A 288,358-nucleotide genomic window follows, 5' to 3' on the forward strand; every position below is an offset into this window, starting at 1 on the left:
GGCCCTGGGGAGTCAAGTCTCGAACCAGGGTCCTTAGGCCTCACAGGCAAGCGCTTAACTGCTAAGCCATCTCTCGAGCCCATAAAATATTTTTTAAATTACTTTTTTTAAGAAAGGACAGGATCCATTTAGAGCTGACATTTCTCCACCGTTGCCCAAAAATCAGCCAAGTGGGTCAGCTCTGCTCGGTTCAAGACGGCACCAGACACAAACTCTCTGTCCCCAGTTCTGGGTGGCTTGTCAAGATCATTACCAAGAATGCTCATGGCACAGGCCACAGAGCAGGCGAGGCATATAGGATCTCTAGAGAACACCACCTTGCTCTCTCATCCCCTGACTTCTCTGCCTGTTGCCTAAAGCACAGCCAAGTAGACTCCTGTCAGAGCAGCTGTTCCAAAGACGATCCTCCTGGGTTACGCCCCTGCCTCAGAGCCCTCAGTGGTTCCCTAGACTCTTTAAGATGAAGGCCAAGGTCTGTGCCCGGTGTGGTTTGAATAGTCAATGTCCCCACAGACTAATGTGTCTGAACACTTGGTCCCCAGCTGGTGGCTCTATTTGAGAAGGCTGTGAAACTTTGGCAGGTGGAGCCTTGCCCCGGGACGTGGATCACTGAGAACCTGCCTTGAAGTTTTATAGTCTGGTCCCGTTTTCCTGTTCCTTTCTGCTTCCTGACTGTTAGCAGTCAGGTATTTGATCGTAGCCAGCAAAGTAACGGATACAGACCAGTACAGCGCCCAAACAGAGAGGATCCTGGGAAATGTAGTCCTCTGCTTATCCCACTTTACATCCTATGTACCCAACCCGAGACTGAATCATCCCTTCATGGGAAAGGGCTTGTGATAGGTACAGCACGCTGCCCTTCACTTTCAGGATCCCCCCCCTGGCTGGCCTCCCTCCACACAGTGGACACGCAGTTTGTTGGCTGGCTTCTGCTCCCCCCACGCCCCTACCACCACCATGCCCCCTGCGCTTACTTCTGCTGCTTCCCTTGACTGCCTACATTAAAATGTAATTTGATGTTTTGTTGTTTCAATTAGTTGTCTGACTCCCCCGCCCAAGTTGTACACTCCTCACGGGCTGTTTTATTCATCTCCCAATAACCCAGATGGCTCCTGGGATCTCCCAGCCCACTTAGCTCTAGCTAAGAGGAGCCTGGTGACAGACACGGCTAATTGGCTAGCCAATAGCCATTTCCCAAGCCTTCCTTAATGGTAACGGCTCCAAGTTTGTTCAGAGGCAATAAGCCCAACTAAAGTAATGTCCTTCCCAGACTCTCTTGCAGCTAAACGAGGCCTTGTGACCCACATCTGGCGGAAGTCACTGGGTAGGGTCCCAAGAAAAGCTTTCAAAGGAAGATAGATTTTGTTCGATTGGATTTTGTTCCCCCACCTTTCTCTTTCCTGGAATGCAGGCAAGATAATCTAGAAGAATGGCCACTACTATGCAACCATGAGGACAGAAGTCACACACTAAGGGCTGGATGGCTTAGTTGTTAAGGTGCTTGCCTACGAAGTCTAACCATCCAGGTTCGATTCCCCAGGACCCATGTAAGCCAGATGCACAAGGTGGCACATGCATCTGGAATTTGTTTGCAGTGGCTGGAGGCACCCGATCTTCCTTCCCCCTCAAGTAAATAAATTTATTAAATATTAAATTTAAAAAAGGAAGTCATACACTAAGGTAAACCAGAAAGTAGAAGGATCCCAGAGCCTGGTGACAACTTGGAGACACCGGATCAGCCCCTTCCCTGATTAACTACTCTGAAGGGGTTTTCCTATTTCTTTTTTTTTTTTCTTTCTTCCTTTATTTTTCTTTTCTTTTCTTTTCTTTTTTTTTTTTTTTTGTTTTTTTCTTTCTTGCAGCCAAATGCAATTATACAAATGACAATTCCAAGAGATGTTCAAAATTTTCTGTTTCAAGGTTATCTGCCAGTTCCCAGTGAGCTCACACCCTTTTTGGTCAAGATTCACAATAAGGTGCTATTCATTTTTCTGGAGGACTATTCTCCCTTCTCAAGTGTGTGTGTGTGTGTGTGTGTGTGTGTGTGTGTGTGTGTGTGTATGCGTGTGTAGGCCAGAGGACAATTTCAGCTGTTGTTTCTCAGGCACCATGAAACGTTCTTTGAGACAGGGTCACTCACTGGCCTCGAGCACTCCGATTAGGCTCGCCTGGCCTGGCACTGGGACGTAGATCCTCACACTTGCAAGGCGAGAACGCTATCCGCTGAGCCATCTCCCCCCGCTCCCCCGCAGCCCTCTCTCCTCTTCTTATGGTATTCTTCTCTGGGGTTTTGTTACAGCAATGGAAAGCTAACACATCTTTGATCTTCCCTCCCGAGCTCTCAAAGGAAGAAAATCCAAATTCTTCTCATGTATAGAAACCCGACCTTCACTCCGCGTCTCGGGCTCCTATGGGTATCTTCCCCTTCGAGTCCAGAGTTGCTTAAGAGGAATTCTGTTTCTCCACATAATGATGATTTCTTTCCCACTCTTACCACCTTTCTCTTTCCACCAGGCCCCATGAAGGTGCATTGTGTGGGCTGAGCTGTCAGGCAGAGTGAAGGGACAGGTTGATGCTAAGGTCAGGCAGACGCAACACTGGGGGCAGATCGGTCCATCGACTGTCTGTCCCCATGCGAGTCACGTGCAGTCTCTGGGCTCAGGTTTCCCCATGAAAAACTCAGGCTAAAGATAGAAGGAATTTCAAATTTCATCTGTGCGTGCATGTGTGTTTAATACAACAAGGGCTGGAGAGATGGCTTAGCCAGTTAAGGCACTTGCCTTTGAAGCTCAAGGACCCAGGTTCAATTCCCCAGAACCCATGTAAGCCAGATGCACAAGGTGGCGTATGTGTCTGGAGTTCATTTGCAGTGGCTAGAGGACCTGGTGCACCCATTTTCTCTTTCTCTCTCTCTATAATACATAATTAAATATTTTTAAAATGCCACAAATGGATTCACTTCATAAATTAGGTGATAATTTGCATTTCTTGCTTACCTTTGTGCATCTGTCTTTATGTGGGTACTGGAGAATCGAACCCAAGTCCTTAGGCTTTGCAGGCAAGCACCTTAACTACTGAGCCATCTCTCCAGCCCTATTTTGCATTTCTAATATTGTGACTTGTCCCCAATCTTAGACATTTTTATTTTATCAATCGTTCCAAAGCACACACTTTGGGGTATTTTAAAACTTTACCCCACTGTATATGTCTTTTATCTTTCTTCACTTAATTATTCCCTTTCTTCATAGTCTGCTGTTGTCTGAACTTTTTGTGTGCATGCATGGATTTGTTCACATACACACACACGTCTGTTCATGTCATGTACACGCACATGTCTGTTCATATGTATGCAGGTGCATTGGAGGCCAGAGGACAACCTTGGGTGTCATTCCTCAGACACCTTTCCACCTTTTTTTTTTTTTTTTGAGACAGGGTCTCTCACTGGCCTGGACCTCACCAATTAGGCTAGACTGACGGTGGCCAGTGAACCCCAGGGCTGCACCTGTTTCTCCCCAGCGCTGGGATTACAAACATATGTCACCATGCCTGGCATTGTTTGTTTGTTTATGAGAGAAAGAAGAAGAGAGAAATAGAATGGGTGTGCCAAGACCTCTAGCAAACAAACTCCAGATGTATGTGTAATTTTGTGCATCTGGCTTTATAAGGGCATTGGGGAATCAAACTTTGGTCCTCAGGCTTTGCCAGCAAGTACTTTAACTGCTAAGCTATCTGTTCAGCCAATGCCTGGCACTTTTTTTTCCCCCCACGCTGACCTGGAATTCACTATGTAGTCTCAGGGTGGCCTCGAACTCACGGCAATCCTCCTACCTCTGCCTCCCAAGCACTGGGATTAAAGGCGTGCGCCACCATGCCCAGCGTATCTGGCATTCTTGTGTTGTTTCTGGGGAATCAAATTCAAGTCCTCAAGCTTTACCAAGCAATCTATCTCTCCAACCCCTAACCTTTTAAAATTGATGCTTAAATTATTAACTTTCAGGTTTTCTTCATCTTTAATGTAAGTTCTTATTTGTATTTTTTTGTTGTTGTTTGGCTTTTTGAGATAGGGTCTCTCTCTAGCCCAGTCTGACATGGAATTCACTATGTAGTCTCAAGGTGGCCTTGAACTCATGCTGATCCTCCTACTTCTGCCTCCTGAGTGCTGGGATTAAAGGCGTGCACCACCACGCCTGGCTAATGTAAGTTCTTAAAGCTACTCACTTCCTTCTTTTGTTTGAAGTTTCATGTTTCAATACACAATCATCTATGTATTGATGTTTACCTCTAAATATTTTTCTTTAACCTATGAATTGTGTAGACGTGTTTTTTATTTATTTATTTTTTGCCTAACTTCCAACCCAATGAGGATTTGTAATTACTTGTCACACTGTAGCTATTGATTTTTAACCTAATTGTATTATGGTCAGATAATGAAGTCTCAGTCTGAAATATTTGAGGCTTGTTTCATGGCCTGTTTCATTATTAGTTTTCATAAATGATCCATGGGGTATACTTGAAAATAATTATCTTCTCTATTTGTTAGCAAGAGTCTTTTTGTCTGCTAGGCCAAACTTTGTCTTTGAAGTGTTAAAATATTCTACATTTTGTTAATTTTTAAATTTCCTATATTACTCAGTTAATAGGACATTAAAATAAGTCTATCTTGAGCTGGACATGTGGTGCACACCTTTAATTCCAGCACTTAGGAGGCAGAGGTAGGAGGATTGCTGTGATTTCAGGGCCCCCCTGAGTCTATATAGTGAATTTTAGGTCAGCCTGAGCTAATGTGAGACCCTACCTCGAAAAAACAAACAAATAAACAAAAAACCCTCAGGTCAGGCTGAAGCGAGTTTTCAGTGGTTAAGTACTTGCTTGCAAAGCCTGACAGCCTGGGTTTAACTCCCCATTATGCAAGTAAAGCCATATGTACAAAGTGGTGCATGCATCTGGAGTTTGTTGGTGGTGGCAAGAGGTCCTGGTGTGCTCTCTCACTGACTCACACTCTCCCTCTCTCTCTCTTCAACTAAATAAAAAATAATTTTAAAAATACCTGGGCTGGAGTGGTTAAGGCACTCATCTGCAAAGTCTATGTTCAAATCTCCAGGTCCCACCTAAGCCAGATGCAGTGACACAAGCATGCAATGCCGTACATGCACACAAGGGGGCGCACACATCTGGAGTTGGTTCACAGTGATTGAAAGGCCCTGGCACACCAATTCTCTCTCTTTCTCTCACTCTCTGTCTCCATATCAAAATTAAATTAAATTAAAAAAAATACCTCAGTCTATGGGGGACATACATTCACATTCAAACCATCATAGCATATATCACAGTTTGTTTCCTAAAAGTGACCACCAGAGTCCACCCCACCATAAGGCAACAAAGCTGGTTCTAGAAAGGGGACCACCATGTCCTTTTGAAGCTTAGTGGGGGCCGCTATTCTGTATATGACAGGGTGGAAAGTAGCAGGCATTGCCATGGACCTGGTGTCCCCAGGATCCTACGAGGGATGTCGGAATTACAGAAAGGCAGAATGCTAAGGCGGAGCATTTCAGCAGCAGTAGCAGCAGCAGCAGCGAGCAGGGGACGTAATTGCTGTAGTGGGCAGCGAGGCTGGAGTGGCAATCAGGCTGGCCAACCTGCAGAGATCTCAGTGATTGCCAATTGGCCACGCTGTTCTGAGCTGACTCGTGTGTGATGTGACTGCTGTGACCTCCCCCGTGAAATCGGAGAGCTAGCTGCGTCGGACACCAGCTGCCACAGTCGAACACGGTGCCTCTGCCTTCAGGATCCAGCTCCGGGTCAGCTCACAGACCTGACGCCCCCCCCACACACACACACACTGATTGAAGAAGAGGCAAGACCCTCCCCAAGAAGGATCCTGCCAAAGCCAACGCCAGCATGTATATGATAAATTACTCCTTTTTAATAAAAAAAAAGATTTCATGTGTATTTATTTATTAGAGTCAGAGAGAGAGAGAGAGAGAGAATAGGCACACCAGGGCTCCCAGCCACTGCAAATGAGCTCCAGACGCGTGCGCCACCTTGGGCATCTGGTTTACGTGGGACCTGGAGAATAGAACCTGGATCCTTGGGCTTCTCATGCATACGCCTTAGCCACTAAGCCATCTCTTCATCCCCTGATAAACTACTTTCTAATTCTCTTCCCAGTGAGTCCCACAGCTGGTTAGGGTGATAACTGTGTCCTGGGACAGAACACCCGAACTTTTCAAGGGGTGCTAGGCATGGGGGGAGGCTCTAAGCTGACATTGATAAACTGAGGGAGCTGAAAGTGTCGCTGTGGAAGTCAAGACTCGGGGTACGGTAGGAGCGGGTGCTGTCTTCCCTGTCATTCCCATGGTCATCCCTGCAGATGAAACAGTACTGGCCACACTGAACTGTGAGAATTGGCTGCTCATGAGAAAAACCTTGCTGTGGTCTGAATGTGCAATGATGTCCCCAAAGGCTCAAGGGCTTGAATACTTGTCCCCCAGCTGGTGGTTGCTGTTTGGGAAGGGTGTAGAGGTGGAGCCTTGCTGGACAGAATAAATCACTGAGGTGTGGGGGGTGGGCCTTGAGATTTCAAAGACCACCCCTTGCCTCTGGCTGCAGCATAACCAGCTGGCCTCCTATTCCGTGAGGATGTGAGGACATGGTCAGTCCCTGCTGCCCACTCCTGTCAGGAGAAAGCCACCCGCTGCCCAGCATTTCCCGCGGTGAATGTCAGTGTGCCTCGACCCGAGTGCCTAAAAGAATCCCTTCTCCTTTAAGTTGCTTCTTGTCAGGCGTTAGGTCACAGAGCAAGACCACTAACTAATATGGACCATGTAGTCACCTGCAGCAGTGATAGCTATGCATTTGCAATGGTGCTTAGCAGGGAAGACTCATAGTGGTCCCTAAGCCAAACATTCAAAAACCAGAACAGTAAGAGGGAAAGAGTCATCTCAACTGAAAGGGCTGGATCTCTAGATCCCAAGGGCCCTACGGAAAGAGTCTGTGCCTTTTTCTTAGCTCTTCCCAACTGCTCCTGGCCCCACCCAGTAGGCTCCACCTCTGCTCTGAACCTAAGAAGCTGTTTCCCTCAGCATCCACGAGGAACAGAACACAGGGGCCCTCAGCATCCACATGGAATGGAACACACTTTACTAGAGATCAGGAGTTGGGGGTGCTGATCCTGGTTTTTCTCCAACCTTGGGAAAGCCCCTCACCCTGTCTGACCCCCCACCCCCAGTGTAAAATCAGCTTGGGTGCTCACCAAAGCCTCTTCCATACATACATAGGTAGCCGACTTTTTAAGACCAGGTCCCAGAGGACACAGCTTTGGCCCCAAGCTTCTCTCAACAGAAGAGGCGGGCTGTAGGTGTTTGGGTCTGACATGTCCTCCACGGGTTCAGGTGACAGACGTTTGGTGGGCAGCTAAGGGGTGCTGGGGAAGTGACTGGGTCCTGAAGACTCTTACCTAATCGATGGACTAATCCCTTGATGGATTCCGAATGTGATGACGTTGTTGAGACGGTGAAATGGAGGTCGTGAGCCTAGTTGGAGGAAGTATTTACTGAGATGTATCATATTCCCTGTTCCTATTTCCTTCTCTCTCTCTCTCTCTCTCTCTCTTCCCTCCTCACTGTCATGAGATAAGCACCCCTGCCCTGGCACACTCTTCCACTATGGTATTTGCGCCCCCCACAACAGTGCAGCAGACCATGGACAGTAACCTTTGAAAATAAGAGCCAAGTAGATTCTTCCTTCCTTAAGCTGTTTTTCCAGGTGTTTTGTAAGAGGAACAAAACTGCTAACACAGGGGAGGCAAAGTAAAGTTCAAAGAAATTAAACCTAGTTATCATGGTCTCCTCACTAGGACCTTTGTAGTGACCACTTATCTGACACCAATGACCAAATTATTTTCTGCTACTGGACACTTCTAAGCTAGCCACAGATATGCTGAGCTGAAGGTGGCCTTGGGACAGTTCTTACTCAATCCTTAAGGACATGATTTTGTTTATTTATTTATTTACACATTTATTTATTTTAGAGACAATGGGCAAGCCAGGGCCTCTAGCTACTGCAAACAAACTCCAGCTGCTTGTGCCACCTTGCATATCTGGCTTTATGTGGGTACTGGGGAATCAAATCTGGGTCCTTTAGCTTTGCAGGCAAGCACCTTAACCACTAAGCCATCTCTCCAGCCCTGAGACTGTTTACTTATATTTATAACTTTTAAAAATATTTTGTTTGGGCTGGAGAGATGGCTTAGCGGTTAAGCGCTTGCCTGTGAAGCCTAAGGACCCTGGTTCGAGGCTCGGTTCCCCAGGTCCCACATTAGCCAGATGCATAAGGGGGTGCACGCATCTGGAGTTCATGTCTTTCTCTCTGTGTCTGTAGCTCTCAAATAAATAAATTTTAAAAAAATTCCAAAAAAGAATATTTTGTTTATTTGACCGAGAAAGAGAGAGAGAGAGAGAGAAGGGGAATGAATGGGCATGCCAGGGCCTCCAGCCACTGCAAACGAACTCCAGACATGTGTGCCCCTTGTGCATCTCTGGTTAACATGGGTCCTGAGGAATTGAACCTGGGTCCTTTGGCTTTGCAGGCAAGTGCCTTAACCACTAAGCCATCCCTCTAGCCCTTACAATTTTTTTTTAATTTTTTTTTTATTTATTTATTTGAGAGCGACAGACACAGAGAGAAAGACAGATAGAGGGAGAGAGAGAGAATGGGCGCGCCAGGGCTTCCAGCCTCTGCAAACGAACTCCAGACGCGTGCGCCCCCTTGTGCATCTGGCTAACGTGGGACCTGGGGAACCGAGCCTCGAACTGGGGTCCTTAGGCTTCACAGGCAAGCGCTTAACCGCTAAGCCATCTCTCCAGCCCACAAATTTTTTTTTTTTTTTTTGAGTTAGGGTCTCACTCTAGCTCAGGCTGACCTAGAATTCACTATGTAGTCTCAGGGTGGCCTTGAACTCATAGCAATCTTCCTACCTCTGCCTCCCAAGTGCTGGGATTAAAGGCATGAGCCACCAGGCCCGGCTACAATTTTTGTGTGTGTGTGTGTGTGTGTGTGTGTGTGTGTGTGTGTGCGCACACGCGTTTATATTTGAGGGCAAACAGAAAGGGAGATAGGAGGATCTCAGGAAACCTTCCTGGCTGAGGGAGCAGCAAGCAAGCTGTGTTCTTCCTGCCTATCTCAGGTTCCAGGTCATAAAAGACAGCCAGCCCCAGGGCGTAGCCTGGGCCTGTGCTCTGCTGAACAGGGAAACTCTTCCAGGAGCCACTGTCTCCTCAGACTTTTGGCAGCCCTTGCACCATTTCTTCATATTAATAATGAAAAAAGAAAAAGAAAAAGAAAAGCCCTCAATGAATGTGCAATGAAATGAATCTGCAATTAATTTTAAATAAGCCTCAAATCCCACCGCAGTGCCCTCCCTTGGTACTTTTTGTGGGAAATGGCTTCACTAGATATGCACACCATGAAGATCCTGAAACACAGGACAGACAAAATCCTCTTAGGCATGCTAAAGGCTAATTTGGTTTTTCTTAAATCTTCATTTAAAAAAAATTATTTTAAGGATAGAAATAAGCCAGCTTTTAAAGGAAATATTAACTGTTAACCTATAAACTCTTCCAAAAGGCAATCTTCCTACTTGGGGAAATTTAGCATATGGTTTTTGGAGCTTAACCCTGTGTGCAGCTCCGTTTCTTGACGAGTTCCTGGCTTGAGCCAGTCACTTGAAATTCCTTATCACAAGGGGGCTTAAGGAAGGCTTTCCTGGTGGATCTATCTGAAAATCGGAAACAATCCCAAGGCCAAAGGGTCCTGTGTGTGCCCACGTGTGTCCGGCTGCTGGTCTCTGGCTGGCCTTGGAGCTCCATCTGAAGAAGTCACAGGAGACCCTTTCCCTTCCCAGGCCTCTGGGACACTTTCCAACTGCAGCTCGGCTTCCAGCGCCCGCTCACTCCTCCCTCTCTGATCCCAGGCCAAACCTTGGCTCCAATAATAACAAAGAGGCCCAGAAGATGAAAAGCTGAAGTTCTTTCCCTTCCAGCAGAAACCAGGTGTGATGCTGGCGGGAAGAGGCTCCAAGCTTGGCGGAGCCCGATGAAGGCATGTGAACAGCAGTAACCCGCAGACGAGCCCCACGTGGGGCCAGAGGCTCAGCCCTTTCACTTACTTTGCTATAAATGAGTTTCCTGGGGCAGAATAATTTCTTCCTTTGAAAGAAAATCATAGTCAGGAGAGAAGGGAGAGGCGGAGAAAGAGGAGGAGAGAATGGCACCTAGGGAGGGACCTAAGGCATCATCTACCAGGGCGCCACAGGCCTTGGCCAGGCCCGCATGGGATTCCCTGGCTTGCCAAACGGTGCTCTGCTGTGTGCAACGTAGGAAGCTTTCCCCTGGCCTTTGGGATGACTGCGTGTTCCTCATCAGGAAGACAAGCCTTCGGGACAGTGAGCTGGCCTCTGGGACTCCTGGGGAACTGTCAGATTCCCAAGGGATGTTTAAAGCCTGGGACGGTGATGTAAACTTCAGGCTATGTTAGAAGGCTGTCCCCAGCCTCCACAGCCCTTGGAGTTGCTCAGAGGCGGGGACTTGAGAGACAGCCTCCTCCCCACCTGGTAGGATACCTTCAACTTTACTGAAAATTACAGAGTCGTGTGTATTTGAGCCTTCTGCACCCCAATGCCATGCAAAGTTCCTTCTGCAGGTCACTTATAGTGAGTGATGTTCAGGTTGAGCGAGGACAAGTGAAGTGGACAGAAATGGTGCTTTCTGTGGTGACACTCCCCCCCAAATGGGGGGGGGGGGTCAACCCAATCAGGTAAGCAAGGCTGGAGACGTCCATGCTAGCCCAAAGTGGATCTTGAGCGCTCATTTTGCACATGCCCACTTTGCATCAGACTAACCACTCCCAAGCTATCGGTGGCGTCTCCTGGTGGGGGGGAGGTAAAATAATTTTATGGTTAGGATCAAGCTCTGAGGCCCTTTGATAGTTAGGGTTCGGATGAACGGGGAGATCGAGAATTGAGCCCCAAGGAAGGACTCCACATCGCCTGCAATGTGCCTCCCTGGCCACTAGAGGCAGGAGACCACACTCCCTCCCTGAAGCTGTCACTAGCCTAAGAGGGGACCTGAAGAGCAAGAGCCGCTTAGTTTCTCTCTGCAATCGCTCTAACAGAGGATCCCCTAGCTCTGTGGACGTGAAGAGGCACTCCAGGGTCTTGCTAACCTGGAGCCAGGAGTTGGGGTACAGTCCCACAACAGTGGCCGCAGCTTCCACTGGCTCCAAGTTCCAGTTTGGTCCAGGTCTACCCAATCAGCCGCCCCTTCCCATCCTGCCAATGCTTGGCCACAAGTCCCTCCCTGCCTACGATGCCTAGGGTGGGTTCTTTAAATTTATTTATTTACTTGCAAGCAGAGAGAGAGAGAGACAGAAGAGAGAGGGAGAGAATGAGCATGCCAGAGCTCCCAGCCGCTGCAAACGAACTCTAGACGCACGCGCCACTTTGTGCACTTGGCTTTAAGTGGGTACTTGGAAATCCAACCTGGGTGGTTAGTCTTTGCAGGCAAGGACCTTAACCTCCCAGTCAACTCTCCAGCCCCAGGTGGGTTCTTTTATTTGCAATGAGCCCTTAACCAGAAAAGTTAGAAAGGGTCAGAAAGGAAGGAACACAGTCCCAGTCCAGTTGCTCAGTTTGTGAGGAGGTTAGAATCCTGATAAATCCATTAAAAATTAGGGCCAGGCATTTAATCCCAGCACTAGGGAGGCAGAGGTATGAGGATTGCTGTGAGTTCGAGGTCACTCTAAGAATACAGAGTGAATTCCTGGTCAGCCTGGGCTAGAGTGAGACCCTACCTCAAAACACCAAAAAACTGGGGGGCTGGAGGGATGGCTTAGCCATTAAGGCGTTTGCGTGCAAAGCCAAAGGACCCAGGTTCAATTCTGCAGGACCCTCATTAGCCAGATGCACAAGGGGGCACATATATCTGGAGTTTGTTTGCAGTGGCTGGAGGCCCTAGCACACTCATTCTCTCTCTCTCTCTCTCTCTCTCTATCTCTCTCGCGCGCTCTCTGTGTGTGTCAAATAAATAAATAAACAAAATAATTTAAATTGATAAAAAACAAGAGTAGAAATGCACTTAAAGAAACATCATAATTTAGCCTAGCCTATCTTCATTGTGCTCAGAACACATCTGTTAGCCTGTGGTTGATGAAAGTTATCTAATCGTCTATTTTATAGTAAGGCATTAAATATTTCATGTAATTTATCAAATACTTACATCTAGAACTACCAGCAGCACAACATACATAGAGTGTGGATGGTTTGCCTTCATAACCATGTGGCCTCAATCTACTGAGGTACCCAGCAGCTAGTCTGGGAAAAGCTCAGGATTCAATATTTGAAATATAGATACATAATTTTTTTTGTGTGGTGTCAGAGATTGAAGCTATGGCCTTGCTCATGGTAGGCAAGCACTCTACCACAGAGCGACATCTCTAGCCCCAAGATAAACTTTCTATTAATGTGTATTGCTTTTGAACCACTGTGAAGTTGAAAAATTCTAACTCAAACCATTGTACATCGGGGACCATCTTTATTTAATAAAGGAGTAGCCCGCGATGTCAAACACGGCGGAGAGTCTGAGACGAGAATAAGAAAGCCCTGTGGATTTGTCAGCATCAAAAGTTATTTGAGACCTTGATGTGAACAATCTCAGAAAGAGGCCGAAGGTCTGAATAGTTATGGAACGAGATGAGACAGTCAGGGGAGGCAATTCTTTGGATAAATTCTGCTGATAGAGGAATAGAGACATGAGGTAAGAGCAAGAGGGGAAGGGGGGCGGACTCAAGAAGGGATTTTAGTGGCTGGAGAGATGGCTCAGTAGTTACGGCGCTTGCCTGCAAAGCCTAACAACCTGGGTTTGATCCCCCAGGACCCATGTAAAGCCAGATGCACAAAGTGGCGCATGTGTCTGGAGTTCATTTGCAGTGGCAGGTGACCCTGGTTGGCCCATTCTCATTCTCTCTCTGCTTGGAAATAAATAAATGATTTCAAAAGACTGGGTTTTAATATGGGAGACTTTGAAGCCCTTCACCTGTCGAAGGGATGCTGTAGAAAGAGAGATTGAGGGCTGGAGAGATGGCTTAGCGGTTAAGCGCTTGCCTGTGAAGCCTAAGGACCCCGGTTCGAGGCTCGGTTCCCCAGGTCCCACGTTAGCCAGATGCACAAGGGGGCGCACGCGTCTGGAGTTCGTTTGCAGAGGCTGGAAGCCCTGGCGCGCCCATTCTCTCTCTCTCCCTCTACCTTTCTTTCTCTCTGTGTCTGTCGCTCTCAAATAAATAAATAAAAAATGAACAAAAAAATTTAAAAAAAAAAAAAGAAAGAGAGATTGATATTGAAGGACTGAGAAAAACCCAAGGAGAAAAAAAAGCTCTTGAAGGCAAGCAAATTACATCTACAGTGGGCGGCAGCTTGAGCCTGTGAAAAAAACAAAGGAGCTTCCTTCATTATAACTTCTTGCCATTCCAAAGACAGACCAGCAGACCCACCATTTGGGCCCGAGGGCTAGGTGGGCGAGATATGAGGGCTAAGGCTTAATTAAAAGGGGAAGCAAATATGCAAATACCTTGAATGTCAAACGTAGGAAAATTTCAACCTCCTCCCGAAGATGCTGGTTTGGGGAAACAAATGCTTCTGGACTAGATAGCCAAGGAGTCCGCAGCACAAACAGCCCCTGGCAGTACAGTCTGCAAGGTGAGGGTATTGCCAGGTGATGTCTGGCATGGGGTTGGGACTGGAGTCATGGATTAAGGATAGGACTGCTGATGGAAAAGGTATTGGCCATGGAACTTGGATGAACTTGGGTTAGAATCCTATTGCTAATGGCTGTGAGACTTGAGGGAAATCATTCAACTTTTCCGAGCCTCTCGTACAATAAAGTGAATCATCATTTCTATTAGACGGGTGTTGTAAAGGCTACAGGAGATTACATACCTCACCTGCTGCATAATGAGCAAGCGCATAATGAGATGAAGCTACAGTCAGTCGTGGTTCCTGGAAGAGGGGTTCGTTATAAATAAGCTCCGGACGTGATTCAATGCTGGCCCCGGGGGCTTGCAGGAAAGCTTGTCATGGACTTTCCCTATGACCTGGCAGATACTGGGTGATTAATAAGTATTTGCTGAATAATTGGATGATAGATGATTGAGTATGGCTGGATAGATATGTAGGTAGATAGGGAGATAGATAGATAGACAGATGGATATAGGTGGGTAGACAGAATCTTCAGAAAAAGCCAAAAGGAGGGCCCCATAATCATACGGAACCTAACTCCAGGCCAAGCCGAATGAGCCACTAACAGCAATGCACAATTGTTATCGCCTAATGGGACCTTCCGAGTTTTCCACAACATCCCTGCACATCTAATCTGGATAGGACTGAACATTTCATCTGGAAGCAAAACAATTCCGTTGGCCCTAATTACACCTCATCTGCTTCTGGATCGGATTTTTTCTCCTTTCCATCCCAAGATGGGACAGAACTCGGAATACACACCACCCCCACACTTTTCCCTTGCAGTTCCCCCGCCAACCTAGCAGAATCTTGAGCCCCACCAAGGCCCATGCTGACGCAGGTAGGAAGAAATCAGTAGACAATTTGGCCCCTTGCAAGCTCTCACCAGCACCTTAGCATCCACCTACCTTATTAATGTCTGAAAAACCAAAGCTTTGGAATTGACCTAATTTAACTTCTTCTTCTTGCCTGCCTGGCCAACTCTCCTAAAGTTATTATGAATAAGCCAAAAATTTAAGTAGGTGGAGAAAATGATGGAAGAAAGCATGGTGTGTGTGTTGGGGGGCAGGGGAGAGGGTGGGAAATAGCCTGTCTGACATCTTCTCTCAGGAGAGTCATTTGTTAGGCTATTAAAGCTCTCTCCCCATCATTCTAGGTGAATGAATGTCAGTTTGAATATTCAGCTTTTTCATCAACCTAGCTCTGCAGTCCACGCCTTCTTCCTCCCTCCAGACCAGGAATGTTGAAAGGTTAGAGGCGACCAGACTCGACATCATGGACCTCTTAAGGGCCTGGAAGCCACACCACACCACCAGCTTCATTTCTTCTGGCAAGAGGACATGTCCCCTGGCAGCAGTAGATGCAGGGGACTTTGGACAGTTTTGTTTTTTTTTTTTTTTTCCTTTCGTTTTTCAGGGACTCTGACATTTTGAACTCCAAGCTGGAACATTCTGCATGGAGGGTGGAGTTCTAAAGTGATCTGAAACTTACAGGCTCAATTTGGAATGATGATTACTTTTTTTTTATTATTGACAACTTTTATAATTATAGACAATAAACCATGAAAATTCCTTCCCCCTCACTTTCCCCTTCACAACTCCACTCTCCGTTATATCCCTTCCACCTCTCAGTCTCTCTTGTATTTTGATATCATCATCTTTTTCTTTCTTTCTTTCTGCTAAGTGTCTCAGGGTTCCACAGCATCTTCAGGAGGATGGACTACAATCTTAAAATCATCTCAGACAGCTATCTGGAGTCCTTCTGAGGGTGAGATAAAGTTTCAAAATAGTTCTCCATTTCTGTTTGAGGGCGACAGCTTAATGTAGAAGAAATTACTAGGATTTCGGAAACTAAACTGTCCATGAACTGACAGCCTGACCTTAGACTGTATAACCTTGGGAAACATGAAAAAATACAAAAGACCATACCAAATGCCTTGAAGAGTCCCTGACTCATGGTAATTGTTCAGTCCAAGTTAGGCCCACCCTTTAACCATAACCTTTTTTTTTTTTTTTTTTCCCTAGGCACCCAGAGGGGTCAGGGAAAGCTTTTCTCAAGACAACTATTGCTCAGAACAGCCCTCTTGCCAAGGCTTTATTCTTGGAGACACTCAGCATTCAACATTCCTTTCACAGTCAACAAAAACAACAATAGCAACAACAAGCAAACAGACCACAAAACACCCCTCACCTCTGTTTGCAGCAGCTTCCAGATCCTCGCCTCTACCAGAAGGGAGACATTGGAATTTATGTCCCTTGGCAGCTGCAAGGAAAAAAAAATCAATATTTCCAAAAAAAAAAAAAACAAAAAACTGACATGCTCTTTTTTTTTTTTTAAACCTGAGCATTTTTTAAAAAACATGGTAAATGAACTACAGAGTAAATGTCTTTTCTGTACGTGAAATTTCTACACAGTGAATAGCAAGTTCCTACGTATGTTTATTTCTCCTCACTGAAAAGACCTCTTATCCTCGGAATGAAGGCTGTGTGTAATGTTCTCTTCACCTTCTCATTGGCGGGACAAATACCGGGCCACAAGCAGCTGACGGGAGGCAAGGGCTTGTCTCAGCTTAAGGTTTCAAGGGACAGTTTCGTCGTGGCCTGGAAAGCATCATAGGCGGTTAGGCATTGCATCGCAATACATGGGCAGCCGGAAGGCCGTGGTGAGAGTGGGCTAGCTCTGAACACCCAGTGGGCTGGACTAACAAAACCTCACAGTCCATCCCCAATGACACACCTCCTCCAGCAAGGCTCCCCCCCCCCCACACACACACCAAAGGCTCCACAACTTTCCCAAATATCCACCAGCTGGGGACCAAGAATTCAAAACACATGAGTCTAATGTCAGCATTTCATTCAAGTCACCACAGTGTGATGAACTGCCTTACATCCTATTCCTGTCCAAGGATTCCATTAGAGTCATATGTCTACCCATGTCTCACACTTTGCTAGCAGCCACCCTACAGTGGTTTTGTTTTGTGTTATTTTGGACACCGTTATACTTTTACCTTACCTGACATAAGGACCAATGTTTCTGAAAATCTTTTTTTTTTTTTTTTCAGTCATGCATAACCTGTTTTTGATTTTGTTTCTTGTTTTTGAGGTAGGGCCTCACTGTAGCACAGACTGACCTGCAACACACTCCAGCTCCAGGCTGGCCTCAAACTTATGGTGATCCACCTACCTCTGCTCCCAAGTGCTGGGATTACCTGGCTACATGCATAGCTTTTACATGCACTAAACTATGGGATTTTCTGGTCCCACATGAAGATATCCTTAGACTGTCCTGTGCCTCCACCATTGAGCAATCTTTGGGTCAAACATTCTTTTTTACTTGGCACCTAGGGAGCTGGGTAGTCAAATGGCATCAGATAACAATGTGGCAGGAGTAAATCTCTATTCATGAATTTAAACATGCAACAATGGTACTTGTACTTATTTCCCTCAAATCAGACTAATTCTGATCCCCTGGGTCCTAGACCATTCCATGTAATAACTGTCCCCCAAGTCTAGTGCCTCATGCTCCTCTCTAGGATCTTTCTCAAGTTCTGGCTTCCTATTCTAACCAGGATTGGGTAGGAAGTGAACCCCTACTTTTTAAAAAAAATATTTTTATTTATTTATTTGCGAACAGAGAGGGATAAAGAGAAACAGACAGAGGATGGGCACTGCAGGGCATCCAGCCATTGCAAATGAACTCCAGCTGCATGAGCCATTTTGTGTATCTGGCTTTATGTGGGTACCAAGGAATCAAATCTGGGCTGTTAGGATTCGCAGGAAAATACCTTAACCATTGAGTAATCTCTCTAGCCCCTGAACCTCTATTTTAAGTGGACATCTCGTTTGTCTGATCCAGTCTCCTACTGACAGGCCCTAGCCACCTCCCATCCTCCCTAAGGTAAGTGATGCTATCTGCAAAGTGCATCTTAGTACATGTGTCCCACTAATGCTCTTTGACCTTCAAGAGGGGTTAGCTGGGCCCTAGGGAACCCTGTATACTTAGCTTCACAGTGCACAGCCCAATGTCTCTCTTTGATTTTTTTTGTTGTTTATTTGTTTTTCAAGATAGAATCTCACTCTAGCCCAGGCTGACCTGGAACTCACTATGTAGTCTCAGGGTGGCCTCGAACTCACAGCGATCCTCCTACCTCTGCCTCCCGAGTGCTGGGATTAAAGGTGTGCGCCACCACGCCCGGCCCAATCTCTCTCTTTGAAGGCTGGCTTAGCCTACCAGTGTTTCCTGGTTCCCCAGCCTGCCCCACAATTGGCATGATGCAGCTTCCCAAAGTATGTCCAGCCAATGGGTGAAATGGCCTTTTATTTGGCTCTACTTTTTCCCTCCTGTGATCAGCAGTGATGTGGGACTTCTCCTCAGGTACTTAGGGTTCAAACGCCGTCATCTGTGAATCGCCTGCTCATGTCTGTTGCTCGTTTTGATGTTGTTCATCTTTGTATTGTTGGTTATCAAAAACCTCTGATATGTCATCAATGCTACTTTATTGTTACAACCCAGCCCTCAGTGATTATAATCCTGTGGACCAAGTGGTAGGGAAAATGTATGTTTTTTTTTTTCCCATGAAATTTACCATATTAACCATTTTTAAATGTGTAGTTCAATAGTGTTAGGTACCAACAAGCTCACAAAGATGCATAAATATGGGGCTGGAGAGATTGCTCAGTGGTTAAGGCATTTGCCTGCAAAGCCTAACAGCCTAGGTTCATTTCCTCAGTACCCAAGTAAAGCCAGATGCACAAAGTGGTACATGCATCTGAAGTTAATTTGCAGTAGCTGGAGGCCCTGGCATGTTTGTTCATTCTCTCTCTCCTTGCAAATAAAAAACTTAAAATATTAAAGAAAGATACCTAAAGATATATGTTGCCATATTTGAAAGCAAGCTGCAGACTTTTGGGTTTAGATATATAATCACTGAGTATTTCATGTAAATCTTGCTAGAATAATGGCCTTGTCTTACATAAACCATACTATCATTCCTTCCCTCAATAAATTTAACATTACATGTCACTAATGTCTAATGTAGAGTTCATAGTCAACACTTCCCATTTATGTCAATGTTTTCTTAAATTGCTTAGTTAATTAATTTATTTATTTGAGAGAGAGAAAGAGAGAGAATTGGATGTGCCAGGGCCTCCAGCCACTGCAAACGAACTCCAGATGCATGTGTAACCTTGTGCATCTGGCTTACATGGATTCTGGAGAATTTAACCTGGTTCCTTTGGCTATGCAAGCAAGAGCCTTAACCACTAAGCCATCTCTCTAGCCCCTTACCCCAATATTTTGTTAGCTACTTATTAATTTCATCCATGAAGAACTCTGTGTAGTCAGCTCCACACAGCTGGGATGAACCTCCAAACCAGACACAATTTATAGGCAAAAGTGTTGATTTGAAGCTTACAGATCCAGGGGAGGTTCCATTGATGGCACAAGAAGCTGGCTTCCTTTCACAGATCCATGCAGAAAGAGAAAAAGCCACCACCAGCCAGCCAGTACCACCAATAAGCAAGCAACCAGTAACAAACAGCAGGGACCCTGGCAGGCAGAACTCACTCTGCTTACCTTAGGCTAGAATTCAGATCCTTCACCAGTGACACGACCCTCCCCCTCCACACACACACCTGGCAGGAGTCTGCATGCTAGGGGAAAGAAGCTACAAATTCAGTTTTAATAACACCTGAGTCTATTGGGGGACATAGATTCAAACTACCACAATATCCATGTGACAAGTCTTTAATTTTGTTGTCATTAAGTGTATTCATTTTTCTTCCAAAGGAGAGAGGTTTTGAGACCTTGGAAAGTCCTTGCCTTGTGAAGTCTTTGGCTATTTCCCAATGGCAAAGGTGTTTTTCATCCATTTCTTCCTCTAGCTTTACAAGTTAACCTTTCAGTTTTAGATTTTAAATCTAAGGGGGTTCACCTGTATATAGGGAAGAAGTAGTAACTCAACTTATTCTTTCTAATAGACAAGATTTTCCAATGTCATTTGAATAATGGACAAGACTCCCCAGTGTTGAAGAGTGGGCAAGGTTTTCCAATGTCAATTAAAAACCAGTCTGGGGCTGCAGAGATGGCCTACTGGTTAAGGCACTTGCCTGTGAAGCCTAAGGACCCATGTTTGATTTCCCAGTACCCATGTAAGCCAGATACACAAAGTGGATCATGTGTCTGGAGTTTGTTTGCAGCAGCTAGAGGCCTGGTGTGTCCATTCTCTTGCTCTTGCTCTTTCTCTTTCTCTCCTTGCAAATAAATAAATAAAAATAATTTTAAAACATTTTACTAACAACCTCCATACATATACACAATGTACACTGATCATAATTCCCTCTCACTACTGTCCCTTGTCCTCCCCCACAGCCCCTTAACTGAACATCTTCTTCCCAATAAGCCCTTCTATTTTGATATGTATACCCTCTCCTCTATCCTCCATGACAACATGTTGATTGGGTCCAATATTACACAGGTCTTGTACAGGTAATGACAGACACTATGAAGTCATGAATGCAACTTTGTGTCTGGAAGACAGCATTCCAAAACACTCCTTCCTGTCCTCTGGCTTGTTCATTCTTTCTGCCACCTCTTCTGCAATGGTCCCTGAGCCTTGGTAGATATGATAATGATGTCTCATTTAGTGCCAACACTCAACTGTAACTTCTTCTTGGCATTCTCTAACCAAAAGGGCTCTTTACATATGAGTATAAACATAAATATTTAAAGAGAAATTTGGTAGGCACAATATATCCATTTAGTCACACAGCAGTAGTAGCCGTCCCCTCCCACTAGGGATTATGACCTTTCCAGCCATAGATCTTTGACTAGATTTTCAATATCAGGTATGAATTCCTTCTCATGGAGCAGACCTCAAATCCGATCAGAGAGGAAGTTGGTTACCCCCATAACAGACATGCCACTATTGCACTAGTGAGTACATCTTGCTTGCCTGGCCAATTATATAGCTTTCAGGCCCCACTGCTGGCTAAGACTTTTCATGCCTTTTCTCCTCCAGCACTTTCCATCACTGTGACAGCTAGCCAGCAGGGAGGAGGCTTCCAGTTCAGCTCTAGCTTGATTTCTCAGTGACCTGCAACTTCCTGTCTAACATATAAACTTCTCTCTTTTGATATTTGATTCTCAAGCTTAACAGCCATGTGAGGGCTTCTATTCTTCTGTCTAAATTTTATGTAATATTCTCACAGCTCTTCAGAGCCAGTTTCTGTAGTAATCTTGGCACACAGCCATCCAGCTCTTCCCCATCTTCCTACCTGATGGGTTCCTGGACACTAAATGACAAGGTTACACATGAAGGCCCTAGTTCTCAGAATTCATTTCACACTATACCACAGCATGTCCACATTCAACTAAATAAATAAAAGGCAATGTTTTCAAAGTGGCTGTGAATCCCAACATACAAGTCTTGCTCCTCCATGCTCTCTCTCTCTCATTTTGTATGTATGTGTGGTATGCATGTATATTCATACATGTGTATACACACACATGTGTGTGAGCATGCAGGTGGAGGCCAAGGGCTGACATGGAGTATCTTCTTGAGTAACTCTCCACCTTATTTTTGGAGACAAGGCCCGTGGTGATCTGAATGTTAATGTATGTCCCCCATAGTCTCAGGGAATTTTTTGGTTAAGGTTGAGCTTCTTACTTAAGTCTCCAGCAACAGTTGGGTGCCTCACTATGCTTTAACACACAGCCGTGCTGGGTGGAGTAGGTTGGAGATGGCTGCATTGGTACGGGGAGGAACAGGACAGTGAAAGACGGCGGTCTTCAAGCCTAACTGAACCGGTTTGATTCCCAATTACCTCTCTTGTCATCTCTCTTCTATCTCTTTCTGCTTGCAAATAAATAAATAAATAATATTAATATTATAAAAAGAAACTTGAAGTCCTCCAACTTTCTAATTCTTTTCCAAATTGTACTTGCTCTTCCTGGGTCCTTTTGCAATGTCAAATTTTAAAACATTAATTGGTCAACATCTGGTTTATAAAAGTCTGTTTGGATTTGGATTTATTCGTAGATTCATCATTCCAACTTGGAGAGTATTGACATTTACCAGTATCAGTTCTTATGGTGTGTGAATATGGTGTGTATTTCCACTTATTTAGACCTTGAATTTCTCACAGCAGTGTTTTCTCAGCAATTATCAGTACATGTCTTTTATTATGTTTAGTCTTAACTTTTTATATTTTTCATAGTAGATTAAGTGAATCTTCTTATTTAATCTTTCAATATTTTTAAATTTTATTTCTTTATTTGAGAGAGAGAGAGAGGAAGAGGCAAAGAGAAAGAGAGAATGGGTGCTTCAGGGTTTCCAGCCACTGCAAACAAACTCCAGATGCATGAGCCCCCTCGTGCATCTGGCTAACGTGAGTCTGGGAAATTGAACCAGGATCCTTAGGCTTCACAGGCAAATGCCTTAATTGCTAAGCCATTTCCCCAGCCCTAATCTTCCAATATTTTAATGCTAGTATATGTAATTATCTTCAATTTTTATATGTGAAATCAGCAGTCTTGCTAAATTCACTGTTTTTAATATTTTTATTTATTTATTTGAGAGAGAGAAGTAGGTAGGTAGATAGATAGATAAATAGATTAGATAGATAGATAGAGAGACAGACAGACAGACAGATAGATGAGAGAGAGAATAGGCATGCCAGGTCCTCCCCCACTGCAAATAAACTCCAGACACATGTACCACCTTGTGCGTCTGGCTTACATGGGTCCTGGGGAATTGAACCTGGGTTCTTACAGGCAAGTGCCTTAACCACTAAGCCATCTCTCCAGCCCCACTGCTTTGTTTAGTCTAAAACAGTCTCATGAAGCTCAGGCTGACCTTGAACTAGTTATGCAGACAAGGCTGCACTTGAGATCCTAATCTTCCAACCTCGGCATCCCCAAGTATTGGGGTTGTAGCTGTACACTGAGGCGCCTGGCTGCTGAATTCATTTTTTTAATACTAGCAGTTTTTATATAGAGTCTTTGAAAAGTCTTACACAAACCATCATCACTTTGCAAACAAAGGCAATTTTACTTTTGACTCTTTCATCCCTGTTTCTTTACCTTGCTGTGTGGTAATAGCTGGTGTGTCTCTAGCACAACGTTGAGCAGAAACAGTGAGTCACATCCTGATCTTGTCTCCAAGATTAGAGGTATGCCCTGTGTCACCTTGAGGAACAAGGTTTACTATAGGGTTTTCTCCTAGCCTACTGAGAAACTTTAGTATCCGTCAATTTCACGGTTATTTCAAACATGTTTCTGCACCACTTGAAATTATATAGTTCTTCTCTTTTCATTATGTTGACACAATGAACTGCATTGATTGACTTCCAAATGTTAAGACAATCTTACATTTTTTTGGAGTAAATCTCATGTGGTCATGCTGTGCCATCCTTTTAAGACACTGTTTGATTTAATTTATTACAATTTTGTTAGGAATTTTTGTGTCTATGTTCATGAACAATAGTGGTCTGTTTTCTGTTTCATGATAGTATCTTATGTGTCCAACACACTATATAATCCAGGCTCAGCCTCCTGAGCCCTAGAATTATAGACGGGTCACAACACATCTGGCTTGGTCTATTTTATTTTATTTTAATTAAAGGCATGCACCACCATGCCTGGTTAAATTTTTTTAAATAAATATTTTTATTTATTTGTTTGCAAGCATATATGTATATATATGGTGAGAGAGAAAGAATGGGCACACTAGGGTCTCTGGCCGCTGCAAATGAACTCCAGACACATGTGCCACCTCGTGACATCTGGCTTATGTGGGTCCTGAGAATCAAGCTCAGGTCCTTGGGCTTCACAGGCATGTGCCTTAACCACTAAGCCATCTACCAGCCCCTCATGCCATCTTTTTAAGTTCTTTAGTAATAACCTTCATTTGTTCTTCATTGGTCATTAGTCTGCTCTAAATTTTCATAGTCAGTCTAGCTACATGGGGATTTTTTGATATTTTGCTTATCTTTTTAAGGAAACAACTTTTGGCCTTAGTAATTTTTTTAAAAAAATTATTTATTTGGAAGCAGACAGACATAGTGAGGAGAGAGAGAGAGACAGTGAGAATGGACATGCTAGGGCCTCCAGCCACTGTGAATGAACTCCAGATACATGTGCCATCTGGTTTTACATAGGTTCTGGGGAATTGAGCAAGGGTTGTTAGGCTTTGCAGGCAAGTGCCTTAACCACAGAGCTATCTCTCCAGGCCCCTTATTAATTTTTTTATATCACCTGATTTCATCTATATTGTTTCCTCCTTTTTTTACAAAAAAATCTTCATTACTTTTTTAAATTTTTGCTTACTTTGGATTTACCATGTTCTTTCTCCTTTTTGGTATTTTCTAGCCTAAGGGGTAACTTCGGGCACGGATTTTGGACATTTCCTCTTTTCTAGAATGTGATATAAGTTATATTAGTAAACTGTCACATGCCAGCATATGGCTCGTTGAGGGCAGAGGCTGGGAGCGGGTAAGCCCAACCCCTCCACCCACCTCAGACCCAAGCATGTCTGCAACCTGAGAGAAGGTAAACTGTTTCCCAGGATGCTTGGTGCCCTTTCCTGGCAATCTTATGACTTGGATGGCGGGGAGGGAGTCACTATTGTTCACCCCATGATTTACAAATGCCTTTGGTGGGAACTGCTAACTGGAAGCCCAACTGGAGGTGGGGGGAGGGGCAAGACATCGGCACTGAACGCTTGGTCAATCAGGCATTCCGTGACCGGTCCACGGGGCTTCTCCAGCTGTTGTGGCTGGATGCTGTCGCACCCGAGCTGATATTCCGTTATGGGATGTCCTGTCACGTCCTGAGATTGCACATGAACGGAGCAGGGCTGCTCCGTTCATTTCTTTTGGATGGTGTTCAGTGCCCAGCTTGGTGGTGTCTCTCAGCTACTTGCCACTTCTTCTTTTATTTTTGCTTGTCATATCCCCTAATAAAGTCACTTACTCAAAGCTAAAAGGATGGCCATCCCGGGCCGTTTTGTTCTGATGTAACACAGTAGAAACATCTAAAGCCTTTTCCGCTAACCATCCTTTAGTCAATTCTCAGGAATCTTAGGTTTGTTTTCATTACTGGGCGTTGTAAAATATTTTCTAATTTTTATGAGATTTTTCTTTGACCCATAAGCTATATAGAACTGCATGGCTTAATCTCCAAAAGTTGATTTTAGATATCATATTGTTACTGATGTCTCATTTAATTCAATGTTGTTCGGACAGCACAACAGGAAAGCCCTCAATTCTGAATTTATCCTCACCAGGTGTCCTTGACTGGTATACATCAGCACACTGGAATCTTCAAGCAGATTTTTTTTTTTTTTTTTTGAGGTAGGGTCTCTCTCTCTCTCTCTCTCTAGCTCAGGCTGACCTGGAATTCACTATGGAGTCTCAGACTAGCCTCGAACTCATGGTGATCCTCGTATATCTGCCTCCTAAGTGCTGGGATTAAAGGCATGAACCACCACACCTGGCTTCAAGCAGATTTTTAACTCGTATTTTGTCTGGTTTTACTCATCATGCTAAGGAAGAGTGTGAATCCAATTACGTAGCCCTTCATCACCAGAAGTAACTACGTTTGCTCATGTATCATGTATCACTCATATATCATTCAGCAAAGCCAATCCTTTTATTTTTATTTTTCAATTTTTATTTATTATCTTCTATTTTATTTTTACTTGTTTGGCTTTATGTGGGTAGTGGGGAACTGAACCCAGGCCAGCAGGTTTTGCAAGCAAGTGCATTTAACCACTGAGCCATCTCTCCAGCCCAAGTTCTCTTATTAAGATATGAGCCATATAAAGTTTAAGCAGAAACTATTTCTCCCTCTTGTACCACAAAACTCAGCATAAAGCCTAGGTGCTCATTTCTCAAGGATTTCTAAGAGGTGCTCAAAAGTGGGGTCTTTTGTCTCAACTATTCCTCACTTTCTATTTAGTTTATAAGAATCTCTTGCTAAAGAAATTTCACTTTATTCTTTTTCTATAATCTGATCCTTGTTTCACCAATCTAAAAAGCTCTTGGGGACAGACTTCATCTTTAGCAATTAAATATATAAAATTCTATATACTCTGCTAGTCCTATAGCATTCCTAAAGTGTGATGTCATTGTTGCCAGAGAAAAAAATATTTCATAGTCATGTGTGCCAGTCTATGAAAAGGGGCACCATTCTTTATTCTTTTTAAAAAATATACTATTTATTTATGAGAGAAAGAGAGAGCAAGAGAGAATGAATGGGCATATCAGGTTATCCAGTCACTGCACACAAACTTCAGACACATGTCCCACCATTTGCATTTGGCTTAGGTGGGTACTGGGGAGTTGAACCTGGGTCCTTAGGTTTTGCAGGCAAGTTCGTTAACCACAAAGACATCTCTCTAGCCTGGGCACCATTCTTTGTAACACTGCTGAGCTCACTCAAACTGGTGAGTTAGAGAAGAGAACCCAGCCCTGTGTAGTTCAGTCTCTTCTGCCCTTTCTCCCTGGAACACATTACCTCACTGTGGCCGTTTGAATGTAATAGTGTAAATGTGTGGCCTCATAGTCTAAGGTGTTTTATTAAAATTGAGCTTGCAACTTCAGCACCTAGCAGGCAGAACCCTGCTAGAGGGGGCCAGTGTATCACTGGGGTGAATCTCAGAGTTTAGCCCTAAGGTGTGTTAGATCTTCAGCGCAACCCTAGTAAGGTGTGTTCAGAGCACTTAGAGCTCTGGAGGTTTGTGCTTGCTAATATTGGTGTTTTGCTAGCTGCAGGTTTTGTTTTCCTCTCTCTCTGCTTGGATGTATGGAGGGAAGCTGTTTCTTCCACCACTGATGGGGGTTTCCCCTGGGTTTTGTAAGCCTGAAATAAACCCCTTCCTCCCGTGAGCTGTGTCAGGTTGGATGTTTGTCCCAGCAACAAGGGGTTGACTGCAACACTCCTGTTAGTGAGCGTTGAGGAGCCAGGGTCACACACCCTCAAGGAGAGAGAAAGTCCTGCTCAGCCTACACGCCCAACACTGACTCATCAAGACACCAGCTGATCACCTGTCTTTGCCCATTGTTTTCCATTTCCTGTGTCCACAGCTTCCCTAGACCTTTGACGGCTTGCCCTCTTTCCTGACTTCCTTAGAATTTTGGTGAGCTCCCCTTGAGCCTGCACAATCTCACCTTACCTCTTCATCAAGCAGAGGCCTCCTCATGTATTTATGTACACCTATCCCTACCTGGATCTGTCCAATACCTAATTTCCATGTGAGTCGTCACTTGGACTCACTCCAAATGGGTGAGAGCCGCTGGCGGTCCTGAGTGCTGCCCACTGCTCACAGCAACTCCTCCTAAGTCCCCTCCCCCTTCCCTCTGTGGTCAGCTTTGTTTTGTTTCTCTTCAGTAAACTTTGCACACGCACCCTTCCTTGCGCGTCCTCTTTCTGTCTTCCTTTGCCATTCTGTGCAACTGGGAGACAAATAACCCGATGCTTACAGACCCAGGGGAAGTTCCAGAATGGTGAAAGAAGCTGGCCCAGCTTCACAAAGCCCACACACGGAGAGACAGCGCCAGCAGCACCACAGACAAGCCCACTCCAGAAACCCCAGGCAGAGCCCGACACTCTGCATAGCTTTAGACTGGCATCCAAACCTGCCCCCAGATACACCTTAGGTCTGGGCACTAGGATCCACTCACAGTGACATCAAGTTACAAGCTTGAAGAAAACTCCTGAATCTATTAGGGGACATCCATTCAAACCATCGTGGGGTGGGGGATAGGGAGAAGTGGTTAGTGATGGTTCAGTGTCTGGAAACTCTTTTTTTTTTTATTTGTTTGAGAGTGACAGACACAGAGAGAAAGACAGATAGAGGGAGAGAGAGAGAATGGGCGCGCCAGGGCTTCCAGCCTCTGCAAACGAACTCCAGATGCGTGCGCCCCCTTGTGCATCTGGCTAACGTGGGACCTGGGGAACCGAGCCTCGAACCGAGGTCCTTAGGCTTCACAGGCAAGCGCTTAACCGCTAAGCCATCTCTCCAGCCGGGGCAACTCTTTTTTAAAAAATATTTTTGGTACTTTTTTATTTATTTGAGAGCGACAGACAGAGAGACAAAGAGGCAGATAGAAAGACACTGGGCGCACCAGGGCCTCCAGCCACTGCAAATGAACTCCAGACGTGTGTGCCCCCATGTGCATCTGGCTAATGTGGGTCCTGGGGAACCGAGCCTCGAACCGTGGTCCTTAGGCTTCACAGGCAAGCGATTAACCGCTAAGCCACCTCTCCAGCCCCAGCGTCTGGCACTCTTAACACTTACACTACATCTACTCCATGCCAGGAAACGCTCCATTGTTCTCAAAACTCACAATGTCAGGCTCCTCCAATCGCTGAAATTCCCATGGCAGTGCTTCTAGATCTGACAGTGTACCAACACCCGAAGTTCAAGACTGAAAAGCCCACACATCAGGTTCTTCATTAATAGTGGAGTGCTCCTGGAGTTCTGTTATTTCTCAGTGCATTCAGAAACTCGAGTGGGGTTCAAGGGGGCCTGCGTCCTGGTCTCCCTTAAATGTGATGGATGTGCCAACCAATCATCTTCCTGAGGTGATCAATCTGTCCTTTGTTTCAAAATACAATATTGCCATGCCCTCAGGCTTTCCGTGAAGAGGCTGTTGTGGGTCCTCAGTTCAGAAGCACATTGATATTATACATTCTTGGATTCAATTTACACTACATGAAAATACCCCAGTTTCCCCCTCAGGAATCAGCTTTCTCTTTCTCTCTCTCCATATATATATATATATATATATATATATATATAGAAATATATAAAATATATTACATCTAATACAGATTACATATATATATTGCATATTATATATCATGTATTATATATTATGTATATGTGTATAATATATTATATACTTATATATTATCTATATTACATCATACATATATATTTTTATTTATTTATTTATTTATTTATTTTTGGTCACCACTGATTACTTGGACCATCAACAACTTCACATGATACTAGCATCAATAAATGAGTTTAAACTAAAGGGGCCTTAAATTGTGATAAGAAAGGCCAAAAACAGGGATGCTGGGGTGGGATAGAAACATCGATATTTCATTAAATTGAGGGACATTGATAATGAAAAAAAAAAAAGTCTTAAGCTTCCATTGTAGAGGAATAGGACAAAACTAAGTTCAAATTGCAGCTCAGATATCTGGCCCCATAGACTCCTGGTTCCCTTCCTTGTAAAACCAGGGGTAAATGATGCCTGCCTTTAAGCAGGTGTTAAGTTGGTAAGCATAAAATGTAGTGATTACTCAGCAACGACATTTTTTTTTCCTTCCAAAGGGAAAAAAAAAAAAAAAAAACCCTGTCCCCAAATTTCCTTGATTACTTTAGGAAGTCTAGGGGAACCCTCTCAGTGATATGGGGACCAAAGAAATGAGAAGATTGACAAAAACCGAACCAGCAATAGAAGCAGAAATAAAGAAAAACAATAGAGCTCACAGAAGGAATGACTCACTGAAGTCCGCACATTTGTACCATTAAATGCTTTGCCAAAGGGTTCCCCTAACTGTGATTTGAGTTCGGCCTCACAATTGCTCTGGAAGATTGATGGGGCACATGCCACTAGGCCAATCTGTAACACGAGGAAACTGAAGTTAGGCTATCAGACACAATGGCTTGTGGCACCTCCGTCTGTAGTCATGTCCACTTTCCCTTTGGTGCCCTTGACATAGTCTGAAAGAATGGCCAGAACTGTGCCACCCACACACATGCAAAGGGATTGCTGGCTACAGATGCCGCATTCACTTCTCACAACAAGATCGCCTGGACATTTCTCAGGTAAGAAACCCTAAGCCTCATAGAGGCCCACGCAGAGCCTCAACCCCAACCATCTGACCACAGCGGGGCTCCCTGTTCTCCTGTGACTGTCACACGGAGGACAAGTGGAGCAGTGGACCATCGCCCGGGAGGACATTCCCCAGCCCTAGGAGGAGAATGCCATGCATCAGTGGCTCTGGCCCTTGTGGTCACAATGACTGGTACAGCCAGCCCTCTGTCTAGGTCATTTAGCATAATCTTGCAGCAAGGCTGTGATTTATTGATGGCACTGATTCCCCACTGGGCCGGCAGGAGAATAATCAGATGAATAATGAACCCGTGAAGATGAATGCACTGTGAGCCAGCTCCCGCAGGAGGGAATTATGCGCTGGGGCTCTGCCTGGAACAGCACGGGCGATGGATGTGTGTTTGGAAGGGTGGGCCTCATTTGTTCCTCTGGCAGTAGGTCACATGTCTCAGACACAGGCAGCTTAAGAGGTAAGGCTGAACTTGGTGCCTCACCTCTTTAATTCCCACACTTGGGAAACTGAGGTAGGAGGACCACTGTGAGTTTGAGGCCAGTGTGGGCTACAGAGTGAGTTCTGGGTCAGCCTGGGTAAGAGTGAGACCCTACCTGACAAATTAAAAATAAAAATAGGACTGGAGAGATGACTTAGTGGTGAAGATGCTTGCCTGTAAAGCCTAAAGGACCCAGGTTCAATTCTCCAGGTCCCACGTAAGCCAGATGTTCATGGTGGTACATGTGTCTGGAGTTTGTTTGCAGTGGCTAGAGGCCCTGGTGCACCCATTCTGTCTCCCTCTCTCTCTCTCTCTCTCTCTCTCTCTCTCTCTGTGTGTGTGTGTGTGTGTGTGTGTGTGTGTGTGTCTGTAATAAATAATTTTTTTAAAAAAAAGAATGAATCTCTACAAGATCTGGCTGGAGTTCAGAGCACACAGATGCATGCAAGATTGAATCTTTAAAAAAATAAAATTAAAAGAATAAATAAATAAATAAGAGATAATAGCGCTGATGGCTGCTTATTGTAAGAGTGGAGATGGGATGCGCATTGGTGGTCTCAGGGGTGACAGGATGCAATCCCAGTCTCGGGTTGTGGGAACAGCTAAGGCGTCACAGCACATCTCTGCCTCCCTACTCGAGCCAAACTACCACAGGGGCTTAGGCCAAATCTTGAGGTGTGAAGACAAGTCTTAGGAGATGACTGCTGTTCTCCTCAGGAGATGCCCTGGAGAATGAGTCTGGCCCTGGGTGGTGCCCATGCAAGGAATTACATGACAACTGCCCCCGTCTGAGATTCAAGCTGTGCCAGGAGTCAACAGAAGCCTTTGAAACACCCAGCAAGAGCAGATGGGTTTACAATCACCTCCAGAGCCCAGCTCCCTACTGGGCATGCCCACCCTAGCAAAGTCCCTGCTACGCAAAAAGATGCAACATGCCTTCCTTCTGCCCCAGACAAACACCGCCCCACCCACAGCCCAAGGGACTGGCCACCATCTCAGAGCTCCTCATGGGAGCCAAGGATGGCCATTTAACTTTGCGGATTGCCCTCCTCCATCTCCAGATTGGGTAGCCAAGGCTCAGGAGCTGAAGTGGCCCTCCCTAGGACCCTACAACTCGTCAATGGCAAATGCACCATTGGGAGCCAAGACCCGTTTCCACACCGCAGTGAACACTGAGACCATGCAGGAGGTCCAGGCAGGACCACCAGGAACAGCTGTCTGCCACTAATGAGGCTTGTGTACTAGTTCAAACCACCAGGACTCGTACTGCCTTAAAACACAAGAACAGGGCTGGAGAGATAGCTTAGCGGTTAAACGCTTGCCTGTGAAGCCTAAGGACCCCGGTTCAAGGCTCAATTCCCCAGGACCCACGTTAGCCAGATGCACAAGGGGGCGCATGTGTCTGGAGGTCGTTTGCAGTGACAGGAGGCCCTGTCACATCCATTCTCTCTCTCTCTTTCTCTGTCCATCACTTTCAAATAAGTAAATAAAAATAAACAAAACAAATTTAAAAAAAAAAAAACACAAGACCAGAAGGGACCATGGGGGACATCTCTTCCAATCGCCTCCACTTTTACTTAGCTTAATTTTGTGGGTTCTCGGGGCCTATGGTTTCACGATTCACTCCTGTTTCTATGTGAACAGCTGATGCATTGCTTTTAGGTGTTCATCTTTCAGCAGCTGCACCCATCCCAAATAGACGCCCGCTGCCACACACGTAGACGACAGCTTGTTCCACAATCGGCACTACGAAGGACATCCAAGGTCACCACTCTGTAGAAAGAGGAGAAACGTTCTGTGGAATAGGGAGCCTGAAAGAACCGGAGGATGGGGAGGAGTGCTGTGGAGCACCGTCTTCGGGAAGTGACCTCGCGGGTGCCGCTGTTACCTGCACGAGATCTGAGCAATACTGGGTTCATCAACATTCCACCCTGGTGGAAAAGGGCGAAAGAAAGACATGAAAGTGGAAGAGGGACTAGTTGGAAAGAAAAGGTTGGGTGGAAAGATAATAGGGGCGGAAGGACAAGACAAGGCAATGTGAGGGGCTAAAGATCAAAACACACTCTATACATACCGGATAGTTGTCAATAATTTTTTTTTAAATATGGCAACTAGGCTGGAGAGTTGGTTCAGTGATTAAGGAGCCTGCCTGAAAAGCCTAATGATTTGAGTTCTATTCCCCAGTACTTGAATAGAGCCAGTGCCGCATTCTCCTGGAGTTCATTTGCAGTGGCTGGAAGCCCTGGTGCACTCATTCTCTTTGTCTGTCTCTCTTCTATCTCTCTCTGCTTACAAACAGATCAATAAATTTCCAATATTATTTATTTATTTGAGAGAGATAAAGAGGCAGATAAATTGAGAGACAGAGGGAGAGAGAGAGAGAGAGAGAGAGAGAGAGAGAGAGAGAGAGAGATTGAGAATGGCCATGCCAGGGCCTCTAGGGCCACTGCAAACAAACTCTGGATGCATGTGCCCCTTGTGCATCTAGCTTAGGTAACTAGGGAATTAAACCTGGGTCCTGAGGCTTTGCCCACAAGTGTCTTAACTGCTAAGCCATCTCTCCAGCCCAATAAAAAATATTTTTAAAAAATGTGGGGCTGGAGAGACGGCTTAGTGCTTAAGGCATTTGCCTGCAAAGCCAAAGAACCCAGGTTCGACTCCCCTGGACCCACGTAAGCCAGATGCACAAGATCGCGTATGCTTTTGGAATTCATTTGCAGCGGCTGAAGACCCCAGTGCGCCCTATCTCTCTGTGTGTCTTTCTGTCTCAAATAAATTTTAAAAAGTGAATTTAAAAAATATTTTTGTAACGTGGAAACTGGGGAGTGGGAGTAGCTATATCTGCCGCATGCCTGGCAGGCATTCCCAGGTGGTTCTCAGCAGTCCCAGGGAGAAAGAAAGCCCACCATCTGTGTGTCCACTCAGGATGGAGGGCAGGTACCTCCATGTTTACATTTCAGATCCTTCTCAGTGGCCAGGGATGGAGCCTTCTGATAGGCTGAACCTGGGCCACGTGACTACCTGTGGCTTGAAGCAAGTGAGGCAGTCCCTCACCTGTCCCAGGGATGGAAGGAATGGGGCAGGGAGCCCTGGGCAAGAACAAGAGCAGGGGTCCACATTCTCTTCTAGAACAGGGACATCATGGTGGGGCAGGGGAAGAGCCCTTTGCCAAGGGTGAAGGCCATGGGATTGGGTACAGACAGGCCCTGCAACCCTCATATGCATGTGGGCTTCTGCCTGCAGTGTGCTTCGAGAAGGACAACCAACCAGAGGGGCCCCAGGAGAGCTTGAGCAGAGACAGGCAGGACTCCCAGTTTACATGCCCCCCCACCCGGTCCCAAGACATTATGTTGCCCATAGACATTACCAGCTGTGCACAGGAATAGACATAAAAACAATGAGGAGGGAGGGTAGACAAAGAGCTCAGTAGCTGAATTGTTTGCTTTTCAAATTGGAGGACCTGAGTTCGATCCTGAGTACCCACATAAATACTAGTGTGCACCCCTGTAATCCTGGTGTTGGGGAGGAGGAGGCAGGTGGATCTCTGACCTGCTGGCCAGTGAGCCTAGCTTAATCAGTAAGCTTCAGACCAATGAGAGACCCTGTCTCAAAAACAGGTGGGGGGCTGGAGAGATGGCTTACTGGTTAAGTGCTTGCCTGTGAAGCCTAAGGACCCCGGTTCGTGGCTCGATTCCCCAGGACCCACGTAAGCCAGATGCACAAGGGGGCGCACCCATCTGGAGTTCGTTTGCAGTGGCTGGAGGTCCTGGTGTGCCCATTCTCTCTCTCTCTGCCTCTTTCTCTGTCTGTTGCTCTCAAATAAATAAATAAAAATAAACAACAAAAAAATTTTTTTTAAAAGAGGTGGGGGTGCTGGAGAGGTGGTTCAGTGGTTAAGACCCTTGTCTGCAAAGCCTAATGACCTGAGTTCAATTCCCAAGTACCCACATAAAGCCAGCTTCACAAAGTGGCACGTGCATCTGGAGTTTGAGTGCAGCCGCTGAAAGCCCTGGTGTGTCTGTTCTCTCTGTCTCTCTTTCTTTCGCTCTCTCTCTGCTTGCAAATAAATAAATTAAATATACTTTTAAAAAAGAGGTGGTCTGTGGACGACACCTGACATTCCTCTGGCCTCCACACACACATGCACCGGCAAGACACATGTGCTCACACAAATATGAACATGCATATATATACACACAAAACCGGTGTGAATCTTTGAACAGCTAAGAGAACTCCATGGTGCCAAATACAAAGACAAGTCCTTGTTGGCAATGTAATGTCATTAGAGGAACAAGAACAACTGGCCTGAGTTTGGATCCACAGTGTTCACATAAAATGCTGGGCACCGTGGTGTGCGCCGTGTCTGCATTCCTTTTGTTGGGGAAATGGACACAGGAGGATCCTTAGTCCTTGCTGGCTAGCTAGTCTGGCCAAATCAGAGATCTCTAGGTTCAATAAGAGATCCTATCTCAAAAGAGAAGATGGAGGGCTGGAGAGATGGCTCAGCCATTAAGGTGCTTGCCTGCAAAGCCTGATGCCCCAAGTTTGATTTCCAGTCCCCGTGTAAGCTACATGCACAGGGCGCATCTGGAATTTGTTTGCAGCAGCTGGAGGCCCTAGCATGCCCAGTCATTCACATTCTCTTTCTCTCTCTCTCTCTTTCTCTTTCTCCCAGACGTGATGGTTCACACCTTTAATCCCAGCACTAGGGAGGCAGAAGTAGGAGGATGGCTGTGAGTTCAAAACCAGCCTGAGACTACATAGTGAGTTCCAGGCCAGCCTGGCCTAGAGTGAGGCTCTACCCCGAAAACCAAAAAGAAAAGAAACAAAAAAAAAAAAGGGGGGGTGGAGAGTGACTAAGGTTGACCTCTAGCCTTTACATGCACATACATTTACACACATACACACACACAAACACAAACACACACGTATATCCAGCATGCATACACGCCATTAGGCATGAAAAAGATCTTCATGGTGGTCAAATCCTTCTCTCAGGGTCTGTGTCTGGTGAGGTTCACCCTAGGACAATGTGACAGTCCCGAAAGTGAATTCTAGAAAGCCAGAGACATGGTAATGGAGTGGACAGTCCTCTGGGCTTTGGAGTCAGGCAGTCTGTACTTGCATCGGCCTTACTAATCATACAAATATATATATATGTATACATATGTGTGTGTGTGTGTGTGTGTGTGTGTGTGTGTGTGTATATATATATATATATTTTTTTTTTTTGAGGTAGGGTTTTGCTCTAGTCCAGGCTGACCTGAAATTCACTATTTACTCTCAGGATGGCCTCAAACTCACAGTAATCCTCCTACCTCTGCCTCCCGAGTGCCGGGATTAAAGGCATGCGCCACCACGCTGGGCTCTAGTCATGCCAATATTTAACACTAAGGTGGTGACCGTTGATAGACGTCAGGAAGTAGGTCTCCAGAGAAGCCGAGCTGGGAACGCCAGACAGGGAAGGTGGCTCCAGAAAGGTGGGAGCCCTCTTCCAAGTCCAGGAGCACACGGTCATTCTACAGAGGCCATTGCAGAAATCTTGCTTACCCAGTATGCTTTGGGGGAGACAGGTCTTTCAAAGGACAAAGGGCAGGGTGGGAAGATGGATCAGTGGTTAAAAGTACCTGTTATTTTTCTTCCTTCCTTCTTTCTTTCCTTCCTTCCTCCCTTCCTTCCTTCCTTCCTTCCTTCCTTCCTTCCTTCCTTCCTTCCTTCCTTTCTTTTCTTTTATTTGAGGTAGGGTCTCACTGTAGCCCAGGTTGACCTGAATGCACTATGTAGTCTCAGGCTGGCCTTGAACTCACAGCAATCCTCCTACCTCTGTCTCCTGAGTGCTGGGATTAAAGGCGTGCGCCACCATGCCTGGCTAAAGGTGCCTGTTGTGCAAGTCTGCCTGGGTTTGGATTCTGTGCACCCACATAAAGCCAGATGCACAGTGATCCAGACACACCTGTAATCCCAATGGGCCTATGGCAATGGGAGGTGGAGCCAGGAGAATCCCGAAGCTTACAGGCCAGCTGCATTGGCAGTCCCAGCAGCAAAAATAAGAGAGACCCTGCCTCAGATAAGGTGGAAGGAGATGACCAACACCGAGGTTGTCCTCTGACCTCCTGACCTCCATGTAAGCATGTAAGTGTGTAGCATGTGAGTGCACGGACGCGTGCACATGTGCGCATGTGCACACACACACACACACACACACACACACACACACACTTAAAACTAAAAGGACAAAGGGCCAAAGGAACAGCCATAGCAAGTCAGAACAAAGCCGCCCCAGCCCCGGCCGTGAAATGAGTGATGATGTGGTGAAACCCCAAATGTGCTGTGGCTTGCAAATCCCCAAGGACAACAGAAAGGGCTTTGTTGAAGTAGTTTCCCAACAAAGCCGAGGATGAGAGGATGAGAAAGGGACAAGCCAGTGCTTGGGGCAGAATGCGCTGTTCACAGGGGTGACAGAAAGCCAAGGCATGCGATTCCCATTTGATTCCTGTCTTTCCCATCAAGTGGCTGCATTAAAATACAAAAGGTGAAAACAGGCAGGGCTATGATGCAGTCAACACTAGGCTGGGGTCCCGGCGGGCTTCCTGGCTTAACAGGGTTACCAGGCCTTGAGCTCTACGGACAAATAGTAACTGAGAGGAGTGGCTGCAGGGCTCTATCCTCGGTCCCAACAGGATTTCCAGAAGCTGAGGGAAGATCCCCTAAGTACGGTGCTCAGGGCAGAAGAGGCTGTGAACAAGGGACACTTCTGCCTTCTCCCTCCCCACACCTTGATGAGGGACATTGTTGTCTGGAAACCATCTTTTAACCATCACAACAGGGGTGGTGTTGGGGAGACCTGTCTTTCCCATAGTGCTCAAGGCACTCCTCCACAAGAAAGACTTACTAGGACCAGCAGATCCGCAGTGGCAAGAGAGATGGAGGAGAATGAGCCCCACTGTGGGCCCCGGGAGCTCACAAGGAAGTTAGTCTCTCCTTGGGAGCTCATACTCTAGAACTTGAGAAATGGCTGGACAGGACATGAAATAGACACGTAGGGTGACTAGGGACCTTACGTGGTTGGGACCACCATAAGCGATTCATAGAATGTGCCAGAAGTACAACTGGGAGGAGCAACCAAGACAGGCCGGCTGTGGGGTCAGGGGCAGCATTGAAAGTCACGGCATTCTTGACTGTCTTCTGGGCACAGGGTTTAAGAACGCTGTCAGATGTGGCCATATGGTCAGATCTGTTTTGTAATAAGAGGATACTGATGTCTGGTCGAAGAAGTCTTCCCTCCAGCAAAGAACGAGTGTAATAGAAATCTCATTCATACACCCACCTTGATGACCTCACGCTCCCAAACAGTAGAATGTATTGGAACCCTGGAGAACACACCACCGCAACACTCTGCCCCATGTATGCTCAGCATCCTTTCTTTTTCCCAGGCATATTTTAAAAAATATTTTTATTGGGCTAGAGGGATGGCTTAGCCAAAGGACCCAGGTGTGATTTCCCCAGGATCCACATGAACCAGATGCACAAGGGGGCGCATGTGTCTGGAGTTTACTTGCAGTAGCTAGATGCCCTGGCATGCCCATTCTCTCTCTCTCCCTCCCTTTTTCTCTGTCAAATAAAAATAAAATATTTTAAAATATATGTTTTATTTATTTAATTGAGAGAGAGAGAGAGAGACTGAGAAAGAGGGGAAGAGAGGGAGAGAGAAAGTAGTGGTCACCAGGGTCTCCTGCCTCTCCAGATGCATGTGTCACTTTGGGGATCTGGCTTTATGTGGACACTGGGAAATAGAACCTAGGTCATTAGGCTTTTGCAAGTAAGCACCTTTAACCACTGAACCATCTCTCCAGGCCTATTTTTTTATTATTAATATATATATATATGGTGCTTCTAGGTAGGGTCTCACTCTAGCCCAGGCTGACCTGGAATTCACTATGTAGTCGCAGGGTGGCCTCAAACTCACAGCGATCCTCCTACCTCTACCCCGAGTGCTGGGATTAAAGGTGTGCACCACCATGCCTGGCTCCAGGCACATTTTTTTAAGTGTATGACTCAATAACTTTTAGTAAATTTACAGCTTTGCAACCATCACTGTAATCCAGTTTTAGAATATTTCTATCATCCCAGAATCTCTCCTGTGTATTTGTGCGCAATCACCATTCTCCCCCACCTGCCTGAGGCAACCACAAATCTGCTTTCTGTCTCTATCTAGTTGCCATTTCAAGGCATTTCAAATAAATGGAATCATTCAATATGCAATCTTTTGCCTCCAGTTTCTTTCACTTAGCATAATATTTTTGAGGTGTTCCATGTGGTAGCATGAATCAGTAGTTAGTTCCTCTTTATGGCTGAATGGTCCATCAGTCAGATGTCTATTTAAGAGGGTGTGCTGGTTTTAGAATGAGGGATGAGGCAGAGGAGGGAGAAAGAAGAAGGTAAGAGACTAGTTAAGAAACCAGGACAAGCAGGGCGTAGTGGCTCATGTCTTCAAGCGCAGGACTTGGGAGGCTGAGGTAGGAGGATCACCGTGAGTTCAAGGTCAGCCTGGGCTAGAGTGAGACCCTGCTAAGAAAGAAGAAAGAAAGAGAGAAAGGAAGAAAGGAAGGGAGGGAGAGAGGGAGGGAGAGAGGAAGGAAGGAAAGGAGAAAGAGAAAGAAAGATGTGAATAGAGAGATGGCTTAGCAGTTAAAAGCCCTTGTTTGCAAAGCCTGATGGCCCTGGTTTGGTTCCCCAGTCCCCACGTAAAGCCAGATACACAAAGTGATCCATGAGTCTGGGGTTTGTTTACCGTGGTAGGAGACCCTGGCACACCAATTCTCTCTCTAAATAAATAAATAATTATTTTTAAAGAAAGAGAGAGGAAAGGGAAAGAAAGAATGAGGGGCAAAAGGAAGGAAGGAAGGAAGGAAGGAAGGAAGGAAGGAAGGAAGGAAGGAAGGGAGGGAGGGAGGGAGGGAGGGAGGGAGGGAGGGAGGGAGGGAGGGGGGGGGGGAGGAACATGGCAGTCCTCCAGACACACAGAAGGTCTGAGCTACAAGAGTGGCTAAGGGCATTCAGAGAGGGAAGGGACAGGAGACAATCTGAAAGGCTTATTCACAAGACAGGCCTGTCTAGGCAGGGAGAGAGGCATGGTTTCTCATAGGGCTTAGAAAGGCAGATGTGGGGCTGGAGAGACAGTTTAGCCTTTAAGGCGTTTACCTGCAAAGCCAAAGGACCCAGGTTGACCTCCCCAGGACCCACGTTAGCCAGATGCACCAGGGGGCACATGCATCTGGAGTTCCTTTGCAGTGGCTGAAAACCCTGGCATGCCCACTCTCTACATGTTTCTTTTTCTCTCCTTCTCCCTCAAATAAATAAATAAAAATAAAATATTTTTTTTAATAAAAAAGAAAGGTGGATGTGAATTGATTGCACCACTGACACATGGACATCTGACCAAGGGCTCCTTCTTCATAGGAAGAAGACTGTGTCTGCCTGAAGCTCTCCCTTGACTCCCACAGCCACGGCTCCCCTGGTCCAGTCCTCTAAAGATCATCTCGGTCACGTGAGCCTGGCAGACTGGCTGACTTGCCTTCGCTTGCTGTTGCAGTTAGGATTGCATTGCTGGCGGAAAGTACCCGACCAGAAGCAACTGGTGGGATAAAGGGTTTATTTTGGTTTACGGACTGCAGGGGAAGCTCCATGACGGCAGGAGAAAACATGCATGAGCAGAGGGTGGACATTGCCTCCTGGAAAACATCAGATGGACAACAGCAACAGGAGAGTGTGCCAAACACTGGCAAGGGCAAGCTGGCTCTATCACCCAGAATCCCATCCCCAACAATAAACCTCCTCCAGCATAGATCCAATTCCCCATTTGCCACCAGCTGGGGACCTAGCATTCAGAAAACATGAGTTTATGGGGGACGCCTGAACCAAACCACCACATATGCCTCCTCATGGGGTGTTGAGAAGAAAGGACTTTATGTTTCTTTAAACTGACTGGATTACTTTATTTGATTTTACTTTTTAAAAAATGACTGTCTGGATAACCTATAAGTCTTTTTTTCACCTCATGATCTGGTGGCTGGTTCCCAGTGAGGGCCTTAAGGCTGTATCACAACATGGCAGAGATACAGAGAATGAACCAGGGACAGGAATCCAGAGACTTAGGTGCTTTTTTAAAAGTATTTTTTACATGTATTTTTATTCATTTATTAGAGAGAGAGACAGAATGGGTGCACCAGGGCCTCCAGCTATTGCAAATGAACTCCAGACACTTGCACCACAATGTGCATCTGGCTTACGTGGGACCTGAAGAATCAAACATGGGTGCTTAGGCTTCACAGGCAAGCACCTTAACCCGTAAGCCATCTCTCCAGCCCCAGGCTCACTCTTTATATAAAAATTCACTCCGGTGGAACCAGCCAGGGTTCCATGAGAACTTTATTCATCTCTTCAAAATGTGATACCTGCTCCCAATGAACTAGTTACTTTTCAACTAGGCTCAATAAGTTAGAGGTACCATTGCCTTCCCTAAGACCAAGCATCTGGCCCACGATCCTCTGTGGGATACACACCATTGCAACAAACCTTGCTCACAGTTCTCCTCCAGGAATACCTGGCTCTTAGCCCTTACCATAGGCTGTGCAAAATATTATCCCGATCCCTGACACACAGCCAGCCATGAACAGAGGGCCATGCTGACCTCATCTTTGTATTCATCCATGCCAGCACAGTGCCTGCCTGTGGTCAGAAATAACTTGGACCACAGACTGTCCAGGCCACTTGGGTAATAAGTACCTTCTGTAAATGGAGTCAGTTTCAATTTCTGAGCAGGAACCAAGAACCTTATCACTCTGTTCACTGTGTCCTAGTTCTTACATTCTGATAACATGGACTGCACCTTCTAATTAAATAGCATGGGATCTGTGAGCCAGATGTGGAAAGTACAAATAATGTTGGGGGCTGGGGACATGGTTCAGACTATAAGATTCTTGCCTTGAAAGTATAAGGACCTGAGTTTGATCCCTAGAACCCATACCTAAGAAAGAAAAAAAAAAAAAAAAACAGTGCTGGAGCAATCAATGGCTTAGTGGTTAAGGTGCTTACCTGCAAAGCCTAAGGACCCAGGTTCGATTCTCCAGGCCCCATGTAAGACAGATGCACATGTTGGTGTGAAGGACTCAGGAAGCCACAGTAAGCTTCAGAATCATCAATAGGCCTAAGTTTCTGCTTCCCAGCAAGGTCAGTTTCCTGATAAGGGATAATAGACTGTCTGCACCATGCGTTCCTGTGGTCATAGATAAAGTTTGCTTAAAATAAGTTTGTTTAAGTGGGAAATGGCTTAGAGGTTAGAGCTTTTGACTCTGAAGTCAAAGGACCCCGGTTCAAACCTCCGGGACACAGGCAAGCCCAAGACAAAAATAAGTTTGTTTAAAGTTCCTCAAATACACATAGCCAATTACAATAAAGGTTACTTAATCTGCTTGGGATCCCCCTAGCCCCTGCCCACCAGCTTTGCCCATCAGTATTCTAAGCCTATCAGAAAAACACAAGTGCAGTTACTGCTTCAATCAACCAATCATGTAACCATTCCCCTACTTCTTTGTTCAAATCCCTATAAAACCTGCCCCCCCGCTGCTCAGGGCTCTTGTACGGAGAAGTCAAGAGTCTGAGCTTAAGCCGGAAATAAAGCTTCTTGCCTTTGCATAAGTGTTTGGTTCTCCTCGGTGGTCCCTGGGGGCGCCGAGAACTGGGCATAACAGGTGCATGCGTCTGGAGTTTGCTTGCAGTGGCTAGAGGCCCTAGCATACCCATTCTCCCTCTCTTACGCTCTCTTTCTCTCCCTCTCTGTCTGTAATAAATAACTCAAAATAAACTTTAAAAAAACCTGACATGGTGGCACATACTTATAACCCCAACCCTGGGAAAGTGAGAAGCAGATGCCTAAAGCTTGCTGGCCAGCTTGCCTAGCCTATTTGACAACCTTTTGGCCAGTGAGAGGCCTTGTCTTAAAAAAAAAACAACAACAACAAAACACCCAAGGTGGATAAGAACGAGAGAAACGACATCAGAGGTTGTCTCTGGCCTCCCCACCCATGGGCATGCACAGATATGTGCACTCACACATGAATGCTCTTAACTTTTCTTTTTTTAAAAAAATGTTATTTAACTTTTCTTGTTGGTTTTTATTTGAGGCAGCATCTTACTCTAGCCCGGGCACACCTGGAAATGTACTCCATAGCCTAGGCTAAATTCATGGTCATCTTCCTGCCTCAGCTTCCCGAGTGCTGGGATTACAGGCATGAGCCGCCACACCGGGTGATAATGTTACCCTTTGATTCATTTCTCTTTCAATATACTGTGTATGTTTTGAGTACTCCTTCAGCCACACTTATCCATGAATATATACACACACCTTCCACAGGTTTTCACTATATAAATGGGAGTGAGTCACAGTATGATTTTTTTTTTCTTTTTTTGCCACAGCATGAGTTTTCAGCTTCCATGTGAAGCACCATCCCGTGACTCACGAGAGTCTCTGATGGCGACCTCTACGATCAGGGCATATTTCATCAATATTTCATCATCGGCACAGTCTGTGGCTGATTTGCCCATTGTCTTCTCACTGTCCCTGAAGGTCGTTTCTAGATCTGGGGACTGGTTTTGGCGGACACCTACGCGAGTCCCCAGTTCCGCCCTAGCTCCTTGTTTGCTTCCACTAGTTCATGTCGCCACAGTCCTGCTGAGGCCACGGTGGCTCTCTCCTGCCACCTCCTGCCCACTCCCAAAGTCTGACACTGGCTTAACCCTCCCAGCGCTAAGGAGGCTTTGGGAAAGGACAGGCCAACACCACACGAAGACATCTAAAGCGTTTAGGTGCAAAGACTGTTCTCTTCTCAGTAAACTGCCGGGGAATGTGACGACAGATCTGCTTTAATCTCATCCCAAACCAGAACTAGAGCCTGTCAGGGTAATGAGCTTAAACGGAATTCAAAATGGAATGTGGCTGACAATGTAAAAAGAAAGGAAGATGGCCGAAGAGATAGCTGAGTGGTTAAGGCACTTGCCTGCAAAGTCTGAGGACCTGGGTTTGATTCCCCACTCCCCATGTAAAGCCAAATGCACAAAGTGGTGCATGTATCTGGAGTTCATTGCAGTGGCTAGAGGCCCTGGCATGTCCATTCTCTCTACTTCTTTCTCTCTTATAAATATTTTTTGTGTGTGTTTATTTTTTTCTCTTTTATTATAATTTTTTTAATTAACAACTTCCATGATTATAAAAAGTACCCCATGGTAATACCCTTCCTCCCCCTGCTTTCCCCTTTGAAACTCCATTCTCCATCATACCCCCTCCCCATCTCAATCAGTCTCTTTTACTTTTGATGGCATGAGCTTTTCCTCATCTTATGATGGTCTTGTGTAGGTAGTGTCAGGCACTGTGAGGCCATGGATATCCAGGCCATTTTGTGTCTGGAGGGGAGCATGTTGTATGGAGTCCTGCCCTTCCTTTGAATAAATATTTTCTAAAAGAAAGGGAGGGAGACGCTAATCTTTGTGTACTAATTCCTAAGCTCAAGACGAGGTAAGTCACAGAATTCATTTCTAAATGAGAAAAAGGCTTTGCAAAACTTGACCTGTAAGGAAATGTAATGGCAGGAAGTTGTCCACTATGGTCAGTGTTGAAGAAAATATGGCATCCATTATGCCCCAGAGATATTATTGCTACCCACAGAAATATATTATTCACACATTTTTTAAAAAAAACGATATTCTTTGAGGGGGGAAGAAGTAGATGGAGAGAGTGGGTGCACAGGGCCTCCAGCCACTGCAAAAGAACTCCAGACGCATGCCCACCTTGTGCATCTGGCTTACATAGGTCCTGGGGAACCGAACCGAGATCCTTTTGCTTTGCAGACAAACACCTTAACTGCTAAGCCATCTCTCCAGCCCATGCACACCTCTTAAAAGGTGGTAGAAGAAGGAGAGCATGTGTCTGGTCTATGGGAACCAGGAGGTTGCTATGTCCATAGACCCTTATTGTGAAATGCCTGCTCCTGAGTCTCCTGGGGTGCAGAGACCTTGGAAGATCAGAGGAAGGGGTGTGCTTGCGCCCTGAGGAGGGTCCTGAACACATCCGGAGGCTAGCTTGACAGAATGAGGCAGCATGAGTCTCAACAAACAGGATGATCACAGGCGGAGCCCCAGTGTCCTTCATGATCCTAAGCTCTGGGCAGGCAGACCCCAAAGGTCCCCAGTTCCATCCCACACTGGTCCCATGATGCTTCACCCCACCTCGACTCCATAAGCCACAGCAACTCCAAGAGGCACTTTCTCATTTCCTTCCTCTAACCTAGTACCTAGAATGGTTGACAAGGGTGTCACGTGACTGCCTAAGTGAGCAGCTCCATTTATACTTGGGAGAGGCATTGAAAGGCCCAAGAATTCAGAAGCCCAGAAATACTATCACGCTCCAAAGGGAGCTTAAGCGGGCCCCTGCATACCTCAAACCCCAGGCTTTACTCTCTGTTGGAAGCAAGTAAAGAATCCCTCTTCTCATTATATCAGAGCAATCTCCTAATATAAAACTAGGTAAAAAGGGCATGAGATAGCCCTCAAGGATGGGAAATGAGTAATGAAGTGAACCACTTATTTGGTTTCTGTAAATAGCCTGCACCATAAGCCTTAATAGCCCACACCGTAAGCCTTAGTAGCCCGCACCATAAGCCGTAGCAGCCTGCCTCAGACCACCAAGGTCATAGGAGACTGATACCACACTCTGCTACCCCCACCCAAGGACCTGCGCAAATGCTGACCACCAAGGTCATAGGAGACTGATTGGTCCACGAGGGGCTTGAACAAATTAAACTAATTGGCTTAGAAACTATGGAGTGGCACAAACTGACTGGCTCGCACCCCGCGGGCTCCTGATGTTAAAAAAATGATTGGTCTAATGCACAGGCTTTGTTAGAAACCCTATAAAAACTGCCCTGTTCCTGCATTCGGGGCTCTGCAGTCCTCTACCCCTGTGCGGTGTACGACTGTGGGCCCCAGCGCGCTTGGAATAAAATCCTCTTGCAGTTTGCATCAAGACCGCTTCTCGTGAGTGATTTGGGGTGTCGCCATATCCGGGCAGAGCGTGGGGTCCCCATCTTGGGATTCCTTCAGCATTCAGAAAGCAGACTCTTAAAGGGCCAAGGTCAGGGATATGCGAAAGGATCCAAAGGCAAGGCGGCAGAAGGGACTGGACAGGGACTTGGGGAAGACAGTATTCAATGTGACTGGTGGCCTCACGTGACTAGGGCTGAACAGGCTGAGACAGGAAGCCAGCCAGACATGGCTCAGACTTTTTGTTTGTTTGTTTTTGGAGGTCAGGCTTTGCTCTAACCCAGGTGTACCTGGTTTTGACTATGTAGTCTCGGGGTGGCCTTGAAATCATAGCGATCCTTCTACCTCTGTCTCCCAGGTACTGGGATTAAAGGTGTGTGCCACCATAACCAGCCAAGGAACTTGGATATCACTGCGAAAATTCTGTGTGTGTGTGTGTGTGTGTGTGTGTGTGTGTGTGTGTGTTTGGGGAGGGCACGGCAGGAATATAGAAAAGCGAATGATGGTAGCAGAAGCTCGTTTACAAAAGGTAATTTGGTAAATGCTCCGTGGTGGAGTGGAAAATGGATTCAAGCAAAGGACGCTGGAGGCAGAATGGCCAATTAGGGGAATATGATAGACATTCTCAAGTGGAAATCACCCAGCATCTTTATAGGAGCAGTGTAGCTTGTGAGGAGGAGAAGAAGTTATTATACAGAAATATTATAACATGGTCACCAAGCGGGGAGGGGCGGGGAGCAGGACAGATTCTGGTCAGCCTCAGGTTTTCAGACTTGGATAGCTGCATAGATGGGAAAGCCATTTCCCTAGTCAGGAAAGACCTGACTTCAGATACACTGTGTTGTTGCCTTTCCTTGTGGGAACTATATGTCTTGATGTAGATTGGAAATGAATATTGTGTATGCTATATATGTGATCTTCCTCATAGTTTCAAGTGCCCAGCATCTGAGCCACTTCTTACATTTAAATTTTCCCTTACTGTAAGTCCAAATGGAGAAGTAAAAATCTATACACCTCCACAGAAGACAAGGACTAACATGTTTTTAAAAAATTAATTCTTGGGGCCAGGTGTGGTGGCGCACGCCTTTAATCCCAGCACTTAGGAGGCAGAGGTAGGAGGAGCGCCGTGAATTCGAGGCCACCCTGAGACTACATAGTAAATTCCAGGTCAGCCTGAGCTAGAGCAAGACCCTACCTTGAAAAACAAAAACAAAAGCAAAAAATTAATTCTTTTAGTTAGCATGTGTGATGGTTTGATTCAGATGAACCAATAAACTCATGTGTTCTGAATGCCTGGTCCCCAGCTGGTGGCAATTTGGGAGGCAAAATCTTGCTGGAGGAGGTGTGTTGTTGGGGGCAGGGCTTGGGATGTAATAGCTAAGTTTGCTCCTTGCCAGAGCTCAGCTCACCCTCTTGCTGCTATCTGCCAACCTGCTGTGGTAAGAAGTGCTGTCCAGCCCTTGCTCATGTAATGCTCTCTCTTCCCATCATGAGGCTTCCCCTTGAGATGGTAAGCCAAAATAAACCCGTTCCTCCCATCACTTGCTTTTGGCTGTGTGTTTTGTCCCGCAACTAAGGAAACTGCAACAGCATGCAAAGAAATGGCTTCTTTATGGCATTTTCGTACATGTGTATGTCACTACATTTTTTTCTTATTTACCCCCTTCTACTTTACCTCCTTCCCCTCTCCTTGCTGGTCCATTCCTTCTTCTTTACTCCAACATTCCCCTCATCTGCTTCATAACACACACACATATGTACACACACACACACACACACACACACACACATTTTAAATCTAGAGTCTGCACATGAGATAAAATGTGGTATTTATGAGGCTGGCTTATTTCATTTACGATGACGATCTGCAGTTTCATCCATAAAACACTAAGTTCTTGCTTTCCCTAGCTCTCTTGCACTAAGTGATGTAGATTCCCACCCTACTCCTGACACTCCTGTCCCGGGTTCTAAGTAAGGCCCTGGTAACACAAAGTAGCAAAGGCCATGAGACCCTCTAGCAGGGCTAGTGACAAAAAGATCACACAGGTTTTTTTGGGGGTGGGGGCAGGACAGCAACATTAGCAGAGACCACAGGCCCAGGAGAGGTAGTACAGATAATGGCTGCCAAGTTTTGAATGTAACAAGTCCAGATCATTCAAGTCACTATTGAGTCACTTCTCCAGCCTTTCTGGAAGAAGATCTGAATGCCATTGCTGGTCTTTCAAGAATCGCTTTCCCCCTAAATGAACCAGATTTGTTTTTGTTGCTTGTAACTAAGAACTCTGGCTACTAACAGACCCTGAAGGCAGGACTAGCTGTAAGCACCACTTCTTTGGGTATACAGGGAGCATTTTGGCAGGTTGGGGCAGGTGAAGGCTAGGAACACTATCTTGTGTTGAGGGGTGGTGTTAGGCCAGTGCTTGATGCAGGCAAAGGACATCAGATTAAATCTCCACCTCCTTGGGTCTGGGGGTAGAGCTGAGTCATTAGAAAGCTTACCTATGAATGAAGACCTGAGTTTGATCTCTTGGATATGGTGGCACATGCCTGTAGTCCCATCATTAGAGCACCTCAGAGGTAGATATAGGAGGATCAGAAGTTCGAGATCATCCCCAGCTACATACTAAATTTGGAGCCAGCCTGAGCTACACAAGACTGTCTCAACAAAACGGGAAAAATAACAACAACTCCACCTCTAGTCTATGATACTGTGAGTATCAGACCCATAAATACATGATGTTGCCCAGTGACAAGGACTTTGAAGATGTAGTAAAGTTTGCTAGCCAGCCAACCTTGTTATATAGAAATTGTCGTGAACGGTGCAGGTGCATCAAAGTAATCACGTGGGTCTTTAAAAGCCAGAGCCGAAGGGGAGTGGGAGAGAAGAGAAGCATGAGATCTGACATGTCATTGATGGATAGAAGACAGAACAGCCGAATGTCATGGAATGGGGCATAGGAGCTCCTCGTCCCAAGGAAGTGAATTCTACCGACGACACAAATGAATCTGGGCGTAGAATCTTCCCCAAAGATTCCCAAAAGGAACATCGTCCTCTGGCTCCTGGATCTGGGCTCTGGGAGACCTCGAGCATCAGCTTAGCCACATTGTACCACACTTCTCAGTGACAGGACGGCGAAGGGCCAAGTGCTGCTGTTTCCACAGCAGTATAAAGTATAAAGGGCAGGTCAGAAAGTCATGGTCCGAGAGACTGACAGTTTAATTCAAGGGCAAGGAGATGCAGGGGAGGGGGGTCTCCTCTTAGGGCAATAAACTGAAAGCACAAAAAAAAGGCTTTGATTACTAAGCTCTTGGTCTAAGGGGCTCAGCTTGCCCACCTCAGTGACCACAGTGACCTCACAAAGAGGAGGGTGACACATTTGCTTCCATGCCCATTCAGGTTTGCCAATCTACCCTCTGTGGACTTACCTTCTACTGACCTTATATCAAAGACTACAATTGTTTCTAAGGAATCTTTCTTTCTACAAATTAAGATTGTCAGTTTATATTCCTATTCATTGTTTTTACCATATACCATATTATCCAGTGGCAGCTGGCTTTATAGAAGGGGACAATCCCTACTGACAACTGTGGGTATTCATCAGGGAAAGGCACCTTCTCTGGTCTATGGAGGGTAATATAAGCCTCAAGCCAGTAACCAAGATGCCAGGAACCAAATTGGGGAAGGGGTTGTAGAAAAACTTACTTATCACCATCACACCTCATGGACCACTCCCAAATATTTGTTTCCCATTGTGGTGGTTTGATTCAGGTGTCCCCCATAAACTTAGTTGTTCTGAATGCTAGGTTCCCAGCTGATGGATATTTGGGAATTAATGCCTCCTGGAGGGAGTGTATTGTTGGGGGTGGGCTTATGGGCTTTGTAGCCAGTTTCCCCATGCCAATGTTTGGCACACCCTCCTGTTGCTGTGGTCCACCTTCTGTTGGCCAGGGGTGATGTCCACCCTCTGCTCATGCCATCATTTTCCCCTGCCATCGTGGAGCTTCCCCTCGAGCCTGTAAGCCAAAATAAATCTCTTTTTCCCAGAAGCTGCTCTTGGTTGGGTGATTTCTACCAGCAATGCGAACCGGACTGCAACACCCATCCTTGCAACATGGGACATTTTAGGTTTCAAGGCTTTGGCCTTGATAGAATGCTTCTGTCAGGAGACAAAAGAGTTGCTCAAAAATGTGGCCATTTCACACATTTATACAATGGAGTTCTACTCAGCGGTAAAGAAAAATGAAGTTATGAAATTTGCAGAAAAATGGATGGACCTGGAAAGGATTATAGTAAGTGAGGTAACCCAGGCCCAGAGAGCCAAGCGCCACATGTTCTCTCTCATATGTGGATCCTAGCTACAGATGATTGGGCTTCTGCGTGAGAATGAAAATACTTAGTAGCAGAGGCCAGTAAGTTAAAAAGGAGACATAAAGGGAAGAGAAAGGAAGGGAGGAGGGTACTTAATAGGTTGATATTATATATATGTAAGGACAATGATTGTGATGGGGAGGTAATATGATGGAGAATGGAATTTCAAAGGGGAAAGTGGGGGGGAGGGAGGAATTGCCATGGGATATTTTTTTATAATCACGGAAAATGCTAATAAAATTTTTTTTTTAATGTGGCCATTTCAAAGAAGGGAGTTGGTAGTTTCCATTGCCAAGAAACAATGAATGTTTAAAAAGATGGAAATATAATTACCTTGATTTCATCCCTGTAAATCATATACACATACTAAATTGTCACACAAATATATATACAACTGTATGCCAATTCATTTTTTGTTTTTTTTTAAAGCAGTGGTTACAAAAAAAAAGTTCATTTTAGCTCCTGACGCTACTAGGGCTGACATAGCTACCACAAAGCGCAGGTTGAGAGGAGCAAAGATGAAAGCTAGGCGTTCTCCAGACTTCTGGTTCCAAGATAATAATCAGTGGTGATAAGGGACGGAATGTACAGCTAGTGGTACTTATTTGTTGCGTTTGCCAATTACCCTGGTGTAAAGACTCCTACCATGGCTAAGTTCAAATTAGCAACATGACTCTACTGAGCATCCGGAGGGAGGGGCTAAGATGCACACAAGCACATAATCATTATAGGATTATGTTCGGCCCCAGACATGTGTGAAAGGGGTGAATAATCTCAAAAGAACTATTCGGGATAGATGGATGGATGGGGGAGGGGATAATGTTTTTAACTGTTAAGTTTATATCATCTAATTCGTTTTGTTTGGTTTTTCAAGGTAGGGTCTCACTTAGCCCAGACTGGCCTGGAGTCTCAGGGTGGCCTTGAACTCAAGGTGATCCTCCTACCTGTGTCTCCTGGGATTAAAGGTGTGTGCCACCAAGTCTGGATTCTTTCTACTTCTTACTAGCGGGTGTACTTGGCACATGGTCCACAGCATTTTTGAAAATTTACTAATCCAACATACCACTAATAAGGTATTTGTTATAGTCGGCTCCACATTGTTGGGATGAACATCCAACCAGTTTGTATAGGAGGAAAAGGTTAATGGCAGCTTACAAATCTAAAGGAAGTTTCATCAATGGCAGAAGAAACTGCTTATATCCCTCGAACTGCCAGAGCTCAAACTGCGCTCTGCACCCTTGGGTTGTCATCAGATCTGCCCTCAGGGACACAACCCTGTGTAGCAGGGATCTGCCTGCTAGGACCTGAAGCCATAAACTCAATTAAAAAATTTTTGTTGTTGTTTATTTGAGGCAGAGAGAGAGTACAGGCACTTCAAGGGCCTCGTGCCACCGTAAATAAACTCCAGACACATGCACCATTTTGTGCATCTGGCCTGACCTGAGAACTGGGGAATTGAATTTGGGCCATCAGGGTTTGCAAGCAAGCCTTTTTAACCACTGAGCCATCTCTCTAGCTCCTGTGGACTCAATTTTTTTTTGGGGGGGTGGTTTTCCGACGCAGGGTCTCACTCTAGTTCAGGCTGACCTGGAATTCACTACATAGTCTCAGGGTGGCCTCGAACTCACAGCAATCTTCCTACCTCTGCCTCCCGAGTGCTGGGATTAAAGGCGTGCACAACCACACCCGGCTGGACTCAATTTTAATAAAACACCTAATGACTCTATGGGGCCATGAATTTACACTATCATATTTAAACTACCACTAGCATTATAGTCAGAAAAGGCCATTAAGGGCCCGATTCCCTCATATAAAGGCAAAGAAAACCTAAAAATGGTAGGACAAGAAACATTATGATTATCGTCCTAAGTCTAGTAGCAAAAAATAAGAGCAGCTATCCACATTTTCTTCCACACTATGAATTGTGTTTATGAGTTTGAGACTCATGTTTCTTTTGGGCTTTCAGGAAGTTCAGGGCTGACCTTGTGGCCCAAGCTCAGTTCCTGTGTGTGTCCAGAGAGGCAGACATTGGAATGGCATGTCCGTGAACCAAAGGACGCCAGCAGCCCCTCAAGCTGGGAGATGCAAGGAACAGATGATGTCCCAGATCCCCTTTGGAAGGAGGGAACTCCTGCGGACACCTTCGCGTTGGCCTAGGGTAAATGACTTTTGACTTTGGGCCTCCAAAACTATGAAAGAATAAATTTCTGTCATTTCAGGTCACCAAGTTTAAGATAATTTGTTAAGAGTGGCCACAGGAAATAGAGACATTTCACCAGAATGAAGACAGTAGTTTTCTTTTGCGATAGGGTCTCATGTAAGTCCAGGCTGAGGTCAAGGATGACGTTGAACTTTTGATCCTCTTGCCCCTCCTCCTTGTCCTGTTCTGGGATTACAGGTGTGTGCCAACACCCTGGTTTACATGTGCTGGGGCAGCGTCATGCATGCTAGATAACTATATCCCCAGCCTCGCCAGTACCTTTCTGGTGCCTGGCAAGCGCTTAAATGCTTCATGAAGGTCACAGGGTTCAGAGTAAACGGGAAATTTCATTCAAAATGGAATTCCCGGAAGTCTAAATGGATGTAAGATTTGAGCTTCTCCTTGAAGAGTTAGGTGAATTGCCGCAGGAAGAAATGAAACAAGAGCTCATTTCAAGTGATGGGAATAAAATGGGCAGAGCAAGAAGGTGGCTGAGCCCCTGCCTGGCAGGCGATGAGGCAGGCTGTTATCGAGATTGCCTGACTGGGGGGAGCTGCTGCCATACTGGAGCCTCAGCGCCCTCGCTCATCAGTCCTTTCCTGCAGAACAACTAATCCTGCCACAGGGGGGAAGTTTTTACAGACTATTCTTCCAAGACTCGAGCATAAGCCGTGGTGTTTCCGACGTGCCGTGGAGGATCTCGCGTGGGTGAGTCCATTTTGGCATCTCTGCCACAAAGCTATTTAGAGGAGAGAGAGAAAACACATGTGCTCCTGCAGGAAATGGCTCTGTGAGTTACTGACCAAGTGTTTACCTCTGTCTTAATTACCTTTCTGAAATAGTCCTAACTCATGAAGACCATCCATCAGCTTAACGTGGATGTGGTAATCCACACAGCAAACGGACAGGCTTGTCATCTGTCTCCAAGGGCTCTAACGCTCCCCTCCCAGCATCTCAAGACAAAAATACAACCGTCTTTTGTGGGCCAGTGCAGGCTCAGTGAAGGAGCTCTATAGCACAGCACCCGTCACTTGGTGGTGTGATGTTATGATGACCCTGAGATACTAGGTCAGAACAGAGCTTATGAAATCTCCTGGGCAAAGCAAACCTTTGTGCTTTGTTTGGTTGTTTGTATTGAAAGGCCCAAGAATTCAGAAGCTCAGAAATTTTACAGAGGATAACTGTCATTGCCCCCCATGCCCTGGAGAGCATTGTCCAGCAGCCCCCAGACCAATGGATGACTAACGCCCGTATGACTCACTACCAGAGCCTGCTCCTCACCGACAGGATAACGTTTGCCCCTCCTGCCATCCTCAACCCCGCTACCCTTCTGCCTGAAGAAACTGATGAGCCAGTGACTCATGACTGTCATCAACTGCTGGTTGAGGAAACTGGGATCCAAAAGGATCTCACAGATGTCCCACTGACCGGAGGAACATTAACCTGGTTCACAGATGGAAACAATTACATTGTAGAAGGTAAGAGGATGGCTGGGGCGGCGATAGTAGACGGAACACAAACAGTCTGGGCCAACAGTCTGCCAGAAGGAACTTCAGCAAAGAAGGCTGAGCTCATGGCTCTCACACAGGCCTTACGACTAGCTGAAGGAAAGTCTGTGAATATCTACACGGACAGCAGGTACACTTTTGCTACTGCACACGTACATGGGGCCATCTACAAACAGAGAGGGCTACTTACCTCAGCAGGGAAAGAAATTAAAAACAAAGAAGAAATTCTAAGTTTGCTAGAAGCCCCACATCTACCCAAAAGACTGGCCATTATGCATTACCCTGGTCACCAAAAAGCCAAAGATTTTATCTCAAAAGGAAACCAGATGGCTGACCAAGTGGCCAAGCAGGCTGCCCAGGGGGTCAACCTTCTGCCCATAATTGAGAAGCCAAAGAACCAAAAAAGTGAACAATGATATACCCCAGGTGACTGGCAAGAAATTAGAAAGTTAGGCCAGTTCTCTGAAACTCCAGAGGGGGCCTATTTTACCTCAGAGGGAAAAGAGATTCTACCTCAAGCAAAGGGACTACAGTACATTCAACAAATACACCGCCTAACCCATCTGGGAGCCAAACATCTACAAAAACTGCTGCAGACGTCTCCTTACCATATTCTGAGGCTGCCAGAGATAGCTGGCTTAGTAGTCAAGCATTGTGTACCTTGCCAGATGGTCAATGCCAATCCCTCAAGAATGCCTCCTGGGAAGAGGCTAAGGGGAGACAGCCCAGGTGCTCACTGGGAAGTGGACTTCACTGAGGTAAAACCAGCTAAGTATGGTAATAAGTATTTACTAGTTTTTGTAGACACTTTTTCAGAATGGGTAGAGGCTTATCCTACCAAGAAAGAAACCTCAACCGTGATGGCTAAGAAAATACTGGAAGAAATTTTCCCAAGATTTGGGATACCCAAGGTAATAGGATCAGACAACGGTCCAGCCTTTGTTGCCCAGGTAAGTCAGGGACTGACCAAAATATTGGGGATTGATTAAAAATTACATTGTGCATACAGACCCCAAAGCTCAGGACAGATAGAAAGGATGAATAGAACCATTAAAGAGACCCTCACCAAATTGACCGCAGAGACTGGCACTAATGATTGGATAGCTCTCCTACCCTTTGTACTCTTTAGGGTCAGAAACACACCTGGACAATTTGGACTGACCCCCTATAAATTGCTATACGGGGGGCCTCCTCCACTGGTAGAAATAACCTCTATACATAGTATTGATGTGCCGCTTTCCCAGCCTCTGTTCTCTAGGCTCAAGGCGCTCGAGTGGGTGAGACAATGAGCGTGGAAGCGACTCCAGGAGGCTAACTCAGGAGAAGGAGACTTACAGGTCCCACATCACTTCCAGGTGGGAGATTCGGTCTATGTCAGACGTCACCGCACAGGAAACCTTGAGACTCGGTGGAAGGGCCCCTACCTCGTCCTACTGACCACTCCAATGGCCATGAAAGTTGAAGAAATACCCGCCTGGATCCATGCATCTCACGTCAAGCCTGCTCCGCCACCGGGCCCCGAATGACAAGCTGAGAGGACAGACAATCCCCTTAAACTCAGGCTTCGCCATATGGCTTCTCCTTCTCCAGCTAGGTGATGCCTCCAATCCCCAGGCCCCCCAAAAGTTGACTTGGCAAGTGCTTTCTCAAACGGGGGATATAATATGGACTACAACTAGGGAAGCGCCCCCCCTGGACTTGATGGCCTGTCCTGACCCCAGACATCTGTGCCCTGGTAGCCGGGATAGAATTTTGGGATATCCCAGAGCTCACCCCAGAGGAGGTCTCTAGAGAAGTCCACTCTCATGTGGCAAAGCAGGCACTCACACAAGGGGTCATCTCCCAAGGTCAATATATGGCAGACAACCCGGGGTGCAGCTCTGGGCCAGCCCAACGTAAGATGCAGCATACCCCATTTTATGTCTGCCCCCGAACTTCTAAACGAAGTTGTGGAGGGACAAAAGAGTTCTACTGTAAACACTGGGGTTGTGAAACTACAGGTAATACCTACTGGCACCCAGCTTCCTCCTGGGACCTGATTACTGTGCAGGAAGGATTAGATGGGAAAAAAGCAGTTCCTCTCAGCATCTCTTTCACCCCCCAAGGTCGAGAGTCCTGAGACTGGAAAAAAAAAACAAAAAAAACTTGGGGACTCAGGTTATATATGACAGGATGGGATAAGGGCCTAACCTTTACTATACGACTTAAAATAGAGCCTCCCACCCCAAGACCAGTAGGACCTAATAAAGTTCTAGTAGAACAGGGACCCCCTAAAGTGGCATTACCCAAGCTCCCACCCACTGTGGCAGCCAAGATCCATCACATAACGACTGCTAGAACCCCTCTGACTAGCCCACTCTCGGAAGCCCCACACAGGACAGGACAGAGGCTCTTTAGCCTAATCCAAGGGGCCTTCCTCGCCATAAACGCCACCAACCCCAACGTTACCTCTGCCTGCTGGCTTTGTTTATCCTCAGGACCACCCTACTATGAGGGGATGGCAACTATGGGAGAGTTTAATATAACTAAAAAACATAATAGCCGGTGTTCATGGGGGACCAAAAACAAGTTGACTATCCCTGAGGTCTCAGGAAGGGGGGCATGTATAGGAAAGGCCCCCCCCCATCCCACCATCATCTTTATAATGTTACTCTGACCTATAGTCAGACTTCAGACAACCAATATCTAGTGCCAGGGTATAACAGGTGGTGGGCATATGATACTGGGCTGACTCCCTGTGTTTCTACTTAAGTTTTTAACCCATCCAAAAATTTCTATATTATGGTCCAGCTTGTCCCCCGGGTTTACTACCATCCTGAGGAAGTAGTCACTAAAAAGCGTCAAAGGGAGAGGGAAACTGACCAGGGATGGTTTAACAAGTCCTCCTGGATGACTACTCTGCTTTCCACCCTGATGGGACCCTTAATGGTTTTGCTCCTGATGCTTTCAGTTGGGCCTTGCATACTTAATAAGATTTTTACTTTTGTTAGAGAACGAGTGAGTGCAGTCCAGATCATGATGCTTAGACAACAATACAATATAAGGGCCTTCAGGGCAGAGAGAAAAATTACATTTAGTCCTTCCAAGTTCTAGGATTAGAACTATTAACAAGAGAAAAAGTGGGAAATGAAAGGCCCAAGAATTCAGAAGCTCAGAAATACTATCACGCTCCAAGGGGAGCTTAAGCGGGCTCCCTGCATACCTCAAACTCCAGGCTTTACTCCCTGTTGGAAGCAAGTAAAGAATCCCTCTTCTCATTATATCAGAGCCCACTCCTAATATAAAACTAGGTAAAAGGGCATGAGATAGCCCTCCAGGATGGGAAATGAGTAATGAAGTGAACCACTTATTTGGTTTCTGTAAATAGCCTGCACTATAAGCCTTACACTATAAGCCTTAATAGCCCACACTGTTAGCCTTAGTAGCTCGCACCATAAACTGTAACAACCTGCCTCAGACCACCAAGGTCACAGGAGGCTGATACCACACTCTGCTACCCCCACCTAAGGACCTGCGCAAATGCTGACCACCAAGGTCATAAACTAATTGGCTTAGAAACTATGGGGTGGCACAAACTGACTGGCTAACACCCTGCGGGGCTCCTAATATTAGAAAATGATTGGTCTAATACACAGGCTTTGTTAGAAACCCTATAAAAACTGTCCCGTTCCTGCATTCGGGGCTCTGCAGTCCTCTACCCCTGTGAGGTGTACGACTGTGGGCCCCAGCGCGCTTGGAATAAAATCCTCTTGCAGTTTGCATCAAGACCGCTTCTCGTGAGTGATTTGGGGTGTCGCCTTATCCGGGCAGAGCGTGGGGGCCCCCTGCGGGGGTTTTTTCCTACAGTATCAGAATCCAGTGTTAACCAGAGCATCCATTCTCTGCTCACATTAAAAACTAGTTTTGGGTCAGACGTGGTGATACACACCTTTAATCCCAGCCCTCAGGAGACAGAGGGAGGAGGATCACCTTGAGTTTGAGGCCAGTTTGAGACCATATAGCGAATTCTAGGTAAGCTTGGGCTAGAGAGAGACCCTACCTTTAAAAATATCCCCCCCCCCCCACACACACAAACTTAGTTTGGGGGCTGTGGCTGTGGCTCAGTAGGTAGAGTGTTTGCCTGGCAGACACAATGCCCTGGGTTCAGTCCCCAGCACAGCATAAACTGCATGCGGCCACACATACCTGCCATCCCAACACATAGAGGGTGGAGGCAGGAGGGTCAGAATTTCCAGGTCAACCTGGGTTACACACTGTATTTGAAGCCAGCCCAGGATGCATGAGATCCTGACTTCAAACACAAAAACAACAAAACTGGTCCTCCACAATGGCAATCCTCAACTAACAGGCTTCCCCAAACCCCTGCTTATCCAAGGATGGGAACATAATAGACTTTTGTTTTTCAAAACTTTTTTATATATGAGAGATAAAGAGAGAGAGAGAGAAGAATAGAGGAAGAGAATGAATATTGGTTGCCCGGGCCTCTTGCCTCTGCAGATGAACCCCAGGCAGGTGTAACTTTGTACTTCTGGTTTACATGGGTACTGGGGAATTGAACCCAGGTTGGCAGGCTTTGTAAGCAGGTGCCTTTAACCGCTGAGCCATCTCCTTAGCTGAATAATAGACTTTGAAGTGGAACTAAAAGACCATTGAAAAACGATGAGCAGTTAAAGAAAATACCCTAGATAGCGAGGGGAATTTACTGCATGCTCCAAGTGGCACTACAAATCAACAAGAAAATAAAGACTGCTGAATTCAAGATTAAAAAAATCGAGTCAACCAAACTGGGCAGTAATTTGAATAATGAAACTGAGTTTATATCTAATAACACTATACCGTGAAATAAATTTCAAATGATTATTTGTTGAAATATCAAGAACATCACCATGTGACTACTCGGTAAACTGTAGACACACACGAAGCATGATGAAGACACAATACCATGCCAGAAACCATAAGAGACAGAATTTTTTTGAAAAAGGAAAATGACAGAATTGAGGATGGCTATTAAAACAGAAGTTAAAACAAACTCGTCTGGTTGAAGAGAGAGGTCCAGCTTATTTGCAAAGCCTGATGGCCAGGGTTCAGTTCCACAGTACCCATGTAAAGCCAGATGCAAAAAGTGGCACATGTGTCTGGAGGCCCTGACATGCCCATATTTTCTCTCTCTAGTAAATTAAAAAAAAAACAAAAAACTCTTCTATCCCCTCTTGTCCGCACTGTGAAAGTCAATGAAGCAAGCAACCTCTTCGTCCAGTAGCTGAGTAGGCCATCTATGGGACACCCAGGACAAAGAAGGAAGCAGTCAGCCAGGCATGGTGGCGCCTGCCTTTAATCCCAGCACTCAGGAGGCAGATATAGGAGGATCACTGAGAGTTCGAGGCCACCTTGAGACCACAGAGTGAATTCCAGGTCAGCCTGAGCTAGAGTGAAACCCTACCAAAAAAATAAAAAATAAAAGAAGTAAGGAGTCCCACCACTCTCCCACAAGATGGGTTTCCTTGGAATGGACATACACAATGCATTGGAAAACATAACATCAAAAGAGTGATGGTTTCAGGGCTGGAGAGATGGCTTAGTGGCTAAGATGCTTGCCTGAGAATCCTGAGGACTCATATTCGACTCTCCAGGTCCCCCATAAGCCAGACGCACAATGTGAAGCAAGTGCACAAGATCACACATACGTGCAAGGCGGCCCACGCATCTGGAGGTTGATTGCAGTGGCTGGAGGCCCTGGCACACAAATTCTCTCTCTGTCCTCTCTCTCTCTTGCATTAAAAAAAAAGGCCAGTCTGTTGGGCTTGCCTCAAAAAAAAAAAAAAAAAAAAAAAAGAAACAATTTAGAAAAGAGTGATGATTTCAATATTTAGGGTGGACCATTTTCCCTTTCTTCTGCCTGGACTTGTGAACTTTTCCACATTGAATATATTGTGCTTTAGAAATGAAGGGTGAAGCTACCAGGCCAAGTCCTTGGCTGTAAGCAATAAAATGGATTCTGGCTGTTGTAAGCGGGCAGGTGACTCTTGCTCCGTGCATTGGGCATCTCACTGAATTATAAAAGAAGGGAGCCATGCTTGGGCCAGAGCAACAGGAACAAGCTTCCAGATCATTCTGCAAAGCTTGTCTGGTGAGAGGATGACAGCTGTCTCATCAAGTATGAGACGCTCATCCTCGGACCACAAGCCTCTCTGCGCCAGGCACTCGACTTTGAAGTAACCTTAACCAGCTTGGGTTACATGCCTGGACCAGGAGCAACCTGTTGAGAGAAAAGGAATCACTTGACATTTTGTTTCTCTTTGCATCTTTCTCACCACTCAGAAGGCAATGGGTTCCCCAAACAGATGTCATGCATGGCTAAGGAAGAATGAGGAACTTAACCAGGTAAGAGACATCTGTCACACTAACTGAGCAGCGTTCTTTGCTAAGACTGGATTTCCTGAGGAAATATATAGAGGGACCTGAGAGAAGTTTCCATAACCTACCTGAAGTTTGGCCAAGCAAAGAGTCTTTACAAGCACATGGGAGGTCTAAAGGGAATGACAAGTAATGGACCAGTGAAAAATGACCAGAAATAGGCATCTACTTTAGAAACTTCTTTCAAACATTTGTGGACCAAGAATAAGGCAAGAAAGAGAGGTGGCTAGAAAGATGGAGTGCTCAGTGGTTAAAGGTGCGTTCCTGCAAAGCCTGATGGCTCAGGGTTCGATTCCCAGTTGCCACATAAAGCCAGATACACAAAGCAATCCATGCATCTGGAGTTGGTTTGCAGTGGCAGGAGAGCCTGGCAAGCCCAGGCACTCTCTCAGTCCCCCCACCCCCCGCCTCTCTCTCAGTCTCTCTCTCTCTCTCTCTCTCAGAAATGAATATGAAAAAAAAGAATGGACTTTTTCCCTCGTGGACCCAAGGAGACCTGCAATGGAGATGACAAGGAATCTGATTCAGTCATCTCAGGCTACAGATGATTCCAAACAGACCGCCTGCATTCTCACCATGAAGCCCAGTGGATTGTCTCCAGCTTGAAAAGATGCCCACTGGCGAGCTGGACCCATGGGGTGGGGAGCAGCCAGGAACAAGTGTGCTCTCTTTAAGGGACGCTGTGCCTCACACAGGTGTCCTCACCCTGTGTTCATTACTAGCTAGTTCAAACTGAGGTCAGCGCCAGGAAGGGAAGCAAGACAGAATGGTGTTTAACACGGCGCTTTTTGGATAGAAGCCACCGCTTGTTTCTCCTGCTCTTTTCGCATTCGCTGTGCCTCCTTTTCCTTTTCCATATTGAGAGAAAAAAATAAATAAATTGTGAGCCATCTTAAAGTAATAAAATATGCACACTGACATTTGCTTGGGGACCTAGAATATAAACTGAAGGCACGAGCTCTTTATTCTGGTTAGACATCAAATCACAATTAAATCTTCCTCAAATTCTCTGTTGTCCTGGTAACTACTCTCTACTTCGAGAACGCGGAGGGCGAGATTGCCCAAAAGGGTCTGGAAGGCGAGCAAGAGCTTATTACAGAACTCTTCCTGATGCTGGTAGCTGCAAGAACCGTGCCAGATGGCTGCTTGGAGTTGGAGGCCAGCCCTTCTTCAGGTTCTCCCAATTGCGATGATGGATTTGGGGCTCTGCTGCGGTTAAGTGGCTATGCACATTATAATAACAAGATCGACTCTGGTGCACCAAAAATATAGAACAACACGTAGTATTTTGGATAATCAAATTGCAAATCCTCTTAGACACATTTGACTCGGACAGATATATTTAGAGTCGGATGAAGAGTAGCTGGAAGAGGTTTTTTTTTTTTTTTTTCTTTTTTGAAAGTGTCAATTGGTGTGAATGAAAAAGATGGTCTTAAAAGAAGCTACACTGCTTAGGGATTAAGGCCAACTGGAACAATTCACTTTAAAAAAAAAAAAAAGGCTCCTAGCGCAAGAAAGCATCTCACGGTTATTTGATTGAAGCAGATATACTTCAATCCATAGGTCTTATACTGGCAGTCCTAAGCTGGTTCATTTCTCTTCATCTGTCCAAAGAAGAAAGGCTGTTAATTGTGCATATTAATGAGACCTTGCAACTCCTGTGAGACATTGTTTGTAGCAACAGCAGAGAGGGGAAATTTTTAAGTAGCAGTCATTTTTATTTTGGTTTAACAGATTTTTAGCAAGAAGACTCTGAATATAAATCGGCTTCATTTGTAAATCCTGAGGAAAATTTCTAAGCAGCCCATAAGGTTCCACTTCACTCAGAGGCAATTAAAAACAGCCTAGAATAGCAAGAGAGAAAAATCACAAAATTTGTTTGGACACTGTTCGGGGTGGGGAGGGGGGGATTCCAATTATTTTAAGTCCATTCTCACACCATCTCTGAGTCTTTTTGCTTCCACACTCCTCCATAAACCTGTTCCCCCAGTTTTGGAGGCAGGGATGGGAAGGGTATGGTATATCCAGTGAGAAAAGCAAATTAAGATATAACTTGTCCAGTTTTAGTTCCAGTAATGTTAATCGTGTTCTGAGTATACAACAAGATGAATGGTATGTGGGCCTGGAGAGAAGGATCAGTCAGTAAAGAGCTTGCTATGCAATAATCAACTTGAGTTCGAATCTCCAGCATGCATGTAAAATGCCAGGCATGGTGTTGCATGCCTGTATTCACAGTACTGGAAAGATAGGATCCCTTGGGCTTGCTGGCAATCTAGTTGAGCTTAATTAGTGAGATCCAGGTTCAATGAGGGATTCTGCCTCAAAAAATAAGGAGAGTAATTGAGAAAGACACTAGATGTCTGTCTCTAGCCTTCACATGCACACACATAAACACACACACACATACACACATATGGTATATATTTTCTCCCCTCAACTAAATCTCAAGTGCCAAACTTCAGACCCTCATTGGTAATTGAGATATCATTTTTTTAAAAAAGTAAATATTAGCCTTTCTCCCCTCTCGGTCTATTTTTGGGGTTCTTAAGGATCACTGGAGAAGTCATTCTTAGACTTCTGACAGCCCTAAGGATCTTAGACAGTACCTGGAAATGTGGTTTCTCTAAGGATCATTAACAGAGGGGCCCCGTTAACAGCTAACAGCCTTCTTGCAGGTACTGTTTGAAAGTGGCCTTCACCCTACTCTCCTAGTCTCTAAGAAATCAACTTAATGATGCATGAAACTAATTATTACAAAATAAGACAGAATCTGTGTGGCAGCTGATCACAGTGTGGAAAATCACACTTTTTCATGGCCTATTTTCTTTTAAAATGTGTGCCCTTTCCCCATCCTTAATGTGTTCTGTATATGTAAAATAAATACTCTTCTCAGCAGGACCCAGGCTCGGAGGCCTTAAAACCTAATAAAAGAGTCCTGTAGTTTAATGGTCCTTAAATGCTCAACATCTTTTTCACTTAATGTAAAATCCATCGGATCTAATAGCTGTGACTGAATTATAGATATATAATTTTTTTTCTATTAAATGTTAATCTTCTGACTTGGCAGAGCAATAGACGCTCTAAATTATTAAGAAGGCAATAACCTCTCTAAACTCTTCCCAGAATTCAGAATATTCCCAGGACTGCTATCATGGAAAAAAAAAATTGCAAACCTGCATAAAATATAAAATAAAAATCAGACCTATTAAGTACAATTTGATGGCAGAAAACAATGACAGGGTGCGTTGTCTTTCATCCTTTCACTGGACGGAATAGAAATTCATATACATGAGTATGTATGCATGTGTGTGACTGAATTATGTATGTCCACACAGCCAGGGAAGCAACCCTTGCAAGACTTGGCATTTTATTTACATGACATTTTTGTTACCTTCCCCTCTTGGAAACATTCATTCATTGTTCATGAAGGCGTACGTAAGGGAAATGGCCTCTAACACATAAGCAGTGCCACAGGCCTGGCGATCACAAGTACTGTCACCACTCAGGGAGGCTTATGGCAATGAGGGCAATGAGCCTGCTCTAGCTCCATCTTTTTAAATCTGGACACCCACGACTTTCATAAGCCAAAGGTCAGTGGACGCTGGAAGGATCAGAAACCACGCCGAAAAGCAAGTTCTTATTTCCCTAGAGCGGCGGCTGGTCTCAGCGCTTCCGGTTTCAAGTCACCAAGTCAAGAGCATTAGAAGAAATTGAATTTCCAACTACAAAGTCTCACGTCCAGTTTAGCTGAGGAGCCGGGGGGGGGGGGGGGGGGGGAAGGGGGGGCTACTTGGATGAAACAGACGAAATGCCTCTTCTGTCCTGCTTCTTGAGCACTTTTTTCCTGATGAGGCAAACTCTTGTCTTTTCACACATTCCTCGCCCCCTCTGAACTTCAGTCTTAACATTTAGAGGTCAGGACTAAGAATCAAGTTCTTTTTCATTTTCCTTCCACTAAGTATGCATAGCTATGTCTTATGTGTTTACTTCACAAGCAATTCTCTAATCTGTATTTCAGTAGGGAAGGTACTTTTGTGCATAGAACATGCAAGAAACAAAACGATCAATAACAAAGAAAAATAAAAATAAAGAATAAAAATAAAATGATTAAAAAAAACGATCACCACAAGGTTGTGGTATCCAGCGGTGAGAAAAATAAGAGTGGAGATGGCCAGAGATGCCTGTAACAACTGCTTTCTAAAGTTTGGATCTGTGCAAGCAGGCACTGAGCTGTCCAGGCCCAGGAAACCAATCTGAAACTCCTCTTGCATACCTTGAAACAAGTGAGCTGAACTGCGTGGACTGTCTATGAAGAGAATATGTTTTTTAATGTTCATTTTTATTTATTTATTTGAGAGTGACACACAGAGAGAGGCAGATAGAGAATGGACGCACCTGGGCCTCCAGCCACTGCACACGAACTCCAGACATATGCGCACCCCTTGTGCATCTGGCTAACGTGGGTCCTGGGGAGTTGAGCCTCAAACGGGGGTCCTTAGGCTTCACGGGCAAGTGCTTAACCGCTAAGCCATCTCTCCAGCCCGAGAATGTTTGAAAGCTTGGGAACAATGGGGAAAAAACAGTTATGCCCTAATGCTGTATGTTGGTGTGTGTTGCCTGTACATATGTTTAGACAACCTGTGTGTCCACGTGTGGAAGCCAGGGGAGAATGGAGGATGTCCTTCTTGATCACTCAAACTGCACATTTCTCTCTCTGAACCGAGAGCTGCCATCTGTACAAGCCCCAGCCATTCCATCTCCGCTCCTTCCATGTTTGTGTGGCCATGTCCAGCTGGTTAAGTGGGTGCTGAGCGATGGGACCCGGGCAATCTCAGGTCCTCGGGTTCATGTGCTAAGGGCTCTTAACCGCTGAGCCACCTCCCCTAGCCCAGCAGTCAGAATTTTCAAAGCAGCAACGAGCCAATGCATTTAGAATAACAGAAAGTTGCAAACTGTAAAATTTGATGAGGATTGAGAGAAACGGTAAATAAAAAGCAAGGCAAAAGTTAGTCAGCTTTCTGTCATTGTGACAGAAACAAAACAAACAAACAAACAAAAAAACCACCCACAAGAGGGCAGAAGAGATGGCTCAGCAGTTAAGATGCTTGCCTACAAAGCCTAAGGACCCAAGTTTGACTCCCCAGTACCCATGTGAGGCCAGATGCACAAGATGGCGCATGTATGTAGAGATCGTTTAGAGTGGTTAGAGGCCCTGGCACGCCCATTCTGTTTCTCTCCATCAAATAAAGTAATTAAATATTTTAAAAAACATACCCTGAGATACTTAACCAAAAAGAACAGGGTCTTCTGGCTCATGGCTCCAGAGGTTCCTTGGCCCTGTTGTTCTGGGCCTGTGGGATGCAGCACAGGGAGGAAGCACGGTTGAAGAAACTGCTCACATCATGGTGGCCAGGAAGCAGAGGGAGTCAGGACCACAGTCCCAATGTCTCCTTCAAAGGAACACCCCCAGTGCCCTCTCTGCCTCCTACCAGGCCCATCTGGCAAGATTCTTCCACCTCCCCACAGCATCACAAGGTGGTTACTTTGGGCTTTGGGGGGTCATTTAAAAACTATAATAAAGACTATGTTAAACTCACCTAAAATTTTAGAACAAAACAAATATACCTAATGATTACAGCCATTGCACTAGTATTTAATTTCAACATATAATTCTTGGGCTAGGAAGGTGACTCAGTGGCTGGCTAAAGGTGTTGGCTTATAAAGCCTGCTGACCCAGGTGTGATTCTCCAGTACCCACATAATGTAAGATACACAAAGTGGCACATGTGTCTGGAGTTTGTAGTGGCAAGAAGCCCTGGCAAACCCATTCCTTATCCCTGCTTCTTTCTCTCCTAAGGGGGGAAAAAAGAATAGATGACTCTTAATGTTGACTCTTGGTCAAAAGAAATAAGCTTTTATGATGAAGCAATAATAAATGTGGTGGTTTGAATCGTATGTCCTCCATAAACTCATGTGGTTTGAATGCTTGGTCCCCAGTTGGTGGTCCTTTAGCAGCTGGAGGAGATGGGTTTTGTGGGGTGGGGGGCGAGCTTAGGGGTTTTATAGCCAGCTTCCCTTTGCTGGAGCTCGGCTTGCTCTCCTGCTGCTGCTGTCTACCTGCTGTGGCAGAAGTGATGTTCAGCCTCAGCTCATGCCTTGCTTTCCCCAATCATCATGAAGCTTCCCCTAGAGACTGTTAGCCAAAATAAACCCTCTCCTCCCATCATTAACCCCAAGGATTAAATTATAAAAGTATTGTACCACTGCTGGAAGCCAGTGGGTCTCTCAAGAAGACAAGTGCTCTTCTTCATTCTTTCTGAACGCAGAACAGCAAAGACAAGCATCAACCTTAATCTTTGCTCTGCTTGCTTATGAATTAAAAACCTTTAGTCCTTTGTGATGTAAATGCCACCTTGGCCTTGTACATCAAGACATAAGACAGTAAGTGGCCATTGCATTCATGACCTCAGAGCGACTGTCATAGCTTATAGAAGACATGTACAACATTGGGGCCATCCACATTTTGTCAGATGATGGAATTTGCAACCAAACAAACAAAACGACATTGTAGTAGAAGGGACTAGTTGGAAAGAAGGGATCTGTGGAAGGGAAGGAGAGAACAAAATACGGAGCTGATTATGATCAAATTACATTAGGTTAGTGTATGAAAACTGTCAATAAAAAAGTTCAAAAAAGAACAGAGAATGAAGACATGAAAGTAAATAAAACTTATTCTTAAAATTAAAAAAGTTCCAGATAGCCAAATGAAAATGATTATCACCATCTTCTGTAGTTGGGACTCTATCATTTTCTACTCTAAATTCTCCAAAGCTAAGAAATATCTGGACTACCTAATTTCCCGATCTTTTATAAGCAATATTGTATAGAAAAAGTTTTATTGACAGTTGAAGACAAAGTAAGATACACATATGGTTCCTTCCCCAACTACTTATGGAAAACATTTCTGTGCTATTGAACTTCAAGAAAAATTAAAAATAGATCCAATTCTGTCTTTTTATTGTTGTTTCCACAGTGGGAAAAAAATGATGCTCATTCTTTGGTGTGATGCTATTTTCCCAACAATACAAAGATAGGACGGGGGAAAAAAAAAAAACCCAGCTCAGGCTATTCAGAGATTATCAGTAAGGCACAATTTGGAGTTTACGGAAACTCAGCTGAAATGACCTATTAGTTCACTGACTAACAACGAAATTAGTAGTTTTCAGTATGGATGGTAAACAAAAATATTAATACAAATAATAAGACACACCACTTTCCTTAATAAGATGCAGTTAGTAAAATATAGCTGGTTAGAGCACTTCCTGTAAATAGGTCTGATTATGTTATTTTCTTGTGGCCTACATCCTTATAGTTGACTGCATTAATGCACTTTTCTCTTAAGCCTCAAGGATGTTTCCTAAAATCCATTTTTAATGCTAATTTTGCAAGGAGGTTGCATTTCACATTATTAATCTCATTAGTACTACGTTCCTATAAATAAGTAGGAGACATTTGGAGGATGCATGTATAATGAGTGCTTGATGACTACAGTAGCAAATGTCAGTGTAATTGCAAAACATAGGCAAGTTTTTGACACTTTGAAGAATCCTGCACATCATTTGTCATTGTTCTCATTTTAAATACTGCGGCAAGAAAAGGCACAACAAGTAAGGAAATTAAGATCTGTTGTAGCAATTATGAGGCAATCTTGTTACAAGGCCCTCAAAAATTCCACCCTGGCCTGTTCTTAATCCAAATGTAATTTTGAACTGTAAACTAGTGATGAAAAGAAATTTACTTTAAAAAATGCATACAAGATATTAGTGTAAGAAGAGAAGAGTCTTCGCCTCCAGAAGAAGTCAAAGGCACTCATAAATTGCCTTAATAAAGCTGTGACTTGGCCAGCCTAGTCACAATGCATTCTGCGAAAGAACATTACTAGGCTCAACGGCCCGCACAAGGGCCTGAAAGGCTCCTTGGATACACCTGAAAGTGACACCAAGCAAGTCCACTTCTCTGAACTAAATGTGGAAGTGATTATTTCAGCTGAATCCCTCTTCTTATGGACCCATTCAGATGGCTCATGTTTTCGTGGGGCCTCAAAAGTTTCACACTATGTAATTAAACCAAAATAGAATAAAAATATGTAGTGTCGTGGTGGTTCACCAGTGTGAAATTAACCTATCTAGAAAGTAAGAGTTGAACGCATGCTGAAAAACTTAACCTAACTAAAGAATAAAAATATACAACAGGACAAAATATATTTTATTTTAATTCTATAATCAGAGTAAGGCCCAGAGGAGCACCCAGAACGCTCAGCACCAGCAGGACGAAGCCAGAGGCAGATGGCGGGTCAGCATGAACATTAGCACACAAGTCCCTGCCGCATCTGGATGATCTGCAGCAAGGCCGCCTGGACGTCTTCATCCATGTGACCCTTGAGAGAATAAAGAAGGGGAGAAATAGCTCATGTCATCGTCATGGACACCAGAATTCAGAAGACAAAGCCTTAATCAGAGGGCACTGCTCTGGGTGTGTTTCAACAAAGGTTAATCCCTCACCATGGTGGCAAGAACCTCCAGAAATCAATGGGGAAGGGAGCAGGGCTCCATCATGGAGACAGAGAGTCTATTCATAAGGGGTACACAGGCAGGTCCTCCTGACAGTGATTCCCAAAAGGCAAATGGGCAAGCCTCGCTCCTTCAGCCCTCTAAAGGTCTCTGGTAACCAGCACAGCATAAGTCGGAGATCACAAAGCTAATGACAAGAGCTTTTTGTTGCTGTTGTTGCCATGGTTGATTTTTCTTTTTTTTTGTTAGCTGTAGTTTTTTTTTTTAATTTTGTTTATTTAATTAATTTATTTATTTGAGAGCAACAGAGACAAAGAGGAAGAGAGAGAGAGAGAGAAAGAATGGGCACGCCAGGGCCTCCAGCCACTGCAAATGAACTCCAGACGCATGCGTCCCCTTGTGCATCTGGTCTCGAACCGGGGTCCTTAGGCTTCACAGGCAAATGCTTAACTGCTAAGCTATCTCTCCAGCCCTGTTAACTGTAGTTTGAAAAAGTTCATTAGCATAAAATTTAAGTTTAATCTTTTTAATTGATTATTTATTTATTTGAGAGAGAGAGAGAGAGTGTGTTTATATGTGCATATGTGTGTGAAAAAGGCAGATAGAGAGAATGGGCACACCAGGGCCTCTAACCATTGCAAATGAGCTCCAGACACATGCACCACCTTGTGCATTTGGCTTATGCGGGTCCTGGGGAATTGAGCCTGGGTCCTTAGGCTTCGCAGGCAAGTTCCTTAACTGCTAATCCATCTCTTCAAACCAGGTTTAATTTTTTTTTTAATTAGAAAAGTTACTAAAGAAAAATAATTCCCATGATTATAATTTTTATATTACCAGGATCATAAGGCATATCTCTTTGCAACTTGCTTTTCCACTTGGTGTCAGGATTTTTTTCCTCAAAGCTACTTGTTTATTAACGCACATACACACACTGTGTGTGTGTGTGTGTGTGCACGCGCGTGTACACAGATGTACATGTCCTGTGTACATATGCAAAGCCAGAGGATGACCCCACTGAGATGGAGCCAGCTTGTCATCTTCACAAGGTCCAGCAAGTCTCCATTCTCTGCTCCCCACAGGACTGGGATTACACAAGTGTGTGGCCATGCCCAGCTATTTACGTGGATGCTAGGGAATGAAACTCAGGGGTCCTCCGACCCCTTCAAGCCCTCAACTTTGCATGGAAAGAACTCTTAACCTCTGAGACATAGCCCAGGCCCCGCTTTAAATTTTTTTTATTTATTTAAAATTTTGTGGTTTATTTTTAGTTATTTATTTGAGAGTCACAGAGAAAGAAGGAGGCAGATAGACAGAGACAGAATGGGAGCGCCAGCCACGACAAAAGTACTCCAGATGCGTGTGCCCACTTCGTGGGTCCTGGGGAATCGAGCCTCGAACCAGGGTCCTTAGGCTTCACAGGCAAAAGTGCTTAACTGCTAAGCCATCTCTCCAGCCCTTAAAGTTTTTATTTATTTATTTATTTACTTATGTTTTGAGTATGTGGCATGCATATGTGTGCATGTGGTGTATGTGTGCACGTGCACAGTTCTGCAGGGTGGAAGCTGGGTACCCTCCTCCGTCACTCTTTCGCCCTATTTCCCTAAGACAGAGCCTCTTACTCAACACAAACTGAACACTGGTCTGGGAGCCCCCAGTGATCTTGTCTTTGCTCCCCTTACTGCTAAGGTCACAGGCATGCATAACAATGCTCAGCTTCTATGTGGGTGTTGGGGACAAACTCAGGTCCTCTTGCTTGCAGAGCCATCACCTCAGCCCTGATTTTTAATTTTTAATATAACATTCCACTGTACACATGTACTAAATTTCTTTACCTATTACCTAAGACATTTAAGATATAGCCAGTCTTTATTGTTTATTTTATTATTATTATTATTATTTTTGCTTTTGTTTTTCAAGGTAGGGTCTCACTCTAGCCCAGGCTGACCTGAAATTCATTATATAATCTCATGGTGGCCTTGAACTCAATGGCGATCTACCTACCTCTGCTTCCCAAGTGCTGGACTTAAAGACGTATGCCACCATGCCCAGCTACAGCCAATCTTTATGGATAGATACATAGAGAAGAAATTGCTGGGTCAAAAAGTAGGCTTGGGCTGGAGAGATGGCCTAGTGGTTAAGTCACTTGCCAGCAAAGCCAAAGGACCCACATAAAGCACAAGGCGGCACATGCATCTGGAGTTTGTGTGCAGTGGCTAGAGGCCCTGGTGCACCCATTCTCATTCTTTCTCTCTCTCTTTCCCTCCCTCCCTCTTAATCTCTCTCAAATAAATACAATAAAAGTTTTATATCTACCTGCCTCTTTCTCTCTGTCACTCTCAAATAAATAAAAATGAACACAAAAAAAATTTTTTTTTAAAGTTTTAAAAAGTAGGCTCAATCCTGTAATACTACCATTCAGAACCAGAGGTAAGAAGATCAGGAGTTCAAGGTTATTAGCCTGGGCTAGCTCAAAAAAAAAATGGGTACCACAGATTTTTCCTCAGTAGAAATTATGACAAGTTACACCAGGTCCATTTCCTATATACTTTGTCTGAACAACACTGCAAACTACCATCTCAGTTAATATGTGCCAATCTCAAAAGCAAAACAATGGTACCTCTGTCCACTGGCATCTTCCCTATGAATATATTTTGAAAGAAGGATTTAAAATTTATAAAGTAGCATGAGGCAGACAAGATGCAAGTCACTGTTTTGGGGTTCAATAAGCCGCTACCATCTTTGTTTTTTTGGCTGGAGTATTTGAATAGGTTTCAGCACAACACTTGTGTTTATATTAAAAAGTTTTGTTTCTGAATCTGTTTGTGTAACAGCAGGATGTTTAAATTTCAAACATTAGTTGCAGCTGCCTCAACTGAACTCTTAGTTAACTGTCTGATGCCAGATGCAAGATGACTTCAGAAGCCAAGTGCTTTTGTTGTGTTCCATTAGGATCAGTAGAAAATGATTTCAGAGTTCAAAAGCATGTGTGATACAAAGAGAAAAGTTTGTGAATTTTTCTTTTCTCAATGAAGCAGTTCTGCCTCTCTTGGCTAAGACCAGTGTGGTTCTCAATCCTAATAAAGATTTTCTAGAATTTTCTTTCCTCTCCAAAGCTCCCTACTCTGGTGTCCATCTACTGTTTTCTCTGATAATAAATGCAATAAGCTTTCTAATCCCATCTTCTAAGCTACTCAAAGATGGCAGGAGAGACACCTTCTTCTCTCGCTCCACCTTTTGCTAGTGCCCCAACTATCTATTGCCTACTGAAAAAGTAGGGCTATTGATTTAAAAAATTTGATGTCATATAGTACTACTTTTTGGTTTATTATTTAATCTAGTTCTTCTTTTCAAAATTGATTTTCTCTGAAATTTTCTCCCAATGCCCATCCTTCTTCTTCTTCTTCTCTCTCTCTCTCTTTTTTTTTAGACAATGTGGCCTAACACATTTCAAATCCAAATAATTCCTATTACCTCTCATTTGCCATTCTAACATGTGTCTTTCTTTAAGTGCATCTTTCTGAAAAACCTAACCTGAGAATTCTGGAAGCACTGTTCATAAGGACTGTATGGAACATTAACAACATAGCCTTTACATCTTAAACATTTTCTTAGTATGATTTTTTAAAATGGCTTTCCCAGTACACCAAAAAAGAGAATTTGAAATCTTATGCTTCACTGGGTTTAAGGCTCAATAAATATCAATTATCTCTTAACAGACCCATTTTTCTTTACTACAATTCTCTGCCTGTCCTCTGTCATTTCCATACTCTTCTAGTATTCTCGATTTCAAAGAAACACTCCTAAGCTACCGAGAAACATATGCAGTCTTCCCGCTCCTCCTTCAGCTGACAGCCGCGTGCGGGTGTCAAGGCAGAGTCCCAGCTCGCTTGCAGCACTGATGGCGCGAGCTGCCGTACACCGTGTGCTGCCAAACTGTCTCAGGAATGAGTGACAAGCAGATGGAGACAACACTCAATGCACGATGCTGTGTTGCTGGGTAGCTTTGTACATTTTCCTCGGAGATATGCAAGCCATGATTAAAAGAAACACAATTATTTTTAAATAAGCATATGGAGGACAGCTACTTTAAGTGTCAATTATTTACACATAAATTGACTGAGAAAGGAGACGATATTTTATTTTCTCTAAAATAATAATAGGTTGGGCTGGAGAGACGGCTTAGCAGTTGAGGCACTTGCCTGCAAAGCCCAAGGACCCAGGGTCGATTCTCCAGGTCCCACAAAAGCTAGATGCACATGGTGGCACACGCACCTGCAGTTTGTTTGCAGTGGCTAGAGGCCCTGGCACACCCATTCTCTCTCTCTCACTAATAAATAAATAAATAAATAAAAATAATAATAGGTTTTCCACAGGTCAGTGGTTCTTACCTGGGCAGCACTGAGGAGGTGTGTCCGGTAGATTGCAATTACTTCCTGGTGCTGTCTGTCAGCCTCCTAGAAATGTGGACAGACAGAGCAACGTGTCAGCACTCCCACTCCTGGGCACATGGGGCTGTGACAATGCTATCTTGAGGCCCCATGCTATAGACCAAAGTGCTACTAAAGGATTCTTGGCATGCTGCTAGAACAAAACCTCCCAGGACCCAGCAGATGCTGAAGTCCATAAGCTGGAAATAGTATCAGGCTTTCCAACAGAACCTGGGAGCATTTACGGTAAAAGCCACGCTGCTTATCCAATCACACCCTCAGTCAGTCCTGCGGCATAAGATTCCTCTGCTTTGGCCTATCAAAGGCCTCCCATCTTCTGCCTCCTCCGTGCCCCTTCTCACGTGCTGCAGGGGCTGAGCTAGCTCATCCTCCACACCTCTGCTGCCTCAAAGAGCCTGGGTAACAACTTCATGTACAAGAAGATCCAAACTCATCAGCTTGGTTCTCCCAGTTCTTAACAACTTAGCCTCAAATATCAAATCCCCTAAGTAGGCCCTCACAGAAGGGTCTCACTATGCAACCGGCAATGCTCCTGTCTCTCCTTCCTGAATGCTGGAATTACAGGAATATGCCACCAGGCCTGGCTAGGCAGGCCTTTTATTACTCCCTGGCCACACGTGTATATCCTGGCCCACAGTCCTCTTCACACCGCTATCTTTGCCTGGAAGAGCCTCTATTTTCCGTTCACCTTCCAAAACCGTAACTATTCTACAGGGTCAGAACAAGCACTCCCTTCGTTTCTGAAACTAGGTCCATTCCACCAGCAATCCTTCCTCCCTGGGAAACTGCAGTGCTCTGAAACTTCATGAGTTAGAAACTGAACCCCCAAGACATCAGTGTTGATGGGTGGGGACTTAAAGAGGTGACCATGTCCCAAGTACCCTGCTCTCACGACGGGGTCATGTAAATACCACAGAAGCAGGTTCCTTAGTCTAAAAACGGGTTCCTCAGGAAGGATGAGTTTAGTCCCCTCTCATTATGGATGCCAGGTGGTGTTTTCTGTCACGTTATGATACGGCAAGAAGGTCCTCACCAGAAACAGCCCTCCAGAACCATGAGCCTACTGAGATGCAGCACAGCAGGGCGGGGTACGTGGAAAAGCCACCCATTAGCCTCACGTAGTACATCAACACAGAGGAGGAGAGGCTGGAGCCCCAGCACCCCTTCAATGGGATGCTCTAGTGACCTGAAGGCCTTGTAGCAGGCCCCATCTCTTCAAAAAAAAAATTATATGTATTTTTTGAGAGAAAGAGGGAAGGAGAGAGAGATAGACAGAGAGTGAGAGAGAGAGAAAATGGGTGCACTAGGGCCTCCAGCTATGGCAAACAAACTCCAGACACATGCGCCACCTTGTGCTTATGTGGGACCTGGGGAATAGAACCTGGGTCCTTAGGCTTTACAGGCAAACCACTTTAATTGCTGAGCCATCTCTCCAGCATAGGCCACACCTTCTCAAGTTCCCACCACCTCCTAATAGCACCAAGCTCAGTACCCAGTACTCAGTCTTTCACATATAGCCTTTGGGGAACACTCCAGTTCCATAGCATAGTAATAACTTCCTTTTGCTCAAAATCATTCATAACCTATTCCTACAGAACTGGAAAATGTTAGCAACAATTTACATTTGATTAGGTCCCGTTTTAATGAGCATGTCATTGAACACTAGCTCATTCAGTTGGAGATGTAAATGAGTAAGTAATAAGCTATTATCCTATTTTAAGGATGGGAAGCTAAGGACTAAGAGGAAAGTTCTACACCTTCAACCAGAGCCTTCATTTTCAGCTTCCCAATCTAGGTGTCTTCATTAAACATGTAGGGATATAAGGCCGAAAGACAGAGCAAGGCCTAACTTAATTTGCAAGGACAAGGAGTTTTCAAAACCTTCCTTAGTTTAGGCGTGTACTAGTTCAGAGAACCGCCGCACGAGAAAGGTGCTGGGTTGGCAGCTAGCTGTCTGTCCGAGATTTAAATACCAGCTGTATGACCCCAGACACCCAATAGTCGAATCTCTGTCTTTTTAAGAATTAAAGACAGGAAATAAAACCTGCTCTGTAGGTTGGTGATGAAGATAGCTTAGAGAAAAGTCAACAGGATGTTAAATGTGGTGCCTCACACATAGGAGGCACCAGACAAACGATGCCGCTAGACGCCACCAGCAGAGGGCTCTACACTGGACAGGGACAGTTGCAGATCCACTGCATTTCCACAGAAGCTAACCACACTCGCTCTCGCTCTCGCTCCTTCTCTCTCCGTGGCCTGTGCCACCTGGTCACTCACAGACAACTGCTGTTGCAGGGCCTTCACTTGGTGCTGCAGAGTGTCCACCAGCTGGTTCTGCCGCTTGGTGGAGCTGCCACTGGTGTAGGTGAGCTGGGAAAGGCCACTGAGTGCCTGCTTCAGTCTTTCTACGTCATTAAGCAGTTCCGTTATCTTCAGAAAGAGAAAAATTGTAAAAAAAAAAAAAAAAAAAAGTATGGATTATTTAATTGCTTATAATGAACATTTTACACGGAAATCATGCCTTACTCAAGACAGTCTTTATATACCAGCTAAGATACTGCCAAGATTATTATCAACACAACAGATGACATAAAATTTGCATAATTTTGTGAGTCAAATTCCTTAGTAAATTTCCTATGAGGACAGTACCAAATTCAGAATGAAAACAGGGCTGGCGAGATGGCTTAGTGGTTAAGGCGCTTGCCTGCAAAAGCCTCAGGATCCAGGGTTCAGTTCCCCAGTACCCACAAAAAACCAGCTGCATAAAGGAGTGCATGTGTCTGGAGTCCGTTTGAAAGCAGCCAAAGGCCCTGACATGTCCATTCATTCTCATTCTCATAGTCTCTCTCTTTGCAAATCAACACATTTAGAAAAAGAAAATCATGGACGTCCTAAGAGTTGAGCATGAACTCTGTCTTCTATAAGGATCTATGAGGTCGGCAAACTATTTTCTAGGCAGTAGTTAATGCAGGGCGGGGATTTATTAAACAAAGAGTGACAAGGAAGAGAATAGGGCTCGTGTACACGTAGAATTACAGTGTGTGCCTTCATCCGTCAGGGAGTTGTGTGATTTACCACGCGGCAGCATGTGTAAGTAGATACAGGAATTGGCTCTTATGATTATCTGCTGTTATATTCGTGACCATCTCCCCCACGAGCTGAGTGAGGTCAGCTCAGTTCTGGATCTTGTGGGAGGAAGTGCTTGTGGGTGCGTGTCTGATCACACTGTATTGTGATATCAACATCACAAGGGCACTGCAGGTAGAAGATCTTTAGTAACTGCTTAGTGACTGGATTAAGTTACAGGCGATCTTCCCGTTTCCTCTGCACAGCCTAGTAGAACCTGTACAGCTATCAGTTTCAAAAACACTGTGGAGTACCTGTTCTGCAAGTTGTACCATGGGAGTGAAAAAAACAAGGAAAAATAACTTACAAGCCCTCATCTTAAAATCTGGGTGGGAAGATCAGAGATGTAATTCTAGCACAGTAACATGTTTCTTTTGGAAGAGGAGCCGTTTACTGTAGGAGAGACTGGATGGTGAGGCCTTTGGCAGGAAGGTGAGGCATTGAGAACACACAGGACTCAACACAGCATGGGAAGGAAGGGCAAGGCATCCTGGGCAAGGGGCGAGGATGGAGAAAGACAAGGGCAGAACGCAAGACTTGGAAGACTAGTGCACTGGCATGGGTGAGTGCCAAGATCCAGTCTGGATGCACCCCAGTGACCCTGGCTTCTTTCAGCCTACACACACAGGTTTTTTTTAAAAAAATATTTTAATTATTTATTTATTTATGAGACAGACAAAGAGGCATATAGCGCACAGGGCCTCTAGCTGCTGCAAACCAACTCCAGACACGTGCCACCTTGTGCATCTCTGGCTTATATGGGTACTGGGGAACTGAACCTGCGTCCTTGGCTTTGCAAGCATCTTAACCACTAAGCAATCTCTTCAACCAAACTTTCGTCCCTCCTCTCTGTTTCCATTCTTCAGATGCCCACTAGATTTTGACTATGCCCCTGGGGGGGGAACCTTTAGTCTCCCCTGCTTGGTTGAACTTAGCTGAAGGAATACAGGAAAAATGCCTTTGATTTTTATGTTTTTTCAATTCAAATTATTATTATTATTATTATTATTATTATTATTTGGTTTTTCGAGGTAGGGTCTCACTTTGGTCCTGGCTGACCTGGAATTAACTCTGTATTCTCAGGGTGGCCTTGAACTCATGGCGATCCTCCTACCTCTGCCTCCGAGTGCTGGGAATAAAGGTTTGCTTTCAATTCAAATTATTTTTGCCCTCCCGTAGTCAAATGGGAAAAGAGGCATTTTGTTAAGACTTTTGTCCACCTGTCTATGGAGCACTCCAGTAAAAAGAGCTGTATTCTACTTTGGTAGGCCTGCTCTAGAGTTTTCTATGGGCACAGCTACTTTATGCCTACTATGGTGGTTTGATTCAGGTCCCCCCTCCCATAAACTCAGGTGTTCTGAATGCTAGGTTCCCAGCTGATGGAGATTTGGGAATCAATACCTCCTGGAGGCAGTGTATTGCTGGGGGTGGGCTTATATGTGTTACAGCCAGTGTCCCCCTGGCCAGTGTTTGGCACACTCCTGTTCCTGTTGTCCACCTGGTGTTGGCGAGGAGGTGATGTCCACCCTCTGCTCATGCTGTCGATGTCCCCTGCCGTCGTGGAGCTTCCCCTTGAGTCTGTTAGCCAAAATAAACCTTTTTCCCCACAAGCTGCTCTTGGCCGGGTGCTTTCTGCCAGCAACGCAAACCTGACTGTGGCACATACCTTGTTATCTTTGGCTTCAATTTGCTCAGCAGATTCTTGTATCCTTTGCTGTAGTTCCAGGATCGTGGTCAAGGACTTGTCGCACCGCTCCTTCTGGTCCTTGATCTCTTGCTCGATGCTGAGATGCAGCAGCTCCTCATCCTTTACGGACGGCCTCTTCTTTTGGGCGTGCAAGACCTCCTCACATACTTCGTCATACTTTCTATTCAGGTTGGCCAACTTGTCATTCAAGTTGGTGATCTGGCTCTCTAAATCGCTCTTCATTGCTTTATATTTAGACAAATCAACGACCTCCCTGGTCTCCAGTTTCCTTAGCGCCTGTTTGGTACTTTGCACCTCCGTCTGCAGTTTGGAGACTTCTTCCGTTTTGTTTTGGCTTTCCTCTTCCTTTTCCCTCAGGGTAGCTTTCATGAGCCCCACCTCTTTCTCAAAAGCTTCCTTAACCTGCAGGTGATCCGCGAGCGGCACGGAGGCGCTCCGGTGGTCCTCCAGCAGCCGGCGCAGGGAGCTCGCAGTCTGCCGCTCCTGCTCCACGCACCGCTGCTTCTGCCTCAGCTCTTCCTTCAAGCCCTCGATCTCGCCCCGGAGAGATGTTTTCAGAGCCTCGACCTGTTCCAGAGGCACGTGCTGCTTCTGCAAGAGCTCCTGGGCTGCCAGGACCTCGGAAGCCTGCCTGGCCTTCTCTTCCAGGAGCTGCTCTCTCTCCTGCCTGGCCTCGGCGCACTTCTGTGTCTGCTCCGTCAGCTGCTGGCGGAGCTCTTCCGATTTCCTGCTCAGCGCTCTCTGTGCCTCGTGGGCGCTGTCCGCCAGGGCGCTCTTGTCCTTGAGCTCCTTCTCAAGTGCCACCAGCTCCTTCCTCAACCGCTCGTTCTCTTGCATGGTCCTCTTGGCCTCTTCTTCCCGGGCGCCGCACTTCTGTGTCTGTTCCGCCAGCCGTTCCTTGAGCTCCTTCTCTGCCGCTTTCCACTTGCGCTCACACTCCTCGAAGCTGACGCGGGGCGTGTACTTGAGCTTGATGCACTCCTGCAGGGTGTCCAGCTCCTTCCCCTGGGCTTGGATCTCGGCATGCAGCGTCGCGATCTCGTCCTGGGCCCGGCCGCAGCTGGCCACGGCAGCCGCCTTCTCGGCCTGCGCCTCCTTCAGGCTCCGCCTCGCCGCGCTCATCTTTCCCTCGTGATCAGCCAGGCTGATGTACTCGGCTTTCATTTGGTTGTGGGTGTTTTCCAGGTTTCTCTTTAAAATTTCATTCTCATCTTTGACTTTAAGACATTCTTGGCTCACGTCTTCAAACCTCTTTTGCACATTGGATAGCTCCCTGTTGGCTTTATCTAGTGCACCGTTCAGGGTGGCCTGCACCTCTTCGTGGGTTTTGGCGGGCACGTACTGGTTGTTTAGGGTTTTTCTCAGGCTGGTGTTTTCAGACATGAGCCCATGGATTTTCTCCTGGTCTTCACCACATTTTTTATTAACTTCAGATAACTGTTTTCTGAGTTCAGCGATATTGGATTTCAGGGCCATTATCTCCTTTTCATGTTTCTCTGGAGGTATACACACTGTTTCCAGGCGGCTGACGTTCTTACTTAGTCTGTCATTTTCCATCAGCAGTTTCTCTGTCTCCAGCTTCTTTTCTGTGTATTTCTTGGTGACATCGGAAAGTTTTTTATTTAAGTCATTGATATTTACGTCGTGTGACTTTTTCATTTCTTCGCTCACTTTTAAGGGAACGTAGTGAGTTTTCATCTCCGCGGTTAGGTTGTGGACCTGCTGGCTGAGGAGCTTATTGTCCAGAGAGACCTTGTCACCCTCCTTCTGCAGGGCCTGATTCTGGAGGGTGAGCTCGGCCACCTTCCTCGCCAGCTCCGCCGACCTCTGCTCCAGCCGGCTCCGCAGCTGCTCGTGCTCCTCCGGTCTGATGTGTTGGGCGAGTTTCGCCCTGACATTCTCCAGTTCTCTCTTGAGCTGCCGGGTCTCACTGAGTGATTTTTCATACTCTCTCTCCATCTCGCCCAGCTTTTTCGCTTTCTCGTTTGCTTCGTTTGACAATAAGCTCTTCATGTTTTCAAATTTCTCTGCAGGAATGGAAAGGGCCACCTTCGCTAGCAGCTCTTTTAACTGGCCTTCCATCTCCAGGATCTTTCTTCCTTTCTTTTCTCGCTCCATGTCACACATGCTGAATTCTTTCTGCAGTCTCTTATTTTCTTCCATCAGCCTGCCTTCGTCTCTCTTAAACTCTTCAGCTAACATCTCACTCTGTTTGACTTGGTTTCTCAGTTTCCCCACTTCTGCCAGAGCCGCTTCATACTTGGCCTTCACGTCTTTCAGCTGGTCCTTCAGTTCCTGCACAGCTCCGTGGGTGCCCGCGGCAGCCTCACTGGTCAGATGTTCCTTCAGGGCCAGAAAGTGGGTCTGCATCTGCTTCACCTTCCCTTCTGACTCATACATCCGCCTCTGCACGTCCTTCAAGGCATCTTCCAGCTGCCTGACCTGCTCGTCCGAGTCCTCCTTGACGCGCTCACACTCCAGCGCCAGCGCTTTGCACTCGGCCACTTTGTGCGCCAGCTCGTTCTGCAGCTTCAGCCGGTCCTGCTTCGCCGAATCGCAGAAAGCTTGCATGGCTTCCAGATCTTTCTTTAATATTTCGTTTTCCGAGTAGGAGGCTTGAGTGGGTAGGAGCTCCAGTGGTCTTAAAACTGACCTGCTTTGCACGTGAGCTGGTGCGCCTGTGGAAGCACACTGAAAAGGAAAAGCAGACATTACTCACGGGAGCCCGCTAAAGGCACCATAATGACTCATACTTAGAGAAACTTACAGAGTTTCGACATGATCAGGACCCAAAGGTCCTCTAGACAAGTAAGATGGGAGGAGAAAACTGTACTGACTTTTTTGTGGTAAGAAAAAAGTTATAGGTATGACTTTCTTAACATGTTCAAAACATTTGGAGAGTACTGTTCGCTGAACTCCATTTGTGAAGAAAAGTGCTGTGTCTTTTTTAAAAATTTTTTATTTATTTATTTGAGAGCAACAGACACATAGAGAAAGACAGATAGAGGGAGAGAGAGAGAGAATGGGCGCGCCAGGGCTTCCAGCCTCTGCAAACGAACTCCAGACGCGTGCGCCCCCTTGTGCATCTGGCTAATGTGGGACCTGGGGAACCAAGCCTCGAACTGGGGTCCTTAGGCTTCACAGGCAAGCGCTTAACTGCTAAGCCATCTCTCCAGCCCAGTGCTGTGTCTTTTGTGGTCTGTTTTTTCTTTCTCCACTCACAGCAGCTGCCTGCAACCCAGGCAGAGAACATTATCAAAGCGCGCTCCAGCACTTCTACGCTCACAGAAGCCGAAGTGCCGGGCTTCGAATCCAAAGTCAGTCTTCAGAAACCTCAAATAAGTACTGCAATTTTAGGCCTGAAAATAATTCTGCATTATTAAACTTCTAATATATGACTTGCGAGCACACTCAATGTTAGATCCAACAAAAGATTCTTTAAAACTTTAAACATATCCAAATACAAAACTAGTTAATATGCGAGTTATCCGGAGAACTTCAATCAATTCATAAAACAATAAACAAGTTTTCCTTTCTCAGGAAGAATAAAATGGAATGATTATTAGCCTTGGTCCACTTCTAAATGACCTTTTTTTTTTAATGTGAGAGAGAGGGAGAATATTGGTGCACCAGGGTCTCCAACCACAATCGAACTCCAGATGCATGTGTCCCCTTGTGCATCTGGCTTAGGTGGGGCCTGGAGAGTCAAACTGGGATCCTTTGGCTTTGCAGGCAGACTCCTTAACCACTAAGCCATCTCTCCAGCCCCTAAATTATCTTTTAATTTATATATTAATCTTTAGGGTAACACTGGTATAATTTGACATAAATAATATATATAGGTCCACAACTTTCATGCTTATTTTATTATAATCAAATCTCTACCCAACCTCTCTAAATACTGGCGAATGAAGACCATTCTCTCCACTTAAGACTCTTAGATCTCTCTTGCTGGCCTCAAACTTGCTGTGCAACTGAGGATGATCTTAAACTTTGAATCCTTCTGCCTCCACCTGCAGACTTGGTTTGTACAGTACTAGGGACTGAACTAAGGGCCCTCTGCATGCCAGGCAAGCACTCTACCAACTGAAGTACACCCACAGTGCCAACACTCTTAAGTCTCTTACAGAGATCTGAGATACCATCTAGGCCTACTCATTCTGCCTCCAAAGAAAGAAAGATTTCCAGAAGCTCTTAAAGCAGCTCTGCAGGCCACACACAGAAAGTACTAGAAATACAAACTTTGTTTCTGTTGGAAAAGAACAGATAAATAGACCAAAGATTTTCTTTGTTTTGAGGTGAGTTTCCAAAACAGCATATATATTTAATTGCAAAGAAAAATATGTTTCAAAGCCAAACAAACTGCTTTCTGAATGATTCATAGCTCTCTTCCCTGTTATCTGGATCTGTCTAAGGAGTTAGGGTTTGCAGAGATGAAAAGGACTACTACCTACACGGTGACTGACACCCCTTCTCCTGATCAAGCCACTGCCATCCCAAACACTCCAGAGGACACCAGAACTGCAGCACCTGCTCTTGTTAAACTCAAGAAAGCAAGACCTATTTGGGGAGTGAAACCCTTACTCAATATACAAATAGTAAGTCTACAAAGCTGTTTCCTTGTAAAAACAGAAATCTTTTCTTTAAATATTTTTTCAGATTAAAAAAAATAAAAGCCTTACCTGTGAGTCTGTCATGTACACTGGGCCTTGCTTAAGAAGCATATCTTCTTTTCCTGGATAAATCCAAATAAATGACATCTAAATATCTGTCCCAAAACAGGCTCAATATTAAACAGACATAATTTCCTCTCCTTTACTATTTAATCAAAAGAACAGCAGGAGTACAATGAAAAATTGTCCTTGTTTTAAAGCATTCATATTTTCCCTTACAATTTTGATCAAGATAAGGGAAATGAGTACAACCTGCTGAACAGTAGATGCTAAGTTAGATTTCGGAAAGTCAGCTATATGATTACTACTCCTAAACTTGACTGAGAAAGTTTAATACTTGTTGTGAAGCAAAATAACCAACTTTTCCCAAGAAGTGCAAAACTGGACAATAGACACAAATAACAAATTATATATAGTGCTAAAGTCATTACTAAATAAGTAATATTTATTATGGAACTTATAGCTATGAAGTGTTTACCTGCATTGAGATTGATTTCTCTCAACCAGAAAAACTATAATTTTTTTTTCCATTAAAAAAAAAATCAAATGCCGGGCGTGGTGGTGAATGCCTTTAATCCCAGCACTCGGGAGGCAGAGGTAGGAGGATCGCCATGAGTTCGAGGCCACCCTGAGACTACAGAGTTATCCAGGTCAGCCTGGACCAGAGTGAGACCCTACCTCGAAAAACCAAAAAAAAAAAGAAAAAAAAATCAAGCTCCAAATGTCACCAGCTACATGTCTATTAATTCACACGGTGAATGTAGTTCATGCCCTGTATCAGGTGAGAACACAAGTGGCTGGGGAAAGCCCGGGGCCTCGGTACCTGCCACACCGTATGACGGAGGCCAGCAGCACTCACCTGAGGCCTCCGCTCCTTCTAGCGAGGCACAACACACAAATGGAGACGGGAAGTTCGGTAGCAGGGATGCTGCATCCAGGCAGACAACAAACAGGCCCACACACTCACTGCTGCCTGCACTTTATAAACCACAACAAGAGCCCAAGCATGCATACTTACGGTTGCTGAAATGACTTCCTGATCCCAAGTGATCACTCTGAAAGAAGCAGGGAGGGACACGCTTTAGGCGCATGCTGCTCCATGATGTCAAAGCTGTGTCTGTTTTAGCTGGAAATGACCCAGTCACTAAAACCACACGTCATCCCTTGCTCCTACAGAGAATGATCCCACAAAAGATGCACTAGCAACGAGTAGAGGTCAGCTGGGAATAAGCTGCGTTACTATGCATTTTAATAAAAGCAGCCAAGTGTTTCAGCCAAATCTTTATTGCCTTAAGAGAAAAAGGAGTAATCCTCAAATGAAGGAGCCTATGTTTAACACCCAGTGCTCGCTGCTGCTTGGCCCGAAGAGGATGGAGGCGCTGTGGGAGCAAGGACTTGTTCTCCCTTTCCTCTGTCCGTGGGGGACTCGACCTCACTATGAAGCATCGGGATAGTTCCTCTTTTCAGGACTGATGAACTACAGACTTTTGAAGATGAAGGGAAGCAGAGCAGGAAATTAAAGTGAGGGCAAGACCTGCACACAGAGGGAAACGGTCAGCGCATCGTCAGGAAAAGGTGAGCAGAGGCACAACGGATAGACTCTGCGTTAAAGGCCCCTGGATGACCCCTGCTCTCAAGCAAGGAAACCCAGAGGCTCTCACACACAAACGGTCACATTATACTTCAAGGGAAAGGGCAAGCAGGTGGAGTTCAGTGCCTGAGTGTATCAGGGCGAATGGCTACATAATATACTACACTGAGTTAGGAGAGCACCACCAAAACAACTTAGCATTTCATACCTAAATTAATGTCACCTCTATTAAACCCCAGCGCCCCAAGTGCATGGGAAAGTTAAGCTCTTTGTTGGATACAGTACTTAATACTAGAATTTATAATCATTTACTAAATGGACTTACACATGTATGTCAGATACAATGCATGCAAGAGGTCAAAAAAATTGAATTTGGTTTTATTATTTATATTTTTTTGCCTCAAACGAAACCAAATGCATAAATTATTACACAAAATTGGCCTTATTCTAAAGTAGTTACATTTACCCGTATTTCAAATATGGTAAATAGCATCATATTATTTATTCTATATTATTCATAATGATGTTGTGTATATTCAAGTCATCCATTGGTATCCACAGAAACCAAAATTTACAGATGCTCAGGTCCCTTCTGTAAAAGACTGCTGAGTATGCAGTTAACTGTGCATATCCTTCCATATACTTTAAATAATCCCTAGATTATTTAATGTCTAATGTAGTAGAAATGCTATGTAAAATGTTGCTACATTGAATTACTTAGGAAAGAATGAGCTGAAAAACATCTATGCATGGTCAATATAATGCAATTTTTTTCAAGTATTTTTACTTACAGTCTTTTAAGCCATAGGTGGCACAGAATCCACAGCTATGAATATAGAGAGCTGACTATAAATGATAAAGTCTTAGCTTTTTATGGTCAATTTTATAAATGCAGGGTCACATGTAAAGTAAGACTGTAGGCCCTATAATTTTCTTTTTCAAGTAAGAAGTCATTCCTTTTGGGGCTGGATAGATGGCTCAGCAGGTTAGGCACTTGCCAATGAAGCCTAACGACTGGGATTCAATTCCCCAGCATCTATGTAAAGCCAGATGCACAAAGAGGTGCATGCATCTGAAGTTCATTTGCAATGGCTGGAGACCCTGGTGTGTTCATTCTCTCTCTCTCCCTCCCCCTCCCTGCTTGCAAATAAATAACACATATATATAAAAAAAGAGAAAGAAATCATTCCTTATATAAAAATTCATCACAATGAAAATGAATATGTACTGACATAGGAAGATGTTCACATTGTATTGAATGGGGAACATTGTAAGAAGGATGTACAATATGACCCCACCTAGTGAATGTGTTCAAAATACACAGATTGTGGAAAAACAGAAGGGATACTGGCCAGGTGCCAGTGGCACTAAGATTATAGGCATCTATTTTTTACTTTTAATTATATCTTTTTATTTAAAAACTAATGGTTTTGTGACAAAAGTCAGTTATTCTTTATAGTTTATATGACCTCACTGTAAGTTGTAATCTTAGCTGTTTGTCTAAGGCTACAGAAGAATATATCCAATATGCTCGGGGTCTACCTCCTAGCCATGACATAGAAAAGCCCCCAAATTACAGGTGTCAGACTCTGAGGAACACCTCTACGGCCCTAAATAAATGCCTGCATGTTCTCATCCAAGCATTTCTAAGTGTAAAATGAGCATGGCAGCTCAGAGCACAAAGGAGTCAGATGCCTGGAATCCCGTCCTGGACCAGTCACTTCCTGTCTGTGAGCCCCTCCTCAGGTGCCTCGGTTCCTCAGCCTCCTCACCTGCCAAGCACAGACACTAGGGACACCTGCACCTAGGGGTGGTGTGTTTACTAATGCGCATCTAGGCACACAGCAGTTCCGTGTTGTGAAGACGCTGGCTACTGCTGGGCTTCATAATTAGCCTTCAAAGGTCGTCAACAAATGCGAACAAGAAAGGACTATTAGATCACTCTGGAGCTTATGAAACTGTGTTTCTGAATAATCTGCAGAAGCAAGCACACATCTTTAGCACTCTTCTAACCCAGTACTAAAGGTTCACAGGCTGGGGACAGCGCTTGCTGTGCAAGTATGAGGACGTGAATTTGATCCCAAGCACCCCTGTAGAACTCGGGTGTGAGACACAGTGTGGTGGACAACAGGAGAATTGCTGGGGCTCCTGGTCAGTCAGTCTACCTGAGAAATGGGGCGTTCCATCTTCAGTAAGAGACTCTTTCCCGCAGAAGAGAAACACCTTCCTCAGGTGTCCCCATGCATGCCTACGGATCACACGCAGCTGCGCGCACGCACGTACACGCCATGTATAGTATATACATATCAAGAAGTTGTTATTCAGGTGGAGTGCTCCAATACTGTGTCCAATAAAAGGACTGCCACAAGTGCCCCTCGCTGAATGGTGACTCTTTTCCTCCGCCAGCATCACAGACTGGTCTAAAATTGTGCGTCAGTATGCACCCTTCATGTCTGCCTTCCTTCATGCATCGTTACTTCTCTGAGACTCACCCATGTTTTAACCTTTTTTTTTTTTTTTCATAGCTGCACGCACAGGTTTTTTTATGTACAAAGAAAAGCCTTTTTGGTATGGTCTGCCTACCCCCCAAAATGTGCTGAAAGCTAATTTTCATTGTGTTGGTATTAAGAGGCTTGGCTTTTCAGATGGCTTAGTGCCTCATAAAAGAGCTGCAGGGAATAGTTTAACCTCCTTTTGCCCTTTAACCTTTTGCCAAGTAAGGACACAGCTTCTGTCCCTTCAGCCACAGGAGAATGCAACCAGAAGGCCCCTACAGACACCAAAGGAAGCGCCTTGACCTTGAACTCCCCCGCCTGCAGACTGGTCTGAGGAATTTTGGAATAGCAGGACAAAGGGACTAAGGTTCTTTGAATATCCTTTTGAGTTCTATTCCCTGTCATGCACTAGCGACTCCTGCTGAATTGTCCACTCTTCCAGTGACCTACCCACAACAGGTGATGAATGACACTTAGAAAATAGATATTGTGGCTCTGAGAAATGATCGACGCAGTTAAACTTCCGGAGAGGGGTTATCCTCAGGGCAGGGAGAGAGCAGTGACGAGAAGTGACAGAGAGGCTTCTAGGTGCTGGTAACATCCTGTTTCTTCATCTGGGTTCAGGTTGTGAAAACTCATCAACTTGCACACTTCTACCACATGTACGTTTTAACACCTACCAGTTTTTGTTTGTTTGTTTGTTTGGTTGGTTTTTCAAGGTAGGGTCTCACTCTGGTCCAGGCTGACCTGGAATTCACTATGTGCTCTCAGGCTGGTCTTGAACTCACGGTGACCCTCCTACCTGTGCCTCCCGAATGCTGGGATTAAAGGCGTGCACCACCACGCCTTGCACATCTACCATATTTTAATAAAAATTTAAAAATCATGACCGTGGGAAAACTAAACTGAGGCATTCTAATGAACCCATACACCTGGTGCTTGCTGAGAGGCTCTTGGGGAAAGCACTGGCATTCCCAAGGTGGTCTGGTGTGGCTATAACCATACCTACTGCAAGAGCACAGGTGAGCATTCTGGGCTTGGCAGAGGTACGAATGGACACTAAGAAGAGAGGCACCTAGCTGAAATGATCTCACTTGGCCTGTGGGGCTGTCTGCAGAACGGGAAAGTCACCCCAGCTCTGCCAAAGGGGCAACAAACTCAACTGCGAGGACAGAACAATTCAAGTCTCACACCAGGCCCTTCCTGTTACTCCTTTTGCATTACAGCGAGAAATTAAACCTTCCCATACCTCAAAATACTTAAATCGATTTTTCAGAGCCTCAATAGTTCTTAGGCTTTCTTCGTGTTGCTTTTCTTTAGCTGCCAAAAGGGACTTCAGCTTTTCTCTCTGAAATGGAAAGGAACAAATACCAAGTCAAGTCACCCTGTGCTTGGAACTGGTCCAGAATGCATTTCAGAAAACATGAACTGGAATTACTTTGAGTCTGGTAGATTTTTACTATTCATGTATCTGCTAATTTATAGGAACATATGAATAAGACATATATCTACCCAAGCAATATGAAAAGCTCAGGTTTGCATTGTTTTAGATCAGCACTTTCAGACATTTTTCTTTAAAGTGTTTAGAATTTTTTTTTTTTCATGACGAGTTTCATTGACTTTGAACTACATTTCAAAACAATTCTACAGTCACTTGCAGGCTTTGTTCTTCCCTTTAAGCACAAGCCAGAATAGCGAACCCTGGCCTCCATCTCAATTCAGGATGCCGTGTCATCCTCCACTAACGAGACACTTGGATGCTTTAAGATAAGACATGTCATCCTACCTCACTCTCCAGATCATCAGCCACCATAACTTCCTAAATTGAAGAGAAGAAATGTGTTTTAATGCTTGAAAGTTTCCCTTGAAAAGCATGAGCTTGGCAACTTTTTTTTTTTTTTCCAAAACAGAGTGATACATAGTTAGGATTGGCTATTCCCAATTGGGAATAAGATTGGGGGGCTATGGAGATGGTTCAGTGGTGACAGGTGCTTGCTTGCCAAGCCTGATGGCCCAGGTTAGATTCCCCAGTACCACATGTAAAGCCAGATGCAGAAAGTGGTGCATGCCATCTGGAGTTTGTTTGAAGTGGCAAGAAGCCCTGGCATGCCCCCTCAAATAAATAAATAAATAAATATATTTTTGTAATTATGAGAAAAAGATTGGGGATGAGGATGTGAGTGCAAAGTGTTATGGGCTATGAAGTCTGTTCTACAAACTGTCATTCATTCTCACTAACTTCAGAAAGAGTCCCCAAGTTCTACTTGCTCCTCCTCCTTACATCGTCTGTCTCCTTCACTAACAACTGCACAGTCCTTGGTTATTACCACACATGTGAAGCACAAATAACTGCCTTCTTCTCTGATATTAGCTTTATTATGAAATGTCATATATGTGTATCTACAATGTTCTATATCAATGCTTTAAAATATGGTTCAGCACAAAAAATAAACAACTGTCTGACTATCCTTGTAATGTACTTGGAAGGAACATTTGTATTTTTTATTCCTAAAGTCCAGGGTCAAATATATGTGTCAACTCAAAGTAATTTTCCTCCCCCCCCCAAACTGCTATTCCGTGGGCTGTCCCATGGAAAGCCTTGTGGCATGGAATGAGAGACCCCTGACTCAGTGACACTAGTCATCTTGGAAGAAGACACTTTACCCCACAGATGTTTGCAGTCTGCCAACTGCATGAATGGCCCCTCATGTGTGTCCCGGAGCCAGGCCGCCATGCCAAGCCATTTGCAGAATGCGTGTAGGATAACAGATGCTTGCTATGCCGTTACACATTAATAAACAAATGCAGCATGTACGTCTGAGATTATCTTTGTTCTGTCCTCTCACTTAAGTGGGCATTTGACTGGCTACAGGAGTCTAGTAAGAAATTTGTTCTCTTCACAATTATGGAGGCATTTCTCCACTGTTGTTATTTCTAGTGTGACAGCTGAGAAAGTCAAAGCCATTTTGATTTCTAATCCTTGAACATATGATTTGACATTCTTCAGGGGATGGCAGAGACACTTAGAGAATCTTTATGTTTTGGGTTATCTAAAGCTTCACTGTAAGCCCTCCAAACATGAAAAAAGCATGTCTTTCAGTTCTAAGAAACTTTCTTAAGTTACTTCTTTTAACGATTTTTTGTTCTGTTATCGCTTGCTGGACTAACTATGAACTCAGACGCTCTGCTCAGCCTCTTAGATTATTCTCCAGTCTTGCCCTTTCCCATTTGCAATGTCCGTTATCTTTTTCCTGTACTTACAGGGCATTTCCCCATCTTTCCTTTTGATATCACAGTGGTATAGTCTTTTAAAGCTATCCTATTCTTGACTCCTAACATCCTCTTGTCTCCTGAACAACACTCATAGTGTGCAGTTTTTATCTTGGGGTTTTAACTTCCTTTCCCTGCACACTTCACTCTGTGTTTCTCCTGTGTTTGCTTAGTCTGCATGTCCAGGGCTCAGGCTGTCTTTGGTTGGCCAACACCTTGGTTTCTCCTTGGGTCAAGGCTGAAGAACTCAGAAACTGACTGCAAGGTCTACACAGAGGGGCTTTATTGCTAGATGATGGGTCTATTGGGTGAGGAGTCCCTCCTCATTATGGTATCTAAAATAAATTTCAAGACATTAAAGTTAGAGGAAATCTGAACCAAAAGGACAATCAAGGGCTTACCTCTTACTTAAAAAGCATATCATATATCATTGTCACCTATGGCAAGTCATTCTCATGATAAAGTGTGCATTTAAAGAGTGAATTAATTATGTGCATTTCAAATATCTTCTTTCCTCCTAAAATAACTTATGAATGTTTCTTACACATGCATTTCTGTGCAGAACAGAATATAACACAGGCCACACCTTCCAAGATCCTGTTCATCACAGTGTCTTGCACAGTCGCCTGAGCCCCTCGTTCTTCCTTCAAAGTTCACTGGAAGAACCATCTCCGCAAGAAGTTGCCTCTGAGGTGCAGATCCCACCGTCGCTCTCCTCACACTGCCCTGGCCTGTGTACTGGCCCTGGCTTCTTCATATATAATATTAAAAGCGTTGTCAAGTCCAAGGCTTGGCCCTAGTAAGATGCAACTCCTCCCAAGGATAATGACCTGATGTCATCTCCTTTAGCACCACGGCCAGCAGTGACAGCCCAAGGGCAGTGATCTGTCACTGGTGATGGCTACAGGAACTGGCACAGTTTCATAGCAGAGTCCTTACCTCATTCAGCTGTAACTGCAAACCATTGACTTTATCCAGCAGGATTCTCTGTTCTTGCTGGATTTTTCTCAACCTCTCCTTCAAATCTTCATTTTCCACTTCTAGATCCTTAAATAATAACGAAAACAAATAACTTTTTTGATTTGTTTTTGTGTGTATGCATGTATGTATGTATGGCTTCATGTGTGCAAGCACGGGCATACATATGCTACAGCACACATGTGGAGGTCAGAGGACATCTTTTGAGGTGGTTCTTGCCTTCCAGTCCATTTTTTTTTTTTGTGAGACAATGTCTCTCATTGTTGATCATTCCACTCATCAGTCTAGCTGGCCCACTAGCTTCCAAGAATGTCTCCTGTCTCTGCCTCCTGTCTCACTGGGATCCCAGCAGCCCTCCACACTTGCAGCTTTTGGGAGGGGTCCACGGATCGGGACTTAGGTGCTCCGCTTACCCAGCAAGTGCTTTCGCCACTGTGCCATCTCCCTAACCCAAGACAGACAATCTTAAGAGAATATTACTACAGGTGAAAGGCTTGAAAAGCAGATTCCTGTCAAATGTAGACATGTGCATGTATAAAAGAGCTTTAAGAACAAATGATACATAAGGTTTGGGTTTTGCAGTGCTGGGTTTCAACCCCAGGGTCTTGTACACACTCTGCTCCTGAGCTGCATCCCCAGCCCAGGACGTAATAGCTTCAGTGACACTCAGCTGACTGAAAACCTGAAGGTCAGTAATCAAATCACCGTCCTGTGCTACCTGACTGACAGAAGCATACACAGGGGAGGAGGGAAGTGTGACTCCAGGGCACGAAAAGGATGACAACAAGAGAGACACAGTGGCAGAAGATTGCTGGGGTCACAGGTGTGGCCCCTGCCCAGCTAGAGTGCACCTCCATGACAGTACGTAAGGAACTAAGACCCCACGCGACGCTCTGTTCTGTCGTATCGCGTAGACGTTCCGTTTGTAACTCGGAGGCATTTCAATCATAAAGTAAATCGATGCGGGCTCTTCCTCTAATGTAACCCACAAACGTACTCTGACACTTTCACCAACATGAAGGTGAGAAGCACCTGTCTGATGGATTAACAAAGTTAATTTTCTTAAGAAAAATCAAAACTGCCGGGCGTGGTGGCACACGCCTTTAATCCCAGCACTAGGGAGGCAGAGGTAGGAGGATCGCCGTGAGTTCAAGGCCACCCTGAGACTCCATAGTGAATTCCAGGTCAGCCTGAGCCAGAGTGAGACCCTACCTCGAAAAACCAAAAAAGAAAAATCAAAACTACTTTAAGAAAAAGTACAGGTTTTATTTTATTGACAGAAATGGCCGTCACTTTTCTAACTATTTTTCCAAAATGATTGTGTAGATCACTGGTGCAGTTAAACCAGCAAAGAGTTCTATCAGGCTCTTTGTTGCCTTTTATAATGTAATAAATAATGCCTTCTAAATCATAATTTAATTATTTAATATTGGTTAAACGTTACTAACAAAAAACAATTCCAGGCTGGAGGAATGGCTTAGTGGTTAAGGCGTTTGCCTGAAAAGCCAAAGGACCCATGTTCAATTCTCCAGGACCCACGTTAGCCAGATGCACAAGGGGGCGCATGCATCTGGAGTTCATCTGCAGTGGCTGGAGCCCTGGCACACCCATTCTCTCTCTCCCTCCCTTTCTCTGTCAAATAAATAAATACATAAAAATAAAATATTTAAAAAATCAATTCCTGTATGAATTGTAGGAGGAACTAGAAAGAAACAGTCACATGTCATGTCCCCTCACTGTCCCCACTCATTCACCTGTTCTCTCACTCCCTGTCTGCTCCCCATCCCACTACAAGCAAGTTTAGAGTGCGTTTATAGAAGATGCCATTTTTAGCTTTGTACCTCAATGTTTCGATGCTCCCTCTGGTTTGACTTCACGTTCACTTCATCTTGAATGTGTGTCAAGTTCCGCTTTATACAACATTAAGAAAAGACAAGTTAGTGTGAACAAAAAGCTGTAGACAGGGATATTTTATCTAAATACGAAACCACTAATGGTTTTCAGTTCATGAAATGTTAAACTTCCTGCATACAACACAAGGTGGCAGTATTTCCTCTTAAAACTCCCGCGTGGCAAGCATCTCACACATAAAGCTTTAAGTTAAGTGCGATTTGTTTTAAAACGCTAACAGAACCTCTAAAATTCATTACGGATTTCAAGTTTATTATAACTAATCACAAGTTTATGAAAAAGAAAATCTGTGACACAAAGTTTTTTTGTTGTTGTTGTTTTTAAATAAAACACCACCTCCCAGAGGAAGAATTTAGTTTCAAAGAAAAAAAAAAAAAGAATGGGAGAAGAGGAAATCACATGAAGTCTGAAAGACAATACACAATTGTTTACTTCTCTGAGCTTGTTGAAACTAAGCACTGAGAAAGACCCAAGCTACATACAGGATCTCTAAATAACCTACTGGGTACATATTCTGGTTTTGTACACTTACTGCTTTGTAACTTTACTCCAGCTTAAGAGATTTGCTTTAACAAAAACACACGACCGTGATTAAACAACAGAAAACATGAGCTCCCTTTTCATACCCAACTTGATCTTTAAATCTGCACAAGAAGTGAGTAAGAAAGCCATTTCTGTTCTTGCCTTCTTTATAGCTACTGTTTTCATCCTCAAAGACAGTGTTTTCATATTGTGAAGTATTTGGTCTGTGTTTTGTTTAACCAAGTTAAGCAGTCATTCTAATGAGTCTGGACTGGGAGCTGGAAGGATGGATTCCATTTAAAAGGTATTATCTACACACTTTGGTTCAAACTACTTGCCCAGCTTCATTCCTCCTGCAAAAAGACTATTCCTCAGCAGAAATCTGACATCACCCCACAGCTCACTTAATCCTCACACCGCACTCTTACTGTGGCCTTCCCTGCGCAGTGCCCATCCACTCACGGCCTCTCCTCTCCACCCTTGCCAGGCGCAGACACACCAAGTCCATGCCAATGAAGACCAAACTTCCGGACAAATTCCTCAAGGAACCTCCCTGGAACCTCTGGTTCTCAGAAGCAGTGGATGCCACTGAGAAGGGGCTCCCAGCCTGCCTTCTGCTTGCCAGTGGTCCTCTGATGATATAGTCATGGTCCTTTGCCATACAAGCCCTTTCCTAACCTGGTGACATCACCAGTCTCCCTGGCCTCCTCCCCAGGTGCACACCACTCCTGTCACACTGGCCTTCTACTGCTCTGCCTGTGGGTGGGCTAGATATGCCCCTTCAGCAAGGACTTAGGACTTGTCCTTCTCAACCTGCGAGGCTTTGCCCGTAGCCCCCACCCCGCCCCACCTCCAGCCCTCCATGCCGCTTTGCTCCACAGCGTCTGCTATGATGTGAACCCTTTGTTCCTTACTGTCCGTCTCCCGCGCTAACCTGAGAATGAGTCAAAGTCTTCTCCTAGAACTACATCACAGGCTTCCTGACCCCAGGGATTACAGATCCTGCGGTAGAGGGAAAATGTCCCATGTACAGCAGAAAATCTGTAAGCATATTCATAAGGAGTGGAAAATGGGAAGTAGGAGCCTACAGCGTGACTGTTCCCAGTAAAATATGAGCTCCCTGCATCGACTCAGGTAACTCCTACAGCACTGGGAAAGTGCAGAGTACCATTTCCACATGCATCTGCCATAATGCTTTATTTCAAGTATATGCACATTTCAGAACCCTCCCACTCCCAGGTCACCTGAGGAACAGGGAGAAGAGTGGGAGTTGCTCCTGATAGCTAAGTGTCAGCAGGCATGGCCATGCATGAATGACTTCCTTCTGATGGGGGGAGAGACCATGCATGAATGTGTTACTTCATTCTGATGGGGGGAGAGGAAGTGAGCTACAACACAGCCTTCAGACTCAGGAGAGACGTGGAGGATGACAGATGACACAGAATGACGCTGAGAGTTCTCTGGAGGTACCTGATGACTCTCTCCTCAGGGGCTGGAGTGCCCATGTTCCTCTCACGAGAGGAAAGCTGAGTCTGGAAGGAAGAGCCAGCAGGAGAGGAAGGCTCCCTGCACTAGCTTTGGAGCCAGAGTGCTGTGAAGCAACCTCACTCTAACTTGGAGAGATGAGAGGAAAACACAGGTGTTTACTCAAACTAGATGCAAAACCAAGGTTACATTGTGATTTGTTAAAATCAGTACGTAGTATGAAGTGTTTCGGGCATCATGTTATTTTTTTTTTAAGTCAAGTCCTCAATTAAATGCACATAAGAAGAAAGAAGGACTAAAGAGAAATAAAGACATTAATAGTGGTAGTGAAATCCTAACCTATCAGTTTTCAAATGTTTTCAGCTGGGCATCATGGCTCATGCCTATAATCACAGAACTCCAGGGAGACTGAGGGAGGAGGATGGGAAGTTTGAGGATAGCCTGGGCGACACAGCAAGGCATGTTCTCAAAAAGAAACATACATACATATATATAAACAAAATCCCTTTTTTCATTTCTTATTGCACTGGAAAAGTTTTCCAATAGCAGTACATATTTGCCTCAGTTGTAAGGGAGGGGAGGGAAAAACTATGATCTGCCAGGCCCAAATGCATAATTTAAGAATCTCAGTGAGGTTTGAATCTTGTGCAAGAAGGGGCTGGATTTTTAAGCTCTCAGTCAGGAGGTTTTCCCCATTGGAAATATTCACTGTAATGTATGTCCCCATCTCAAGCTGAGCCACAGCATCTTCAAAGGCCCTCATGACATAGTTGTTCACAGGCATTGACTATCTGAGGAGAGAAATTGGCACGCACTAGACTGAGGACATTTTCTGTGTAACCCAGTAACCAGTTGCACTAAAACATTTTAATTCAACTGCACAATACAATTTTAAAAAGTAAAATTAAGAGATACCTGTTGCAAAGATGGTCCTTTCCTCCAAAGTTCTCTCCCTAAAGATTTAAAGAGAAAAATGCGGAACAACAGGGTAACTTAGGTAGCTATGTGTTCCCTAACTATATCATTGAGCAAATAGTAAACTTTAATTCCTTTAAGGTTTTTTATTGCTTAGTTTTACTTTGAAATTTTATGTTTAAAATAATAGTGTGGGCTGGAGAAACGGCTTAATTGTTAACGTACTTGCCTGCAAAGCCAAAGGACACAGGTTCAATTCTCCAGGATCCACATAAGCCAGATACACGAGATGGTGCATGTGTCTGGAGTTTGTTTACAGTAGATGGAGGCCCTGGTGTGCCCATTCTCTCCCTCCTCCTCTTTCTCTGCCTCTTTATTTCTCTCTCAAATAAATAAATAATTTAAAAACCAATAGTAATATTTTTTGCCCACCAAATTAATAGTTTTTCTTTTTATACAATGATATTCAAGTAAATTGGAAAGTACCTTATCAATATATAACAAAAGTTTAAATAACCATGCATATATCCTAAAACTCAGTGATTTCATTTCTAAGAACTTATTATAAGTTTATCATAAAGTATACCAAATATGTGCATATAAAAATATACCAATGAAAAACTAACTAAAACACTGGTTACAGAAATTTCATCAAGTGAAATTTAAACAAATGCAATACTAACAATTATACTATAGAAAAATGTTTATGAAGGAAACGTCTTCAAAATGTGTCACATAGAAAAGTTAAGTTACAGCTGGGTATTACAGGTGACGTTTTATGAATAAGGGAAAATATGGGCACTTTGCTCCTCCTTTTCAAAAATGTTAGTATGTATAATTTTTATGTGTCAATTAAAAATACAATGAAACCCTTAAGTTGCTCTTCTTCTTCAGTTCTTAAGTTAGCCCAAAGAGGTTGATTTCACTGAGAGACAGACTTGCTCCCACTGTGCACTGTGCTGAAACAAGGGACTACAATCTCAGCCAATCCGTGCTAGAGGGGAGGAAGTACCACTGCCACCTGTCTTTAAAACACAGTTCTTCAGTGATCTCGACCTTTCTAGGCATAGAAAACTGCTGGTACCTTTGCTGGTATTTTCAGATGCATTCTTCAATAAGGTTAGAATGTCCAGGTTGTCACCAATTCTTGCATAGTAAGAACTATCGTGGCCAAGGGCATCCAGTAAGTTTACATCAGCACCATTTTTAACTAAGACTTCTACGGCATCTCTGCAGCCATACTCACAGCCCAGCATGAGAGCAGTTCTGAAAGAAAAACGGAACGTTACAAGGCTTTGAGGGAAATCCAAGGGATATTTCAGAAGGACTCTGACAGAGGGGTCCTTTCTTGAAGAGAGATGCCACTTGTTATAGAGACAGACATTACTTCATCCTTTTCATCTTTGATTTACCTTTATCATACTTATAAAACACATGTAACACATTTGCTAAGTCTTTAGTTTGCAGAGCCAAAAATCTTTTTGATTTGTTTGCTTTTTGAGATGTAATCCCATTTAGCCCAGGCTGGCTTAGAACTCACCAAGGATGCCCTTGAACTTCCAATCTTCAGCCTCTAACTTCCAAATGCTGGGATTATATGCAAACACTACTATGCCCAGCTTTCTGTCATTTTATACAATTATTTCCACCACCAAACTAACCAAACTCTAATCTTTAATGTCCTATAAATACCACAAAGATCTTCCACAATCATAACTATTATATCACCTGCTCAAAACCCAACCATTCAGAGTCCTTTCATGAACTAAACCACACTGTGCAGCCTTCCTAGACAAGTCCCTTCTTCCCCAGATGAGAATTCTAATGCTATTGCCAAAAGAACCTTTGTTCCCTTGTGTGAGGCTCACATTTACAATCTGTCTCTTCAAATACAATTGCCCCAACATGACCATGGGCCACTGCTGTGTCCTGTCATGATATAACCACCAGCACTTGATCATTTCACAATGTATCAACAAACAGCAGTCAAATAACAGTACAATTAAATTCTCAAAGAAACTTATAAAGGTTCTAGAAATTAATTTGTCAATACTTTACCACTAAGGAAACTAACACCCACTCAAATGAAGTGACTTATTTTATATCCTAAATTTGTCTTCAATTGTGAATACTGGATTTTATAAGAAAAACTAATCTTGCCTCTACTCTATATTTCTAAAGCCAGCTGATAACTAATTTATACAATATTTATTGCTTTTCCTCGCTGTTGTTTGATCCTGAAGTAGATTCCCCCCACCCTCTCTCTCTCTCTCTCTCGCTGTGTGTGTGTGTGTGTGTGTGTGTGTGTGTGTGTGTGTGTGTGTGTGTACATGCATGTATGCAGGCTAGAGTGTATCCTTAGGAAAGCTATCTACCTCTTTTTGAGATACATTCTCTCTCATTGGTTTGGAGCTCAACAATTAAGCTACATTGGCTGGCCAGAAAGCTCTAGGGGTCCTCCTGTCTTCATTTCCCCAGTGCTAGAATTATGGGCACAACTGCCACGTCTGACATTTTCACATGGGTACTGGGGATGGGATTCAGGTCCTCATCAAGCAGGTTACCCACTGAGCCATCCCCCCAACCCTAAAATCAAGTTTTCTTAGGTAGGTTTGGAACCAGAATAATATTCACAAAATAAAGTAATAAAAAATGGGCCTTTCTTAATCATGGTACTGGCTTAATTCCTTAAGAATTTCTTCCTTTAAAGTATCTGAATAATAGAAATAACTGGAGCTAAAAATCTGATATCAAAAGACAATTTTATTATATTTGTCTACTTCCAGTAAGTTACAAACAATAAGATACATGTTTAAAAGAGAAAAAGTAAGCGAAAAGTAATTTATTAGTAACCACCTATAAAGTCTCAGAGAGTTATACATTATTGCAATAACTCAACTAATTGAGGGAATGTATTTTTTTTTTTTTTTTTTGATTTTTCGATGTAGGGTCTCACTCTAACCCAGGCTGACCTGGAATTCACAATGGAATCTCAGGGTGGCCTCGAACTCACTGTGATCCTCCTACCTCTGCCTCCCGAGTGCTGGGATTAAAGGCATGCACCACCACGCCCAGCTAGGGAATGCAATTTAGATCTGTCATTAGATACTTTTTGACCAAAATAATGGGAATTCTACAATGATCAACTGCCATGAAATAGTTGACCAAGTAAGGAAAGAATTATGGGTAGAAATCCTGAGAGCATTACAACTAAAATACCATTGATACAGAAAGAAAAAGAGAGAGAGAGAATCTCAGCGTATGGAACGGACTCTGTTTTGGAGGTGACGCCACTGTGCCCTGGCAGGCTTAGGAGAAAGCGCCTAAGGGAATCCAAAATGACTCACACCAAGCTCCAAGACTCCCAAGAAACATTTCAATCCCAAAGACTCATATATGAAGAAACAAACTGTAGGTGAAAACATGTTTTCTCCTGTGTTTACTGTTTGTTGTGCCTATTAAAGATTTTTATTTTTAGGCTTAAAATAACTGGGACAGAATTCCTCTTTTCTTGAACTCTCTGACCCTCATCACTGCTTTTGTCCAGCACTTGTCCTATAATCTTCCCTAGCTCCCTCTTCCCCTTTTTCGGAAGATGATGAGGAAAAGCGAGAAGCCCTGCTAATTCCAGGGAGGAGTAAGACAAGGAACAGGACCATAGCAACTGAGTCACCTAGATACAGTGTATCCAGCTGCCCAGGAGCCAGGCTGACAGATTACCTGTTTTGCTTGTCTCTGGAATTGACGTCTGCCCCCCGGTCTATCAGCAGCTGGCAGATGGTTGGTCTACACATCTGAGTGGCCAGAACAAGTGGTGTCCGCCCATCCTAAGCAACAAGAAAAATAAACTGGTGCTCAGACAACACGTCTCCCAAAACATGAAGGTTATAATACATGGGTCGAAATGAGACCAGACAAATTGACTTACTATGTCTTTGGCATTCACAGAGGCCCCATGGTCACAGAGCAGCTGGATGCTGGAAGGACAATCTGCCATCGCTTTAAGAAACCCAGAAAAATGATAAGTGGTGAATACCTGTTGGTAAGACACGTGGTGTTTTTCTGCATTTGGGTAAGGCAACATGACTTCTTCCAGTTTTGAACGACCAAGTGTCAAGCCTTGATTTTTCAGGTTATATTGCAAAGCATTAATCTTCTATCTTAAAATTAATTAGATAAGATCATTTTAAAATAATCTAGTTGGATCAATGAAGTACCAATCCTGATACAGATTTTTCAGGTTATATTGCAAAGCATTAATCTTCTATCTTAAAATTAATTAGATAAGATCATTTTAAAATAATCTAGTTGGATCAATGAAGTACCAATCCTGATACAAAAACAAGAAGCAGGAATATATTCCTAATCTAAAGGCAAATACTGAAAATAAAAAATAAAAAATTCTTGCCAGTTGTAGCCACATTTAAAATCTGAGATCTGGGCTAGAGAGATGGCTCAGTGATTAAGGTGCTTGCCTGCAAAGCCTAACAACCCAGGGTTTGATTCCTCAGTGTTCATGTAAAGCCCAATACATGCATCTGGAGTCCATTTGCAGAGGTTGGAGACCCTAGCACACCCATTCTCTATCTGTCTCTTCTCTCTACCTGCTTGCAAATCAATAAATAAATAAGTGATTGATAGATACACAGATCGATAGACAGACAGACAGACAGATTAGATAGATAGATGATAAATAAATGAATGAATCTGACCCCTACCAGGCCTGGCTACACATACTTTAACCCCAGAACTCAGGAGGCCAAGGTAGAAGGATTGCTGTGAGTTTGAGGCCAGCCTGAGACTACATAGTAAATTCCAGGTCAGTCTCAACTAGAGTCAGACCTTACCTCAAAAGGGGGAAGGGGCTAGAAAGATGGCTCAGCAGTGAAGGCAATTACCTGCAAAGCCAAAGAACCCAGGTTCTATTCCCCAGGACCCACATAAACCAGAAGCACAGGTGGCGCATGCATCTGGAGTTCATTTGCAGCAGCTAAAAACCCTGGAGTGCCCATTCTCTCTCTGTATCTCTCTCTCTCCTTCTATCTGTCTCTCTCTATACACACACACACACACACACACACACACACACACACATATACATATACATTCATAAATATGTGACTCTCTCTGTCTCTTTCAAATAAAAATTTAGGGCTAGAGAGCTTGCTTAGCAGTTAAAGTGCTTGATTATGAAGCCTAAGAACTCATGTTCGAACCTCCAGGTCCCACGTAACACAAGCCACGTAACATAAGCACAGTGACACAAGCATGCAATGTCGTACAGGTGCACAAGGGGGCGCACACATCTGGAGTTCATTTGCAGTGGTTGAAAGCTTAGCATGCCCATTCTCTCTGTCTCTTTCTCTGCCTCTTTCTTTCACTCAAAAACAAATTTAAAAATATTAAAAAGAATTACTTTTTTTAAATTTGAGCATGAGAAAGAGAGAGAATGGGTGTGCCAGGGCTTCTTGCTATCATGAACAAACTCTAGAAGCAAGGTACTGCTTTGCGCATCTGGCTTTATGTGGTACTGGGGAACTGAATCTAAGCCATCAGGCTTTGCACACAAGCATCTTGAACCACTAAGCCATCTCCCCAGGCTCATAAATATTTTCTTTTACAAAATAAATAAAGATATGACTGGGAATCATATGTTCAGGAATTAACTTTGGTCATGTTTCTTGGTGTACAGAAATGGCTAGCAACAAACAGACTGGGACCTGAGCGAGGCTTTGAAAGAACTATCCTAGTCACAACTCCTAAGAGTCCAGTTGGCTGAAGCTCGTAACTGTTCAGCCATAAGCTGCTTCCAAAGAGTGTATCGTTTCCCACCATCCCATCTGCCTTAGCTTTGGAGGAGAATGGAACAGAAAGACTCTACCAGGAGGCAGCCCAGAGCCACAGAGGATAATGGATAATGGATTTACCTCACAAAAACAGAAAGGGAAGGTGATAAGAATTTATAAGACCTCAGTAGGAACTTGGCAAGTTTCTCTCAGAAGGATACTTGTCACTGCTTAGTGACAAATGTTTCCCCTTCTCCTAGATTTATCACGCTTATCCAGTTCCTGTGTGGCACAGGGATCTTCACTGAGAATTTACAGACTGCTGGGCCATCAAGAGCCAAAAAGAGGAAATGGCACAGCGTCTAGACATCTAGCCTGGAAGCTGGATACATGCACCACCTTTACTGGTTTATGTACCCTGTGTCCCAAGAAAAGGATGAAGGGTCTGCATGTGGGAAGTGGGGGGCTCAAGAAATACCTTGAAGGCCAGATAGTTATTCTACAGCAGAAAAAACATTTATTCATTTATTTGAGAGAAAGAAAGAAAGAAAAAGAGAGAGAGAAAAGAGAAAGAGAATTGGCACACCAGGGCTTCCAGCCACTGCAAATGAACACCAGACACATGTGCCACCTTGTGCATCTGGCTTATATGAATCCTGGGGAATCGAACCTGTGTCCTTTGGGATTGGAGGCAAGTGCCTTAACCACTAAGCCATCTCTCCAGCCCAGAAAATGCATTTTTTAACCCAAACCCATTTTGCTTCTACTCAGTAAAACCACGAGTCCTCACGCAGGGACTACTACATTTCTGAGCCTCGCTGACAAGTAACCACCACTACCTGACTTTGCTCTTCTCAGGAGTGTGTGAATGAAGGTTCTATATCACATCTGAGTCTGGGCCTTAGGCTGTGGACATGTGGTCCCCATGCCACCTTCCCCTCTCTGCTAGCCAGAGGTAGGCATTTCAACAAGATGTAAAAGAATTCAGAGTAGGAATGTCTACATAGTAAATTCTAGGCTGACCTAGAATTCACTACAAAGTCTCAGGGTGGCCTTGAACTCACGGTGATCCACCTATCTCTGCCCCCTGACTACTGGGATTAAAGGAGTGCACCACTACGCCCAGCTTACAAACTACTTTTAAGATGACATAGAGTTATTTTGATATAACAATAAATTAGTCTCCATCTTACTGAATTTCATACTGAACAAATACTAAATATGAGAAAACTAATGAAATTCTCATTAACTCACACAGGTCACTGTAAGGTACCAATGAAAATATAAAAATGTCTTTCAAATACCATTCTATATAAAAATTAAAGGAAGAAAACACAATGAGAAGTAAAAATATATGAACACCTAAAATGAAAACAGGAAAAAAAATAGAAAATTAAGCTATAAAAAAGCTGTAAGGAGAGCCAGACAGAGAGAGAGAGAGAGAGAGAGAGAGAGAGAGAGCACTCAACAGTAAAGGCACTTGGCTGCAAAGCCCAATGATCTGGGTTTAATTCCCCAGTAACCATGTAAAGCAAGATGTGGGCCACTGGAGCTTGTCTGCAGGGGCTGAAGACCCTGGTACACCAACAGTTTCTCTCTCTCTCTCTCTCTGCTTGCAAATAAATAAATAAAAATATTTTAAGAAGTGAAGGAACTGAAGGAAATTTGAACTTTGATATGTCTTTAGCTTTAACCTAAATAGATATTCTGTAGATATGAAGACAGAGTAGACTGCTTTCTTTCCTTTGGCCTTTGGGCAAAGGTGAAGAATTTCAGAAAGGGCTGAGCATGGTGTTGCACATCTTTAATCCCAGCACTGGGGAGGGAGAGGTAGGAGGATTACTGTGAGTTCGAGACCACTCTGAGACTACATAGTGAATTCCAGGTCAGCCTAAACTGGAGTAAGACCCTGCCTCAAAAGGAAAAAAGAAAAAACAAAACATGAAGAATTTCAGAATTGGAAGAGGAGTCAGGCAGGAAGTCAGGCTATATTATACTCCAAAATTACTTAAATACCTAACTTCTATCAGTGTACTTTCCTTATGACACCTAAATAATAATGCAGACAAGTTAAGACACCAAGTATGATTAAGGAAATCTGTTAAATTCCTAGTAAACTCTTTAAAACATGGTGCATTACAGTGGTAAGGTATTCAGTACTGACTAAATCCAAACAACTACCACCATTAACTCAGAAATGAGCATACACCAGGCATTACTTATGATTTAATTGTAACTACTTATTCCAGTTTGTAATAACCTCATTTTGCAAATGGGAAAAATGAAGTTCAACATTTTAATTATGTAGACCTGAATTTTTAGAAAAGAGTAAGCATTTTCTCATTCTAATACCAATTTACACAGACACACACACCCCACACACACACAGTGTGTGACACTCCTTGTCAACAGGCATAAGCTTTATTCATCTTCATGCCTTTAGTCTCCAACAAACTGACTGGCCTATAACTATTGGCTGAATGAATCTTTTTAAGCTGTGAAATGTAATCAATTTCAGTCTTAATCACACAAAACCTTTAATATTTTTTTCTCCATGAATTAGACAAACGAATTCATATTAGAGGCTTGCTTTGAATGATTGTACATTTGCACACACAAAAAAATTAGGTCTGAGAGGATCCCATGCTCACCTGCATCGTGAAGTGCAGTTCTGCCTTGCAGGTCTATGTGTTCAGTGGGACAATTATACTGTAAAAACACAGAAATGTAATGATCTAGGAGAGTTTTATTTTAAAATTCAATATCCAGACTCACATGAACAGCTGTTATTTAATCTTAAAATATTCTACTTATCAAAGAAAGTACAGACTTTCAGACAATCTACTAAATATTTTGACATGAAACAAATATAATACCACCACATAACTGTAAACTTAACCGTATTTCACCAAACAGGAAACATATGGTCCATTACAATAGCATGAGATATTGAAAATATGTTATTGTTTGGGATTTTTTTTTTCCCAGCAAGCACCAAAATGAACTACTGAACTAGAAGAACAAATCAATTCTGCTGTGACACACGAGCACATGTGTAACCGGGCCCTGTGAGACCTCAGTGCGGCCAACTCACACAGAACTCTGAGGCTGTCTGATAAGCACTGTAAGTAATGGTGCTGACATCCCGGAGCGTACGTTACCTGCGTCTGCACAGGTACGCAACGTGTCGTTTATGCTGTACTACTTTAGCTTATGCAATGTTCTAGGCAACAGAAAACTCCAGTCTCCAGCTAATGTCAACAGGAAGGTCACATCTTCCTTGTTTATTTTAATACACTGAGTTATGCATTTCACTTCCTTAGAGTTTTTGTTCTTTATTCTTCACATTCCTTCACAAATGGTGGAGAAAATACCGTGTAAGCTAGCAGAGCTAGCCTGCCATTTCCTTTGATCTCAAACTCCGACACTGAAAACACATTTCCTATTTGCAGCCCCGTACTGAAGCTGGCGGTGGATGGCATCTACTACCTGCAGCAGTTTTTGTAGGCACAGAGCATGTCCGTACTTAGCAGCCAGGTGAAGAGCATTTCTCCCTAGGAAAGAAAGTAAAGTCTATGTGGGGAAGTATTTTTCATAGAAATAGGGTTCTTTTTCCCTTCAAATTGAGTTCACGGGATGCTGAATTTGTAAGCTGTCTTTCAGTTTCTGAGGTGTTTCATCTCCTTTGCTCCTTAATAGGAGATAAGGTACACATCAAGGCTCTCAACATGGGAAGGAAACTTAATCATACAAACCCCTAGACAGCAGTGTTAGAAACAAAGCAGGCAGTTAAACCCTGGCCTGGGGAAGAGGGAGCACGGGGAGAGGAAAAGGGAGCGGAGCAAGGGAGAGAATGCCCAAGAGCTCCAGACAGCCAGTGTGGGCACTGAAAACGAAGACGTCACACAAGAGGCTTCCTCTGATTTCTAAGCTTCAGCTAAAACTCAAAGTTCATTAGGAGTCTGTGCCTCTGGGGGGCGGGGGGAGGGAAATCAGACAACCTGCTCAAATCTAATGTGAATTAAAATGTGCATATTAGAGGAAATGCCAAAGGGGTTGGGGAGAAGTGGTTATCATGGTCTCAAAGTCTGACTGAGTTCTAAAAAAGATAAACTTGCAGAGAACATCACAACTCAAAACTCTTTTTGTTTTCAGTTTTGGGGGAGAGGGAGAAACAATGGGTGCACCAGGGCCTCTTGCTGCTGAAAATGAATTCCAGATACATGCTCCACTTTGTACATCAGGCTTTAACATGGGTACTGGGGAATCAAACCCAGGCCACCAAGCTTTGCAACCCAGTGCCTTTAACCACTAAACAATCTCTCCAGCACCCCAAACACTCTTAACTGTACTTATATTGAATATACATCTCTCTTGAATGGTGAACAATCACAGGGTTTCAGTAGGCTAGGTCAGTTTCTAATCTTTAATGCTTCTCTGGCCAATCTCAAACATCTCTGTCTCTCTCCTCATGCCCTGTGTGTGTGGTATGCCCATGCCCAGGTGCACAGACGGAGATCAGAGGACAAACTCGGGGTCACCTCTGTCTTCTGTCTTGTTTGAGACAGGGTCATTCTTGTTGTTGGCCACTGTGAACACTAGTCTTGCTGGCCTGTGAATTTTCACATTCTTCTGACTCTATCTTCCACTGCTATTGGTGCCCTGGGATTTAAACTCTGTTGTCAGGACTGGGCAGCAAGTGCATTTAACCACTGAGCTATCTCCCCAACCCCATGATTATCTTGACATATAACTTAATTTTACAAGTCTATCTTTCTTCTAGAAAGGACATAATACATTCTGATCATCCTGACTGGCTTTCAGTTCTCATTCAGTTTTCTATGAGTTTCAATATGCAGTAAGTTTTCCTGGGCCTGATCATTTCCGATTGAACAGGTGCTAGAACCAAACACTGACAGCTCAGGTCTTTAAACAGACAGAGACACAATATACTTGTCCCCACTCACTCATTCTCTAATTGTCAGTCAGCTGTGAAGGTTTACATTTCAATTTGCTGGTGGGAATGTACCTCAGGGGTAGAAGTGATTGCCTAGCATGTGCTGAGATCCTGAGTTCAATTCCCAGCACCACATAATTAAATTTCCATTTGTCACTATTAGTGGGCAGTCTCCTAGAAACTATGTGAAAAATGACCAAAATAACTGTAAAGGGATGGGGAAGGTGGACTGGGGCACATTGTTGATGGCCTTGGTTCCATCAAAATGCTACAGAAACTTGATCACACAAACATCAGGCCAAGGGAAAGGAAATGCTAAATTTAGGTACTTGAGACATGGGAGCAAAAAGAAAAAAAAAAATCAAGGAAACATCAGATCAAAAATATGCTATTTCAAGGGAAATGGCAAAAAGAGTTGGGGAGGAAAGGTTACCAGATACTAATCTCTTGTTTAAAATATATTTTCATATAAAAAAGACCTGTGATAATTTATATACAGACACAGAGTTGGGTTGTTTATTTGTTTTTTGGTCAGTTTTTATGAGAAAGTGTCTCACTACATAGCCCAGGCTGGCCAAGAACTCATTACGTAGCTCAAGCTGACCTCAAAGTCATAATCCTCCTGCCTCAGCACCACAAGTGCTGGCATTACAGGTATATGCCACCACAACTGGCTATAAACATAAAAACAAATATTCACATGTGGATTAAAACATACACAAAAGCCATTAAGAATGATCCTTGTTCTCAAGAAAGGACAGTTCTAGTAACAAGTGAAGTAAGAGAAATCAAACCAAAACACGACATAGCTGCAGCATCAGCAGCAGACAGGGCACACGGAGCGGCTAAGCCCGGGTACCATGCCCAAGATAATGTCTGTACTGCTTGAAAAAGCACATGAGCTGATCAGCATGAAGGAGGGTGGGCCAAAGTCACTAAATTAGCAAAACAACAGCCAGAACAGAGGGGACACAAGCATACACAGGACACTGGTTGAACTGGAATCAGCAAAATGCATAATTATAAGAGTTCTGAAGAGTAATAGTTTACAATTTCTAGCGTCACTTATGCCTGGGGCTGGGGCTGGGGAGCCGGCCGGGCAGTGAAAGCACTTGCCAAGTGTGTGGACCTGAGTTCAGTCAGCCTAGGAGTTACGAACACGGTCCTGACTGTGACGCCTCTGCTGCAGAGCCCTGGGACGGGTGCTGAGAGCCCAGCATCCCACACCCACGCTGGTGAACGACTGAGTACGGGTGAAGTGGGTGAGGGCTCAGCAGTGTACACAGCGGCACACAAAGATAATATACATGTCAGCTATCCTTATTATCTCCACTGCCAAGGCTGCTCTTGTTCTAATGTTCTTACCTATTTAAACACAGACACTCAAGGACTTCTCTTTTTATGTTACATCTAGGTCAGACTCAGAATGTCCGCAGTGGGAGGGGGGTGGGTACCTCAGGGGAAGAGCACTCTCTTAGCATGTGCAAGGCTCTGGCTTCACTAATCAGCAAGAACGAGAGACTGAAGAGAAGGGAGAAGGGGAAAGAGCTGCGGAGGGAGTCAGGGAGGGAGGAAAAGAGGAACACAAGGAGAGAGGGAGAGAAGTAGGGGGGAGAGTCAGTGCTGGAACCCCTCATGCAGACAATCACTCTGGAGACCTACCTGCAGTATCACTGCTTGTGATATCAATCCCATGTATGAGGATGGCGTTCAGACACTCAAGATTCCCCTTGGAGGCCACAACATGGAAGCTAAATAAAAGAAAAATACTTGTTATCCTGTGGAAACTAATAAAGTAATTGAAACGTTACACTAATGCCATTCTTTATTCAACACACACACACACATTTTAAAGGCTACATTAGAATGCTTTTAGAAGTTGAGCATCTCTAATCCAAAAATCTGAAATCTACAGTGCCCCAAACTGAATCACAGAATAAGCCAAGGCAGTCTAGAAATCTTTCTTAGAGCAAGCAAAATATTTTAATATTCAGTAGCCTTTATAAAATGAAATCAGTATCATTAGCACTGTCACTTAGGATTTCAGTAGCAAAAGGCATTGCTGCTTGAAGCTTACTAAATGCGCCCTGAAAACTCTACCGGCTCATTTTGTCTGCTTCCAATTGTACTGACACTGCCACAGAGGGAAGGTGAAGTGGAAGACCGACGCCAAGGTCAAAAGATTTATCTCCTCAGAGTCATTAATCTAAACCTGACACAGAAAATCCTTCAAGACAACTGAAACTTCCCTTAAAAGCAAAGACCTGGTGCTTTTTTGTTTTGTCCCCAGGCAGTGACCGAGGACAGGGCTGGACGTCCTCCTCTTGCTCACGGATTGGCTGACGCTTCGCATCAACAGACACACTGACCAACTTTGCTACGAAGGCAAGTCAAGCCTGCCAAGCCCGCTTAAGAAGCTAACTTTAAGCCATCTGCTACTCAAGATGCCAGTTAATAAAATATTCTATTACTTCCTTAAGCATCTAATAGTTTATTAAACAAAAAATATTTATAGAAACATTGTTGGTGCAAGTACAACTGATACTGACTAGTGTATGCCAATTCCAAATAGGTCGGGATGGTAGGAGCTGTTGGCAAAGCACACTGAGCTCAGCAGAAATGGAAGAGTTCCTTAAGCACGGTCAAAGTCAGGAGTCAGGGCAGGAAAGGCCTCAGGAGGGAGCTGGAAGAGATTCTCGCTCAAGGAGGCCTCCTCTCTGCCCGCACCGCTGAGAAGCCATGTGCCCTCCCAGCCCTAGAAGCTGTCTGTCTTCGTTATTCTATAGAGAGCTTAACATTTTGATAATATATACATTAACTATTGATTCCCTTTGTAGTCTACTGTTCTTTTCCTACTCAACTGCATACAATAAAAGGAAAGATTTTTGTCTGTTTTCCTTTATACTATAGTCCCTGAACCAAATACAGATGCTAGATCCTAAAATGTCTGAATAACTGAAGACTTGGACAAAATTTGATGATTACAAGTTTATTTTCAGGTATCACACACCACTGTCCTGTGATTCTGTGAGTAGCTACTAGATAGGTAAGATGTAAACTAGAAACCAAGCAGCCCTAAGTAGAGAACATTTGTACACAATCGAAATTAGAGAGTAAGACATGTTCCTAAGAGTAGAATGTTATCAAGAGTAAGATTATGTTTCCTTTTTGGTAGGGTAAGTAAATCATGTCCAAGGATATCATTTATCATTCTATCCCACAGTGTACCATTAGGACCTTTCTGAATGTTAACTTCCTGCACACAAAGGTACTTTGCCTCCTAACAACCCTGGAGATACTGTTTTATTTGTTTTCATTCCTAGATCACAAAATTTGGAAAGCTCTCTCTTCAAAACAGATCAACATTCCCCAGACAACATACCAAAGGGCAGAAATCACAACAACTCTGTACTACACTGTTAATGCTGGTGTGCTAGAAATCATAGGCATGTTTCACAGAGATATGTCAATCATTTAAATTCATGCAAAGGGTTGGAAATATGAAAAAGATGCTTTATGGAAATGAATTTTCTTTGATGATTAAAAAACCAACTCCATATTTTCTTTCTTAAAAACAAAAGATGAACTGGATAAATTGCTTAGTGGTTAAGGCAATGCCTACGAAGCCTAAGGACCCAGGTTCAACTCCCCAGAACCCATGTAAGCCAGATGCACATGGTAGCGGCATGCTTCTGGAGTTTGTTTGCAGTGTCTAGAGGCTCTGGCACACCAATCCTGTCGGTCTGTCTGTCTCTCCCTGTCGCAAACAAACAAACAAAAGATGGAATTCTACTTCCACCAAGGAAGATACAGGTAATAGACAACCACTGCCTCTGAGGACACCTGGAGAAGCAGCACAAAACAAGAGTGCCTGCTTGGGGGCATCAACAATCTCACAAGATGACAAAAATTACTGTTCCCAAATGCAAGAAAAGACAGACCTAGAGAGGTGAGCATCTTAGGACCCTAGAATTCCTGATTCCAGAGAAAGCAGTGGGGATGGTGATGACCAGCCCTTTGACAGTAAGGAGGGCACGGGTCAGGAAGTGGAGTCCATGGTTCTTCAGCTGCTACAGGAGACCCTCTGCAAACTATCTCCCCTTAGGTAGCAGCTACACTTAGTAGAGAGGGAAGGATGAAGAAAACAGATCTGGTCTGTCTTGGCCCCTGGAGCTGTGAGTAGGTTTCAAGAACTTCCTTTCTGGAACCACATGGAGATAAAGAAGCACTTAGTTTTGTCTTAAATTTCAATATTGAAATGAAACAAAAAAAAAACCTTAAAAATAAGTTTCCTGTGGTTGCAGATAGTACAGAAAATATATTTGTAATATGCCTTATACTTAAATACAAAACGTTTTCATTAAGGAAGAATACAGCTTATATGTGTAGATTAAAAGGGAAATATTTTGTCCTGTGAATCCCAGGGTGACTTCTACTTCCTACAGTGAAAGCCTCAAAGACTATCAGGATTCAAATATTTCACAAACCAGAATGCATATTATCCAATGACACTAAATTTATATAATTTATTAGTATAAGTAATCTAACTCAAAATTGAACTTTAAACCAAAATTCCAAGCAAAATCTCAACAAACCATTCACTGGAAACACTGAAAGTGCAGATAGAACTGAAGAAATATGGTTTCATAACAAAGAATAATCCCTAATCTTTGACCATCTTAGCATTTGGGAAAGAAGAAACTAGAGCAAAAATAGGGGAAGGACTCAAAATAACCAATGTTCCCATAGCTCTAAAATTGCTATGTGATTAACACTGAAACCCTATGGGTTTAAAAGTTTTCATATTTGATTGCTCTTAAAGAACTACTGAGTTACTGGGCGTGGTAGTACACACCTTTAGTCCCAGCACTCAGTAGGTAGAGGCAGGAGGATCACTGTGAGTTCGAGGCCACCCTGAGACTACATAATGAATTCCAGGTCAGCCTGGACTAGAGTGAGACCCTACCTCAAAAAAACAAAAACAAAAACAAAAAAAACAACTACTGAGTTTGGGGCTGGAGAGATGATTTAGAGGTTAAGCGCTTGCCTGTGAAGCCTAAGGACCCTGGTTCAAGGCTCAATTCCCCAGGTCCCACGTTAGCCAGATGTACAAGGAGGCATAAGCGTCTAGAGTTTGTCTGCAGTGGCTGGAGGCCTTGGTGCACCCATTCTCTCTCTCTCTCTCTCTCTCTCTCTCTCTCTCTCTGCTTCTTTCTCTCTGACTATTGCTCTCAAATAAATAAATATAAATAAACAAAAATATTTTTAAAAAACTACTTTGCCAACTTCATTTCAGTATCACGCATTCCGAGCCAGTGACCAACATTAACTATTCACTTCCTAATATTCATTTCTATATTTAGTATCTGGCTTCCAAGTATAAGATTTTGAAAAGAAAATATCATGCAAGTAAAAGATTGAGGCATTTCAGGAAATGTGACTTTTCACCTCGCATTGGAAGAGTGCCCAGATCAGCTTCAACCGTTAGAGTCATAGAGCCCTAACTCAATCTAGATCTGCCCTGTAACCTAACTGCTCCTTATCCCCAGCAAGATGGGCAGTGATGGAGCTCTGAGTTGGATGCGGGAGGGGACTGTGATTCACGCATATAAACAAGCTAGGAGTTCTCCTCAGGAACATGAAAACAAAGTGGGAGTACTCCTACGCCTCTCTGAGCAAGGCTAGCGACTTGGCCTTCTTCCTGCTCAGCACTTTCTCCTCTAAACTAAGCATCCAAATTACAACAAGGAATTACGGGTTGGGAGGGTGGAGGAGGAAAGATGCTTCAAAGATCAAGTAGGATAATGGATGCAGGAAAGCCAATAAATGAAAATGTCCCAAACACCCCGGGCTGGGGCCCACCACGGGACCTGAGCAACAAGACAAGGCGGAACACTCTGCAGCTTTCTCTCTAGCTTGGAAGAGTCAATAGTATGGGCTGATAACCACAGCTCACAAGGGTAATTCACAGTTTAACTGCCATGCACTCCAAGTGGTGACTGGCAGCAAATAGCAACTATCCACCTCTTAATACTCACTCCTGTGTTTAGCAGAGAAATACTTTGCGTATTCTTCTGACTTGCTTCTATCGTGGCCAATACTTACGCAGATCTGCCTTCCACGTCGAGTTTGCCTGCATTGACTCCCTTTTTAGCAAGGATGGAGGACACTTTCTCCACGTCTCCCCTTTCTGCAGCTTTCATCAATCGGTCGTCATATTTATTCCAATCTGTTGCAAGCTACAAAAAAAGAAGGAGAAAAAAGAAAACAATGTACTAGATTAAGTAGAAGAAACATATACTATGTTCATTTTCTAGTTGCACCCCAAATTTCCTTCTCCCTGTTTTGCTGAACTCAGTAAAAGAGTAGAGTTACTAAATCTCTCCCAACACATGACATAGCAACAGCTTTTTATTTGAAACTTTTGAGAAAAATCTGTGTTTCTCATCATCACTCCCCACAGAATTTTAACTATAGCAAAGACTAAGTATACATGAATTTCAGAGGAAGGTGAAAGGTAATTTTCTTTAATAGGAGGAAGTGCCACACAATATGGGTTTTTAATTTTTTAAGTTTATTTTGAGAGAGAGAGGGAAAAAGAGGCAGAGAGATCAAGAGAGAGAGAAAGAATGGGCCTGCTTGGGCCTTTAGCAGTTGCAAACAAACTCCAGACATATGTGCCACCTTGTGCATCTCGCTTGTGTGGGTCCTGAGGACTTGAACCTGCGTCCTTTGGCTTCACAGGCAAATGCTTTAATCACTAAGCTATCTCTCCAGCCCACACAATATGTATTTTAATTGTACCAAGGTTAGCTTTAGTTTTAATTGGAGAAAACACATTCAAGACATTGTAAAGCCAATAACTTGGATCTTTTCTTAGTGAACAGAAATGTCAGAATACCAGAAATAAAGTAGTGATTTTAAACACTAAAGACTTTAGCCTTTTAAAGTCTTACATCAACTCTCTGCTAAATTTGTGCTAAATCCATCTGTATATTTTTTGCATAACTTAACAAAGCAAATCCTATGCCCACAAATACAACAAATCTCTGAAAGGAAAAAAGATCATTTGCAGGTTCTCTAAATGTTTTATCAATACTACTATTGTACATCTGTCCTCTCCGAGAAAGAAAATCACTATACATTAGGAAGTGGTTTTACTAAATAAGAGACAAATACGGAAAGCTGGATATGAAAAAAAAGTACATATTCAATTTATGACTCTCCCCTGAAATTTAATATTTTGATGGAATCTTGTAAGAGTGCCTATACAGACCTCAGAAATGTACTAAGGTTAGCTAAATTTTATGACTAACCTACATCTTCCTAACTTCAACCTGTCAACAATGGCATAAGGCTGCAATTGGCTTAAAATCTACCCTAACTGCAGGCACCACTTGTCTTAACAGCAGAACAAAACAGCTCCCTGCCTGCTTCAGGACCTCAGAGACACTGAGTGTCCACTGGCCTGAAGGATTAAGTCACATTTAGCACATAAACACATGCTCTAAATTGATTAATTTACCCTGACAATTAAAAGCCTTTATTTCCAAGGAAACTAGCTAGTGGAGAAAGCAGCTACACGAATCACTATAAAAGTCCAAAGGAATGCTAAAAACAACAAAACAAAAAGATAAGTAAACACTGATTAAACATCTCCTATTATCCTGATTTTCAGCTTGGCTTCATCAAGCACTATTTCTGGCTCTGTGTCAGTAAACAGTTATACTGCTCAAGTATTAACACTCTATCCTGTGATTTTAAAACCCCCCCCCCACCGCAAAAGAAAAACAAATAACTTTTGTTGTATGTCAGTAACTCCAGTGGCAGTAATAAAATCAGGAAGAAGCAAAGAGACCGGTATCAATAAAAGCAACATTTAAAAGAACGCAGATCAGAAAGCTGAGGGCAGGATCTCCCACTGTACTTCTGGGATACCTACTTTGTCCTTAGGAGCACAAGAAAACCAACAGCTCATCATAGACAGGATTCAGTCTCTCGCTGCTAACCAGAGGGATGGGCAGTTACAGATCTCGGCAGCTAACTGCTAACGGGGGCCCCGTCCTCGGCCTCACATGCCGGGCCGCACTGAGCTCGGGTCTTCAGCAGTCTGTCTGTCATCAGGATTCTTCTTTGCCTTCATAATGCTGGAAAATTATCTTTGTTGGTGCACAGCACTGGGTTAGGAGCAGCCCAAGTCAGGTATTGTAAACTCCTCCTCCTATTTCTTAGTCTCTGTAAGCTGCCTTCCAGAGGCATCCCTTTGGGGGACCCCACGGGAAACCTGCTCTGTCTCCTGCAGCCTCCACGCTGTAACGCAGACACTGGCTGCAGCCGAGCAAACTGACCGCGTGGAAGTGGCCAGTAAACAGCGAGTGTGGCCGGCTTCCCATTGGTGGGGTTCTATTTTAGATTCCATAGGACCTGACAGCTGAGTGAGAGAGAGGAGCAGCTAAGAATATAGTGCAAAGGCATGCTTTTCCTCTGAGTAATAAACCTCAGGGCTCCTGGGGGGAAATGACTCAAATGTGTTGTAAAACATACTTAATATATCAAAACAACTTGTGGGACACACTGACAACCCTATGAGCAGCAGACAAATCTGGTTATTCTAAAAAACAATATTTAAAACAAGTTCTGTCTAGGTATCATCTATCATGAAGCTATAATAACCTTGACAAACAGAACATAAAATTCTATTTAAAGCAAATGTGTCACACTGAATTTAAGGAAACGTGCACACACACACACACACACACACACACACACACACACACCGTAACACTTTCAAAATTTCCCCGTTTTAGTAGCCTACCAGGCTCATTCTGCATACACCAGTCTCGGCTTACAACTGCTGCCAGCCTGTCTCCTTGCATGTTAAAAGGGAAGAGACGGAGGCACTGCCAAGACATGAAATAGATGGCACATGAGGAACACTGCTCCACAAATTTTAAATTTAACTTAGTACTCCTAATTTCCAAGTTTAGCACCCTGCCTGTTAGAACAAGTAAATATTTTAGCAGTGAAGAGTCAAATTATCTGGATTCAGGAAATTAAAAAAAAAAATAACAAGTAAACTGATTAAACATGACAAGAGGCAAATCCATACCAAATACTGAACTAGACTCTAAGTTCACTTCTGAGGAAAAAGTCAGAATTGTTCCACATTCTTCCTGATATGCACATTTGGACCAACATTCCTCACGTTGCCAGGAATGGTACAACCACAGGCTTGGGGGTGGGTGGGTGGGCACGTGTATGTTTAAATCTCTTTACCGTGTTCTACTTACAGTAGCAGGAGAATAATTTATATTTCCTCTGAAGAGACACACTCAGGAAAACCCTGTCATAGCAAGGCGAAGCATTCCATCACAAGCGTGGAGGAAGGAGGGACTGCCCCACCACAGACCCGGCTGCCAGCTGAAGTCTGTCATGAACTTCAACAAGAAATTTGTTCCCTATTATTTCAAGTTAAAACATTAAGCCCATTTTCAATTATAAAACATAGAATACACCATAAGGTATTATTTTTAAAACAATGAGTTTTTTGCCCACCCCCCCCCCCCCGCCCCCAAAACCACATGAGATAATCACAATGGACTCATGGCTGGACCCAGAGACTCCACCCAGTCTATTCACTCTTCTTCACAGGAAATCTGCCACAGAACTCTGGCCTGTGCTTTGGGCTACAAAGCAGGCACATTCTTCTAGAAATAGGACAGCAGAGGCCCACAACACAAAGAGGAGGAAAGCTGCAGCCATCTAAGGAGCGGTTCGTGCTCAGGAGACGGAACTGTGTGTCCTCTGCTGCCACCTCCTCCGCCTGTGGCTTCTTAAGAGCCTGAGCAAATTCCTGCCTCTGCTGTCCCTGAGCCTGGAAGGTTCTATCCTAGCTTTCACTTAAGTTCCTATCCAATCTCACCTCCTTGAGGCCTCAAAGGCCCCTCTACCTTAGTAGCTGTTGTCCCTACCCAGCGCTGATGTACCTTTTCTTCACACTGCTCAACAGTCCTTGCTCTCTTCTACCTGGCCCTCCAATTCTACTGGACAGCAGTCTTTTCTATGTCTGTCTTAAAGCTATAAAAATGACTTTTGAATAAGAAATGTTTTAGTCACTAGGTTCTTAAATTTTTTTTAATTTTTTTTTGTTCATTTTTATTTATTTATTTGAGAGTGACACACAGAGAGAAAGGCAGATAGAGGAACAGAGAGAGAATGGGTGCACCAGGGCCTCCAGCCACTGCAAACGAACTCCAGACGCCTGCGCCACCTTGTGCATCTGGCTAATGTGGGTCCTGGAGAACCGAACCTCAAACCAGGATCCTTAGGCTTCACAGGCGAGCACTTAACCGCTAAGCCATCTCTCCAGCCCTAGATTCTTATTCTTTTTAAAGATCAGGAACCAAATAGGCTCCATGAGTCCTCTTTTTTCTGGGTCCCACGGTAACTAGGTCAGATCTGGAACACATACTAACAGTGTTTCCTAGTCAACTGTCCACATTCAGACAACAATATCTAGTGGCCTGACACACAGCAGGAGCGCACACACAGCTCAGCTGATGTCAACAGAGCCAACACTCCTCCGTCTAGTCAATGACAGACCCTTGTGACCCTCACCTCCCATGCACCACACCCCAGCTCCGTCCTCCGACCCTCACCTCCCGCGCACCACACCCAGCTCCGTCCTCCGACCCTCACCTCCCGCGCACCACACCCAGCTCCGTCCTCCGACCCTCACCTCCCGCGCACCACACCTCAGCTCTGTCTTTGCTCTCTACAAACCTCACTCAAGTCCTCAGAAGGTACTGCCAACAGTAGTTAATGCAGGCACTTTACATCTGGTAAACCTGGGTTCAAATTCCAGCTCTGCTATCTATCTCCCTGCTCATATCAGTGGGAGGGTTTATCTCTACTTTCTCAGCCTCAGTTTCTCAGCTACCAAACAAGGATAACAATGGAAAACTATCTGCATAAATCAAAGTATTACTGCATAAGAAAGGCTCGGTCCTGTGCTTGACAGATATTAATATCCAAAAATGGAAGGCACTGGTAATGTAGTTGTTCCTCACCAGAGACACTGAAAAAAGAATAACCTTTTGAAAATTTAAAAAGGAGCCGGGTCTGGTGGCACACACCTTTAATTTCAGCACTTGGGAGGCAGAGGTAGGAGGATTACTGTGAGTACAAGGCCACCCTGAAGCTACATAGTTAATTCCAGGTCAATCTGGACTAAAGTGAGACCCTACCTCAAAAAAAGGGGGGCTAAGCACATGAAAATTAAACAAGAATCAGAAAAATCAGTATTTATTGTCAAAAGAAGAATGTTAGCCTATGTCAGCCACACCAGTTGGCTGGTGAGCTTGACTTTACCTTCATAAAAGCATCACAGGTAGAAGAAGCCCAGAGGGCAGAAGAACAGTACATCAAAAGGACAGTGTCACGTCACGGGGTACAATACAGAAAATCCAGCAGGGGAAAGCAGTTTCTTCTAATATAGCAAGGAAAGAAATACAAGTGGACCTAGAGACTGAACTGATTTTAGGATCATCACAAGGAATGGAACATAGTGACCCTAACTAAACAAACTACCTTAGGAAATGTGACTACTGACTATAGACACCTGGTGACGTGAAATAAATATAATAAATCAAGAGTGTTGATAGATAATAGTATTATAAATACATCTGCATATAAAATGTTTGCTATATCTTTGAACATATTGAACATAATAGAGATAATCAGGGGGTGAATCATATTCAGTGGCACATCTAAAGGGTTAAATGCTACAGTGAAGCAGAATTCATCCCCAGAATGCAAGGATGGCTCATGATATGAAAATCAATCAATCATATACCAAATTAACTGGGCAAAGGCTATCATCTCAATTAATGCAGAAAGAGCATCTGCTAAGCTTTAGAACAGGATTAAAACAACAAAAATATACTCCATAGACTGGGAAAAGAAGAAAATACCTCAGCATTATAAAGACCATACGTAAAAAGTCTACTGCTAATATGCTTGGTTGTAAAAGATGAAGGTTTTTCCTCTAAGATTAGGCACAAAAAATGAAATTTAAAAAATGTGCCCAGTCTAACACTGCTATTTAATAATACTGAAAAACCTGGTCAGAACAATTAGGCATAAAGGAAATCTGCTGGGAGTGATGGCACATGCCTTTAATCCCAGCACTCGGGAGGCAGAAGTAGGAGGATTGGGGGTTGAGGGGGAAGGAAAATCAAACTCATTCAAATTTCAAAGGAAGAAGTCAAATGGCTCTGTTTATTGATGGCATAATTTCATATTTAAAAATCCTAACAACTGTATACCAAAAAAAAAAAAACTTAAATTCAGAAAAGTTGCAGGAGACAAAATAAATACACAGATTAGTTGTATTCCCATACTTTAACAATACTCTGAAACCAAAATTAAGAAAACCATTCCATTTTTACAAGCATCAAACATTTAGAGTTCATTTGGCCAAGGAGATGAAAGACATACACTGAAAATTACAAAACACTGCCTAGAAATTAAATTCATGGATTTGTCCCATGGTTGTACTACCTGCAGTCACCTCTAGAACACAATCCTTACCAAAACCCCAATGGCATTGTCTTCCTTTTTTTTGAAAGTCCATCCTGAAACTCACATGGAACCTCAGAAAACCACAACTAAGCAAAAGTCTTCACTACACCCCTCTTCTGCTTGCAATTAAGTAATTAAAAAAAAAATAGAAGATCAAATGTGGCTGTCTCATGCTTCCTGATTTTAAAATATATTACAAAGTTACTGTAATTTAAAAGGTATAGGGCTGGCATAGAGATTGGTTGGATGGATGGATGGACGGATGGACAGACTAACTGATGGACAGCCAGACATCATGGAATAAAAAGTTCAGAAATAAATCCACACATAATGCTCAGATGACCTGCAGCAAGGGCATCAAGAGCAGTCACTGAAGAAAGGACAGCCTCTTCAACAAGTATTACTGGGAAGGCTAGATATGTACCCACAAAAGAATGAAGCTGAACTCCTATTCCACAGCAGATATAAAAGCTGACTTTAAAAAAAAGCCTAAGAAGCACAAAACTAGGAGGAAGCACAGGAGAAACCTGCTGGCAGGGGGTCTGACATGACGACAGACTGCAAAAGCAAAGCAGACAGACACGAAGTGCCTCACAAGCAAAGCTTGAGTGCAGCAAATGAAACGATGAGCACAATGGAAAAGCAATGTGCAGAATGAGAGGAAATGTGTGAAAATCATCTATCTGAGAAGGAGCTAGCATACAGAAAGTGTTTTTTTAAAAAAAAAATCTCATGGCTTACAAATAAGAAAATACACAATTCACTTCTAAATCAGGCAAAAGACTCAAAACACATTTCTCCAAAGACAATATACAAATGACCAACAGGTATATAACAGTGCTCAGTATTACTAATCATTAATGTAAATGAAAGTCCTTAAGGAGATACACCCTCACACCCATGAGGACAGCCGCTATCAGAAAAGAAAAGAAAGCCAGGCGTGGTGGTACAGGCCTTTAATCCCAATGCTCAGGAGGCTGAGGTAGGAGGATCACTGTGAGTTTAAGGTCAGCCTGGGCTACAGTAAGACTGCCTCAAAAAGAAAAATAAAGAAAATAAAGAAGGAAAGACACATATGCAGAAGCTTATTCCTGAGCTCAGCAGCCTTGTTAACAATAGCCAAGAGGAGAAGCAACCCAACCCTTGACAGATGAGTGACTGTGCCAGATAAAACGGTGGGATGCTGCGCACTTCTAATAAAGGGAGGAAATCATGTCACATGCACAACACGGATGATCCTTGAGAATATCACACTATGTGAAATAAGTCTCTCTCTCACACACACATGCAGGCTGTCTGATTCCACGGTCATAAGGAATCTAAAGTAGTGATTACCATGGAAACAGATAGCAGCATGGTGGCCATCAGGTTCTGGGTGGAGGAGAAGACTGTTCAATTGGTACAGTTTCAGTCTCAGCCCTGTAGAGTGAAAAAGTTCCGCAATGGGCTGCATGGTCATGTGAACACACTTAACACTGAATTGCACACTCAAAACTGATTAAAAAGCTTATATTATAGTTTTTATCATAAAAATGGTATTAAAATGCAATCTTATATAATACTATTAGCACAACACACACACACACACACACACACACACACACACACACACACACATAATTTTAACTAAGGGTGTTGAGGGTGCCACAGGTTAACCGTAACTTTCAAAGCTGGGTTGCAGGCTCACTGGGGCTCATGACACTGAACTTCAGTCTCTGCAGATTTCATGCATTGTTGATACATGGTCCAATAAACCTGACTGATGCAGAAAATTTCAAACTGCATTACATAGTTATCACCAAAGCCCTTAGATGCAGGAAAAAGCAGGACATGAGCTGGAGAGATGGCTTATCAGTTACGGTGTTTGCCTGTGAAGCCTACAGACACAGGTTTGATTCTCCAGGTCCCACATAAGCCAAATGCACAAGGTGGCACATGCATCTGGACTTCCCTTGCCGTGGCTAGAGGCCTGGCATACCCATTCTCTCTCTGTGTCTGTCTGTCGCTAATAAATAAATATTTTTTTAAAAAAAGCAGGATACCCTTTCCATTGCACCCCCTTAATTAACAAAGGCATCTTTCTGCTTTTAATAGAAGCTATTGACATCTCTAGATAACTTGGTGAGTGCTCAGCCATATATTTATAATATAAACCACGAATAGCAAATAAAAACAGTACATCTCTCTTAACAAGCATTAGTGTGGCTGGAGAGATGACTTACTGGTTAAGGTGCTTGCCTGCAAAGCCAAAGGACCTTGGTTCAATTCCCCAGGACCCACGTAAGCCAGATGCATAAGGTGGCGCAAGTGTCTGGAGTTTGTTTGCAGTGGCTACAGACCCTGGTGTACATTCTCTCTCCCTCCCTCCCTCCCTCCCTCCCTCCCTCCCTCCCTCCCTCCCTCCCTCCCTCCCTCCCTCCCTCTCCCTCTCTCATAAATAAATAAATAAATAAATAAATAAATAAATAAATAAATAAAAAATAAAATAAAATAAGAAGCATTAGTGTTTATCACAGATCATAGCCAACATGTGTCTATGGTTGATGACTACCTGGTCTGAAAAGGAGATGAACAGCTTAACATGCAGCAAACCAAAACAGCAATGGTGGAAGTCCACTTACCCCTGTTTCTAAAGAATAAATACAGGGGGCTGGAGAGATGGCTTAGTGGTTAAGGCACTTGCCTGCAAAGCCAAAGGACCTTGGTTTGAGTCCCCAGTGCCCAAGTAAGCCAGATACACAAGGGGATGCATGCGTCTGGAGTTTGCAGTGGCTGGAGGACCTGGGGCACCCATTCTCATTCTTGCCTGCTTGCTCTCGCTCTCTGCCTCCTTCCCTCTCTCAAACAAATAAAAATATTTTTTTAAAAAAGAGAGTAAATATAGGGACTGGAGCTGACTCAGTAAGTAAGAGGACTTGCCAAGTAAGCAAGAGGACCTGAGTTCAATCCCCAGCACACAAGCAGAAAACCAGGGTCACATGGCCGCATACACCAGCGGTGCAGGAGGCAAAGACAGGACAATCCCTGGGGCTCACTGGCCAGCCAGTTGAACTAAAAACAGCCAAATCCAGGTTCTGTGGGAGACTCGGTCTCATGGAAATATAGCAAAAGAGAGAAAGAGGAGGGTACCTGACATCGTCCTTTGCCCCCCCACACACACACCACATGCACACACAATACACCCACCACACATAGTGCACACACACTCAGAAAAGGAAAATACAGCATTTGAATAGAAATTGAATCACCATATTAGGTAGATCTAACACTGCATTAAAACTTTAACACGGATACTGTTACATTTGTACATGTGAATATTCATGTATGGGCATGTGTGCAGGTATGCATATACACATAGAAAAGCCAGAGGACAATCTTCCATGTCATTCCTCAGGTACCATCCACTTTCTTTTCTTTTTAATCAAAACATCATTTAATTTTTTTGGTTCATTTTTATTTATTTGAGAGAGAGAAAAAAAAATGGGTGTACCAGGGCCTCCAGCCATTGCAAACAAACTCCAGATGCGTGCGTCCCCTTGTGCATCTGGCTAATGTAGGTCCTGAGGAATCGAGCCTTGAACCGGGGTCCTCAGGCCTCACAGGCAAGCGCTTAACCGCTAAGCCATCACCCCAGCCCTCATACACTTTCTTGAAAAAGCGATTACACGTGTGTGTATCAGGGCACATGTGTGGAGGTCAGAAGACAACTTTGGCCTTCCACCATGTTTGAGGCAGGATCCCTTGTGGTTCGCCACTGCAAACTCCAGGCTGGCAGGGATCCTGCCATCTCCACCTCCCGTCTTGCTTTAGGAGGGCTGGGACGACTGACGCTTACTATATCCTACTTTAAGTAGCTTACGGGGATCTAAACACAAGTTGTCAATGCGTGCACAGCAAGCACTTTTCCCCACTGAGCTCTGTCCCAGCCTCACCATCTACCTTAAGATAGGGTCTCTCAAAGGCCTGGAAGTCACCAAATAGGCTAGCCTGGCTGGCCAGCAAGCCCCAGAGACCCATTTGCTTGGGCTTCCTCAGTACTCAGAATACAAGTACATGCCACCACACCCAGATTTTCTTCACGTGGGTTCTGGGAACTGAGTTCGGGGGTTCATGCTGGCAAGCTAAGCGCTTTACGGACTGAACTATCTTTCCACTACCTCAAAAGTCTCATATTACTACCGCCCACAAATTTATCAATTTTTCAGAAATGATATGATTTTTAAATTTTGAAAAGAGCACATGTCCATTGTATAATGTGTAAATGAAAACAAGCGTCTTCCTGCTTGTCCCGCCTGACATGCGCGGGGTGCTTCGGGGAGGGCTACATGTGCCAAAGTGGAGGTTCCCACTCATTTTTTCCGGTAAAGACATCCGAGCTGATTTACTGTACTGACACTTTTAACACTGTTCTTATGCATTTATCTTTTAAGAAACAGACCAAGAGACAGATAGAGAGTGAGAATGAGTGTGCCAGGGCCCCTGTCACTGCAAACAAACTCCAGACACATGCGACACTTCATGCATCTGGCTTCACATGGGTACTGGGGAAACAAACCCAGACCAACAGACTTTGCAAGTTAAGGGCCTTTAACCAGTGAGCCATCTCTGCAGCTCCTATGGTTCATTTCAAGAGCTGCTTTCGTTTTCACTTTTTTTTCAGTTAATTAGAGAAATGGAACTATAGCTTAACTGGTAGAGAGAGAATTTGGACAAAAAGGAAATTTCTAATCATTCTACAGCTACCTAGTAGTTTCCTTATGACAGGCAAAATCCTCGAGGGAGGCCTGAAGGATGAGTTGAACAGCAGTGCCTAACTGTGTGACAAGTCCATAGAAACCTAAAAAGGACAGGGTCCAGAGAGCTTTCTGGTTGATGGACACAGGGAGCCCGGGGCAGGGGTGCTCCTCATTCGTGAGGAACCTGGTGCTCCGATGAGCAAAGACAAACAGCACACCAGGAAATGAGAAAGAAATGACGTGGTCAGCCAGCGTCGGGCTGGATACTCAGGAGAGGCTCGGTATGCTAAGCGACAAGGAAGAAACGGCGTGTATGACTTTACATTCCAAAGGGATTTGAAAGTTGGCCAGGGCAGCTGATGCATCATCTGTACCCTGGGTCCCAGAGGAGAGGAGGGGGGAGGAAAGCCAGGCACCACCAGAGCTAAAATGCAGGATTTCTCCATTTCTTCACCGCCATCATTTTCCAAAAGGAACTTCAGACTAGACTAAGGTAACTTCCTTTTGTGAGGATGTTTTAACCACTTTAGAATCAAATATTTTTAAATTGTCATACTAACATATAGTTTTTTTTCTTTGCTTCCAAGCCTATATGCTGAGCAATAAATGTCTTAAAATGTTTATAAGACATTTTAACATACTAGATATCATAATCTACCTTACCCTCTTCAGGTCTGGACAACTAAACAAAATTAGTGAATACAATAAATAAATAAATAAACCATACAGCTTGAGTTTGGATTCCCAGAACACACATAAAAGCTAAGCACACACTTGTAATCCCAGCATTGGAGACAAGGTAGCTAATCTAGCCAGATGGATGAGCTCTAAATTCAGTCCAAGACCCTGCCTCAAAAACTAAGGGAGGGCTGGAGAGATGGCTCAGGTAAGGCACTTGCCTGCGAAGCATAAGGACCAGGATTGATTCCCCAGATCCTACGTAAGCCAGATGCACAAGGTGGCACATGCATCTGGAGTTTGTTTATAGTGGCTAGAGGCCCTGGAATGACCATTCTTTCCCCCTCCCCTCGTTCTCTTTCTCTCTAATAAGTAAATAAAAATTAAAAAAAAAAAAAACTAAGGGAGAGTGACTGCAGAAAACATTCACTATTAACCTGCGGCTCCTACATACACACACGTGCACCTTCACACATATACACACACACCACACACATACATATACACTCATGAATAAAACAGCACCTCACAATCACAATCTCAAGATAAAGGCTTTTTAAGAAAGAAGAGGTTACAGAGATACCTCAGTGGACAAGAGTATATTCTATGTAAGCATGAGGAACTGAGTTTGAGCCAGGCACTTCCAGGGATGGTGGCTCATGCCAAAACTCCCAGCAGAAGTCTGGGGTAGGAAGATCACTGTGAGTTCAAGGCCAGCCTGGACTACAAAGTGAATTCCAAGTCAGCCTGGGCTAGTCTGAGACCTTGCCTCAAAAAGGAGGAAAGAAAAAGAAAGAAGGAAGGAAGGAGGAAGAGAAAAAAAGAAAAAGAAAGAACCAGAAAAGGCAGCTGGGTGTGGCTGCATACACCTTTAGCACCAGGCAATCCATCCAAAAATAACTGAGCTCTAGGATCAGTTCACATGTATGCACACAGGTGCATACATTACACGTAAACACACATATAGCAATGATACTATACTGCACCAAAAACAAGAGGAGGTTAATTAGTCACAACCGAATAAAATCTGAATGAAAATCTGAATAAAATCTCCAATGGAAAAGTGTACATATATCCTAAATAAAGGCTAAATAATATCTAGTTCAGGAAAATGCCCCAAAATATCTAATCTGCTTCAACAGTAGCCTACAATTAACAGGATGCCTCCTTAATAAAACCCAAGACCATGTTAGCCACACCACCAAACTGAGCGATGGCACAAAGCAAAGCTCACAAAGAGCAGGAACATTCTTTTAAGATTAGGCTGCACAATTAAAGACCTGTTCTACAGTTCATTGGTTAGAAATATTTCCCCCATTCTCTTTAGTCCAAAGGTTAGTTATGCCTCCCTCTTATATAACAGCTTATGTAACAGAAAAAGAAAAGACGACTGCTAAAATAAAGCAGGAAAACAGAGCTGTACAACCAGCCTCTTTCTCCCTGGCACGACTCCTCTCTGTGATCATGCCCTTGCCCTTATTCAACAATGTCCACACACCGCCTACACTTCCACTGCATCTTCTGAAAGTGGGTAAGGACTCCGTGGGATAGACAGAAGAGAGGGCAAGTTATATCCTACTAAGCATTCTTGTGACCAAACAATAACAGATCAATCTTGCTTTATTGGGTTTTGCTACTTAGAAAATGTCAAGGAAAGAACTGACAGTGATGATAGCAGTGAGTGAAGTACTAAATTCAACATCTTTGGGATCTTATCTACGAAGTTGAAAAGGAAAACAAACTTGTTTCAAAGGCTGGAATCAGAAAGACTGAGAAAGCTCTACTTTGCCAAGACTTCCTTGCCACCCAGTTTGATCTATTCTAGGCTACTTAAATACCAGACTGTCTACCCCTCCCTGACACAGGTATGTGCTCCTTTATTAGAACTGTCTAGGCATTCAAGAGTTTATTAAAAATATAGATCAGAGCCAGGCGTGGTGGCCCACGCCTTTAATCCCAGCACTCGGGAGGCAGAGGTAGGAGGGTTGCCATGAGTTCAAAGCCCACCCTGAGACAACAGAGTGATTTCCAGGTCAGCCTGAGCTAGAGTGAGACCCTACCTTGAAAAAGAAAAAAAAAAAAGAAAAAAAAAAAAAAGGAAAGAAAATATATCAATCGATCAGCCAAGCCTGGTGGCACAGGCCTGTCTATAATCTCAACTACATGGGAGACTGAGGCAAGAGGATTACAAATTCAAGGCCTACCTAGACTACAGGGTGAATTCAAGGCTAGCCTGGACAACTTAGTGACCTTGTTTCAAGAGAAATAGAAAAATAAAGCCTGGTGGTGGGGAATGTAACTTAGAGTGCTTGTTTGGCATGTGTGAGGCCTTGGTTCAATCCACAGAACCTAACAAAAAATACATACACACACATAGACACACACACACACACACACACACACACACACACACACACACAGAAGGAGCTGAAGAGTGAGTTACCTATTGAATTTTAGTATGTATCATTTATTTTTTCTCTCCAGAGTGCATAGTAATTAATATTTTTGTTACTTTTTACTGAAAACTTCCATAAATATAAGCAATATGCCATATAATCCCCTTCTGCCACCCAACCTTTTCCCCCCTCTCAAATTCCCTCTCCACTGAATCCTTCCTTCTTTCCTCCTTTCATATTACTTACTCACCCTCTCTCAAAAGAAGATGCACTACATTTTAAAAAAAATACATGCATAGATTTTAAATAAAGCCAGTCATAGTGTAAGACATATGAAAACCAAGATCTTGGGCAGATTAAGTAAGGTTTAAGTTAGGATAGCCTCTAAAATGTTAAGTAGTTGACATCATGGAAAAAGTAAATTTTATTCCTTAATATTTTTAGAAAAATATATTTGAATTAAGAGTTCTTAAAGTTCTTAAATGCCATGAGTAACTTTTAAAAAATAAACAGGTAAAACCCAAAGAGGGTCTTTCATTGCCTCTCATTCCTATATAAAACTGAGTATGAAGAATACCTTTGGTGAGTTTTCACAAATATTTTTGCTAATGTTAATATATGGCTCAAAACCAGACTGTTTTAGTGATCACAGAACAGAAAGCAAAGCAGATATATGTGCCAAAGAGCCTTGAGTTTGACCACAAGGAAAACAACAGAAAAAATATTCTTATTTTTATTTCTTTCATTTTCTATTTTTCTATGCTCTACATTAAAGCATCAATAAAATATATATGCAAGAATTAATCTGAAAACAAACCTTATGATACTAGCCAATATTTTTAAATTTAAAATTGGAAAAATGAAGAACTATATATGAAAAGAAAGGGTTATGATTTGTGAGTGCAGGCATGTATGCCACAGTATTTTCCCTCACATAATGTTAAAATATTTTTATAAAAATTCCTAACTCTTCCCACACAGCTATTTTACAGAGGATTTCCAGTGAGTCTTAATATATGCTTTCCATATTAAAAATAAAATAGATTAAAAATACATGGCAAAATTAATAATAACCAATAATTAAGAAAGAACATCTATTCTGTGTGGCTGGGGAGATGGCTCGGTGGATGAAACACTTGTTGTGCAAGCAGGAGTACTGAATTATGATCCCCAGAACCCACTCTGTAACATGTCTGCAGCGAGAAGGGAAGCAGAGAAGGGAGAATCTGCTGGAAGCCAGAACCGAGTGGTAAACAAGAGATCCCAACTCAAACAAGGTGTAAGAAGAAAACCAACACTCTGAAGTTGTCCTCGGACCTCCACACGCACTGGGGCATACGTGCCTGCACTCACAAAATTAAACATGCCCACATACTGTATATCACACACAAACATCCACATAAAAGATCAACACAGGAACACATCCTCATATTTAGATCTATCACAAAACCACACTATCTGAAACGGCTTCTTTTTCAAAACATTTAGAAACACTTGTAAATGTAGAGACTACTCCCAATCTTTAGGAAGAACCTGTCCATTTAAGACATACTTGCCACTGCACCTTCCCAAATGAACATAAGGAACCAGTAATTTATAGTGGTGGGTTGTGAAGCACAATTACTTCCTTCTACTCCTATGATCCATCCCTCTGCTCAGTGACACTGCCACTCCTCCCATCCGGGCATGGCATGGATTTCCTCATCCGTTGACTATTACCTGGACTGATAACTTGTTTTACTTGACAGAAGCAACCCATGGGACTTCAGAGCCCTGGGAGACCTGCAGCTTCTGCTCTATAGCACTTAGAATGCAGTAAGTACACTGTGAACCAAACTAGACCCCTTGAGACTAAGAGGAATAAAAGAAAAAGAGCCCAACCATGCTAGCCACCATCACGTGACAGACATGCTGTCTTGGGCCATCTACTCCAAATGAAGCCCAGACAGACCAGCAGAATGACCATGCAGCAGAGCCTAGGCCAACACAGAGCCAGCAGCAAAGAAAGTAGTGATTGTTTTAAGATGTTGAATTTAAATATAGAATTGTCTGAATCTAGACTCTCAGCACTAAATGAAGTAGCAACTTGTTATTCTGTCTGGAGACACATATATCTTGTAGTCTAATTCAATTTGTAGATATTACAAGTTGATACATTGTTATTTTTTTAAATCCATTATCTAACACCAAGATGAGTTAGGTTAAAAAAAAATCTGCCTTCCTTAAGACCTGATAAAAGAAAAAATATATACATATTGTAATCTTGTAACAATATATTGTGCTGATACAACTGTATATAAAAAGTATCTTCCTTTCTTTCCCCAAAGACACATAAGTATCACCTTCTCTATGTGTGTCCTTTAAAGGCTGGCAAACTTCCCTGGTGCAAGGCTATGCAGTGTTTTAGTGTGGCAGACCACACAGTCTCTGTTTTAACTATTCAACTCTGCCACTGCACAATGAAAACAGCCACAGACAATATTAAGAATAAGCATGGCTATGCTCTACTAACTCTTCATGAGAAAGGCTGCTCCTTAGACCACAGTTTACCGGGTCTAGAGAAGAGGCAGATTCTGGGATGGAAGGACAGCTGACCCACATTCTGTAAGTGAAGTTAGTAGAAAATCCAAATTGCTTACTTTGAAACAACACTGAAATTTAGAGGCAATTACTGCAACAAAGCTAAACACTGAAGAAACTGGAACCAGAAGTAGGCCGTTTTCTTAACAATAATCACCACCAAAAGTAATAAAAATATATCATGTAGCCTTTTGAGCCTGGCTTTAGAATCAGCAATGAAACTGTTATTCTATGTTGGAGAAATGGACACTTGGCTGAGGCCAAATTAGAGGCACAGCCTTCACAGTAACCTGGCCTGCAGAGGGAGCCCTCTCACAAGGAAAGAGACTAGGAGTGATCTGACAAAAGTACAAGGAGCTCAAGATACTGGTGTGAAATGCCAGGGAAATACACACCTCAGAGACTACAGGAAGGAGCTTCTGGAATCAAACAGGTGAAAAGACAACAGCCAACGACAAACATGCCCTGTCTGAGCAAAGGAACTAGTACTTTTCCGGGTCAGCCCAACCACACTCTGTGTCCCAGCCAAGCAAGGCATACTCGGTCCTGTCCCAGAGGAGGTGGATGGCATTCCTGAGGGTGACAAGAAAAGTATACCCAGTCTTGTCTCAAAGGAGGTGGATGGCATTCCTTAGGGTGACATCTGAATCTGTCATCTGGCCTTCCCACACCCACACACCCATGTGTATCACCTTCCTCACACTCTCATGTCCACACACATCCAAGCACACAGAACACATGAAAGGAAAGAAGGAAGAAAGGAAGAGAGGGAGGGAGGAGAAAGGGGAGGAAAAGTGAAGGGAAGAAGGGAAGGGGACAGAAGGGAGGAAGATAACTCTAGTGCATGAACAGAGGGCAATGCCTACAACTGGAGCTGAGTACGGTTAGTGAAGAATCTACGTCTAGAGAGACCATGTGGAAATACGGATTCCGTAAGGAAGAAATCAGTTCATTCTGGTTGCTGCACATGAGACTGGGCAGAGCTGTTAAACTGACATCTTACCATTACCACCTTCACTGTGCCTTTGAAGAGAAAGAAACTTAACGAGAAGCTAAGTGACGTCAACACACACAGAGCTACCAAGTGGCAGGTAGAATACGAACTTAATTCCAAAGTTCAATTTTTCTGTAACATGCTGTCAAAAAGAATGCCAATTATTTACTAAGATGCCATAAAAGTGGCTACTTATTTTATGCCATTTACCAAATCTAGCAAGATAGCTGCAAAAGAAAGTTAACATCATAAACCCAGTTCCACATCTGAATCCTACTGAATAGATTCATAATGAGTTTTATTAGAAGGAAGAGAAGAAATCTAAAGTTTATACTGCAGTAAAGGTTTGGATGCATGATGCCCTAAACTTAACTTTTCAAAACGAGAAAGAGTTTTAAAGGCAAAAGGACTTAGAATCAAAATGATGGATGACACATTTCTGCCATTTCCCTTTAAGTTCTTTAAAAAGATGTCAAACTCTACTTCTAAACTGAAAGTGCTACTTCATTATAGAACAGTGAGCTCACACTAGGAAAGTCAGAAAATGCTAATGTGCATTTCAACCAAAAGGAAGAAGATGATAGGGGGAAATGTGGAAAAGAAAACCTCCCAGAGCCATCTGAAGAAATAATATTAACTTTACATTTGTCTGTCTTTCCAAACTTCTTTTAAGTAGCATTGATACATGTTCAACATTTAAGGCAAAATGAGAACACAATATATACATATTTTACTTAAGGAGTTATTCTCAATACAACTTGAGTACAATTGCTACAGATGACCATTACCTGAAGATTATCAGTGTTTATTTATTAAAATATCAATCTTTCTGGCTCCCTCTGGTGGTAACCAAGAGAAATTATTTTTCTTCAGTTTGAAAAATCAAAATGGCCCAACTAAGACAAAGAACAAATTATCATTGCTACAAACAATTTTGAGAACCTATCTGAATTCATCACTAGGCCAGAACTGTGTGCAACGCACAGTTTCTAAGTGAGTTCCTATTCCGCAGCAGACACCTGGCATCACAAATACCTAGCCTGAGTTCCCAGCTTGGCCACTTGCTCATTATCTGGCAAGAAATTACTTAATCCTTCTGAACAGCAGCTTCCTTATCTGTAAAATGAAGCTAATGGCAACTACCTCATTAGTTATAAAAACTTTGCACTTCAGCCGTGCTCCAAAGTACTGACAGGGAAAAAATTCCAAGCGGATGACACTGAAGGGTCACTGCCCATGCCTCCACACTGCTGACTTAGACATCACACCGACAGAGATGAACTTCCGAAACACAGACCTGCTGTGCTCTCATTCTCTTATTAACTCTAGATTGTTCTCAAAACCAAAATCTGTCCCATGACCTCTAAGATTCTTTATGGTTTGGCCTTAAATGACTTTTTTGAAGAATTATTTATTTATTCATTTATTTTCAAGCAGAGAGAGAGGAGACAGACAGAGAGAAGGGGCGCGCCAGGGCCTTTAGCCACTGCAAACGAACTCCAAACGCATGCTCCACCTTGTGCATCTGGCGTTCGTGGGTCCTGGGGAATCAAACCTGGGTCCTTTGGCTTCGCAGGCAAGCACCTTAGCCACTAAGCCATCTCTCTAGCCCCTTATTGATTTTTGAAGTACAATGTTAAAATCGGATACCCTCTAGCCCATCTCAGGAGTTTTAGGAATAGTATATCCTTCCTTTAGGCAGCTCAACTCTCATTTTTCAGATCTTAACTTACTTTAATCAGAGAAACTTCCTCTGATCTCCCAGACTGAACCAGCCCCTCCCCTTTATTTATTCTGGTACACCTCTCCTTGATGCAGTTCACCCCACAGACCTTAACTGTATATTTCAATGCAATAGCACTGTGAGTCTACCTTCCCAAGGGTCTACCAAATTCCTTCAGAGCCAGAACATTTGCTGCAAACCAATCTATTCCCAGTACCTGACGGCTCGTCTGCATACAGCAAGAATGTGGATATCTGCTGAATGACTAAACAAAGTAAAATGTGGCAATGTGTGAGGCAATTCCCCCATGGTGAACATGGATAATTCAATCCCAGAACTGTTTCCTCTGACTAAGACTCCCCTGTTTTCTGAGGACATAGCGGTGGGGTTAGGAGTATAGGAAAGCATAGTCACTAGGTGTCCAGGGAGCATTTGCTGCCAATGGCTGTGACAGGAGGTAGCCAGCAACTTCAGATTGACCTCCTTGTCCTTGTTCAAAAGGGACACCTTTCCACTTTCACACTAGCCTTCCAAGTTTAAGGGAATATCGCTCACAGATCTGTAAATTCACCAGTCTGCAGGCAGAGGATAGACTACAGCTGATGAATATACCAAGAAACAGGACTCACAGAGGAGGTACAAATGAAGCGCCCACGAATGATACCTGAGAGGGGGGCAGGTTCTCAGCAAGTCCGGCACAGGCTACGCAGAGATGGGTCAGGGAAGATGGAGACAACAAGCCATCACAACAGGATGACTTTATATACTAGAATCGTCTTCATTCCCACTGTTCTGATTGCCCCTCACCAAGCAAGTTTGCTTCCATTCTGGGAGGCACCAGATGGGAGTCCCAGCCCGCAGGTCAGCTAGTTAGCTTTTGTTACAGTGTAACTCTGCCCCAATGGGAGAACCAGCTCACGCGTCAGCTAGTTAGTTCTTGTTCCATGTTAATGAGAGGACATCGAATACATCAGTGAGGGTTCAGTGTCACTCTGCGACTCTGAACACAATCAAAATGGAGTTTCTGATTAAACAGGACTGAGGTGAATTTATAAGGGTGGCAAAAGGCGCTCTGGAAACAGGGGACTGGGTCTACCCTAATAAAATTTCTAGCTCAAACTTTTTACAAAAGTATAAAATCTGAACAGCTCAGAGGAAATTCAAAATTATAAACAGCCTTGATTTTTTTCTCATCAGCTTAGAAACAGGTGATTGCTGTTTTTTATAATAGCACTAAATCTCCCCAAAATTGAGATGTTAAAAACATATATTAAGAGGTCCTACAATTATTTTCATCTCATGTGGCTTTAGTTGTATTTTCTTCTGCGCTATAAATAAGACTTTAGAATTGAACATATTGAAAAGGTCTTAATATTTAAACATTCCAAAAATAATGTAAGGAAACAACAAGAGTTCGTGACTATGAGATCTGGGATTAGAGTATTGTTTCCTTTAAACCCTCAGTATTTTGTAAGATTTTCTACAGTAAATATTATTCTGTAATTACAGAAAATAAAGAATTTTAAAGGAAATAATAAATATTTTAGGTTACTGTCCTTGTTGCCTCAAGTATTTTGAGGTGACTTTGAAATGTAATGATTTGTGATTTTAAGAATACTGTATTCACAGATGTATTTATGAAAAACACCTCAGGTATTGAGTTTGGAAGTTACCTGCTAGATTTTTTAAAATACTTTAAAAGTTTAATATTTATTTTTCATGTTTCTGAAGTACTTAATACCTCTTAAAAACAATCTTGAAGTGTGTGGTGAGTTTGCATGCATGTATGTTCCTGTGTGTGTGTGTGTGTGTGTGTGTGTGTGTGCGCGCGCGCACCTGTGGAGGCAGGGCTGGGATCTTGGATGTCTTCTTCCACTGCTCTTCTCCCTCATTCTTTTAAGACAGGCTCTCTTGCTGACCACAGGATCCGCTGATTTAGCTGCACTTAGCCATCAAGTCCCAAGGAGCCTGCTGTCTCCACTTTCCCAGGCCTGAGATTACAGGCTCAAGCCACTGCAGCTGGTTTTTGCATGAGTGCTGGGGATCTGAGCTCCGGTTGTCATGTTTGTGTGGCAAGCACTTCACCCACTGAGCCACCTCTCCAGCCTTTGAGTATCTCCGATCAGTTAAACAACTGTACAGTAGTCTCCCCGACCCACAGTGGGTACAATCCAACATCTCCACAGGCTGCCTGAAAGCTCAGACAGTGCCAAATTCTTAAAATACTGGGTTTTTTTTTCCCCTCTGCATTCATACATACAATTAAATTTCATTTATAAATTAAGCAAAGAAAAGATTAATAGCAATAACTGCTGATAAAACAGAACAATTACAACAATACCCTCAAGACATTTTCTACATTCAGCTCGACGTCTTCTGACATGAGTTTGTTTTTCCTCTTCTCAAGTTCACAGACATAAGGTTGACATTTACCTTAGGTTTTATAATCCTGGCACTTGTTTTCCTTTCTTATTAAGTCAGGAATCACACAGTTTCATTTAAAGGAAGGCCTTCATAGCTTCTCTCTCACATATCTGAACTGTCAGTACTGTTACTCTGCGGCACTTGGGAGCCATCCTTACATAAAGCACGGCTTACTTCAGTACAAGCACTGAGATAACCTGACTACTAAGTGACTGACGGGCAGGGAGTATACTCAGTGTGGGCATGCCAGACGAAGCAGTGAGTTACATCCCAAGCTGGTTGAAGCTGCTGGAAGAAATGAGACTCCATTCTATGCAGAGGATGTACAATTTAAAACTTAAAACTTAGCCTAGGGCTGGAGAGATGGCTTGGCAATTAAGGCACTTGCCTGTGAAGCCTAAGAACTCATGTTCAAATCTCCAGGTCCCATGTAGCCAGACACAGTGATATACAATGTACAATGTCGCCCATGTGCACAAGGGGGCGCACACATCGGGAGTTCATTCACAGCAGCTGAAGGCCCTGGTGCGCTCATGCTCATTTTCTCTCTCTCACAAAAAGTAGATAATAAATATTTTAAAAAGTAAAACTTAGCCTGAAATTTCCCATTTAATGTTTTCAGATACAGGTGTCTACAGTAACCAAAAGCATGAAAAGTGAAATTGCAGATAAAGGCAGACTGCTACTAAATGACAGATCATTTGAATTTGGCAGGATGCAACTAGTAGTTCCCATGACTTCACATGCTTTAAGTAGCTTCCACAGTCATCACCTTATTTATTTAAAAGCCTCTAGGAAGCTGGGGAGATGTTTCAGTTGCTTTCTTTACAGCACGAGGATCTGAACTCCCTGGTACCCATGCGAAAATGTACGGTGGCATGTGCCACCTTAATTCCAGTGTAAGGACACAGAGACAGAAGGATCCCTGGGGCACACTGGCTAGACAGACTAGACGAGCTGGTGAGCACCAGGCCAGTGAGAGACCTTGTATCAAAAAAGGACAGTGTTGGGCTGGAGAGATGGCTTAGCGGTTAAGCGCTTGCCTGTGAAGCCTAAGGACCCCAGTTCAAGGCTCGGTTCCCCAGATCCCACGTTAGCGAGATGCACAAGGGGGCGCACGCATCTGGAGTTCGTTTGCAGAGGCTGGAAGCCCTGGCGCACCCATTCTCTCTCTCTCCCTCTATCTGTCTTTCTCTCTGTGTCTGTCGCTCTCAAATAAATAAATAAATAAAAATTAAAAAAAAAAAAAAGGACAGTGTTTTTTGGGAAAGACTCCTGAGATTGTCTTCTGCCCTTCACACACATGTGCACACCAATAAATGGCAATAAGAGTTATAACTTACCTTCTCTTCTGGTTTGTACATTCTAGCCAGTACCTAGCTAAGTGTCTATTAGAGAAAGCTATCTTGTCTTGTTTTTAATCTGTTTTGTTTTTGTTTTTGTTTTTCCAAGTAGGGTCTTACTCTAGTCCAGGCTGACCTGAAATTCACAATGTAATCTCAGGGTGGCCTTGAACTCACTGTGATCCTCCTACCTCTGCCTCCCAAGTGCTGGGATCAATGGCATGCACCACCATGCCAGGCTTGCTTTTCATCTGTATCAGTGGTAATGTAGTTTTATACTTGAATGGTTGTCTAGAGCTTGAGACTTTTTTCTTTCAAGCAATACCACATTTAATGTAAAACAATAAAAAAGTAAAGTGAAATTCTGAAATAGTGGCTCAAGGTTTCAAAGTCAATCCATTTCTTTAACAAGAACACAGAAACTTGCTAAGCCACTGATGAGCCAATGAGCAGAGCTAAAACTAGAGTGGGAGTGGGGGAGGAAAGAGCCTAGGGTGCAGACTGTGAGATGGAATCACTCTAGGGCTGAGCAATGAACCACAATGTGCAGACTGCTGCTTCCACCACACCTCTAATCCAGTAGGAATTGGATAGGCAACTAACCCTGACATCTAAATACGACCTCCCCCACCAAGGTCTCTCCTCTAAGCCTTACCACTTCAAGTGACTCATCACCATCCCCACATAAGCTCTGAACAATAGCAGGGCCACTGACTGCCACAGTGATGGCATCAAGGAGGGCACTGGGCAGGCCAGCAGAAGGGGCCGCCTACCAGCACACAAGTGGGATGCCCGCCAAAGATCTGAAATTATGAAGGCAGTAAACTGGAGGTTTCCAAGCTTTTGTCCTTTAGCCTTTTGTTTAAAAGTATCTTTTAGGGCTGGAGAGATGGCTGAGCAGTTAAGGCACTTGGCTGCGAAGCCTAAGGATCCATGTTTGACTCTCCAGATCCCACTTAAGCCAAATGCACTGAGCTGAGGCAAGCTCACAAGGTCGCACATGCACCCTGAGGGGTGCAAGCATCTGGAGTTCTAATGCAGTGGCTGAGGCCCTGGCATGCCAAGTCTCTGTCTCTCTCTCTCTCTCTCTCTCTCTCTCTCTCTCTCTCTCTCTCTCTCTCTCCCTAGAAAAAAAATTAAAAATAAATGTTGAAAGAAGTAGTGAAAAAAAAGTGGGGCTAAAAGTCCTTCTACAAGGCTTTTTATGTTGTGAGGGTTCCAGAGTAGGTACGCAGTTTCTGGCTAGGCAGGACTAGGACGGCCTTAGAATGATTTAATGTCACACCCTTGCCACATCTGCCCCTGCCAGCCTGGCCTAGCTCAGCTCCCCGGCCGGCTTCAGTTGTGGGATTCAGCCTTTGCCTGTCTCATCCATTCAGGTGTGGGTGGATTCCGCCTCTGAACCCAGGCTGATTGGCTGGGACACCCACTATAGGTGTGTCCAGGTGTGCTGGGTGGGAACTCAAAAGTGTATCTTCTGGGGACCCATGGAGAGATTTTCTCTAGAGCAACATGTTACAGCAATGTGTTTGGGATCATTGTGCCAGTAAGACTTCCCTCTCACACCCTGGCACTCATGCCAGGGTGGAAAGGGACACTTTTTTAAAAATTTTTTTTGATGTTTATTTTTATTTATTTGAAAGTGACAGACAGAGAGAGAGAAAGAGGCAGACAGAGAGAGAGAATGGGCACGCCAGGGCCTCTGGCCACTGCAAACGAACTCCAGACGCGTGAGCCCCCTTGTGCATTTGGCTAACATGGGTCCTGGAGAATCGAACCTTGAACCGGGGTCCTCAGGCTTCACAGGCAAGCACTTAACTGCTAAGCCAGCTCTCCAGCCCAGACACTTTTTAATTACTGTCTTTACTTTTAATCATTTTTGGAAGCGCACACCTTTTTTAAAATCCCTTTTGGCGCGCATGTGCGCGTGCGCGCGCGTGTGTTTGCGTGTGTGTGTCTGTTAATCTAAAATCCATGTTACGTTCCCTTCCCTAGATCCCTGTGATGTCTGAATAAAATGTGTTTGAAATTTTTTTAAAGTAGCTTTTAATTTAAAGCAAGTATATTTATACTTTCAATGCATGAGTTGCCATTTAATCGTTTTCCCCATAACTGTTTTATAACTAAATCAATGCTTCTACTGAAACGCAATGGTGTACCCTGGTGGTTAGGCATCAGTTTCATACAGTTAGGGTTTCATCCTGACAGTATAATAGAACGCCTTCCTTAAGGTCCTCTGTCAGGAGGATCTTCAGTTGTTAGCTGTCAGAAGCAACCACTGGAAAAATTACCTCACAGGTTAGAAAGAACAACAAAACTACAAAACAAAACTCATCCCATCAAACGAGACTCACTCAGACGCTAGGTCTTCTTGGGAGTTCACAAACCACCACACCCACAAGTGGTTACAAGGAGTCCTGAGTGAAGTTCCTTCCTCTTTCCTGGCTCACCCTTTCCCATGGCATCAGACCAGTTCAACAGCAGGAATGCAATTACATCTCAGCAATTAGCAAGCTTCCGGCTCCATTTCCTCAATGTGTGTAAGAAAACAGCTCTGACCAATAAAGCTTCATTTACAGACTCCTCTGCCACACTGCTCTTTCTTTAAGGCCAGATTAAATTATTCACAGGCTGGCTGCGAATGAGAATAGACACAAGTCTTTTTAGACCTTTAATTTACAGGCCACACATAAGCAACTTGAAATCTACCTTTCCAACTGCCACTTCACACCTCTACGTAGGATCTTTTTTCAAAAAAATGTGCAGGTCTGTGCATCCCCCTAGTCACCACAGCATAGTAAAAGCAATTTTGTCAGTAAACTTGTTAATATGCCAGTGTTCCTAGGTGTGGAGTTTTTAAGTTTATTGGTTTTGACACCAATTATCGTATTGGTATACTCAGTAATTAAACAAAATTAAAGAAACCATAAAAGTCTGTCACATAACACCACCAAGTCCTTAATGCCTAAGAATATGTACATTCCAGCAATAAACTACCAAATAAAATTCTGATTTTTACATAAAAGTTTACTACCCTAATACAAATCTATTATAAATATAACATTATAACAAATAAATGGAAATTTAAACTTGTTTTTCATAGTCCTATCACACTTTTTTTGTTTGTTTTTTTTGAGATAGGGTCTCATTCGAGCCCAGGCTGATCTGGAATTCACTATGTAGTCTCAGGGTAGCCTCAAACTCATGGCGATCCTCCTACCTCTGCCTCCCAAGTGCTTGGATTAAAGCCGTGCGCCACCATGCCTGGCACCTATCACACTTTTTATGATTATTGGTGTATCCTCTATGGGACTGTTTCCATATGAAATGCTTCGGACTATTCTGAGGCTATGTTTTATTCTGATTTTTTACTTATATGGTTTCTATTTGGGGGGTGGCTGGGGAGATAGCTTAGAGATTAAAAGCTCAGCCTAACAACTAGAATTTGGATCCCCCAAACCCACAAAAAGCCTAATGCAAAGGTCTGTCTTTATCTATAATCCCAGTGTGCCCATGGCAAAGGGAGACAGAATTGGGAGAATCCTGAAGCTCACAGGTCAGCCAGTTTGGTGTTTGCAGTGGGCAAAATCCAAGAGACTCTGTCTCCAAGAAGGCAGAAGGCAAGGACTTAGACCCTGAGGCTGGGCTCTGCTCCCCACATACACACCATGGCATGCATGTTCACACACACACACACACACACACACACACACACACACACACACTCGGTTTCCATTTCCTTATGGAGTTTCTCTGTATGATTACACAGCTGCCTCACACGTTGGTTTCCTATCGCTGCATAACCAATCACGACCGCCTTGTAAGCTGTCAGTCTTGAACACTGAGGGTCCCAATACCAGAAGCTTAAGCCGGGTATATAAGAATGTACAGGGAGATGGCTCAGTTGGGTAAAGTGCTGCTGCACAAACATGAGGATCTGAGTTCGAATCCCTCCAGCCCTTATAAAGGCCAGATGTAACAGATCATACCTGTAATGCAAGGACTCCTACCATGAGATGGGAGAAAATGGGAGAATCCTTTGAAAGCTTGCAGGACAAGCCTGGTGCATGCAGTGAACAGCAAAGAGACCCTGTCACAGGCAAGGTGGAAAGCAAGGATTGACAACCGTGGTTGTCCAGTGACCTCCACATGCACTGTGGCATGTGTGAGCCCGCACTCATGCATATGAACAGAGAGAGAACTGTAACACTACCTGACACTGGCTACTGCTTGCAGCCAAGGATTTCAGTAACTGCCAAGTATTGGGCTGTTGGCAACAGGAACCCAGAGCAGTGAGCCTCTAACCTGAGCTCTTACACCTATAAGTCTCTGGCTTCCAACGCTGAAGCCATAAATCTCTTGTTCTCAGGGCCTGGAGCTCTAAACCTCTGATGAGTCCACTAGCCCAGTCCAAAGCCTTCACCATTCAAAGGCCCCAAGGCTACCAACACAAGAACTACGCCTCGCTTGCCATTTCCATCCTAATGGAGCTAAAGGACCCACAGGGGTTGGGAATCTTCCCCATACGAGCAAAACCTTGTTTTCCCTGTATCACTGTAACTATGGATACTTCCCATCACATCCCAAGTCCATGGAATAGTGGGTCATTTCTAGAGTCCTGCCCACCACCCCTCTACATCATAATAGAATAGTTATATCTCACTCTAGGTTGTAGTCAAAAAAGCTTAAAAGTCTAGATTGAAATAGGAAACTTTCAAGCCCTTTCCAACCCTAAAACTCTAAAAATCTACCATTTAAATACATTTAAAAAATAAGACATAAGGTTATTTTAAAGAATGCAATTAAATGGATTTAAAATTTAAGTCAAAAAGCATGCTGATACAGACAGACATGTTTTTGCAAACTTTTTCTGTTTTACGTTATTTGTTAGATTACTGGTCATAAGAGGTTAAGCATTTGGGGACAATGAAGCAGAAACATGGAAATAAAGGTTAGCAACATTTGAGTGACAAGTCATAATACCCAAAGAAGACTGTAAACCAGTGGCAATTTCCAAGGTACATACATATTCCAGTCTGACTCTACCTTTAAAAATTAAAGGCAGTAACAGGCCAGGTGTGGTGGTACATGCCTTTAATCCCAGCACTCAAGAGGTGGAGGTAGGAGGATTGCCGTGAGTTCGAGGCCACCCTGAGACTACATAGTGAATTCCAGGTCAGCGTGGGCTAGAGTGAAACCCTACCTCAAAAAACAAAAAAAAAAAAAGAAAGAAAAGAAAAAGAAAAAAATTAAAGGCAGTAAAGGGTCAAGTGGAAACAAGGTCATTGACAGACCATATCACCTAAGGTTTGTTATGAAAAACTACTACTAAGATGTGACCCTGGAATCTGGCTGGTAGGTCCCTTAAAGAAGGGTGTGGCTAACAGACTTCCATATGAGAGAGTCCCACTCCTAACCAGGGTAGAAAGGAAAGGGCAAGAAGGAAAGAGGAGGGAGGGAGGGAAAGAAAAGCACCCCGGAATGTAGTGCGTGCTAAAAACATACATGTTGAATGAAAGCGTAGTACAGAAGAGCCTACATACCGTTTATAGCCTGTGCCTCTCTGAGGAGAAGACAACCACTACCTGATCTCAGCTGCTGGTAAGCCAGAAGCTACCAATACCAAGATCAGTTGGCACTATATCCACAGAGGGGCAGTTTGCAAGGGGCTGGATGACAGTCCCAGGAATGACAGAAGAAAATGAAACCAGGCAAATAAAAGTGCTTTAAGACCAAAAAGGATTGACAAATATTAGTGAAACTGAGTTCTGCCATTTCTTATTCTCAAAGTATTTATAATTTCTATAATGACAAGCATACAAATAAGTCCAGTGGCTCAAGAGAATTTCAAAGACTTATTCCCAACAAAATAAGCCAGAACTGTGCCCATTAGTAGCAAGCAGTTGAAAGAGCACATTGAGAGCCATGACTGACACCATGGAATAAGATGCTCAGAGTCAGGAATACAGAACACTTCAGCCCTTCATTGAGCACACAAGGGTAATGTTTTCCACAGCTGACAAAACACTCTAAGTCCAGGGTTCCCACTTACTGCTCTACACTGTGATGAAACTCTAGTGGGGAAAATAGGCACTTTGTGACCTTCATGAAGACTGTTCCATCTCAACTGTGCTTTATCCAGCAAACTCAAAACTGTGTTGTAGAAAAGCAAGAGGTGTATTCTTTTTCATCTCCACTCATGGAATCAATCAGAAAAGCAATTTGAGGAGAGGTCTTTCCCTTCCGCATGTCAGTGGTGAACTTCACTCTTCCTCTCAAAGATGGAAGCAACAGTTTCTATTTTTAGAACCATACAGTTTTTTGACCCACCTGACAAAAATTAAATTAATTAAAAGTTAATGTAATGGTTTAGTTGACAGATAACAACCACTGCTCATTTATATATACATTATGCTACAGCTTCTGAAAGGTGCCTTTTGTAGAACCTGAGATTTCTGGTAGAAAAGTGGCTGGTATTATCCCTGCCTTACAAGAATAATAACTGAAACTTGTTGTGATGAAGAGCTTTGTCCAAAATCAGAGAGCTTTTTAGAGGCAGTGCATAGACACAAACCAAGATTTTTTATGATACTTTGTCCTCGTTCTTCATGGACACAAAACTGACATGGACATGAAAGATGCTTTTACTATTTCAGCAAATTGCTACTCATACAAAAAGCAAAGCAATAGAATAATGTATATCTAAGAAAAATTTATTTTTATAAAAATCTTAATTAAACAATAAAATGCATTACTTAATAGTGTAAATTAGAAAGCTTATCTTAATAGTCAAAATATTAGATATATTAATCTAGTTCACAAACTCATATAAGCTATTCTGAATATTTTATCAGCCTATACAATTATTCAAAAATTAATCCCATGCGGCATGGGATTAATTTTAAAGGTAAGTATTCCAAGAAATGCAAGCTTTACATATCCATGGTCATGCACTAAAATGTTTTCCTTATGTTTCCTAGGCAACACAGTATCTGGCATATAATAAACATTTTTAAAAAATATGTGCTAACTTCTTAAAATATGCACTGTCCAGTCGAAATACTGGTTTGAGGGCTGGAGAGATGGCTTAGCGGTTAAGTGCTTGCCTGTGAAGCTTAAGGACCCTGGTTCGAGGCTCGGTTCCCTAGGTCCCACCTTAGCCAGATGCACAAGGGGGCGCATGCGTCTGGAGTTCATTTGCAGTGGCTGGAAGCCCTGGCGCGCCCGTTCTCTCTCTCCCTCTATCTGTCTTTCTCTCTGTGTCTGTCGCTCTCAAATAAATAAATAAATAATTTTTTAAAAAATTTAAAAAAAAAAAAGAAATACTGGTTTGAGACTTAATTCAATTGTAAGAAAACCATTTGAAGAGAAGTTTTTAAAACAGAAATCAAGCTGGGTATGGTGGCACAGGCTTTTAATCCCAGCACGGGGGAGGCAGAGGTAGGAGGATCACAATGAGTTGGATGCCACCCTGATACTACACAGTGAATTCCAGGTCAGCATGGGCCAGAGTGAGACAGTTCTTCTGAAGAATCTACAGCAAGGTGGGAAGTGAAAGCAGGAGAATCCTTCGTAAGTTTGCCATCCAGCTAGTCTGACAAACACAGCAGTGAGGACAGAGAAGGCCTCAATCAAGGTACAAAGTGAGGAGCAACACCCAACATTGTCTTCTGACCACACATTCATGCATGCACACACACACGCACACACACACACAGTCATAGCTTCAAATATCATAATTTCACTGTAGACATTTAAGATGGTCTATTCTAATTTTTATTGCGAACAAGAGCGATCAAGTGAGAGAGAATGGGCATGCCAGGGCCTCTAGCCACTGCAAATGAACTGGAGACATATGCGCATCACAGGCCTCTGGCTTACATGGGTACTGGGGAATCAAACCTGGGTCCTTAGGCTTTGCAGGCAAATGCCTTAAGTGCTGGGCCATCTCTATAGGCCAAGATGTTCTATTCTTAAGTGTTTCATGATCCTGTATTTAAAGTGAAATATAATTCTACAACTTACCTTCATGTGACTCAGTGAAAAATACCGGGTGTACTATTCCTATGTACCTTTGTATGCATACATCCATACAGTAAGATGTTAACTTAAATATAAGTAGCAAGTGGGGGCATCGTAGTTCACTGTGCTATGCTCTTGAATCTTAGGTTCCAAACTTCCATCATAAAAATGAAAGAAAACAAATTACATGTCTGCTAAAGACTCTAGGATTATAATGATTATTAACGTACTGAGTTAAACTGTCATGGGCATTATTGTACACATCAACAGCACACTGTGAAATTCATCCAAATTGCTTATACATAGAGTACTTAAGAAAATAAACTAAGCTCTAATGTAGAGGAAGGTGGGCAGCATTCCCTCGCCTGGGTAGAGCATAATTACCATCCAGTCACATGCTGCACGCAGTATCAAACCAGGGGCCTCAGTGTGTGTGCTGGGGGAGGGGGGGTCACTCTGGCAAGGAATGAGCAGAATCTGACAATCTGTTGACGGGATGACTTTGGCCAGTGACGTCTCCCCATCGCTTCCGGCCCTCCCTCCGTGTTTCAGGTTTCGCTAATTCCCGCCTGTGTTGTAGCAGCTGTGACTGTGCCCCCACACTCCCGCTTGCCCCTCACAGCTATTCTGAGCAGCGCTCCCACGGTCATCCACGGAAAACACGCTTAAACTCTGGTTCACGGGACAAGTGTGCCACTTACACTCAAGGCCACTCCAACTTCCCCTCCTGCCTGTTTCCCACTCAATCCCCTTGCTAGATTCTAGCAGCCACTAAAACCAACCCAGCCCGCCCCCCTCCCCAGCCCGAGCCCCTCCCCAGCTCCATCGTGTTTCTCCCACCTGTGCCTCTGCTCTCCCCTTGGGAAGGCGGCTGAGGCTTACCTTCCTAGATCACCCCCAGCCATGCCTGCTAAGCCTCAGGTTAAGAGTTGCACCTGTAAACTGGTGGTTGCCAGGGGATGGGGAAGTGAAAGTGGGAGAGACCGCTTAATGGGTCCGCAGTTTCCTTCTGGGGTTAGGGGAACGTTTGTGATGAGGTATTTGCACAGCACTGTAAGCGTCCTGTCACGGAGCTGCTCGCTTTTAAATGATGGATTTTATGTCACATGGCTCTTGCGGCAGTGTTAAAAAGAAAAGGCAGCAGCTTACCTTGACAATCGCTCCTGCAGTGACTCCCCACTCCTCTGCCCCACACTGGACCAGAACCTTGCAACTTCTTCCCAGAGCCCCACCACAAGCTGTGAACCCATCGCCTCCCAGCCTTATCTCCCCGTGTCAGCTGGGACAATGTGGACCCTGAGAAATATTTCTTTCTTTTAATTGAAAAGCAGAGATACCAGTTATCTGCCTCAGAGCCAGAGGCTGGTACAGAAGGCTTTTAGAAGCTCTAGGCTGCATTAAAGCATCTGGGGGTTGGGATGTATTCTTTGCAAAAAAAAAAAAAAAAAAAAAGAGAGAGAGAGAGAGATCAGGAAAACTGCTCATTCATAATAGGTAGAATGGTAGGGTTGAGATGATCTAGCTAGTAACAGTTAACTAAACTTAAGTGAGGTAACGATATGAAAGGCACTAGGCATATGGTCAATCAAGCCTAGCGATGCCTTACATCATTTAATACAATTACACTACAATCACAATTATTAGCCCTATCTTCCAATCAAGAAACAAACGTGTTTATGCATTGTGTCAGAAGGCCACACAGCTGGTTACCAGAAGTGGCAGGACTCGAGCCCGAGGTGCCCAGCTGCACAGCGTGACCCTGTGCTTCTTGTTGCTCCAGGGTGCTTTCAAGAGCTATGGGTGGACAGTCTTTGGCCCACAAGTTACCTTTTATCTGGCTGAGGGGGTCCTTCACGTCCCTCATTCCCCTCCTTACCCACCGCTATGACTGCTGCTTATAGTTCAGGCCTTTTTAAAGTATATAAATGTTAATTTAAAAAATCTGTGAAAAAGATAAATGAAATCATAAAAATGTTCTGAATGCTAAAGACCTTTTACATGTAAATCAGCAAGCACTTGTTGGCTATTCCTCTTAAATTCAGCAGGAAAAAAAAAAAATCAAGAGTATACATACTTTACTAGAACCACGCCCATTGATGCTTCATTTTCAAAACACCCCAACATCTGCTCAGTAGCCACACTACAAATAAAACAACCACAATGTAACCAAATCAGGGGTAGAATTATATACTCTTGCTTTGTGAGTTTAGAAAGCATTGAGTGTAGGGCCTGGGATGTATGCAGCCCAGTGAGTAAAGCTCGTCTCACATATGTGCAAGGGAGGAAGAGGAGGAGCAGCAACAGAGAGGAGGAAGAGGGCAGAAAGCACAGAAAAGGGGGAACAATTTCCCCTTGACTCTGTCCAGATCCCTCTAGCCCATGGGACAGTGCCAGCCACATTCAGGGAGGTCTTCCCATCTTACTTCCTCTGTGAACCGCCCTCACAGACACACCCAGGGGTGTGCCTTGCCAATCTCCTAGGTGACTGATTCTGAATGCAGTCAACTGACAATGACTGTTGCATGTATTTGAAAGGGAAAGACATACTACAGGTGTCATCTCCTTAAGAAGTGTATATCATATACACTTTTAGGACACACACATACCAACATACCTGTACATACAACCCTCCAAAGAGTAAGCTAGGCCAAAGTTTAGTTCTATTAGGTCCTCGGGCCTTACTACACCCATATATCCTCCTACATAACCAAAGATGATAGAGGAATATAGGGTAGTATGACATATATACATATACATTATATATATATAATCAGAAAGGCAGAAGGGACAATGTGATAGTATTAACAATGCAGAATGGGAAACAAGCTATAATGGGACAAAGATGAGACCTTTATAATCACTAGTTTCACTCTTCATGACTTTAAAATAGCAAAAAAAAAAAAAACCTTAAGATAATAACTGTCACAAAATTAAATTCATAAAATAAAACTTATTTAAAATATGAGGGAAGGTAACAAAGACCCACCACAGAGTGCTACTCTCAAATCTGTAACTCGTCAAAATAAAGATGCAGTACTTACACACACTCACAGAGATGCGTGTGCACGCACATGTGGAAGCCAGAGGACATCTCAGGCACTGTTCCTCATTCTTTGGTTTTTTGAGACAGGGTGTCTCACTAGCCTAACTTACATAAGAGCCCCAGGGACCCACCTGTTTCCACCTTCCCAGAGCTAGCACATGCCACCACACCCAGTTTTTCTGTTTGTTTATTTGTGGGTTTTTTTTGTTTTTTTCTTTTTGATAGCCTTTCTAGGGATCAAACTCAGGTCCTCACACCTGCAAGGAAAGTGCTTTGCCAGTGGAGTGATTTGCCCAGGCCAAGATGTAGAACTTTACAGTTCAGTATGAACACAGAAAGCACCTGAACTAACAAGTACTGAAACAGGAAATGAAAGCAGCCAATATACAAGGAAAAATGTTCACACTCCCTAGAAATCACAAACACAGATTAAAGCAGTATGTTTTCTTGTCAAGTTGACAAATATCCTGCAACTCTTTGATACTAGAAGGATGTAAGTCATGCAACATTTCATATGCTAGCAGAGGAAATACAAATTGGTTTTGAGACTTCCAATAAAGCCCTTCCTTCCACTTAAGATTTTTTTTTTCCATTTCTATGTGGCTTAAGGTACAATCCCATAGCTTTGTATTTGAAACTCAGTCCATACTCTATTTAAACATGGGTTTCAGAGCCAACCTGCCTTGCTACCTAAAAGGTAGCTACTAGTTGGTTCAGTAATTAGCTTCCATCTGAAGAGATAGCTATAATACCCACTTTGTAGGGTTACTATGAGGACTGAGTTAATGCACACTACTTAAGAGCAAAGATTGGGCAACATATTCTCAGTAAATATTAGCTATTGGTACTTCTGAGCAATTTCTCTAAGTAATTCACTAGCAACTAAGTGCTCTGTTGAGACACTTGTATTCACTCAAATCATTTCAAACCACTGATAGCTTTTAAGTACAGAGTTTACTAGAATAAAGTATAATTCAAAAATCATTACTGACATATCAAGGAGGTTATGTTAGTCAAATAACAAAAGGCTAGAATAGTATTTTTAAAACAAACAAAACTGGGGCTGAGGAGATGTCTCAGTGGTTAAAGGCACTTGTAAAGTCTGCTGGCTCAGGCTCAATTCCCCAACACCCATATAAAGCCAGATGTAAAGTGTGGTACAAGCATCTGGAGTTCTGTTTGCAGTGGCAAGAGACCGTGGTGAGCATGCATGTACACTTACACACCCACACACACATATGTGCGTTCAAATGTTTCTTTTTTAAAAAACCATGGTCAGGGCTAGAGAAGTGGCTTAGCAGTTAAGCGCTTGCCTGTAAAGCCTAAGGACCCTGGATTGAGGCTCTCGATTCCCCAGGACCCACGTTAGCCAGATACACAAGGGGTGCATGAATCTGGAGTTTGTTTGAAATGGCTGGAGGCCTTGGTGCGCCTATTTCTCTCTCTGTCACTCTCAAATAAATAAATAAATATTTTTTTAAAAAAAAACCATGGTCAATGTCACAGTGAATGGCAATACTGGTAACATATTTTGTTCTTTATCTTCAACTGTATTGCTTGCTACGATGAACATGCACAATTTTTATGGGGAGAAACATCTGTTTTTGTTGTGTGTTAATTGAGGACAGAACCCAGGGACTCATGCACTCTAGGCAAAGGCTCTATCACTGAACCCCAAAAGGTTTTTAAACCCATGTATACACAGCCTTTCCTCCTAAGTGGTTTAATCATACACACGTTCCCATAAGGGCCCTTGCCAGGCCAGATTAGATTACACAGCTACCACTCATCATACCCCACTCGTTGCCAGAACCTGTAGTTACTCGGCCACACCAGCTCCTCCTCTGCTCAGCGTGCTGTGATGTTACTGTTTGAAGACGGTAATGACATTTAGGATTTGTGAGGAGGGGCCAAGGCCAACAGACACAATGCATCCAGTGATTACAAACAACCTAACTTATTTGTGGTTTCTTTGCTGCATTTTCGAGTCTGGAGGAGACATAAACATCTTCTAAATATGTAACAGCTATATACGGCTTTTAATTGTTTTATGATGCAGGGAAGAAGCAATCTGGATACACCATCCTACCATTCTGCTTGCAGGCTCAGAAAGTACATTGCAACCATCTGTTTTTAGACCAATTCCCTGAAGAAATCACTTTGATTTCACTCACATGAGTATGCTCATGCATGTGAAAACTTCAACAGCCCTTAGGTGGCAGGACAAATATTTGCCTAACTATGATAGGGGACAGTAAAGGTTTCCATGTAATAGAGGAGAAACAACAGAATACATATGCTCTAATGTTTACTGCTAGTGTTCTTAGATTTCTTCTCCAAGGACCCAACTACAAGTTAAACACGGCTGATAATAGCATAATTCTGCTTGCTATTAGCCCAGTCTAGGGAGGAAAGGAGAAGAAAAAAAGAGGAACTTGTTAAATCACGGCTATGATAACTTCCGAAGATAAAACTTTAATGACACCACCAGAGATCTGCCCAAACAACATTTTAAACTTGTCAGTAGTTCAAAAATGTAAGTCAAGTTAAAAAAAAAAAGAAAGAAAGAAAGCAACGAAACACCTTCCTATAACCCAAAGCTGCAGCCTTCTGCCTCCTTCCACTCAAATGACCAAATGATGACTAGTTCAGGCCTCATTTGCACTGTGAATCCAGAGCTGGTTTCCAAAACTGGTGTGGCCTGGGCAGACTCCGCACAAACCACTGCACTCGACTTTCCTCTGCCTCAAAAGCCACTCCACTGCATTCCTTGCCCAGGTTCAAGTTTCACCTTTAACCTTTCCCCTGACCTCCCCCTACACATCTGTGCTTCCCCTCCCCCAGCAATTTTTACAGGCCTCTACTATGGCTCTGATACTCTACTAGTGCTCCAACTTTATGGCTAACTCCCTTAAATGGCAAGCTGTGACTAGCTCTTTCTTATTGCCAAGATTTGAGGACACTGGCTAAATTCAATAGTAATAAAAAAAAACTCAATAGTAATAAAAAATATAAGAAAATAGCATCATGGACCAGTGAACTAGAGCTATTACTCATGACCAATCCTATTTCAACCCTATCCTCTCATTACTTCCATCCACCCACCCCCAGACTTCCTACCATTTCATCTGTAAAAGGTTCTAAATGTTGCTCTGAAAGACAGACTTCAGCAACATGATCACATTACTGCACTATCACACTGAAATTCATTGAATAATTCCCTATCAAGTTTATAGTTGGTGTTTGCATTTCCTCAATTGTCTTATAAACCTTTTTTTTTTTTAACATTTGTATTTATTTATTTACAAGCAGAGATAGCGAGAAGAGAAACAGAGAGAAAGGGCACACCAGAGCCTGCAGCTGCTGCAAAAGAATTCCAGATGCATGTGTCACTTTGTGCATCTGGCTTTACATGGGCACTGGGGAATCGAACCCTAGTTGTTAGGCTTTGTAGGCAAGCACCCTAACGGCTAAGCCATCTCTCCAGCCCTATACTTTTATTGTTTTATTTTTAGTTTTTTCACAACTATTTAGTCAGGGTCTAAATAAAACCCATCATTGTAATGGGTTAATATTGCTTTTAATCCCTTAAATCGCTTAGAATCTGTAGGTTTTTCCTCCACCTTTTTCCTTGTAATTTTTAGGATAGGGTCTCATGTATTCCAAGCTGGCATAACTTGCTACACAGCACAAGATGACCCTGAACTACTGATCCTCCTGCCTCCACCTCCCAGGTGCTAAGATTAGAAACATGCATCACCTTACCCAGTTTATGTGCAGCTGGGGGGCCAAACCCAGCACTTCTGCAGGCTAGGCAGGCACTCTACCAATTAAACAACATCTCCAGCCCCCTCATTTATTTTTAAAGCAGATGGGTCATCTTTAGAGTTTCCCATAATCAGAATTTTGCTATGTCCCCACACTTGTCTGTCCTCTATATTTCATTTCCTAAAACTGAGGTTATGAATGTAAACAGCCATCATAGTCAGGTATGGTTCTTTTGCTAAGAACCAAAAGTGGTAATGAACCTACCTATGAGGAAGAAGTATGCCTCCTTGTCCATGTGTCCATGTATGTGTGTGTGTGTGTGTGTGTGTGTGTGTGTGTGTGTTGTGTTGTGTTGTGTTGTGAGAGAGACAGACAGACAGACATTAGTAGCTACTGATGATCATTGTCTGGGCTCTAAGCCCATTAACTCATTAGGAGCTGTAAAACTGTAACTTCCTAAGCCTATCACCCTTCTTCATTTATTAGCTAGAAGAGAACATGTGATGTCTCCCCCTGCCCTGCAATCCCTTCTTCGTCTATGAGCTGGGATAAAATAACTTTAGTAAAAAGGAAACTCTCCCTTACCAACTACTTGGCTATGCTGAGGAATAGCTCATAGAGGAAAAGCACCATGAATGTTGTATTTATTTTCCAGAGTTTAAAAGAACACATCAGATCCGTACCATCTTCCAAAAGTGACTAATTGTTTCTATTTTAAAATCATTATTTAAATCATAGACCTTCAGGATTTCAGTCCACTGTACTTGTTAGCCTTACTGATGCTGAGAAGGCCCCAGCCTTGATCAAGTGGGGGCCTCTTCAAGTTGGAGTCAGAGTTCCAGCCTTTGACATCCTCCTCTCATTCCAGTATGACAAGGGGTGCCAGGCTCACTCTGTACTTTTTCTGCTTGTGACCTGGAGTTATCCATGTCTTCAAAGAGGACATCATTATTAATCTGTTATTGAGCCTAGCTTATGTTTGCCAGGACTAGTGTCCAAACCAAAGAAGGCAACTGCCAAAAAAGTCCAATTCCTAAACTAATCATTTTAAATTTAAGCAATGTGTATAATGCAATTAAAATTCTAAACTATTCATCACTTAAGTTTTTGGACTCGCAAAAGGCCTACCGAAGCAAGTGGGCTTTAGTATCCCGTAAAATTCTGTGGTGGTTTGAATGTGAAATGTCCCCCATAGCCTCATGTGTTTGTGATTAAGCCTCCTACTCAATCCCCAGCTGGTGGCAATCTGGGAGGTGGAGCCTTGGCAGAGGAGATATGTCACTTGAGGTGAACCCTGGGATGTCACAGCCCAAGCTCTCCTTGCCAGAATTTGTTTATGCTTGCAGCTAGCTCCCAGATGATGTGACAAGATGTGATACCTAGCCTCTACTTTGCCATACATGATGAGATGTCTCTCTCAAAAACGTAAGCCTGAAATAAACCTTTTCCTCTCATAAGCTGCTTTGGGTCAGGTGTTTTGTCCCAGTAACAAGAAGGAAATCCTTACAGATTCTGTAATTCAGAAATGCATCATTTTCTGGTTAAACCTGCTGCGATGTTGGGGCTGAGATCAAAATGCATGTAAGACAAGCTCCTTCAGTGTCATTTTCCTTCAAGCATCACAAGAAACATAATGCAGGGATAACAATAGCAGGTTCTCTAAACGAGGCTCTGATTAAGGTAAACACTTTTAATTAAAGGTTGGGCTCTTTAATGAAAATGAGCAAACAGTGCTCAATGAAGTATCATGAGTTTAGAATGAACATAATTTGTGATCTTAATTATTCACATTATCCAAAAGTCATTATGGTAATTACATTAACATCCATTACTTCTAGAAATAATCCCTTAATTTAATTACTCGAATTTCCTGATCTGAACTATATGAAAATGAGTTAGCCTATTCTTATGGCACATCATATAATTCATAGATATCTGATACAGTATTTTGGTCGTTTAATAGTCCCTTTAGGAATCTGAAGTTTCAATTTAGTAATTTACAAATAGGGGCTGTAAAGATAACTGAGTGGTCAAAAGTACTTGCTTGCAAAGCCTGCTGGCCCAGGTTCGATTCCCCAGTAGCCATGTAAAGCTAGATGACAAAAGTAGTACATGCATCTGGAGTTCATTTGCAGTGGAAAGAGGCCCTGGTGTGCCCATTCTTTCATACTCTCTCCCCCTCTTTCTCTCAAATAAATAAAAACAAAATTTTTAACAAATGTATGCCTGGCAAGAGGACTGTTAGGAGCTTGAAGCCAACCTGAGCTTCACAGCAAGTCCCAGGCTATCCTCAGTTACAGAGTAAGACCCAGTCTCAAAAACAGACAAATAATGTAAAAGCAAAGATTTTTCTAGTTTACATGTAGTAGATCCAACAATATCTAGATTTCTCCTCACAATTGATAACTGTAAATGACATTTATCTGCATGTACACAAGTATGTCCTCATTAAGTGAACTCACTGACATATTTGCAACATTACTATTGTTTAGAATATTTAAATTACTTTTTTCCTGCATATAATGATTTAGCATGTTACTTCACATGCTATGTCATAAAATATCTACATGCCTAACATACCACCTTCAGATAGGCATAAATAAAAACTGCAATATAAACATTTTAATTTTTTTTTCTCAAATCCAAGTTGTACTGAGTAAATTATGATGATCTCCATGATAATTGAATAACCACTTAAATATTTTAATTCGGGAATTCAAATGAGGACAGGGAGGGAGAAAAAGAGAAACCAAGTTGTCTTCCTTTACAACAGCATAAATTCCCAAAGCATCAAAGACCTAAATGACAAAAAAGAAAAAAGAAAAAGAAAAAGAAAGAACGAATGAATGAACATGCTAGATGAAATGTGAGGGAGTTTTGTTGCAGTTCAATACCACAGCAAATAAGACCAATGAGAAACATAAATCTAAAGTCAAAATTTCAAGATCCTGGGCTGGAGAGATGGCTTAGCGGTTAAGCACTTGCCTGTGAAGCCTAAGGACCCCGGTTCGAGGCTCGGTTCCCCAGGTCCCACGTTAGCCAGATGCACAAGGGGGTGCACACGTCTGGAGTTCGTTTGCAGAGGTTGGAAGCCCTGGGGCGCCCACTCTCTCTCTCTCCCTCTATCTGTCTTTCTCTCTGTGTCTGTCGCTCTCAAATAAATAAATTAAAAAAAAAATCTTAAAAAAAAATTTCAAGATCCTAACTTGAATTGTGTGAAAATATCCACCTTGTCAAATGCCCTGATAAAATTCATAACAAATAACTAAGAATTCTGACGAATTATTTATATTGAGGACTAAGTTTCCCTGATAGGAAGTATATACAAACAAATCACCAATGCAATAGAAAAATGAAAAGGATGAACTTTACAAAAAATACAAGAACTAAGAACTTGAATGAGAAGATGTTCAGCCTCATTCACAAGGGAAATGCAAACTGAAAGCACCCGAGACACCATATGTTACCTATCAGCCTCGCAAACCTCAAGGAATTGGAACAGGAAAAGTTTGGGGGGGAAAAATAGCCTCACACTTTGGTCGTCTGATGCATGTGCTGACTGGACAGCATCCTGCACAATTAGAAATGCAAGTGTCCTCGAACCCAGCAACTCCACTTTTAGAAACTGATCAGAGACACACATACACTTGCACATGGAAGACACACAGGCTTATTCAACAGAGCATTGCATACTGTGGCAAAAGACTTGAGTAACAAGCTCTGACTGAGACTAAATTACAGCTAAACAAAAGACACAGGGCTGGAGCAGGTCGGATCACAGACTTCCATGTGCACAAAGGGTGACTATTTGCATTCGCATCTGCTTGTATATGCTTTCTCTGGAGGGACATGCAGGCAAAGAACGACACCAGTGGCCACTAAGGAAGGTGGGGCACAGTGGCTGAAGGCCAGGGATGAGAGACTGATAATCTATTGTAATTTTTTTTTTTTTACTTGCAGATATCAAAACATGTGCTCTCTCTATTCAAAAACCTCTAAAGGCAAAGAACGAGAAAGCCAGAGAAGAGTCCCAATCATAATAATACCTACACACACGACTAAATCAGAGATCACGGGGCTATCGGTCAACAGGCCAGACCAATCGATCTATTTCTCCTGTGGGTTCATGTTATCCTACCAATGCTTCATTGGGTTTTAAGAGTCATCATATTCATGTACTTTCACTGAAAAAAATCTTACAAATGATTTCTAATTCTTTAACTGAGAAATGTTTTCTTTTTCTAAGAGAACGGGGTTTTTTTATGCCATGTATTTAATTTTTATGCTGTTATTTTAAGAAATAGTAGAATGCTCAACTTAGTGAGTGTTAAAGATTTAAATGCAGAGACTTGTGTTCCAAGTGTATGGAATGCCAACACTATCAATAACAACTAAAGATCACATTTCCAAAAAGAACAGAATAAAATTATGACATATAAACCTCCAAGTGGGAATATAAACCCTTAGTGCAAACCAAATAAAACTGCAGAAAATATAACTAAATACAGAAGTGTATCTTCTCTAAAGCTAGAAACAGCCTGTGCTGCAAAGTGGGAGGAATCTTAGTACGTGTGTTGCTGAAACAAGTGCAAGAAGCTGAAATTTTTATTCAACTATAGTTACCTCAAGTATCATTACATAGTTCTGCCAAAAAAAAAAAAAAATTAAAGTGAAGCAAATAAAAATAGTATTTTTTTCTATGAAGTCAACAGACATCATCATGCTTAAGCAAACAATATTGTATCTTTTATTTTTGGAAATAGGGTCTCATTTAGTCCAGGATGGCTTCAAATTCATTAGGTAGCAGAGGCTGGCCTTGAACACCTGATCCTTCTTTCTCCACCACCCAAGTGCAGAAATAAGAAGGGTACACCACCACACCCATTCCTAACATCATCACTTCTATTTTTCTTTTTTCTTGAAAAGGGAATGTAAAAGTCTACTTTCTCCACAATTTCCTTGAAGGCCAAATAAAATACTCCTTAAAATGGAACCAGAAATAGTTGGGTGGAGAGAAAGACAGATCTCTGAATTCATTCAAAAGTTGCTTAGCGGTTAAGGTGCCAAAGGACCCACGTTCAATTCCGCAGTACCCCGGTAAAGTCAGATGCACAATGCTGCGCATGTGTCTGGAGTTTGTTTGCAGTGGCTAGAGACCCTGGCGCACTCATTCTCTCTATCTTCCTTTCTATCTCTCTCTCAAATAAATAAATCAAATGGTGTTTAAAAGGCAAATGGCTTTTTCTTTCTTTTTGTATTCTTATTTCTAAAAAAAAAAAATCTGTGTAAAATTATGAAGGTCTGTTTTCATTATCACCACCAGGTGGGAGGGCAGTCTGGGCCTCCCAGCTCCTCTATGCTTGCCTCTTTGCAAGACTTTCAAAATAGAACTTTTTAATTTTTTTTTTTCTTCTTTTCAGGAACACAGAATTTTGATGATATTATCCTCTCCTAACCTGCCAAATCATCTCAAAAAATCCCAACATCTGCGGCCAGGCTTGTTTCCCAAGACTGCTGTTCCCCTTGCCAACTACAGCGAGGCCCTGAGATTCCTCTGTCTCCTCGGGCGGGTGGTGAGTGGTGGTTGGGGGGAGCCAGCATACACCGAAGCCCGGGGGGCTTCTTGCCCACCTACAGCACCCACGGGTGTCCCGCGTCCTGCGGCTCCCACGTGAGGCTTCCCTCCGCCGACGGGGCAACCACCGGCACTTCACGATCTCCGGGGACACACACACACACACACACACACACACACACACACACACACGAGTGGGGCTTTGTCTCCCAGGACCACACAGTCCTAGTGACAGCGACAGCAGACTCCACGGGATGTGCAGCCAACCTGTCCCTGGCTCAAGAGCTGCGGCTGGGGAGTCACGGAGCCAGGAGGAGGAGGAGGAGGAGGAGGAGGGTCCGGAGTCCGCGCGGGGCGGCGACGGCGGGTTCTGTGCACCCCGGCTCGGTCTCCAGCCCGGTACACGCGCGCGCACACAGTGACAGGGACACGCGCGCACAGAAGAGAAGCTGGGGTGCCGTTCCCCCCCCCCCAACCACCACCACCGACCCGCCGCCCAGATGGAGAAACCGGGACTGCCATCCCGCAATCCTCCCCGTCCGCCGGGGATCGGTCCAGAAGCTCCCACGTCCGCGGCGAGCGAGGGTCCCCAGGGTCCCCGGGACCCCGTGCCCCGAGGGAGGGATGGAGGACTGGGGAGCTCCTCACCGGGCTGGGGACGGCGGCGGTGGGCGACGCGGGGCCCGGCGCGTCCTGCCTCCTCAGACGGGACTTGAGACTCTTCATGGCCAGCGCTCGCTCGCTCTTTCTCTCTCTGTCTCTCTCTCCCTCTCTCGATGTCCCTCAGCGGTCCCCGCGCGCGAGCCCGCCGGCCCTGGGGACGAGGAGGACGCGACGCGGGCGGCCAGCGTTGGGCCCGCCCCGCCTGCCACCTGGGGGCCCCCGAGGCCCACTCTACCCCCGCCCTCGGCCCGCAGCCAATCAGCGCCGTCGGCTGGGAAGGGGGTGGGGCCGGACTCGGCCAATCGGAATCCGGGAAGTGGGCGGGACTTCCCTTTTAAAGCTAATAACACCCTTCCTCTCCCGTGTGAGGGAAAAGTTGAGGAACTCCGGCATCCTCCCTATGGCGAGAGGCCCTCCCCGGGGGCTGCGCTCCAGACCTGAGGCTAAAGAGAGAGAGAGAGAGAGAGAGAGAGCCCGGAATCCAGTCTGGACCAGCTCTCATCTTTCCTCATGCCTTTCCTGTTTCCACGCAAGTTCTCTTTCTGGGGTAAAATTCTCTTCCAGCCATCCCGGAGAACCAAATACGACTCTTGAGTTCATTGGACATAAACCAGCTTTCATGAACCGCTTTCCTTCTAAGTCCTGGTGTTTTCATCACACAAACTTCAGTGCCACACATCTCACCAACTACACCTCAAAAGAAGAAGAAAAAAAACAGGAGTGGTGCTGGAGAGATGACTTGTTGATTAAGGTGCTTGTCTGCAAAGCCAAAGGACCCAGGTTTGATTCCCCAGAACCCACGTAAGCCAGATGCACAAGGGGGCGCGTGCATCCGGAGTTCGTTTGCAGTGGCTGGCGACCCAGGCGTGCCCTTTGGCTATCTGCCCCTCTCTCTCGCTCAAAAATAAATGAATAAATAAAACAGGAACAACCACTCTAAGGAATAAGGTGCTGGTTGTAAAAATGGACAGTTAAGAACAGATTTAGGCATAATAAATCAAGGAACATGTTGGGTGTTATTTGTTGACCAAAGACACACTGCTTGCAAGGGAAAGATAGAAAGGACATTTCATCAATAAATCAAAGTTCCAACACAGCAGAGTGATAAAAAAAAGTTGCCTTTCTTTTTTTTTTTTTTTAATAAGTCAGATGTGGTGGAATATACCTTTAATCCCAGCACTTGGAAGGCAGAGGTAGGAGGTTCTCCATGAATTCGAGGCCACCCTGAGACTTTATAGTGAATTCCAGGTCAGCCTGGGCTAGAGTGAAACCTTTCCTCGAAAAACCAAAGAAGATGAAGAAGAGGAGGAGGAAGAGGAAGAAGATTAAAAATCTATGGGAGTGTCTTTCCTGGAGATGAAAGTATGACATGAAATTAATTCATTCTACTCAAATATGAATGCATGAAAATCATTTAAGGGAGGGAACAGCCTGATGAGCAACACCCAATAATTTACCATTAAAATGACAGCTTCAGAATTCTTTCTTGGAGTCATTTTTTCCCATCAAAATGTTTATTCTAGCAAGTACTCCACAATTCTAACAAAGGGCTCTTTTTGCTTGAAAGGACAGCTGCTTTCTCTAGAGCTTCCTTAGAGTAACTCAAGGTTTTATTCAAATATTGTGCGAAAGTTTTCAGAAACCTAGTCATTAATAAAAGGTAAATAAGTTATCTGGAAAAATAAATTATCTCTTGGTCAGCCCTATGGAAGAAAGTCTCTTTGAGTCTCCCTTTTGGTCAAAATCTGCAGCAATTCTGCTTTTGTTAGCTTCTTGTGTCTGTGGATGGCCAGTCACTCTCTTCTGATGAATTACAGAGCCAAAATTATCTCGTGCCTTTTATAGAAGCTTCCCAACCTGTGTTTCAACTTCTAACCCTCACTTCAACCATCCCCACCAAATTACTAATTATCAAAAAGTCTTACAGAATATCCTTCCTTTATTTGAAAACCTTTGGCAGCTAGAATCTGGGGGAGATGGCATGTGCATGGAATGCCAGCATTCAGACTTCTGAGGCAGAAGAATCATGACTTAGAGTCCAGCCAAGGCTATGTAGTGAGACCCTGTCTCAAAAAATAAATACACAAATGTTGACACATGCCAACCCTTTCTTTTTTTTTAAGATTTTTTGTTTATTTTTATTTATTTGAGAGTGACAGAGAGAAAAAGGCAGAGAGAGAGAGAGAATGGGCGTGCCAGGGCCTCCAGCCACTGCAAACAAACTCCAAGACACATGCGCCCCCTAGTGCATCTGGAGAACGTGGGTCCTGGGAAATCGAGCCTCAAACGGGGGTCCTTAGGCTTCACAGGCAAGCACTTAACCACTAAGCTATCTCTCCAGCCTAACATCCCTTTCTTTAGCAGCTAGTGACTAAAATCTGACTTGTTTTCTTGGTATTCAAAAGTGCTGCAACATGACCAGTCCTGTCTCCATCTGGCACTCCAATAAAATGACCCATTGGCCCATACAGACATGGGTTGTAGCTTTCCATGTCCATGTTTTTAGGCAGACTGATCCCTCCTCCAAGTTTTCTCTGTCTGCATTCACCTTAGGTGGTGGTTTGAAGGTGGCAATGTCCCCATATTCTCACGTGTTTTGAATAGTCAGTCCCAAGCTGGAGGCAATTTGGGATGTAGAGCCTTGCTGGAGGAGGTGTACCACTTGGGGTGGATCTTGAGGTCTGTTAGGCCAGCTTTCCAGTGTTTAGAGCTCAGCTCACTCTGACTGCTTTCTGCCAGCTGCTCTAACAAGAAGTGATACCCAACCTCTGTTCTACCATCCTCTCCCTAACATGATGCAGCTTCCTAGTCGAGACTGTAAGCCAAAATAAACCATTTCCTCCCATCAGCTGCTTTTGGTCAGGTGTTTTTGTCCCAGCAGTGAAGGGTAACTGTAACACCTAACAAAATCCTTCTCCTCTGATGCCAGTGGGCACCAGATGGCTTTTGGAATACTGTGCTATTCTACCTAGCTGCTGGTCACACAACCAGCATACTGAGTTGGTGAAAATCTGGTGAGTTTACACACTTAGTTGTGTGCCAGACTTCGTTTGCTTCGCGTGATTGAGTGCAGGCACACGGGCACTATGGTGTGCTGGTGGAGGTTGGGGGACCACCTCAAATGTTGGCCCTTGCCTTCCACCTCGTTTGAAATAGACTCTTGTGTCCTCTGCTGCTGACACTAGACTGGCTGGCTCCTGAGGTTTTGGAGACACTCCTCTCTGAGCCTCCCATGTCACCATAGGAGCTCCGGGATTACAGAGGCTCACTACTGCATCCAGCTTTTATGTGGGTTCTGGAGATGTGAACTGAGGTCCTCACACAGCAAGCGCTTTACCCACTGAGCCATGTCCCCAACCCATTGCTTTACTTTGACAAAGGTCTTGCCATGTGACCCAGGCTGCTCTGGAACTCACAATAATCCTCCTGCCTCCTCCCTCTCCTGAGTTCAGGGAAAATAGGCATGTACCACCATGCCCTGCTAGTGGGTGCTATACTTTAATTAAAATACTTTTTTTTTTTTTTTTAGGGCTGGAGAGATGGTTTAATGGTTAAGGCGCTTGCCTGCAAAGCCAAAGGACCTCAGTTCGATTCCTCAGGACCCATGTAAGCCAGATGCACAAGGCGGTGCATGCATCTGGAGTTCGTTTGCAGTGGCTAGAGGCTCTGGCACACCCATTTGCTCTCTTTCTCTCAAATAAATTTGAAAAAGTTTTAAAGGCATTTTTAATAAATAAATAAAGATACAAGTCTCTTCCAAGTGCATGCCTCAATAAAGAGCCTTCCCTGACAGCTTAACTGGAAAGTGATCCATCCTCTAACAGTGTGAGTAATTTTAACATGTATCACCTGAACTTACTACTGTACTTCAAATCCCATAATATCACAGAATATCTGACATATGCTTGAATGTCCTGGAATGATAGCATGCTATAAGCATTCAACAATTGTTTCTTAATGAAGTGATATGTCCTTTTCTGGCTATAAGAGTGCATTGCAGCTGCGTGTTCTGCATTCTCATGTGACATGTGTCTGGGACCACCACCTATTGTGAACACGAACAAGATGATCTGAGGCCGTGTTACTGCTCACATATTTGTACCTCAGTCAACTCTTCTGTCCTGAGTCTTGAGATAAGTGCTTCCTTGCCGTCTGGTCCCCTGACTGAATCTTAAATGTTAATTGACAACCCCCACCCGGTAATTGGCTGTTGAGTTAATTGCAGCCTTATGCTCTCCTGGAGCATCAAGTGATCATAGCCTGTGTGACCAGCATCTTTTCAGTTGTGACTGTGGAAAGCAAAGGAAACAGACAGCCACAAGTACAGCTTGCATCAGGTTCCAAAAATGTTGGGCAAAGATATTTTTATGAACTGTCTGCTTGATGTCCCCATGGTGTCTGTGTCCAGTGGCCTTTGTGGATTTTTCCAGACTGGAAATTTGATAGCTGATGTCTGCTTATTTCCATTTGAGAGAAACTCAGTGAATGGCCCTGGCTTGAATATGCAGCAAAGCATTTCTATGCTGACCACTATTATTAGCGTTTAGCCAGGCAGGTTTGGGTTTGTTCATTATTATTGCTTTTTTATTTTATTCTTAAACTTCCCTTCACACAAAGGGCACTTAGCAAACCTAAGTGGACTTTTATTTGCTCCCATACAAAGTCTGTATAAAATACTTCTATTTTCTTCTCTTTCTTTACAATGTAAGCAACCAAGAAGGGTAATGCACTTTTAAAATTTTAATTTACTTAAAATTTTTATTTTATTTATTTATTTATTTATTTATTTTGGTTTTTGAGGTAGAGCCTCACTCTTGCCCAGGCTGACCTGGAATTCACTGAGGAGTCTCAGGGTGGCCTCGAAATCATGGCAATCCTTCTACCTCTGCCTCCTGAGTGCAGGGATTAAAGGTGTGCACCACCACACCCAGCTTTAAAATTTTTAGTTTTTTAAACGTTTTATTTTTATTTATTAGAGAGAAATACACACACACACACACACACACACACACACACACACGCAGGGAGGGGGGGAAGTGCTAGGACCTGCAGCCACTTCAAACAAACTCCAGATACATGTGCCACCTCGTGCATCTGGCTTATGTGGGTGCTCGGGAATCGAACCTGAGATTTTTGGCTTTGCAGGCAAATGCGTTAACTGCTAAGCCATCTCTCTAACCCCTTAGTTTTATTTTTTTTAAAGAACCTTTATTTAGGATGCTGAGAGATGGCTCAGCAGTTAAGGTGCTTGCCTGCAAAGCCTAATGACCTGCGTTCAATTCCCCAGCACCCATGTAGAGCCAGGTACATAAAGTGGCACATGCATCTGCAGTTTGTTTACAGTGGCTAGAAGCCCTAGTATACCCATTCTCTCTCCCTCTCTCTCTCTCTCCCTCTCTCTCTCTCTCTCTCTCTGTTCTCTCTCTTTCTCTCTCTCCTTGCAAATAAATAAGTACATATTTTTAAAAGAATCTTTATTCATTCATTTATTTGAGTAAGAGTAGGCATTCCAGAGCCTATTGCTACTGCAAATGAACTATAAATATATGTGCCAGCCACATGGTATATCTGGCTTTACTGGGATACTTGGGAATCCAACCCTGGCCTTCAGACTTTGCAAGCAAGTGCCTTTAACTCACTGAGCCACTGGCCCAGCCCCCCAAATTATTTTAACATGTTATAGTATGTACACATGGTAAGGACAATTCAAACAATACAGAAATGGCTTATACTTCCTTACCACCCCAATCTTTTTTTTTAATCTCTGTTGCCAGGCAGCTTGTCTTCTAGATTAGAGAACAAACCTACCCTACAAGGCTCATTGGGACAATTACTGCCTGAACTGTGTAGCAAGATTGCAGATGTCAGCCAGATTCAAGGAAAGAGAAGACCAGAGGATAAGTTTACCGGAAGAGAGGATCCCAAGGTTGGGTATCCCATTGCTAGAATGGGCATAAATGAGAAGCAACACCAGGTAGGCAAGGCTATCCAGGGAAGCTTCTAGAATAGAGAAGAGAGCACAGCTAGGAGATGGTGGGAATGACAAACATGATGTCTCAGGAGAAGAATAAAAAATGAACACACTGCATCTAAAGTTTTCACAGAACATGATCCGTTCCCAAAAAGGAATTATCTTCCAAGCAGGCTTCAGTTAGGAATCTCAAGTTTAGTGATTCTCAGGAACCCCAGCCAACATTGCCACTAAAAACTCCCATGGAGAGACCCAGGATGTGGTTTATTCTCTCCTAAGTTCATATGCCAAGGAAGGTAGCTGGCAGAGTCCTCTGGCCAATGGATCAGAAAGAAGGACACCACACACACATGCACGCACACACACATACACACACACACACAGAGAGAGAGAGAGAGAGAGAGAGAGAGAGAGAGAGAGAGAGAGAACACAGCCCTGGAATGAGAGACCTGGGGCAATTCTCACACCCTTGTCTCTTGCCACACTCAAAACTAAAATGCATTGCATAAGAGAGCTTTTAAAAAATAAACAGATCATCTTTGGCACTGATTGTAAAAACATCTGTATTTCTAGTAAACTGTCCAGCGACTCCATGCTGGATAAGCAGAGTTGGAAGAAGAGGAGGGGGAAGGGAAGATTGCTTCTAGCTCATGTACCCACCTGTCCTCATGTGACTTGTCATGTTAGTTACATGACAATAAACTTGCTAGGCATGCCAGCTCATATCAGTCCCTTCTTTTTATTTTTTTATTTATTTGAGAGTGACAGACAGAGAGAGAAAGAGGCAGATAGAGACAGACAGACAGACAGAGAGAGAGAAGGGGTGCGTCAGGACCTTCAGCCACTGCAAACCAACTCCAGACCCGTGTGCCCCCTTGTGCATCTTGCTAATGTGGGTCCTGGGGAATTGAGCCTTGAACCAGGGTCCTCAGGCTTCACAGGCAAGCGCTTAACCGCTAAGCCATCTCTCCAGCCCCAGTCCCTTCTTACAGAAGCAACTTGTTCAATACCTAATATGATGGTTAATCACCATTGTCAACCAGACAGAATCTAGAATAACCTAGGAGACAAGCGTTTGTGTATGTCTGTGAGAAAATTTGTGGGTTAGTTGAAGTGGAAAGAGCCACCCTAATTTTGGGAAGCACCACAGCTCCTGGGCCGGGATCTCAGACTTAATAAAAAGGAGCTAGCTCTCTGAGCACAGGCACTCATTACTCTCTGCTTCCAGATTTGGACTCGATGTGACCAGCTTCCTCTTGCTCCTGAGCCATACCTTTCCCCGGTCATAATGGACTGCGTACTCTGTAAGCCAAAATAAACCTTTCCTCCCTTAAGGGGTTTTTTGGTCACAGCAACGAGAAAAAATAATACAGCTTCTTTGTGCTTAGCTACAGGACTCCTGAGTTTAGCAGTTATCTCACCAAAATGTCTGTTTTCTGTCTACTTACCTCTCTTGCCATATAACAGACTGTCATTGTTTACCTGTGGCACATGGCCATTAGTCTCAATATGGAAAGAGCGAGCAAAAAGCAGGAAGGGTCATGGTCATAAGCAAGACTAGACTTCTCCAGACTTCCTCCAAGTAGTCAAGATACTCACCATTGTTTCCTGAGATTCAAATTCAGCATCAAGAACACTCAACAGGTTTAAGTTGTAAAAAATTAACTGTTCTTATCAATCTTAATTACTCATTACATAATGTTCCAGAAATACCATGGACTTCCCTTCAATGAGCAGACTGATGGCTGTGGGGGCCCACGTTCAAGGTAGAAAAGCATGATTGCCTCTAGGAAAACAGACTGGCCATCCCAGAGCATAGATAAACACCAGGAATTTGGTTCAGGGATCAGTAACCATCTGATTTTGCAGGCAATATTCCTGGACCTTGGAGTTTCCTTATCTTAGCCAGAATAAATCCAAAGGAGGAACCAAAAGACTTCTAAGGCTTCAGCACTGTGGAACACACTAAATAGAAAGTTTCTTGCAGGAGGGATGGTTTAATGGTTAAGAAGTTAGCCTGCAAAGTCAAAGGACCCAGGTTTGATTCCCCAGGACTCACGTTAGCCAGATGCACATGGGGGCACACACATCTAGAGTTCGTTTTCAGTGGCTGGAGGCCCTAGCGTGTCCATATTCTCTCTCTCTTTCTCTCTCTCTCTCTCTCCTTCTCTATCAAATTAATTAATTAATTAAAATATTTAAAAATATTAAAAAAGAAAAGCTTCTTGGCTTTAAAAAATATATTATTTATTTATTCATTTATTTGAGAGAGAGAAATAAAAGAGAAAGAGAGTATGGGTGTGCCAGGGTCTCCAGCCACTGCAAATGAACTCCAGATGTATGTACAAATTTGTGCATCTGACTTTACGTGGGTACTGGGGAATCGAACCCGGACTGTCAGGCTTTCTAAGCAAATGCCTTTAACCACTGAGCCATCTCTTCAGCTTAGCTTCTTGGTTTTGAATTGAAAATATGGCAGTCTATAACTATAGATCTTAAGTGATAGGTTTATTGTTCTGTTTACATTTTTTTTCTCTTCTAGATCACCAAAGGAATTTAATTTTCTTTCCTCCTCTCTCCCTCTCTCTCTCTCTCTCTCTCTCTCTCTCTGTGTGTGTGTGTGTGTGTGTGTGTGTGTGTGTGTGTGTGTGTGTGGTGTACTATGGCACATGTGTAGGTCAGAGAGCAACTCTGAGGTGTCTGACTGTGATCCACCTTCTCTGAACAGGGTCTCTTGTCACTGCGGATGAACAGCCAGGCTGCAAAGGAACATCAGACTAGCTGGCCCACAAGCTTTTGATTCTCCTGGCTCGGCCTCCCATTGTCATAGGTACATTGGAGTCACAGATGGCTTGTGCCACTTTGCATCCTGTGTCATGCAGGTACTGGGAAATTGACCCCTGACCAACAGGCTTTAAAAGCAAGTGCCTTTAACCACTGAGCAATCTCTATCCAGCCCTCCCAAGTACTTTTCAGTATTCTGACAGTGTATTCAGTAAATATTCATATATATATATCCAGCCACTGCAGATGAACTCCAGATGCATATGCTACCATGTGAATCTGGCTTACGTGGGTACTGGGGAACTGAACCTGGGTCTGTAGTCTTTCAAGTAAGCACCTTAACTGCTAAAGCCATCTCTCCAGCAACTATCAGTAAAGATTCTTGATTGAATGATTAAACTACTAGAAAATTATGTAACTGATTCCATGTCACATTACTCCATGTCCACATTCACTGCTTATCCTAACTACAGAAAGAATATCAAGCTAAAGCCTGGAGTGGTGGTGCAAGTCTGTGATTCCAGCACTGAGGAAGATGAGGCCAGAAGATCTGACACTCAAAGCTGTCCTTTGCTACATAGCAAGACACTGTTCAAAATGAAACATCAAGGGCTGGAGAGATGGCTTAGCGGTTAAACGCTTGCCTGTGAAGCCTAAAGACCCAGGTTCGAGGCTCGGTTCCCTAGGTCCCACGTTAGCCAGATGCACAACGGGGCGCACGCGTCTGGAGTTCGTTTGCAGAGGCTGGAAGCCCTGGCGCGCCCATTCTCTCTCTCTCCCTCTATCTGTCCTTCTCTCTGTGTCTGTCACTCTCAAATAAATAAATAAAATTAAAAAAAAAATTAAAAAAAAAAATGAAACATCAAGACTGGAGATGTGGCTTAGCAGTTAAGGTGCTTGACTGCAAAGCCTAAGGACCCAGGTTCAATCCCCCAGTACCCATGTAAGCCAGATACACAAGGTAGCACATGTGTATGGAGTCTGTTTGCAGTAACAAGAGGCCCTGGTACACCCATTCTCTCCATTCCCCCTCCCTCTCTTTATCTCACTCAAATAAATAAATAAAATATTAAAAAATATATTTAAAAATAAATCTCTCAAATGCACCTGGAAAATAAGCTAAATAAACTTTCTAGTAGATGCTCAACAGGGAACTTATAACCACCTAAATTAAAATTACAAAAAAATTATAGTTGACTGTATTTAAGTGCTAATTAGAAGTCACAGGTTAATTACTGGATTGATGCAACTTCTAATAAAGTTATATATAAACATATATGTATCAAATATATATTCCATCAAATATAATTAGAATTAGACTTTCCCTTCAAATTCTGATTTTTTGTTTTGTTTTGTCTTGTTTTTCGAGGTAGGGTCTCACTCTGGTCGAGGCTGACCTGGAATTAACTCTGTCATCTCAGGGTGGCCTTGAACTCATGGCTATCCTCCTACCTCTGCCTCCCGAGTGCTGGGATTAAAGGCGTGCACTACCACACCTGGCCAAATTCTGATTTTTAATTCTGATATTTATGGAAAAAATAAACTCATATAGGTGTAAATAAGGTGTATATTTTAAAGGGTAAATCTTAAAAATTACTTACTTTCATCTTATAATACATGATTTATATGCTAATTTTTTAGTTTCATTGCCAAAAACTAATACTTTTGCTTACTGAAAGAGAATAGTTTATTTTGTGTGCCTCTTCAAAACCACCTGCACTAAAGTTTATGTTTTCATGAAAAATTAAAATATAATTTTCTGTCCAATTACTAAATAAGACTTAGTTGCAATGTTTATTGGGGGAGAAAATTAAGGTCCAATTCTTTTATCCACTGACTTCAGGACTAGTTGTAAGAATATTCAAAGAAATATGTCCACTGATGTGCCCTCATGAGTTAATCATATGTGCATTTGTTATACCACCTATATCTACTTAGTATAAATAGCAACAAATATTCAAGAATAATGAATCAATTGATGCTCTTCCTATTGCTGTTTTACGAATGTTTTTACCACAAGAAAAATATGTGAAAATAAGCAATAAATTAAAATTCCAGCACACTCATGACTTCAAAAGAGTTACAGTTTAATGCTGTCATGCTGGAAAGAGCCATGTATGTATTATGCTCCATAAACTTCAAAACCTCCCTTGGACTAAACAGCAATTAAGAATAGCTCCTTTGAACTTCAGAAGGGTGTATCCATGCATTTACTCAAGATCAAGGCGCACCATTCTAAAGCTCCACTGAATTTCTCGCACTCCTGGAATGTGGGGTGCTGAGAAGATAATGAACTCTTGTTGGCTCATGACTGACATGACATACAGCAAGTCCCAAATGCAAGTAAGTCTAAGGCCTCGCAGCACTCAGATGGTTGCACAAATCAAGCTTTAACTAAAATAAAATTGAAAAGCCTTGAGGAATTCTCAACTAGGAATCACGCACAATCACTTCCCAGCAATGAAGATTGCTCTTGGTGCGCTTAAGGCCTTCCAGCAGGAGAGATCCTGTGAGATACCTCATGGGTCCAAGTACTGTCCCTGACAGGAAGCTGTCTAGTCTCTACATTGAATGTTCTTGTTTAAATCACACTTCTATTTTGTTTTCGAGGTAGGGTTTCACTCTAGCCCAGGCTGACCTGGAATTTACTATGTAGTCTCAGGGTAGCCTCAAATTCATGGTAATCCTACCTCTGCCTCACAAGTGCTGGGATTAAAGGTGTGCACCACCATGCTCAGCTTTTTTTTTTAATACAAGGTTATTTTTTTAATTTATTTGAGAGAGGGAAAGAGAGAGAGGGGGCCAGAAAGAGAGAGAGAAAGAGAGAATGGGCACTCCAGGGCTTCCAGCCACTGCAAATGAACTCTAGATACATGTGCCATCTTGTGCCTCTGGCTTACGTGGGTCCTGGTGAATCGAACCAAAATCCTTTGGCTTTGCAGGCAAGTGCCTTAACCACCAAGCCATCTTTCCAGCCCCTCACACTGATATTTTTTGAACTGTTATCTAATACATAAATATTTTGTGTGGTTATGAAATACCATGGGGTGGGCAATGTTTCTATGCACGTGTATATTGTGGGATGTTCACAGAATCTCTCTTCTCAAACATTTATCATTTATAAATATGGAAAAAGTAAAAATCCTTTCTTCTAGCTTTTTAGAAATATACAGTTTTTAGAAATATGCAGTTCAGCTGGGTGTGGCGGTGCACACCATTAGTTCCAGCACTTAGAAGGAGGAGGTAGGAAGATCTCTATGAGTTTGAGACCAACCCTGGAGCTACAAAGTGAGTGCCAGAGCATCCTAGGCTAGGGTGAGGCCCTGCCATGCAAAGGCCAAATATGTATATATTTGATATATATTTACATACAACATTATATGTTATAGTATATATTATATAATATATAATTGAATATGCATGTTAGGAAAAGTGAGAGACAAGTAGGAGTATCTACGACAGAGAAATTAGACTGTATTAGAGGAGATCCTGGTCATAGAGGAACTCTTCACATCTCAGTAGCAGAGACTGGAACTGTGAGGTGCTTGCCCAGCATTGGGCTCGGGGCGGGGGATATGTCCAAGGAGAGGGGGGAGGGGAAGGGATCACTGAGTGTGAAGGAAGTGAACTTCTTTACATTCCTTTCTTTCAAGATGAGATAGCCAGCCATGTATCTGGTTCCCCTGGGGTTATCAAAATAGCAGGGGAACAGTCTCTCCTGTCTTACTTCTTGGTGGTCAGCAGAAGTATGATGAATTCCTCAGCGCCTTAATAGAGAGATCTGCTGACTCCTTCGATGTATATGTTGTATAATATATTACATAGTTCATAATATATGTATGTATATATATCACAGTATCCCTACCTATAGTCACACTGCTAAGTATGAGAACATCAGAACTTCTTTCTCCTTTCTAATGACAACAGTACCAATCATTCAACCTTTCCCCTCTCCTCCTCTACACCACCCAAAACTTTCCCCTCTTCTTTGCCTGTAAATCACATGCAAAAAGAAACTGAAGTAGTCTGGAAGACATTTCATTACCAGTCTCAATGACAGAAGTGGGAAATAAACCTAAGGAAGGGAGAGTGGATACCCACTGTTGTTGAGATGAAGACTGCTGCCCTGGAGTATGAAATTTGGCTTTCCAATTCCTAATGAAGGAAAACAGAAGCAACACGCAACTGCTTTAACACGGGAGGTGAAAGACAATAGCTTCGGAGCAGAAGCAGTTTTCCTGACGCAGCATTCTCAAGTAGGTTTGTCATAGGGGTGTGACTTTATAGGTGGCAGAGGGAGCTTTGTAATAGGCAATCCCCTCAGCTACAGGAAGTGTCTTTGTTGGGTGGCCAGAAGATCCACTCCTACAGCAATTATTGGTCACTCACAGAGGACAGATGATGAGTGAGACTCTGGTGGGGAAGCAGCAGCAGAAAACCCTTAAGCAAGTAGGCGGATGGTGCCATGGAGTAGATGGGAACTGACTGTTCTGAAGGGAAAGTCAAGCATTCTCTTTGGCCACATTGATTTGAGCTGCCAATGGAACATCTAAGTGAGGCTATCAGAAGGAAATCGGAATTGTAAGACTGAAATGCATTAGGTTGGTCAAACACGGTGGTTCACGCCTTTAGTCCCAGCATCAGGAGGCTGAGGTAGAAGAATCACTGTGAATTCAAGGCCAGCCTAAGCTACAGAGAAAGGCCCTACCTTAAAAACAAAACAAAACAAAAAAAGCAAACAAACAAAACAGAAAAGTGGGATTGAAGACACTAATTTAGGAATCATGGGCAAAAAAATAAAAATAAAAAAGAGTTTAAAACCACTGGAGAGATGGCATAGTGGTTAAAGCACTTGCCTATGAAGCCTAAGGACCCAGGTTTGATTCCCCAGTAGTCATGTAAGCCAGATGCACATGGTGATGCATGTATATGGAGTTTATTTGCAGTGGCTGGAGGCCCTGTTGCACCCATTCTCTCTCTAACTGCCTCCTTCTCTCTCTCAAATAAATAAATAATAAATAAAACCATGGGGCCAGATAAGCCCTATTATGGACAAAGAGGACCAAGGACAATGAAAGAAGCACTGTAACGTTTAAAAATTAAGCAGAGAGGAGGTGCCAGCAAATGACACTGGAAGGGAATAGCTATAAAGGAGGCAGAGAACCAGAAGATGTGGGGATGCGTCAATTAAAGGATGATGGGTCTTCAAAGATCAAGGCCATCAATCCCGCTAAAAGATGGAGAATTGCTGAGACAGATGAGTAAAACACTGGGATTCCCATCATGGATGTTACCGACAATCTTAACATCAGTTTCCAACAGTTTGCGGACAAGAAGGCATGCTAAGGTAGACTTGAAAGAGAATGGAAGATGGTAGAGTGGAGATTATGACCAATTTAGCTGGAAGGGAGCAGAGAGATGAGAGACAGGACATCAGTGGAAAGCTCTCTGCTTTAAGGTAGGGGCAGTTACTAAACCTTTCATGTAGGCTGGGAAGGAAATGAACCAGTAGCAGAAAGAACATGGGTGCTACACTCACTGCTAGCCAGAGAAGCTTCCCTATGGAGATGGCAGGAGATAGGAGGAGACTCAAAACTCATCTGAAGGCTGGACAGGTGGCTTAGCATTTAAGGCACTTGCCTGAAATGACCTGGGTTCAATTCCCCAGCACCCGTGAAACGCCACATGCACAAACTGGTGTGTCCATCTGGAATTCATTTACAGTGGCTAGAGGCCCTGGCGTGCCCATTCTCTCTCTTACCCATTCTCTCTCTCTTTCTTTCTCTCTCTCTTCTTGAAAATAAAGTGCTGAAGATAAGATGTTGATGAGAGCTCAGCACTAAATGAGCTATCTCTATCGTGCTACCCAAGGCTCAAGGAACATTTCAGAAGAAGAGGCTAAAAGAACATAAAAGCCACACAGTAGGAAGGAGTGCTTTGGGGCACTTGTTCTCAGGACCTCATTCGTGACCTCATAGTGGCTATTGCTACCCTCGCAGGAACTGCACAATGTTGAGCCCATCAAGATTTTAACATGAAGAACAGAGAAGCCCAAAAAGAATGAGACATCAAGACAGAAGAAGAGCATCTCAGGAAAAGGAGGTGTGCACTGGGATGGGGTGAGGACAAGAGAGTGTAGCAGGAAGGGAACACAATCAAATTGCCATATGTTCAGGTATTAAAATCTTCAATTAAAAATTATATCAGAGGCTGGAGAGATGGATTAGCAGTTGAAACGCTGGCCTACAAAGCCAAATAACCCAGGTTCAACTCCCCAGTGCCCACATAAGCTAGATGCACAAGGTAGTACATATGCCTGGAATTTGTTTGCAGTGGTTAGAGGCCCTGGCGCACCCATTCTCTCTCTCTCTCTCTCTCTCTCTCTCTCTCTCTCTCTCTCTCTCTTTCTCTCAAATAAATAAAAAGTAAAATATTTTTTAAAAAATTATAGTAGGCCAGGCGTGGTGGCACATACCTTTAATCCCAACACTTGGGAGGCTGAGATAGGAGGATCCCTGTGAGTTTGATGTCAGCCTGAGTCTGCATGGTGAATTTCAGGCCAGCCTGGGCTTGAACAAGACCCTACCTCAAAAAAGAAAAATTATAGTAAGAGGACTGTAGAGATGGCTTAGACATTAAGGTGTTTGCCTGCAAAGACAAAAGACCCAGGTTTGATTCCCCAGGACTCACGTAAGCCAGATGCACAAGGTGGCGCATGTGTCTGGAGTTCACTTACAGCGGCTGAAAGCCCTGGTACATCCATTCTCTCTCTCTCTCTCTCTCTCTCTCTCTCTCTCTCTCTCTCTCTCCCTCTTTCTCTCTCTGAAATAAAATAACTTAAAATTTGTAGTAAGAAATATATGTACAGTTATTTATATATTACTGTTTCAGTCAGATTCTCATTGCTGGCAGAAATCACCCAACCAAGAGGAGCTTTTGAGGAAAAAGGATTTGTTTTGGCTGACAGACTCAAGGGGAAGCTCCACAGTGGCAGGGGGGAAAAAATGGCATGGGTGGAAGGTGGACATCACCCCCTGGCCAACATAAGGTAGACAATAGCAACAGGAGGATGTGCCAAACACTGGCAAGGGTAAAGTGGCTATAATACCCATAAGCCCACCCCCAACAATACACTCCCTCCAGGAGGCGTTAATTCCCAAATCTCCATCAGCTGGGAACCTAGCATGCATTACACCTAAGTTTATGGGGGACACCTGAATCAAACCAACACATTCCACCCCTGGCCCTCATGAACTGATAACTATACATAATATAAAATGCAATGAATTCATCCAATTTTAAAAGTTTCCATAGTTTTTTTCACTCCCACGGATGTTCAAACATCCCCATAATTCAAGGTCTTTTAACTGAGTCATAATACCCCCCGCCAAATAATGGCACAGAATAAACATTCACACTGCAAAAGATAGCATTGAACATAGCAAAGAAATACTCAACCAATACAAGGTTTAAACAGGGCAAACATCAAACTCTGTAGCTTCAAGTCCAACAACTCTAATCAGTGACAAGTCTCCAAGTCTGATAATTCTAACCAGCAACGAGTCTATGAAGTTATAATTCCGCCTCTCCAGCTAGGCTACTCACAGTCCTGGAAAACTTTATTCAGGGCTGGTAGCTCTCCTTGGCAGCTATCTCATGGTCCCAGCATCTTCACTAGGTCTCCACTGTAAGCCATGATTCATCCTCATGGCTCCATTGGGTCTCCATGCAGGCATCCAGCAAACCTGATTCACACTGCCCATGGCCATTTCCAAAACACAAGACCATGTTTCAAATTCAATAACCCTCTCCTTCCTGTATTTCTTATATTCCACAATATTAGGTAGGGTGCTAGTTTGTTAATCCAGCGGGGAATAAAGCAGGCTTTGAAGAACAGGACACTCCTTGAGCATTTAGGCCCCTTCAAGAGTCTACATTTTTCCTATTGCCACAGTGCAGGTCAGCTGGCCCAATCTCAAAGGTTGTAATCTCTCATATAATTCCAGCTGAACAGGCAGAAGCTTCAGCCCAAAGATTTCATTCTGTGCCATATCCCTCTGCTCACACCAGTCCATTTCTACACAATGCAACCCTGCACTTCTCAGGACACAGGCATAACAGCAAGCTTCTCACACAAACTACTTGTAACCCAGTCCAGGCAAAGCTCTTTCTCACCCTCATAAGCCAAATCTTATTGTTCATAGTTCTTACTGCATTCAGGCCTTTCAACTCTGACCAGAATAGTCCATCAAGCTGTACTTACAGCACTGCAAGTCATCTCTTAGGCCAAGGTTTCAAATCCTTCCACATTCCTCTTGAAAATCAGCTCCAAAAGGCCAAAGCCACACAGTCAGGTGTCTAGCAGCAATCCCACTCCTCGGTACCACTTTACTGTTGCAGTCAGGTTCACATTGCTGGCAGAAATCACCCAACCAAGAGCAGCTTGTAGGGGAAAAAAGGTTTATTTTGGCTTACAGACTTGAGGGGAAGCTCCATGATGACAGGGGGAAACAATGGCAAGAGCAGAGGGTGGACATAATTCCCTGGCCAACATCAGGTAGACAACAGGAACAGGAGATTGTGCCCAACATTGGCATGGGGAAACTGGCTATGATATAATAATAATAATAATAATAATAATAATAATAATAATAATAATAAGCCTGCCTCCAATAATACACTGTCTCCAGGAGACTTTAATCCCCAAATCTTCATCAGCTGGGAACCTAGCATTCAGAACACCTAAGTTTATGGGGGACACCTGAATCAAACCACCTCAACTGGTATAATCAGTAACAGAAAAAGAAGGCCTATACTGAATTACATCTACTTTGTCATAAACCAAAGTAAAATCAGCTAAAAGGCAGATGAGCAGTGAAGAACTGTTTTTGAAGTTTGAAGGAAGATGAGAAGGTATGAAATAGCCAGTATATTTCAGCTATGTGGCCCTAAAATAGCAACTAGGTGTGACAGATAGAAGAACTGTCTCATGCTCTTCTGAGTATATGAAGATAATTTCTCAACTAGTATCTTTGTACCAGTAAATAGATGAGTACAGAAGGTGCCCACAAAATCTAAGCCACCCGTAGCAAACAGCTCATGTTGCAGACAGGTTCACATTGCTGATAGAAATCACAAAGCCAAGAGCAGCTTGTGGGGTGGGGGGAAGGTTTATTTTGGCTTACAGACTTGAGGGGAAGCTCCACGATGGCAGGGGGAAATGATGGCATGAGCAGAGGGTGGACATCACCCCCTGCCAACATTAGGTGGACAATAGCAACAGGAGAGTGTGCCAAACACTGGCATGGGGGAACTGGGCTATAATACCCAATAAGCCCACTCCCAACAATACACTCCCTCCAGGAGGAATTAATTCCCAAATCTCCATCAGCTGGGAACCTAGCATTCAAAACACCTAAGTTTATGGGGGACACCTGAATCAAACCACCACAGCTCATTGGTATTTGAGAGCTGTTTGGGGATTCTTCAGAACATTTGTTCAACAAGATGCCATATTTTTTTTTACCTTTCTGTGAGTATATGCTCCCCATAATACTGCTATTATTATAACTGAAATTTATTAAACTTTGACCATATATCAAAAACTGTTCTAAATTCCATAAAGATATGTTAGCTCATATAAATATGCTGTTTCTTTTAACATTCCTGGCAACTAAATGAATAGTATGTTCTATAATTATCCTGGTTTTATAAATGATGAAGACAAAACTTATACTGCTAAATTGTATCAGTATTAGAGACTGTGAAATTATGAGATGAAAAGGGTAGAGTCACATTATTATGAATGGAATTATGTAAATAAGTATAAAACTATAACCTAGAAGTACATTCATGTTTGTAAATAATTCATCTATATGAAGACCAGAAAGTGAAAATATAAATAGAATGGTTTACACACATAAATGGTTATTGAAAGTTCAAATATTCACAAAGTCTCTGTAGAACAATGGGAACTTTGACATCACCAAGCCTGTTGAAGGAGGTGAGATTCACCCAGTAGCTGTGTTAGTAAATTGTTTAACAGTTGCCTTTTTGCAATTGATGGAGTGGGGAGTGGGGACTATTTATAATTGTCAATTTTCATGGTGTAACCACTTCCACCCTGGAGATCAAACAATTAATATGACCTCAACCAGCTCACCCAAATTTGTGAAATTTTACCACCCTGTGAGTCATTTCTAGAAGGAGTGGTAAGGATGAGCCATGAGACCCCCAGGATCTGTTTCCTGGTGTGTTTAGCAAGGGTGCAGATAGCAGAACTTCAGTTGGTCTGAAATTATAACCACCGCCACCACCTAGCAACAAAGTGAATGAAATAAAAGTGGAAGTCCAAGTTTGAATTAAACTGATTTCAAAGCACTGTTGTCATTAGAGTGAGGAATAGGCATCATAAACAATCTCATCTCAGCCCTTGTGTCTTTTTTGTGCTGTCTCTTATTTTCACAGAACTGAAAATATCACATTAATGAGGTACAATAATGAACAAAAGTTCAATATTTCAGTGTGAGATTCCCAGAGTAATCACTCCCTATGTTTCAATGTGTGTGATTCTAGACTTATGACCCTTCCTTTCTCCCTTCCTTCCTCCCTCCCTCCCTTCCTGCCTTTCATCCTTCCCTCCCTCCCTCCCTCCCTCCCTCCTTCCTTCCTTCCTTCCTTCCTTCCTTCCTTCCTTCCTTCCTCCCTTCCTTCTCCCTTCCTTTCTCCCTTCTCCCTTCCTTCCTTCCTTCCTTCCTTCCTTCCTTCCTTCCTTCCTTCCTTCCTTCCTTCCTTCCTCCCTTCTTTCCTCCCTCCCTCCATCCTTCCCTTCTCTCCTCTCTCTCTCTCTCTCTCTCTCTCTCTCTCTCTCTCTCTCTCTCTCTCTCTCTCTTTCTGGAAATGCAAGTGAGCAAAGTTTCATTCCTGGAAAAAAAGGTGGCCCAGGCTTTATGCTCTTCGGTCCTCAGCAATAATTGTGTAACTTCCCCCCAGTAGGTGCCTGAGAAGGCAATGTTGATTTATTGCACCATGTAAGTCACTGAGTTTTCTGCATGAAAACAAATTCACTCACAGAGATTTAGCTTAATGCCAGCTTAAACAAAAGATTCATTGACCTTCTGGTGTCAAGTTTAGGAATGGTAGTATTCACCAAAGTGGTGCATTTATAAAGTCATGGGTGACTGTGAGGTCAACTTACCTTCCTAGTTTCCTGTGGGATTCATGTCAGAACAGGTATGGGCTAGATTCCCAGGTTAAAACAAACCTCCAGAGGAAAAGTGAGTTTTCTTTTAGATCTGTTCCCTAGAACTATTTTATGTCTGTCTGTCTGTTTTAGACAGGATCTTATGTAGCACAGGATGGCCTCAAACTCACTATGTAGACAAGAGAAGGTGATCTTGAATTTCTGATCCTCCTGCCTCCACCTGCTGAGAGCTGGGATGATAGGCATGCACTGCCCCTCCTGGTTTATGCAATACTGGAACCAAACCCAGGGTTTTGTACGGGTAAGGCAAGCGTTCTACCAGCTGAACTATTCCCCTGTATTGACTCCTCCACACTTTTTAAATGTCAGTATCCATGGTACTGCATGAAACGCTACAGTCTTTTTGTCACGTAAACTAAAATCTAGTCTGTTCAATTGTGCTCAAAATTGAGATTCTAGATAAATATTTCAAAAAAAAAAAAACAAGTGAAGTCACAAATAGCAGTATTCAAGCAGGGTGAATTAAGCAGTATGAGAGTTCACAACAGAAAACAATATTCATACATTCACCAAATATTTATTAAGTTCTTACTATGTGCCAAGCACCATTCAGAATGCTTGAAATTTGCAACTGTGTTCCTTTATAGTCACAGGACTAATCCCCTCATCTGTTTCAAATGTCATCTTTTCATTGATTCCCACCTCATCCTGCCTTCCCCTACCTCTTCTGAGCTACCAAATTTTTTTCCCATAACTCTGATATACCTTCTTTTGACATACTACATAGATTATGATAGTGATAGGAAGCAATAGGTGCCAGTGTGGCTGGAACAGAGTCATGGATGGAGGAGATGACCCACAAGGTATAAGATGGGATTGGGGTCTAAGTCATGCCATCATGCAATGCCTAGAAGGATAGGGTATGGGCTCAGGAATTTACTTGGAAGAACATCAGTGTTGATAGTAATTGAAGTGAGAGCCAATGGCAACCAGACTGGACTGGTAGCAAATAGAGGAGTGATTGGTTTCTGGACATGCACACACGCACACACATATTTGAGACAGATTCTCATTGTGTAGACAAGGATGGTCCCAACCATGTGATCCTCCTCCTGCCTCAGCCTCCCAAGTGCTGGGGTTGCCTAGTTCTGGATATGTCTTGAAGACATAGGAATTCGGAAGGGTTGATGGGAAATAGTTATTTATGAATTCGAGCACCAGAAAGGAAGGGATGGCCACCCACTGAGATGGGGAAGGCTCTGGGTAGAGAAGATTGTAGGGAGAAGTTGGGAAGATGGGAAGTTCAGTAACTGACGTGTCTGGCAGGTTAGTTGTGTTTCAAGTACCAGGTAAACTGTGTTGCTACAAATGAGGTCTAAAATGGAGAGATGAACTAGGGGTCATTAGCATATGGTTAGTACAGAACTTAATGACTTTACTAAAGAAGGTGATATGGGATGAGAAAGACTGAGATCTTGCCCAGTAAAAAAGGAAGAAAACCAAGAGTGTAGGGTCCTAGAAACCAACTAAAGATGGCTGGCTTCCTCCATCAAGGAAGGGGCCATGGCCAACTGTGTCATGCTGGTGTGCTAGCAGAGGACTGGAAATTACCATTGAATTTAGTGGAAGGCTTTGGTCTCTTGAACCACAAACAAGTAGTGTTGATGTGGTATGGAGGATAAAAGTTAAACTAAGGGGCCAGAGAGGTGGCTTAACAGCTAAGGCACTTGCCTGCAAAGCCCAAGGACCCAGGTTTGATTCCCCAGTACCCACCAAAGCCAAATACACAAGGTGACACATGCTTCTGGAGTTGCTTTGCAGTGGCTGGAGACCCTGTTGTGCCCATTCTCTCTCTCTCTCTCTCTCTCTCTCTCTCTTTCTGCCTCTTTCTTCTCTATTATGTTTTTCTTATCTTATTTTATTTTTTTAGAGAGAGTGAGAATGTGCGAGAGAGAATTGATGTACTAGGGCCTCAGCCACTGGAATCAAACTCCAGAGGCTTGCACCACCTAGTGGGCATGTGTGACCTTGCACTTGCCTCACCTTTGTGCAGCTGGCTTATGTGGGATCTGGAGAGAGATCCAACCTGGGTCCTTAGGCTTCACAGATAAGCACCTTAACCACTAAACCATCTCTCCAGCCCAATAAAATATATTTTTTAAAAAGCTAAACTAAGCTTGGCTATAAGAGGAAATGGGAGAATAGTGTTCTGTGGTAAGATTTCTTCAAGAAGTCATACTTCAAAGGGGAGTGAGGAGATGCAGAAGTGGTGGAGTTTTTCCAAGCCAAAGGATATTAACAAAATGTCTCCAAATAAATTTTACATATTTAGCTCCTTGTATACAACCCAATCTTGGCACATACACAGTTCTCAAGTCTCTCTGTGGACTCCAATAAATCCTGATAACATACATGCCTGCAGACAGAGACTTTGTACTATTCAACTTTTCAGGCTAACTCAAAGCTTTCATTTTCTTTTTTTTTTGTTTTTTTTTTGTTTTTTTGAGGTAGGGTCTCACTCTGGTCCAGGCTGACCTGGAATTAACTCTGTAGTCTCAGGGTGGCCTTGAACTCACGGTGATCCTCCTACCTCTGCCTCCCGAGTGCTGGGATTAAAGGCGTGCGCCACCACGCCCAGTTTCAAAGCTTTCATTTTCTATCACAGCTGAGCAAATTACCAAAAAGCTAGTGACTGTAAAACAACTCAGCTCTGTCAGTTAGGAGTTTCACATAGGTTCACACAGCCAAGTCCAAGGTGTGGCAAGTGTTCATTGCATCCCAGGTTCTGGAAGTAAGTCCACTTTCCTTGGCTTAGGGTCTCTTCTTCCTTCAAAACAAGCCAATGGAGCCGGGTGTGGTGGCGCACGCCTTTAATCCCAGTACTCGGGAGGCAGAGGTAGGAGGATTGCTATGAGTTCAAGGCCACCCTGAGACTCCATAGTGAATTCCAGGTCAGCCTGGGCTACAGTGAGACCCTACCTCGAAAAACCAAAAAAAAAAAAAAAAAAAAAACAAGCCAATGGTACTTGCTGATGATGCAGCTCAGTGGTTAGACTCTCGCCTTTCATGCTTGAGGCCTGGGTTCAATCCCCAGCACCAGGCGTGGCAGTGCATGCCTGCAATCCTAGCACTGGGGAGGTGAAGGAAGGAGGACCTGGAGTTCAAGGACATTCTTAGCTCTATAGAGAGTTTAAGGCCAAACCTGGGCTATATGAGACCTTGTCCCAAGAAAAAGAAAAAAAAAAAAAAAAGATTCCAGGGATGGACAGATTGCTGAGCAGTTAGGGCTCTGGCGTATAAAGCATGATAGCCTGGGTTTGACTCCCTAGTACTCACGTAAAGCCAGATGCACACACAAAGTGATGCATGTGTCTGGAGTTTGTTTGCAGTGGCTGGAGTCTCTGATGTGTCATATTCTCTCTCTCTCTCTCTCTCTCTCTCTCTCTCTCTCTCTCTCTTTCTCTGTTTCTTTTTGTCTCTGTCTACTTGAAAAGTAAATCAATATTTTTTAATGCCCTACACATTGCGTCTCTTCATAGTCACCTCTCCTTCTGACCTGAATTCAGTTGTAATGGTACTCTGGCTTATGGAGGAGTCATGAGATTGGTCCCACCTGGGTTGTCTAGGATAACCTTTCCATCTCAAGGTCTTTAATTTAATCCCATCCATAAAAATCCTTTGGTCATGTCAGGTCACTTATTCACAGGTACTTGGGGACTAAAATTTGGGCATCTTTGTGGGTCGTCAATCCACTTATCACATCCAGTGATTGATACATAAATGAACACTTGGAATACAAACTATATACGCTTTCAAGTGTCACAAGAGTTTCACTTTTGTTTTTCAGTTTGTTACCAGTACCTAGCACAGGGCATGAGGTGGGTTCACAATAAATCTGTTGAGTGGCCGAATGAATAAATAAAAGTAAAAACCTAGGGCTGGAGAGATGGCTTAGTGGTTAAGGTGCATGTCTGCAAAGCCAAAGGATTCAGGTTTGATTCCCCAGTACACAGGTTAAGGCCAGATGCACAAGATGACACTTGCATCTGGGGTTCATTTGCAGTGGCTACAGGCCCTGGTGTGCCCATTCTCTCTCTATCTATCTGCATCTCTCTCTCTCTCTCTCTCTCTCTCATTATCTATCTCTAATACATAAATAAAATGTTTTTTAAACTTCCTTTAAAAACAAAGAAAGAAAATCTGGAGAGATGGCTTAGTGGTTAAGGCACTTGCCTGCAAAGCCAAAGGACCTAGGTTTGATTCCCCAGTACCCACATAAGCCAGATGCACAAGGGGTGCATGTGTCTGGAGTTTGTTTGCAATGGCTGGAGGTCCTGGCATATCCATTTCTCTCTCTCTCTCTCTCTCTCTCTCTCTCTCTCTCTCTCTCTCTCTCTCTCCCTCTCTCTCTCTCACTCTGCCTCTTTCCCTCTCTCAAATAAATAAATAAATATATTTTGAAAAAAGAAAGAAAACAAACCTATTCTTGCAGGTGAGCTATAGCAGCAGAAATCCCCTCCTGAAGCTCAGCCTGACCCTGCAAAGGGAGGGGCGGTGCCCTCGTCACGCAGAGTTAGTTTATCTCTCTTGTCCATCCTTCATATCTGATGCTGCCCTTAGCACGTCTCTTCCCTCCAGCACCCACTGAATTAGTGTCATGTGCAGCTGTTCATGACATCTTCAGTAGGAGTCTGCTAGTGACAGCCTCACTAAAAGGATGGATGTTTAATATTTTAAAATCACCTGCCTGTGTAATACATGTATATGATTTGAATATGTAGCACACATGCTTGGAGAAGCAAATTGGCCTTCCTGCTCCAGCTTCCCAGCAGCATCTTTCCAAAGGTAATGTCTGCTGCTGGGTTATGTTTGGCTCTCGGGAAAGAGGGGGCTATCTAATCTAATAGGAATATTCTGAGTGCACAACTGTTTTATATACAAATGAAAGTATCCTTTTCAAAGCTCCTTTATATTTTGCTCTTGACTTAACAATATCAATCTCTTCAACAGCCACTTGGCGTGCTATTATGCAGAGATGTGGCAACTTTCAAAAGATCCCTAAAGTGGAGACTTGAGTGGGGTAGTCTAGCTTTGACTGTGAGAAAGAAAATGGAGGGAGCTATAGAATAAGTGAGGTTCGTGGAAGTCCAGAAATGTGTTAGCAAAATGACTAGAAGGAGGGAGACTCATGGGTAAAGTATTTGCCACACAAGCCTAAGGGCCCAGCGCGCCCATAAAAGCCAGGTGTGGTGGCACACACCCGTAGTACCAGCTCTGAGGAAACAGGGACAGGGACTCCCTGGAGCTTACTGGCTAGCCTGTCTAACTGAATCAGTGAGCTCTAGCTCAGTGAGAGACCCTGTCCCAAAAGCTAAGGTGGAAGCCAGGTGTGGTGCCACATATTTTTAATCCCAGCATTTGGAGACTGAGGCAGGAGGATCGCCATGATTTTGAGGCCAGCCTGGGCAACTGAGTGAGTTTTAGGTCAGCCTGAGATAGAATGAGACCCTGCCTTGATAAGACCAAAAATAAATAAAAAGGTGGAGAAGGTTTGAAGAAGACACCTGATGTTGACTTCTGATCTCCATATCCACCCCTGTGTACATGAACCCACACATATTAACCCACACATATGAACACATATACACACACTCATATCCATAACCGCCCCCCCCTGCAACACACACACTAACAAATCATAAAAGGTGGCAATTAGAAAGCAGCGGAAGAAATTAAAATGTCAGAGCTGAGGATGTGGCTCAGTGGCACAGCACTTTCCTAGCATGTGTGGAAATCCCCAGAACTGCAAAGACAGGAATGGGGCTGGAGAGATGGCTTAGCGGTTAAGCGCTTGCCTGTGAAGCCTAAGGACCCCGGTTCGAGGCTCGGTTCCCCAGGTCCCACGTTAACCTAGATGCACAAGGGGGCGCACGCGTCTGGAGTTCGTTTGCAGAGGCTGGAAGCCCTGGCGCGCCCATTCTCTCTCTCTCCCTCTATCTGTCTTTCTCTCTGTGTTTGTCGCTCTCAAATAAATAAATAAATAAATTTAAAAAAGGAATGAAGGAATGAAGGGAAGCAAAGAGCCCTGGGGAGAGGAAGAAGAGAGGGAGGGAAGGAGGTTCAAGCAGAGGGAGATGTAAGAGAGCAGAGGGGTGTGGATGTGTATTATATGTTCAGGATTACTCACAGTGGCCCCGCTCAACCCACCTAGAAGCATCTTTCCACCTTCCCTGAGAACCTCCATCCTGGCAGCCACTGTTTCCTTGGTCAGCTCCCAGGCCTCAGCGGGCACATTCCAGGACTGCTGGAGCAAGGCACCACAAACGGCGTGACGTAAGCCAACAGTAATGATTGTCTCATAGCGCTGGAGGCGGAAGGTCTAACATCTAGGTGGGGACAGAGGCATACTCCCTCCTACTTCCCATCCACTGTGTGCATAGTGCATGCGTAGACTAGCAAGATGCTTGCTAGACCCACTTCTTTTTCTCCCTACATGACATCCCCACTGCATCTTCCAGTCTTGCTTGCAGATAGGGAGTTGGTGAGAGGAACCCATTCTGATCAGGGCAAGGAAGGAACCTGCTCTAGCTTCCGGGGTCCTCCAGCAGTTGTCTGTGGATGCATGGCTCCAGTCCCCCCATCATCATGTGACCGCCTTCTCCCTGGAACTCTCTAGATGTTCTTGTTTCTGGGCACATCTGCTCCTCTCCTTGTTAGAACACCACTCATCTTGGGTTCAGAGCTTACTCTATCTCAGTACAACCTTATCTTAACTAGTTATATTTGCAGTGAACCCCATTTCCTAACAAGGACACATTCACAGGCTCCGGGGGTTAGACTTGAACATATCTTTTAGGGGAGATCTAATCTAGTAAGAATACTAATATTATGTGTTGGGCTCGTCTGGTGACCACCTTATAGTGTAGCCTATCAGAGGCCCCTGTCATCGTCTGTGACAGAATGGGACCTCACAGGAGAGCAGGCTTTCTGTCGTGCAGAAAGTTGTTGGGGGTAACCCAGCTCCTTGTTCCATCTCATTGTACTGGCACACACTGAAATGTCTGCTCTCTGGAATATAACCCATGTGGCTGCTGGCATGATTGCAAGAACTTTAAAGAGTTGACTTTTTTTTTTTTTTTTTTTTTGAGGTAGGTTCTCACTGTAGCCCAGGCTGACCTGGAATTTACTCTGTAATCTCAAGAAGGGGGGACCTCCAACTTACAGTGATCCTCTTACTTCCGCCTCCCGAGTGCTGGGATTAAAGGATATGATGCCATGCCCAGTTGACTCTTGCTTTTGTTTTTGTTTCTTGAGGTAGGGTCTCGCTCTAGCCCAGGATGACCTACATATTCTCAGACTGGCTTCAAACTCAGCCACCTCTGCCTCCTGAGTGCTGGGAGTAAAGATGTGCACCATCAGCAATAGTATGGACTCTTTGTGCTAAGATGAAACACAACCATAAAATCCAACAAAACACAAGATTGGAGGGCCAGGGAGATGGCTCTGTGAGTAACGTTCTGGTTATGCAGGCCTGAAGACATGAGTTCAGATCCCCAGCACCCAAGTAAAACTACACATGTTGGTGTTTCCCTGGGACCCAGCTCTGGGGAAGCAGAGACAGAACAGCCCCAAGGGCTTGGTGTCTCGTTTGTCAAATCACATCGATAAGCCCCAGGTTCAGTGAGAGATCCTGTCTCAAAAGATAAGGTAATGGGGCTGGAGAGCTTGCTCAGTGGTTAAGTCACTTACCTCCAGAGCCTAAACACTGGGGTTCGATTCCCCAGTACCAACATAAGCAGATGTACAAAGTGGCACATACATCTGAAATTCATTTGCAGTGGCTGGAGGCCCTGGTACGTCCATTCTCTCTCCCTCTCCCTTTGTCTGTGTCACTCTGCTTGCAAATAAATATAATATTTTCATTAAAATTTTAATTAAAAAATAAGGTGAAAGGGTTAAGTAAGTTATCTGAAGTTGACCTTTGGCCTCTGCATGCATGTACACACATGTGCATGCTTATGCGCACACTCATGTGCATCCGTACACATAGAAACACACGTACATGTGCAAAAAAGTCATGCAAGATTGCATTTTATTCTATAAAATTGCAAATTTTCCTTTCTTATGCTGACAATAGTAAGTGGAATGCTACCTGGTGGTTTTAGAAAACACGAAACTTCCATGTTTATCCTTCCAAGAGAAATGTGAAATCTTTTCAGTGATTGAAAGGACATTTCAGAAGCTGGGTGTGGTGGTGCATGCCTTTAATCCCAGCACTTGGAAGGCAGAGGTAGGAGGATCGCCGTGAGTTCGAAGCCATCCTGAGACTACATAGTGAATTCCAGGTCTACCTGGGCCAGAGTGAGACCCTACCTCAAAAAAACAATAAAAAAACAAAACAAAACAAAAAACATTTCAAGCTGGGCTTGTTGGCACACACCTTTAATCCCAGGATTGCTGTGAGTTTGAGGCCAGCCTGGGACTACATAGTAAATTCCGGGTCAGCCTGGGCTACAGCAAGATCCTAACTTGGAAAACCAAAAAAAAGAAAAAAAAAAAAGAAGGTATTCACTTTACAAAAAGGGTAGTCTAAAAATGGACAGCTGTATATGTTTCACTGTTGTATAAAATATCTATGTTTCTTTAAAACGCAAAAAAAAGCTCTCATAGCCTCCCATGTCTGGGCCTAAGAAGGACGTAAGGACCTGAAAATGTTTCTGCTATAAAACAGTCTGCGCTGCTGCAAACAGTGAACATGGTTAATGGGTAATGCACCTCCTAAGGAAGCTCGGGCAGGTCCCAGGGACCGTAAACAAAGAAGGGAGTAAAGCCCAGACTCCATGGTGTGGTCGCTGGGGCCACCAGCAGGAAGCCGAGGACAGGGAGCTAAAATGGGACACTATCATCGGGCTGAGTCACCACCAGGATGCCCCAGTGAACCTCCACCCAGGGCTTGGGGAGACGGCTCGGTGCATAAGGCTCTCACTGTGCAAGCGTAACTACCTGAGTTCTGATCCCCAAAACCTACGTGAAACCAGACACGGCTGTGAGCTTCTGTAATCCCAGCCCTCCTGCTCAATCTAGCTAGCCCATGAGCTTCACAGCCTCCTCCTGTTTTCATACGTACTGTGATGACAGACACACGGGCCACTTTGTGCTTAGCTTGACGTAGGTGCCAGAAAGACTCAAAGTGGGGTCAGCAGGCTTTGCAAGCAAGCACCTGGCTGAGCCATCTCTCCAACCCAATATAATGTTGCATTTTATTATTTTGTCTTCAGGGGAGAGTCTCACTCTAGCTCAAGCTGACCTGGAATTCACTATGGAGTCTCAGGGTGGCCTTGAACTCTCGGTGATCCTTCTACCTCTTCCTCTCGGGTGCTGGGATTAAAGACATGTGTCACCATACCCGGGCAATTAATGTTCCTTTTAACCAAGAGGGCACACTGGCAAAGCAATAGATGTGTAGGAGTAAAACAAAAAAGTTGTTCAGTGGGGGCTCTGTTAAAGCACAGCCACTCACAATAAATACATCCACACCCAACAGCCAGGAACACATTTGCATTTGGAGCTGAAGATAAGCCCACATGACATGGTCAGCGGATAGATGGGCAATGTGAGCGGAGGAACAGACAGACAAGCTCAGGAAGTGTGCAGACTGATACAAGCTGGCACAGAGGACCAGAAACAGCAAAGACAGAAAGGAGGAAATCCAGTGAGCTTCAGGGTCACAGAGGCCAAATGTCAGTAAACGTCAAACGCAAGTGATCTTGACAAACGTTGACAGTCACTTTCCTACGCTTATCCTCTCAAGACATGGTTCGGCCAAACACCAAGAGCCTGTCCATGACACACCTCTGTCACATCTTCATTTAGGGGAGCAAATAAACCCTGAGCACCCCCACGTAGCACAGCTGTGCTTGCAGACTTGATCACAATTATTTGGGATATCTATTTGCTTTTCTGTCTTGGTATTTTAATGTCCCAATTCAACAACCTGCAGAGCAGAAGTCGATTATTATGGCAGTAAATCCTCTCTCCAAACAAGTGCTTGGCCCACCAAAGGGAGTGCCACAGATTTATCTAAACAATCCAGGAGGTTGGATAATGACATTTCCTCCTACAAGGTCACAAAACTTTCCTTGGCTGTTGCCTCCTAGGGATCTGTTTCCTCACGTAAACTTTTAACTCATGTTCTTGGCCACTCACCTGGCTCTTGGTAACATTTGGGGTGACAATAACTTCACTGTCTTGAAAAATGTATATCTTTTTACTTATTTGAGAGAGTGAGAGAGAAAAGAGGCAGATAGAAAGAGAAAATGGGCACACCAGAGACCCCAGCCACTGCCAATGAACTCCAGAAACATGCGCCACCTTGTGCATCTGGCTTTACGTGGGTACTGGGGAAATGAACCTGGGTCCTTAGGCTTTGCAGGCAAGCACCTTAACCACTAAGCCATCTTTCCAGCCCACAGTAACTTCACTCTTACTCTCATTTCTCCTCTGGTGTGAATGCCATCTGTTTTTCCAAGGCTCATGTGCCGCAAGTTTGGTGTCAATATTGACATGGTGGAATGTGTAAGTGGCTGGGCGTAGTTGGAGGTGATTGGGTTTTTAAGCAATCACTCAACTCAACTCTTCTCTTCATGGTGATTGAGCTGGAGGGACCAGGAGAGGACCCAGAGAAGCAGGCGACTGTCCAAGTCACAGGCAGTGAGCAGCAGAATCACATAGAAGCCGTGTCATAGACATGTTAATTGAAGTAGTGATTCTACCACACTCATCTTGCCCAGTGTCTGGGACATGAAAGATACTCCATATATATCTATATATATTACATGGATGAATAGTGAATTAAGACTCTTGGCTAGGCTGGAGAGATGGGTCAGAGGTCAAGGAATTTGCCTGCTAAGCCTAAGGACCCAGGTTCGATTCCCCACTACCCACATGAGCCAGATGCACAAGGTGGCGCATGCATCTGGAGTTCATTTGCAGTGGCTGGAGGCCCTGACATACCCATTCTCATTCTCTCTTGCTTGCTTTTTTTTCTCTCTCTCAAGTAATAAATAAATAATAAAAGATTCTTGGCCAGTCATTATTGTAGAAGTTCAGGAAAGCAAAAGCATGACAGCCTTTGATAATAATGAAGAATGCAGGGCTGGAGGGATGGCTTAGTGGTTAAGGCACTTGCCTGAGAAGCAAAAGGACCAAGGTCTGATTCCCCAGGACCCACATAAAGCCAGATGCACAAAGTGGCGCATGTGTCTGGAGTTCGTTTGCAGTGACTGGAGGCCATGTTGCGCTCATTCTCTGTCTCTCTCTGCCTATTTCTCAAATAAATAAACAAGTAAGAAAAGATTTTAAAAAGAAAATAATAATAAAGAATATGAAGAAAAGTGCATGGTTAGAGGTCAGAAGTGCTTGGAAAAGAATCTGCCAGTTACTTCACCATGGAGAAGGTTACCCACTAGTTTGGCTTTAACCCATGGGTGACTAGGGGACTTGGGGTTGATTTCATGTGTGTGTGTGTGTGTGTGTGTGTGTGTGTGTGTGTGTGTGGTATGTTGTGTGCATTCATCTTTTTTGTGTGTGAGTGGGTGTGTGCCATGTGCATGTGTGGAGGTCAGAGAACAATTTCTGGTGATTGGTTGCCACCTCCACCTTGTTTGAGGTCTTCTCATTCTCCATTAGGGTCCCCAGGCTATCTGGCCAGTGGGCTTCCAGGCATTCTCCTGTCTCGACCTCCCACTTTGTGTGGGCGAGCTGGGGTTACAGACAGACACCTGGGCCACTGTGCTAAGCTTTATGTGGGTTCTGGGCATCCACACTCCAGTCCTCATGCTTGTGTGGCAAGTGTTTTTGCCCACTGGGCTATTTCTCTAGCCCCCAGAGTTGATTTCCTAAGGATGTGTGGCCTTTAGGCTCCTGAGCCCAGAGCATCCTTGGCCAGAAGACATGTCTGTGCATCTCAGCACCCACCCCCATCCGCTTCTCAGATCACCCAGGCTGACCAAACAGTCAGCTTCCCTGGGAAGGTTCTCACCCTAATTAATCTATGTATTCCAAGAAGGGGCAGCTGTCTGTTGTGGCTGAATAAGGGGCCCCTTCAGAGCCAGTCTCACCTCCCACCCACACTCTTAACATACCCTAAACTCATAAAGCACTGGTTTGGATTTTTTTAATTAGTGGTTAGTCTCTGAAAGGGTTGGTTTTAGCATTGTGGATGTCAATATATACTCTCTTGACGAATTGGCTAGTGGCCCAGAAAACAAGAGAATAAAGGCCAGTCTAGCATTTTCATGAGGCTGGTGGGATGGATTCAGCTTGGGAAAACTTGCTTCAGACATGTTTGACAAGTCCAGTGAAAGGGGTTAGAATCTAGGGGTTAGCCAGATGAGTGGGAAAACACTGGCCTTGAAGTTCCACTCTCAAAGGCCAAGTGTTGGCTCTGCTGCTGGTTGTATGACCCTAGATAAGTCACATGGCTGTGTGTGCCTTGGTGCTGTCCTCCATGAGATTTTGAACTCAGTGATCCCTGGATGCCAGCAGTAATGCTGGGATTGCGGGCTTCTTGAACGCAGTTCTCTTCTTTATTCCCTGCCACTATAGAGAAATGGAGTACTACATGCTTCAAAGTTCATGTTATCCTTTAAGAGTTAGGGGGCTGAATGGGCTGGAGAGATGGCTTAGTGGTGAAGGCATTTGCCTGGAAAGCCAAAGGACCTTGGTTCGATTCCCCAGGACCCATGTAAGCCAGATGCACAAGGGGGTGCATGCGTCTAGTGTTCATTTGCAGTGGCTAGAGGCCCTGGTGTGCCCATTCTCTCTCTCTCCCTCTCTGTGCCTCTCTCTCTCACTCTCTCTCTCTCTCAAATGAATAAATAAAAATGAAGTTAATAAAAGAGTTAGGGGGTTGGAGAGATGGCTTAGCTAGTAAAGTGCTTGCCATGCAAGCATGAAGACCTACATTTAGATCCCTGGCACTTACATAAAATGCTGGGTGTGGCCATGCACACCTGTATCATCCAGACTTGCTAAGCAGCTGGTCTCGTTGATTCAGTGACCTCTAGATTTAGCCTCGAAAAAAAAAAAAAAGTGGAAGGGCTGAAGACATGGCTTAGCAATTAAGTGCTTGCCCATGAAGCCTAAGGTCCCAGATTTGAGCTTGATTCCCCAAGACCCACGTAAGCCAGAAGCAAAGGTGGTGCATGGATCTGGAGTTCTTTTGCAGTGGCTGGAGGCCCTGGCGTGCTCATTCTCTGCTTTCTCTCTGTCTGTCTGTTGCCCAAAAGAAGGCAGATTTCTGTCAGAGTGCTTGATAATCCACCAAAGGTTAGTGGTAAGACCCTACTGCTGACCATATGCTGTTGGCATGTAACATGGAGTGACATGGCTGGAGGCTGGAAGCTGGAAGACAGTCAGTCCCCAGACAGTCAGCACATCTACATCTAGTGCCTGAAGGTGCTACATAAGCGACTGGGGGGAAATGACCAATATCTGTCCAAGCAACTCATGGTTTAACCTGCTTAGCAGCAAATAACCTGCCGTGATGCTCACACAAGTGCAATAGTGGTGCACAGCCATGGTGGGAAACCAGCTGCTCTTGATTTGGCTAACTGATCTGCTCAGTGGAATGGAACCCATAGCTGGAGCTGGGAAATAGTCAGAGTCACATCCAAAAATGAGCCCGCTCTCCATGATCAAGCTCCCATTAATCATGGGCTTCAAGTGGGCCTTCACCTATTAAATTCTCTCTAAAAAATAATGCTTATCCCATTTATTTGGTACTAACTTTACTCTCTGTCAGAGGATCTGCTTCTCTTTTTCAGATAGATGCAGATCCTAAAGAGAGAACCACCCCATCATACCTCAAAAGGACCCCAGCTGAAAGTAAGAATAATTGGCAAAACAAGCAAGAGGGCTGTTTTTGTGGTGAACCTGGTACCAGCACAAGGGTGAAGGAGAGAGACACAGAGAACAATCGACTCCTACCAAATCAGATATCCAGACACAGACCTCATCACTGAAGCAGACCTAAAATGAACCCAACATGGCTCAAGGAAATTTGTGGAAGAGGGGGCAGAAAGAACGTCAGAGCCACACGTTGGGTCATGATACGCAGAGACATCGCCTCCTACTCATAACAGATGACTAACTCCACAATGCACAACCCATATACCCCAATAAGGAGGGACCCTGTGGAAGGGAGAGGACAGGAAGGAGGCTAACAATGGTACCAACTTGACAGTATTCACTGAGTACAAAATTAATAACTAAATAACATTATTTTTTTTTTAAACAGTGGAAGAGCAATTGAGGAAGAGTCCCCGCATTGGCTTCTGGCTCCCATGTACACCCAAACACACATGAACAAACGTGACTTCCACGTGCTTAAAAGTCAAAATGGCTAGGTTTTCTCTATAACTGTCTGTTAGCAAATGACTAAAAGTGCTTCCCCTGGGTTGGAGAGATAGCTCAGCGATTACCATCTATCTATCTATCTGTCTATCTATCTATCTATCTATCTATCTATCTATCTATTTATCTATCTATCTATCTACCAATCTACCATCTATCAATTATCTATCTATCTATCTATCTATCTATCATTTTTCTATCTAATCTATCTCTTTTCTAAAATAAATAATAATTTTTAAAGTGCTTACCTTGTACTTACCAGTGATTCTCAGAGCTCCTTCCAGGGGCTAAACAAAGTTTAGACTCGCAGACACCTTTCTCCTGAAAGCTTTCCAGCTCAGTGACATTCTTCACCTTCTTTTCTCCATGACAGGTAGTGTCTTTTCAATTCATTCTTAAAGTAATCTGGACTGGCAATCTCTCTTCCTCTGTGGAGTTCAGACATGAAATCTCACTCCAGGGTGGGTACAAATACCCCGGGGCACAGTCTTCCCCTCCCCCAGAGACTGACAGAGGCCCTAATTACCCCACAGTGAATACCAAGTACCCTACTGAGGAAGGCCTTAGGGAAAATGGAGGCTGTGGGTGAAGGGATACAAGACTATAACCTATGTAAAAAAATATATATGTATATATGTATATATACACTACATCCCATAAACGTGCTCAAAGGCAGCGTGTTGTATGTCTATAACCAGACCTGAAGGGTGGGCACCACCCCTTCCCTTTCTACCTCCCTCGGGTTCTAACCTAGCAGCTCACAGGTGGCTAGCGCTCAATGCTCAATTACACTCCCTAGTTGGTTGTTCCATTGGTCCTGTGGATGTGCAGAGGTACATAAGTAAACTGGGCATTGTGACCCATGCCTGTGATCCTACCCCTTGAAAGGCTGAGGCAGAAGGATTGTCACCAGTTCAGGGCCAGGGGTCTACAGTGTGAGACCCTGTCTCACACACACACACAAAAAACATTAAAATAAATAAATAACTGAACTTGCTACTGCTGGCTTTACCGACCATTAAATGCGTTAGCTAATTGTCACTAAATTTACATATTAAGGAAGTTATACATAGAATACTGCAAAAATACAGTAAAAGACTGAAGTTTGCAAGTTCACAATGTTCAGTCCCTAGCCTATTATTTTTCAGTTGCATGTAAGGGGTTGGGTTTGGACTAGTTACCAATCATTATAAAAATATATTGGTTTGTGCTCAAGTGGCTATTTTAATAGGAAGAAAACAGTTTTCACAACACCATGAAGGTAGTCTGCATTGGACAGTGAATGAAACCATATGGCAGTCCTTTTGGCCAAGAGTACTAATGTAAAGAAAAGCCTTTGTGAACATGGGGTCCTTTAGCTGCGGCCTTGTGAGGCAGACCAGCTACTATTTGTTGTAGGTTGTAGCAACTAAGTCAGTGAAAAACTGAGCAAGCTGTGTTAGGGATAGCCTTTAAAATAAGGCATGATGGGCTGGAGAGATGGCTTAGCGGTTAAGCGCTTGCCTGTCAAGCCTAAGGACCCGGGTTCGAGGCTTGATTCCCCAGGACCCACGTTAGCCAGATGCACAAGGGGGCGCACATGCCTGGAGGTCCTTTGCAGTGGCTGGAGACCCTGGTGCGCCTATTCTCTTATCTATCTGCCTCTTTCTCTCTCTGTCTGTCGCTCTCAAATAAATAAATAAATAAAAATAAGGCATGATGAGGTCCCTCGTGCTGCTGAGGTACATTTGCTTGTTACCTTCTTGGCCTGTGTCTGGCGCCTATATCCTTGATTATTCTTTTTGATCTATTCTGGATTTTTTTAAATAAAATATGGAAAGCAAATAAATAAAAATAACTGAAGCATATGGGTGGAAGTCCCTGTACTCGAGAATTCAGTACAATCAGGTTGGAGAGGGTCCACCCTGAAGAGCTAAGTACCAACACTAGCAACATCGTGAGACTCGTGAATTGTAAATAAATGCAATAGGTCAGTTGTTCCAGACCTTTGGACTCTGAGCCTTTTACAACCTATGAATTATACTACATATAGCAAGTCCCTACGTTATAAGGTAACTCGGCTCCCAACAAGTACATAGGTTCATTTTCCAAACATACACTGAGAATGGTCAAATACGCAACTGCTCCTTCTCCTTCTTCTTACTTTTTTTTAAAGAAAAAAACTTTTTGGAGACACGGTCTTGCTATGCAATATGTAGTCCACAGTAGTCTTGGAGCCTCCCTCAGAGCTGCACCAACATCACAAGTACGTGCCACACTGTACCTCGCTCAATACATAGCCCCTTAAAAGCCAGGATTTTGTGCTATTCTTTGGTCATTGTGAACTTCTATAGAAGATGCTAGATGAACATTTAGTATGTAGGTTTTTTTTTTTGTTTTTTTTTTTTGAGATGGGGTCTCGCTTGTAGCCCAGGCTGACCTGCAACTCACTATGTAGTCTCAGGGTGGCCTCGAACTCACGGCGATCCTCCTACCTCTGCCTCCCGAGTGCAGTGTGTAGGTTTTTGTGAGCATATCTTGAAGTTAAAGTCTATCGTATTTAAATAAGTTTGCTCAAACCACTAGCAGAATCAGCCAGAATTTAGAAAAGAAAGTGAATGCTTGGGCTGGGGACATACTCAGTGGTTAAAGGCACTTGCTTGAAAAGGCTGCTGGCCCAGGTTCAACTCCCTAGCACCTATCTAGAGCCAGACACAAAGAGTGGTGAATGCATCTGGGGTTCATTTGCAGTGGCTGGAGGCCCTGGAGAACTTATTAGCCTAGAAGCATCACTGAGGTTTTGGTTTTGTTTGCAGTGCGGAGAATGAGACTCAGGTTGTACCACACAGTAGGAAGCCTTAGTAGCAAGACCATGTCTCAGGTTCCCCCACTTCAAATATATATATTTATATATAATTGTATGTATGTATAGGGGTGAAGGCCACAAACTTCACATCTACATGCTATATTTCTTTCCACGATAGATCATGACACGTCTGGATCAGAAAGTATGTCAGTAGACCAGCTTGCAGGTAGTTGAGACCTCTGGTCACTCAACTTCCTTTTAGAACATGCAGAAAATTAGCAATGACATGAGAACGCATTCACCTAGTCATGCACACCTGTGAGTCAGGAAACAGAAACTTTTCATATTTAAACTTATAAATGCTCTAGACAGCTATGCAGCACCAGCCACACCCTCACCATTAAGAGCAACATGATATAATGCGTGTGTGTAAGGAATCTTGTTTAAAGGGATTGAACCTTCAAATTTAATCCAGTCATTTTTAGTTATCATCAGACATGAATGGAGACGTGGGTACTGTCCCACATCTGCCTCAAACTTGCTGTGAATCGTATCTTAGACCAGTTGGGTCTCTTCGCTAGACTGCAATTTAATAAAATGCATAGTTAATGGACTGGACGAATCTGCTAACATGTCTTGCGTGACTGGCATGCTATCACATTCTAGATGGTGATTCTGGTGAGCAGAGTCATCTTTCCTTACGGAGCTGGCTGATAACACTGTCCTAGCCCTGTGTCCCAGGAGAAGTGGACAGAGGGGGCTAGCTGCCCAGGTGGGCTAGCTGCAGAGGAAGGAATGACTTCCTTACTAGATCGGAACAAAAGTTCTGTTGTCATTGTGTTTTCCTAAAAGCTCTTCCCTGAATGGTAAGCACCACGCTCTTTCTGAAGTATTCCCTAGGCTGTAATTCCCCAGTGACCCCAATTTCTTTCTTTCTGACTTTGAACTGCCTGCCCACTTATAGTCACTTATCACTTATCCTAGGAGATCATGTCAAATGCCTCAGCTCTTTTGAGAAACTAGTATGGTACAAAAGATCACAGTGCTTAAAACTAATCGCTTCCTTTTATCATACAATCCTACTTCCAGAAACCATCTTTGCTTGTTCTACTTCCACATGTGTGTACGCTGAATGTGTGTGTGGTGTATCCATGCATGTACACAGATGCATGAACCCTACATGCACAGTGCAAAAGCCAGAGAGGGAAGCTAGGTGTCCTTCTCGACTATTCTCCTGCACGTTATCCTAAGACAGAGTCTCTCTCTAAACCTGGAACAGTTGTATTTGGTGAGACAGGCTGGCCAGCAAGTCCCAGTGATTCTCCAGTTCTATCCCCTCCCCCATGGCACTGAGGTCATAGGAGTTCTGACCCTCGCAGGGCTGAGGGTACAGGTGTGTATGGCCACGCCCAGCTGTTCAAGTGGGGGCTCAGAAATTGAACCCCAGTCGAATCAAGCCATTTCAGCTCCTCATACTTGCACAGCAATCACTTTTACTTACTGAGCCATTTTCCCAGTCTCAGAAATCAATCTTCAGGAAGTAATTCTAAATATAGTTAAAGATCTGGACATAAAAATACACATCATTGAGTTGCATAATTGCAAAAAAAAAATGTTGGAAGTAAGCCAATCTAAGTGTGTACACCAGAGGAATGGTCAAGTTATAGCATATTGAAATGATGAAATATTGTGTTCACAAATCATCTTAAGCAGATTGAAGTAAAACCATAGAGCCTTCTTATTTTAGAAAATGATAATTGGAAAAAGAAATACAAAATGTGATTGTATGATGTGACATCAACTCTATAGAAAAGAAACATAAAAATACTAAAAAGAAACACAGCAAAATGTCAACAGTGGTTCATTTTCATCTATTATTTTTAATAATTAGCTTTTATTGTGGTCAGAATAAAACACTATTCAAATATGAAGAAATAAACTCTGACAAAAACATTAGCAATGAAACCTTCTAGTGAAAGAGATACAGAAGTTATTTATTTTCTCCTATTTTACTACACCACCCCAATTATATATTTATAGAAGTAATGGAAAAATTAAGAAAACTGGGGGTTTGGGGAGGGTGCAAAATAATATTAAGAAAACCGGGCTGGAGAGATGGCTTAGTGGTTAAGGTAATTGCCCACAAAGCCAAAGGACCCAGGTTCGATTCCCCAATAGCCACATTAATCCAGATGCACAAGGTGGCTCATGCATCTGGAGTTTGTTTGCAGTGGCTAGAGGCCCTGGCGTGCTCATTCTCTCTCTCTCTCTCTCTCTCTCTCTCTCTCTCTCTCTCTCTCTCTCTCTCTCAAATAAATAAAGAAACAATATAGTTTTTAAAATGAAGAAAATCTGCAAGATCACGCCATGGTGCCCCCACCCAAGCTTTCCTCTCAGGTGGCACTGATTAGATAGAAAAGTTCTGCTCATTAACAGCAAGATGACCTGACAAAGGGTCCCAAGCAGAAGGTCCAGTCTTGTGCTTGCCTCTAAATTTAGACTACAGGTGGCAGGAAGGACATTGGGAGAAAGATTACGGCTGCAAAGAGGCGGCTGTGTAGGAAGTCTGCGCAACCTAAATCCGGGTTGTGCTGTTGAGTGGAAACACCATTTCCAAACATCTTGGCCAGCTGTTGCCGCATTGTTTATCTTGGGGACAGGAGGCGAGGAGACTTGTCTCCACAAATGCTCGGCCTGTAAACCCTTAGCAGGAGTCACTTGAGACCAGGGGCCAACTGTACAGGGGACCCCACTCTGAGACTTTGGGGTATTCTCTGCTGGCTCCACAAGGGTATCCGATTGCAGCTGCTGGGAAGTCAGGTCCCCAGGGTGGAACAATATTGCAAGCAATGGGGACAAAGCCCCGGAAACACCTGGGAGATGGTCGGTTCTCTCAAACATTTGGCATCCGGTCGAAGACTGAGAGCTCCTGGATGGCACATCTCAGTGGCCCTTCCCTTCCAGCTCTTCCATTTACCAACAGGAGACCTTGGGCAAACTGCTCCATCACGCCTTGGTTTTGCCAGTTAACATCACACGTGGGACCCAGCATGCAGTGGATATACTATAAATACAATTGCATGAATGACAAGGATTAGTGTAGGGTGGACTTAAGCAGGGCCCCAAGGCTCAATGGGGTACTTTTCTTTTCTTTTCTTTTCTTTTCTTTTCTTTTCTTTTCTTTTCTTTGAGGTATGGTCTTGCTCTAGCTCAGGCTGGCCTGGAATTCACTTTGTAGTCACAGGGTGGCCTTGAACTCATGGCGATCCCCTTACCTCTGCCTCCGGAGTACTGGGATTAAAGGTGTGTGCCACCACACCCAGCTTAGATACTTTTCTTAAGGAAGAGACATGGTATGGTATTCACTGCCCACTTCTCACCCCAGCCATATCCACCTGGTGTAAAACAAAATCTCATTTTACCCATATAGGCAATCCTCTGGCTTTCCTCTTTAGTGGCCAGGCACCAAAGCCATAATCCAGTCCACAGTTTAGTATTGCTCAGTTTGGAGTGGGGGTCTAGTGTTGGGGTTGGGGTTGGAGGGGCAGCAGATTCCCTGCCACTGACTGGTGGGGTAATGGGATACACTGTTCTTCGTCTATCTCACAGTCTTGCTTCCTCTGGCCTATTTCTATCTTGGTCTCAACCATGTTATTATATTATCTTTAAAAAAATGTGGAAAAATCCCCTGTCCTCAATTCCCACCGATCTTACCGCACCACACTGCCTCTGGTCATATACAGCAGAGTCTAGACTTCCACTCTATAACAAGCCCCGAGAGTCAAGGGGACCCCAGGGGGCCTTAACATAAAAGGGAAAAATAGCACATCAAGCATTTCCCAGGGGCCAGCTGGCTGAATGTGGAAGCCCACGCAACCTTCTAAGCATGGACAGGGGTGGGAGAGCTTCCCTTGAGGGGTCCTCAGAGGAAAGATAAACAGAAGGAAAAACCATCTTTCAGAGCGGAGGATGTGAGAGTGGAGTCCATCTCCCAACGCCCAGAGTGAGCAGTTACTGGAGATGTAACACGAATTCCTAGCTCTCGGTCATCTTGAATCACTCTAAGAATCTTTTTGCTTTGACTCACAATAGAGTAGAAACAAAGTATATCAGGAGTTAAGGCCAGCCCCAGTCCTCAGAGATGGGACATGTAATTGATTGCTGCCTGGGTCTTGGGGGGTGGGTGACAGAAGATGGAGTTTGTCCACTACCTGATTAAGCCCACCAGGGGCACCTGCTGCAGCTCCTAGGGGAACTAAGTCTCTTCTGTGAAGTCTAGTGCTTCTAATTTAAATCATGGAGATATAGTAGGATTCTTTATCTGGGTGCTATGACTACACAGGAATTCCTGTTAAATAATGTCTGAAGAGTAAGTCAAAATAAGGCCAGGAAGTGAGAGTGGAGTAACTGCAGCCCAGAGCATGAACTGAGGGGAGAGGGCATTTATAAAGAATGCATCTATGGGAGGAAGTTGTTTTCAGGTAGGGTCTCACTCTAGACCTCACTGACCTGGAACTCACTCTGTAATCTTGAGATGGCCTCAAACTCACAGTGATCCTCCTATCTCTGCCTACCAAGTACTTGGGATTAAAGGTGTGAACCAGAAGTCATTTTCAGGGGCTAGAGGCCCTGACATGCTCATTCTCTCTGTCTTTCTCTCCTCCTTCTGCTTTCATTTTTTATTTATTAATTTGGGAGAGAGAGAGAGAAAGAGTGCGCATGCCAGAGCCTCTAGCCACTGCCCAAAGGTGGTGTATGGATCTGGTGTTCATTTGCAGTGGCTAGAGGCCCTGGCATGCCCATTCTCTCCACCACCTCCGCTCCTTTCTCCCTCTCTCCTTGCAAATTTATATAGATATAGATATAGATATAGATATAGATATAGATATAGATATAGATATAGATATAGATATAGATATAGATATAGATATAGATACAGATATAGGTAGATATAAATATAGATACACAGAAAAAGAGGTAGAGTCCTTCAGCCCCACCCTAGGAGCACAACTTAGATTACCTAGTGGCTACCTTTGTAAGCTAATAACTCTACTCGCGAAGAAAAGTGGGGACGAGTTGCTAGGGCAGGAAGCTGACTTATAGAGGAATGAGATGAGGTATTGAAGACACGGAAAGGTGTGCTGTGAAATTGAAACGGTGCTGGCCTGGGAGTGAGGATACTGGGCTGAAGTTCTGCCCGTGATGTGCTGTGGGCCCCTGAGGAAGCTGTTTTCCTGCTCTGGTCCTCTTGAGTTTTCATCATTTAGATTTTCTAGCTCTGACTGTTTCTTTCACTCATTTGATGACATTTCTTTTCAACATAATTTATTTTTATTTATTTGTTAGACAGAGAGAGAGAGAGAGAGAGGATGGGCATGCCAGGGCCTCTAGCTACTGCAAGTGAACTCCAGACACATGTGCCACCTTGTGCATCTGGTTTATGTGGGTTCTGGGGAATCAAACCTGTTTCCTTAGGTTTTGCATACAAGCGCCTTAACCACTAGGCCATCTCTCCCAACCCCAGCCCCATTTGATGGTATTGCTACTAGCATGGTTCTGAACAGTCTTTTGTGACTTCTCTCATCCTCAGTGAGTTCAGAATCTTTCTTTTTGGTGTATGAATGCATGTGTATGATTGTATGTTATGCTCACGTGTGCACATAAATGTGTGCACATGCCATGGCACATATGTGGAGGTCAGAGGGCAACTTGGGGTATAGGTCCTCTCCTTCCATCTCCTTGTTCAGCAGGCTGGCTTACCCATGAGCGAGTCTCCTGTCTCCACCTCCCTTCTCACTGTGCATGTGCTGGGATTACAGATACTCATGGATAGCATCTGGCTTTACATGGGCTCTGGGGATCCGAACCCAGGTCCTCACACCTGTGCAGCAAGTGCTTTACCCACTGAGCCATCTCCCCAGCCTGATTCCCGATGCTACAGACAGCTTCTCGGCAGCCAGGCCCAGGTTATTCCCATGGAGAAATAACAAGTCATGCTTTGATCTTGGTAGCTGTCAAAACCCGTCAGTGTCCCAAAGCCTGTCCTATATGGACAGCCTCAGAGGAGGGGCCGTGCCAACCCTCCTGTTTTAAAGCCTAGAACACGGTGGCCTTCTGAAGCTAGAAGTGTACATGTCTGCGTATCAGAAGTCTCTCTTTTCTCCCTTCTTTTTTTCTTTTTTTTTTTTTTTGAGGTAGGGTCTCAGTCTAGCTCAGGTTGACCTGGAATTCACTATGGAGTCTCAGGGTGGCCTCGAACTCTCAGTGAACCTCCTACCTCTGCCTCCCCAGTGCTGGGATTAAAGGCGTGTGTCACCACGCCAGGCTAACCTTTGCTTTTTATTTTATTTTTGGTTTGTTTTGTTTTTTGAAGTAAAGTCTCGCTCTAGCCCAGGCTGACCTGACCTGAAATTCACCTCTGCCTCCCAAGTGCTGGGATTAAAGGCATGCGCCAACATGCCCAGAATGAGGAACCTCTTGTCCAGGGTGGTGTAGTGACCCTGGTGTCCAGTTCTGGGTCAAATGGACACCGTCCTCCAAGGCAGGAAGGTCAGGAGGAAGATGCATGAAACAGTTTTAGATGTGCAATTTGAGATGCCTGGGCTCTTCCCTCTGGAGAGTTCTGGCAGGAGGTGTGGGCCAAGCGGGCAGACCAAGAAGAGGATCCACTCTGGAAGTATCTGTTTTGACACCCCAGGTGAGACCATGTGGTGGTAGAAACCTTAGACTAGGTGCAGACTGTCAAAAGCAAGCACAAAGCCAAAACGCCGGGAGGAAGCCAGGCGTGGTGGTGCACGCCTTTAATTCCTGCACTTGGGAGGCAGAAGTAGGAGGACCGCTGTGAGTTCGAGGCCAGCGGGAGACCACATAGTGAATTCCAGGTCAGCCTGGGCTAGAGTGAGACCATAACTCGAAAAAACAAAACAAAACAAGCAAACAAAAAATAATAATAATTTTTAAAAACTGGGAGAAGATATGAGTGAAAGGTATTTGGTATCAAGAGTAGTCAGATAGGGGTTGTGGAAGGAAGTGACAAAAGGGTTAAGATGATCACAGATCAAATGGTGGCATCGAGAGTAGGTGGGGCCTAGGGAGATTGCCCAGTTGGTAAAAGGGCTTGACCTGAGCTTGGGCTTCAATACGCATGTGCAAATGTTTGGTGTGGTAGTGCGCACTTGTGATCCTAATACGAGAGGCTGGCTGGCAGACATAGGTCTTCGAGTTTCTTTCTTCTGTGGTGTGGAACCTGGAGACTGTTCTGTGAGGAATAAAGCTTGGGGAATAAGGAGGAAGAGAAAGGAGAGAGCAGTATCAGTCAAAGGCAATTCAAAGAAAAAGGGAAGTATTCCGTCTCCTTATCTAAATAAGTCTTCAAAATCATCACAGAAAAATGAAGCTTAGTTTTCTGCAGGGTGGGTTTAGGGAGGAGAACATAAATGTGCAAGAACTACAGAGCAGGAAAAATAAATAGAAGAGAAAAGAATAGACAAACAGGAAGTCTGCAGGCAGCAGTCACCCATGAGGTCATCAGCAAAGGCCCCTGGGGCTGATTCTCTGCAGGACAGTAGGGTGTGGAAGGAAAGGCAGGAGTGCAGGCCTTTTCTCATAGCCTTGGGCGATAGAACAAGGCAGAATGTGGGGTCAATGTCAGAGGCAGTTGGAAGCTTTCCAAAGCTATTTGGATGTGGGATGGGTGTGGGGTGGTCTCCAGACTGCCCAGTGTGGGGGGATGGGGTGAAGCTGGAAGCCGGAGGACTCAAATCAGAGTTAAGTTCCAGAGTCAGGTCTGAGTCTGCCACTTGAGGGCCTATTGGGCAAGGTTCTCTATCTCTCTTGGCCTATTTCCCTACTTGGGACTTAATATGGTTAGTAAGGTTTCCATGCTTGGGTGGCCAAGGGACATAGAGATACCCAGTGGTAGCTGAGATCAGTTAAAAAAAAAAAAAAAAAGAGTGTGCCTAGCCAGGCGTGGTGGCACATACTTTTAATCCCAGAGCTCAGGAGGCAGAGGTAGGAGGATCGCCTTGACTTCAAGACCACCCTGAGAACACATAGTGAATTCCAGGTCAGTGTGTGTGTGTGTGTGTGTGTGTGTGTGTGTGTGTGTGTGTGTACACACTGTGGCACACGTGTGGGGGGGTCAGAGGACAGCCTCAGGTGTCGGTCTTCTCCTACCTTGTTTGCACAGAGTCTTCTGTTGCTTGCTGCTGTGAATGCCCGGACTAGCTGGCCTGTAGCTGTGGAAATCTCCCGTCTCTGCCTCTCATAGCCATCATCCTTTGGGGTCACAGAAACGTGTACTACTGGGGTTCTGGACACCTATGGCCAGGCTTGTACAACAAGTGCTTTTAACCACCAAATCTTCTTTCCAGCCTTGCTTTTCTTTTCTTTTCTTTTTTTTTTTTAATTTTTGTTTAATTGTTTTTTTAAAGGCTACTCTTTCAAACCACACACCCAGAGATTTCCACCCAGAGAGGACTTGGCAATTCTTTGCTTTTTTTAAATTTAGATTTTATTTTAGTGAGAGAGAGAGAGAGTTGGCGCACCAGGGCGTCAGCCACTGTACTCGAACTCCAGATGCTTGCGCCACCTAGTGGGCGTGTGAGATCTTGTGCTTGTCTCACCTGTTGTGTGTTTGGCTAACGTGGGATCTGGAAAGTCAAACGTGGGTCCTTAGGCTTTGCAGGCAAGTGCCTTAACTGCTAAGTCATCTCTCTAGCCCCTCTTTTCTTTTAAAACTTACACCAGCCGGGCATGGTGGCACGTGCCTTTAATCCCAGCACTCGGGAGGCAGAGGTAGGAGGATCGCCATGAGTTCAAGACCACCCTGAGACTCCATAGTGAATCCAAGAGTCAGCCTGGACCAGAGTGAAACCCTACCTCGAAAAAAAAAAAAAAAAAACTTATACCAAAACATTGTTCCACATGCCAAACTTAGAGCCCAAAAGGCTGTGAGCACTCAGAGAAGGGCCTTTTCTCCCTCACACGTGGAACCACAGTGGTGTCACTGAGGAGAGGGAACACGAAGAATCAGGGGACACACGTGGCGAAACCAGGCTGAGCCTCAATGATAAGGAGGTAGGACTTTTCACTTTGTTTGTTTTGTTGGTTTGTTTGAGGTAGGGTTTTGCTCTAGCTCTAGCCCAGGCTGAGCTGGAGTTCACTAAATAGTCTCAGGGTGGCCTCGAACTCACAGAGATCCTCCTACCTCTGCCTCCCAAGTGCTGGGATTAAAGGTATGGGCCACCACGCCCGGCGAGGTAGGACTCTATCTTAAATGGAGAACCAGCCTTGCCGAGCCCTTCTCCTGGCTCTTGGGAATTCCCTGCTTCTGTGTCGCCACCACCCTGGGGTAAGTGACATATGCCCAAGGTACGGCCTTCAGTGCTCCTGCTGTGGTGGGAAGGGGCTGAAATGGCTCCAGGATCCATGTCCAAATGACCTAACCCACTGAGGACGACCAGGGGCCGCCGGAAGCAGAAGGAGCTACGTCTCACAGGGCGTATTTGAACCTGAGCCGGGGAAGATGTGTCAGGTAGACCGTAGACTCCCGCACCAAGCAAAGTGCTCCAGGCCAGCACACCTGTAATCCTTTCCATGTCCTGTGTGGCTAGGTCACTATAATTTCCCACTTCTGTTTGTGTTCTCTCTACTTTTGCCTCACTCATCTTCTCCCACCAAGGCTTGTGCCCTGGGGTAACTCCCTTTCTTTGTAGCTACGCCTTTTGTTGATGTTTTCTTTTTTTTTTTGTTTGTTTTGTTTTTGTTTTTCGAGGTAGGGTTTCACTCTGGTCCAGGCTGACCTGGAATTAACTATGTAGTCTCAGGGTGGCCTTGAACTCATGGCGATCCTCCTACCTCTGCCTCCCGAGTGCTGGGATTAAAGGCATGCGCCACCACGCCCGCCTTGTTGATGTTTTTAAGGAGTGGAGTAAACCAGACTGTTCTCAGAATTAACAGATACTGGTTGCCTTGCTGACCATGACAGGGAAGGGTTTGTCACATTAATGGGGTGACTTTTCTTGCTCCTGTTAAAACAAATTCATACATGTTAAAACGATTTGAGCAGTAGATTAGGGAGGGTGTGGAACCAAACAGACCAGGGTTCAAATCCTGGTCCCATCACTCACTAGCAACATGAGCTTGGACAATGACTTGTCTTCTCTAAGTCATTAGTTCCTCCTCTGTGAGATTCAAGTAATAAAACCTTACTTCTATTGAATGAATATTTTGATTTATCTATTCATTCACAGGCAAAGAGAGAACAAGACTGACATTGGGTGCTCCAGGGCCTCTAGCCACTGCGAGTGAACTCCAGATGCACGGGCCACTTTGGGCACCTGGCTTTATGTGGGTCCTGAGGAATCGAGCCTGATCCAGCAGTTTTGGCAGGCCAGCACCTTGAACCTCTGAACCATCTCCCCAGCCCAGTGCAATGGGATTAAAACAGGGTCTTTTTTGTTGTTGAGATGCTATGGCTACACCTACCGGGTGAGCCCAGACAATGCTAGGTTTTGTTGTCCTGATTAGGAAAATTACAAACTAGGCACTGAGGAGGCCTTTCATTTGGGGCTTGGGAGACAGCGACTACAGGGGGGCAGGTCCTTGGGCCCTATAGGAGCAGCAGCTGACCGCCGAGGCCTGGTGGTCAAGACTTCCCAGAGGAGACGGAGTGTGGGGGCTCTGCTGTTCAGACGTGGCCAGCGGCCTGCACAGTATCCAGGTCTCCCTGGAGCCTTTGTCGTGGGTGGCACTGCACACCCAGACAGCTGCTTCCTCTGACCTCAGTCACCCCTCCACCCCCATTTCTGCTGCCCCCGTGGAAAGGGCTGACTTCTTGCTTGCCTCCTTTTCCCCAAGGCCCGGCTCGGGGCTTGGAACCCGCAGTGGGGATTTGGCAGGGTCTGTGCATCCCTGGGGGCGGGGAGGGGTAACTTAGGGCAGCTTTAGGTGCCCCCAAGGCCTCTGCAGACTGCTGTGACAGCTCTGAGACTAACTCGGGTATGGGGGTCTAGTGCACAAGGTCACTGTCACCCAAGAACCCGCTGTGGCCCGGGCGCTAGTTGGGACTGCCTCACTGCCCTGTGTAGTGACAGACCACCAGGAGGAGACGGGCGTTATTATGCCTGTCCTACAGCTGGAGCGGGGTAGGGGAGTTTGAGGAAACTGAGGCAGGTTGCAGAGAACCTTGTGTTCTGGTTCGTGTTTGTTTGTCGGCTCGCGTGGAGCATGAGAGTGGTGAATGCGTAGCACGCGCACGTGTGCTGATGTAGTGCCCTGTGGACTTGCCTCCCGCGGTCCTAGGAGGTCATCAGGTGTCCCCGTCCCGCACTCCCCTGCCTGTTTGGCCTTGTGGCAGAGTCCCGTACCTCTCACACTTCTGAGAGCAACCAGGAGGTGAGCGAGTGGCTCCTGGCTCCGAGAGCTTTCAGCCTCTACGAGGCCGCCCCCAGCCTGTGAGCCTGCTCATCTCCCCCTCCCCATGGGGCCGAGGATCTGACCTCGGAGCAAGTCAGGCGTCGCAGCAGCAGAAGGCCGTGGACTTGCCACGTCTCGCCAGCAGCGGTCTCGCGCACCGCGCTCACGCACGAAGAGATGCCGCGGCGGGGCCTCTGCTTAGCTGTGCGCAGGCTCTGTGAAGCCCAGGACCGTGGTCCTTCACGCAGCCGGGCCCAGGCCTCATCCAGCAATCAAAAACCGGTCATGGGCTTAGCGGTTAAGCACTTGCCTGTGAAGCCTAAGGACCCGGGTTCGAGGCTCGGTTCCCCAGGTCCCACGTTAGCCAGATGCACAAGGGGGCGCACGCGTCTGGAGTTCGTTTGCAGAAGCTGGAAGCCCTGGCGCGCCCATTCTCTCTCCCTCCCTCTATCTGTCTTTCTAAAACAGGTCATAGCGGGGTGTGGTGGCGCATGCCTTTAATCCCAGCACTGGGAAGGCAGAGGTAGGAGGGTTGCCGTGAGTTCGAGGCCACCCTGAGACTACATAGTGAGTTCCAGGTCAGCCTGGGGTAGAGTGAGACACTACTTTGGGGAAAAAATAAACCTGGTCATGCAATATTGCTCTGCCTTCTCACCTAAGGCCCAAATGGAGCAGACGTCCCTGAAAGAGTCAGCAAATCTCTCTACTGAGACTCTGAGAAATTCATCATGCTTCAGCTGACCACCAAGAAACTTCCCACTTGCTATTTCGATAACCTCCAGAAAGCCTTACCTGGCTGCCTATCTCTGAAGAAAGAAGTTCAAAGTTCACTGTCTTCACAGTTGCTAATGCTTTTCCTTTCCCTTCTCCTTGAACATAATCCCCCATCCCACTACCCCCCCCCCATGCTAGGCAGGCACCTTGCATTTCCAGAGGCCCTGCTGCTGCGATGGGAAGTGTCCGCTATGACTAGATCTCCTCCAGTAAAGTCCAGTTCCTCTGTCATCGATACACCTACCAGTCTCCATCTTTTTTCTTTATTTTTAAAATTTTTTGTTTATTTTTATTTATTTATTTGAGAGCAACAGATAGAGAAATAGGCAGATAGAGAGAGAGAGAATGGGCGTGCCAGGACCTCCAGGCACTGCAAACAAACTCCATACACGTGCACCCCCTTGTGCATCTGGCTAATGTGGGTCCTGGGAAATCGAACCTCGAACTGGGGTCCTTAGGCTTCACAGGCAAGTGCTTAACTGCTAAGCCATCTCTCCAGCCCTTTTCTTTCTTTTTTTTTAAATTTATTTATTTTATTTATTTATTTATTTATTTATTTATTTATTTATTTATTTATTTTTGGGTTTTTGAGGTAGGGTCTCGCTCTAGTCGAGGCTGACCTGGAATTCACTCTGTAGTCTCAGGGTGGCCTCAAACTCATGGCAATCCACCTACCTCTGCCTTCCGAGTGCTGGGATTCCAAGTGTGCCACCAAGCCTGGCTTAAAAGTATTTTATTTTTATTTGTTTATTTGAGAGAGGGAAAGAGGCAAAGTGAGAGAGAGAAAGAGGGAGAATGGGTGCACCAGGGCTTCCAGCCCTTGCAAATGAATTCCAGACGCATGCGCCCCCTTGTGCATCTGGCTTACACGGGTCCTGGGGAATTGAACTGAGGTCCTTTGGCTTTGCAGGCAAGTGCCTTAACTGCTAAGCCATCTCTCTGGCCCTCCATCTTTTTTTCCTAACAATCCCACTATTGTGGGTTGAACATGGTGTGTCCCCATGGGCTCATGTATTGAATGCTTGGTCCCCAGATGCTGATGGTATTTTGGGAGGGATTGGAAACTTAGGAAGTGGTACCAAGCTGAAAGACACAAATCCCGAGCCTTTGGAGGTTACACCCAACCCCTAGTGCCTGGTCCCATCGTTTCTCTGCGCTTCCCGTGTACTAGGGGGTGAACAGCCCTCTCTGCAGACTCCTGCCGCCATGGCATTCTGCCCCAGTGGGTGAAGCCAAGGAAGAATGAGTGGGACCCTCGGAAGCCAAGAGCAAAATCAGTCCTTCATCCCCCAAGTCGTTTCTTTCAGGTATTTTGTCCTCAGCCATGCAAAAGCAACACACCCACCAACCTGCCCGGTGCCAAGGCCAACCTCCCTAAAACACAGTTTGTTGTAAGAGGATTTATTGATAACATCCCTGACCATCTATGTTCCCATAACTAAGTTTCCCTAAACTCCCCCATGAGTGGGAAGAGCTAAGAAACCGGGAGAGTTGAAAATGTAAATCCTTCTGGCAGAGAATCTATTGCCACAACAACCAGACTGGGGCCATTTTCTGTCCTTATGTGCAAAATATCTTAGTTCTATGTCCAGGCCTACCTTCCCAAGATGCTATGAACACACATGTCAATCAAAAGGCTCCTCTTGCTGGGAGTGGTGGCGCACGCCTTTAATCCCAGCACTGGGGAGGCAGAGGTAGGAGGATCACCTTGAGTTTGAGGCCACCCTGAGACTACATAGTGAACTTCCACATCAGCTTGGACTAGAGAAAGACCCTATCTCAAACACATACACACACACACACGGCTCCTCTTGAGATGGCTTAGCCATTAAGGCACTTGTCTGCAAAGCTTGAGGACCTAGATTCAATCCTCTAGTATCCGTGTAAGCCAGATGCACAAGGTGGCACATGCATCTGGAGTTGGTTTGCAGTGGCTAGAGGCCCTGGTATTCTCTGCCCCCCCCCATAAAAATAAGTAAATAAAAATTGTTAAAAAGGCTCTTCTTGGGCTGGAGAGATGGCTTACTGATTAAGGAGCCTGCCTATAAAGCCTAAGGACCCAGGTTTGATTCTCCAGGACCCACGTAAGCCAGATGCACAAGGTGGCACATATGTCTGGAGTTACAGTGGCTGGAGTCCTTGGAACACCCATTCTCTCCCTCCCTCCCTCTCTCTCTCTCTCTCTCTCTCTCTCTTTCTCTTCCTGCCTGTCTCTTACTTTCTCTCACTATTTCTCAAATCAATAAAATATTTTTTTTATGAAAAAGGCTCTTCCTTCCAGTAGAGAAATGAGTTATGTAAATTCACAGTTCTCAATCTCTCTAAAATTTTGAGATTCAGTCATTTAAAAAGATAACGAACCAAAAGAAAAGCTGATGAAAACTCAACTATGCTTCATCTATTACCTGCAGGTCCAACGATTTCCTTCTTCTCTTTTTGCAGCGTTGAAGCCCAGTGACCTTTGGGATGTCGCCATCTTGTGGCCTCAGAGGGAAACTGTCCTTTATGCTGGGACAACATTCGTCCTTGCAACAGGAGCTGGATTCCTTGATAGTAAATAAACCCTGTAGCCAATACCTTACAGTCGTGATTACAGTCATCTGTTCACATTGAAAGTAAGGGTCTGCCCATGTTGCTGGAAACTTCCCTTGGGATGGTGGTGGCAATTGCTGCTTCAGAGCCTCCAAAGCTACTGCCTTGTGGGAAACCAATATGGTCGCTGTCCACTCCACTTGATGGTTCACGCGACATCTTACATGCAGACAGAGGCTTCATGGAACAATGCTCCCTGAGGCTGTGGAATCCGTCTCAGGTGCGGCCAGCTGTGGCCTTTTCCAGATGTGGTAATTTCCCGTCCTTGCTCATCAGTGGCTCTCAGCCCTGGCCGCACATCAGGGTCACCTGCAGGCAGACTTTCGGTTGTGTGTGTGTGTGTGTGTGTGTGTTTGTGTGTAGTATGTGTGATGTGATGTGTGTGCCGTGTGCATGTGTGTGCGCAGACGTGTGAACTCCCTGCATGTGTATATGGAGGCCAGGGGGGAACACTGGGTGGTCTCGTCTATCAAATGTCCACGTGTTTTCCTGGACACAGGATCTCTCCCGCAATGCAGAGCTGCCATTTCGGTCAGCAAGATCCTCTGTTCTCCATCGCACAGCCCACATGGGCTGTATTTTCAGATGTGTGTGGCCGTATCCAGCTTTTTTTTTCATTCCTTTTCTTCTTCTTCTTCTTCTCCTCTTCCTCCTCCTCCTTCTTTTCTTTTTAACATTGACACAAGGGAATTGAACTCAGATGACATCAGGGCCTCTCAGGCTCACACACGTGTGTAACAAGCCTGCTGAGTCATCTCCCCAGCCCTCACCTGTCCTTATTTATTTATTTGTTGGTTTTTTGAGGTAGGGTTTCACACTAGCCCAGGCTAACCTGGAACTCACCATGTAGTCTCAGGATGGCCTCGAACTCACAGTGATGCTGCAATTAAAGGTGTGCGCCACCACGCCTGGCTATCACCTGCAGTCTTTTTTTTAACATTTTTTTAAAGATTTTTATTTATTTATTTGAGAGTGACAGAGAGAGAAAGAGGCAGATAGAGAGCGAGAGAGAGAATGGGCGCACGAGGGCCTCCAGCCACTGCAAACGAACTCCAGACGCGTGCACCCCCTTGTGCATCTGGCTAACGTGGGTCCTGGAGAATCGAGCCTTGAACCACTACGCCATCTCTCTGGCCCTGACCTGCAGTCTTTTAAACACAGTGATGCCCAGCTTCAGCCCCAAGGACTGGGTTCATAACTCATGGGCCTCCCTGACCAAAATCTCACATCATAAACTCTTGCAGTGAATTTTGTGGAAGAGTTGAAAGAATGTAAGAGCCACAGGGTTGGAGGGAGTATCCAGAGGCATTGATCCTCCCACACACAGTGACTAACTGCTGCTTTCACAACTCATAACCCACAGCTTCATGGTGAATACCAGCAATCCCACTAAGGGGGCCCCTCAGTGGTGGAGGGGAATGATGGTACCAACATTTGATGTATTCATACAAAGTTTCAACTTAATTTTTTAAAAAGGATGAAAGAGTCGGGTGTGGTGGCGCAGGCCTTTAATCCCAGCACTCAGGAGGCAGGGGTAGGAGGATCACCATGAGTTTGAGGCCACCCTGAGACTATTTAGTGAATTCCAGGTCAGCCTGAGCTAGAATGAAAGCCTACCTCAAAAAAAAATTTAAAAAGACAAAAGAAAAGAAAAAGAGAGGGTTGGAGTGATGGCTTAGTGGTTAAGGTGCTTGCTTGTGAAGCTTAAGGACCCAGGTTTTATTTTCCAGTACCCATGTAAGCCAGATGCACAAGGTGGCGCATGCATCTGGAGTTCATTTGCAGTGGTTAGAGGTCCTAGTGTGCCAATTCTCATTCTCTTTCTTTTCTCTAATAAATAAATAAAATATTTTTGCTGGGCGTGGTGGCGCATGCCTTTAGTCCCAGCACTTGGGAGGCAGAGATAGGAGGATCACCGTGAGTTCGAGGCCACCCTGAGACTCCTAGTGAATTCCAGGTGAGCCTGGGCTAGAGTGAGACCTTACCTTGAAAATATTTTCAAAATGGAAAACAAGAGGATTGATTGAAAAGGACACTCTGTTGGTATCTTTTTCAATGTCAGCAGAATAAACTTATAAAGAACAAGATCTAAAATAAAAAAAATCAACATTAAAAAAATAAAAATTAAAAGGACATTCTGAAGAGATGATTTTCACTCAGTCTTGGTTAGCAGCAGGAAATTAAAGCAGAGACTCCATAGGTATAAAGACATATGTAGTTAAGAGAAAGTGGAGAAAAAAATTTTTTTTTCCCGAGGCTGGAGACAGAACCCAGACCTTGTGCATCCTAGGCAAGCATTCTACTGAGCTACACCCCAGCCTGAAAGATAAAAAACTTAAGACCAGAGAGAACCTGCCCGCTGGAGAGCCTGGGCACTGTGTCACTGTCCAGGCAGAACAAGTTTAGGAGACAAACACCATGTCTTTTTTTGTAAATATTTTATTTATATATTTATGAGAGAAAGAGACAGATAGAGAGAAAGAGAGAATGGTGCACCAGGGCCTTCAGCCACTGCATAAGAACTCCAGACACATGTGCCCCCTTGTGCATCTGGCTTACGTGGGTCCTGGGGAATCGAACCTGGGTTCTTAGGCTTTGCAGGCAAATGCTGTAACCACTAAGCCATTCCCCCAGTCTGACAAACACCATGTCTTTATCTTAGCAACTGAGACCCAGAGAGAAGCAAGGGCCACTGAGGTCCCTATGACTGGGACCCACTTCTCCCGGACACCCAGCTTAGGTCTTTCTTGTTTGTGTTTTCCATTTTCCCCGGGGTGCCATCCTGACTCTGGTAATTTGAACATTAACTGTGGTAAACCCATGGAATGCAATTCGTGGGAAACTCTGAGAAAGTCACCAACCAATACTTCTTTTATGGGGTTTGCTGGTGCCAGTTAAAGATAAGTTTTATTATCTCTCTCTCTCTCTCTTTCTTTGTAGAGTAATTACCGATGTTTGTGTAGACAGGGAGTTGAATCTCTGAGTCAGAATTCTCCCCTTTGTTTGTACACATCCAGACTGCAGGACTGTGTGGCCAAAGGAGTATCAAGTGGTTTCCATTGAAAGGGGAACTTGAAAAGGAGTCCGGGGCCTTGGCTGCAGTCCTTAGGCTAACAATTCCAGTGAGACCTTTCACCGAGGAGCCACTGCCCACAGCCAGGTGACCAGAACGCCTCTGAAGAGGAGAAACGAAGAGGGAAGAGGCGTGGAAGTATCTCCAGAATTAGACAAAAAGACCTCATGAATGAAGCTCAGCAACTTCAACCTTGCGATAACAAAGGATCAACATTGTCCAGAGCTGAGGCTGAAATCTAATAAGAACCGCATGGATGGTTCATGCGGCCATCTTGTCAACCCCAACTTGGGGGGTTGATGGGTCTTATTTCCTGCTAAGCCACTAGGTCCAGCAAACTAACACCTCTTTGCTTCTCCAATGAGCATCTCTTTGCTGCAGTAACAGCCATCAAATGTGACATCACCTCAAACAGTGACTCATGGAGCTCCCATCCCAACAGACTTGACCGCACACATTTTCCAGTGTTTTCTGAGGTCAGAGGTGCGCCCTGCCCATGAAGCTCTATCCTTTGTGGTTAAGGCCCATTTGTCCTGAAACCCTGGGATGGCATAGGAACTGACTCCAGGAGGCATTCATACTTGCCCAGACCTCCCGAGTCTGTGTTTATAGCAACTGGTCCCAGGGCTGCAAGCTGTGAACAAATTGGCAAGAAGACTTTGTGGTCTGGATCATGTCGCCCTGTACCAGGGACATTTTTGAAAACTGTGGAGATACCACGTTTGTTTATTCTGAGACAGAAGACCAAACACACATATTGGAAGAAGCCCTGCCCCCTCTATATTTGGAATTAGCCAAACAAGGAAATTCTAACCACAAGGCAGAGCCACATTCAAAAAACAAACTGTTTTCCTCTGTTCCAGTCCTATTTCAATGTTCCCACTAATTAGAGTTCTCTTTGGAAGGCATGATTGCTTTTCTGCTTAATCACCTGTTTATATATATATGAGAGAGAGAGAGAAAGAGAGAGAGAGAGAGAAGCAGATATAGAGAGAATGGGTGCATCAGGGCCTCTAACCCAGCAAATAAACTCCAGATGCATGCACTACCTTGGGCATCTGGCTTACGTGGGTCATGGGGAGTTGAACCTGGGCCCTTTGGCTTTGCAGGCAAATGCCTTAACTGCTAAACCATCTCTCTAGCCCTTAACCACCATTTAAAAAAAAAAAACTAAAATGCATTCTCTCTACGCCCACAGCTCACTATTATTCATCCATTCTGCACAGAACCACCAAAATGAACTTTAAGGAGCAGACTCCTTCCCTCTGGAGTATTTGTAGGGTCTTCACGGGCTGGCCCTACCTGCCCGTGCATCCTTTCTGTGTGGCATCTTCTCTCCAGCTCTTAGAGTTCCGCCTATACTGGCCTTTGCCTTATTCAGCAAGCACTGTAGGCTCTGGGTTTTACAAGGATGGGTCAGGCTGCATTCATACCAGGAAGCCCTGATCAGCTGTTTTAATTACTTTTGATAATTTGCATAAGCTTCATGTGTGTTGTTCTATCCACGTGTCGGTTTTCGAGGTCCTTCTCACCACCACAGTATGCAGAGTTCTGGCGCACAGCACGATTACCTGAGCTCCCCTCTCCAGGTCAGTTCCTGTCCATCCCAGGGCCCCATGGAGCTCTTTTGTGACCTTGTAATTTCACCTTGTCCATATAAATGCAATCATACAGAAGGTATTCTCTTGAAATTGGCTGTTTTTACTTTGCATGTTCAAAATTCAACATTGTTACATATACCAACAGTCTATTTCTCTTTTTGCAAAAAAAAAAAAATCTGTTTATTTATTTATTTATGAGAGAGAAAGAGAGAGAGAGAGAATGGGTGTGCCAGGGCCTCTATCCACTGCAAACAAACTCCAGATGCGTGTGCCACCATGTGCATCTGGCTTACGTGGGTTCTGGGGAGTCACATCTGGGTCTTTAGGCTTCCCAGGCAAATATCTTAACTGCTGAGCCATTTCCGCAGGTGCCAACAGCCCATTTCTTTCTACTGCCAAGTAAAATTCCACTATATGGATGTGCCACAGTTCGTTAATACCTTACTTGTTGAAGAATATTTGAATAATTTTCAATTATCATAATGCCACTATAAATACATGTGCTCAGTGTTTGAATTAGATGTCGCCCATAAACTCACGTGTTCTGAAGGCTGGGCCACCAGCTGATGGCAATTTGGGAACTGGAGTCCTGCTAGAAGAGGTGTGGTTTGGGGGGCAGGCTTATGAGTGTTATAGCCAACTTCCCCTTGCCAGTGTTTGGCACACTCTCCTGCTGTTGTTATCCACTTGATGTTGGCCAAGGATGACGTCTAGCCTATGTTCATGCCACATTTTTCCCTACCATCATGGAGCTTCCCCTCAAGTCTGTAAGCCAAAATAAACCCTTTTCTCCCACAAGGTGCTTGTGGTTGGGGGTTTGTTCCAGCAATGTGAAGCTGGCGGCACCAGCAATGAGAAAGTAACTGCAACACTCAACGTTTTTGTGTGAGTGAGTTGTTATTCTTCTTTAATAAATACATATTTTCCAGAAGGGCCAAATCTTTTCTTTAAAAAAGAACACACTGAACTGTTTTCCAGTGTGCCTGTCTTATACTGGTTTGTCCTCCTATGAGCCATGTGTGATAGCTAGTCCCTCTTAACATGAAGCCAGAGGGACACAGTCAGTTATTCTTAAGCAAAATTGGACCTAAGAATGATTAAGCTTCTAGCCAAAAGGAAGATTAGGGGGTACCAAAAAATTCAGCCATCAAGATAAAAAACATTTTGATGCAAGATTGTAAAAAAAAAAATCACAATGTAAAATATTATAAGGGGTTGGGGAGACGGCTCATCAGGCTTGCAAAGCCTGCTGATCCTAGTTCAATTTTCCAGTAAATACATAAAATCAGATGCACAAAGTGGTCCCTGCATTTGCAGTTTGTTTGCAAGAGTCCCTGGAATACCCAAACAAACCCACACATACTCTCTCCTCCCAAATTAATAAATAAAAATATTTTTTAATGCCTGATATGGGAGCACATGCTTTTAATCACAGCATTTAGGAGGCAGAAGTAGGAGGCAAGAATATTTGAAGAATATTTGAATAACTTTCAATTATCATAATGCCACTATAAACACATGTGCTCAGTGTTTGAATTAGATGTTCCCCATAAACTCACGTGTTCTGAAGGCTGGGCCACCAGCTGATGGCAATTTGGGAATTGGATTCCTGCTAGAAGAGGTGTGTTTTGGGGTGCCTCCATGAGTTAAAGGTCACCCTGAGAATACATAGTGAATTCCATCGATGTCAGCGTGGGCTAGAATGAGACCCTGCCTCAAAAAAAAAAAAAAATAATGATAATAGTAGCCATAATAATTTTTTTAATTATAAGGAACAAAACATGAGCATTTCTCTAAAGGCGGGGCCAGAATTACCCATGATTTCTGTAGCTCTGTTGCTACCGATCCTGGCCAGCCCCAATATGCGTTTTCCTGAGCAGCTTCGGATAAGCACTTGACAGAGGACACAGGGACAGAAGAATGAACCCCCTGTGTGGGGAACTAAAGGAGGATCAGTTTCCTCAATAAATAAATTGCAAGGAAAAAAAAGAAAGAGTAAACAAACCTGAGTGTTAGGGTAATAGTTACCCAGCTGTAGTGCTTATAGGAGGTGCCCAGGCTCTACTACTGTGGATCAAATGCTTTTCAGCTCCGTGTTATAATGTCATAAAATACTTTATCAAAGATGAAAGAAAGGAAAAATAAAACACTTGTATTCAGTTGCTAAGTTCAGGTGTTTAGGTTACGGGCTATTTATGGAATTTTATTTTCCATGTCATTTTACAACGCTCGGTAATTATTTTATGATGTGTAGTTTTTAAATTACATGTAATGTAGCTGTAATCACCATCAAGTTTCATTGCATGTCATTTAGAATTGTATCATTGATAGAACATAATTTTATGCATCACACATTTATTTGAACAGAAGGTTTTGAAATTTTTAGTTGGCCTTTAAACACGGGTGCTCTATGTGGGAGTTTTTAAGTGTGAAATTAATGATGAATTTTGGGGTCTATTTCAAAACGTTTTAGCAAAAAAGAAGAAAAGGCCAAATGACATAAATGTAAGAAAAGTTGATAGTTTTCAAACTTTGGAAACATTGCAGTTTACTGCATTCTCTGCTTTTATATTTGCTTTAACTGTTTTCATAATAACTTTTTTAAAAAAAATGACCATCCATTCCACCCACCATCATGCTCTAGTCTATATCATGACCGTGTTTTGCTTTTGTTTATTTGCACATTGCCTGCTTGCACCCAGGAAGTCAAGACCACGAAAACAGAATGTCTCTGACCCAGTCTTGACCACTCCTCTATTTCCAGCAATTAAATTAGGTCCTGGGCAGAGCTAGTACTCAATTAACAAGCCACACACTGCATTTACTCTGACCTCTCAAATGGGGAAAGGTGTTGAAATCTATGGATATTTTATTTTAATATTTTTATTTATTTATTTGCAAGCATGGTGGGGTGGGGGTGAGCGAGAGAGAATGAGCACACCAGGGCCTTCAGCTGCTGCAAACTCCAGATGCATGCACAACTTTGTGCATCTGGCTTCACATGGATACTGGGGAATTGAATTGAACCTGGGTCCATAGGCTTTGCAGGTAAGCGCCTTAACCACTAAGCCATCTCTCCAGCTGGATTTTTTTTTTGATATTATTTTTAAAATAAGAGCTCAGAACAGCCCATTTTTTGTCTCAAAGGAATCCAAACTCTTCACACACAGTTTCTTTTCCCCTTGGGTGGATGACAACTTTTGGATGCATGCAGAGACAAGATCCTCTCCTGCCCCAGTCTGGTGATTGTTCTTTTTCCCCATCTGCAGAGATTGCACAGCCCAGCACTTTAATTTGACGTACTGTTAAGTTCCCTGTGAGGTTGCTCATTTCAAAGAACTTGGTGGTTTTTATAGACTTCATCCATAAATTGTTTAAAGGCGATACTAAATAAGGAACAGATGTTGTACTCTATAAATCTGCTGCTACAAACTGCTAATCAGTAGTCAAGGTCAAAGTCAGCTTCTCCATTTTTTTTTTTCTTTTTTTTTTGAGGTAGGGTCTCACTGTAGTCCAGGCTGACCTAGAATTCACCATGTAGTCTCAGGGTGGCCTCAAACTCACAGTGATCCTCCTACCTCTGCCTCCCGAGTTCTGGGATTAAAGGTGCCTGCCACCACGCCCTGCAGGTTCTCCAGTTTGTGAAGGAGTTAGCTGACTCAGAGAACACAACACACTTGTGAGCCTATACGGTGGATGCTGCAGCTCCCAGAAGCCACAGGTGATTAAATGAAAATCCCAGTGCCGTGTGTGGGGTACCGCTCTGTGAATTGTTCACCACATGCACCCATCAGAGTGCATGCCATGTACTTTGGGATGGCATCACTCCCGTTTCACGTAGAAAAGAGGCAATGTAACGTTTCTCTTGGGGTCTGATTTCTAAAGCTCCCTCCTGGTCTTTGATTTCTTTCTGTCTTTCTTTTTGTTTTCGTATTTATTAGAGAGAGAGAGAGAGAATGAGAATGTGCACCCCCAGGGCCTCCAGCCACTGCAAATGAACTCCAGATGCATGTGCCCCCTTGTGCATCTGGCTAATGTGTGTCCTGGGGAATCAAACCTGGGTCCTTTGGCTTTGCAGACAAATGCCTTAACCACTAAGGCATCTCTCCAGCCCATTAATTTTTATTTTTAACTTTTTAAAATTTATTTATTAGAGAGAGAGAGAGAGGGAGAGAGAATGGGAGTACCAGGGACTTTAGCTACTACAAACGAACTCCAGACACATGAGCCTCCTTTCACGTCTGACTTACATGGGTCCTAGGGAATTGAACCAGGGTCCTTAGGCTTTGCAGGTAAGCACCTTAACCGTGAAGCCATCTCTCCAGGGTCCCTGGTCTTTGGCTTCTGCCACTGTTAGCCAAAGCTCCTTGCCAACCCTTCTCAGGAGCTCACTCTCCTTTTCTGATCACCCAGGGCTTCAGAGCTCGGGTGTTCCCTCCCATCTCAGACTTTGTCACAGGCCTATAAACACTGCAAGGTATATTTGAGGCCCAGAACAATTCAGAACAAGGGGCAGTATAGTAGTCAGCTCCACCTCTCTGGAATGAGCATCCAACCAAGCACAGTTTTATGGGAAGAAGGGGTTTACTTCATGCTTACAGATCCAGGGGCACTTCCATCGCTGGCAGAGAAGCTGGTCCCACTCATCATCCAAGGACAGACAGAAACCACCACCAGCCAGCAGACACCAAAAAGCAGCAAGCCCAAACTGGCAGCAAGCAGGACCCCCAGGGCGCAGACCTCTCTGCACACCTTTAGGTTGGAATTCAAATCCAGCCCCAAACACACCTTTGGGCTGGACCCCAGGATCTTTTTTTTTTTTTTAATTTTTTCTTTATTTATTTGAGAGCGACAGACACAGAGAGAAAGACAGATAGAGGGAGAGAGAGAGAATGGGCGCACCAGGGCTTCCAGCCTCTGCAAACGACCTCCAGACGCATGCGCCCCCTTGTGCATCTGGCTAACGTGGGACCTGGGGAACCGAGCCTCGAACTGGGGTCCTTAGGCTTCACAGGCAAGTGCTTAACCACTAAGCCATCTCTCCAGCCCTGGACCCCAGGATCTTACCCCCTCCCATGATGCCTCCCCCAGCCAGGTGGCTGGAGACCCAAGTCACAAACTTTAACAAAACACCCGAGTCTATGGGGGGCATGCATTCACACTCAAGCTACCACAAGGAGTCACTTAAGAATGCCAAATGATGGGGCCTTACAGTCTACGAGTCTGCAAGAGGGCGGAGGTAGGTATTTGGAAACACTAAATTATTTTACATTGCAAGATATTTTTAAAGCTAGGGAAAATGGTTTTTTTTAGGAATCTTCTCATCAAATATGGTCTGAGCTCTTGTCACAGGTTAGTCAGCATAAATGAGTCAAAATACACCGTCCCTTCCTCACATCTCAAATTCCAGCAAGGAAATGGAGCAGAAACAGTTGACTGTAACACAAAGTGATAGGTGCTCTAGATAAGTCTTTCCAATCCTTCTGACTCCGAATGAGTTTATGTCTGAGAATTTTCGTGGTAATAGACTGCAGGGTGTGTGTGGGGGGGAGGTGCGATGTCTTCCCATTAGTGTGTTACTGTGATGTTCATGTATCATTCCCCTTTAATTCCTTACAAGAACACTGATGTTGCGAGATAATCATGAATTCATTTTATAGGACAGGGAAATGACACGTAAAGGGGTGGGGCAGGTCTTATTGTCTGGCAAGTGCCAAGGATGGAATTTCAAGTAGGGTCTTAGCCGGGCATGGTGCCTCACTCTTTTAATCCCAGCACTCAGGAGGCAGAGGTAGGAGGATCGCCGTGAGTTCGAGGCCACCCTGAGACTACAGAGTGAATTCCAGGTCAGCCTCGGTTAGAGCGAAACTCTACCTCGAAAAATAAAACAGTAAAGTAGGGCTTTGCTGGGTCCCCAACCAGAGGAATATAGGCTCCACCCTGGAGAACCAGGCCATGATAAGGTATACACCAGTTTGGGCACTAGAGGGCAGTGAGATAGCAAATCAGTGGGAGGGAGTGTATCTTCGTATTATATGGTGTTAGAATGTTTGATCTTAAAATTTACTTTTGAGTTGACTTAACTTCTATAAAGAAATCATTAAATGATTTTTCCTTGATATTAGAACAGAGTTTCCATTAATTTCTAAAATAGTCCAAAACGTAGTTCTACCATCTTGTGCTATGTACAAAGCAGTTTTCTCAGCATTAATGATTATAAAATCAAATATCAGCCAACTATGAAAAAAGTTGTTTCTATGTATCCTGCAGTATGAAATACTCAGCGAAGGTTTTATTATTTTTTTCCCATGATTTAATTCTTTACATAAAAATAAGCAAGCATTGGACTGCAGAGATGGCTTAGTGGTTAAGGCTCTTGCCTGTGAAGCCTAAGAACTCATGTTCAAATCGCCATGTCCCACGTAAGCCAGATACACAGTGATACAAACAGGCCATGTCATACATGTACACAAGGTGGCACACGCGTGTGGAGTTCATTTGCAGAGGCTGAAGGCTCTGGCATACCCATTCTCTTTCTCTCTCTCTCTCTCTCTCTCTCTCTCTCTCTCCAATAAATAAAATAAACCAGCATCTCAAACTAACTTCTATGCAACTTTTCTTTTGTCCTTCAAGAATAGTAAAATTATATGTATACTAAAGATTGCTTTGAAATAAGTTTCTTTTTTTAAAGTGTTTTAAAAGATTCTTTTTTATTTATTAGAGACAGTGGTTGGGGACAGAGTGACAATGGGCATGCCAGAGCCTCTAGCCACTGTAAATGAACTCCAAACTCCAGACGCATGTGCCACCAGGTGTATCTGGCTTACGTGGGCCCTTAAGGACCAAACCTGGGTCCTTAGGCTTCGCAGGCATGCATCTTAAGTGCTAAGCCATTTTTCCAGCCCTGGAATAAATTTCTTTATGATTTATTACCAATAAATGTTTGCTTGGTATATTTATTTAAAATTTTAAGTATTTATTTATTTGAGAGAGAGAATGGGCACACCAGGGTGTCCAGCCACTGCAAATAAACTCCAGACGCATGCACCACCTTGTGCATCTGCATTACATAGGTCCTGGGGAATGGAACCTGAGTCCTTTGGCTTTGCAGACAAGCATCTTAACTGCTAAGCCATCCGGCCAGCTCAGTATGTTTGTTTGGGGTTTTTTTTTTGTTTTGTTTTGTTTTTTGTTTTTTTTTTGAGGTAGGGTCTCACTCTGGTCCAGGCTGACCTGGAATGAACTCTGTCATCTCAGGGTGGCCTTGAACTCATGTCAATCCTCCTACATCTGCCTCCCAAGTACTGGGATTAAAGGCGTGCGCCACCACGCCCGGCTTAGTATGTTTATTTTATATACATATATACCCAGTGACATGTAAAAACTTCTCAAGCGAAAAGGCACCCTGAGTGGGTAAAGTTTAAGAAGCCCTGGTCTAGGGCACTGGTCACTTGGTGGACTATAACTGAGTGTCTGTGTACAGTCCCGGGAATGGGTGCCTTGCTTCTATCCATCTCAAAGCTCATTCCAAATCAGGGCTGGCATGCAAATAGCTGGTGAAGTACAAACTGGTCCCAGTGGAGGTAGCTCGTTCACGCAGGGGCTTGACACACCCCAGATATGCCTCCGCCGTCCCTTGCGTGCCAGCCCCCCGAGCAGTGAGTTCCACAACACAGCCCCCCCCCCCCACCTTTGAATGGTCCAAGTCATGAGGGGCCGAACCAAAGCAGCTCTGTGAAGACGCAAGACGAAGGCTGCAGCCCTCGGGATGCTTTACCCCTAGGGAAGGTGCACTCTCCAGGATCCGTGAAGCTAGAACACGTCACTGTTTTTTCTATCCTCCCCTACTCAGGTCTTGGCCATTACTTACCGGGTAGCTGTGGGGGTTTGATTCAGGTGTCCCCCATAAACTCAGGTGTTCTGCATGCTAGGTTCCCAGCTGATGGAGATTTGGGGATTAATGCCTCCTGGAGGCAGTGTGTTGTTGGGGGCGGGCTTGTGGGTGTTATAGCCAGTGTCCCCTTGCCAGTGTTTGGCACACTCTCCTGTTGCTATTGTCCACCTGATGTTGGCCAGGGGGTGATGTCCACCTTCTGCTCATGCCATCGTTTTCCCCTGCCATCGTGGAGCTTCCCCCTCAAGCCTGTAAGCCAAAATAAACTCCTATTTTTTTTTTTTCCCCACAAGCTGCTCTTGGTTCAGTGATTTCTGCCAGCATTGTGAACCTGACCGCAGCAGTAGCTTTTATATCATGTTCACAGCACACAGGACTACTGCACATGGGTGGAAATTACTGGAGAAAGCTCCTTCTAGTTTTACGAGAAAGTATATAAAAACAAACTGATTAGTGAACAACGTGTCTTCAAAGAGAACTTGCTCATGTGTTTTAGACATGTGTAGCAGAGACCAGAGCGGTTTTCAACCCAGCCACACCCTGGGGTGATGCAACAGTAAATGAGACCTAGACACGGGCATGGGCACATGTTTCGGGGTATGAACTGGTCTGCCAGCCCAGGACTTCACCCTGTGTTCAAACCGGATATGGATCACCAAGTAATGTTCAGAAAGCTCAGGGTGTCCTCACGAGAACCCAAGAAGCACAGCCCAGAGGATGCTGAGGAAGCCTGGCTTTTTTTTTTTTTTTTTAAGAAGCAGGAAGCATCCTTTTTTTGTTGTTGTTGTTTTTGTTTTTCGAGGTAGGGTCTCACTCTAGCCCAGGCTGACCAGGAGTTCACTGTGTCGTCTTAGGGTGGCCTCGAACTCACTGCGATCCTCCTACCTCTGCCTCCCGAGTGCTGGGATTAAAGGCGTGCGCCACCATCCCCGGCTTGGAAACATCCTTTTGCTAAAAATACTTATGTCACCAGCACTGTATATTGGTGACATGAATTTTATGGCATGATAGGGAAGAGGTAGATGATGTCTGGGGAAAGGGAGACCTTGGAAACATGTGGGGCAAACAAGCACTATCGGTAAAGACATGGCAGAGCGAGAATGAATAGCTCTGGCTTGGCGCACATGCATGCACGTGTGTGTGTGTGTGTGTGTGTGTGTGTGTGTGTGTGTGTGTTCATATGCATGTGGGTGCATATTCATGTGGAAGCCCAGAAGTTGATAGAAGGTGTCTTTCTCGATTGCTCTCCATCTTATTTTGAGACAAGGTCTCTCAGTGAACCCGGAGCTCACTGACTCAGTATGCAAGCTGGCACTGGGGTTGGGGGCTCCTCCTGCCTCTGCCTCTCCAGCACCGGGATCACACGCGCACGCTGCCGCATCTGGCTTTTACATCAGTGCTGGCGACTTGTGCTCCAGTTCTTATGCTTGTGCAGCAAGCCGTGTGGCAAATGAGCCATCTCCCCGGGCCCAGTCTGTCTTCTTGTTTGAATGTGGGATCTGTAACAGGACAAGGCATATGCGTGGCAGTCCCACGTGCTTTGAGCGTTGACCATCGAATGCCAACGAATCCTAGGAGTCCGCAGTTACTGTTGCCCACCTGAGAAAACAGAGGCACAAAGGAGCGAAGCTATTTGCCGACAATCATCAGCACTGCTGAGAGCACCACGGGCTTGAGTCACAGGACACTGAGGACTCAAGCTAGAGCTGAGCTAGAAGATTCCTTCCTGCTGGCCAGCTGTCATAGCGCTAGAAAGTGCTCTGCAGCCCGCTGAAGGAGAAAAGCCATCAACAGTCTTAACCAGCAGAGGGCCCCGCAAACTACAAACTGACAAGCTAGGCAAGATGTACCCACTAGGGCAATAGTGGCATGTCTGTTTGGGGGGGGGCGGGGGTGGTCACTACTGCTCTCTGATTGGATTTGAGGAGGAATTGAATGCCTGGTACTGTAAACCTAGTCAAAAGCTGGAGCCAGGTGTGGTGGCGCACGCCCTTAATCCCAGCACTCAGGAGGCAGAGGTAGGAAGGAGGATTGCGAAGCCCTACCTCGAAAAACCAAAACAAACAAACAAACAACAACAACAAAAAATTTCAAGATCACACTTTTACAAAACTGAAAAAGATTATTTGACTGTTTTCTTTAATGTTTCCAAATTGTCTCCTGTCTATGACGACTATCCTAACTTTCTTTTCTTTAATTTAAGAAAATTAAATGTTATTTTAAAACTTACATAGTCTCCTTTCGCCACCCTCCTTTGTTCTTCTTTCTACCCCCCTCCTCTGAACCCTTTCTTCTTTCATCCTATTCTGACTTTTTTATTGCTGTCTTCTTTTCCCCCTTCTCCATCACCCACCACAGCCCGTGGGTGAGACTAGCATCTTGCAGGTCTTATGCAGGTATCGACAGTGCTGTGAGGTCATGAATATAATGACCGCTTTGTGTCTGGAACACAGCATTCCAACGCACTCCTCCCCAGTCTCAGGGCGGAGGGGACAGTTTCCGAGGTAGGGTCTCACTCTAGCCCAGACTGACCTGGAATTCACTATGTAGTCTCAGGGTGGCCTTGAACTCCTGGCAATCCTCCTACCTCTGCTTCCTAAGTGCTGGGATTAAAGGCATGCGGCACCATGCCCGGCTTGAATTTTTTTTTTTTTTTGCTTACTTATTTATTTATTTATTTGCAAGCAACAGACAGACAGAGAAAGAGGGAGAAGGAGAGAGAGAATGGGCGCGCCAGGGCTTCCAGCCACTGCAAATGAACTCCAGATGCATGCGCCCCCTTGCGCATCTGGCTAACATGGATCCTGGGGGATTGAGTCTAGAACCGGGGTCTTAGGCTTCACAGGCAAGTGCGCTTAATGGCTAAACCATCTCTCCAGCCCCCCCCCTTTTTTTTGAAAAAATTTAAAAATAAAAATCATGTGGGTTTGAACCCAGATAGTTAATTAAACTCTGAGTGTCCTGGAAAAGGTGGTACCACTGGGTGCAGTGTGAAGTCAGCAGGAGGGGCAGGTGGGCAGTTGAGTGAAGACAAGGTGGTCTTCTGGATGTGTGCAGAGTGTGTAGATGTTCTGCCAGGGCCTCAAGGGGACATGTCCAGCGATCTTCATGTCCCAGCATGGAGACAGAGCTGGTTTTCATTAAAGAAAAAAAAAAAAAAAAGAAGAAGAAGGAATGAAACATCTGTAAAAATGCTGTTGGCTGAGTTTCCCAGTCAAGCTGTTCGTGAGAGGCCAAAGTCCTGCTGACAAACAGGAAGACCTTGCCCCCGCCGAGAGCTTGGCCCCAGATCTAGACAGGTTCATCAGCAGGGTGCTCAGGCCTCTGGGGACATCGTGAGTGCCACGTGGGCACCTCTGCAGAAGCAGGAGGGGCCGAGCTTTGGAGGCAGAGAAGGAATGGGATCCCTGCGGGTCCCCTCCCCACTGCGATGGCCTAGAGCTCCTGCGGGCCACTAGACTCACGGAGGGAGCCTCAGCCCAGAAGAAGTCGGAATGTGTCAGGACAGTGTGCGGGCGATGTCAGTGTGAAGCCCAGTGAAAACCCGCAGTAAGAGGAGGAACAAGGGTGGCCCTAGAGACAAGCAGAATGCCGAAGCGATAACTACCAAGAACTTTCCAGTTCCTAAAGCTCTCGCACATAGGTGGCATTATTGGAGGAACATGTGGCTGTCTCCATGGAGCAGATGGCGAAGACATGAACCCCAAGAGAAATGACTTGTTCAGGCAACTGTTTGCTAGAAAAGCCACGACTTGCCGGGTGTTTTGGCGCACGCCTTTAATCCCAGCACTCCGGAGGCAGAGGCAGGAGTATTGCCATGAGTTCGAGGCCAGCCTGAAATGACAATTGTGATTTTTAGGTCAACCTTGACTAGATGAGGCCTTACCTCAACAAACGAACAAATAGCTGAGCATGGTGGCACATGTCTTTAATCCCAGCACTAGGGAGGCAGAGGTAGGAGGATTGCTGTGAGTTTCAGGTCACCCTGAGACTACGAAGTGAATTCCAGGGCAGCCTGGGCTAGAGTGAGACCCTACCTAGGAAAAATCAAAAAAGAAAGAAAGAAAAAAAACCCTAAGAATAAAGAAAAGCTGTGAGCAACACTCGGATCTCTATACCTCAAATTCAGGGCTTTCTCGTAACATCCACATAGGACAGTTCTACAGAAAGGAGGTTCCAGTCATCTCTACACACATATAAAGGGGAGGATTGTTAGATCAGGACAAAAATGGAGTCACGGCAGGAGGGCGACAGAGATAAGGAAGTGGGTCATCCACATTCCTCAAGAAACTTCTCAGCCATTAATGATGCCCCAGGTCTGGATTTACTGGCCCCTTATCTCTCACCGGGTCACTTCTGGACTCACCCTACGGCTAATGTAAAGAACAGAGATTTAGTGCCCAAACAAAGAAATTCCTTCCCTTCTTCACCTTCCACAAACTGAAGAGCCAATACAGCCCACTACCTGTCACCCCAAGCTGACCGCTCCGCTCTTGAGAGTCAGTCCTGGCAGCTCGTGTTTCTTCCCAGATAAAAACTTCCATCTTTGCCTCAGAGTGCTCTCTGTGGTCTTGGTCACTCCTGAACCTTACAAAGATGTGGGTGTTTTAAGAAGTGATTGTGTCCCACTTGGGCTTATCTAAAAGTAGAGCCATAGTGCATTTCAGAACATCGACCTGCTAGGAGCTAGACAAGGCCGGATCACTCAGTGGCTCGGGAGCAGATGGGGTGGCCACAGGGAAGGATCAGGCGGGCAACAGGAGCAGAGTCAAGGGAGTGAGGCCCAGAGGCCCAGGGTGTGCCCGCAGCGGGCAGAGGCCCTCCTTAGGGTCAGGGGGACTCACACAGCCTGGGGTCTAGACATAAGCAACAACAGCTCCTAGTGGGGAAAATGGCAAATCAGAGACATTCCTGCTGGATTTTTTTTTTTTAATTTATTTTGGTTTTTTGAGGTAGGGTCTCACTTTAGTCCAGGCTGACCTGGAATTCACTACGTAAGTCACAAGCTGGCTTCAAACTCACAGAGATGCTCCTGCCTCACCCTTCCCAGGTTGGGATTAAATGTGTGTGCCACCATGCCCGGCTCCTGCAAGTTCATTTTTTTTTTTTTTTTTTATGCAGTTCATGGGAATTCTTCAGGGCTTTAACAGGCACACTTCCTTGGTGACCAGTATTAGTCACCTGCTAGATAATTTAAAATATAAAGGTTTCTTCCATCTCCATAGTTACTCAATATGAGTCTCATTTTCCTATCTTGGCAGCTGCAAATATCAAGCCAAGTAATACCTTACAGGGATGCTGAGGGTGAATGCGATATGGGGTCTCACGGAGTTCCCAGCACACAGGAGGCAGGCGAACTCACACCAGTACGCTTTAGCTACATCTTGTGAATGGTAGCACTCAACAATGCTGGCAATCATCTACTGGTTAACAATGTCAGCACTAGCCAGGAATGGTGGCTACGTCTATGATCCCTACACTTGGGAGGCTGAGGGTGGAGGATTGGGAGTTGTCTCAAAACAAACAAACAAACAAACAAACAAACAAAACAGAGTGAGCTCCAGAACCTGTATCTACCAGTTACTCCTTGGATAAGTCAGCTACTTAGAGGGACTATGTCTTTTCCTGCTATAAAAGAAGGGAAAGGACTGGGGAAATGGCTCAGTAGATAAAGTGCTCGCCACACATCTCAGAATACCCGAGTTCAAATCCCCACACCTCAAAGAAAAGCTGGAACTGTGGTAGGCTTCTGTAATCCCAGTGCGCCTATAGAAATGGGGCAGACGGTCAAGGACTCCAAAAGTTAGCTTTTAGCCTCCTCATATAGGCCAGTATACACATTCTCTCTCACACACACTCATATACAAACACACACAGACAACATAAATAAAATTTAAAAAATACAATATACAATACCTGAGCTTTTGCCACATGGTTGTCATGAGGATTAAATGAGAGCATGCAAAGTATTTGACAAGTTATCGCTGCCCCGTACTTCTTTACAAATTCTATTAAATCCGCACATGGAAAGTGGACAAGCCGGTCTTGGAATGTGGGCCAGGGCTCTTTCTGCTACACCAAGAGGCTTTTGATGATAATAGACCAAGTGGCAGGGAAAAGGAGTCAACATTTATGCAGGGTCAACTGCATTCCACACACTGACATCCCGACGAAGCACTCTCTAGGGACACTGGAAAGCTCCCACGAGGTTAATGATGTTCCCCAAAGCATAGGCTGGGCAGTGGGGGATGTGAGCATCATTACTCCCACAACCACGGTCCACACCAGGACTTCTCCATTCTACTATGCATTGGAATCATTTGGAGAATTCGGCAAAACCCGCATGCCATGTTCTTCTCCAAGAGTTTCTGACGCAGTTGGCCCAGGATAAGGCCTGGCAATTGTTTCCAGAAAGTTCCCAGCTGATATCACTGCTACTAGTCCAGGACCATTTGCAGAGAAACATCAGTAGACCCCACACTGACTGCTTACTGGGATTTGTGATGTCAGACCTCCGAGACAGCCAGGAGCCCCAGGGAGAGCCTTGGGGTACACTGAGGAAATATGTTCTCTCTGGGCTTCTTGGGACCTCACGACATTCCTTATCAAAAGGGCACAGCGTGTGTGACCTCAGAGCCAGTACTCACAGTGGGCATTTTGATATTTACTATTGCTACTATTATTTTAATATTGGTGTGTACATGATGCATGTATGTTCCTGTGTGTGAGAGTGGTCTTATGAATGCCACATTGTGCGTGTGGAGGTCATGGGACAGCTCCAGGTGTCGGTCCTCACATTCTACCTTATTGGAAAAAAACAAAAAAGGTTTCTGGTTCACCATTGCCTATTCCAGCCAGGCTCCCTTGCCTGTAGGATTCCAAGACTTCTCCTGTCTCTTCCTCCCAACCCACCATGCTGGGATTACAGACATGCGCTACCATGTCTGGCTCTACATGGGTTCTGAGCATCTGAACTCCAAACCTCATGCCTACACAGCAAGTGCTTTATCCACTGAGCAATCTCCTCAGCCCGTGTTTTATTTTTTTATTCATGTAACAGGAAACAGACAGTTGGTCCTATAAGACGCCATGCTATTGGCTGAACAATTTGCCATTGAACAAACAAACTCTTTTAGATTCTTAGAAAGAGAAGTTATATGTTCTATCAAGGACAGCTTAGTCACGGCAGGGGAAAAGAAAGAAAAAAAGAAAAAACCCAGTCCCCAAGTAAGTCTCATTCCCAGATCTTCCCAGAGAGCTTCTCTCCCACAGCCTTACAGAATCACTAAAATGACACAAGCCAGGCATCGTCACAATGGCCATGCTGAAAGGAGGGAGGGATGCTCCGAACTAAAAGATGGTTCTTGTTCCTTGGTTTGTTTGTTTTTCAGGGTAGGGTCTCGCTCTAGCCAAGGCTGACCTGAAATTCACTATGTAGTCTCAGGCTGGCCTCGAACTCACAGCCATCCTCCTACCTCAGCCTCCCAAGTGCCGGGATTAAAGGGGTGTGCCACCACACCCGGCTAAAAGATGGTCTTAAAACCCATGTTGTACCAGATGATTTGTAAACCTTACAAAGATATAAATTAAGAGATCTACATGTATACAAAAGCTTTCAACGGGAACTGAAATCCATCCTATGTCATGCCAAGCAAAGACTTTGACAACAAAGGTGATCCCCCTCCCCGCCCCCCCCACTGGAGCTGGCAGTAAAAATAGAAGGTATTATACACAGGCTCTGCTTCTCTCGTGTCCACCATGGAAGCCCCTGGTGTTGTCAGGACCTCTGGGCAGCCTCAGCACCCCCACAGGCAAGCCATCTGCTGTCTGCATCTTCCGACACAACAGGGGACTAGCCCCGGGGCTTTTCTCCTGTGTCCCCATCTCGGCTTGGCGGCGCCTCCGCACCCAGGGGCTGCCCGAGGGGGTGACGCTGCTGTCGGAGGAGTAATCCATGCACTTGCGGAAGATCTCAGGGCTGGTGCCGTTGTTCAGTCTGCCTTCCTCGGCCAGTGGGGACTTTCTAGAAACGCCTTTGCGTTGGGCCAAGGGGCTGCTCCAAGGGCTGGAGCAGGGGGAGGCGTTTGGGCTCAGAAAGAGACTCTGGTGGCCAGAAGGGCTAAGCTTGTTGGTGACCACATGTCTCCGGCCAGCCATGGGCGACGTGGGATTGCTCTCAGGGTCAGAGGAGCTGTTGGCAGAAGACTCGTCTCCCATGTACTGAAGCTCTTCCACTCTCTTGTTTAGTGACTTGCTCAGGTGGACGGTGCCCGTGGACTCCTCATCGTGGCTCTTATCTTTGAGAGGTTTCTTTTTTGGTGGCTTCATGCCAATCAGTACAGCTTTCATGTTGTCTTTGCCCTGAGATTCTGCGACCATGAACTCGTGGGCTTTGATGGCTGCGTCCACCTCCTCGAACTCCAGAATGGCACACTCCTGGGTGCCCACCTGGCTGTACCGACTGCTGATCCTGCGGACATCAGGCGGCAGCTCTCTCCCAGGTTTGAGGATGCGCACCGATGAGATGACTCCAAACGTCCCAAAGAGCTTGAGGAGATGTTCCATGACCTTCTCCTGGACCCTTCCGTTCTTCTGGGGGCTGGCCAGGGCCCATAGCTTGGAGGACTGGTGTAGGTCATAGACCAGGAGCATCTTGCTGGGAAGGTTTTCATTGGGGAACAGTGGGACGGGGGTGGTCCTCCTCACCTTCCGGTGGTCCTCATTCAGCTCAAGGGTCACTGAATACTTCAAGGCGTGCGCTGTGGTTCTCCAGTCCCGTGTAAGGTGCTTCACCTGAGGAACACAAAGCAAATCTGAAATGACGCCTAGTGTCCTTATTCACACTTGTGGGTGCCATCATCAACCTCCCTTCCATCTCCATTCCCATGATGCAAGTATCTGGAATCATACATGGTGTGTGTGTGTGTGTGTGTGTGTGTGTGTGTGTGTGTGTGTTTGTGCGTGTGCGCACACATGATCATTTATTTATATATATATACTTTTTTTTTTTCCAAGGTAGGGTCTCACTCTAGCCCAGGCTGACCTGGAATTCACTATGTAGTCTCAGGCTGGCCTCAAACTCACAGCGATCCTCCTGCCTCTGCCTCCCGAGTGCTGGGGTTAAAGGCGTGCGCCACCACGCCCAGTGTGATGGTTTATATTAATTGACATAACTTAGAACCACACAGGATATGAGCCTGTGAGGGGGTATCTAGACTAGGTTAACTGAGAGGACTCACCCTAACTGTGGGTGGGCCCCAAACTGAATGAAGAGGACACAGTGGGCTGAGCCCGAGCCTTCGTTGCTCTCTGCCTCCTCGCTGTGGCCACTGTGTCGCGTGCTGACACCGTGCCTTCCCCTCCACGGGGGACCGTAACCTCAAACTGCAGCCGAAATAAACCCTTCCTCCCTTAAAGTGACTTTTAAAATATTTTTATTTATTTATTTGACAGAGCAGGAGAGGGAGAGAGAGAGAGAGTGAGAATGGACGCACCAGAGCCTCTAGCCACTGCAAACAAACTCTAGTGGCGTGCAGCCCCTTGTGCATCTGGCTAATGTGGGTCCTGGGGAATTGAACCTGGGTCCTTCGGCTTTGCAGTCAAATGCCTTAACCACTGAACCAGGACCCACGTTAGCCAGATGCACAAGGGGGCGCACACGTCTGGAGTTCATTTGCAGTGGCTGGAAGCCCTGGTGGGCCCATTCTCTCTCTCTCTCTCTCTCTCTCTCTCTCTCTCTCTCTCTGCCTCCTTCTCTCTGTCGTTCTCAAATACATAAATAAAAATAAACAAACAAAAAGAGAAAAAAAGAAAATTTATGAGAGAGAGTGAGAGAGAGCAAGAGAATTGGCACTTCAGGGCCTCCACCCATTGCAATTGAACTCCAGATGTATGTGCTGTCTTGTGTGCATGTGCAACCTCACGTGCCTGCATCCCCTTGGAGAGTCGAACATGGGCCCTTCGGCTTCCCAAGCAAGCGCCCTAAAAGCTAAGCCATCTTTCTAGCACTGCACTACTATTTTGAAAGGCTTTGGGAGATTTTGACATTTGAATCCTTCTCTGAAGCTGTACTTCTGCATTAGAGATACAGAAACTTTGAAAGATCTCATGTGTCTGTAACACGGCCTGAGAATACCACAGACTGTCTTGAACTTAGAATTAGACCCAACAGGGGCCTCTTAAAAAAAAAAATGATGAAATAAACCCTTCCCTTCCCCTCCCAGGGTGGAAATTGTGTGCATCAATGTTGTAGTATGTGAAAGCTACATTTATATTATAAAACAGTTATTTTTGCAAAGGCCCACTTCCAGTGGAGGGAATACCAGAGAGATGACTCATCCTACAGAAATGGGCAATGTGGGTGGGATGGGTAACTTGAGCCAGGGATGGTGCAATCACACAGAATCCTCTGAGGCTAGGCCGGTGAGGCTGGTCTGCAAAGGAGCATGGAACTCAGGGTGCCCCTGAGAAACTTCATGGAGACCAAGAAGTGAGGGGCACGGAAGTCTGGACAGAGATCTGCTGTTCCTGGAATGTGTGTGCTGTCCACTCCAGCCTGTGGCCTCTGTGAAACGTCCCAGGCTTAGGGGTGTGCATGTGTGTGTATTACATACATACATGTGCTGGTGGATGAGAGAGACAGGCTGTCTTTTCTGTCAAAGGGTTAAAAAGATAGACTCTGCCCTGGTGCCCCCATTTTCTCTCTTCCTCTCTCCCCTTCTCTCTGGCTCCTCTTTCTCTCTCTCTTTCAAATAAATAAATATTAAAAAATATTTTTTAAAAGGGCTGGAGAGATGGCTTAGCAGTTAAGGCACTTGCCTGCAAAGCCAAAGGACTCGGGGGTTCAATTCCCCAGGTCCCACGTTAGCCAGATGCACAAGTTGGCACATGCGTCTGGAGTTCATTTGCAGTGGCTGGATGCCCTGCTGTGCCCATTTTTTCTCTCTCTTCTTCTCTCTCTACCTCTTTCTCAAATAAATAAATAAGTAATCTTTTTAAAAAGATTTCTAAAAACTGTGACTCAGACTAAAGCCCAGGAGTCACTTGTGTTAGGGAATAAAAAGCCCCGCAGGCTTCCCGGTGGTGTGCTTCGCCTGTGTGAACTCTGTGGCTATGGTTGTGGAACTTTCTGCAGAAGTAAACTGCGCCTTGCTGACGTACTTTGGGTTGTGTAAATATTCGTAGACCCTAGACTCATGTCTGACATGGAGGCAGAGGTCAATCTTGAATATCATTCCTTCAGATGTCATCCCTCTCTCTTTGTCTCTCTTTGTCTGTCTGTCTGTCTCTCTCTCCTCCTCTCTGGAAGGGTCTCTTTATTGGCCTGGAGTTTGCCCAGTAGGCTGGACTGGCCAGCCCTCGAGTCCCAAGGATCTGCCTGTCTCGGCCTGTTCAGCACTGGGATTACAGGCATCCTCCACGTGCCTTTCTGTATGAGTTCTGAGGACTAAACTCAGATCTTCACTGTTTAGGACACAAGCACTTTACGAAGTGAATTATCTCTCCAGCTCCCACACTTAGGCTCAGCATGCAGAAAACACAAGACACCTTACACAGAGTCCCCGAGCTGATCACCACAGTCCAAAGATGCCAAGAAGCAGGTCCAGGCTTATGGCTGAGTTGCCAGTGAACAGGGTCAATTAGGAGTTCAGACAGGGTGCAAATGACTGCAAGTCACTGTCAGCTTGTGGGGACATCGGACCATGGTTTTCTAGGCTTGAAATACAGTGGAGCCATCTCCAAAACTGGGGGAAAAGGGAGTATGCAAGAGAGGGAAAGAGCCAAGCGTGGTGGCACGCGCCTTTAATCCCAGCACTTGGAGGCAGACCTAGGAGTATTGCTGTGAGTTTGAGGCTAGGCTGAGATTACGTAGTGAATTCCAGGTCAGCCTGGGCTACAGTGAAACACACTAACTCAAAAGAGAGAAAGAGAGACAGAGAGAGACAGAGAGAGAGAGAAGCTTCCTGAGCTTGATATCAGGGCTTTACTCAGAGGTCTAGAGAACTTGCGAGAAAACCATCTGCTACTAGGAGAGAAACAAACTGTAAGTGGACTGAAGAGCTCAAAGGCAGGAGCCAGGTCCCCTAGGAAAGCTTGGTTTCATGCTCCCCATTCCAGACCCATGTCTGTGTGACCCTTCAGGAGGACTTTCCAGGTGCCACCTCAGAAAAGGCAGCAGGGAAATGGGTCCCGGTGCAATTCTTAGAACTTCATAAAGATTTTCATAAACTTTGTGGGATGGCTGGTCTTTCGTGGTCAACTTGACAAAAGTGTGGAATGATCATGGAAATCTGCCTCTGGGTATGTCTGTGAAGATGTTTCCAGAAAGATTTCGTTGATGAGGGAAGAACCAGTCTAAACATGAGCAGCCCCATTCGATGGGTCGAGGTTTCTCAATAGAATAAAAAGGAGAAAGTAAGCTGAGCACGAGCATTCCTCTCTCTGCTTCCTGACTGCCAGTGTAACGCGACTTGCCTCACGACTGCCACCATGCCTTGTTTGCTATGATGTACATACTGCACCTTCAAACTTTGAGCCAAAATAAACCCTTTCCTTATGTCAGATTTTTCCAGAGCAGCAAGAAAACTAATGTACTGGGCTGGAGAGATGGCTTAGCAGTTAAGGTGCTTGACTGCAAAGCCAAAGGATTCTGGTTCGACTCCCTAGGACCCATGTAAGCCAGATGCACAAGGGGGCGCATGCATCTGGAGTTCGTTTGCAGTGGCTGGAAGCTCTGGAACACCCGTTTTCTCTCTCTCTCTCTCTCTCTCCCTGCCTTTCTTTTTATAAAAAATATTTTTATCTTTATTTATTTACTTGAGAAAGAGATACAGAAATACGCAGGGAGAAAAAGAGCGAGAGAATGGGTGCACCAGGGCCTCCAGCCACTGCAAATGAACTCCAGATGCATGCATCCCCTTGTGCATCTGGCTTATGTGGGTCCTGGAGAGTTGAATGGGGATCCTTTGGCTTTGCAGGCAAGTGCCTTAACCACTAAGCCATATCTTTAGCCCTACCTGCCTTCTCTCTCTCTCTCTCTCTCTCTCTCAAATAAATACATAATAAACAAAATATTAAAAAAAAAAAGAGGGCTGGAGAGATAGCTTAGCGGTTAAGCGCTTGCCTGTGAAGCCTAAGGACCCCGGTTCGAGGCTCGGTTCCCCAGGTCCCACGTTAGCCAGATGCACAAGGGGGCGCACGCATCTGGAGTTCGTTTGCAGAGGCTGGAAGCCCTGGCGCGCCCATTCTCTCTCTCTCTCCCTCTATCTGTCTTTCTCTCTGTCTGTCGCTCTCAAATAAATAAATAAATAAAAAAATTAAAAAAAAAAAAAAAGAAAACTGAGCTGGGCGTGGTTATGCATGCTTTTAATCTCAGCACTTGGGAGGCAGAAATAGGAGGATCACTATGAATTCAAGGCCACCCTGAGACTACATCGTGAATTCCAGGTCAGCCTGGACTAGAGTGAGACATTACCTCCAAAAAAACAAAAACCAATAATAATAACAAAAAACTAAGGTACTTTGTACTCTCTCAATGTTAATAAACTTTGTCTGATGTTCCTCATTTTGGTTAATGAGAAACCTTTAGAAGGGAAAGGGTTGGTGCTCAGGGTTTGGGGTTGTAAAAGAGACTGTCTAGGCCTGGAAAGATGGCTTAACACTTAAGACACTTGCCTGCAAAACCAAAGGACCCAGGTTTGATTCCCCAGGACCCACATAAGCCAGAAGCACAAAGTGGTGCATCCATCTGGAGTTTGTCTGCAGTGACTGAAGGCCCTGATGCACCCATTTTTTTCTCTCTCTCTTTCTCTGTGTCTCTTTCTGTCAACCTCTCTCAAATAAATAAGAATAAATAAAAATTTTTAAAAATTAAAATTAACAAAAGGGTCTGTCTACATTACAGCTTTTTTCAAGAGAGAAGAACCAGGAGACGTAAAAAGCCGCAGCTAAAAAAAGAAAGAAAACCATGCCAACTCTTGATGCCACCAGGAGGCAAAGAGGGAATGTACTGATGATCACACTGGCTGCTACATTTTGGGATTCCACTCCAACAAAGAACATTTCTCAGTGAGGGTTTACTCACTGTTCTCTGGACATGAAATACCATCTCCCTTCTACTAGACCTTGAAAACTCTTATCCGTTCTCCAACATCCCAATGCCATCACCTCCAGGAAGACTTCTCAATTCTTTAGGCAGGGTGGAGTTCCTCCCACATTTAAAAAAGAAAAAAATCGTTCTATTTTTTTGCCATATTTTCTCTGATCACAGTGTAGCCTTTCATGGACACCTCTTCTTTATGGTATGCTGAGCTTTTCAAAGGTGGAGGGCATGCCAAATTCATTTTTGCACATTTTGTACCTAACCCAGTATTATTCAGCAAAAAATTTTAAAAAAAAAGTCAAGGGCAGAGTGCACTAGTGGATACAGCCTAGAAGAACTCCAGGGAGTAAAGCTCTTCTCCAGTGCTCTCTGACAAAGCACACAGGCAGTTTGGCCAGGACCCACTTATTACGCATCCCATTATGCAACAGGCGTGTGGTACTTTCCCATTGTAGTAAACAAACGCTCCCCAAGGGAGACATAGAGTGCATATTCCAATTGGTTGGTCATCCCCGTGAGAGCAGGGGATTCAGGGACCAAATGTTGCATCAGTCCAGGGCAGAGGCAGTCAATCTTTGTTTAGCTGCCAGTAGTGCTTAGGTATTGCAGCTCTGTAGAGCATGGAGACCTTGTTGACGTCACACATCCAGAAGGCTCTTCTTGCCAAGGTCTGTGTGTTCTCTTATTTCCCATTTTAGTCAACATAACCATAGAAAAGCTTGGGCTTCATTTAATTCCAGGCTGATAGGTCTCTCAAGTCTTTAAGTCCCCTTGTTTTGGCATAGTACCCTCCAAGGTATCCATGTGCCCAGCAAGAGCGCATGGACTTCAAAAAGACCATAGTATATCATTTATAACAACCAGTAGCTGAGGTTGTTCCATACTGTGCAAGTATATTCTCCCATCCACATACTAACCAGGTCTGACCCTGCTTAGCTTCCAACTTCAGGCCTATTTTCAGTAATGGCTCTATATCCCATCTCTTGATAATTTCTCTCTTTTTAAGGCTTCAGATTTAATTTAAAAAATCATAGGGCTGGAGAGATGGCTTAGCGGTTAAGCGCTTGCCTGTGAAGCCTAAGGACCCCGGTTCGAGGCTCGGTTCTCCAGGTCCCACGTTAGCCAGATGCACAAGGGGGCGCACGCGTCTGGAGTTCGTTTGCAGAGGCTGGAAGCCCTGGCGCGCCCATTCTCTCTCTCTCCCTCTATCTGTCTTTCTCTCTATGTCTGTCGCTCTCAAATAAATAAATAAAAAATTAAAAAAAATCATAAGACATCAGAGCTCAAAGGGATGAAATCAAAGCAAAGCAAAATACCAAAAATATTTATTACTCTGTGATAGTTACTTTCAGTTGTCCACTTGATAGGGTCTAGAGTCTCCATGGATGCAAATCTCTGGGCAGGTCTATGAAGGATTTTCTAGATTAGATTAAACTGAGGTAAAAAGACCCACTTTAACTGTGAGCAGTACCATTCCGTGGGCTGGGGTGCTGGGCTGTATAAAAAGGAGAAAATGAGCTGAGCAGCGGCATTCATTCTGCTCTGCTTCCTGACTACTGATGTGACTAGCTGCCTCACGTTCCTGCCACCATGCCTTCTACACTATGAGGGACTGTGTATCCCTAGGCATGGTAGCAGAAATAAGCCCACCCTCCCTTGATTGCTTTTGACAGTGTGTTGGATCACAGCAATAATAAAGTAACTACAGGGGCTGGAGAGATGGCTCAGTGGTTAAGGTGCTTGCCTGTAAATCCTAAGGACCCAGGTTCAATTCCCTAGTATCCATGTAAGCCAGATGCGCACGTTGGTACACGCATCTGGAGTTTGCAGTGGCTGGAGGGCCTGGCACGCCCATTCTCTCTATCTCTTTATCTGCCACTCTCTCACTCTTTCTCAAATAAATAATTTTTTAAAAAAAGAAAGTAGCTATAATATACATCACAACCCCCAACACTCCAGAGATCAGAGAAGTCAAGCTCACCTTCTTGAAGGAGGTGAGCAGCTTGACGCTCACATAGCCCAGCTTGTTCCTTCTCACATGCTTCAGCAGGAAGGCATCCTTCTCCAGGTTCTCATCAGAAAAGTAGAATTCAATCTGATCCACCAGCTTCTTGATCAGCTCTTCGTCCGGGGGCTTCCACTCCGGATCCAGCTCCTCAAGCTCATTCTCACCTCCGCTTGTGGCACTGCTGAGGCCAGAAGGAGAAGGTGAGTTAGTCGTGAACTGAACTGTCACCTCTCAGATCCATCTGATATGATAAGGTCTCAACCCCCACCACCAGGTGCTCAGTGTGTGTCTTTATATGGAGATATGGTCACTATAGATGTTACTAGTAGGAGTGGGCTGGGCTCCTAATCTGATATAGAGGCAGTCTTTATAAAAGGCAGGAAGTTTCTGGGCGCGCTGGCACACACATTTTAATTCCAGCACTTGGGAGGCAGAGGTAGAAAGAATGCTGTGAGTTTGAGACCACTCTAGGACCACATAGTGAATTCCAGGTCAGCCTGGGCTATAGCAAAAGACTACCTTGAAAAACAAGAAAGAGGCAGGAACTTGAACAGAGGTATGCATAGTGAGAATGCCTTGTGAAGATGAAGGTGACTATGGGGTAACCCAGTGGGAACCAAGGAACACCACAGAGAAGCTAGGGGTAAAGCCTGATAGATCCTTCCGCAGTACCAGGATGGGGAGCTCAGCCCTGCTCACATCTTCATTTCAGATCACGAGTTGGTATATTTCTCCTGTTGTAAACCACCTGCATGTGGATCTTTGGTAAACTAGCCCTAGGAAATGACACTGACCACACCTGAACGAGCTTCTCAGAGGTGGTCTATTGGCCAGCCATAGATTCTATGTTCAACCACTTGATAAACAAAGCTTTTGGCGGGGAAGGGTGGGGTTTCAAGGTAGGGTTTCACTCTGGCCCAGGCTGACCTGGAACTCACTATGTAGTCTCAGGGTGGCCGCAAACTCATGGTGATCCTCCTACCTCTGCCTCCCAAGTGCTGGGATTAAAGGCATGCGCCACCACGCCTGACTCTTAGCTTTTGTTTTTAACAAGTATGAAGGAGTCATTAAGAGAATGACAATATCTCCTTACTTTTAGGTGGTACTTTGCTTATTCCAGAATGCACTAGCTCACAAATGATAAATACTTTCTTATTCTTTTCTTCTGATTTTTCCTAACTCAAGATACTGATTTTCAGAAGACAGTATGGCAGAGTGACTTATCTTTTAATGTGATTCACCACACTTCTTGCAAATAAAAACTTGATTTCTTAACTGGTTGTGAATGAAATCTCTCCCTTGTGATCACAGACTTTGAGGCATCCAGTTCAGATGAGATTCAGCAAACACTTAAAGATAGATGCTTGGGGAGATGGCTCAGTGGGTAACTTATGTGCTTAATGCATAGGCATGAGAGCCTGAGAACCAATGTAAAAGCTGGGCATTTGGGGGCATGCTTGTAATCCCAGTGTTAGAGAAGGCAGACAGGGGAAGATCTCCAGGACTTGCAAGTCTAGCCAAAACAAACTCTGGGTTAAGTGAGAGACTTATCTCAAAATACAAGGTAGAAAACAACAACAACAAAACCAAGGTAGAAAACAGCATAGACCTCCCCACATGCATGTGCACACACACACACACATGCCTATACATATATGAATGCCTATACACGTATGAGTATCACTCAGATACACACAAATACATCAATAAAAATTTACAAAGCAAATAAAAATTAAATTTAAAAAATCAAAAAATAAAATCATTTGTCAATACCAAGTCTGCCCAGAATTCTTTACTGGCCAGTTGTCCAATCCCCTGCCAACTGATGTCCTTATGAGCTGGACATGTGGTCATTTCTACTGGCAGAGGGTCTGTTTATGTTCCTGTGATGGCGAATCAAGATTGTCAACTTGACAAGATCGAGAATCACTGAGGAGATAAATCTCTGAGCATGTCTATGTGGGAGTTTCTAGATTAGGCTAACTGAGGTGGAAAGACCCCCCAACTCTGAATGTGGTGGGGCACCCCTATGGGCTGGGGTCCTGAGCCGCATAGGAAGGAGAACATGAATGAGCACAAACATGCATCTCTCCCTGCTTCCTGACTGCGGGTGCTCCTGCCTCCATGCTTGCCTTAATGACTGCACCCCCAAACTGTGAATCAAATTAATGCTTCCTTCCTTTCATCCTTAAGTCACTTTGGTCAGGTGTTTTGTCACAGCAACGAAAAAAGGAACCAATACAGATTTGTTATAAAAATGGAGATTTGCAGTCACCAAGCTCTCCCTTTCGTACAACTTTAACATTTTTATTTGCCTTTTAGCTCTTCTATTAGGCTCCTCTTTGTTTTTACAGAATGCGTTTAAGTCGGGCGTGGTGGCGCACGCCTTTAATCCCAGCACTCGGGAGGCAAAGGTGTGAGGATCACTGTGAGTTCAAGGCCACCCTGAGAGTACATAGTGAATTCCAGATCAGCCTGGGCTAGAGTGAGACCCTACCTCAAAAAACAAACAAACAACAACAAAAAAAAAATAATGTGTTTAAGATTGGTGGACATGGTCACACAAGCCTTTGATCTCAGCACTTGAGAGGCTGAGGTAGGTGAACTTGAGGCCACCCTGAGACTCCATAGTGAATTCCATGTCAGCCTGGGCTAGAGTGAGACCCTACCTCAAAAAAAACCACAAAAATTCCTTATCTCTTTAATATCAGTGAATTTCAATGACTCTTCACTATATAGATACACATGCTAATAATATCCTACCTTTTCTTCCACTCCTCTGTCCACTTCAAACCTTCCCAATTCTATCAGATACACTTTCATTTCATTTTACTAGAGTTTGTTATTTCACTCTATTCCATAATGAATAGTCCATGTATTGTCTACAGATAGATATGAAAGTTGCAAGTCAGTTGGTTCTGTGATGATGACTATGTAAATATGTTCCCTGCATGAAAAAGTTATTTGTAAAGATTTCTTCCTTCCCTCCCTCCCTCCCTCCCTTTCTTCCTTCTTCCTTCCTTTCCTTTCTTTGTAGCACTGAGTGGAATCAAATCCATGGTCTTGTGCATTCTAGGCAAACACTCTACCAGAGAGCTGCAGCCCATCTCATTTTTTTCTGAGATAGGGTTTCACTATGTAGCTCAGGATAACCTTGAACCCACTATGTAGTCCAGGCTGCCCCTTGACTCTCCAGATTCTAATGCCACCTCCCATGTACTGGAATTACAGCCATCATGTCCAGCTAAGATCATGTTTCTTTTTTGAAAGTGTCTTAAGAGTTGACTGACCCTCTGAATTTATCGTCTATGTTTATTTTTTCTCTCACATTGTTTTAATTTATATGCTAAGATGCTTCACTGACACAATTTTCCAAACTTTCCTAATGAATTTTAAATTTTCAGTATGTATGTATTTAGTATCTAGGAATTTTTTAAAATTTATTTTCAGACTGTTCCCTTTGAAGAGCATTCCTTTCTTGTATTATGGATGCAGTATCTTAAATTCTCTCAGGGTACTAATTGGACTATATGCTTTTAACTGCTTTTCTTTCCAACCATGTCTAGATTCTATGCAACACGTTTGAAACAGTTACTCTCTAGTTGCTGGGACAAAACACCCAGGCAGAAGCAGCTTATGGGAGAAAGGGTTCATTTAGGTTTACAGTTTTAAGAAGTTTCATCACTGTGGGAAAGCAGAGCAGAGCAGATAGCCAGGGTGTCACATCTCCACAGCAGCAGGAAGGAAGTAGTCAGAGTGAGCTTCCTAGCTCTGGCAAGTGGGGCTGGGTTATAAAATCCTAGGGCTCACCTCCGGTGACACACCTCCTCCATCAAGTCTCCACCCTCCGGGGATTAAGTATGACACTCACACGCAAACCCTTGAGGCTATGAGAAACATTTCACAGTCACCCCACCACATCACTCTTCCATTTAATGTCCATGCCATTAATTTGATTTGTTTCAAGTGACTAATAAGTGATTCATTTTTTTGTTTAAAATTACAATAAGCTTCTTTTACATTTACAGAAAAGTTGCAAAAATAATACAGTGAGTTTCATATATCCCACACTAGGCTTGTCCATTTTTAGAGGTTTTATTTTCTTAATTTTTATTTCTTTGTAAGGAGAGAGAAAGAGAGAGAGAGAGACTATCAGAGACAGAATGGGTGCACCGGGGCTTCTAGCCACTGCAAGGGACCTCTGGATGCATGTGCTGCTTCCCTGTGCATCTGGCTTTATGTAGGTATCGGGGAACTGAACTTGGGTTGTTAGGTTTTGTAGGCAAGCGCTGCAACCACTAAGCCATCTCTCCAGCTCATGTTATTAATTAATTATTAATATCTTGTAATAGTATGGCATACTAGCTAACTATATATAATTCAGACAACAATTACATATCACTCGTTGCAGTCTATGGTTTGGATTTCTTTAGCGCTTACCTAAATGATCCAGGATACCACGTAACATTTTATTATCCTGTTCCCTTCACTAGGCTCCTCTGAGCTGTATCTTTCTCTAGCTCTTAATAATAATATTATTATTATTTTGTGTGTGGCATGTGGTCTGTGGGAGGGGTGTAGGTGCATGTGTGTATAAGGAGGCCGGAGGAAGACATCAGATGTTCTCTTCCATCGCTCTTCCACTTTGTTTTTTCTCCTGAGACAAGGTCTCCCACTGAACCTGTAAGTGAATGGTTTTCTGGTAGACTGGCTCATCAGGGAGCCCCACTGATTGTCTTATCTCTGTCCTCCTCAAGCCTGGGGTTAAAGATACAAGTAGCCATAGCCATACATAGATTCCCCCCCCCATGGGTGCTGGGGATCAAACTCAAGCCCTGAGGTTTCTGTAGCAAAGCACTCTTACCCACCAAGTCATCTCAGCCCCTCTTATCCCTACTTTTGTTGTTGTTGTTGTTGCTTTTTTGAGGTAGGGTCTCACTCTAGCCCAGGCTGACCTGGAATTCACTATGGAGTCTCAGGGTGGCCTCGAACTCACAAAAATCCTACCTCTGCCTCTCCCAGTGCTGGGATTAAAGGCGTGCTCCACCATACCTGGTCCCCCCCCTTTTTTTTTATTTGAGAGAAAGAGGGAGAGAGAGAGAGAGAATCAGTGTGCTGCAGACGAACTCCAGATGTGTGCGCCCCCTTGTGCGCAAGTGTGACATTGTGCACCTGCGTCACTGTGCGTCTGGCTTACGTGGGACCTGGAGATTCGAACAGGCATTCTTAGGCTTCGCAGGCAAGCACCTTAACCACTTAGCCATCTCTCCAGCCTCCTTTCTTATTTTTGATGACTTCAACCGTACTGAGAAGTGTTGGGTAGGCATTTTATGGACTGTCTCACAGTTAATATTTGCCCTAATTATACTAGGGTCATGGGATTTTGGGAGGAGGATCTCAGAATTCAAGCTCCATTATCAGCACAGGGTACCAGCATACACTGATCAACACAGCTTTTCACTGGGGTCGTTAACCTTGGCCATTTGCATGAGGCAGTGTTTGCTCGACTCTTCAATTATAAAGTCACTCCTTCCCCACCTCTTTCACAGTGCGATCTTTGGAAGAAACCACTAGACGTAGCCCACACTTAGGGGAGTTAAATTCCACAGCTATCTAGTTTAAAGAAGTAAGATCTAGTTGCTTTTCCTTGGGGAGTTGAGGGGGCTCTTGTGCAGTCCTACAGGGTTGTTGGGTTTCTTCCTAGACAGCTCTATATAGTTGGTGGGTGGCAGGCTTCTGTTTAGGGTGAACAAGAAGGGAGTCCTTCAATTGGGGCTGCTTCTAAACTGCAGCGAGCAAGTCTCCTTAGCTCCCCCCCCAAGATCTCCATGGCACATTCCATTCCTTTAACAAACCGCCCTCCTCCTCCTCCACCTTGGGAGTCAATGTTGTGTTCCTGGCTTCTCTTCACTGGAGCCAGAGGCTGGGAAACAGTTCCAAAGGGAGAATTTAAATGACCTCCCAGACACTTCCATCTCTTTTTACTCTTCTAGCCTCCATCTATTTCCCAACCAGAGTTTCTAGGTTTCCATCTTCCCACTCCTACCGCCCCCCTACGTTGTATTTTGGGCTACAGCCTCCCCCACGCTACGCCACAGGACATGTTTTGAAGAGCTGGTGTGATCAGCTCCTGCTGCACCTGAACAGCACTACTACTGCTGGTAACAGGAGGCTTTCCATTGGCTACTAAGCAACGCTGAAGTGTTTAGCTCCATGCTCACGCTTACTGGGATTCTGATGATCTCCACCTTCCAAGCTTATTTTATTTCCTCTAAGATCTTTTGCTCCAAGCAATTCGGAAGACAAAAGTGCCACGGCTCTCTGACTTTTGTGTGCATGCTCTCCCCATCCCCCTGAGTGACTTCACACCCTCTATCAGGTCTAAATCGCAAATGCAATTCTTTTTGTTGTTGTTGTTGTTTATTTTTATTTATTTATTTGAGAGTGACAGACAGAGAAAGAGGCGGGGGGGGGGGGGAGAAAATGGACACACCAGGGCCTCCAGCCACTGCAAACAAACCCCAGATGCATGCGCCACCTTGTGCATCTGGCTAACGTGGGTCCTGGGGAATAAAGCCTTGAACTGGGGTCCTTAGGCTTCACAGGCAAGCACTTAACTGCTAAGCCATCTCTCCAGCCCCACAATTCTTTTTTTTTTTTAAAGAAATTTTCTTTACTTTGTTTTTTTGTTATTTATTTATTTATTTGAGAGAGCAGATATAAAGAGAGAATGGGTGTGCCAGGGCTTCCAGCCACTGCAAATAAACTCCAAACACATGTGCCTCCTTGTGCATCTGGATTATATGGGTCCTGGGGAATAGAACCTGGGTCCTTAGGCTTTGCAAGGAAGTACTAAGCCATCTCTCCAGCTCTCAAATATAACTCTATAGGAAGGAAGTATTTCCTACTTCTCTAATGCGCTTACCTATATTTATGTCATAGCCCCTTAAGCTGTGTACCTCATCAGCAATCCCACCCTAAAGCAGAAGGGAGGAATTGCACCAGACTCTTATCCTAGCGCATCCATGAACTTGTACGTAGTAGGAATTCTGAAAGTATTTACATTATAAAGCAAATGGTTTCTGTCATCTTATATCATGCCTACAAAGATTCTTCAAGGAGGGAAGTAGGGATACTGCTAAATCCATCCTGAAAGGTATTTCAAGAAGACTTGAAAAGGTATTAATTTAAAAATATATTTTGATTTATTTATTTGCAAGTAGAGAAAGATAGAGAGACAGACAGAGTGAATGAGCACATGAGGGCCTCCAGCTGCTGCAAACAAACTCAGATGCATGCACCACTGTGCATCTGACTGGGGAGTCAAACCTGGGGTGTTTGGCTTTGCAGTCAAGCACCTTAACTGCTGAGCCATCTCTCCAGCCCTTGAAAAAGCTTCGTACTTACATGTTTTTAGTTTATTTATTTAATATGTATGTTCTTCAGTGTGTATGACCACATGTGCCACAGTGTGCCCAGGAGGTCAGAGCAATACGTTTGGGTCAGTCCTTGCCTTAAACCTCACTGGAGGCAATGTAACTCTGTTATTAACTGCTCAGCTTGCAAGCTTCTGGCATCAGATAGATAGATAGATAGATAGATAGATAGATAGATAGATAGATAATTTATTTATTTATTTGAGAGAAAGAGAGAGAGAGAGTGGGCATGCCAGGGCCTCTAGCCGTTGCAAACAACCTCCTGATGTATGTGCCATCTTGTGCATCTGGCTTTATGTGGGTACTGGGACATCCAACCCAGGTCCTTAGGCTTTGCAGGCAAACACCTTAAACAGGAAGCCATTTCTCTAGCCCCCTTTTTGAACATGGGGTAGGGTTTTTGAATTCATGTACTCAGGACCGTGTGCCAAGTGCTTTATACACTAAGCCATCAACTCAGCCCAAATATTGTTTCTTTAAAAAAAACATGTTTACATGCGTGTGTGTATGCATGTGTGGAGTATATGTGGTAAGGTATGTGTATGTATCCTTGTGTGTGAGCACAGATGTACACGTGTGGGGGCCAAGGAACATGGGTGTCCTCCACCATTGCTCATCCATGTGTTTCCTTGAGATGGAGTCTTTCAGGGAGCATGGAGCTACCTTGGATTTTTAAAGAGCCTGGCTGAGCAGCAAGCCCAGCAATCCCCTGGTCTCTGCTGGCCACTGGACTGTGGCCACGCCTAGCTGTTTACATGGGCGCCAGGGAATCAAGCTCAAGGCAAATCAGGCCCTATTGCTTGCCTGGAAAGCGCTGATAGCCGTCTGATGAAGACCTGTGTTACAGCTACAAATCTGCTTGAAATGGACACAAAGGGTGGAAATGAGGAAGTATTTTCAAAACAGACAAATGCGCTCCATGGATCAGTGCTGAAATGTTTCACATAGTTGTAAGTAAATTTGGACAAACAAAGGTAATTTGCAAAAATAAAATCTCCAGCGCCTTTTCTCTCATAAAATCCCAAACCAACCTGGATATATTGATGGAGTAGCTAATCAAATGACACTGCAAAAGGAAAACACGCAAATTAGAATGGTGATGTCATGAGACCCTCAGTAGGACTCTCCACTGAGGAAAGACCTCTTGGATACTGTATCCTTGACACTTGTCTGACATGATGCATCAACCACGACAAGGAAAACTAGGAGCAGGGGCGAGGAGAATATTGAAAACCAAGATGAAACATCATTATTAAAACACAGGGGCATGGTGGTAAAAACAGGGGTGTGGTGGTGCACTTGGGAGGCAGAGGTAGGAGGATCACTGTGAATTCAAGGCCACTCTAAGACTACATAGTGAATTCCAGGTCAGTCTAGACTAGAGGGAGACCCTACCTTGAGAAAACAAAATAACGATGATAATAATAATAAAATAGCTGAGCAAGGTGGTACATGCCTTTAATTTCAGCATTCGGGAGGCAGAGGTAGGAGGATCACCATGAGTTCAAGGCCACTCTGAGACTACCCAGTGAATTGTAGTCAGCCTGAGCTAGAGTGAGACCCAACCTCAAAAATCCAAAAAAAAAAAAAAAAAAAGTACAGGAAGAGATAGAAACCTAGAGGGTCATTTTCTGTTAAATAAAAAATAGGTGTATTCAATATTTTTTTTACCAATTCCATTAATATTTAGTATTATCATTTTTAATGGTTTTTTGTTTTGTTTTTGTTTTTAGAGGTAGGGTCTCACTCTAGCCAGGCTGAGCAGAGCCTCAAATTCACAGTGTTCTTCCTACCTCTGCCTCCCGAGTTCTAGGATTAAAGACAAGGGCCATCACACCCAGCTCTATTTTAAATCATTTTGTCATATTTATAGCAAAAAGTTTAGTAAATATGTTAATATCATTAGGTACCAAGATTTTCAGTATATAAAAAAGGTAATAAACAACAACAAAACCCCCTGCAATTTCAAATTTGAATTATAAATATAAATTTATATTTAGAAAACAGTCCTGTCCGTTGAAAGTAACACCTGACTAGAAATTCGCATTTTGTTTCTGGTCTTTGTTTCCTAATGCTTTTGAAATAGGATTTGAAACAGCGCGGACTCCTGTGGATACGGCTGAATTCCATGGCCAGAGTAGAAAAAGTACAAATGAAGCCTGGGATATCGTAGTTTCCAGAAGGATGACATGCTCAAAGCTACACGGACATGTTCCCACAGAGCGCACAGGTGGCAACTCGAAGGAGCTCCCTTGGCTGTGCCACGGATGCTCTGAATATCAAAAATAATGATTGGAATTAAAGCCAGGCACGGTAGCGCACGCCTTTAATCCCAGCACTCTGGAGGCAGAGGTAGGAGGATCGCCGAGAGTTCGAGGCCACCCTGAGACTACAGAGTGAATTCCAGGTCAGCCTGGGCTAGAGTGAGACCCTACCTCAAAAAAAAAAAAAAAAAAAAACCAAAAAAACCCCGCAAAATAATAATACTAATGATTGTAATTAACTATAAAACGATACCAAGGGGGAAAAAAATCCATGAATGGTAAAGAGAGAAGGTTCAAGGTTAAGGAAGGCCCCTGATTGAATGTAACACTAACTGATCTCTTTGAAAAATAGTAATTAAGGGGAAATAAGCATTTCCTCTTGACTCATTAGAAGGAATCTTTGATCAATCTAGATGATGAGGCAAAGAAAAAAAATGTAATGAAATGTAAAGGAAAAAAATGCTAGTCAGTAAAATGTATTAAAAAAATGAGAAAATTGGAAAATCACCAATATGCAACCACAAGCGAAGTAACCTGTTCACATAAAGAACACTCAGTGGACGCTCACACCACAGGGAATAAAATAATAAGAGGAAGAACATTCAGAAGATACAACACATAATCTATGGGTAGTTATTAGAAGTACAGAAACGACAAAGGCCAAATTACGACCAAACAGAAAAATCTAAACAGACCCCTGATGAGTAGAGAGGATGAATTAGAATCAAAAACCTCCCAGCAAGCTGGGTGTGGTGGCTCACTTCTTCATTCCCAGCACTGGAAAGGCAGGGGTAAGGAGGATTGCTGTGAGTTGGAGGCCAGCCTGAGACTACATAGTCCAGGTCAGCTTGGGCCAGAGTGAGACCCTGCCTCAAAAAACAACAACGCGCTGGAGAGATGGCTTAGCAGTTAAGCACTTGCCTGTGAAACCTAAGGACCCTGGTTCGAGGTTCGATTCTCCAGGACCCATGTAAGCCAGATGCACAAGGGGGCGCATGTGTCTAGAGTTGGTTTGCAGTGGCTGGAAGCCCTGGCGTGCCCATTCTCTCTCTCTCTCTCTCTCTCTGATGCTCTCAAATAAAAAAACAAAAACAAACAAGAAAACAATAAAACTCCCATCAAAGTAAATCCCAGAACCTGATGACTTCACTGCTAACTTCTACTAACCCTTTTAAGAAGAATGAATATCAATCATCCTTGAACATTTAAAAAAAATTTAAAAACTAAAGATGAGAAAATATTTTCAAACTAATTTTGCAAGTATTTTACCCTAGTAATAAAGCTAGAAAAGGGAACTGCGAGAAAAGAATATCCTTCAATATCCTTGAAGAGCAAGGATGCTAAAATCCTTAGCAAAATACTAGCAAAATTCAACAGCACATTAAAAAAAATTTTTTAAATATTTTTTGTTTATTTTTATTTATTTGAGAGTGACAGACAGAGACAGAAAGAGGGAGAGGGACAGAGAGAGAGAGAGAGAGAGAGAGAGAGAGGGAGAATGGGCACACCAGGGCCTCCAGCCACTGCAAACAAACTCCAGATGCGTGTGCCCCCTTGTGCATCTGGCTAACGTGAGTCCTGGGGAATCGAGCCTTGAACCGGAGTCCTTAGGCTTCATAGGCAAGCACTTAACCACAAAGCCATCTCTCCAGCCCCACATTTTTTTAATTTTAAGTTTATTTATTTATTTGAGAGAGAGAAAATGGGTGCTCCAGGGCTCCCAGCCACTGCAAATGAACTCCAGACGCATGATCCACTTTATGCATCTGGCTTACTTGGGTCCTGGAGAATCGAGCCGAGGTTCTTTGGCTTTGCAGGCATGCACCTTAACTGTGAAGCCATCTCTCCAGCCCAACAGCACATTTAAAAGAATGATTTGCTATGCCAAATGGCAGAAGCCTATAGTATTAACTACTTGCGTACCTAAGGCAAGAGGATAGCTTTATCACTTCATCTCTTAAAATGAACTCCATAATACAAATAAATAAAAAGGACCATTTATGATGATCAATTGGGACATATTCCTGGAATGCAAATACTATTTAACATATGCAAATCAAAAAATATGGCATATCATATTAGCAGAATGGAAGATATTAGGCCTGCAAATTACTGGTTAGTTGCAAAGTCACATTTGAATAATGGAGAAATGCTCTTAAGCAAGTTGTCAAATTTAGCATCACTAATGGTGGATGTCTCCTGAGGTTATGCAACATAACATTCAGACATAGCCTATGAAGTATTTCTGCCAAAATGCTTGATGCAAATCTAAATTTAGCTCTTAACTTCCAGTTTATGGGAAGAATATGGTACAAATAAGCATGTTAAATAAGACTATGAGAATCAGTCCAAAATATAAGACATTCAAAAAATGTCTGGTGTCTTATCTTGAAAATAGTTAAACATCAGAAAAAAAAGAAGGTAGGAATTTTCTAGATCAGGGCTTCTTAAACTCTTTCTACTTGTGACCTTTCTTGCCTGTGAAATTTTTATATGAGCCGAGGGATATAGGTATATACAACAAAACTATAAAATAGGTAAACAAATCAAACATATACTGATGATAGACTACAAAGAAACTTATTTCAGCATAATTTTTGGTACACATATTTTACAATTGATAAAAGATAAAACTAAACTGGTACACTAATGAGATGGATGTGTTTGTTTATTTTCACATAAAAGATTAAATCTTAGCTGAATCTTTCATACTGTAGGACTGAGATACTTTTCAGAGTTGAGGGTTTTTTGTGTTTTTTTTTTTTTAATCATTATCAGTGCTGAGAACACCGTTTTACAGAAGTACATCGTACAAAATGGCAGAAGAATATTTAAGGTTAGAAATCACTGGAAAGTCTGTCCTAATCCCAAGCCACAATTTGTTGAACTTTTTTTTTCAATGAATGAGTCAGTGACTCAAACAGCAGTGGGGATTATTTTTGTTGTTGTTGTTTGTTTTTGTTTTTCGAGGTAGGGCCTCACTCTAGCTCAAGCTGACCTGGAATTTACTATGTAGTCTCACAGTGGCCTCGAACTCACAGTGATCCTCCTACCTCTGCCTCCAGAGTGTGGGGATTAAAGGCGTGTGCTACCATGCCCGGCTCAGCAGGTTTTAAAAATCAATTAACACAAATATTTATTAATTTGGTACTTACATGTTGAGGAATAATGGTAGGAAAATATAAGAACTCTTTGCTTTCTGTAATTAAACCATTTTATGTAAGAGCAAAAAATAAATCGTTCATATAGTTAAAATGCTGCATTCCATAATATAAAATAGTCATGAATCTGAGCCCAGGTGTTTCAGGCAGTGTTCATTGGTATTGTGTGGTGTGATGGCATGTGCAGGCAATGCTCATTGGTACTGTGTGGTGTGAATGCAGTGAGGTCACAGCATACAACCCAGAAACACCTCAGATTCACTAAATGTTCAATTTTGAGTTAATTTCTGGTTGTTGTATATTCAGAAATCTTTTACTGTTGCCAAAATTTTCATGGTTCCACCCACACACCTTCTGTTATATGGTCCCTGTGTTCTACACTAAAAGGTTCTGAGGAGGCATAACAGGTCAATGTCTCTACATGACTTGTCAGGGTGCTGGCTTGAGGATAAAAAGAAGTTTGTCACAAGACAATTGGAAGAAATTTGAATGTGTAACATGGTTATTAGATGATCTTAGCAATTCTTTTAGGGAGTTAATCTTCATTTTCCTAGTTGGCAATCAATAGCATTATGGCTTTATAGGCAACATTATTTCCAAGAGTTATAAAATAAAGCATTTAAGGTATAAGTCTGTAGGATATATTTTGATATGGTTCAGGAGATACCACACATGCACCAAACAAATAATGCAAACATTTAAAAACTGACTGCAAAATGGTGGGTATGTGAATGCTCACAGTCCAGTACAGCTCCCTCATCTTTCCTGCACGTGAAGGTGTGCACATGTGCACGCGCGCGCACACACACACACACACATGAACAATGCATTTAAAATGAAAATAGGGGCTGGAGAGATGGCTTAGCAGTTAAGGCGCTTGCCTGCGAAGCCTAAGGACTCGTTTTTGACTCTCCTGCTCCCACATAAGGCAGAGGCACAATGACGCAGGCATGCAAGGCTGCTCATGCCCATGAGAGGGCACCTGCATCTGGGGTCAGATCACACTGGCTGGAAGCCCTGGTGTGCCAATTTCCTTTCTCGTTCTCTCTCTCTCTCTCTCTCTCTCTCACTCTCACATAAAAAATAAAAATAATGTAGTCTGTTGGGCTCGCCTCAAAAAAAAAAAATGTATAAAGGGCTGGGGAGTCAACTTGGCATTTGAAGGCACTTACTTCCAAAGCCTGCAGACCCAGGTTTGATTCCCCGGAATCCACATAAAGCCAGGTGCATAAAGTGGTGCATGTGTCTGTAGTTCGTTTGTGAACAACAGCATCAAGAGGCCTTGGCATGTCTATTCTCTCTCTCACACACACACACAAATAAATAAATAAATAAACAAAATATTTAAATATGGTCAGAGATGAAGGAAAGATTTTCTTTTTTCTTTTTTTAAATTTTTTTGTTTATTTATTTATTTGAGAGTGACAGAGAGAAGGAGGCAGAGAGAAAGAGAGAGAGAGAGAGAATGGGTGCACCAGAGCTTCCAGACTCTATAAACTAACTCCAGATGTGAGCACCCTCTTGTGCATCTGGCTAACGTGGGTCCTGGGGAATTGAGCCTCGAATCAGGGTCCTTAGGCTTCACAGGCAAGCGCTTAACCACTAAGCCATCTCTCCAGCCCGGAAAGATTTTCTTAATGAATGAGAAAGTTAAGGCTCTCCTCACTCTTCCCTGACTCTTTGTTCCCCCGGTGCAAGCCGGGCATGGATGAAGGTACCAGAGATGCAGAGCCGACTAAGGGAAAGCAGCTGCCTCCAAGGACCTCAGTGTCCGGTGGAGGGGAGATGAGTGGCTTTCCATGTGGTGAGGTGTGTGCAATGGCACAGACATATATGTGCATTCCCCACACATTTGCAGGGGGTCCTGCTACATGCTAGTGCTACACAGGGCTCAGAGGATCCACAGAGGACAAGCAGTGTAGACCAACAACGGTGGAATTGTGGCTGTGGTCAGTGCCAGGCTTAACATGCAGTGGACTACAGCAACATGGGGAGGAGGACACGACCCCAGCTTGCTTGAAGAGGGTCTTGGGGGTCGTGGAGAGCGGGCAAGACTGGCTAGAAATGAAGCAGGTGATGGAGAGATGGGAAGGTGCAGTCAAGCAGACACGAGCCAACTCCACCCCCCTGCTCAGATAACCAGAGGGGGACGGCGGTGCACATCAGACAGGAGAAGGTGGCAGCCACGGGGTGCGCGATGATGCAGGTGGGTGCCACATCTGAACAAGCACACTGAAGGATCTGGGAGATGAAACCATCCACATTAAGACGGTGGCTGCGGCCTTGTCAGGCTGGACCCAAACAAGGGACAGTGTTTATCTTGCTCCTGGCAGGATCTCCTCGTGCCAGGCATGACAGCCTGCTGGGCTCTGGCAGCTCCACTACTGGGGAGAGCCCCGGGGATTTTGGGGGGTCAACTCTGTGCTAGTGGGCGGCGTGAAGTGCTTCAGGCTGAACGCTCATGTCCCACAAGCCTCTGAATCCCGGAATGAAGAAGGATGGTTCTGGGGGGTCGTGTGAGGGGCCAGGCAAGAGGCCCGCCCACTCACATTGAGGATCCGTTTCTCTTAGAGCTCCACAGGAGATCTTGCCAGGCCCAAGAAATAAATAGGGCCTTTATCCTGGCTGTTTAGTCTCCAAGAGGCGAATGGCTTTTTTTTTTTTTTTTTTTTTTTGCCACAGTCACAAGCAAATAAAGTCACAAGAATAAAAAAAAAAAAAAATCCCTTGGACTGGGCACAGGCCTCTAATCCCAGCCCTGAAGCTCTGAGAATCTAAATCCAGATCCATGTAACTGGAGAAGGGGTCTGCCCACTGGCTGAGGCCCCTAAACGTTAGCATTTTCCTGATGGCAAAGCTATATACCTACCAGACGATACTTCTGCAAAAGCTTAATAGCTGAAAGTCTGTGCACAGAATCCTAAAAGCAAAAAGGGCCCTCTGACTGGGAGAGATAGCTTAGCAGTTAAGGCACTTGCCTGCAAAGCCTAAGGACCCAGGTTCGATTCTCCAGGTCCCACGTAAGCCAGATGCACAAGTTGGTGCACGCATCTGGAGTTCGTTTGCAGTGGTTAGAGGCTCTGGTGCACCTAGTCTTTCTCTCTCTCTATCCCCTCTCTAATAATAAATAATAAAATATTTCAAAAGAAAAAGAGCCCTTATTAAATATCTCTTGCAACTTCCTAGAATTTGTGTTTTATCATGGCTATACTCTCTAGATAATCCATTCTGGATTTTTTTTTTCAACAACTGGAAATAAAAACAAAAAAACCACAGTCGTGAAGGGCCTAAGCATTTTAGACACAGCCTAAGATGGTCTGGTTGAGGGCAAAGCTCAGGACACAGGGACAAGGTCAGACAGCTCTGGGCCATAGCAGCTCTGAGCTACCCACAGCAACCACGGAGCCACCCCCAGCTACTGTAGACACGCAAGGAAGTTATGCAGCACCGGGAATCCCCCGGTGGGGTGGGGGCAAGGCGGCAGGCTCTCAAGACAGCTCAAAGGAGAACAGGAGAGCTCTCCCCATTAGAAAGCATCCCCCCCTCCGGCCCCCACCAGCACTCAGTCGTGTCTGGCTTGGTCCCACCCAGAGACTGCTGTCAGGGGGAGGACGACAGTGAAAGCTCTTGAGGGACCGCTGTCATTGGGAGGAGGTCTAGGGATGAAGTAAGTCTAGGCTGGGACGAATTTTGCGTGGATCTTTGGATGCACGCCCGGAGAGGGGGGTGCGTCTCCTCCAGAAGTGGGGATGGCGAGGACGGTCTTCGCAGTCCTTCCTCCTCCTGGATCCCGCGGAGCATCCATCCCCATATCCAGTTCCCCCAGGTCCCCGCCTGCAGCCGCCCCCATCCCCCGCTCGGGAGCCTCCTGTGGTCACGAAGACTGTGGACAGGGGCAAAGACTACCACCGCCCCCAAAGCAGCTTCTGACTCCGTGGGACCGCCCGGAGCAGTTTCCTCCGTGATCGGGCTTGATTCAAGCCCTCTGCCCGCACAGGTGTCGCACACTGTCACCTCCCTAAACTCATCCTTACCACCCGCTGCCCGCCCGCCGGGTCCCCCTGCGCCGAGGCCCTGGCGCCACCGCGCCTACCTGTGTCCCCGGCTCGGCTCCTCCTCGCTGGCGCTGCCCCAGCCCGGGCTCAGGTAGCGGGCCGCGTCGCCCGAGCCCCGCATCTCCTCGTCATCCTCGGGCTCCTCCACGTCGTCGTCGGCCTCCTGGATGGCCACACGGATCTGCACGGGCCCCGGCAGAGCCTCTCCGCCCGGCCCGGCCATGGCTCGCTCGCTCGCGCGCGCGCGCGCAGGATGGTGGAGACTGTGCCGAGCCGCGAGCCAGGGACCAGCCGGGTGGCGGCGACTGCGAAGACCGACCGACCGATCGGGGGGTGGGGTCGGGGGGGGGGACGTGGGCGGCGCGAACGTGACCGCGGCTCGGCCCAGGGGAGGGACTGGACAGGGTCGCCCGCCCTCCAGCCTGCCCGCCCCAGCGCTGCGCAGCCCCGGGCACCGCCCCGACCGCTAGGCCAGCGCCAGCGCCACCGCAGGAGGGACCGCGCAGGGCACGACTTCTCCCACCCTGGTTTTGTCCCCTAATGATCTGGTGGGGGGACCCCGGGGTCCTTCCCTCCTCTCTGTTCTCTGCTGAGGCCGCAGCAGCCGGAGAGGGAGATGTCAGGGCTCCCTCCTCCCAAGGTCCCCTCTCCTGGGGACCAAGGCGGGCACAGGCGACAGCTTAAGGGGACCGGTGGGCTTCTGCGGGTTGCCCGCCCGAGTGAGTGTCTCCAGGCAGGCCTGTCAAGGTGAGAGACAAGCTAGCTCCTACCGCTGGTCTTTTTGGCATTGCCACCTCCCAAACTGTGTCTTAGGAGGTCAGGAAACCCAACTGGGGTTCTCAAAGTATGTCCTCCCCTTCCCCAAGCAGCCCCAAGCCACACCTGGGAACCTTGAGAAATGGAAAATCCGCCCGGGGCCCATCCCAGCCCTCCTGGATCAGGATGGATCATCTCGGTGAATCAACTTCGTTTTGACTAGGCCTGTAAGCGATGCTGAAGTTCCCTCTTAATTTGAAAACCACAGTGGCATATAGAGTGCCTTGGACATGGCGCGCACTCAGATACTGATTGAGGGAAGAAAGGAGCCATGGAATCTTCCCATCTGTTCTCAGATGCGTTACCCATTTCCACCACTTCCCACCTACTTAAAGGGAGCTGTTGACATACCAGTAGGTTCTAAAACCTTGCTGTGAATTCACACCTAAGTTCTAAACCCAGTAAGGCCTGGGTCTGAAGGTAAGGTAGGGTCTTGCAACAGATCAGGCTGACCTGGAATTAACTATTTAGTCTCAGGCTGACTTGCAACTCACAATGACCCTCCTACCTTGGCCTCCCGAGTGCTGGGATTAAAGGTATGTGTCCCCCAAACCTGGCAGATCTCTTTGGAAAGGAGTCCTAGAGTGAGTGAGGCTGGGTGTGCCCACAACTTCTGGGAGGCAGAGCTACAGAAAAGAAGGGGCAAGAGGTCCCAGCGAGGTGTACCATCCTTCTGTGTGACAGAGATTGTGCAGCCTGCACACAGCTGTGGTGAGGCTCTGGAGGAGAGACCTTGAAGGCCACCTCAGTGCTTTCCTCTGTGACAACTTACATTCCCGAGCTTCACAAAGCAATGCCCATGTTCTCACTGGAACCGTCCTGTGTGGCAAAGGCATCAGGGATCTTTGTCCTTCTCCTCCACTCTGGCTCACATGTGGACCAGGTTTTACAGTTAATGACCTGATCCCCAGGTTTCCACATGCCTTAGCATAAGATTCCCCAGGGACTGGAGGTGCAGCTTAGCTCAGTGGAAGAGTGCTTGTCTAGCATGCACAAGGCCCTAAGTTCAATCCCCAGAGCCCAAAGAAAAATATAAAACTCCCTTTGCTGAAGACAGTTTTGAAACTATGGATATTACAGAAGTAGCTGATCATTGATTGAGCCTGGCCCATGGAAGTATTTTTATTTGCTCAGTTTTGGAACAAAGTTGCATTTTTATGGACTTTAAGTGGTCAGTCTCTTCTGCTGATAATGATTCCAGATTCCCCAGTAAAAATAAGTTTGGATCTAGAAAGGTTGTCAGACATCATTCAGTCCTGATCTTCTGTATTAATTACTTTTTTCAGTGCTATGGCAAGATGCACGTCACAAGTAACTTAAAGGAACAAGGGTTTCTTCTGGCTCTTGGAGGTCACAGTCCCTCATGGTGCAGGAGGCATGGTGGCAGGAACACGGGCAGCTGGTGACATTGCACCCTGAAGCCATGGAGCACCATGAGAAGCTCAGCCCACCTTCTCCTTTAAAACTTTTTTCCCTTTATTTGAGAGAAAGAGAGAGGGAGAGAGAAAGAGGAAGATAAAGAACAGGCACATTAGGGCCTCCAGCCACTGCAAACAAACTCCAGATGCATGCGCCCCCTTGGACATCTGGCTTACGTGGGTCCTGGGGAGTTGAACCTGGGTCCTTTGGCTTTGCAGGCAAATGCTTTAAGCACTAAAGCTGTCTCTTCTATTTTCTCCTTTTTATTCAAGCCCAGGACCCTAGCCCCTGGGATGGTGCTGCCCACATTCAGAATGAATCTTCTCTCTTTAGTTAAGCCTTTTTTTAAAAAAAAATAAGTATTTATTGATTAGAGAAAGAGAAAGGCAATAGAGAGAAAGGCACACAGATAATGAGAATGAGTATGCCAGGGTCACTAGCCACTGCAAATAAACTCCAGACACATGAACCACCTTGTGCATCTGGCTTATGTGGGTGCTGAGGAATCAAACCTGGGTCCTTAGGCTTCACAGGCAAGTGCCTTAACCACTAAGGCATCTCTCCAGCCCAAGTTCAACCTTTCTTTAGACAGCAGAAGTATGTTTCCATGATGGCTTAAAATCCAGTTGAGTTGACAATGAAGACTGACCATCATGGTGCCTCTTGATGAGGAATGAGTACACTCAAGAGCAGACTCGCTCAACCAGGACCTTGCTAAGGAAGGCTGAAAGAAATGCATCTTTCCAAGTTATCAGTTTTACTCATATTTGAGGGGGAAATCTCCATGGACTATTGCAGTCGGATCATCGTTATTGGGGCAAACATCCAACCAGACATAGCTTATTGCAGGAAGAGGGTTCATTTCAGGCTTACAGAGCCCAGGGGAACAACATCAATGGCGGGAGAAGCTGGCTCATTACCACAAATCTAATCAGAGAGACATAATCAAAAGCCAATAACCACCAACACCAGCAGACCAACCACCAGAGCTCAGACTGCTCTGAACACACCTGAATAGATCTGGTCTCAGATCGGCACTCAAACACACCTTACAGCTGGACTCCAAGATTCATTCACCCCCAGTGACACACCTCTGAAGCAGGTATCTGCCTGCTAGGGGCTGAAGTTGCAAGCTCAATTTTTTTGTTGTTGTTGTTTTTTTGAGGGTGGGTCTCACTTTAGCCCAGGCTGACCTGGAATTCACTATGGAGTCTCAGGGTGGTCTTGAACTCATGGCAATCCTCCTACCTCTGCCTCCCAACTGCTGGGATTAAAGGTGTGCACCACCATGCCTGGCTGTTTGGTTTTTTTTTAAGGTAGGGTCTCACTCTAGCCCAGGCTAACCTGGAACTCACTATGGAGTCTCAGGGTGGCCTCGAACTCACGATGATCCTCCTACCTCTGCCTTCTGAGTGCTGGGATTAAAGGAGACTTCACATAACTTTGTCATGTTTAGAATATGCCTTAGCATGAAGTTTGGGGAAAGGAGGACAGGAGTCCCAACCTACATTTAGGAAACCTCATGAGCAAGTAAATTCCATTGAAGTTTGCAGGGAACACCCAACATTGGGCCTACAAGAGCCCTGCATCTAAATCATGTATTGAGTTAATTCAGTTGATCATACCAAAGCACCCTACATCTGTGTCACTCGGGGAAGGAACCTGGGCTTTAGACCTCTTCTAGTTTCCAGCTCCTTCCACTCCCGAGCCAGGGCAGGAAGGAGGCCAGTCTTGAGCCTCATTGCTGAGCTTGTAGCACTGTGAAGACCTGAGCAAAGTCTCTTTAAGCAGAGCCGTGACCTCAGCCTGGAGCTGGCATCTTCCCTCGTCCCTGAAATCCTGAGGGCTGGTTTTTATAACAAACTGGAAATGAGAAATCGCTTTTTCATTAACTTCTAAGGATGACCCAAAAGGAAATAGGCACAGAAGGCATCAAGATGAACTGACGTTAGATTGAAGCCAAAAATCAACCCTTCCAGGACGTAGAAGAAGGATGTTGTTTTTCAATCGGTTGGAAATACATTTTAGTGCATCTGGCACTGGAGTTGGAAACCAAGGACCTAAAATAAGATGTTAATGTGTCAAAATTGGGATGAGGCTAGGTATTGAAGAGAAGTGGTCAGAAGTAGTCATTCAGAAGTCTGGTTTTGATCTTTAGAAGAACATTTAAAATATTTATTTATTTATTTATTTATTTATTTATTTATTTATTTATGCAGGTGTGCGTGTATTTGAGTGTACATGCCGAGTCCTGAGTTTGAGGTCAGAGGACAACTTCAAGGTGTCTGTGCTCCACCTTCTTTGAGACAGGGTCTCTTGTTGGTGCCAACAACGAACCAGACAACAAACAAACATCAGACTAGCTGGCCTGTGAGCTACTCTGTATTCTCCTGGCTCTGCCTCCTATTGTTGTGGGCACACTGGGATCACAGATGCATGTAGCACTTTGTATCCAGCCTTATGTGGGTGTGAACTTCATGTTGCTGGTGGAAAACACCTGACCAAGAGCAACTTGTGGGAGGAAAGGGTTTATTTTGGCTTATAGACAAAGGGAAGCTCCATGATGGCAGGGAAAACGATGGCATGAGCACAGGATGGACATCACCCCCTGGCCAACATCAGGTGGACAACAGCAGCAAGACAGTGTGCCAAACACTGGCTGTAACACCCATAAGCCCACCCCCAGCAATACATCACCTCCAGCAGGCTCCAATGCCCAGATTGCCATCAGCTGCAGACCTAGCATTTAGAACACATAAGTTTATTGGGGATACCTGAATCAAACTACCACATTGGGTTTTGGGGAACTGATCCTTGGCTGGCAGGCTTTGTAAGTAAGCACATTTAATAAGCAGTGAGACACCTCTCCAGCCCCAAGAGACTTTTTATTTGGGGGGGGGGGGTTCGAGGTAGGATTTTGCTCTAGCCCAGGCTGACCTGGAATTCACTATGTAGTCTCAGGGTGGCCTTGAACTCAAAATGATTCTCCTACCTCTGCCTCCTGAGTGCTGGGATTAAAAGCATGTGACATCACTCTTGGCTCCAAGAGACATTTTTATCAAGTAGGGTTCATTGTTTGTTTAACCAGGTACCAGATACCAGACCATGTACTGTAGGCACTGTGAATTTATTAAGACATGATCCATGAATCATGGAAACAGCTTGGAAAATAGAACCTTCAATAAGATGTGTATGCATCAGTAAGTGCTGTAACAAAAATTTTACAAGGAGCACAGTCAGTAGAAATGTCACCAAAGATGTCTTAAAGCTTAAAGTTCACACTTAAGCACCAGGTGTGACTCTCACCTGGATTCAGACACTAGACTCGTCATGTTTTAGCTTTATAATCTCTCTCTTCAATGTTCTTGCCTTCAAAATGGTCTCAGTGATTCTTACCTAACTGAGTTGAGCACACAGATCAAATTAGTTTGTTTGTGGAAAATGTCTAGCCCGACACTGAGCCGTGATAGATGCTTAGTATATGCTAGCTGAGGATGTGGCTTTCTAAATGTATCCATACCAGGAAAATCTTAGCCTGCATAGGCAATGTAAGCCTTCTAGTTGCTTGAACTGCATATTCTTCCATTGTAAATTAAATTATGGTTCTGTTTTGATCTAGACCTTAAAGGCCTACAAGTTGAGGTAGCCTTTCAGAGCCAACTTCTTTTGAGTATCCTGACAGCATGAAAGATTTCTCTGGTCTAGAAATCAGCATCTTGCTGCAGGATATTCCTAGCTTCTATAAGAACTAAGACACTAACCAAGAGATGTGAGGTGTGTGTGTGTGTGGGGGGGGGAGTTGTGTGTGTGCATGTAATATGTATGGTATAGTATGTAGATGTGCGTGTGCAGAGCCGGTGTCCTCCTCCACTGTTCATCCACATGTTTCCTGCACTTTTCACTGATTCCAGAGCTTGCTGCTTTCATCAGCCCCCTCAGGTCCCCATGCTTGCACAGAAGTGTTCTTACCTCTGAGCTACCTCTACTGTCATCTTTCTTTTCCCTTCCCTTCTTCCTCCTTTCCTTCCTTCCTCTCTCTTTCTTCTCTTTTTCTTCCTTTCTTTCTTTCTTTCTTTCTTTCTTCTCTCCCTTCTTTCCTCCCTCCCTCTATTCTTTATTTCTTTCCTTCTTTCTTTCAGGGCAGAGTCTCAATTGGTAGCCCAGGCTATTTTGGACTCACCATGTAGCCTAGGTTGACCTTGAGCTCATGGCAATCCACCTGCCTCATCTTCCCACATGTTGACATTAGAAATGTGAGCCACCACCGCTGGCCAGATGTGAAGTCTCTTATGAGCACTACCTGCCAGGGTCTACTCTCTCTTGCTTAATAATATCAGTCTGTGGATACATAGTCACCTGATCAGCGATTACATTTCCAAGTCGGCTTTGCATATTGGTGTAACCGTGTGACTAAATTCTGGCCAATGGTGTGCAAGCAAAAATGTTTTCTGCCAGGACTAGGGAGCTTACTCGCTGGTCGAAGGTGGTGGTTCAGATCCTCAGCACCCACGTAAAGCCAGATGCACAGTGGCACTTACTTCTTAGTCCCATCACACCGACAGCAATGGGAGGTGGAGTTAGGAGAATCTGAGGCTCACAGAGCCAGCAAGTTTGGCCTTCCTAGTAGCAAAATAAGAACAAAAGAGAGCCTGTCTCAAACAAGGTAGAAGGAAGGACCAGTACCCCAGGGTTGTCCTCTGACGTTCATTCGCATGTATGCCATGACATGTATGTGTCCACATATACATAAATGTTTCCTGCCTCTTTTGGGGTGTGCTTCTGAAAATACAGAGGTGCTCCCAGAAGACTAGAATATGGCCCTCCTGTTAGAATAGGAGTTTATCTCCTAATAGGGGAGTCAGATTCTTTGTCCTTTCTTCTAACCCCTTGACAAAAATAACATTGCCAGTGTCACCCATGGATTCCTAAGTACTTACTGTCTCCCCTTCCTCTAAGTTTAAGGTATCCTCCAGACAGAAACAACACCCCAAGTTTGGGTCCCACCACCAAAGGACACGTTGCTGCTATAGCATTCATTTCCTTGTGGCATATGTTGCGTTTGGATGTAAAAATGTCTTCCATAGGCACACGTGTTTGAACACATGGCCTCCAGTTGGCGACACTATTTTGGGAGGTTGCGGAACCTTGTTGGAGGTGGACCCTACCTGGAGGCAGTGAGTTTCTGGAGGTGGGGACATTCAGGCCCATAGCCTGGCCCTGCTTTCTCTGTGTCCTGGTTGGCGCCATGTAATGAGCAGCTCTGCTGTCACTAAGCTGCTCCCACTACTGTGCCTCCTCAGCCTGATGGATTACATCCCTCGAAACCAAAATAAGTTCCTCCCTCTCAAGTTGCTTTGTCACGTATTTTGCCACAGCGATGAGAAAAGTAACTGGTACAATATATTATTACACTTTTTTTTTTTTTTTTGCACATCCTCCAGAGAGTGTGTTTCAGCTCTCTGCCATGTATGCCCTGCTAAGGATTGGGTAAGCCAAGCAATGGGGAATGTGAACTATTGCAGATGGAAGTGTTTTCTTGGGGATGGAAGTGATTGACCCTTGGGAAAAGGTACCAGTTCTTTCACTGAGGGAAAAATAAGGAAAAATCTGTACACAGCTGGACTAAACAGAGTAAGAGGGTTAAGTGCCCATCATGATCAGCAGGGCAAGCTCCCTAGCCTTCCAATCCCTGGGAAATCACACAGTGGTCAATGTATCTCTCTGATCAGGATGAGGGGCTATTAGACGAATGATTCTCAACTTTGACTTGACATTAGAATCATTTGGGAAACTTGAAAAAATTTGGATGGGGCTGGAGAGATGGCTCATAGGTTAAGATGCTTGCTTGCAAAGCCTAAGACTCAGGTTTGATTTCCTCTCTTCTTTATTTATTTCCTTCTTTCTTTCAGGGCAGAGTCTCAATTGGTAGCCCAGGCTGTTTTGGACTCACCATGTAGCCTAGGTTGACTCATGTAAAGCCAGATTCACAAAGTGTTGCATGCATTTGGAGTTCGTTTGCAGTGACTAGAGATGCTGGCATGTTCATTCTCTTTCTGCTTGAAAATGAATAAATAAATAAAATGAAATTTGGATAATCTCTGCTCAGTTCAATTCTTAGGGTGAGATCCAGGTACCAAACAGGTTCAACATTTAAAGCCCCCAAATTGGTCCCCAGATAGAGAAATGGTAAAGGCTTTTTGTGTGAGATCTTTTAAGCTCATATTTCCCATAGATCTGGGGTTTTGATATTGGCTCACTAGATTTCAGGATGCAAGTAAGTAGCACAATTTAAGACAAGGGTCTTTCTAGAGTTCATTGAAACATTGGCTAATTCAGAAATGAATTTATCTGGCACGTAGTGCAACCTTTGAAAAGTTCTAAGAGCAAAAAGTTCCTGACCCCTCTTCAGTATTCTGGTGTGGTGGGAAACAGAAAAAGTCTATGGGTCCTAGGAGGATCCTAGATTGTGATCTCTGCTAGGGTACAGATGGATCTGATCTATTCTGGGAATCAGCTGAGGACATTCTGAAGCTTGGACAGGAGTCTGAATAGTCTCCCCGGGGCGGCAGGAGCCAGGCACCACAATAACAAAGCCTCCGCTGTCGGGAAGGATGAGGGATTTGAGGGACAGAGAAGTGTCTGACATGTGCTTGTTTGCCTGTGGGCCCAGGGCTACATCTTGTTTACACCCTGTGGTTATATATCTGAGACACATGGAAAGCTAGGGGACTGTGCATTAAAAACGGGAAGTGCTGCCAGGCATGATGGCACACACCTTTCATGCCAGCACTCAGAAGGCAGAGGTAGGAAGATCACCATGAATCGGAGGCCACCCTGAGACTCCATAGAGAGTTCCAGGTCAGTCTGGCCTAGAGTGAGATCCTACCTTGGAAAACAAAACAAACAAAAAAATAAATAAATAAAAAGGAAGTGCTATTTCTCTATAACTTTATAAACTCCTTGAGCAGGCAGAGTATGACTGTGGGACCCCACTAATTGAGCACAGATATAAGGTGAAGGAACACTCTTTGCCAATGTACAGAACATGGTCACATAGCCCAGTGACACACCTCCTCCAGCAAGACTCCATCTCTCAAAGGTTCTACTTACTATCTGGGGATTAAGTATGAGACTTAATCACAACCACATGCGGCCATGTGGGACATTTTACAGTCAAACCACCACAGGTACCTCCAAGGCTGTTCATCAGCTGCAAGGTGAGCCTGTGGTATCTGGTGTGTGCCATCATGCCTGCAAGAGTCAGTAATGCTCAGTTGCTGTTCAGGAGGGAGGGCGGGGGGGGGGGAGGAATGGAGCAGTAGAGGAAGTCACCAGGTGGTAAATACATATAAAGGGAATGTCTGTAAATACCTGAGCAGTGAGTGTTTGGGAGCTAGGATGGTGTATTTATGGCATTGATGGGTGAGCAGGGTAGGTGGAAAGGCTGGGAAAAACTTAAGTGACAGACTCAGAAAATAAGTGCCTCCTCATTGGTCAATGCTTTTGCAGCAAGAACTTAGTGCCTAATCAGGGTGACCTCAAACTTATCTAAGTTACAGCCCAGACTAACCACTAAAGATATGGAGTGCTCCTGAGGCATGAACACTGGGCAGATCAGTGTTTGAGCTGGAAGTAGCAAGGAGTAGGGAGATGGCTCAGCGGGCAAAATATTTGTCCTGCAGGTATGAGGAGCTGAGCACAGTCCCTAGCATGCCCTAAGTGTCGAACGTGGCAGCACGTGCCTACAGTGCGGGCACTAGAGGAGCTGAGACAGGAGGATCCCTAGGACTTGCTGACTACAGGCAAACCAGTGAGCTCTGCGTTCAGGGAAAGACCCCATCTCAAAAAGGAAGGTGGAGAGCAACTGAAGAGGACACCCAAGGTCAACCTCTGGCTTCCACATGTACCTGAATGTGCACACACACACACACACACACACACACACACACAGACATACACATAAACACACATACACACACCACACACACCACACACATACATACACACATCACACACATACACAGACATACACATACACACATACACACATACACACACCACACACCACACACTACACACCACACACACCACATACATACACACACACCACACACCACACACATACACATACACACACACACATACATATACACATATACACACCACACACACACACACACATACACACACACATACACACACCACACACACCACATACATACACATACACCACACACATACACACACACACACACACACCACACACATACACACACACACACACTACACACACACTACACACCACACACACCACATACATACACACACACCACACACATACACACACACCACACACATACACACACACACCACACACATACGCACACACACCACACACACACATACACATACACCACATGCCCCCACACACATACACACACACCACACACATACACACACACCACACACATACACACACACCACACATGCCCACATGCCCCCACATACATACACACACATACACACACACCACACACATACACACACACCATAAACACACACCACACACACATACACACACACCCCACACACCCACACACACACACGCCACACACACACACACCACATACACTTACACGTACACATACACACACACATACACACACACCACAGACCTACACATGCAAATAAAGAAAAGAGAGACGGAAGCAGAGCTAAGGGCATAGGCCAATGGTAGAATGCTCGCCTAGAATGTACGAGGCGGCCGGGTCAATCCCCAGTTCTAGCAAAGCAAACCTTCATCACCAACTGAAAACACCATGAGGGGGCCATCCAACAAATAAGATCAGGACCTTGGGGTCCTGAGGGGAAGCAGGTATGGCCATTTCCATTTCACAACACCCTGGGGTTATCCTTTTGTAGAATGCAATGTTTTGTTTTGTTTTTTTCCCTCTACTTTATGTCTAAATGTCCTAGAGTAAGGTCCAGGAAGACAGGAACATGTGTATCTTTTTTTAATTTAATTAAATTATTTTTGGTTTTCGAGGTAGGGTCTCATTCTAGCTCAGGCTGACCTGGAATTCACTATGTAGTCTCAGGGTGGCCTCAAACTCACGGCGATCCTCCTACCTCTGCCTCCTGATTGCTGGGATTAAAGGCGTGCGTCACCATGCCTGGCAAAATAAATCTTTGTTTCTAAACTGTCTAGGTCTCTTGACTGGATTCTTTTCTTCAAGAAGACAAGAACCAGGCTGGAGTGATTGTTCAGCAGTTAAGGCGCTTGTCTGTGAAGCCTAAGGACACAGGTTTGATTCCCCAGTATGCACATAAGCCAGATGCTCAAGGTGGCGTATGCATCTGGAGTTTGTTTGCAGTGTTAAAGGCCCTGGAGCGCCCGTTCTCTTCCTGTCCCCCACCCCATCTGTCTACCTAGGGGCATGGAGCATGAAAGCTCGATGTGGTGGAGTGAAGCATGAGGAGGAGCGATGCTCCGGCAGGGGAGGTTGCAGAGCTCAGTGGAGGCCAAGCAGCAAGGGGATCTCAGAGAAGTCAAGTTACGTGGGGCTTGAATGACGTGATTAAAATTTTTTAAAATTTTTATTTATTTACTTGAGAGAGAAAGAGAGAGAAAAAAAGAGTGAATGCACCAGGGCCTTCAGCCACTGCAGATGAACTCCAGATGCATGCATCACCTTGTGCATCTGGCTTATGTGGGTCCTGGGAAAGCGAACCTGGGTCCTTTGGCTTTGTTTATTTATTTGACAGAGAGAAAGAGAGAGAGAGAGAGAGAGGGAGAGACACGCTGGGGCCTCCAGTCACTGCAAACGAACTCTAGATGCATGCACCACTTTGTGCATCTGGCTAATGTGGGTCCTGGAGAATCAAACCTGGGCCCTTTGGCTTTTCAGGCAAATGCCTTAACCACTAAGCAATCTCTCCACCCCTGATGTTTTTATTTGTTTGTTTGGTCTTTCGAGGTAGGGTCTTACTCTAGCCCAGGCTGACCTGGAATTTACTACGTAGTCTCAGGCTGGCCTTAAACTCATGTCGATCCTCCTACTTCTGCCTCCCGAGTGCTAGGCATGTGCCACCACACCTGGCAAACATGTGTACTTTTTGCATTACTGTAATCCCACTGTATTCTTAAAATCTTGGCACCCAGGAAGTAGTTATTAAATATTTGTTGAATGAAGAAATGACTGAATATCGTCAAGGTACATCAGAATTGTATGAGCAAAGAGAAATTCAGCATTTATTTTCTGAACGTCCATGTAAGAAATATTTTTGGTTTTGTTTTTCGAGGCAGGGTCTCACTCTAGCCCAGGCTGCCCTGGAATTCACTATGTAGTCTCAGGTTGGCCTTGAACTCATGGCAATCCTCCTACCTCTGCCTCCCGAGTGCTGAGATTAAAGGTGTGCGCCACCACTCCCGGCTTAAGAAATATATATTTTTTTAATTAAGACTACCCGGGCACGGTCGTGCACACCCTTAATCCTAGCATTCAGGTGGCAGAGGTAGGAGGATCGCCATGAGCTAAAGGCTAGCCTAGACTACATAGTGAACTCCAGGTCAGCCTGGGCTAGAGTGAGACCCTACCTTGACCAACCAAAAATAAATAAATAAATAAATAAATAAATAAATAAATAAATAAATAAATAATAACACTACAGCCCAGTGATGATCTCCATATTCATAATCACCAAGCAATATAAAGGTAATGCCTGCATGGAGATCTTTTCAAAAATTATTTACTTATTTGTACATATATGTATGTTATAGTTACCTTTTCATGCCGGGGACAAACATCTCACCAGAAGTAGCCTATGGGAAGAAAGGGTTTATTTCAGGTTTACAGATTCCAGGGGAAGCTTCATCATGGTAGAAAAAACTGGGTCATTTCATCGCATATCCACAGGAGAGAGAAAGAGAACTCTTCCCAGCTCTGTTGCCTGGGAATCGTAATGACCATGTAGCTGCACTTGCCTTGCAGGTGAGACTGCTCGCTTAAATGAACTTCAAGCTTACATTCAGACCTTACCTAAGCCTTCAAGTACTCATGCAGGTAGGGTAACAGTAGATGAATCCATGAAGTCATGTGAGAAACTGGAATGACTTAACCCATGTAAAAGAATCTTCCAGAAATCAATCATGTTCTAAGGAAATTCTATTAAATCGGGTAAAAATTAAAATAATTATTCTACTCAGTCTGTCCCATGTTCTAGATTTGGACTCCTCAGGTTCCCTGAACGACCGTTTTCTGCGAAGTTGAAGAAAGGCTGGGTTTGGGAAGACTTAGGGAGTTGGCTGGAACTCCAGGTCAAGTTGAGTCTTTGGGATGTCGTCTGGGCTGGGGATTTCGAGTCCGACTTAATTTAACGTAGCACTGGGCTTCTTTGCTGCAAAGAGTTCAGTTTGTTACTGAATCTGCAGTCTTGAGGGCCGAGTGCTCAGGACTGGCGGGGACCAGGTGCAGACACCACGGGCCAGTGCCTGCTCTCCGCTTCCTCTCTCCTCCCCTCAGAGGAAGGTCTGGTTAGGATTCTGGCTGAATCCTGCAGGCCTGGCTTTGCGACAGGAATCCTTACATCAGATGCCCATCATAGAGAGGATATTGGGAGTTCTATGCCGTGTCCAAATGGGACAAGAGCATTTAGAAAGGAAAAGGATTTCCTAATGGAGAAGGAATGTTGAATTGCATGATGGGATTTGCTTTTCTTTCTGAACACCAATGGAGTCCCTCCCACTCTGTAGTGGACCAAGGTACTGAAAGGACACCAAAGTACTATGAGGGACATAACAGGAGCAACCTTTGTGGAGCAAGTGCTATGTACTAGGCACATGACCTCGTTGAGTCTTCGTAGCGACTCCAGCAAGATGCAGTTAGGAAATTGAGGCTCAGCAAATTTAAGTGACATGCTGTGTTAGTCAGACTTTTTTTTTTTTTTTTTTTTTTTTTTTTTTTTTTTTTTTGTCACCGTGACAAAATATCTGAGCAAAACAACTTAAGGGAGGAAAGATTTATTGTGGGCTGGTGACTTCAGAGGTTTGTGGGTTAGGCAGAGGACAGCAGTTATCCTCACGGTGGCCAGAAAGTCCACAGAGAATGCCTGGGCTACTGAGCTTCCTCCCCCTTCATTTTTATTCCATTTAGGCTTCCAGACTATTGGATGGTGTTACCTATGTTCATGCCAGATATCCCCCCATTAATTAATCCTCTCTAGAACTACCCTTACAGATATACCCACGAGAATGCTTTACTAACCTCCTAGGCACTTCTTGATGCAATCAAGTTGACAATCAGAATTAACCATCACACATTCTATGTTTGTTACTTTCTTCTTGCTCTGTGTCAATATCTGACAAGAAGCACCTTCAGGAAGGAAGGGTTAATTCTGGTATACAGTTTGATTGACGTCCAGCATGGCTAGGAAGGTTTGGTGACAACAGCTTGAAGCAGCTGGTCACATTCGGTCTGAAATCAGGAAACAGAGATGAACGTGACCACTTAGCCAACTTTCTCTCTCTCTCTCTTTATTCATTCCAGGACCCCAGCCCATGAAATGATGATGCTTCCCACTCTTAGTGATATGGCTGGAATACTCAGAACATGAAGATCTATAGTGATGCTGGCCAACTGTAAATCTACACCTTTCCTGCTATACCACAGGGCATTCTTCTGAGGAATCAGTGGGTCAAGGTGTGAATGATTTCAGATGTGAGGTTGTTATTAAATCCAGGTGAAGGAGATGATCATGTCTGCCATGTTACTTGAAGAGAACTGGAGTATTTTTTTGCACCCCAGTTTTTCACCAGGACGTCTGTTGTGTGCACTGTTGTGAGATGAGCGTTGGGGTCTTACCTCTCAGAGCCATTCTACGTGAACTAGTCTGACGTAGGGGTGCTGGGGGCAAGGTGCTCTCTACTCCACTCTGTCATCCCTGTTTTGATCCTTCCCAGATGTTCCAGCCCCTCTATCCCTCAGCATTCCCTGTGAACTTGAAGCACTGCATTTTTCCTTCTATTTGGCTGCATTGTCCTTTGCCCTTGGGGGAAGGAGGGTGCTAATAGCCTGGAAGGTAGCCAGACTATTACATTTTGCAATCTCCAACCACAGCTGCTAAAGAAAACTTATATTGTGTTTTCATTCAGCAGGGAAAACATGTTCTGTTCTGCATTCTTGCATAACCGTGAAACATCTGGGGTTGCTTAGCTTAAAATTTCCTGCCAATGTCACAGTTGGGCTGAGTAATACAGAAAAATTTGCACCCTGAAATGCAAGCTATAATAGCATAACAAATCATTATTACATGTGTTTGCTCACATGCAGGGAGCCATGGAGGGCTTACAACTCAGTCCCACTAGATGAAACTCCATTGTTTTATGTCATATTGCCACTGCCTTTTATGTGGCCAGAGTCCAGAACATGGTATCTGGGCATTTAGAGACAAGTGGGGATGTCCTTGGGAGGGCTGGGAGAGGATTTAAGTGTGCGCAGATAGTGGCTCTCAGCTATCACGCACAAAGCTTGTGAAAACTCCAATTTCTGGCTTTCATTGTGAATTTCTGATTCAGTGGAACTAGATGGAGCCAGAGATGATGCAGATGCCACTTTAAACTGTGGTCGGCTGAAGTGAGGAACTGGGAGGGAGGCGAGGAAGATGGCGTGGTTCATAAAGCACTGGCCACAGGACCTGAGTTGGAACTCCCAGTACCCACGTCAAAGCCTGATGTGGCAGCACGCGCTTATAATCTGAGCACTTGGGAGGCGGGATCTCTGGGGCTCACTGTCTAGTCTAGTTGAACTGGTGAGCTCCAGGTTCAGTGAGACACCCTGCCTCGAAAACACAAGATAGAGAGTGGTTGTGGAAGACACCTGAGGTCAGCGCCTGGCCTCCACAAGCACATACACGCCCCCTCCCATGTACACACATGCACAGCATGCACACACACACACACACACACACACAGGGGAAAAAAATAAGTGAGTAGTAAGATTACTAAGATCTACCTGCTGTTGTCATGTCCAATTTCACGCACTCTGGTACAAACTTCGTGGAAAATTATCTTCAGTAATGAACTATCAACACCCACGTAGTAAGTCCCATGAACAGGTACCTCTAAGGAAATAAACAGGGATGTAAGATACAATGATGTAACAAGTCATTCTTCAATGTCGCATACCCAGTAGAAAGTCATCCAGGGTGTACGACTTAGTCTTTCTAAGTGAAAACTCAGTTTTTATTTATTTTATTTTTTTTTTCTTTTTGGTTTTTCGAGGGAGGGTCTCACTCTAGCCCAGGCTGACCTGGAATTCACTATGGAGTCTCAGGGTGGCCTCAAACTCATGGCGACCCACCCACCTCTGCCTCCCGAGTGCTGGGATTAAAGGCGTGCGCCACCACTCCTGGCTCAAAACTCAGTCTTTATGTCACGTCACACTGGCCCCATAAGGCTCAAAGATGCCTGTTGCTGCTTCATATAAGATAACAGCCATCTGGAAGTTATATGAGTCTTCGATAGTTCATAAATTATAGTAATATCCATACAGGGTAGTATTATGCCACCTTCAAAGCACTTGGGGAAAATATTAATGACAAAATAAAATGCTTGTGATATACTATAAGGTGAACATCCCAGATCACACAGATACCAGATAGCATGTCAGCTCTTTTATTTTTTTAACCCTGTTTTATATACCTATGTATACTGCTGCATAACGGAATAGCAACACACTAAAATGATAACCTTGATGCATTCTGGGTGGTATTAAGTTTGTACTGTAGATGCTAGGTTTTTCTTTCTTTCTTACCAAATCTATTAATTTTTCCCACCCACGGTCTCATCCCCCTCAAACTGGTTCATAGGCTGCCATATCTATGCCAAGGGATACTGCCCATCCTTCCAGTTGGCAGGTGTTTAGATGCTGTATAGATGTAGGTTCTCCTGCATAGGTTCGAGGCTACAGAGTGAGTTCCAGATCAGCCTAGGCTAGAATGACATCCTGCCTGAAAAGGAAAAGAAACAACTTGGTGTGTTAAGCCCTGAACTGTGGTTAGAGAGCTGTAGGGTGTATACGTGTAGATATAGGGCTGGCGAACATCTCAAGCCATATACAAGCAGGGAAGGCTCCTGCGGACCAATGGCGTCCTCATCTATTATCATTGGTATGATAAAGGCTCAGTAACTAGGCAGCAAGTGCACGCAGACACCCACACAGACGCTCACAAGCTTCCCTTACAAAGCAGGAGTGGGGAAGGGCTGTCAACATGAAAGTGTCATACCCTTGTCCTTGTGATGTTTCCACTACGCTCGCTCAGGTGCCCTGAGATAATTAGAGTGGGACTTCTCTTCCTTACAATTATGTCCTAAATTAACAGGTGACTTTATTTACATATGTTTGTTTTTCCTTATGAAGTGTTTTACTGCTTTCATCAACTGGAAAAATACTACTAAAATCACAGCAATGAGCTGTTGCCAAAAAAAAAAAAGTAGAAAATCTCTCACTGGATTTCTAGCCCTGTTTCAGACCCTTCTATTTCTGACATCCAGCTTCAAAAACTGAAAGGTTTTATTTGGTTGTTTCATTTTGGTACAAAATTCAGAGGACAGTTTATTTTAAGTTTGGAAAATATCCATGTAAAATTCTTTTCCTGTCCCAGGCTAAGATGATCCCAGCAGCAAAGACTGATGCAGAAATAAAAGAGCATGGATTTCCCCCTTGATTTACAGACATGAAGAGTGGATGGATGAGTCATTGATTTACAGCCATGAAGAGTGGATGGATGAGTCATCTGCTAATTGAATTGGGAAGGGCTGCTTCACAGCAGCCCACACTTTGTCCTCAAAATCTGCTGTGGTATCACATGAGCCCCACGGTTGCTCACATTTGTTTATAGAAAGATGGGTGAATGCTGTTTCATTGGTTACCACACTTTTTGTGACCCTCTAGGTTCATATACAGTTGCATAGGTTCTAAGGGGTGATAGGAAGCTGGAAAGATGGCTCAGTGGTTAAAGGTGCTTGCTTGCAAAACCAAATGGCCTGGGTTCAATACCCAGAACCCATGTAAAGCCAGATGCCCAAATTAGCTAATGCATCTGGAGTTCATTTGTGGTGGCAGGAAGTCCTAATATGCCTATTTTTTTTCTCTCTCTCTCTCAATTAAATAAAATATTTGTCCATGGTCATACCACTCTGAATGCACCTGATCTCTAAGGTGTGTGTGGGGGGGGTAGTGTTTGCGACAGGACTGTTTAGAACAAGACTCTTGGGCCCTTCTTGTCCCTCTCAAACTCATCATCTCAATCGATTTCCCACTGGAGAGCAAATTCTAACTGGAAACCGGTTGAAATTAATTTTAAGAAATTTCTGATACACAGTAAGATCTTGGGGGGGGCAGGGGTTGGTTCTCTCATGTTTGGCTTTAGCTTCACTGGAATGAATGAGTGAGAAAATGCTGATAGTTGGTATGAAGAGCTGAGACTAGGAAATGAGTGGTTGAAAGTAACTTCCCAAGAGGTCCAGTTTGAAGGCCTGAGCTTGTGATTTACAAGCCTACAATGATGTTAGAGGTAAGGCAGTGATGCAATTCAGGGTTTCCAAAAGGTGATGTGTTCTAAAAGGATGGGAAGTTTGCCAAGGAAAAGTATTGGTACTTTTTACTAAAAGGAGAGATTTTGATCACAGAGGTTCATTAAGCAGAATCTAAGACAGCTGCTCTGTCCACTGGGGACAGTAGTTTGGCTTTGAAATTGAAATTCTAGAGAGAATTGAGGACTTTTTCTCCAAAGACCTATGAAGAAAAAGACTTGGACTTAAAATGGTTTATTAAGGCCTGGAGAAATTGTTCAGTATTTAAGGTACCTTTGAAGCCTAAGGACCCAACTTCAAGTCCTCACGTAAGCCAGATGCACAAGGTGGTACGTGTGTTTGGAGTTCATTTGGAGTTCATTTGGATGCTGTATAGATAGCTATGTAGGTTCTCCTGCGTAGGTTCGAGGCTACAGAGAGAGTTCCAGATCAGCCTGGGCTAGAGTGACATCCTGCCTGAAAAGAAAAAGAAACAACTCTGTGTGTTTGGAGTTCATTTGCAGTGGCTAGAGGCCCTGGTATGCCCATTCTCTCTCTCAAATAGATAAAATATATTAAAAATGGCCTAAGAAAGACCTTTGAAAGATTGATATAAGTTGACCCAAATTTATATGTTATATTCTGCTATTGCCTCATTGAAATGAGGCATCATTCACACTATCAACTAATGGTATTATGATAGAAGAGGAAGATGAAGTCATGATGAATAGGAGCAGGAAACTGCATTTTTACTTTTATATTTCATTTATTTATTAGAGAGAGGTATATACACACATAAATACACACACACACATACACACAGAATGTGCACACCAGGGCCTCTAGTTACTGCAACTGAACCCCAGATGCATGCTTTACGTGGGTACTGGGAAATTGAACCTTGGTACTTTGGCTTGTGCCTTTACCACTGAGCAATCTCTTCAGCCTCACCTTAAACTTGTTTAAATTTCTTTTATTTATTTGCAAGCAGAGAGATAGAAAGAAGAGAAAAATAGGGGCATCAGGGCCTCTAGGTGATGCAAATGAACTCCACATGTGCACACCACTTTGTGTACCTGCTTTTTTTTAATATTTTTATTTATTTATTTATTTATTTATTTATTTATTTATTTATTTATTTACTTATTTGAGAGCAACAGAGAGAGGAAGAGGCAGACACAGAGAGAGAATGGATGCGCCAGGGCCTCCAGCCACTGCAAAGGAACTCCAGATGCGTGCGCCCCCTTGTGCATCTGGCTAACGTAGGACCTGGGGAATCGAGCCTCGAACCAGGGTCCTTAGGCTTCACAGGCAAGTGCTTAACCGCTAAGCCCGCGTACTTGCTTTTGTGTGGGTACTGGGGATCAAATTTGGGTTGTGGGTTGGAGAGATGGCTTAGTGGTTGAGCACTTGCCTGTGAAGCCCAAGACCCCGGTTCGAGGCTTGATTCCCCAGGACCCACGTGAGCCAGATGCACAAGGGGGCGCACGTGTCTGGAGTTTGTTTGCAGAGGCTGGAGGCCCTGGAATGCCCATTATGTCTCTGTCTCTCTCTAATAAATAAATAAAAATAAAGAAAATTTAAAAAAAAACCTGCATTGTTATGCTGTGTCAGTGAGCACCTTGATTGCTGAGCTATATCTCCAGTCCTGAAAAAAAATGAGACATTTTATTGGATGACTTTGCCAAAATTCCTTCCAGCTCTAGCACCTTCTCTAGGAAGAGAAAAGGACTGATGTACACACAAGGAGTCAGTGTGAGTAGAGTCTCCTTCACACAGCCGTAGGGCAGTGGACAATCTCTAGAGCCTTTATACCATGGATGGTCTCCATCAGTACTTTAACAGACATTGGCTGACCATGTACCGGATGCCAGAAAAGTAAGTCAGGACAGTCAGTGACCAGCGTGCCCCTGCCACCAGAGTCTACAGGGCCATTTGGGTGGCCTCAAACCACCAACCTCTGGGCTATCAGTCTAATGTGCTAACAGATTGCTCCACAGAGACATGGCAGGTGCTGTCCTTCACATGGCCGTTTGGGTTTGATCACATTACTCTAGAGAAGCTCACTTCATAGGACTTGTGAGCACACCCAACTTTATTATTTATTTTTCAAGAAGAGTGGAGTTGGATTTGCCAGGAACAGGAAGGCTGCGTTACTGGAGGCAATTTCCATCAGAGCTTACATCAGATAATTTATCTGATCTTCAGTTGCAAAATAAGCATGGACTAGGTTATGCCTAAAATATCATTCAGCTCCAAAACATTCATTTGGTAGTTTGGCCCTTCCCCTGGGTCTCAGCTCAGCACCCCACCTAGTGTCTCTGTGAGCCCAAGAGGACCATGTACTACTCTAATGGTTGCCTGGAAATGAGAGCCACCCTAGCTAGATGGGGCAATGGCTGAACACAGGCTTCAGAATCATGATCCATGGCCAGGGTTGACGGGCCTGGTACTGTCCTGTCCTAAGTGGTTAACACTCATTTAGTTCTCACAAGACTGTGCTAGAGGTGCAGAGAATGAAGCAGGAGGGGACAGCTCTGCTCGGTTGAACTAGATTCTCACTTAGGAGGTGGCAAGGAATTGCTGTCCCCAAGCCAAGTTGAGACCGTCACAAAGCTTCAGGGAGAGAACGAACTTTATTGTATGAGAATCACAACTATATAGCAAAGACAGAAACAACAGGCAGGCCTATTCACAAGCAAGAACAGCATTCAACTGGGAATGGGCAGGGGCCCTCGAGAGGAGACTCAAATGGGGGTTGGATTTGGGGCGACTGACTATGTGGGGCTTACTCTGCCTGTACTTGAAGGTTCTAGGCTGGTTGATTGTCAGTTGAAAGTTTAGAAGTAAGCTTGAGATCTTTTGAATTGGGCTGCTGAATTGACGAAGATCAAGGTGAGCTGGCGAGCTGACTGGGCAGAGAAGCATTAGACGCACTGGAAGCAGCCAGCCACGACTGAGCCTCCCTGTGGCAATGTTTGTGGCTGAACTCCCAGGGTGGGAGCTTCCGGAGCCCTGGACTCCCATTCCCCAGTCAACTGTGGCCACTCACAGTTAACCGTGCAGTTCCCAGAAGCGGGAATTCTCCCTCAATTGCATCCTTACTTTGCAGATGAAGGACCAGGAAGGTGGAGGATGGGTGGCCCAACAAGTGGCAGAGCTTTAATTGAGACCCAGTGGGATGCAATGTCCATCCTTACAACTACCAGGCTCTCCTGCCTCAAACTAAGAGGTCTGCACTACTTAGCATGTTCCGAGGGTTTAAAAAATTATTCATTTGTTTATTTGAGAGAGCAAAAGATCGAGAGAGAGAGAAGGAAAGAGAGAAAATGGGGTGTGCCAGGGCCTCCAGCCACTGCCAATAAACTCCAGATGCATGTGCCACCATTAGCATCTAGCTTACGTGGGTCCTAGGGAATCGAACCGAGGTCCTTCAGCTTTCAGGAAAATGCCTTAACCACTAAGCCATCTCGCCATCCCCATGTTCCAAGGGTTTTGCATGTTGTCACCCATTCCATCCTTTTCCTGATAATGTAATGTAGGCATTTAAATCAAAATTTCGAAGTCATAAGTAGACTTTGGCCCAGAGAGATGAAGCAACTTTCTAATCTCGGACAGATGGTGCATGGTGATGATTCAGACGCCACCGCCCAACTAGGACAATGGGAGCAGGCGAAAGGAGGCATCTGCTTGTTGTCATTTCTCTAGATTTTTTTTTTCCCTCCCATGTTCCTAAATAGCGCTGCTTTATTGTCCTGGGTACAGAAAAGGAAGATGCAACCATCATGTTAAATAAGGCCTGTTTGAATGCTTTTGTCTTATTGTCTCTAGGGCCAACTTCTGAATATTTATAAGTAATAAAGCTGATTAATGGACAATGCAGGTTTGTATATATTTCCTTGGTCTCTCCTGCTTATCATTTCGCACTGATCTTGCTGAGGAAACAGTGAAGATATGTGCCCCTGAAGGTTTATAAACTCTTGTATAAGGTCACTGTGGGGACAAAATACCTGACAATAAAAATCAGTTTAAGGGCGGAAGGGTTTATTTCAGCTTATGGTCCTAGGTTATAGTTCATCATGGTGAGGAAGGCAATGCAGCAAAAGCTGGTCGCATTCAGTCCACAGCGGGGAAGCAGAGAGCTCAGAATGCTGGTGCTCGGCCCCGGCTCTCCTTTGTACAGTCCAGGACCCCAGCCCATGGGATGGAGCCACCCACAGTTAAGATGGATCTTCTCACCTCAATTCACCTAACCAAGGTCCTCCCTCACAGATGTGACCAAAGGCTCGTCTGATCTACCCAACCCTTCAGAGATGATTTTAGGTCCCACCAAGTTGTCAATCCATAGAGGCCATTGACCACAGCTTTCCTTTAGGGATCGACTATCAATTTATGTCAATGCTTGCCCAGATCACACCTCCATGCCTCACCACTGGATTGCCCGAGAAACTCTTCTGCTTCCCCGTTTCATTATCCTCCCAAAAACTCAACTTTGGTATGCATTTAGTAGACACTTACAAGCCCTTGCTGGGTACTGAGAACATGCGTTATGGAACGTGATGCTAGGTACGTGGGAATGCTAGTGAAAGACAATCCTGACCTTCAAGTCAGAGATTTAGCAGGCAGATTAGTAGATCAGAATGACTACAGGTCAGTCACTTACAACACAAGGTGAGAATGCCATGATGGGCCAAGCATGACATGTGGAATACACTGGCATGCCATCTAGTCTTAAGGGAGGGGTTTCAGAGGAAGGTTAGGGTAGATGTCCCAGACGACCAACTTTTAAAATTAAAATCAGCACCTTTCCTCCCAGACTGACCCCTTATGTCTGAAAACTCAGTCATCATTTACTCTTCCCCTTTCATAAATCACAACTTGTGTCAATTCCTCCTTCTCTATGTTTCCTTCATGTTTGGTCAACTTTACTATAAGTTCACCTTTTCTTTGTCATAATAGGACTATTGTAAAATATTAATGGTAACTCTAACAGATCTTTTTCTTCCTAATTCTATAACATGTTCCAGATTCATATATATATATATATATATATGTATGTATGTATGTATGTATGTATGTATTTACTTTTATTTATTTATTTATTTGGTTTTTCAAGGTAGGGTCTCACTCTGGCCCAGGCTGACCTGAAATTAACTATGTAGTCTCAGGGTGGCCTCGAACTCATGGCGATCTTCCTACCTCTGCCTCCCAAGTGCTGGGATTAAAGGCATGTGCCACCATGCCCAGCTACTTTTATTTATTTGAGAGAGGAAGAAAGAAGGAGAGAGAGAGAGAGAGAGAGAGAAAGGGAGAAGAATGGGCGTGGCAGGGCCTCCAGCTGCTGCAAATGAATTCCAGACACATGTATGACCTTGTGCATCTGGCTTACATGGGTCCTGGGGAATTGAACATACTTTCCTTTCAAAAATCTTGGGGCATGACATGGCTTAGCAGTTAAATAGCTTACTTGCAAACCTTGATTTCCCAAGTTGATTGCCCAGTACCCATGTAAATCCAGATGCACAAAGTGGTACATGCACCTGGAGTTCATTTGCAGTGGCAACAGGCCCTGGTGCACCCATATACTCTCTCTTTCTTTCTATCCTTCCATCTTTCTCTCTGTCTCAAATATTTTTTTTTTTCAAAAAAATTCTCAACAGCTCATTCAGTGGCCAGAGGTTAAAGATCCATCTCCTGGTTCTAGAAATGTCCCACCCTCCACTGGAATCTCCCAGAACACCTTTCTGCTGTAAGTTAATGAAACTATTGCCTTTATAACTCATCTGTCCTCTGCTTTTCATGCCAGAGTAGACTTCCTTTTGCATTTAGTACATGTTTGCTGGTCTGTTTGCTTTAAATATATATATCTATCTTCTTTCTCAGCCAACACAATTTTACCCATTTCATGATCCTACCTTAAAAAAATCTTTAGAAATTTGTTTGAACTAGCCATTTGGAAATGAGTATTACATCCTTTCAAATAAAATTCACAATAATGTATCTAACAGTGTAACTACATCAGGATATAAAATATACCACCAGCCCCACACATTTCCTTTGTAACCTTTGGTGAACCATAACCCTGATCCCAATCCATCCCTGACTGTCTTTATAGTTCAGCTTTCCTTTCTTACCCACAGAAATGTAGAGTATGAATTCTTATTTGAGTCTAGATTTTTTCCACTCAGTATAATGTATGCAAAATGTATCTGTATTAGTCAGGGTTCTCCAGAGGAACAGAAGTGACAGAATGAATTACATTAAAAAGGGAAGTTGCTGGTTGTGGTGGTGCACACCAGTAGGATATTGCTGAAGGGGTGGAGATAGGAGGATCAGGAGTTCCTGGGCTGCAGAGATGGCTTAGCAGTTAAGGTACTTGCCTGTAAAGCCAAAGGATCTCGGTTCGGTTCCCCAGGTCCCACGTAAGCCAGATGCACAAGGGGGCACATGCATCTGGAGTTCGTTTGCAGTGGCTGGAGGCCCTGGTGTGTCTATTCTGTCCCTCTCTCTCTTTCTCTCTACCTGCCTATTTCTGTATCTCTCTCTCTCAAATAAATAAATAAAAATAAAATATTGTTTAAAAAGGGAAGTTGTTGGATTAGCTTACAGCAGTCCAGCAATACAGTATGCAGACTTGAGAGTTAAGGAACTCAGTAGCTGCTCAGTCCACATGACCGGATGCCTAGGCAGCCCCAATCCAGCAACGGAGGCTTCATGGAGAGCCACTGGTCTTCAGTCCATGCTGGAAGGCTGAGGAAACTTGGTTCCAATGCCGAGGAAGGGCAGCCAAACAGGGTGGGTGCAGGTGTGAGTGAAGGCACTCACCAGCAAGCAGCTCAGGTAAGCCAGGTGGGAGGAAGAGGAGGCTCTTTCCTCCCAGAGCTTCCGGACAGAAAGCCTCCCTCTTTGAGGGCTGCCCACTCTGGGCTCACTCTGGGGAAAGGACTTCCTCCTCCCTGGAAGCCGCGTCAGACATCCAACCGAGAGGAGTGTCCGTGGATTCCGAAACAGATCAAGTGGACAACAGAGCTCCACCCTCACAGTGCCCATGCCGTTGGGCCGTGCCTGCTCTGCTCTGCTGCTGAGGGAATTTGTTCATCCATCCTCCTGGTCATGGGCATCTGAATTGCTTTCGGGCTTCACGGGCACTTGTGTGGACACGCACTTATGAAGTTCTCCTGGGTAAATCCTAGGAGTAGATTTGCCTTGCTGAATACGGTGCCTTAAAGAAAGTATGCCACACTGTTTCCCTGAGTGGTTGCAATAGTTTACATTTTCCTAGCAACGCAGGAGAGTTCCAACTGCCGTTTCGCTCCTCGGCACTTGTTATTTTCAACCTCTTGCATGTTCCATATTAAAAATCACATGTATTTCACTTTCCAAATCCTTCCCCCCCCTTTTTTTTTAATTTTTTATTTATTTTATTTGAGAGCGAGAGACACAGAGAGAAAGACAGATAGAGGGAGAGAGAGAGAATGGGCGCGCCAGGGCTTCCAGCCTCTGCAAACGAACTCCAGATGCGTGCGCCCCCTTGTGCATCTGGCTAACGTGGGACTTGGGGAACCGAGCCTCGAACTGGGTCCTTAGGCTTCACAGGCAAGTGCTTAACTGCTAAGCCATCTCTCCAGCCCCCCCCCCCTTTTTTTTTTTTACAGGTTGAGCAACCCATGTCTGAAATGCTTGGGACCAGATGTTCCTTGATTTTGCATTTTGGTATATTTGCATATATATGATGAGCTATCTTGGGAATGACACCCAAGACTAGACATAACGTTCATTTATGTTTCATATAAACACATAGCCTGAATGAAACACATATACACACATGGCATGAATGTAATTCTCCATGGCATTTTGAATAATTTTGGACATGAAACAAACACTGAGCCATATGAAAACAAAGGGGCCTGGGCTGGATATGTATCACAGTGGCAGGTCCCTTGCCCATGCTCCTGTAAGTAACTCCAGTTAATTCACTGTTATGCCAAGTTAGACTTTGGTGAACTTATTTCTTTGGTGCATGGTTGGTGCCTTATCTGGGGTGATCAGACTCCAGGCTGTAGTTCATGCCTCCCTGGGAAAAGTCACACAACAAATGTGAATACATCGGAAATATAACACTGGCCTTTCTACATGACATTAGTAGATCCGATCTAAATGAATCAAGATAATTAATTTACTGCAATAGAAATGATGCAAATAAAATTCATTAGGGTAATGTAAGTATATACAGCTTAATTTTAACTTGATTTCTTTTAAAAAAAGTTTTCTCTAAGAGTCAAAGCTCTGGTCGAAATACTCCCAGAGACAGAGTCATAAATCTCACAGTATTACAAATAAATGAAGTAATAAATAAATAGCCATCGAAGAGAAATAGTCACTCCCTGGTCATTTAACAGTATCAATGTGCTTAACCTTGATCAGGGAATGTGGCTGCTTGTTGGGGTTTTGTTTTATAACCTGATTCCCACCAAAGGGATAAAAAGGAAAAAGGAGAGGCTGGAGGGTAGGGACATTTGTGGGAGGGACTTTCTTTATTAGCTTGTTAAATAGCATGTTTTCCTTAAAAGTAAGTGAAGTTTGCTAATACTCAACTATCAGATTATCAGGAAAATTATCAAATCATCTTGATAATAGCAAAGACAGAACTATACGACATTAAATCTTTTGATTTTTTTTAAAAACACATAGCTTCCTTTTTGTCTTTGATGTGTGTGTGTGTGTGTGTGTGTGTGTGTGGTGTGTCACATGCAAGTGCAAGTGTGTGCAGATGTGCATGCCCCAGCCTCATGAAATGAGTGCAGAGACAAGGGGAAAACATCAGGTGTCCTCTACTACTTATTTTCCTGAGACAAGAGTCTCACTGACTCTGGAGCTCATTTTCTAGTTTTACTGTCTGACCAGGGAGTACCAGTGATCTTCTGTCTACACTCCTCAGTGTGTAACCACGCCCATATTTTTACATTGGAGCTGGCATTAAAGTCAGGTCCTTATGCTTTGGTAGCAGCAAGCACTTGTACCCACTGAGCCATCTCCCTAGCCTTCTGTTCAGTCTTGATAGCCCAGTCTGCATTTATTTCTGAATCAGCAAATGACAAAACAGAAGAGAAGTTCTATTCAATACCATAGTACTTTGGCCTGAATACCTGAGATCTATGCAAACACCTATGGGTTAATTTGGTCCTTCATGCATCTTTAGTTTAAAAAAAAAAATCAAAAAAGATAGATTCAATGATTAGTTAATTAAAGAGTGAAAAGAACACACAGTACAGTGAGGGGATCATTAAAAAAAATCTGGGCTGGGGAGATGGCTCAGCAGTTAAGGCACTTGCCTGAAAAGCCTAAGGAGCCAGGTTCGAGCCCTCATTACCCACGTAAGGTCAGATCCATAAACTGGTACATGCTTCTGGAGTTGATTTACAGTGGCTAAAGTTCCTGGCACACCCATTCTCTATCCACCCTCTCTCAAATAAGTAAAAAATAGTTTTAAGAATATACTTATATGCATGGGTCCTTCTTTACAGCGAGCACGTAGTGAATAGACATCACTAGATTGGTAATCAGTGTGTATTTGTATTTATATAACTTCGCTTTTACAAGTAATATAAAATAAAATTAAATATAGTGGTAAAGCAATAAAAATCAGAGAATTATATTACAGAAAAGTTCATCGTATGGAGTTTGTTGCAGTCAGGTTTGCATTGCTGGTAGAAATCACCCAACTAAGAGCAGCTTGTGGGGAAAAGAGGTTTATTTTGGCTTACAGACGTGAGGGGAAGCTCCATGATAGCAGGGGAAAATGATGGCATGAGCAGAGGATGGACATCACCCCCTGGCCAACATCAGGTGGACAATAGCAACAGGGAGTGTGCCAAACACTGGCAAGGGGGAGCTAGCATTCATAACACCTAAGCTTATGGGGGACACTTGAATTAAACCACCACAGGATTTTACCTTTCAAAATATTAGTAAGAGTAGTGCTCATACTTTCAAAGTTATATATTAGTACAGCTGAAAGGTGAACCCAGGCAGGCTGGATTTATCATATCTGCTTCTAAGAGCTTTGCCATTATACTCCTTAGTTCTTGTGTTATTATACATTCTGGTCAAACATAGGTCTGTAAGTTATTTGCTTACATTTCATTATTTCCTGAAATTAACAGCCAGAAGAGATATTAGTACTAGAATGAAATTACTGAGTACTTCATCCGTAACATTACTCTAGAGAATCTAATCACTAGTCCCTAAACCTTACACTTTCATAAGACCAAATCAGTGGCTTTGATACGTCCCTTAGGAAAAAAAAAATCTCACTGTGAAATGGAAGTTTTGATTTATGGGGTAATAAAGGCAAATGACAGGAAGAAGGACGATTTGGATACTGGAAGCTAGCCTAAGTCTGGTTATATAAGACCATGTGGAAAAATGCTGAGACAAGACATCTGAAAAGGGAAAAAGACCGGGAGGAAGATGAAATAAGTGGCAGCAATGAAAACACAAGAAAAGTATCTGGCAATTCCGCCTGCAGCAGGACGGAGGAAGGCAGTTAGTAGCAACTGCTCCAGACTGCTGAGAAAGTACTGAAATGGACATGTCTGGTGGGTGTATCACGGCAGTGAGTACTGCAATGAAAGAAGGCCCGTGGAAAACTTCATGTAAACAGTCCCTCTGTACCACGAATGTATCTAATGTGATCAAAGCTTTAGGTAAGCCTTGAAATGGAAGATTTCTAGTTGCACTTACAAAATCCTAACCATCAGTACTGGATATATCTGCTTCTAAGCTAACCAAAGAAAAAGTTTAGAATAAGTACATGTTGCTTCATCTGATACAACTAAGCTTTAGGAATTTAATCAGGGTTTACTAAGTATTAGTCAAAATATCACAGCCCATGTCTAAGACTTTGTATTTTTTTTTTTTTTGAGGTAGGGTCTCTCTTGCTCTATTTCAGGCTGTCCTGAAATTCAGTGTAGTCTCAAGGTGGTCTTGAACTCATGCTGATCCTCCAACCTCTGCTTCCCAAATGCTGGGATTAAAGGCGTGCGCCACCAGGCCTGGCACACTTTGTATTTTGATATATTTCTCTTTTCTACAAGTCTTTAAAATTGTGGCCATACAATGTCTTATGACCTGTCTGTTGCCTTAACATATCATAATTGTTATTAAATAACTTGCATCATAATTTTGTTTGTTTTTGGTTTTTCGAGGTAGAGTCTCACTCTAGCCAAGGCTGACCTGGAATTTACTATGTAGTCTCAGGGTGGCCTCGAACTCATGGCAATCCTCCTACCTCTGCCTCCCGAGTACTGGGATTAAAGGCATGTGCCACCATACCTGGCTGCATCATAATTTTAATAGTTATATAGCTATTTTTGGTACAGATATACTACAATTCACTTTAAAATCCACATTACTTGAAAAACAAATCTGATTGCTTCTTCAGAGTAAAAATTTGGAGCAGAATTTCCAGGTAGTTATCTAATGACCTGTTCGCTTAAGACTTACTCACTTTTTTGTATATTTTCTATAGCCCAATTAAATAGCTAAAATCAACTGAGCTTGTTTTGTTTGGTGTGTGTGTGTGTGTATGCATAGGAGTCTCTGTAAGTGACCATACAATGAATGAGTACACATGTGTGTGTGGAGGCCAGAGGTTGATATCAATCACACATCTTCCTCAATTGTTCTGTGCCTTACTTTTGAGGCAGGAGCTGTCTCCTAACGTGGAGCTCACCTGATTCATCTAGACTAGCTAGCCAACAAGTCCCTGGGATGCTCTTGTTTCTACCTCCCCAACATTGGGATTACAGGCATGCATTATATCTGGTTTATGAGGGTGCTGGGGATCTGAACTCAGGTCTCAGGTTTATGCAGCTCATCAGCTGGACTTTCTTTTTTCTGTTTTTGGTTTTTCAACGTAGGGTCTCACTCTAGCCCAGGCTGACCTGGAATTCACTATGGAGTCTCAGGGTGGCCTCGAATTTATGGCAATCCTCCTACCTCTGCCTCCTGAGTGCTGGGATTAAAGGTGTGTGCCACCACGCCTGGCTATCAGTTGGACTTTTTAAAAAAAGGTTGCAAGGGCATAGTGGTGCCACACCTTCAATCCCAGCACTCTGGAGGCAGAGGTAGGAGGAACACTGTGAGTTCAAGGCTACCCTGAGACTACATAGTGAATTAATTCCAGGTCAGCCTGGGCTAGTGAGATACTACCTCAAAAAAAAAAAGGTTGCAAATTAATAGAAAACTATAAACACAGCTTTACAAGGCAAAATGCTGGCCAGTATAGTAGTCCTCAGAGTCCCCTTCCTTCCTTTGAGGTGGTCTCTTATTTTCCTCAAGTACTGAAAGGCAGGGAACATCCACACTTGAATTATCTACATAGCATGAAGCACTCAAAACAGGGTCTGCAACAGGTTCAAAATAATGTTGCAGAATGACTGAGAAATTTGATTTTTCATTAGTTGATCCTCAAAATTGGTAAGAAACAAAGTAGAAACAGAGTCAGAGGTAACATCAGAAAATACCCCTATAAACTTATTAGGGATTTCTAGCCATGCCAGAATAACTTATTGCTATCAACATGAATTAAATTTATCTTTTTCATATATACTATGGTTTTCTAGTAACTCAGAAAGTATATTAACTAGAGCACTAGAAGAAAATGTTGGCTGGATATACTAATAAGAGGACAGATTTGGTATCTTTTCTGGATCTGTTTCTCAATGGCTGCTAGTCTTTGTTATACTTTAATAATAACTTGCGGCAATCCTCCTACCTCTGTTTCCCTAGTGCTAGGATTAAAGGTGTGTGCCACCATGCCCAGCTGCATTAATCTATTTTTATAGTTATCTAATTATTCCAGAAATACTTATTGAATTCCTTGAATTTGCAAGAAGTGTTCAAGGTACTGACAAGACAATGGTAAACAGATATGAAACCTGTATCCTAATTTAAGAGGGAAGCATTAGGCATCACACAATTAATGCTTGACGGCTGCAATGAGTCTGTTAATCTGCTATAGAGGCATATAGATAGAGTGTGTGAAGAATGAATAATGAAGATATGTACTTGGGAATCTAAAGGAAAGATATTTGAGATGATTTTTAAGAAAGAAAAATAACTTAAATTGATGGTGACAGGGACTGGGAGAGGTATAATTCTGGTATGTTACATGGGACAATTTAGAAAGGGTTTTTTTTGGAAGGAATTATTAAGTCCAAGAACTGAAAAGGTCAGCACTACCTGGGTGAAGAAACGTCAAGGACAGTGGTCTTATCTACACACCATAAGGTTGGTGTAGTAGGCAGTGGGAAAAGCATACAGGGATGTGTAAACTGTGGCACCAATTTTTTTCTTTGAATAATTCCACAATATGATGGAAGGATCTTAAGCATCCAGTCCAGGTTTGGGAAGCAGGTTGGCATCGCAGAAAGACCATTGGATGCTGGAGAAATGGCTCAGTAGCTAAGGCGTCTGCCTGCAGAGCCTAACAATCAGAGTTGGATTCCCTAGTACACACGTACAACCAAATGCACAGTGGTGTATGCATCTGGTTGCAGAGGCTGGAGGCCCTGGCATGCCCATTCTCTCTATCCTCTTTAATCTCTCTTCTCTAACTCTCACTGCTTGCAAATAAATACAGACATTTAAAAAATAAAACTATTGTTCTAAGCCAGGCATGGTGGTGCACACCTTTAATCCCAGCACTTGGGAGGCAGAGGTAGGAGGATCACTGGAAGTTCAAGGCCATCCTGAGACTACATAGTGAATTCCAGGTCAGCCTGGGTCAGAAGACCCTTACCTTGAAAATCCCCCCCCCCAAAAGACTATTGTTCTAGTAATTGGAGCTACAATAAAAATAAAGACTATTGTTCTGGTAATTGGAGCTACAATAAGGATTCCAAGCCCTTGAGGAAATGAGCCCTTCTGGGCGAACATAATGGTGGGTTTGGACTAGATGAACACTAATGTTTCCTTTGGCTTTATAATTCCATATACATGTCTCACATATCCAAAGCCCAAAATGCCAGGTACAGGCCACTTGACTTCTTGGCAAACTTTTCTCAGATCTAGAAAGAAAACCCCTTTTAAGATCCGATTACAAGCCACAGTTCAGTTTATGCAACGGCAACGGGACTGAATCGTGATTCCCTCCAAGAAGGCTTGACGTCTTCAAGACAGGAACGGAGGGAAGGAAGCAAGTAGTGATAACCAAGACCCAATTTAAGTGTTTAAACGAGGGGTACACAGGCAGAAGAGGGCAAGACGGGGGTGCAGCTCAGCAGGACCACGTAACTTGAAAGCAGCTAGTGTCAGAAGAAGCTCAAGAGGCGGGAAGGGACTGCTTATTGGCAAGCCAGGGCGCGGGGCAGGCGCTGTCCCCCGGGCCCGGCCCCTGTCGGCGGCCTCTGCGGCTCGACTTTGCCCTTCGCGGGACGAGTCCACGTCCAGCTGTTTCTCTCCCAGTCTGGGCTCACCAGAAGGGCTGAAACCGAGGCTGCAAATGGCCAGACTCCGGTCTCCTCCTTCCTCCTCGGGCTCCCGTCCGCGACGCTCCCCGGCGGGGCCCGACCCGGCAGACGCAGGCAGTGGGATACAAATTTCCCGCGGGCGGCGCAGAGGCGGGCCGTAAAGGGGAACGGACCGGAAGTCGCGGTTGTCATAGCCACCGATGCGGTCGGCCTCTTCTGCGCTGTATCCTCCTCCGGATGTTCCCGCTCTGAATCTACGAGAGCAGATTTAAAAACAACAAACAAACAAACAAACAAAAAAACCCAAAAAACAAAAACAGGACGAGGAAGTGCCGACGCCGCACAAGTCTTCTCCAACACGCCCAGAAGCTAGCACGACCCGTGAGGGACGGGTCCGTTTTGGGGGGGGGGGGGGAAAGAGGACCAGGCCGGAAGTGGAGGTTTCCATGGTAACCCCTGAGCCGGTTGCCTGGGAGATGACCCCTTTTGGGTCTCTCTGAGTCTCGGCGGCAGCGTCACCTCGAAGGCAGAGCTAACATCCTGGTGTGTGTGTGTGTGTGTGTCTCCTGCCATGATTCCCGGGAAGTACCGCTCTGTGTCGGGCCGGGCTGCGAACAACGTAGGTTGGGCGCTTCCTGCTTTCTCTTCTCTCCTTGTGGGCATTGTCCTTTCCGAATGGCGCCTTTGTGTCCCCCCACCCCACCCCGGGGATGCGGCTGCTTTACTGCGACCGGGAACGATGCTAGGTTTGCGCCAGCTATTGTCTACTGACCGAGGCTTGGGATCCATCCGTGGGTTGGAACCACAAAGCTCTCGGAGAGTATTTTAATATTATAGGATGGGTGTGCAGCGTGGTCCAGGATCTGGGCT

At 44.4% G+C, this 288,358-nt stretch overlaps 3 protein-coding genes across 12 annotated transcripts in view; 1 reads left to right on the forward strand and 2 right to left on the reverse strand.

Moving 5' to 3' along the window:
- Positions 1-67,959: 67,959 nt before the first annotated feature.
- On the reverse strand, positions 67,960-156,841 carry Uaca (uveal autoantigen with coiled-coil domains and ankyrin repeats). Of its 3 annotated transcripts, none has more exons than XM_045160267.1 (19): positions 156,660-156,841; positions 112,253-112,386; positions 107,810-107,898; positions 104,680-104,744; positions 103,842-103,899; positions 99,333-99,403; positions 99,125-99,231; positions 96,489-96,670; positions 95,405-95,442; positions 92,413-92,481; positions 90,533-90,640; positions 88,110-88,142; positions 87,573-87,671; positions 83,256-83,292; positions 82,247-82,299; positions 77,523-80,255; positions 75,008-75,160; positions 72,671-72,736; positions 67,960-68,149 (listed from the first exon to the last, which is right to left on the reverse strand). In XM_045160267.1, exons 1-19 carry the CDS (start codon positions 156,735-156,737, stop codon positions 68,078-68,080), a joined length of 4,245 nt encoding a protein of 1,414 aa, XP_045016202.1. In that variant the 5' UTR covers positions 156,738-156,841; the 3' UTR covers positions 67,960-68,077. The 3 variants fall into 3 exon arrangements, with proteins under 3 accessions (XP_045016202.1, XP_004666783.2, XP_045016203.1); XM_004666726.2 differs by lacking the exon at positions 156,660-156,841 and adding an exon at positions 114,090-114,521; XM_045160268.1 differs by lacking the exon at positions 88,110-88,142.
- A 72,041-nt stretch (positions 156,842-228,882) lies between these two features.
- On the reverse strand, positions 228,883-254,447 carry Larp6 (La ribonucleoprotein 6, translational regulator). Of its 2 annotated transcripts, none has more exons than XM_004666725.3 (3): positions 254,248-254,447; positions 237,267-237,474; positions 228,883-229,977 (listed from the first exon to the last, which is right to left on the reverse strand). In XM_004666725.3, the coding sequence occupies exons 1-3, from the start codon at positions 254,430-254,432 to the stop codon at positions 228,910-228,912; spliced, it is 1,461 nt and encodes a 486-aa protein (XP_004666782.1). In that variant the 5' UTR covers positions 254,433-254,447; the 3' UTR covers positions 228,883-228,909. The 2 variants fall into 2 exon arrangements, with proteins under 2 accessions (XP_004666782.1, XP_045016476.1); XM_045160541.1 differs by having other exon boundaries at positions 237,267-237,471; positions 254,248-254,446.
- Positions 254,448-287,916: 33,469 nt separating this feature from the next.
- Lrrc49 (leucine rich repeat containing 49) overlaps positions 287,917-288,358 on the forward strand; it is a 130,182-nt gene continuing 129,740 nt past the window's right edge. Inside the window, exon 1 of one of the 7 annotated variants that reach the window (XM_045160937.1) lies at positions 287,917-288,107. In XM_045160937.1, coding sequence (XP_045016872.1) covers positions 288,060-288,107 — 48 coding nt within the window. In that variant the 5' untranslated portion in view covers positions 287,917-288,059. Of the gene's footprint in view, positions 288,108-288,144; positions 288,235-288,358 lie in introns of those variants that run through there. The other 6 variants (XM_004666722.2, XM_045160938.1, XM_004666724.2 and 3 more) reach the window with 6 other exon arrangements.

The sequence above is a fragment of the Jaculus jaculus genome, chromosome 10 (assembly GCF_020740685.1).
Source record: "Jaculus jaculus isolate mJacJac1 chromosome 10, mJacJac1.mat.Y.cur, whole genome shotgun sequence".
Classification (NCBI taxonomy): Eukaryota; Metazoa; Chordata; class Mammalia; order Rodentia; family Dipodidae; genus Jaculus; species Jaculus jaculus.

What these genes read in the sequence shown, in the direction of transcription:
- Larp6 (XM_004666725.3), bottom strand. Translation starts at nt 254,432, where the DNA reads ATGGCCGGGCCGGGCGGAGAGGCTCTGCCGGGGCCCGTGCAGATCCGT. An exon ending in GAGCCGAGCCGGGGACACAG is followed by an intron (nt 237,475 to 254,247) that starts GTAGGCGCGGTG and finishes TTCTGGCCTCAG; the next exon opens with CAGTGCCACAAGCGGAGGTG. An exon ending in TGCTCACCTCCTTCAAGAAG is followed by an intron (nt 229,978 to 237,266) that starts GTGAGCTTGACT and finishes TGTGTTCCTCAG; the next exon opens with GTGAAGCACCTTACACGGGA.
- Uaca (XM_045160267.1), bottom strand. Translation starts at nt 156,737, where the DNA reads ATGAAGAGTCTCAAGTCCCGTCTGAGGAGGCAGGACGCGCCGGGCCCC. An exon ending in AACTGCACTTCACGATGCAG is followed by an intron (nt 99,404 to 103,841) that starts GTGAGCATGGGA and finishes GGTTTCTTAAAG; the next exon opens with CGATGGCAGATTGTCCTTCC. An exon ending in ATCGATTTAAGTATTTTGAG is followed by an intron (nt 83,293 to 87,572) that starts GTATGGGAAGGT and finishes TGCTTCTTTCAG; the next exon opens with AGTGATCACTTGGGATCAGG.